General features: G+C 35.7%; 32 protein-coding genes, 3 long non-coding RNA genes, 1 other non-coding gene and 1 pseudogene across 58 annotated transcripts; 26 read left to right on the top strand and 11 right to left on the bottom strand.

Moving 5' to 3' along the window:
- The first annotated feature begins 4,541 nt into the window (after positions 1-4,541).
- LOC140821989 (wings apart-like protein 2) lies at positions 4,542-12,094 on the top strand. Of its 3 annotated transcripts, none has more exons than XM_073182703.1 (14): positions 4,542-4,587; positions 4,673-4,763; positions 4,847-5,786; positions 6,206-6,305; positions 6,435-6,774; positions 7,476-7,588; positions 7,836-7,958; positions 8,079-8,172; positions 8,365-8,999; positions 9,237-9,511; positions 10,002-10,149; positions 10,625-10,722; positions 10,832-10,913; positions 11,653-12,094. In XM_073182703.1, exons 3-14 carry the CDS (start codon positions 4,849-4,851, stop codon positions 11,734-11,736), a joined length of 3,030 nt encoding a protein of 1,009 aa, XP_073038804.1. In that variant the 5' UTR covers positions 4,542-4,587; positions 4,673-4,763; positions 4,847-4,848; the 3' UTR covers positions 11,737-12,094. The 3 variants fall into 3 exon arrangements, with proteins under 3 accessions (XP_073038804.1, XP_073038810.1, XP_073038797.1); XM_073182709.1 differs by having other exon boundaries at positions 4,551-4,763; positions 8,365-8,517; positions 8,611-8,999; XM_073182696.1 differs by having other exon boundaries at positions 4,551-4,763.
- Positions 12,095-13,543: 1,449 nt separating this feature from the next.
- LOC140824509 (uncharacterized protein At4g19900-like) lies at positions 13,544-15,586 on the top strand (annotated as a pseudogene).
- A 6,368-nt stretch (positions 15,587-21,954) lies between these two features.
- Positions 21,955-23,250, top strand: LOC140824508 (uncharacterized). The gene is made up of 2 exons (XM_073186088.1): positions 21,955-22,044; positions 22,134-23,250. Exon 2 carries the CDS (start codon positions 22,149-22,151, stop codon positions 22,953-22,955), a length of 807 nt encoding a protein of 268 aa, XP_073042189.1. The 5' UTR covers positions 21,955-22,044; positions 22,134-22,148; the 3' UTR covers positions 22,956-23,250.
- Positions 23,251-26,913: 3,663 nt separating this feature from the next.
- On the top strand, positions 26,914-28,417 carry LOC140824507 (caffeoylshikimate esterase). Its single transcript, XM_073186086.1, has one exon. It carries the CDS (start codon positions 27,038-27,040, stop codon positions 27,968-27,970), a length of 933 nt encoding a protein of 310 aa, XP_073042187.1. The 5' UTR covers positions 26,914-27,037; the 3' UTR covers positions 27,971-28,417.
- Positions 28,418-38,414: 9,997 nt separating this feature from the next.
- On the top strand, positions 38,415-40,116 carry LOC140824012 (uncharacterized). The gene is made up of 2 exons (XM_073185617.1): positions 38,415-39,833; positions 40,021-40,116. The coding sequence occupies exons 1-2, from the start codon at positions 38,415-38,417 to the stop codon at positions 40,114-40,116; spliced, it is 1,515 nt and encodes a 504-aa protein (XP_073041718.1).
- A 4,098-nt stretch (positions 40,117-44,214) lies between these two features.
- Positions 44,215-47,225, top strand: LOC140824505 (protein GID8 homolog). 2 transcript variants are annotated; one of them, XM_073186085.1, is made up of 6 exons: positions 44,215-44,942; positions 45,318-45,477; positions 45,563-45,666; positions 46,107-46,238; positions 46,409-46,562; positions 46,869-47,225. In XM_073186085.1, the coding sequence occupies exons 1-6, from the start codon at positions 44,940-44,942 to the stop codon at positions 46,991-46,993; spliced, it is 678 nt and encodes a 225-aa protein (XP_073042186.1). In that variant the 5' UTR covers positions 44,215-44,939; the 3' UTR covers positions 46,994-47,225. The 2 variants fall into 2 exon arrangements, with proteins under 2 accessions (XP_073042186.1, XP_073042185.1); XM_073186084.1 differs by having other exon boundaries at positions 44,695-44,942; positions 45,560-45,666.
- On the top strand, positions 44,348-44,719 carry LOC140824011 (uncharacterized). Its single transcript, XM_073185616.1, has one exon. The coding sequence runs from the start codon at positions 44,348-44,350 to the stop codon at positions 44,717-44,719; it is 372 nt and encodes a 123-aa protein (XP_073041717.1).
- An 887-nt stretch (positions 47,226-48,112) lies between the features above and the next one.
- LOC140824010 (uncharacterized) lies at positions 48,113-51,086 on the top strand (the record flags this gene model as incomplete). The annotated part of the gene is made up of 5 exons (XM_073185615.1): positions 48,113-48,274; positions 49,189-49,238; positions 49,366-49,443; positions 49,733-50,285; positions 50,432-51,086. Coding segments are annotated over 5 exons (1,383 nt in total), but the record flags the coding sequence as incomplete, so codon positions are not given.
- An 8,604-nt stretch (positions 51,087-59,690) lies between these two features.
- Positions 59,691-65,777, top strand: LOC140821975 (uncharacterized). Of its 2 annotated transcripts, XM_073182680.1 has the most exons (16): positions 59,694-60,038; positions 60,880-60,968; positions 61,135-61,242; positions 61,384-61,419; positions 61,508-61,618; positions 61,814-61,897; positions 61,997-62,115; positions 62,427-62,528; positions 62,971-63,087; positions 63,164-63,229; positions 63,467-63,533; positions 63,847-63,900; positions 64,843-64,932; positions 65,047-65,073; positions 65,174-65,200; positions 65,349-65,777. In XM_073182680.1, the coding sequence occupies exons 2-16, from the start codon at positions 60,909-60,911 to the stop codon at positions 65,484-65,486; spliced, it is 1,206 nt and encodes a 401-aa protein (XP_073038781.1). In that variant the 5' UTR covers positions 59,694-60,038; positions 60,880-60,908; the 3' UTR covers positions 65,487-65,777. The 2 variants fall into 2 exon arrangements, with proteins under 2 accessions (XP_073038786.1, XP_073038781.1); XM_073182685.1 differs by lacking the exon at positions 65,174-65,200 and having other exon boundaries at positions 59,691-60,038.
- A 1,064-nt stretch (positions 65,778-66,841) lies between these two features.
- On the top strand, positions 66,842-72,018 carry LOC140821968 (secretory carrier-associated membrane protein 1-like). Its single transcript, XM_073182671.1, has 13 exons — positions 66,842-67,196; positions 68,420-68,485; positions 68,656-68,769; positions 68,864-68,926; positions 69,239-69,272; positions 69,552-69,674; positions 70,442-70,504; positions 70,588-70,681; positions 70,981-71,026; positions 71,106-71,173; positions 71,272-71,320; positions 71,442-71,507; positions 71,630-72,018. Exons 1-13 carry the CDS (start codon positions 67,140-67,142, stop codon positions 71,714-71,716), a joined length of 930 nt encoding a protein of 309 aa, XP_073038772.1. The 5' UTR covers positions 66,842-67,139; the 3' UTR covers positions 71,717-72,018.
- A 126-nt stretch (positions 72,019-72,144) lies between these two features.
- LOC140821962 (3',5'-bisphosphate nucleotidase AHL-like) lies at positions 72,145-75,488 on the bottom strand. Its single transcript, XM_073182655.1, has 3 exons — positions 74,940-75,488; positions 73,057-73,744; positions 72,145-72,726 (listed from the first exon to the last, which is right to left on the bottom strand). Exons 1-3 carry the CDS (start codon positions 75,310-75,312, stop codon positions 72,423-72,425), a joined length of 1,365 nt encoding a protein of 454 aa, XP_073038756.1. The 5' UTR covers positions 75,313-75,488; the 3' UTR covers positions 72,145-72,422.
- An 819-nt stretch (positions 75,489-76,307) lies between these two features.
- On the top strand, positions 76,308-86,235 carry LOC140821941 (uncharacterized). 2 transcript variants are annotated; one of them, XM_073182626.1, is made up of 5 exons: positions 76,308-76,836; positions 81,658-82,573; positions 82,956-83,480; positions 84,016-84,480; positions 84,832-86,235. In XM_073182626.1, exons 1-5 carry the CDS (start codon positions 76,379-76,381, stop codon positions 85,150-85,152), a joined length of 2,685 nt encoding a protein of 894 aa, XP_073038727.1. In that variant the 5' UTR covers positions 76,308-76,378; the 3' UTR covers positions 85,153-86,235. The 2 variants fall into 2 exon arrangements, with proteins under 2 accessions (XP_073038727.1, XP_073038736.1); XM_073182635.1 differs by having other exon boundaries at positions 76,310-76,836; positions 84,016-84,465.
- A 475-nt stretch (positions 86,236-86,710) lies between these two features.
- On the top strand, positions 86,711-90,295 carry LOC140821955 (monothiol glutaredoxin-S17-like). Its single transcript, XM_073182644.1, has 3 exons — positions 86,711-87,043; positions 88,386-88,460; positions 88,804-90,295. The coding sequence occupies exons 1-3, from the start codon at positions 86,861-86,863 to the stop codon at positions 90,028-90,030; spliced, it is 1,485 nt and encodes a 494-aa protein (XP_073038745.1). The 5' UTR covers positions 86,711-86,860; the 3' UTR covers positions 90,031-90,295.
- A 467-nt stretch (positions 90,296-90,762) lies between these two features.
- LOC140821931 (pentatricopeptide repeat-containing protein At2g20710, mitochondrial-like) lies at positions 90,763-92,641 on the top strand. Its single transcript, XM_073182617.1, has 2 exons — positions 90,763-91,076; positions 91,389-92,641. Exons 1-2 carry the CDS (start codon positions 90,813-90,815, stop codon positions 92,544-92,546), a joined length of 1,422 nt encoding a protein of 473 aa, XP_073038718.1. The 5' UTR covers positions 90,763-90,812; the 3' UTR covers positions 92,547-92,641.
- A 417-nt stretch (positions 92,642-93,058) lies between these two features.
- On the bottom strand, positions 93,059-95,797 carry LOC140824009 (uncharacterized). The gene has a single exon (XM_073185614.1). The coding sequence runs from the start codon at positions 95,795-95,797 to the stop codon at positions 93,059-93,061; it is 2,739 nt and encodes a 912-aa protein (XP_073041715.1).
- A 165-nt stretch (positions 95,798-95,962) lies between these two features.
- Positions 95,963-96,035, top strand: TRNAF-GAA (transfer RNA phenylalanine (anticodon GAA)). Its single transcript has one exon. It is a non-coding gene; the product is annotated as a tRNA-Phe (tRNA).
- Positions 96,036-99,865: 3,830 nt separating this feature from the next.
- On the top strand, positions 99,866-109,051 carry LOC140821892 (uncharacterized). Of its 5 annotated transcripts, XM_073182598.1 has the most exons (10): positions 99,866-100,106; positions 100,219-100,258; positions 100,429-100,526; positions 101,129-101,238; positions 101,307-101,543; positions 101,640-101,785; positions 102,013-102,049; positions 102,123-102,225; positions 102,725-102,983; positions 105,975-109,051. In XM_073182598.1, exons 2-9 carry the CDS (start codon positions 100,233-100,235, stop codon positions 102,838-102,840), a joined length of 873 nt encoding a protein of 290 aa, XP_073038699.1. In that variant the 5' UTR covers positions 99,866-100,106; positions 100,219-100,232; the 3' UTR covers positions 102,841-102,983; positions 105,975-109,051. The 5 variants fall into 5 exon arrangements, with proteins under 5 accessions (XP_073038699.1, XP_073038682.1, XP_073038676.1 ...); XM_073182581.1 differs by having other exon boundaries at positions 101,331-101,785; XM_073182590.1 differs by having other exon boundaries at positions 99,867-100,106; positions 101,340-101,785.
- LOC140821923 (auxin-repressed 12.5 kDa protein-like) lies at positions 108,886-109,899 on the bottom strand. The gene is made up of 3 exons (XM_073182608.1): positions 109,637-109,899; positions 109,309-109,534; positions 108,886-109,144 (listed from the first exon to the last, which is right to left on the bottom strand). The coding sequence occupies exons 1-3, from the start codon at positions 109,743-109,745 to the stop codon at positions 109,108-109,110; spliced, it is 372 nt and encodes a 123-aa protein (XP_073038709.1). The 5' UTR covers positions 109,746-109,899; the 3' UTR covers positions 108,886-109,107.
- Positions 109,900-112,144: 2,245 nt separating this feature from the next.
- Positions 112,145-134,327, bottom strand: LOC140821879 (protein FRIGIDA-ESSENTIAL 1-like). Of its 3 annotated transcripts, XR_012115853.1 has the most exons (9): positions 133,980-134,327; positions 130,715-130,894; positions 130,339-130,555; positions 130,031-130,203; positions 128,759-129,912; positions 128,551-128,632; positions 121,011-121,073; positions 120,660-120,849; positions 112,145-112,324 (listed from the first exon to the last, which is right to left on the bottom strand). XR_012115853.1 is itself a non-coding variant. In XM_073182549.1 (6 exons), exons 1-6 carry the CDS (start codon positions 134,227-134,229, stop codon positions 128,603-128,605), a joined length of 2,004 nt encoding a protein of 667 aa, XP_073038650.1. In that variant the 5' UTR covers positions 134,230-134,327; the 3' UTR covers positions 128,077-128,602. The 3 variants fall into 3 exon arrangements, 1 of the variants encoding a protein (XP_073038650.1); XR_012115854.1 differs by lacking the exon at positions 121,011-121,073; XM_073182549.1 differs by lacking the exons at positions 112,145-112,324; positions 120,660-120,849; positions 121,011-121,073 and having other exon boundaries at positions 128,077-128,632.
- Positions 134,328-140,048: 5,721 nt separating this feature from the next.
- Positions 140,049-143,760, top strand: LOC140821872 (uncharacterized protein At4g28440-like). Of its 2 annotated transcripts, XM_073182539.1 has the most exons (3): positions 140,049-140,175; positions 140,245-140,526; positions 143,319-143,760. In XM_073182539.1, the coding sequence occupies exons 2-3, from the start codon at positions 140,250-140,252 to the stop codon at positions 143,516-143,518; spliced, it is 477 nt and encodes a 158-aa protein (XP_073038640.1). In that variant the 5' UTR covers positions 140,049-140,175; positions 140,245-140,249; the 3' UTR covers positions 143,519-143,760. The 2 variants fall into 2 exon arrangements, with proteins under 2 accessions (XP_073038640.1, XP_073038630.1); XM_073182529.1 differs by having other exon boundaries at positions 140,083-140,526.
- Positions 143,761-144,429: 669 nt separating this feature from the next.
- LOC140821847 (uncharacterized) lies at positions 144,430-146,812 on the bottom strand. 4 transcript variants are annotated; one of them, XM_073182500.1, is made up of 5 exons: positions 146,555-146,812; positions 146,327-146,451; positions 145,939-145,975; positions 144,866-144,905; positions 144,430-144,682 (listed from the first exon to the last, which is right to left on the bottom strand). In XM_073182500.1, exons 1-5 carry the CDS (start codon positions 146,704-146,706, stop codon positions 144,659-144,661), a joined length of 378 nt encoding a protein of 125 aa, XP_073038601.1. In that variant the 5' UTR covers positions 146,707-146,812; the 3' UTR covers positions 144,430-144,658. The 4 variants fall into 4 exon arrangements, with proteins under 4 accessions (XP_073038601.1, XP_073038593.1, XP_073038619.1 ...); XM_073182492.1 differs by lacking the exon at positions 144,866-144,905; XM_073182518.1 differs by lacking the exons at positions 144,430-144,682; positions 144,866-144,905 and adding an exon at positions 145,220-145,870.
- Positions 146,813-147,894: 1,082 nt separating this feature from the next.
- Positions 147,895-148,964, bottom strand: LOC140824504 (uncharacterized). Its single transcript, XM_073186083.1, has one exon. It carries the CDS (start codon positions 148,927-148,929, stop codon positions 148,105-148,107), a length of 825 nt encoding a protein of 274 aa, XP_073042184.1. The 5' UTR covers positions 148,930-148,964; the 3' UTR covers positions 147,895-148,104.
- A 5,880-nt stretch (positions 148,965-154,844) lies between these two features.
- On the top strand, positions 154,845-155,783 carry LOC140824503 (uncharacterized). The gene is made up of 2 exons (XR_012116362.1): positions 154,845-154,970; positions 155,078-155,783. It is a non-coding gene; the product is annotated as an uncharacterized lncRNA (long non-coding RNA).
- A 4,051-nt stretch (positions 155,784-159,834) lies between these two features.
- Positions 159,835-160,754, bottom strand: LOC140821839 (glutaredoxin-C9-like). Its single transcript, XM_073182482.1, has one exon. The coding sequence runs from the start codon at positions 160,705-160,707 to the stop codon at positions 160,276-160,278; it is 432 nt and encodes a 143-aa protein (XP_073038583.1). The 5' UTR covers positions 160,708-160,754; the 3' UTR covers positions 159,835-160,275.
- Positions 160,755-166,692: 5,938 nt separating this feature from the next.
- Positions 166,693-170,219, bottom strand: LOC140821823 (uncharacterized). 3 transcript variants are annotated; one of them, XM_073182470.1, is made up of 5 exons: positions 169,920-170,219; positions 169,695-169,852; positions 169,204-169,534; positions 168,867-168,986; positions 166,693-168,164 (listed from the first exon to the last, which is right to left on the bottom strand). In XM_073182470.1, exons 3-5 carry the CDS (start codon positions 169,238-169,240, stop codon positions 167,020-167,022), a joined length of 1,302 nt encoding a protein of 433 aa, XP_073038571.1. In that variant the 5' UTR covers positions 169,241-169,534; positions 169,695-169,852; positions 169,920-170,219; the 3' UTR covers positions 166,693-167,019. The 3 variants fall into 3 exon arrangements, with proteins under 3 accessions (XP_073038571.1, XP_073038555.1, XP_073038564.1); XM_073182454.1 differs by having other exon boundaries at positions 169,204-169,852; XM_073182463.1 differs by lacking the exon at positions 169,920-170,219 and having other exon boundaries at positions 169,204-169,900.
- Positions 170,220-171,583: 1,364 nt separating this feature from the next.
- Positions 171,584-174,969, top strand: LOC140821799 (transcription factor VOZ1-like). 5 transcript variants are annotated; one of them, XM_073182406.1, is made up of 5 exons: positions 171,584-171,719; positions 172,394-172,665; positions 173,090-173,233; positions 173,479-174,001; positions 174,098-174,969. In XM_073182406.1, the coding sequence occupies exons 2-5, from the start codon at positions 172,435-172,437 to the stop codon at positions 174,649-174,651; spliced, it is 1,452 nt and encodes a 483-aa protein (XP_073038507.1). In that variant the 5' UTR covers positions 171,584-171,719; positions 172,394-172,434; the 3' UTR covers positions 174,652-174,969. The 5 variants fall into 5 exon arrangements, with proteins under 5 accessions (XP_073038507.1, XP_073038514.1, XP_073038524.1 ...); XM_073182413.1 differs by having other exon boundaries at positions 172,391-172,665; XM_073182423.1 differs by having other exon boundaries at positions 171,618-171,823.
- A 1,418-nt stretch (positions 174,970-176,387) lies between these two features.
- On the top strand, positions 176,388-179,722 carry LOC140821789 (uncharacterized). Its single transcript, XM_073182394.1, has 8 exons — positions 176,388-176,688; positions 177,080-177,120; positions 177,759-177,830; positions 177,927-178,010; positions 178,097-178,131; positions 178,531-178,616; positions 179,299-179,364; positions 179,441-179,722. Exons 1-8 carry the CDS (start codon positions 176,622-176,624, stop codon positions 179,473-179,475), a joined length of 486 nt encoding a protein of 161 aa, XP_073038495.1. The 5' UTR covers positions 176,388-176,621; the 3' UTR covers positions 179,476-179,722.
- Positions 179,723-180,399: 677 nt separating this feature from the next.
- On the top strand, positions 180,400-181,220 carry LOC140824502 (uncharacterized). The gene is made up of 3 exons (XR_012116361.1): positions 180,400-180,713; positions 180,824-180,890; positions 181,125-181,220. It is a non-coding gene; the product is annotated as an uncharacterized lncRNA (long non-coding RNA).
- A 2,141-nt stretch (positions 181,221-183,361) lies between these two features.
- On the top strand, positions 183,362-193,059 carry LOC140821780 (apoptosis inhibitor 5-like protein API5). Its single transcript, XM_073182383.1, has 16 exons — positions 183,362-183,637; positions 183,761-183,925; positions 184,047-184,146; positions 184,278-184,343; positions 185,048-185,145; positions 185,270-185,344; positions 186,195-186,344; positions 186,536-186,601; positions 186,682-186,747; positions 187,864-187,974; positions 188,327-188,416; positions 188,507-188,613; positions 192,067-192,181; positions 192,265-192,330; positions 192,413-192,516; positions 192,670-193,059. Exons 1-16 carry the CDS (start codon positions 183,551-183,553, stop codon positions 192,854-192,856), a joined length of 1,653 nt encoding a protein of 550 aa, XP_073038484.1. The 5' UTR covers positions 183,362-183,550; the 3' UTR covers positions 192,857-193,059.
- A 2,068-nt stretch (positions 193,060-195,127) lies between these two features.
- On the top strand, positions 195,128-198,287 carry LOC140821772 (sodium/calcium exchanger NCL-like). The gene is made up of 9 exons (XM_073182373.1): positions 195,128-195,563; positions 195,712-195,918; positions 195,999-196,180; positions 196,273-196,412; positions 196,522-196,780; positions 196,878-197,029; positions 197,125-197,383; positions 197,599-197,859; positions 197,948-198,287. Exons 1-9 carry the CDS (start codon positions 195,143-195,145, stop codon positions 198,194-198,196), a joined length of 2,130 nt encoding a protein of 709 aa, XP_073038474.1. The 5' UTR covers positions 195,128-195,142; the 3' UTR covers positions 198,197-198,287.
- Positions 198,288-199,450: 1,163 nt separating this feature from the next.
- Positions 199,451-200,875, top strand: LOC140824501 (senescence-specific cysteine protease SAG39-like). Its single transcript, XM_073186082.1, has 2 exons — positions 199,451-200,020; positions 200,172-200,875. The coding sequence occupies exons 1-2, from the start codon at positions 199,582-199,584 to the stop codon at positions 200,759-200,761; spliced, it is 1,029 nt and encodes a 342-aa protein (XP_073042183.1). The 5' UTR covers positions 199,451-199,581; the 3' UTR covers positions 200,762-200,875.
- An 827-nt stretch (positions 200,876-201,702) lies between these two features.
- LOC140824500 (GDSL esterase/lipase At5g45920-like) lies at positions 201,703-203,190 on the bottom strand. The gene is made up of 5 exons (XM_073186081.1): positions 203,033-203,190; positions 202,675-202,899; positions 202,503-202,570; positions 202,203-202,367; positions 201,703-201,969 (listed from the first exon to the last, which is right to left on the bottom strand). The coding sequence occupies exons 1-5, from the start codon at positions 203,129-203,131 to the stop codon at positions 201,846-201,848; spliced, it is 681 nt and encodes a 226-aa protein (XP_073042182.1). The 5' UTR covers positions 203,132-203,190; the 3' UTR covers positions 201,703-201,845.
- Positions 203,191-204,426: 1,236 nt separating this feature from the next.
- Positions 204,427-209,824, top strand: LOC140821751 (uncharacterized). Of its 2 annotated transcripts, none has more exons than XR_012115842.1 (3): positions 204,427-204,601; positions 204,939-204,994; positions 205,628-206,013. XR_012115842.1 is itself a non-coding variant. In XM_073182339.1 (3 exons), the coding sequence occupies exon 3, from the start codon at positions 208,468-208,470 to the stop codon at positions 209,818-209,820; it is 1,353 nt and encodes a 450-aa protein (XP_073038440.1). In that variant the 5' UTR covers positions 204,431-204,601; positions 204,939-204,994; positions 207,778-208,467; the 3' UTR covers positions 209,821-209,824. The 2 variants fall into 2 exon arrangements, 1 of the variants encoding a protein (XP_073038440.1); XM_073182339.1 differs by lacking the exon at positions 205,628-206,013 and adding an exon at positions 207,778-209,824 and having other exon boundaries at positions 204,431-204,601.
- A 3,826-nt stretch (positions 209,825-213,650) lies between these two features.
- Positions 213,651-214,940, top strand: LOC140821768 (uncharacterized). Its single transcript, XR_012115843.1, has 2 exons — positions 213,651-214,093; positions 214,655-214,940. It is a non-coding gene; the product is annotated as an uncharacterized lncRNA (long non-coding RNA).
- Positions 214,941-216,627: 1,687 nt separating this feature from the next.
- LOC140824499 (GDSL esterase/lipase At5g45920-like) lies at positions 216,628-218,107 on the top strand. Its single transcript, XM_073186080.1, has 5 exons — positions 216,628-216,776; positions 216,910-217,134; positions 217,239-217,306; positions 217,443-217,607; positions 217,841-218,107. The coding sequence occupies exons 1-5, from the start codon at positions 216,678-216,680 to the stop codon at positions 217,962-217,964; spliced, it is 681 nt and encodes a 226-aa protein (XP_073042181.1). The 5' UTR covers positions 216,628-216,677; the 3' UTR covers positions 217,965-218,107.
- Positions 218,108-218,935: 828 nt separating this feature from the next.
- On the bottom strand, positions 218,936-220,360 carry LOC140821759 (senescence-specific cysteine protease SAG39-like). The gene is made up of 2 exons (XM_073182354.1): positions 219,791-220,360; positions 218,936-219,639 (listed from the first exon to the last, which is right to left on the bottom strand). Exons 1-2 carry the CDS (start codon positions 220,227-220,229, stop codon positions 219,050-219,052), a joined length of 1,029 nt encoding a protein of 342 aa, XP_073038455.1. The 5' UTR covers positions 220,230-220,360; the 3' UTR covers positions 218,936-219,049.
- A 1,161-nt stretch (positions 220,361-221,521) lies between these two features.
- LOC140821743 (sodium/calcium exchanger NCL-like) lies at positions 221,522-224,697 on the bottom strand. Its single transcript, XM_073182325.1, has 9 exons — positions 224,253-224,697; positions 223,893-224,099; positions 223,631-223,812; positions 223,399-223,538; positions 223,031-223,289; positions 222,779-222,930; positions 222,426-222,684; positions 221,950-222,210; positions 221,522-221,861 (listed from the first exon to the last, which is right to left on the bottom strand). Exons 1-9 carry the CDS (start codon positions 224,671-224,673, stop codon positions 221,613-221,615), a joined length of 2,130 nt encoding a protein of 709 aa, XP_073038426.1. The 5' UTR covers positions 224,674-224,697; the 3' UTR covers positions 221,522-221,612.
- Between the last annotated feature and the right edge of the window lie 3,323 nt (positions 224,698-228,020).

The raw sequence follows: 228,020 nt of genomic DNA, 5'->3' as shown, positions 1-228,020 counted from the left end.
CGGGAAAAAAAAAATTTGACCTCTAAGTTGTCATTTTTATCTTTATGAGTGGTGTTCGGCAACAAAATGAAGTAGATTGAAAATCATTATGGATTTCGGTAGATCTGACTTAACTAATTTCTAGATGATATAATTAATAGTTTAAATGATTTATATTTTTGTTTGAAAACCATTGTATACGAACATGAATAGTTAAAAGGATAGATTGTAATGATCAAAGAAGATAATCGAGTTCAAAGACTAGCAAATGTGTTCTCAACATTAAGTAAAGATAAAGAAGCAGCTAAGAGAATAAAATCAACGTATGTAACACGCGCGCGTGCACACACACATATATCTTAGCAAACAATTATCATGTTAGCGCCATTTTAGCATGTAAATAAGTCAATTTTTTTTAGTAATGACACTAAAATTTTTTATATTGCATTTGTATCGAGTTATTCGAAATCTTCGAATTCATTTCATTGTTCAATAATCTCAACAAATAAAATCAAATTCATCTCTTATTTATTTACGATATATTTAAAGAATATGTCTCTTGTGAGACGGTCTCACAGATCTTTATCTGTGAGACGGGTCAACTCTAATGATATTCACAGTTAAAAAGTAATATTTTTTCATGGATAATCCAAATAGGAGATCCGTCTCACGAAATTGATCTGTTGTGATATTTATATTAATCACAATAGATTTCAATATTCAAAAGATTTGAAAAATATTGTGATTTGTTCAATTGTAGTGTAATCAAGTATGAGATGAATTTGACTTATTTTCTTTAAGTTATTAAACAATGAAAATGGATTTGAAATCTCTCTATCCAAGTATTACAAAATTTGCATTGAAGACGATTTGTAGGACAAAAAAAGATAACTAACATTGTAAATTAGTATACATACACAGTTTTGTTGAAGACCTCATGTATTCAATTAGATAAAAACAAATTAACCTCATGATTTTTGAGAATATCTGGAGTCAAAATCTATAAATAATTAAGAATTTTAAATTTTGAAAGCTATTGAATAATGGTGCAAACAAAAGCAAGACTGCAAGAGTAAGATCAAATATTATTTGAATTGTTGTTGGGTTATAAATATAATAGGAGTATTATCTAAAAAAACTTGCATATTGACTAATGTAATGTAACTTTATAAAGTCTATAAGTCACTATTTATTAATTAATTTAATATATAAATGCAAGATATCTGTAACATTGTATACCTCTTGTGAAGATGATGTCCATGACGACCTACTCTAAAAGGCTTTTACTTACTTTTAATTATAGTAGTCTGTTTCTAGTTCGTCTCTTTCGCTACATCCACTTCCAACGAAAGCACCAATATTAAATCATGAACTCAAAAGAGTATCATCCCAAAATACATTTTTTATTGATTAACATAACTTTTTTGCGTTTATAAGCCACTCTTTATTAAGTTAATTTGATATATCGATATGAGAGAGGTGTCTAATTGGTTACTTGATCACATTAATGAATTATATGTGATAGGCACAAACATATTGATTCATTGTAATATGGTAACAAATTGTGATATAAATTTGGATCAACATAGTTAATTTAAAATAATTCCAGTCATGTCATTTTTTTATTAGTTTGATTCATTATCGATTTGGAAAATAATGTATAATATTTCTTATAACATTCTCATATTCATACTCAGAGCGACCAAACCAACAATTTGCACGCTTAGCCGCATTGTTCATCTTGACAGGAAAGGGGGAAATGAGTGACAAATTTATAATGACTGATGACACAATCAGTAAAAAAAAGTTAAAATTTGATATACGGTAGGACAAATAATTATTAATGCAAGAGAATATTATAAGAAATATTGTAGATAACTCTGTCACATTATCCATTCATTAAACTGGTTAAGACAATAATTTAGGAAGTATTTGTGCTTGTGGATAGATAGAACTAGGGGTGAGCATTCGGTTAATTCGGTTACCGACCGAACCGAATTAGTTATAATCGAACCGAACAGAAATATTTAGTCATAATCGAACTAACCGAATTAATTTTCATAACTGATGAAAACCGAACCGAGTTAAAATCGGTTAATTCGACCGATGACCGAATTAACCGATTAGTTTTAAAAAAGAATTTATGATTTAACTTTAATTATATATGTAATTTTTTTTAACATTACACCTTACACAAATGCATAAAAACATAAAATCACCCACATACAAATATATAAGTTTTATTTGAACACAATTAATACATATTGTATCGATTTTAAAATTAAAATATTTATAGAAATTGATAAACAGGGTCTAAAATATTTTTTTTCTAAATTACACAGCGGAAACATAATGTAATTAAATTCAAATTACATATTAAATATCTCATACAACTATTGTATGATCTACAAAAATCCGACTAGGTTCAACTACAAGTCCGTGCTGAATCCTACGTTGCTTCAAAGCCCGGATCTCCACGCTATCTAGTCCAGCCTCGTTCTCGTCCTGACCCCGCTTCTATCCCACCTGTTGCCATGCACACATACAAACAAGACAACAGCCGGATAACTCCGGTGATATATAAATATCCCAGTATAAATCATGTATACATGCCATCATATAAACAATATAAAAGCATATATCAAAAAATCACATCATATATCAAAATCATGATATCAATCCATAACAAGAATAAATCATATTCTATACATATACCCTAATCCGGAACATAATTCAATATTCAGAATACATTCTATTCTAAGCATGTACCAATATCAGGAACAACAAGGAACATGAACCATATTCAGGAACATAATCCACATCAATAAATATAAATCAATATAATTGTCACTCAGGCTCGTGACTCCATGTTTTAGACTAGACTCAATCATAGCCTAGGGATCCCGGTTTCCAGATGTGGTACTCCTATATCGACCAACAGTAATAGAAAAGACTCCAGTTCTATCTACGTCGATATAACCAAACATCCAGTGTCCTGACCTAACCGTCATGGACTGTGGTCCTATCACCAATATCATGTCCTGTGACAAAGTGCAATGGGCCAGTGACGATTCCTCACTATCCGGCCCTTCTGTCACAAGATGAAATGTCTACAACTAAGCATATCCGCCTAGGGCTCAAGACATACATGGTCTATACATCCATAGACCGAAAATATCAATCGTATTCAATTACAAATAACAATGCAATAAAAGAAAGTATGTGATTTAGGGAAACTCGAGTCAAACCTCACTCGAGTTGTGCAATCCCAACTCCACATTAATTTATACCTTTATCTTCTCGCTCAGAAGAAGAAGAAGTCCCGACTCTATCTCGGTTCATTCCCAATCTGGTAATAACAATATTGAACAGAAATAATATCAATACAGAACTCAATTCAATACCTGTTCTGATCAATACTCAAATCAAAACACATAATCTGATTAATGTCAATCGACATACGGTATCACAATCCAATCTAAATCAATACCGAATCTGATCAATATCAATTAACTGATGTTTCGACGGTATAACAATACAGTCTCGATAACCCCGTCAATCCGAACATCACAGATATAATACCAGAACTCATAATCAATATCGATACCAGTCATAATCTCAATAACACTACATATCTGATATGAATTCTCAGTCAAATCGATTCCAAAAATCACAACAATTACATAATCAGTCCGTTTCTCACTCTGACTTCGATTCTATGATGTCTAACATGACAAGAACATCATATATGAATTCTATTCAATTCTGACAACATCATAATTTCAAAGCATATCAAAACGTAGCAAAACTTACGTCCAGTTGTAGCCTACGTTGATAGGAACTCGGTACTGTACTCAGACTCAAAATCTGACGGACGGATTTCTCACAAAAGGCGTAAGGATTTTCAACACATATACAGGAGCCTTTTCTCGAGTTTCTTTCTTTCCTTTCTAATGAAGGAACCAACATCAATTAAAGAAACGTGGCTACTTTTCAATTCTTTCGGGCGGCGCTCGGGCGGTGCTAAATTACCGCTCGAGCGCGGCATCCTCTGTCCGAGTTCCTTCCGAATTGTACATTGGCGCTCGGGCGGTCACAAACTACCGCCCGGGCGCCACTTCTTCTGCCCGAACATGCTCCTAATGAACATTGGCGCTCGAGCGGTCATTTTCTACCGCTCGGGCGCCACTAGTTCTGTCCAAAATTGCACCCTTCATGTAAAATCTTATTTCGTGTTCCGATTAATCCTTTCGTAATCATATCAAATTATATATCAATAATTATAGATTACTAGGATTAAATTTCCGGGCATTACAGATAAATAAAAAAATTATTAAATAATAATATTTATTATATCGGTTAATTCGATTAAACAATTTCAAAATTTTGAAAACCGTAATCGAATGGTATTACCCGACTCATCCCTTGAGGCCAAAAGAAAATCGGACATTAAAAAAAAAAAAAAAAGGGAGAGAACAAGAAAATAAATATAAATAAATAAAATAACAGTTTTTGTATTCGTCAGATGGGTGGATGAATCAACGGACAAGAACCAATCATATTGGAGTAAGATCACAGGCACGGCCAGGATCTCAACTGGGTTTCCCAGTGATCGTTAAATCTTTTAAAATCAAATTCAATGCTTTCCTTGTTCAAATCCTTCTCCTGATTCGAAATTATCCACCAACCCCAGTTGTAATTTCAAATCTTGAGACCAGAGTTTGATGCAAAACCAAGGCGAAGCCCACATCTGAACGAGGGAAGAAGCCCTAATTTTCTCTCAGGTTTTACTCAATAAAACCACATGTTCTCTTGTTGATTCTATCTGCAGTTGTTGAATTGTTAATATTTGTTTCAATAAGTATAGGTATGATCGTTAGAAAGTACGGTCGCCGGGGTAGAGACTTGACAAGAAGCTATTCAGGGGACAATAGCCTATCAGACGTCGTTGCCGATTCTCCTTCCCAAGAATTCTCCCAAGATGTTTACAATTTCACCTTGTCGTCCCAGGACTCCGCTCGCTGTAACTGGTCAGATCCCTACGGTTTCAATTCGTCCCAGGATACGAGGAAATTGACGATTTTGCCCTCAGTTAAGGACGTGGATACTGGGGATTTTGATGGGGGGTTGTGGAAACCGAAGAAAGTGAAGTTGTTTGACGTTGATTGGGAGACATACGGTTCAAGTTCGTCTCAGGATTCGAGAGAATTTGCGATTCCGAGCTCTGGGTATGGGGGACAAGATGGGATTTTGGAGTTTCCCGATGGGGGTTTCCGGAAACCCAAGAAGGTCAATTTGGGTCCATATGGTGTTGATTCATCGCTGGAGAAAACCCAGAGAAAGGGCGGGGAGAGTAAGGTTTTTGAGTTTTCAGACGGTGAGTTTTGGGAATCAGAGAAGTTCAAGAACATTGATTGTGATTCATATGGGTTAAATTCCTCTCAGGAATTGAGTGAATTGGGAATTTCACTGCCAAGAAAGTGCAAAGGTGTTGGTGATCCCAGGAAATTTGACGAGGTTTCTGGGAAACCCAACAAGAAGAGGAAGAAGGAAAATGTGTGCTTACAGAAGAAAAAGAATAAGAACAAGATGAAAATCAAGGAGGTGGTATCAGGCGATGTATGTCTTACCAGTACATTGATGGAGACTCAGGAGTTTGGGGAGATGATGGAACACATGGATGAGGTGAATTTTGCATTGGATGGATTGAAAAAGGGACAGCAGGTGACAGTTAGGAGGGCAAGTCTTCTGTCATTGTTATCAGTTTCTGGAACAACACAACAACGGAGGCTTTTAAGGGTTCATGGGTATTTTACTTCTTTTTAGAAAAGCTATCATTATAATGTCTTGCATATTCAATTGCTATATATTTATACTTTTTTGTTTCATTTGTGTTGATATGGTATGTGTGTGTCAAAGGAAAAGATCGTGTACAAAAGGAAAATTTATGGATTGTTCGTATTTCAGTTCCAGGTTTTTCAGTTTTATAACTGCAGTATTCATGATATAAGTTTAAACTTTTGGGCCTTTATGATATCGTAAAAAGTTCAAGTAACTGAAAGAATGTAGAACCAAAACACGAATCTTGTCTTCATTGCAATAGGAAGCGATATCATATGCTATGTCAAATGATGCATTTGAATCTTTTTGCTACATTTATAGTGTGTGTGTGTAGTGAGAGTTCTGATAATTTTCTCAATTTGTGTACTCATGTTATCTTTCTTAGAATGGCCAAGACAATCATAGATGCTGTGTTGGGACTCAGCTTTGATGACCCTCCCAGCAACCTTGCTGCTGCTGCTTTATTTTACATTCTAACAAGTGATGTGAGTAATATCGATTTTTATATCATAGCCTGAATTTACTTTATTTGTCGTATTTTAATTAGCTACCATGTAAACATTACTTTCCATGTAACCTCTAATTTATAACTTGTTTTCAAATTTCTATGTCAGAGTCAAGATGATAATCTGCTGGATTCACCAAATTGCATCCGCTTTCTATTAAAATTGTTGAAACCACTTTCATCTAATGCTGGCAAAGAAAATGCGCCAAGCATTGGTAGCAAGCTTCTAGGCATGTGCAAGAATACTGGATTCTTCCAAAATTCAGCCAAGGGAACAGATTCCAGTGTTGCTGCAATATCGCTCAAAGTTCATGAGATGCTTATCAATTGCAAGGAATTAAAGTCAAAAGATGATTCTGATAATGTAAAAGAAAAGCCCGAGTTGAATCCCAAATGGATTAGTTTACTTACAATGGAGAAAGCCTGCTTATCTGCTATATCTATTGAAGGTTTAAATCACTTACTGCTGCAATTTTATGAAAGTGATGCCAGCTTTTTATTTATCTACTTTCAAGGTTTTATTTTGTTAGATAGGAGGACCAATGTCCGCCTAAATAGTTTCAACTTTCAGTTTTAATTAGATTAGCTTGATTATGTCACAAATAACATCGTTGGAGTTTTAATTGCCTGTTTTAGTATATTCACATCCTAAGGAGTGTACATCTCACATTTTGAACAATCACTCAGACACCCTGTAATCATGTATTTGGAAAATATTTTATTTGTTCCTTACATACATCTACATCCTAAGCCCACATGTACTTGGATTCTTCCTCTTTTATTTTTCTTGACATCTGATAACATTTTTTCTGATGTTCTCAGCTAGTTTTTCATCTCAACCTCCCGTTCTCTGATTTACTTACCTTATGGCAAACAATGGCTTTTGATTTCACCGTGAAAAACCTTAATTAGCGAGAAAAGTGCGTATTGCATATTGCAACAGTCTCTCTTGGTTTTCTTGTATCTTTAGTAGCACATTATCTCGTATATTGCTTTATAATTTTGGTTGCATAATATTTTCTCAAATCGCTCCTGTTTTCTTTGTAAGTTTTCTTCTTAATTGCTTGTTATACAATTGATGCACTCTCTTGATTATTGAGAAAATTTATAGATCTCATACAATTTCTCTGTGCTTTTTCAAATTTGTTAGACAGCTCTGGTGCAGTACGAAAAACTGGTGGCAACTTCAAGGAAAAATTGAGAGAATATGGAGGACTTGATGCTGTGTTTGAAGAGGCAAGGAAATGTCATTTTGTTATGGAGGTATGAGCCTGTATGCTATTTTTCTTGGTTTTGATATATGGTGGACAACACATGTTGGCTGATTGATGCTACTCAGTCTTGACAGTTGAAAAGATGTCTCCTTGATAGCATTAAAATTATTTATCACCTATTGTCCCATGAAATGGCAATGGCTAGTTTTATATATATTATGGATTCTTATTAGCCATTTGATATATTTATAGTCAGATATTTTTGGGATATGTTACTTAATGCTCATTAAATGCAGGAATGGTTGGAGCAGATTTATGTACCAGATTCAAAAGATGCTACGGGGACAGAAAGTCTAGTATTGCTTTTGAAATGTCTAAAAATCATGGAAAATGCTACATTTCTTAGCAAAGATAATCAGGTTCTACATTTTGTGTCACACACTCTGCATGCCTTTATATTTTACTTGAGCTGTTTAATACCTCGTTAGGTTAAATTACTAATCGGCAATTTCCATCTTGGTATGTATCTGTACATCTAGTGCCACTTGCTTGGGATGAAAGGAAAATATGATGGCCAACAGGCTCCAAATTCTTTCACAAAGCTGATTATGAGTTTCATTAAGATTCTCTCAGGTATTTTTTTGTATATTGCTTACCTTTGATATCTATCTTATCTGCTGACCTGTGATATCTATCTTATCTCCCTTGTAGTTTTCCGTTGTCACCTGCTTTAGTTTGTTGACTACCTTGGTCTGTTCTTGTTTTTGTCAAAGCTCAAGACTTGATTTTGTTTCTGATATCTAGCAATGGTGCATTGTTACCCAGGCATTTCCTTATCCAGAAGTTTCCCTGGCAGTTCTTATGATAAAAAGTTGTCTGATACTTCTAACGGAAGCAGTCAATCTGGTTGTAGCATGGAATGGAATGTTTCTCAGAAAAGTTTCAATGCATCACAACCCAATCAATTCCTGATTTCTGGTCAGCCAGAATCTTTCAAGTCTTACCTGGAACCTACTCAAGTTTCATCTGATCCTCTATTACTCAAGATGAGACTAGAATCTTCAAACGCAGGGTCATGTAGTGGATCATTTGGGAATTCAAACACTGTTCCTAGCGTGAGATGTTTTGATTCAGAAATGGAATTTGGAGGTGGAAAGACTCAACTCATGGGTACCAACATTGGAGCTATGGACGACAGCCAAGATCCTTTTGCATTTGACGATGACGACTTTGAACCCTCAAAGTGGGATTTGCTATCCGGAAGGTTAATTAAACCTCACTCACAAGAAAGTAGGCCAACCATGAGACCATTTAAAGATGGGAGTCGCTCTCTACTAGTGTCGAGCCAGCAAGAGTCTAGCAACACAGAAAATTGTCATAATCAGGAGGCCTCTTGTTCTTCAGCGGTTTATGAAGAGCAGTCCATCCTTCTAGCAGATTGTCTTCTCACTGCTGTCAAGGTAATTTACCTGCAAAGTTTCAATATCTGACATTTGTGAAATCTCTTGACCTCATCTCTTGTGAAGATCACTTCCATATATAGCTTACAATGACAAATTTTCATGAAACGACAGGGACATCTATAACTGTTCTGTTGTTGTTGATGATCATTATATGAGCCTTCTGCAATTTTTTTGTTCCATGTTTGCATCTTTGGGGAAACTATTGAGGTTAACTGATATTGTTGACTTTTCCAGGTTCTAATGAACTTGACCAATGATAACCCAGAGGGTTGTCGACAAATTGCAAACTCTGGGGGCCTGGAAATATTATCTTCGCTGATTGCAGATCATTTCTCGTCGTTCACCTTATCTTCGCCACACAATGATCTGAGAGAGAGTAGTTTGTCATCTAGATCAAGTCCAAAGATTGATCTCCAGAGTAACCCTAGTTTATCTGATCAAGAATTGGACTTTCTTGTAGCTATTTTAGGTTTGCTTGTGAATTTGGTTGAGAAGGATAGCTGCAATAGGTAAATTATTTCCTTTTTTGTTCCTAGAACAGATATTTTCAGATATGCGCACACAAACAGCACATAATTAAGTGATCCCTCGGTGTCTGCTGAAAAGTTTCTTGAAACGTTGGTGTTTTTGTTTTTTGCAAGTGTCCACGGTTGTATTTAGGAGGTCAAAAATGTGTCAGATATACATGGAAACTGGGCAAATTTTCTTCTGTTTAATTATTGTTCAAAAGGGTAGATTGGTAACCAATAGTATCGAGATTCCTATCTTTAATTTTTTTAGATGACGAGAGAGTGTAATTCAAAATTTCTCCATTGAAGATTTTTTCGTCATATCTAGCAAACAGATTTATGAAACAAAATCTGAAAGTCGTTGTGTCACCTGTCAGTTTTCATCGTTGACCTTTATCAAGTGGCAGTACTATTTTGGCTCTTCCACGTGAATATTGTTTGTGTATAGTTTAACACTTTGGAAATAATTAAACTACTCTATTTGATTCAGAGCTCGGCTTGCAGCAGCTAGTGTTTCATTACACCACCTGGAAGGCGATGGAGAGGATAGAAGGGATGTGATCTCGCTCTTATGCTCAATTTTTTTGGCTAACCAAGGGGATGGTGAGGCTGCTGGAGAGGGAAAATGTTTGTCCTTGGTGCGGAAACCTTTTTTTTTCCCTGCTATCTTAATGTCTAATGGGATATTATGGATCATAAATTTGCATTGTGGAACTGTTTGCTATATTGTAGTTTACTCCGAGGAAATAGATTTCAAGGAAGCTGAAAGTTGAAATCTCACAACTTTATTAGTACTTACTGAACTTAACAAATAACTTATCTGCGAGCTTATGTGTGGTGTCTTTCTCAAGAGGAATTATGCTTGTACTAAGTTCATGATTCTGAGTACTTGTGGAGGTTGATTAAATATTTGGTTAAATTATGTCGGCAACTCCCTGAATTTTTGGCCTAATTACACAAACACCATATTACTTTGTATCATCCTTGCAACAACTTATTTAACCTTATGAACTACTCTCATCAGTCTGACTTTTAGGGAGATGCCAACAGAGTTGGTTTAGTATACACTAATGATTTTAGAAACTGAATAATAAATTTGTTTGTTTGATGCAGGAGGATGAAGATTCCATATTACAGGGAGAAAAGGAAGCTGAAAAGATGATTGTAGAAGCTTATGCTGCTCTTCTTCTTGCATTCCTTTCAAAAGAAAGGTTAGAATGAAGTCACGCCCCTTATGTCACGTTAATATAGGGGTATATCAGCGTGTGTGAATGTGTAATGGACATGTTTCTCATTCATTGATTTAATCTTGACTTCCAGTAAGGGCACGCGGAACTCCATTTCTAAATGTCTCCCCAAGCAGAACCTGGCAATACTTGTTCCAGTGTTGGAGAGATTTGTGGTAGGCATTTCTTATGTAGCTCGCCTTTGGTAAACTAAAACATTATGCATGCACCAATATATTTTCTCCACAAGTATACTCATTTTTGGCCTGTGATGCACGAGCATTCGAAAATTTTGATTGATGCTCTGTTGGATTATATATACCAAGAATGTGGACACTGAGGTGACATGTTGGACACGAGGTGTGTCCAAAAATTAAGAGGAAAAAAAATTGGACGCGGTGGGGACACAGCAAATACACGGATATGTGGAGAATCGGACTCGTGTTGGACACAAATTGAACATTTTTTAAAATTTAGGACAAAAGTTGACAAAGTTTCCAGAAATTTCTCAATATTTATATGTTTTGAATGATGACTTCAATTTCAAAACTTGGAAAATATGTACTTGATAAATTACAAGTGTATCTATCATTTGTTGGATTATGTTCTCAATTAATGATATGATAAAATTGTGTAGTGCAATATGTTTGACTGACTATCTCGAATCTTGATGTATTCACTCAATATTATTGATTTTCTTATTTTCAATTTCAACTTTACATGTTTGTATGTATTATCTTCATGTGTGTGTGTATAACAGCTGTTCTTTCCGCGTGTCTTATATTGTTTGCAATATTGGTGTCCGTGGCTGGGCAACATAGGTTGTTCTACCTGTTAAAATTACCGAAGATACTGAAGTGAATTATGTTTTGAATTTATGGATAACAATTTGAATATGAATCTTGTCTTTGCCAGGAATTTCATCTAACGTTGAACATGATTTCACCGGAAACACACACTGCCGTGCTGGAAGTTATTGAATCGTGTAGGATTCATTGAGAGCTCTCAAATATGCCAAGTCTATGAACGGTGTCACCTTACTCCTCCCTCAGTTCCGCTGTAACAGCAGGTCGCAAATCTTACCACAGGGAGTATCATAGTTCTTTGTTGGTTCTGTTCTGTATATTTTTTCGTCTCTCATGTGGTCATTTTATATATTTTCTTGATTCCGGCAGTTAGCTATTTTACATGATGATGGAGACTGATATGCTTGTATACGAACAATTGGTAAAAAGTTAACCATTTCTCTCTGAAGCTGTTTGTAATAGTTCTGCATATCTTTGTGATAGTTAAGAATGCTGAATTATATATGCATTTTTAAACAAGTGTAATCGAATTTTTTGTTTTGTTTGTTTTGTTAGTTGTTTTCATTTCTACAAGGATTTTGAAAAAAAAAAAAATTTAAAAATCTTGCACCAGATTCCTATAGAACAAATGAAGTGAAAAAAAGTACTCACATGGATGCTGCGTGCTTATTCAACTATTGGAAGCCACAATTCAAGGTGGTGGTGCATGGTTGGTCTACAAAATTGAGAAGGTACCGACCATTGGATCATTCTTTGAATTCTTCACGCAATCGATTCAGTTCATCATACTCAAGTACAAAAAATTAAAAATTATAATATAAATTTTAAAATAAAAAAATACAAATAATAAAATTAAAATTTTCATAATTAATAAATTAATCTTTCATTGATGGCACACATAAGTTGGCTCGAAAATGATATATATAATATATTTCTTTTATACATTTTTGAGAAATAATTATATATAATATTTTTTTAATATTTTAAATTTTTTTTTTATCCCGACATCTGAAACTTCCATCGTTGACAACTCATCCCAATTAGAGCTCTTCGGGTGGGTCTGAGACCTCGGACCCAAAATCCGACGATAAAAAATTCGATTTGAAATTGCTTAAAATCAATAATGTTTAAAATTTTAGTTATTGTATAATGAAAAAATATTTAAAAATTAATAAATCATAAAAATTATTTTGTATTATTAATATTTAGGAAAAAAATATTATCTCAAATTAAAAACTATTAAATTATATTCAATTCATATCAAAATAATAATTATAATTATATATTTTTATTTTAAACACATCATTATAAAATAAAATTATTTCAGTGCTAAAATATAATGAGCTAAAACTAAATAGTAAAATATACATTATTCAATAAAATTATAAATAAATTATTAATAATATATACATGTTCATGTATACTTATATATATTTTTACATACATAGCGACGAGACGGATCAATCGAAACTCAAGGTCCATTTGATCGAGTCTACACCCTCCCGTCGAGACAAGTTTAATATGATACCGAGTTTAGACCAGCCTAGGAACTCTCATTGGGATGTTCTAACAAAGGATTTGGATTCTCTACTCTATTGAAAACACAACATTTAATAATGTGTATTTTTTACACGAAATGATCACGTGATCATCTTGTGGGCATCACACCATATGATGTAAATTTAAAAAGTTGTCAGATTAAACGAGATGATAATGTGATCATCTCGTGTAAAAAATGCACAACAATTGGTGATGTGTTTTCAACACAGTAGAGGATCCAAATCCTATGACAGACTGATTAAAATTAAATTACGGATCCATCTAATTATTATATAATTTTACAAAAAAAATATCCAATTTGCATAATAATTCTGCTAATCAAAAATTAATTTTTCGATAGAGAATGTTTAAACCAATAGGATTTTATTCTTTCTTCACATTTTGAATCGATATTTTGCTCTGTAAATCGAAGTTATAGGTCGAATTTAAGATCAAGCTCGGCTTCAAATTACTTTCATTCTCTCCCCACTGGCCAACAACACTCAACACAGATACACTCCCCATTTTGCAGCAAACCAAAAAAAAAAACGATTGAGAACAAATTTCAACAGCTTCGTTTCTAAATCTGAATGATTTATAATGCTATATTCAAGAAGAATTCTAGAACACCAAACCGCAGAAAAATAGTTTACTCTTCCACTTTTTGAGCCTTTTTTTGCCGCCTCCCCCACTTTAAAAGCAAGAAAAATCCGTGTTAATCTTTAACTTTGTCTTTCATTCTCTGTATCTGTCATTCTTCACTGGATAAGGTAAACAAATCTTGGAGTTGACCAATGAAAAAACTAGCAACACTACTTATTGCAGATGTATACAGGGAAAAGATCTATGTTTTCTTGGCTCGGCTCCTTTTCCATTGGCAGAGAACTAAGATATCTTTCTATGCTTTGATATATCTGCTCTTGCTTAGTCTTTTAGCTTATAATAGTGGCGTTATATTCTTCACCCATGTCCCTTGCATGCTTAATCATCCATCGGAGCCGGGGAGTTTTTTGTGGAGAAATGCCACTGGAAGTTCTAGAAAATTCTTCTTATTGTCATCTTCAACAAAACTGTCATCTTCTGTGCTGTACTCCTTGAAAGAAAATATTTCAGATGGAAGATTGAGAACCCATTCGCCATTTATGCGTAAAGATCCAAATCTTGTGATTCTTACGAGAAAAAAGGCCGCTTTGTATCATCCAAGAAGAAGAAAAAGACACAGGAGTGTGCTGAAAGTTTTAAGTTCTCAAGTTAAAGGAATGCAGTTTGAAGATAGAGTGATGCAGTTCTTTAACACTAATTCCTACTGTGAGTTTCAGTTTTTTATGACTTGGATCTCTTCAATCAAGTCATTTGGAGATAGAGAATTGCTAGCTATTCAGAGTGTGTTCAAAGCACATCCAAGTGGTTGCTTAATCGTCGTGTCCAATTCCATGGATTCAAGAAATGGGATGCTCTTGTTGAAGCCCTTTTTAGACAGAGGGCTTAAAAGTAACAGCAATTTCTCCAGATTTCAACTTTTTGTTCAAGAACACTGCTGCAGAGTCTTGGTTCAACAAGTTAATCCGGGGAAATGTTAGAACCGGAGGAGTTTCTCTAGGCCAAAACCTCTCAAATTTACTTAGACTCGGATTATTGTACAGATTTGGCGGTATTTATTTGGACACAGATATCATAGTTTTGAAGAATTTTAGGGAGTTAAAAAATGCAATTGGAGCACAGACTGTGGATCTTGAAACAGGCCAATGGAGCAGACTAAACAATGCCGTGATGATATTTGATAAAGGCCATCCTATTGTCTACAAATTCATCGAAGAATTCGCACTCACATTCGATGGGAACAAATGGGGTCACAATGGACCTTATTTAGTTTCGCGGGTCGTTTCAAGACTGAGTGGGAGGCTTGGATACAACGTCACAATTTTGCCGCCCATGGCGTTTTATCCGGTGGATTGGAGTAGGATTGGTAGCCTATTTTATGGGCCTAGAAATGCGAGTCAGTCAAGATGGTTGCTTGGAAAACTGAGGCAAATTTATGGCCAAAGCTTTGCAGTTCATCTTTGGAATAAGCAGAGTAAAGGATTTAAGGTTGAAGAAGGAAGTATCATACAACACATGATGTCGAGTTCTTGTGTGTTGTGCAACTCATCTTCGTTGGCTGTACTGTGAGGCAAACATGGTGGACTCAACCGAGGGTCTGCAGTTGCTCCGTTGCTTGAAAAACATACAAAATTTTCTAAACAATTCAAGTTTCTTGCATCATTTGACAGTAACAGGATTTTCATGTGTAGTTTTGGACCAATTCAGTCTATGTTCATGGAAGTAGAGAATCTGAGGGAAAGGTTGCAAATTTTTTTTCACATGCTCGTGCTTGTAGTTGTGATTATTCTTTTTGGTTTATTTTATTTTCTGGATGTAGACAAGAAATCACTTTCAGTAGTTGCAAAGTCATTACGATGATGCTTTAATTTCTATGTTCTGAAATAAAATCATGTGTCATAGTTTTCTTTCCCTTACCTTTGTTCACCTCATTTTCATGTACATTCATGTAAATAAGGCAAAATTTGTTATTAAATTCAATCAAATTGGGTTTCGAGTAATAAAATTTTCTCATACTTGAGAAGTGAAACTTGATATTAAATTTGATTAGCATGTGTTGGACGTTTGGTCATGCAAATGAAAAATCTATATTTTTACCTTTAATTGGTTGATACACGAGAATTCCGCCTTCATAAGCAGTGGTCCAATTACGATACCACGAGAAACAGTAAGTTTATAGATCATTAATTTGGAACATGTTCAAGTACACCTAAATATTTGTGTCATATATATATATATATATATATATATATATATATATATATATATATATATATAGTTTTGATATCCTGCACACCTACCGTGCACACCTTTGTGAGCACCGATGAGGTGTCACTCACCTATTGGATGTGATGAAATATAGAAAATTGCGCATCCAATGGATGAGTGACACCTCATCGCCCATCGGTGCTCACAAAAGTATGCACGGTAAGTGTGCAGGATATCAAATCTGTATATATATATATATGTATGTATGTATGTATGTATATAGTGCGTTGGGGTAAACCATCATTCTAATGTAATAGTCCGCAAACAAAGTAAACTGCATCAGGGAAAATGTTCTTTTGTAAATCAAACTCTTGACTATTGATAATGACTTTGATGTGAGGAAGGAGGAGGTTTTTTAGTTCGTCATGGGCTTCTCATTTAAGCCCAAATCAAGATACTTGAAAAAAAAATTATGAACTCTCAGGTTATGTTTGGTTGGAATGATAAGATAAACTAATGATTAGGCCGCGTTTGGTTCGAGTGATTAGGAGGGATTGATTATTTTATCCTACCTAGTCAGTCGTTTGGTTCGCGTGATTATTTAACCAAGTCAATACCTCCTATGAATGATTAGGTTATATTAGGTGGGTTAAAATAATACCTCCTCACCCCCTAGGATTATTTATCCAAATCTAAATAAATCTATTTTCCAATTTTACCCTTCTCCTATATCCAAACTCACCACCACTTCCCGCCATGACCGCCGCCACCGGCCACCGCCCGCCGTCGCCAAACCACCGCCGGCCGTCGCCGGAAGACCACCCACCGCCGGCGTCGCCGGTCGCCGTCGCCGCCAGACCACCCACCGCCGTCGCCGCCGCGGGACCGTCGCCGCCGAATTGCCGCCGTCGCCAGCCCGCCGCCGTCGCCGTCGGAGTGGAAGAAAAAAAAAAGAAGAGGCAATTTTGTCCTTTGATCAAAAAATTCAAAATTATCCCACACTTAAAAATCATACCAAACATAACACCATATAATACATTCCTACAACAATCATTTTTTTTAATCATTAGTTTATTTTATCCTCCAAACCAAACTCAGTCATTTGCTCATTTACTAGACATTCAATTCTAGCTTTCTAAGCAAGTTCAAGAGAGCAACTCAAGTGAGAAGAAAAAAAACTGAGTGTTATTCTTATGTGAGCTAGAGAAAATATTTTCTCGGTTATAATCGGAGTTAATATTGTGAGATATTGAGTGTTGTATACACTTGTAATATTTTCTCTATATAATAAAGATTTGCATTAGCTCCGTGGAGTAGACGTAACCTATATTGGGTGAACACGCAAATTTTTGTGTTCTTGTTGATTATTTTATTCCGCACACAATAGAGTCTTCTAAACCATGCGCGAACTTCCAATTTCCTTCCCCCTCGCTCACAGTTCAATCTCTCAAACCCGAGGGAGAAGTGGAGAGTGTAGAAAATACCCGCATGTCATCTGTCCCCTCTCATTCTATTTCACTGAATGTATTTCAGGAGGAACCTTCTTCACTCACTACAAGAAAAATGCTATACGACAACAGATTTTATCCGTTGTCGTAGTCATTTTTAAAACTGTTGTTGAAGCCAGTGTTGTTAAATGTTCGCTCAAAGACAACGGTTTATAAGTGTTGTCGTAGCTACAATTTGCGACGGTTTTTGAAAACCGTCGCAAATAAAAAACCGTCGTCGTAGAAACATTTTGCGACGGTTTAAAAAACCGTCTCTAATTATATTAGCGACGGATTATTAAACCGTCGCAAACTATAGTGGTGACGGATGCCTATATAAACCGTCGCTAAATATAGCGACAGTGTTCATGTGGAACAACGTCGCTAAATAGCGACAATTTATAAGTCCGTCGCTAATATTTTAGGAAAAATAAAAAAATTAATAATTTAATAAATCTGTATTGTAAATTGGTATTATTTTATAAAGAGAAAATATTTAAGTGTCGTGAAATAATAATATCGTTTAAAAAACAAAATTTTAATTGTTTTTATGTGGTAAAAAAATTGTGTAAAAGATAAAAAAATTAAGTGTTGTGAAGTGGTAAGTAAAATCATGTAAGAAATAAAAAATTTAAGTATTGTGAAGTTGTAAAATCGAGTAAGTGAGAAAACTTTTAATTGTTGTGAAGTGAAGTGGAAGAAATTGAATGAAATGTGTATGTATTTATAGAGAGTGATGAAAAACAGTGGCGGGAAGAATTGGTGGGAACGAATTTTTTGAAATTAGCGACGGTGTTGACTTAAACCGTCGCAACATTTCAAATCGGCGACGGTTAATTTTTTTGTCGCTAGATGTAGCGACGGATTAAATAAAACGTTGCAACATTTAGCGACGAGTATTCTTAAACTGTCGCAAAATTAAAACATGCGACAGTTTTTATCGCGACGGTTTGAATTTAACCGTAGGATTATTATTTGCGACAGTATTTATATATTATTTTAAGAAAACTCCAAACCAAAGCATTTGAAAACTTGTCAACTCAAAAAAGAATGCAACGTTCTGTAAAGAGTTGTCTTTTACCTAAAAAACAATTGCATTAACCGTGGATGACGTAACCTGTTTTTTGAAAGCAAATTTTGTGTGTTTGATTAAAAGACAACGTTCTTTAAACCCGGTGTCAATTTCTTAGAACACAGTTACAATTCTAAAAACCGTGTTAAAGTGAACAAGGTTAAAAAAAAACACGTTGTTAAAATGTGTTGTTTTTGACTTTTTCCTTGTAGTGACTGTTTAAAAGGTAGCCTTTCTTATAATTTTCTGGAGGAATAGAATAATTTTCATTTCGTGCTTGGTGAAGGTCCTTGAAGAAAAAGAAGAGAACATATCACCATTAACTTATAAATGGAACAAGCCATGCGTATGCAGTCTGCTTCTCTTTGCATCTTTAAGTTTTCTGGATTATATATTTTCACTTGGAATTTTAAATACATTTTCTGTCAGATATGTGATTAACGCTGAGACACAGTAGTACTGTTGGCTGGCTTGTCTGATAAATTAATCTAGTTAATTTTTTTTTACATATTTAATCTGATTGCGCATCCTTTAATTTGCCTTGCATGTGAGCATCCAAGTTATCAGAATATACACATTATACAAATATGTTTAGTTTATCAGGGTGACTTTTGTTGAATTTACCCATCCTTTGAAAACTTTGTTACTTCATAAAAATATATTCGTAATCCCGCAGCTGATCACCTAGGAAGAATCGTTTTCTGTAAGTTTGTGACCGCATATTATGATGCATGCAGAATCGTTAAACTTGAAGTTTTTTCATTTTTGGATTTAAAGTTTAACCGTAACAATATATATATGGACAAGTATAGGATCTCTACAAATTAACATAATATGGTGTTACTTGTTAGTAAAAATTTCTGTTGATGAAGTTTAATTTGTAAATCTGGAGTCCTTGACATCTATTGAACTGTTTACTCTGGTGAGGTAGATTTGCTTAGAGGGCAGAAAGCAGAAAAAGTTGATGTCACAATATTGGCACCTGGGAAGAACTGTCAACGAAAGATGCTGGAGAAGGAGAACAAATCGAAGAAGAAATACTTCAAGTTCTAAGTGTGGTTTGAAAGGAATTAACTTTTGTATGGTTCACAGTCTTGCACGGATATAGTAAGAAAAATAACATTGGTCAAACTTTTATCTTGAAAATTAACCTTCTCACACTCGAATACATATGGAGAATGATAGTTTTCAAATATTTAGTTTGGCCAAGATTAATTTTTAAAAATTTCTCCAATAATAAATACAGTAATATCCACCTTAATTTGCACTATTTGTTGGGTCTTTTCTTTTCTATTCTATATTTCTCGAGTTTAGACGAATGATGATTTTTCATCTGCGGAACATCAGAAGTAAGCAAACCGGCCAGAAAATCAGCTCCTGGAGTGAAATGTTTAAATCCAAACACCACTTCAGGAAATTTAACATGCATGACTTTGCTTCATATTACGATCAAAGCTAAGTCAATTCATAATTCAAAGATTTGAATTCTTGAGAAACTCCTTTTCTGCCTCGACTTTCAGTGCCCGGCCATTCTTTTGCATGACTAAGCACGTTAAAAGTGAACATAAATTAGCTCCAAGGGGTCACAAAGAACTTTGTATGCTATCCGACTACTTTTCCCCACATATAATGCTAACTATCCCATATCGGTTGGATAAATAACCTTTGAGTGGTATATATGGGATTGGACAATCTTCCCCCCTTGAGCTAGCTTTTGGGGTCGAGTTAGGTTTAAGTTCCAATCTTAACATGGTATCAGAGCTCGGGTTCCACCGTTATGTGTTGGACTGCCTATAATTAGGCCACCCGTTCTGCCCATAATTGGGTGATTTGTAAATTTCACGCTCCATATGTTCATTCCTGGACGTGAGATAAGTGTGTTAATTGTCCCACATTAGTTGGATAAATAACATTTGAGTTATATATATGAGATTGGACAATCATCTCCCTTGAGCTAGCTTTTAGGGTTGAGTTATGTCCAAATTCCAATCTTAACACTAACCAAATTAATGGGATGTCTTTTTTTTTTTTTTAGTTCAGTTAAGGATAACACACATCATACACACATGCAAGAGATCAACAAGAAAACCAAATTTTATGAGATGAAAAAATCTCTTAATTATTTAGTTATATATAGAATTCATGGGATTTTTATATGTTACATTTTCTATTTATAAAAATCATAGAATATGTAAAAAAATATATAATTACATAGTTACTAATTTTCCAAATACTAAAGTTGATAGGATAATAAATATGTAAAGTGATTGAAATGGCACCTTAAAACCATTACATGTGATGTTTTGAATGATACGCAAAATGAGTGTAACCACGTGGTGACAACTGTATGATGTAGATGTGCGAGTGTTGGGGGAACCAGAATGTCACCACTGCGCATAGTAGACACCACACATACGGCAAATTGTTACATGCATGCCTGGTCACTCACGCACTCTTTCCAACCTAGATAATTTAAAACCAGTAGATATATATATATATATATATATATATATATATATATATATATATATATATATATATATATATATATATATATACACACATGTGTGTGTGTGTGTGAATATATGTGTGTGGAGAAAGGAGTAAAACTAAAGGTGTTAATTCGGGTGGGTTGAGTCGAGTTGAGCAATAGTGTTATTCAAAAATTGCTCAACTCGAACCTGAATCTGAATCAACTCGATTTTGATTTTTTTTTAAGAAAATTAAATAAAATTTTTTTAAAAGTAATATTTTAATTTATATACATAATAACAAAATCTTCTCTCATAGATATGATTTAAATTTCAAAGTCTAATTGTAGAAAAAAAAAATATATTTACTAAATCAAATAAACAATTATTTAAAAAATAAAAAATGTTCAAAATAAATATTAAATAATGAAAATTTATGATATAAATATATAATAAATATTTTTTCAGACATATAATATATTAAAATATAGACAATATTTATTAATTTTTTTTTTTATTTTTTTTAGATTTTTCGGGTCAACCGAACTCGATCAATCTTTTTCCGGGTCAGTTATCGCGCCCAATCCGATCTAACCCGAACTCGAAACCTCCAACCCGAACCTGATTTTTTTCGGATTAAACTATATCAGGTTGGTGAGTCGTGTCTGATTTTGACACCCTCAAGTAAAATTTAGTGTACAATAACCAAATTTTGAACATTTATGTACCAAAACTTGAAACCGAACATGTTATTGGATCAAAAAACTATTTTCTTGTACATATACATACTAGTGCATCCAGCACACGAGATGAACGTATTATATAAATAAAATATTAAAAAATTCAAAGTTTGAATGAGTTGATCAAAGATATAGTAACATATAAACCATTATTGATAAGTGACGAAATATTTATTGTTTGGGAAAAAAATTAATAATTGATGTAACAGAGAATGTTGTAGCAAATTATGTAAAATATTTCTCCAAAATAATTATTTCAAATTTATATAAAAGAATTATTTCCTATTTAACAAATATAGGAAAAACAAGTAATATAAGGATCTCACAGAAGCACTTCCACTTTACTTCACCCTCCAAGAGTTTCTTTCTTCTCAACACATCCAAGTCCCTTATAAATTATAATCTCCTTTAAAACCACATTTTTTTATAAAAGTTTCAAACTTGAATTCGCTGATTCTGGTTTCTTGGAGCAGAATTTGCAAAAATACATGGGTTGGAGCAGTAAACTGCAGGACGTTTCTGTTAATGGAGGAGTTGACTGGAGCCAGATTTTGCTGCAGCCAGGAGCGGCGGCGGAGCCTGAAAAACCACCATCGATGCGGCGGCAACAGCAGCTGGAGTTCTTGAAGTGTCCCAGGTGTGGTTCAACGAATACAAAGTTTTGTTACTATAACAACTACAACAAGACTCAGCCACGCTATTTTTGCAAAGCTTGTAAGAGGCATTGGACTAAAGGTGGTACTCTTCGAAATGTTCCGGTTGGCGGTGGCCGGAAAAGCAAACGGTCCAAGAAGTCAACCTCCTCCACCCCCGTCTCCTCCTCCACCACTTCTGCCGCCACCGCCGCCTTTCCACAACACCATGATTGCCCAAATTTTCCATTCGACAGTACTGCTAATCTTGATCAGAAAATCATGTGCTCCAGTACTCTTTATCACAGCCATTCCCGTTCTTCCTCTCCCATGTTACGAGATATTCAGAAGACTTCCATGGTGGATGAAAATGGCACAAACAATACCATAAACGTGTCAGCATCTCAAATCGAGGATACAGATCAGTGTCCATTCTCGAGTTTAGGCATATTTGATCTGAATTCTAGTTTAAATATGTGCCAAGACTACAAATGGAATCTTGATTCTGCAGCGGAACCAACCATTAACCCCGCCATGAGCAGTGTGCAGCAGTGGCAGACGGTGGAAAGCTGCAGTGATAACATGCACTTGGCAAATGACTGGAACTGGAACGAAATTGACGAGTTAGTTTCACCTGATCAATTCAAATATATAATGGGATAATGATCGCGCAGAGATCGAATTCTAAACAAGATTCCTGATTGCCAAGTAGATATAAATATATATGTAATAATGTACATATTATATTATTGTATTTGTATGGTTGAAGCTGGTATCTGTGATGGGTAGTGTGAGTTAGTTTAAAGTTTGAAGCTGTCATTTTTGTACCAGCTTCGGTTTAGTCATGTCTGTGTTGGTTACTTAGTCTGTGTCGTAAAAAGAGGGGCAAGTGTTTCATAGTATGGAGTTCGAGTTACTCGCTACTTGTGGATTTTAACAGTTCAAGATTTTTTTGTAGTTTTATTTGATGTATTCAAGTGAAGAATATCTATTAACTAATCATCTGATGTATCTAGAAACACCCGAAATCTCGTCATAAATTTGAGATTTGGATGTCAAACAGTCTATCAATCACAAACTTTGTAAGAACATGAAATATATATAATTAAAAAAAAACATTGAAATTTATGTGGAGATTTATGATGATGGGGATGAAAGAGGGAAATGGGACCAGTGTCAGCTGGGTGGGGTGACTCGATATGTGATGGAAAATTCTTGTGGATATCATCTAAGTTTTGAATGGATATATGTGGAACAGTTACTGTCCTGATTCGTTCGTGCGTCGTGCTGTCTGTCATAGAGCAATTGCAAGTTGGTATGAATATGAGATATTTAAGGCTAAGGATTTATTTATTTATTTAATTTCTTTTTTATGTACTAAGCAAATACATGTGTTGTTGTAGGTTAGAGAGTAAGTAAGGTGAATGTATATTATCGATAACACAAATAATAAGCACAACAATAATGATAAAAATATAATTACAAAGTAAATCAGTTACAGAGTATCAATATTAATGTCTTTCATAGTTTTTCTTTTTTGGTCTTAATATATTGCCTTTCTGGTATCTTTGGATTTTTAGGTTGTTTTCGGCTTCTCAGAGTAAGTGTTGATAGCTTTTCTTCATCTCTTATGTCAACTGATTGGATTTTCTGTTTTTTTGTGAAGAAGAGTAATTCAGCTTCTGGTCCACATAAAAAAATAATTCACCACATGCCAACAAATCAAGGAAAAAAGACAAGACAACTGATTGGATTTTCTGTTTTTTTGTGGTCTTTTTGTCTTGTCTTTTTTCCTTGATTTGTTGGCATGTGGTGAATTATTTTTTTATGTGGACCAGAAGCTGAATTACTCTTCTTTTTCTTAACATCTTCGGAAGTGGCTTCTAATTTTTTTTATATCATCATCTATCCTTCAGCTATCATTGAACCGTATCAATCTTTTTCGATTTTCACATCTTCGGAGGTGGCTTGTATGTTTAAAATATTTTTGCTCTTCAATTTATTGGAGATAGTGTCCAGGTCTTTCATCTTGGCATTAAACAAATGCTGTTGTTGAATGATGTGAAAATCGAAGGGTAACTGTTGTTCTATTATGAAATATGTTATCTTCAATGCAATTGTCTCCTTCATTTGCTTTTGTGATTGCTCTCAAACAGTTCTGAGTAGGTCTAGTGAGACAGTCTCACGAATATTTATCTATAAGACAGGTCAACCCTACCGATATTTACAATAAAAATTAATACTTTTAGCATAAAAAGTAATACTTTTTCATGGATGGCCCAAATAAGAAATCCATCTCACAAAGTACGAACTGTAAGACCGTCTCACACAATTTTTTACCGACAGTTCTGGCATGCATATTGTCATGACGTCGATTTACTTTCAATCTTAGAAATAATTCTTTTAAGAGAATATTATTGATTATGTATACGTATTCAATAACATGGGTAAACAATAATTGATATTTTGGATTGACTACTAGTACTACCATGTTTTTGTTTAGGTTGCTAAAATTTTTCTGCTCTTTATATCAAGAGTGTATAAATTCAAGACTAATGACTATAGATTGCTTGTTAAGCATTTGTATGCCAATGTTGTATATAAGGACAAGATATAAGTCATGTAACCTTTGTTAGAGTACGTATTTTTTTTTTTTTTTTTTGCAACTGTGAAATAATCACTTTCATTGCACTTGATATCATCATTTTAATATACATCAGATCCGAGTTTCTCTTGGTTTGATCAATTTCCAACCTTTTTAATTCAATGATATACACGTGTCTCTTCTATTTTAATATCTATCCAGAAGAAAGTTATTGTGTGCAAAATAAAGACGTACTAAAGATGAAAATATTATTTCACGATAATATAAATGAGATGTAGATTAGAATTTATCATAAACTATATCATGAGATCAAGTCCTTAGCTTCGATGTAAATTGGGTTCCAAAGCATTCATGTTGTTACAAACGATAACAATTGATTTACTCGTGAATCATTTTGTCAAAGGAGAGAAACATATATTACTCGAATTTTATATAATGATATGGGTAGTTAAGTTTCCTAACCTTGGTAGAATTGCGCTCTCATGTTACAAAGCCTATTAGTTTCAACCAAGATAAATCTTTCTCGACCAGTGTTCAAGTCACCCGATCAGGGTTCATCTTCCTCGACCAGGGTTCAGGTCACCCTGACCGGGCTTCATCTCGCTCGACTAGGATTCATCTTCTCTTACCATGGTTCAAGTCACCCGACCAAGGTTCATCTTCCCTGACCAGTGTTCAGGTCACCAGTCCATAGTTTATCTCATCCGACCAGGGTTCATATCACGTAATCACCAGCAAAGATATTTTTAGATCGGGCTCTTTTCCCCTTGGGTCAATCTCAAGGAGATGGGGCCCACCAATATTGGTCACCATGTCTGGAAATTATTAACATGAAAATCAGTGTCCATGACAAGATTAGAACATTATGGGTTGCCATACCTACTAACTAAGGACATGGCATGACAATTGTCAAATGACAAAGCATGGGCAGCCGTAAGAAGACAGGGCGTGAGCAGATGTCTAATCGGGAACAATGTTTAGACACTATAATCAATGTCATCTTCTCCCCTATAAATAACTAGATTTGCTCGTTCATTTGAGACGTGAAATATTGTACTTTACTGCATTCAATAAATTCTCTCTCTGCTCAGTTAACATTTTACTGACTTGAGCGTTAGAGTGATGACGTCGAAAACCCTTTCGGATCCTATTGACATTTTCTTGTTGAGTGTGTGCACATCGTCTGACCGAGCTCATCCTACCCGATCAAAGGTACTCACAGGCTAGGTTAGGCCACCCAGGCTCATCACATCATGTCAGGGCGTACCAGGCCACCCAGGCTCATTCCATTAGACCAGACCATCCGGGCTCATCCTATCAGGCTAGGTCAGACTCATCTCTTCAAGCTAGGCCACCCCTGCTCATCCCATCAGGCTAGATCAGGCCACCTAGTCATCATCATTACATCTCTCCGCCCGGTAGATTGCCCACCTAGCTTACCCAATCTATCCGTGTTTATCGTTGCCCGAGAAATTATATGTATACCCTTATTTAACCATCTCTGACATATGTTCTAAATGTATCAACATGAGACGCCTGAACAGCAGCACATCTACATAAGCATCCACCAAGACTTGTTTTCGAAATCGTTGCAAATTCCTCCGGTCAAGCTCCGAGTTTGGATTACTTATCCCAACTTACAACACAAATCAATCTCTAGTTCCTAGAAATCAACAGTTTTGTTCTTGAGGAGTCCTTAGCGTGACTCCGTGAGCATGTTGGACCTCATTTTTTCACACTCGTTGACTTATTTTCATAGTGTTGAATAAAATATATTTGGTCTTGCTCACTAGTATAGTCAATTAGACTTTAATCGGTAACGATGAAGAGCATATAATTGTCCAATATCTCAAGCATCATGTTATCGATCATTTCCGAAAATTATGATTCTCTGTTAATTCTATATAAAATATAATAAGATAAGAATGAATAAAGCAAGATAAAGGGCATAACAATATAATTTCAGTTATCTAAATTGATATCAAAAGTTATTATTTTTGTGCTTGCGGCATAGTCAACAAGTGGTTCAACTTCAAGCCGGTGTCGTCAAAGAAACTCCCACAATCAAAATCCGAAACGTAACCCCGCTGCTCCCAACCAAACGCAATCCCGAAATCCCAAGAAAACATAACCCCAAAAGATGGAGCAATCCTATTACTGGGGAGACACACCAGAAGAAGAATATTACACCCAACAGGGCATCATATCGACCAAATCCTACTACACCTCACCCAGAGGCCTCACCCTCTTCACCAAATCTTGGCAGCCCCCACCGTCCACCCCTCCACGTGGCATCATCTGCATGATTCACGGCTACGGGAACTCCATCAGCTGGACTTTTCAGGCCACCCCAATCTTCCTTGCCCAGAATGGATTCTCCTCTTTCGCCCTCGATATCGAAGGCCATGGACACTCGCAAGGCCTCAAGGCGTATGTCCCAAATGTTGACCTTGTTGTGGATGATTGCCTCTCATTCTTCGAATCGGTAATAACCCAGAACCCGAGTTTTCAGAACCTCCCGGTATTCTTGTATGGGGAATCGATGGGCGGGGCAATCTGTCTACTGATTCATTTCAAGAAACCACGTTTCTTCAAAGGCGCGATCTTGCTCGCTCCCATGTGTAAAATTTCTGATAAAGTGAAGCCCAGATGGCCGATTCCGCAAATCTTGACCGCCGTTGCGAGATTTGCGCCCACTTTACCCATTGTCCCCACTGCTGATTTGTTGGACAAATCTGTCAAAGTCCCGGAAAAGAAAATCATTGGGATGAAGAATCCCACGAGGTATCAGGGGAGACCGAGATTGGGTACGGTAATCGAACTCATAAGGGTCACGGATTTAATCAATAGCAGATTGAGTTATGTGGAGATTCCGTTTATTGTGATTCATGGAAGTGCAGATGTGGTTACTGATCCAGAAGTGAGCAGAGAATTGTATGAATTGGCTAAAAGTCAGGATAAAACGATTAAGATTTACGAGGGGATGATGCATTCTTTGTTGTTCGGGGAAACCGATGAAAATGTTGCGATTGTTCGTGGGGATATCTTGAAGTGGCTGAATGATAGATGCTGAGTCGAGGTTTGGTGAATTCGGAAAAAACTTGTTTGTGGGTAATTTGGCAGTCTCGCGTTGTTACTGAATTTCTTACATCAAAAAATTGATGTAAATATCCTTTGTATTAATAATAATTCTTTCTTTCCCAAGTTTTTATGTGTGTAATATCACACAAATATACACATACAACACATGTATGTATATGCCATGGGTAAAATTTATCATTGGTGATAGATAACTGAACCACGAATGGAACAAGATTTGCAGCTCTGTGAAGCAAGGGACTGTGCTGTGCTGTAAACATAAGATGGTTCAATATTATCGTTGTGCTCGACTTGTGGTCCACTGGAAAAAGACATGAACAGAACAACCGTTATATGATTTCCGCCTCACCTAAGTCTCTCTCTGTAGTGGCTGTCCAAGAAATAATTATGTTAGAAGGCGATATTGTTTTTTTTTTCATATACTTTGTTGTGATGTTTTAAGGTTTAATGGATATGAATTAAGTTTAAGAAAACGAAAGAAAAAATTCATTCGATTGTTCTATGAGCATGCTTATCTCTCTCAGAGGCGCCTAAGTGTCTCCTGTTGCGCAGAAGAGGCGTCTAGGCTCCCCTCTCGTAGAAGCGCCCCCTGCGCTCTGGATTTCTCCAGTGCCGTGGGGGAGGGGGGAGGCGTCTGGGCACTGATTGACTACATGTGCGAGTTTTTCATGACTCATTGAATTAAAATGATGTCCTTTAATTGTTTTCATCTGAATTTGTATGAAGGGACGGAACAACATGTTCCTACAAAGATATCCATAAATACATGAACAATAATCGATTAAGAAGACTTTTGATAATATTTTTCTGAAGACTTTTGATAATATTTTTCTTCTTTTTGGTTTGCAATTTGAAGATGTTTTGACTGTAAATATGAACGACTTCAACTTATATAGTCTCGTACTAATATGACGAATTGTGAATATCTGAAATTCGGATATCAGCATTTGACATTTAATTTTTTTATGTTATAATGATTAAATTCGATGTACTTTCGAATTAATTTTATTGAAGAACTATGAAAATGTTGATTCTCTGTGTAAAATACAAGGATCGTGAATTATGAATCACAAGGATTATGTCAAATACATTAATCTAAGGAAGCACATTCAAGTAGTTTCTTGGTTCAATAATTCAATCATTTGTTTATTGATTTGAAAAAATTCTTGAAATTAAAGAAATAGAAAATCGAAATGAGACCAGAGATCTTAAATTTGGATTATGAATTGAAAAAAGATAATAAATCGTATATCAAAAATTTTCAGCCTCAAATGGATATGCGTTGAAGCATAAATAGTTTCAATTCATTTTTTTGGAAAGTTCAATGGCTCTTTAAATATGAAAAGAATATTTCATCGTATTCGATTATGATTGTGTAAGATATGAGATGTATATTTTGTCAAATGAAAAATGAATTTTTTTGTGATTTATGATGGACATAAGAATGGTATTTCATATAAACATATAAAATAATTAAACATTATTTTAAGTAATGGAAGAATATATGTTGCACCATTTGATTATACATCAATATATGGATCCAAATTTAATATAAACTCTTGAGTTTAGATTTTATAAGTTGTGTACTTAAAATTCGAACTTTTGAATCATATTAGAGAGTTGTTTTGAATTCTTCAAGTCATTGTGCTTAAATCTAAGTTCGTAAGAAATAAATTCTTAAAATTTAGCTTTATAAGTTTTTAACGCTTAAAATTCATATTAATAGCATTCTAAACATTTCAAAGTTTGTGTGACTTTAAAAAGTTACAAAGTCCTATAAATAATTAGAAGTGTAGGGGTGCATTATTTAAGGTAGAAATACAATGTTTAAATACGACACAAAATTGGATGAATTATAGTAGGTCTGGACGTGGACGTTTGACGTAATACCACGGTAAACTTGATATTCAGTCGTGTTATCATTTTTGATTGAGTAAAATCATATGATAACTTAACAAATCCATTGTAAAAAGCTTTGAAAGGAGATCGAGTGTATAACTTGTCAAGAGGAATGAATTTAAAATATACAAAATAAAGTTTTTATATGACAACCCAACCTTCTTGATTGGAGATCTCAATATCTTAGTTAAATGAGACAATTAAATTATGAGAACTTGTGTTAGCATTTGAGAATTACTTTTTTATAATTCCTAAGGCGAAGAGTGTTGTTTCCTACAAATGTAGTGATGATAAGATTGTACTTTTAATGGTTCATTTGCTTGTAAAATATGGAGTATGGTAGGATACTCTAAAAAAGATACCATCTATGTAAGTGGGAGGATGAACCACCACAACGAAATATTTATAAAGCCAAGATGTATTTTATGACCAAAACAAACACAACAGAAAATCAAAACTGAAATGATAAGGAAGTTGTCGTGTAGGTACTGTTGTCTGGTTTTACACAAACCTCAAGAAGTTCAAGACGTGACACGTTCACTTCATGACCTAGTAAATTCGATAATGTTTTACTAAGGAAAGTTCAAAGTTAAAAGCTACATTTCAAGATGTGATAATTTTTCGTGTAAACTCTCTTTCGATATTATATGCATTAATGCATTAATTTCATTCATGTGGGAGATTGTTGGATGTTTTTCAAGATACATTATATCCAAATTATGTCCCTTGATGGTTTTAATATGGTTTTGGATGAAAAGACACCTCATTGCTGGAACAACACATTCTTGCATATTGGTACTTATAAATACATGATCAATGGTCAATTAAAAAGACTTTTGACCAGATCATTCTGAACATCTTTTTCACTCATATTGTTTGAATATTTTTCCTTATATATTAAAAGAGAGTTTGTTTCATTTCTGGTTATGGAACTTGTGTTTTGTAGTGTTACTATCACAAGTTGGAAATCGTTGTATCTTTGGAGACGATTGTCATATCTCACGAACACCATGTGTGAGACAAATTCTTCTTAAAGACAAAGAGTTATCTCTTACCTCAATTTCGAACTTACTAGCATAATTTTATGTGTCTTGCCATGGTTGCAAATCAAATCAAAGAGATTGGAGAAATCCAACCCAACATACCTAACATATTTATATGTTAAATGTTTTTCTTTCCTAGTAAGAATCTACACATTTACCAAACTTGTAAAACGTGGTACAGTTCTATTTTTTCTTAGATAAATTATGTTTTCCATGATCTTCATCCAATGTACAATCTCTCATGCATTTAAAACGTGCTCCTTTCTTCGTCACAAATATATAAACTTGTTGTTTTCCACACAAATTAATTGATAATTTTTTAAAAGTTATTAATATATCAAGAAAATATTAACTCTGCTTTTGGGAAAGAGTAGGTCTCTTGTGAGACGGTTTCACGAATTTTTATTTGTGAGACGGGTCAACTTTATCGATATTCACAATAAAAAATAATATTCTTAGAATAAAAAATAATATTTTTCATGGATAACCCAAATATGAAATCTGTCTCAAGTGCAATGAGCAAGCGGAAGAGACGAGCGAATTGAACCGCTCTACAACAGACACCATGAACCTAACTCTTGGCGTTTAAGCAAAAGGCGTGCTTAGTTGTTCAAGTATGTTACCTTTTTTTACCTTGCATCAAGCATGGAAGTACTGTTTCATCATTGTAGTTCCAGTGTCAACAATTAAAGGAGGATAGTCAAAGGAAAATTACAAGCTATCGAGTCAAAATACAGCAGTTAGTTGGTTGAGACGAGGATGGAATTTAGTCCAAGGCTTTCTAGTGATCAAGAGCGGTTAGAGGGGATTCTTGGTCATTGGGTATCTTGTAATTTCTTAGTTATCATCATATTGCCTGTTATGTTTGAGTAATGCTAACCCGGTGAAGTCTAAAACTAGATGCTTTGTACAATTACGAGTTTCTTTTGGATGAATTAATTCGAATGGGTTTTCCATCACTTTAGTATTTCAGGTTAAAGCTTTAGTTTTCAGAAATAAATCTTTTAGTGAGGTTCTGATTCTTGCTGGGCTTTATTTGGCCTATTATGTTTGGCAGAACATGAATGAAAGCTTCTGTAAATTTCTTGATTGTGTTTGTATATAACTAATAATGAATGATATTTAAAGCTTATTTTTTCTCTTCAAGTGTTGTATATTTTTTCTTTAATTAATTAATTTTCCTTTTAATTTGAAAAGGCAGTTGCCCTATTACTCCAAAAAAATATTGAGAAATACTAAAGTTCCACTGATACAGAAACCAGATGAGTTTGTCATGTGATTTTATTTGCAAAATTTCCTCAAACAACTTTCTTTCCTTCATTACAAATCAAACGCTTTAACTCATTTTTTCTACTATTTTCTTAGACATCAAAGTTAACTAAAGTAAAAAAAACCTTGTTTTATGAAATACGAGACTCGTTTTATTGATACCAGTTCATGAATTTGAATTACATCAGCAAAGGTCAATTCATTCAAATTTCACAACCCATGTATTTTGAATAGAAGCATAATATGAAATCATAAGAAAGTGTTTTTTTTTCCTCCTATCGACTTTTCCTTTTTTACTTCATTCAATGGAATATATCTATAGAAGATCAATATATATTGATTGTTATATTTTCTAGGAGAATTCATACAAACAGGTAGTTAGTTACAACTGCCAAAAAAACTATTTTTAGAAAATTCAAACATAAAATTGTTCCTATAATGTCATTGGAAAAACATGTATAAAAGATGTACTAATGGTAGAATATTTTTCAAGTCGATTGCTTCTAGTTCTGCAGCTAGTAAGTTTAAATTGGTAAAGAAATAAAAATACACACTCATGTGTTCTCTCATACCCCAATTGTCAAGTGAGCAATGTAAGATTTTGCTAGACACAGCGCGCTTTTGTAAGCATATTAGCTCGTTGATCTTCGGACCTTACAAAGGGAAACTGAATCACTCCTTCAAGCTTTTGTTTAATCAAGCATCTGTCTATCTTAATGTGCTTCGTTCGGTCATGCTGAATAGGATTATGAGATATTTCCATGGCAGCCTTATGGTCCAAAAATAAATTCGCAAAACCAATCTCTGAGACCGGTCTTCTGAGCCATATAAGTCCACAAAGTCCCTAGGCCATTCCTGGAAACTCAGCTTCAGCACTTGACAATGCTACTATTTTCTGTTTCTTACTTCTCCATGTCACTAAGTTAACCCCAACAAAGGTAAAGCATCCCGATGTGGATTTTCTATCAGATAAATTGCATTGTATATCCTTCAATATCTAAATGTCCATTCTTAGAGAACATGATTCCCCTTCCGGGGGGCTGATTTGAGGTAATGAAGTATTTGAATAAATGCATGCATATTGTCTTTACTCGGATGATGTATGAATTGACTTACTAAACCAAGCGCATAAGAAATGTCTAGGCGGGTGTGAGATAAATAAATTAGCTTTTCCATCAGTAGTTGATACCTCTCTTTGTTGGTTGGTTCTTGATCAGAAAATTCTCAAAGCTTTTGATTTTGTGCCATTAAGGTGTCAATTGGCTTGCAATGTAGCTTTCCCAGTTCAGAACAATTACTCGACTTTGAAATTTCAATACGATTCTATCAATTAAGGCACGCTTTCTTTATTTCGATCGAACCATTAGTTTGGGTTTACGATGTAAGTTGATGAAAAAATTGGTAAAATATGAAACTGTAATGACCAATTTAGGGATTTGATCTTCCAAAATTTTAAACAGATGGACAATGGGGGAGTCTAGTTAGGAATGGTGGGCGTGAAACGTGGAAATTCATCAAACTCCGAAGTGCAAAAACTTAAAACAATCAATCACATATCAATCAAATATCTCACAATTGGTTCTTGGAGCAAGCGTAAAAAGACTTAAATTTACTTATCCAGCCACAAGAATGGCATATTATCGCGTATGTGCAATACGTCGGCGAATGCAAGCAGAAACGGAAAGACAGAAAAAGTATTCGAACGGAACGATAAAAAAAAACAAGAAAGAAAGACCGATATTCATTGTTTTCGAGGAAAAAATTCCACCACTTTTATGACCTGTAGTGAAAAATTTACACGATCTTCTCCGCTAAGAAAAGTAAAAAAGAAAAAAGATTTTTCGAAGCCAATCAATATTCTTTGTTTTCGAGGAAAGTCCATACAAGAAAATTGGATGTTCATCTACCACTCCGACTCACTCGACCTATCGTAAAAAATGCAGACAGATACAAAGGTGAAGATGCGGAGAAAAACGACTGCATTTTTTACGATAGGTCGAGTGAGTCGGAGTGGTGTGAATTAAGGCAATCTATTTTCATCTCTGTCCATGAATCTTTTGGCTTCTATCGTCCTTTTCTACCGGATTCGTTTCGTTTCTTGGTTTCTTCTCGTTGGGATATTTCTCTGCTGCAGGCTGGGGCTTCCGGATTTTTTCTGCCATCTCTCTTTTTGCTTTTTTTTTTTTAATCTTGTCATTTATTTTGAAAGTTTTAATGGGTTATATAGAAATTTTATTGACAGTTGAAAGTAACTGTCATATTACTCAATAATAATAATTAAAAAAACGACTCTTCTAAAGTCACGTGTTCCAGTTTCAATCTTTTCCAATATAGAAATAATTGTACTATTAGTCATAATTTAATACGCACAGTATAAACATGTGATATATAATATAAAAATAAGTTAATGACAAATAAAATATAGGATATTATATTTAGTATTTGATATGATTTTAATAAGAGTTATTAAATTTATATATTAGATTATATTGACAAAATTAATCTTATAATAATAAATTTTATAATTTTAAAGTTGTTGTTCGAGTTCATATTTCTTGTTCATGTGTCGACAGTGCTTACATAATTTATTTATTTTTACCTAATTTTATATATTATATAATATGATAATCGAGTCCTTGATTTTGTGAGTCAAGTCGAATATCAATTTTTAAAGTTAATCTAGTGATACTAATAATTTTATTGAGATTTATAAAAATCATTTGTATAATTATACCGAGTTCATTTATATAATTATCACATTATATAGTATATAAAAATAAATGAAAATATTTATTTGGTTTTAGTTTCTACCTATCAGCAGATATTTATAAAAATCATTCATATAATTATCATCTAGTGATACTAATTTAGAATTTGATCATATATAAGATGTGATATAGTAATTATAGTCTTGAACCCAACCAAACCACCAACTCAGAGATCATATATACTAAGGCAAAACTTGTGTGAGACGGTTTCACGGGTCGTATTTTGTGAGATATGTATCTTATTTGGGTTATCCATTAAAATTATTACTTTTTTATGCTAAGAGTATTACTTTTTATTGTGAATATCGGTAGGATTGATCCATCTCACAGATAAAATTCGTGAAATCGTCTCATAAAAGACCTATTCATATGTGTGTCTATATATATATATATATACCATACCCGTGAAAATGAATCGGAGGGTAATATAATAACGATAATAAAATATTATTTTATATTATGATATACACTTTATCATATACTTACACTTAAAAAGAGATAATTATTTTTGAGTTTTTTAAAAATTAAAATAATTAGAATGTTTAGTTTAAGAGTATGAGCATTTATAATATAATAATAAAAAATAATAAAGATGTTATTGCTCCAATAGATTACACATATCATAATGCATTTAATTTCACTGTGCGTATTACAATTTGAGTGAATTAATTATTATTGCCTTTCTATTAAGTCAACCATTTGTGTAACATAATGAAGTCGAGCATTACAATTTTGACCAAGTGATTAATTATTGTCTCCATAATTGTTCGACTCATTCGGCCTAATTTCAACTAAAAGAATTGACCCATTAAAGGATTTATATTACAATATTTTTCAAACCTATAAAATAATTAATTTAATTGTCAAGAACAAAGAACCACAAAAATCCATATGCGACAGATGGGCTCCCGTGTGAACACCATGCACCAGCCGAAATCACTCCATTTCAGCATGAAAATCGAGTGAGCACCTTGAACCAAAAAGTGGCCACATTCATCCGGGAGAAGTTAATGCAACCAACCCTTTGATCAAGCCATCAGCGTCATTCATGGAGCCATCAACGCAGCGTCATTCAGGGAGCCATCAACGCAGCGTCATTCATGGAGCGACTGGAGCCTACCTTGTAGAAGGTTGTTCGTGCCTATATAAAGGAGGGCTCCTCATTCGAATTGGCACATCCACTCTCGAAATCCTCTCTAGCAACACTGTAGTCTCGAAGCTCTTCGCCCTCTAGAAGCTCTGCCGCAATCTCGCCGTTCATGTTTACGTTTCTTTGAGCAATCAAAATACGGTAAGTGGGTTTTTGCTACTACTTCCATTGGCATAATATATTTCGAAAATAGCTATGACTTTGAAAATTATATCGGCATGATATATTCGTTCTGCTTCGTATGTAACCCTTTTGGAATTTTCGTTTATTGAAAGCATGTTGAGTATTTGTTAAGCACTGTAATGATTCGACTTAGAAATCGTAAAGGAAATTCCGAACTTTGAAATCTTTGTTTAGGCCCTGATGCGGTGGGTTATAATAACCGTTCCTTTGGCCTCGCCCCTTAGAGGAGTAACATATAGGGGACTGATCAGTTAAAAACCATAGAAAATGAGATGATTTCAGTGCTGTATCCGTTGTCTTTTTCTTGTATCTGATTCGACATGCTAAATATTGAAATTGTGATAATTCGTGTATAAGTATAACCTCGATATTTTTCATGTCCGATTGGCCCCCCATTTACTGAGTATTTTCCCCGAAATACTCACCCTTACTCTCCCACCCAGATAAGGATGAGAATCAAATTGAGGATGAGGAGCAAGAACACTTTTGGGGATGGTGAAGAAACAGGCTGATTCGTGACCGATTTATTATTCAGTCTTATGTTTTCAGTATTTCGTATTTACGCTTCCGCAGGTTTCTATTTCTTTCTGAGTTGTAAAGACGTTGAACTTTTGAGAAATTTATGATAATAAACTGGTTTGGTATATGCTGTACTACGAGGCTAGTTGTCTTGCAGTTATGTGATTGCGAGATAACGCCGGTGTCGACTAACCCCGGTCTCGGGGCGTGACATTTAAGTGGTATCAGAGCAGCCAGGTTCATAATCCGGTTGGGGAAGGAAAATGTTCAAAAAAACTTTCGGTGGAATTTTATAAATCGGCCAATGCTCTCCCCTCCGAAACGGACCAACGTTCAAGACTCCCCACCCTATTGGGAGCCCCAGCGAAAAATCGCGAAATTCCTTCGTTTAGGCCTCCGAAACCTCGATTTTGCCGTTTTAGGAAAATTTCGTAACTCCTATAACTTTTCGTAGGAAACTCCGAATTCGATTCCGTCAACTGTTCTGGAATCCTCTCGACATATGCTTCGAATCCATATGTCTATCTCGAAACTTTCCATTTTTGGAAATTTTCGAAAAGTTTTATTTATTTTCCTTTATTCGACTCTATATGACGCTGATATTTTATTCTGTCCTATTTTTGATATTCTGAGCATTTCTTTTCTTTTTCGAGGAAATGGCTCGCATACGTTTAATTGCCCGTAAGAGTGTAGCTTCGATTACTCATAGAGAGACATTTGAGCTAGACAGTCCCCGACCTCGCACGCACGCTCAGTCTCTTATGCGTTTAGATGATTTGGCTCTAGCACGCCCCGATAGGACGGCTAGGAGGCTAAGAGCTAGCAACCTGAGAGGAGGAAGCAAGTGGAGGATCTGACTACCAAGCTATTGGCAGCAGAAAAGAGGATCGATCAGGTATATGAGATGTTCCAACTCGTTAATGAAGATAACGGCGAACTGCGAGAGTCCTTACAACTGACGAGGGGCCAAACCAAACGAGCTATGGATGAATTGGACCAACGTACCGTAGAATTGGCTGAAGCTCGTCACGCACGGGTAAGAGATAAGGAGAGAATGGAAGAGTCGTGGAAGGTGGTCATGCAATTGTCAGAAAATAACCAAAGGCTATCAAGGGAGATAGACGAAAGGAAGGCAAGGGAGAAGGCACTCATCCAGAAGGATCAAGCCAACTGCGCGCGTGCAAAGAATGAGTTGGACAATGCAATAGGGAAGATTCTGACTCATAAGGAACAGATTGCTGAATTAGAATCGGAGAATCAAAGTCTACAGATGCAGCTGGCAGAGTTTTTAGACCCGGAGATGCCGGAGGAGGATTCTGAGGAGGAAGAAGCCCCACCTGACGTAGCTGTGGGGAATGGAGAGATATCAGATTAGAATATTTTAGTGAACAATTTTTAGTTTATTTCCGTTGTTGCCATTTTCTATTCCAATAAATTCCCATTCAGTTGTTTATGTTTATTTGAGAAATCAATAAAAGTTGTTATTTCGATTAATTGTTGGCATCAATTTATTTTCGCACAAATTATTCAATGCATTCTATCAAATTTGTGCAACAAATATCTTAGAAACTTGTACACTTGTAGGAAATGGCCGGAAGACCTCCACGAGCCAATCGCAACCCACGGTATGCCAACAACCACAATGACAATAATGAGAATCCGAATCCTGACGGAAATCCACCGCCACCACCTCCCAGAATGGGCCTGAGCCAAGCAGATTTGATGGCTATAGCCACCATAGTGGCAACAACTATCCAGGGCTTGGGAAACCCCAATGGTAACGGTAATCAGCAGCCTCAACCACCACCGGCACAGAATGGAATCAAGTACCATTACGAGTCCCTTCGTAAGAACCGTTGCCCAGTGTTCAAGGGAGACGCCGACCCTGAAAGTAGCCAGAACTGGTTGAAAAGTGTGGAAACCCAGCTGCGATTATTAGAGATACCCGAGGCACTCAAAGTAGAGGTAATAACACCATTCCTGGAAGATAAGGCGAGCAAGTGGTGGGAAACAGTCTCACCTACCCTGACAGCCGCCGGAGCAATCACTTGGCGACAATTCAGAGATGTCTTTCTCAAACAATATTTCCCAGCAGAAGTCAGACTACAGAAATTGAGCGAGTTTGAGAACTTCTCGCAAACACCAGGCATGTCAGTGGTAGATTACACCTCCCGATTCAATGACCTCGGAACTTATGCCCCGACAATCATGGCAGATGGAGTTCTGAAAATGCACAGATACAAAAAGGGATTGAGCAGCCGCATTCAGTCATCCTTAGCAGTTTATCAACCTACGAGCTTTGCTGATTTAATGGGAGCAGCAATAAGAGCTGAGACCGACATCAAGCGTCGGGAGGACGAGAACAAGAATAAACGGCCTCTTACTGGACAGCCATCTCAAGGGAAGCCACCATTCAAGAGACCGAATCAGTCCAGTGGACCCTTCAAAGGTGCTTCGTCCCACCCATCTTACCAAGAACCAAAGATGTGCCCCAAATGTAATAACCGTCATTCTGGAGAATGCCACCGACAGACGGGAGCATGTTTCAATTGTGGGAAATTAGGGCATCGAATTGCTAATTGCCCCGAGCCATTGAAGAGAAGTACAAAGCCTAATGCCGATGCTAACCCCAACAAACCAAGGGAGAATAAGCCCAACGCTAGTGTGTTTGCAATAACCCAAGAAGAAGCAGATGATGCAAACGATGTCGTGGCAGGTACCATTTTTGTCAATGAAATGCCAGCTTATGTGTTGTTTGACAGTGGTGCTACTCATTCATTCATATCTAAAAGATTCACTAAGAAACTAGGGCTTACACCTGAATTACTAGTCGAACCATTTAGAGTAGCAACTCCTACTAGTAAGACAATCGAAACACATAGAGTACACCGACAGTGTAAGATCTGCATCCATGAGCACCTATTCCAAGCAGAATTGATACAACTGAAAATGGTGGAATTCGACATCATCTTAGGAATGGATTGGCTAGCAAGAAACAATGCGATGGTAGATTGCAAGGGAAAGAGCGTTAGGCTCCGAACCCCGAGCCAAAAAGAGGTCGTGTATCATGGTAAATCCAAGGAACGAAAGTCACTTCTTTCCGCATCCCAAGCATGGAAAGCCGTGAAATCCGGAGCAGATATCTATCTAGCAATGTTTAACGTAGTGAAGGAGGAGATTGAACTTAAACCAGGGGATATCCCTATCGTACGAGAAATCCCAGACGTCTTTCCGGAAGAACTACCAGGGACAATCCCGGACCGTGAAATTGAGTTCGAAATCAATTTAGTGCCCGGAGCGGCACCCATCTCCAATGCACCATACCGAATGGCACCAGCTGAACTTAAGGAGCTAAAAGAGCAACTTCAAGAATTGCTAGACAAAAAGCAGATTCGACCAAGTGCGTCTCCATGGGGAGCTCCAGTACTTTTTGTCAAGAAGAAAGATGGGAGCATGAGACTGTGCATTGACTATAGGGAATTGAATAAGATCACTATCAAGAACAAGTACCCTCTTCCAAGGATAGATGACCTGTTTGATCAGCTTAAGGGAGCCACAGTGTTTTCCAAATTGGATTTGAGAACGGGCTACCACCAATTGAAGGTCAGAGCTGAAGACATCCCAAAGACGACCTTTCGGACAAGGTATGGACACTGCGAATTCACGGTGATGCCTTTTGGTCTGACAAACGCACCAGCAACCTTTATGGACCTAATGAACAGAGTAATCAAGCCGTTTCTGGATCGATTCATAGTGGTATTCATTGATGACATCCTTGTCTACTCTCCTAGCAAGGAAGACCACGAAGAGCATCTCCGCCTCACTCTACAAACCTTAAGGGAGAAAGAACTCTATGCCAAGTTCCAAATGCGAATTTTGGCTAAACAGTGTATCCTTTTTAGGGCATGTGATATCGGAAGCAGGAGTATCAGTGGATCCAAAGAAAGTGGAGTCAATTCTAGATTGGCCGAAACCGAGAAACGCCACAGACATTAGAAGCTTTCTGGGATTGGCAGGCTATTACAGGAAATTCGTTGAAGGATTCTCTTCCATAGCCGTACCATTAACAAAGCTTACTCAAAAGAATTCTAAATTCATTTGGGATGACAACTGCGAGAAAAGTTTCCAGACATTGAAAGAAAAGCTCGCGTCTACACCAGTGTTAGTCTTGCCCACTGAAGATAAGGATTTCACCATCTACAGTGACGCATCGAAGGAAGGGTTGGGATGTGTACTCATGCAAGAAGGAAGAGTGATTGCCTATGCTTCAAGGCAGTTGAAGCCGCATGAACGAAATTATCCCACTCACGACCTCGAACTGGCAGCAGTCGTCTTTGCTTTGAAGATATGGAGACATTATCTCTATGGCTCCAAGTGCGAAATCTTCACGGACCACCAGAGCCTCAAATACTTGTTCACCCAAAAAGAATTAAATATGAGACAAAGGCGATGGATTGAGCTATTGAAGGATTATGACTTGACTATAAGCTACCATCCAGGCAAGGCAAACAAAGTAGCTGATGCTTTGAGTCGGAGGAATATGAGTAAGATTACCTTAGCTGCACTCTCCGCTCAACCATGTCTGCGAGAAATCGTCAAGTTGAACCAGGATCGAGACCCAGTTCTAGCAAACTTAAGGAACATGCTAAGGAAGCAAAGTCTCAAGATACTCAGATCGACGACAAAGGAGTCCTTTGGATGAAAGGACGATTGTGCGTACCAGACGTAGATAACCTTCGAAAAGAAGTAATGTCAGAAGCACATAAGTCGAAATTTTCAGTCCATCCTGGCAGTACCAAGATGTACAGAGACTTAAAGAAGAATTTCTGGTGGAGTGGAATGAAAAAGGATGTTGCGATATTTGTTTCCAAATGTCTTGTGTGCCAACAGGTCAAAGCAGAGCACCAAAGGCCTGGAGGACTTCTTCAACCTCTAGAAATTCCAGAATGGAAATGGGAACACATCTCCATGGACTTTGTGGTTGGGTTACCAAAGTCTAGACAAAGCCATGATGGCATCTGGGTAATCGTAGACAGACTCACAAAATCTGCGCATTTCTTACCAGTCCGCATGACCTATAATTTGGACAAGCTAGCCACGTTGTACATGAATAATATCGTACGATTACATGGAGTCCCAGTCAGCATATTGTCAGACAGAGACCCGAGGTTTGTATCTCGTTTTTGGAAAAGTTTTCAACAAGCCATGGGAACTAAGGTCACCCTCAGTACGGCCTACCACCCTCAGACCGATGGTCAAACAGAGAGGACAATTCAAACTTTAGAAGACATGCTGAGAGCATGTGCCCTAGACTTTAGCGGTAATTGGAGTGAACATCTGCCTCTGATTGAGTTTGCTTACAATAACAGTTTTCACAGCAGCATCGGAATGGCGCCGTATGAAGCTCTGTATGGGCGAAAATGTCGGTCACCACTATATTGGGACGAAGTAGGAGAAAAGGCCATCACTGGACCCGAATTGATCCAAGAAACAGTGGATAAAATCGCTACAATCAAGGAGAGACTTAAAGTGGCACAAGACCGACAGAAAAGTTGGGCTGACTTGAAAAGAAGACCAGTGGAATTCATAGCGGGAGATAAAGCATACTTGAAAGTATCACCAATGAAAGGTGTGGTTCGATTCAACAAACCCGGGAAACTGAACCCTAGATATGTTGGACCTTTTGAAATTCTAGGGAAAGTGGGGACACTTGCATACAGATTGGCACTCCCACCGAGTATGTCTAGAATCCATAATGTTTTCCATGTGTCACAACTAAGAAGATATGTTTCGGATCCAAGCCACATCCTCGAAGCTGAACCACTCTTAATCGAGGGAGACTTGAATGAAGGCCTTACTTATAAGGAAGTCCCGATCAGAATTGTGGATGCCAAGGACCAAGTGCTAAGACGACGAACGATTCCATACGTCAAAGTACAATGGTCCAATCACACCGAAAGAGAAGCCACTTGGGAACTCGAAGAGAAAATGAGAAACCATTACCCTTACCTTTTCGAAGGACAAGATGATCCAAGTTTCGAGGACGAAACTTACATTAAGGAGGGGAGAATGTGAACACCATGCACCAGCCGAAATCACTCCATTTCAGCATGAAAATCGAGTGAGCACCTTGAACCAAAAAGTGGCCACATTCATCCGGGAGAAGTTAATGCAACCAACCCTTTGATCAAGCCATCAGCGTCATTCATGGAGCCATCAACGCAGCGTCATTCAGGGAGCCATCAACGCAGCGTCATTCATGGAGCGACTGGAGCCTACCTTGTAGAAGGTTGTTCGTGCCTATATAAAGGAGGGCTCCTCATTCGAATTGGCACATCCACTCTCGAAATCCTCTCTAGCAACACTGTAGTCTCGAAGCTCTTCGCCCTCTAGAAGCTCTGCCGCAATCTCGCCGTTCATGTTTACGTTTCTTTGAGCAATCAAAATACGGTAAGTGGGTTTTTGCTACTACTTCCATTGGCATAATATATTTCGAAAATAGCTATGACTTTGAAAATTATATCGGCATGATATATTCGTTCTGCTTCGTATGTAACCCTTTTGGAATTTTCGTTTATTGAAAGCATGTTGAGTATTTGTTAAGCACTGTAATGATTCGACTTAGAAATGGTAAAGGAAATTCCGAACTTTGAAATCTTTGTTTAGGCCCTGATGCGGTGGGTTATAATAACCGTTCCTTTGGCCTCGCCCCTTAGAGGAGTAACATATAGGGGACTGATCAGTTAAAAACCATAGAAAATGAGATGATTTCAGTGCTGTATCCGTTGTCTTTTTCTTGTATCTGATTCGACATGCTAAATATTGAAATTGTGATAATTCGTGTATAAGTATAACCTCGATATTTTTCATGTCCGATTGGCCCCCCATTTACTGAGTATTTTCCCCGAAATACTCACCCTTACTCTCCCACCCAGATAAGGATGAGAATCAAATTGAGGATGAGGAGCAAGAACACTTTTGGGGATGGTGAAGAAACAGGCTGATTCGTGACCGATTTATTATTCAGTCTTATGTTTTCAGTATTTCGTATTTACGCTTCCGCAGGTTTCTATTTCTTTCTGAGTTGTAAAGACGTTGAACTTTTGAGAAATTTATGATAATAAACTGGTTTGGTATATGCTGTACTACGAGGCTAGTTGTCTTGCAGTTATGTGATTGCGAGATAACGCCGGTGTCGACTAACCCCGGTCTCGGGGCGTGACATCCCGTATTTCTTTCTAATTTGGAAAAAAAAATTGATTTTTGACTTTTTAGAGTGGCGATTATCAAAATATAGTATATGATTCAAAACATAATATTTCACCATCCTCCTCAAATTTTGAAAATCTGTCCAAAATAATCTCACAAAATAGCCAGAGAATCTCGTGGAGCAATTTAAATATACAACCCATCACCTTCCCCCCGTGATGCTCTTGAACACAGTGTACATGGACTGATACATAGTTCAAGAAAACCAGCAGCAACCTTTTTAGTCTCAAAGTTTAGAGCAGAAAACAAAAATGCCAAGTTCGGATTCATTTCTACGGCAGCTAAGTAGCAAAGAAGGATACTGGAAGTCGAGTTCCAAGAGATGGGTCGGGGCGGGGTATGGGGGTGGCTTGAAGCAAATGGAAGGGCTGAACAATGTGTGTGAAAATGGGATGTTTCTTTTGAAGAAAAGAGTGATGGTTTTAGTGGATCAATCTTCGTATTCCAAGCAAGCAATGATGTGGGCTCTTACTCATGTTGCCAATAAGGGAGATATACTCACTCTTCTCCAAGTTGTTCCTTCTTCTTCGACTCCTAATTCTCTTGCTCTCTCACTCGGTTCACTCTGTAAAGCACTCTCAACGGGAAATAGGGAAAACATGTGGGCATACATATCAAAATAAAATTGAATTAAATAAGTTGCTGCTATGAACCGCCAAAATAGTTGGTTATGCTTCACGCTTTCTAAAAACTAACCACCCATGCACATTATTATATTAAATTGAATTAAACCAACCAAATATCGCAGAAGGGAGAATCTTGATTGTTGCAGAGTTGAAATCACGAAGAGAGCGAGATAATTCTTTACATAAAACTGAGAAGGCGCCTACTCGTTGGAATCCAATGGTAATCCACTCTCTGAATTCGAAAATGGTGGATATGAAGTGTTTTTTTTAAGTGAAGTTGAAGATTAATATATAAAAATCAGTCATTATTTGTCGTTTCATTGTGTCATTGTTAATTCCTTTCAGGGTGATTTGTTACGTGAATGGATAAAGATTGTATACTCTTGCTTTTCTTGCAGTTTCTTTTTCTGACGGATTTCTTGTTTTATCGTTCTCTTTTGGTGACTTGAATTTTTTACTGGGCCAAAGGGATTGTGTATATCTTGATTCATGTAAAAAAATAGTGAATTTTATTTAGTGTTGGTTCACATTGGCTGATCAAATGATTTGATGATGTTAAAGTATTTAGTTTGTGATTAATTCATGCTTACTACAGGCAGAATCAAAGAAAGCTATCGGTATGGATGAATGGAAGAGAAAACTCCAGGCAGTTAATGTTAAAAAGGAGGATATGAATAAATTGGTGATGAACTTTCTGGTGACCGAGGGTTTTGCAGACGCAGTTGAACAATTCCAACTTGAATCTGGGACTGATGGTATCTTTTTTCATGTACTTTTTTTTTCTCATCAATCTTCATGTTTTGATGGATATCTTTGATTTTCCTTATCCAAATACAGCAGATATAGATCTCACAACTGTCACTGATCGCATGGTGGTTAAGAAGGCGGTGCAAAACGGGCACGTGGTGGATGCTATTGAGAAAGTCCTTAGTTTGAACCCGGAGGTGTGACAATCTTTCTTTCATTCCCTTAGTTGTTGTTGTAACAAGGAACAAAATGGATTTGGTTGATTTTCATGTGTTCTGTCATTAATTGGTGAGCAGGTTTCAGATTTCATAAAGCCCTCTTTTCCAAGATCATGTGCCCATGAAATGAATTCTTTAGTGACTGGTGTGCATATCTGCTGGTACACAATAGCGAAATGGCATAAACGAAATTTCCCTTATTTCCTGAGCAAAGTGAAATGTTGTTGATTTTTAAACTATTTCCTTGAATTTTTTTGACTGTTGTATCAAGTATTTGATCATTTAGGTATTTGACATGTTTGGTACCATCATATATTTTGAGCATAAAACAGTTTACTATACTGGTAGCACTCCCCATATTTCATGTATGTGTTCTAATTTATTTGTGATTGTTATTGTTTCTTTAACTTACGACGCAGATTTTGAGCGAAAATCCCAAAGCACTTTTCAGTCTCCTGCAACAATTGTTCATCGAACTGATTCGAGATGGGAGAATGGAGGAGGCCCTGATGTTTGCTCAAAAGAAACTTGGTCCACTAGCAGAGGAAATTGTAATCTTCTTATAATAGTTTCAGTGTTTTCTACTAAATATGTCATGTTATTCATGCCTTCACTATCTTATTTGCCCAAATTTTATGCTGTATTGAAAGAATTCTCCTTTCTGGAATGTATATTATTTCGTGATTTTGTCTTCCATAAGAATTATCTGTTATATTAACAGCGCTTTCTAGGGGAGTTCGAGAGGACTTTTTCGCTGCTTATTTTACACAATGTGGCTAACAGTTCTGTTAGTGACCTGCTAAAAATGTCGAAGCGCCATAAGACTGCAAATGATGTGAATGAAGCCATGCTTATCAGCCAAACCAATGAAAAAGGTTAGTACCTGCTGTCTGACAATATTGTTGAAGTTTTGGGTGAATGTGATTTAATGAAGAAATCAACTTTCCGGTTACAAGTTCATCCACATACATGGATCGAGTCTTGAATTGAAGGAAACAATGCAGTGTTTTCTATGATGATTTTTAGTTGACATTTTCCCAGTTTTATACGATCATATTTGCATTGTTCATGGATGTATTCCTTAATTTATCAGTTTTTTCAGCATTGACAGCACCATTTCTAGCTTTGGCATTATTAAAGTATACAACACATTATCTTTCCCTTACTCGTGACTTGAACAGAGACAAAACTATCAAGCTTATTGAAAATGCTGGCATGGGTGGACAAAGAACTTGAGAAGGAAGTTACATATCCTAAAATTAAAGATTTTTCTACCTGTAAACTTGAAGATCCTGCTGCCATCTGAGTGCTACAAAAAACGCCCGTCGCCATGATTCCGGGTTACTATATCTGAAGCTTCTCATTGAAAGAGCAAGACTTTTCACTTGGAAGAAGGTTGCATTTACTCTGTTAATGATTTGTTACTCTGCACAAAATAAATACTTTGCTTGTCCTGATTAAAGATTCGAAATACTGTTGAAAATTTGTGATAGCAGAAGTGGGAAAAGTTGGTAATATGTTGATTCTTGAAGAACAGACGGGAAACCAAAACAAAGCCATTAGATTTTCTTTTCTTTTCTTTTTTGGAATGAGATATTCTTCAAAACGAGGAGACTAATTTTTGGTCAAATCGGGAAAAAAAATTAAAAAATCCATTGAATCGGTTTTCGGGTTCAATATCAATCGACCGGTCAAATAGCTCAGGATCAGACAGTTTTTAAGCGATATTCGGAACTTGACTCGTAATCGGTTATCGGTCTAACATGTCGATCGAATGAGATTTTGAAAATTGGTTGGGATACAGGATACTAATGTTTGATTTAATTTTTTTAACTTCCTTAATTAAATTTGGACACAAGTATATTTTTTTAAAATATAAATTCCCAATATAAAATGAATTCTAATTTTATTTTTTTTACAAATCATTAAATTATTATTTTTTAAAGAAAAAGTATTTCTTTTTATAAATAAACAAAAAGATAAAAAAAATTTATTATCCCTTTCCACTATGTAGGAAGGACTGTTTGAAAATATAAGCAAATTTACTCGTCTTTCCGAAAGAGTTTGTTACAGAGAGATTTCAGGTAATGACATCTGTAAAATCCACACACAAACATTCCATGTTTTTCTCCACCAATGATTCTCGTTTCCTCCAATTTTCTCTCATTTTCATCAATCCAGTGATTATTCACCACCCCAAACCACATCTTCCGTTTAAAAAAAATCATCCCTGAATTCACCAAAACCGCAGGTTTCTGCAATTTTACGTGCAAATCTCTAGGAGATATTCCTTTTTCTGCTTCAATGGGTTTTCTTCGACGGGAATGTTAAGTTTGTTGCGCGCCAGAGGGGCGAAACTATAGTCGGTTCAAATATTTTTGAAAGTTGTGTTTGATCGTAGCCGTACACGTGGAAGGCGGGATGATGGGGGTCGAAGCAGTGGCCGTGGGGTCCCGTTAGGGGGTGGGGTACATGGGAAGAGCTTATACTGGGAGGCGCTGTCCTCAGGCACGGCATCCAAGACTGGAACGTCGTCGCATCGGAGCTCCGGTCGCGCTCCATTTGCCCCTTCACCTTCACACCGGAGGTCCACGTTTTCACCCTTCGTTCTTAACTTCATTTATGCTTGCCTTCTTACATATGGTATTTTTAATTAATTTTCTGTCGGCCTCTTATCTTTTTGATTTACTTTTGAAATTAAATAAATGGTATTCTATAAATGTTCGACCATCGAAATTCCCGAGTTTGTTTGTTCTCATCATTGATTACGTTATGCATAGTTTGCAGAATACATTTAGACAATATATGAAGTACAAAGAATAAACAACAGTAAAAATTAAAAATATTATATTTTAAATTTTTGGCCAAACAAAGATCATTTAGTTATTAAAATTCCTCCTAAATCAAAATTGATTAGCAGCATATAAGATTTTTCTGTGTAATCAGTTGCTTTCATTAACTTAATACACATTATATCAAAATCAACTCATAATCGCTATCATTAGTTTGGATACTTAATTTAAGTCCCATGATACTTATAATCAAGTTTTTGAATTTAAATAGTTTCAGTACATCTCAATCATTATTTGTGTAATCCTCATTTATTCAAATATAAGTTACTTGTGTGATCATAACTCCACAACCATGAGAATTTTAGGTTTTGTTCGGGCTATCCATAGATATGGTAGCGTTCTTACCCATTGAGCACATGATGCGCGTGCTTAATGGATAAATCAAGGTCCTCGTTAAGCCATGATGTATAGATGAGTGGTAATGATTCATGACTCAACATATATAATTTTAGGGTCAAAGAAATTGATACATTCTTTTAATTCTCCACTTACAAATATAATGAAATTACAAATTTATTTCTCCGGTTGCAAATAGATTTCTTTGAATTTTCTTTGTATTAAAATCTAAAACAGATAGTGGGAGTCTCAACTAGCACAAGATTTTTTAGAATTTTCTTAAACAAATGGCAAAAACTTCCTTTAATTACAGGCTTGTAAAAGCAAGTACGAGGACCTGCAACGGCGTTATTCTGGTTCCATGTGAGTTAAATATTCATTTCCTATCTCACCATTTATGGTCAATGCTTGGTACATCAAATCTTTAGTGGTTTTTGATAAAATGTGTTATCTTATATTGCTGTCACATTTACTGTGATGAATGCCTCAGTTCTTGGTTCGAAGAACTGAGAAAGCAACGAGTGGCGGAATTAAAGCTAGAACTTGCAAGATCTGAGGATTCAATCGGGTAAGTGCAGATAACAAAACATCTTTATATTTGTTCAAATATGTTGTGGCTCACAAACAAAGTAACTCTTGTATCTGTTTTTAATGCAACGCTTTTTGCTCGAAATTCTCGAGTTGCTACTTACCTATGTTATGTCGAAAAGAAAATCCTTCATCTTTATAAATGAAGGGACTCTGAGGTTCATACCTCTAGTAACTATGCCACGAATCAATGCTTATGTACAATCTTAGAGTGCACATCTCTGAACAAATTTATCTGAAGTAACCTGAGGAAAATTTGGGGTCTCCAGGTCTCTCGAGTCGAAAATCAAAAGTTTAAAAGCAGAGAAACAACATTTCAATCAACCTGAGTGTAGTTCTAGCCAGACTGAATCAGCTCTTCGTTCTTTGAATTCAAATGGCACTGAATCTACGGGAAAGGAAGCATCAAAGGATGGATTCTCAGCTGGCAGTTTCACGAGAGATACCCGAACAAATCCGGACGCTTCAGTCTCTTCTAAGCAAGATAGAGATGTGCTCTTCAGTAAGATTACTAAAGCCAGTTATGGGCAAGGAGTAACTGTCAGAAAGAGACGAGGTCAGAGAAAGAGGAAGGATTGCAGCCAAGCTGGCAAAGAGACGAGCATTGGAGAAAGTGAAATTTTGGGTTCTTCTGATATTGCCTCTACTTCGCAAAAAGAAGTTCCCATCAATGACATGGGTGGGATAATTAAAGACTCGAATAAAACGGATACTCCCTGCAAAGATTCATATTCGGCTATGGAGGAGAACTTGATGGAGATATTCAAGTCCATTGCTCAAACCGACCCTGCATCAGTGTTTAGACATCGAATGGACAGCCAGGTAAAATAGAATCTCACAGAAATAGAATGTAACATAAGCAGAATCGATAGCATATATTCCGAGTCTTTATTGAGAACAAATCTTTCTCCCCAAAAAGCCTTTTATGTAGACGTACTGAACTTCTTTATTTGCCATCAACATAACAGAAACGAGCTAGATACCGGAAAATAATCAGGCAGCATGTGGATGTCAGCACGATAAGGTCAAGAATCCTTAAACATTCAATCAGATCAGTTAAAGAACTGTTCTCCGAGTTACTGTTGCTGGCGAACAATGCCCTCGTGTTTTACTCGAGAAGAACAAGAGAATACAAATCAGCTTGCTCTTTGAGGGACTTAGTCAAGAGGGAGTATAGGAAGCATTGTATGGGATCTAGCCAAGAATCTGTATCCTGTTTTCTAGCGTGTCATCCTCCCGTGAAGCCACGTAGTGCTCGCCCTCGACCTCCAGTGTGTAAAGATAGGGTGTTAGCTTTATCAGGGAAATTGTCCAAAGCCAAGAATGTTACTCTTTCGAGTCCCAAGATGCTCGAAAAACCAAATGACGCTGATACCAATATATTGCTTCAAACTTTCTTGAAGGATAGGAAGGTAGCGAAGCGGCCAGGGAAAGATAAACCTGGATTTGTTGATCACACACTAGCTGAAACTTCTCTTGTAAAACAAAAAAGACGAAAGCGAAGGTGACAATGTTTTTGTAGCCGTTAATGTCAACTATCTATAAACACATTCTTTTTGGTATTGTGGGTATGGGTGAACACGAGAATTTTCATAAAATGGGTCAGGTTAGTATATTTTTGTGGTAAACTAATATATTTTTCAGTAAAATTACAAATGAACACAAGTCTTTTAACTTGATTAAATTTTTGGAAAGGTAAAGGCCCTAAAGCTCTGAGTTCCTATTTCTTTTATTGCCGTATTCTTGATTTGTATTGGCATCAACCGTGATGTTGTGCACAATACCAAATCCAAAACTCATTATGTCATATTATTTTTTCGCAGAAATGTATGTGAGACGGTTTCACGGTTTGAATTTTGTGTGATGTGCAATCAGTATATGGATCAGACGATCTTTGGTATTGGATTTCACTTGCTTTCATTGAAAAAGATATAATAATAAGTCGTACTCTTCATTACTAAAATAATTATGTTAGAACTTGTATATCTAAACTAATATTTGAAATATCACACTGGACATTCTAAAAATTGTCCATTCTTAACCCTTTTGTGCAGTCCATCCTAATAAAATACATTGTTTTTCAAAAGGCAAAAACTTATGTGAGACGGTCTTACGGATCGTATTTTGTGAAACAGATCTTTATTTGGATAATCCATGAAAAAGTATTACTTTTTATGTTAAGAGTATTACTTTTTATTGTGAATATGAGTAAAGTTGACTCACAGATTGGGATCCGTGAGACGGTCTCACATGAGACCTACTCCTTTCAAAATTGTAATTTAAAAAAAAAAAAAAAAAAAGTATTGCACGCAGTTCGATTCGTAGTGGTTGGATGAGAGGTTCACTAATTATTTGTTATTAGTAATAGTTGAATGAAAGGCTTTTTATTATGTATTTTTTTGGGGGAAAATACGACCCACTTAAAAAATAATAATAATAATAATAACAATAATTAAATCCATCTTGCCTGGTGAGCACGTGTCTAAAACAAGACCTAGCTAGAAGTGCTGCTAAAAGCAACCTTCATCACATTATATGAATGGTAATATTATTACAAAAATAACCATTGTTTGTATGTACGTGAATATGATCGTTCAAATATTGTTTTGTATATCTAATAGATGAACGTTAGTCTCATAAAATAGTTGATGTTGAAATTGTATAGATAAAATTAACCATGAGATATTTTGTATGGATACATTAATTACATATTTGTTTATCTTAAAAAATGTAAATTAAACCTAAGATTTAGGTAATGTTGCAATAGTTTATTTTAAGTATTTTTCAATTTTTACGTATAATTTTCAAATATTTGGTTGATTATAAGTTTGAAAACACTTACAATAAGAGATAAACTTGTGTGAGACGGTCTCACGGGTCTTATTTTGTAATATAAATCTCTTATTTGGGTCATCCATAAAAAAATATTATATTTTATGCTAAAAATATTATTTTTTATTGTGAACAACGGTAAAATTGACTCGTCTCACAGATAAAGATTCGTGAGACCGTCTCACAAGAAACTTACTATAAAATAAGACACTATCTTAAAAACACCGTAAAGTGTTTCCAAATCCGAGGGTATAGGAGAATCAATCATCCGAACCTTTGACAAACCTTCAATTTAGGTGCTCAATAATTTAGTCTTCCTAGTTAAGTTAATTATGAATCACACAAGCATTGTAAGTCTTCACCAAATTCACACAGATTTTTAAATAATTCTAAATTAGGTCGAGTTGGTTTACCTACTCTCTCCTAACCCAAATCATCAGACTGTAATATATAATTTTATTTTTTCAACTTTTTAATCTTTCACAGCACTTGGGATTTTTTTTTTTTTTTTAATAAATCTGATTTTTTTTCATTAAAAATTCTACATTCTTTTCTTAACACGTATTATAACAAAAAAAAAAAAAAAAAAAGTTTTTATGATATATTGCAATGCTCGATGATTTTTGAAATAACAAATAATGATTAGTTTACAAAGTAGGGGAGTTGACACTATTGTAATAGCCTAAAGACAAAAAATTGTATGAGATGGTCTCACGGATCGTATTCGTGAGACGGATTTCTTTTTTGAGTTATCCATGAAAAAGTATTATTTTTTTATGCTAAGATTATTACTTTTTATTATGAATATGGGTAAGGTTGACCCGTCTCACAGATTAAGATCCGTGAGACGGTCTCACATGAGACTCACTCTAGCCTAAATAATACTAATGTTGTTTCTTGACATAATATTGTTGCCGTTTTACGAGTAAATTTTGTGATAGAAATTTTTATTATACTATCGATTCATAAAAATAAATTGTTTTTAATACAAAAAATATTATTTTTCTGTTGTGAAAAAGTAAAAATTTATGGTAAAAAGTAAAAATCTCAAACTCTCAAAATTTACCAAACTACACACTTTATAATATTTTTCTCTCTACTCAATTGTGATTTTCTTCACAAATGAGAGATCTATTTATAGAGTTTCATTACACATAATCCAAAAATAAAATACATCATTACCTACATCATCACACACAAATTTCTAACTTTACAACTCTTATTTTCAACATTCAAATATTCAACTATTACTTTTCCATATTAAAATATATTATTTCAACACTCCCCCTTGTGATGATCATGATACGATGATGTCTTCATTACGTGTTTTGTACTGCCTCGTTAAAAACCTTACTAGGAAAAACCCATTGGGATAAAAACCATAGTAAGGGAAAAAGAGTGCAGTCACGTGAACTCCCCCTCATGTTGACACGAACAACTCTTCACAAATTTCGTAGATTGCGCATCCCAATATTATATATGTGCTTTCTGAATATTGACGTAGGTAGTGCCTTTGTGAAGAGATCTGATGAGTTTTCACTTGATTGAATGTGACGAACATCAATACATTTATTCTTCTCAAGCTCCTTGGTGAATGCGAAGAACTTAGGAGGAATATATTTAGTTCTGTCGTTTTTTATGTATCCTTCTTTCATTTGAGCAACACATGCAGCATTATCTTCATATAGTATCACAGGCTTCTCATCAAATGATAATCCGCATGAAATTTGGATATGTTGGGTCATTGATTTTAACCACACACATTCACGACTTGCTTCATGTAGTGCAATAATCTCGGCATGATTTGATGAAGTTGTTACGAGCGTTTGTTTCTGTGAACGCCAAGATATTGCAGTGCCTCCACGAGTAAATACATATCCAGTTTGGGAACGTGCCTTGTGTGGATCAGATAAGTATCCAGCATCGGCATAACCAATTATACTTGGATTAGCATCTTTTGAATACAAAAGTCCCAAGTCTGTCGTTCCTCGTAGATAACGGAATATATGTTTAATTCCGTTCCAGTGTCTCTTTGTTGGATATGAGCTAAATCTTGCCAACAGATTCACGGCAAAAGATATATCAGGCCTTGTACAATTTGTAAGGTACATAAGGGCACCGATGGCACTTAGATATGGTACTTCTGGACCAAGAATATCTTCATCATCTTCACATGGACGGAATGGATCCTTTTCTATGTTTAATGATCTAACAACCATTGGAGTACTTAAAGGATTTGCTTTATCCATATTAAAACGTTTAAGGATCTTTTCTGTATAATTTGTCTGGTGAACAAACATTCCACATTCTTTTTGTTCAATTTGTAAACCCAGACAATACTTGGTTTTTCCAAGATCCTTCATTTCAAATTCTTCCTTCAAGTATGACACAACTTCTTGAATTTCCTTATTCGTTCCAATGATGTTTAAATCATCAACATATACAGCAATAATTACGCATCCAGATGTTGTTTTCTTAATGAAAACACAAGGGCATATTGAATTATTTACATATCCCTTTTTCATCAAGTGATCACTTAGTCGATTATACCACATTCGACCTGATTGCTTTAACCCATATAATGATCTTTGTAATTTCACAGAATAACATTCCCTGGGTTTTGAACTTTGTGCTTCAGGCATCTTAAATCCTTCAGGGATTTTCATATATATATATTACTATCAAGTGATCCATATAAGTAAGCTGTAACAACATCCATAAGACGCATTTCTAAATTTTCAGATACCGCCAAGCTAATCAAATACCGAAACGTAATTGCATCCATCACAGGAGAATACGTTTCTTCATAATCAATTCCAGGCCTTTGAGAAAAACCTTGTGCAACAAGTCGAGCTTTATATCTTACTATTTCATTTTTCTCATTTCGCTTTCGAATAAAAACCCATTTGTATCCAACAGGTTTTACACCTTCAGGTGTAAGGACTATAGGTCCAAAAACATTACGTTTATTTAGCGAATCCAATTCAACCTGGATGGCTTCTTTCCATTTTATCCAGTCCTGCCGATTTTTACATTCACCAAAAGATTTTGGTTCATGATCTTCATTATCATTTATGATGTCGATTGCCACATTATAAGAAAATATATCATCAATTTTATCTATATCTTTTCGGTTCCATATTTTTCCAGTATTAATGTAATTGATAGAGATTTCATGATTCTCGTCAGTTTGTGGTTCTGACAGAACATTTTTATCATCATGTGTTTCTTCAGGAACAACATTCTCTATTTTGTGATCATCATGTTTCTCTATGAATTTTCTTTTTCGAGGATTTTTATCCTTGGAACCGACTGGCCTTCCACGCTTCAGGCGTTTAATGACATCATGAGTATCTTCCATTTGTTTCTTTGGAATTTCAATTCGAGCAGGGGCATTTGCAGCATGTATATATGATTTAGTTACCCCTTTTGTGTCTGCAAATGCATCTGGTATTTGATTTGCTATTCTTTGCAAGTGTACAATTTGTTGTACATCTTTTTCACATTGTTTTGTTCTTGGATCCAGATGTAACAATGATGATACATACCATGTAATTTCTTTTTCGGTATGTTTTTGTTCTCCCCCTAACATTGGGAAGATTTCCTCATTAAAATGACAATCAGCAAAACGTGCTGTGAACACATCTCCTGTCTGAGGTTCAAGATATCGAATGATTGATGGACTATCATAACCGATATAAATTCCAACCTTTCTTTGAGGTCCCATTTTCTTTCGTTGTGGTGGTGCAATAGGCACATACACCATACATCCAAAAATTCTCAGATGAGAAATGTCTGGTTCTTTACCAAATGCAAGCTGCAATGGGGAGCATTTATGATATGCACTTGGTCTGATGCGAATTAATGAAGCAGCGTGTAAAATTGCATGTCCCCATATAGAAATAGGAAGCTTTGTTTTCATAATCATTGGTCTAGCAATCATTTGCAGACGTTTAATCAATGATTCAGCCAATCCATTCTGTGTATGTACATGAGCAACATGATGCTCAACAATGATTCCCATAGACATACAATAATCATTGAAAGTCTGGGAAGTAAATTCACCAGCATTATCAAGTCTAATTTTCTTGATTGTATAATCGGGAAATTGATTCCTCAATTTTATTATTTGAGCAAGTAATCTTGCAAATGCAACATTTCGAGTTGACAATAAACATACATGTGACCATCTGCTGGAGGCATCAATCAGTACCATAAAGTATCTGAATGGTCCACATGGTGGATGGATTGGTCCACAAATATCACCCTGAATACGTTCAAGAAACATTGGTGATTCAGTTTGGATTTTGACTGGTGATGGTCTTATAATAAGTTTTCCAAGAGAACATGCTTTACATTGAAACTTATTATTCTGAAAGATCTTCTGGTCTTTCAGTGGATGACCATGTGTATTTTCTATAATTCTTCGCATCATTGTTGAACCAGGATGTCCCAATCGATCATGCCAATTGGTTAATATCGAGGAATTATCAACTACCATGTTTGATTCAATGGGACTTATATGTGTATAATGCAATCCAGTAGGGAGCATTGATAGTTTTTCAATCACATATTTCTTTCCTGATTTATATGTGATAAGACACATATATTTCTCATTCCCTTCATTCATTGTTTGAGTATCATACCCATGGGAATATATATCATTAAAACTCAACAAATTTCTTTTCGATTGTGGTGAATATAAAGCATCATTGATCAAAAATTTTGTACCATTAGGTAACAAAAATTGTGATTTACCATATCCTTTAATCAAGTCTACAGGACCTGATATTGTGTTCACCGTTGTTTTTGTTGGTTTTAGTTCCAAGAAATATCTTTTATCTCGGAGGATAGTGTGCGTTGTACCACTATCGGGTATGCAAACTTCAGCTTTGCTCATAGCATTTTCCATATTTGAACTTCAAAAAAATATGCAATGAAATAAAATTACTGACAATACATATATAAATATAACACATATCATAATTGTACAATAAAACATTATTATATGAATACATGAAAAACAAATTATTGTACATTTATATTCTACCACTATATTGTTCTTTTTCAGAAAAATCATTGAGAAAATCTGCAGCATCAAAATTGTTCATTTCTATCCCACCAACATGTTGATCATTCTCAGAGAAATCATTCATAAAATCACCAGCATCAAGATGAGTTGAATCACTCAAACGGTCACTGCGTTCAGTGAAGTTGGTCTCCTTTTCTTTCCCCTTTAATGATTCTTTATAAAGTTTACAAAGGTGCTCAGGGGCTCGACAAACTTTGGACCAATGTCCTGGAGTACCACATCTGTAACAAGAACTTTCATATATTTTTGAGTGATTCTCATTAACACTTGTATTCTTATGATGTCTTTTCTGTGGATGGTTGGGACGTTCTTTTGAGATGAGTTATAACTATCTCTATTATTTTCATAACCACGGCCGCGTCCACGACCTCGACCTCGACCTCGACCAAAACCTTGTCTTTGAAATTGATTTTGGTTTCCAGGTATAAATTCATTTTTACTTACAGCATTTACTTCTGAAAATGCTGTTGATCCAGTGGGTCGGGACTGATGATTTCTCATTAATAGCTCGTTGTTCTTTTCCGCCACAAGAAGACAGGCGATGAGCTCAGAATATCTCGCAAATCCACGTACTCTATATTGTTGCTGTAGAGTAATATTTGATGCATGAAATGTGGAAAATGTTTTTTCAAGCATCTCAGATTCTGTGACCTCATGTCCACAAAATTTTAATTGCGAGATTATTCTATACATCGCCGAATTGTAATCACTGACTTTTTAAAATCTTGGAATCTCAGTGTGTTCCATTCATCCCGGGCGGTCGGAAGTATAACTTCCCTTATATGTTCAAATCTTTCTTTTAATCCCTTCCACAAAGCCATGAGATTTTTTTCAGTCAGATATTCACATTTCAATCCATCGTCGAGATGTCGACGCAAAAATATCATGGCTCTTGCCTTTTCTTGTGACGTGCATATGCCATTTTCTTTAATGGTCTCGCTTAGACCCAATGACTCAAGATGCATTTCTACATCTAGAGTCCATGGCATATAATTCTTTCCCGTGATGTCGAGCGCAATAAATTCGAGCTTTGTTAAATTTGACATGGTGGTACTAAAAAATTACGATGCATTTTATTAGTTAATAAATATTGCAATACAAAGTAACGGATAAACAACAAGTACAAGTATTTGTAAAAATAAAGAAAACGCACGAGGAGGATATTCTCCGATAAATACAAGACTCGTGAGTATGATAACCAAAATAATTAAAAATATCCTTGAGAAAGCCATCTTCTTTTTTCTTCGAAAAATTTGATGATGAATAATTTTTAGAGAAGAAGAGAAAGTTGGAGTGATTGAATGTGTTTGTGAGATGATATTTATAGTGCAAAAACTAGCCGTTTGTTACCGTTTATGACCGTTGGTGTACAAAAAATAAATGTATGTATTTGTATAATTTTATGGTAATAATATGATGTATATAATATTAGACATGTTTAAATAATTATGTATATCATATCATAATATTATAATGAGTGTCATAATTTATTTTGTTTATAAACCTTATAGGCTTTTATACTTGTCGTATCCCTTACCGGGAGTGTGGGATGTCGTCTTAACATCCTCCCAGGATTTATAACAAGTTTATGAAAAATTTATTTTTATTATTTCTAATAATAACATTATATTGTATATTAAATAAATACACAATAAATAAATAACAGTAAAATAAATATTATTACTTTTTGTTTAAAAACCGTATAGGCTTTTATACTTGTCGTATCCCTTACCGGGAGTGTGGGATGTCGTCTTAACATCCTCCCAAGATTTATAACAAGTTTTATGAAAAATTTATTTTTATTATTTCTAATAATAACATTATATTGTATATTAAATAAATACACAATAAATAAATAACAGTAAAATAAATATTATTACTTTTGTTACCTTTTTCTTCTGTTTGGAGCTTGGAATAGTATGTAGGACTTTTGGAGCTTCGTGCTGATAACGTGTTGTGAAAAAATAAAAATTTATGGTAAAAAGTAAAAATCTCAAACTCTCAAAATTTACCAAACTACACACTTTATAATATTTTTCTCTCTACTCAATTGTGATTTTCTTCACAAATGAGAGATCTATTTATAGAGTTTCATTACACATAATCCAAAAATAAAATACTATCATTACCTACATCATCACACACAAATTTCTAACTTTACAACTCTTATTTTCAACATTCAAATATTCAACTATTACTTTTCCATATTAAAATATATTATTTCAACATTTTCAACATATTTATAAATGATATTGTTTTTTTTCACTCCTATATGTAAAGATATCATCTCTCTATCCGAATACAGCCCAACACGAGAGAATCTGAACTTTTGGGTCTCGAAAAAAAAAGATTCTCGATTTATAGTTGGACAGGAGAGTTGTGCTCTCTGCGCTTTATACGTGGCGATTCTTATCCCAGCTCGCCTTTGTCGAGTCTTTTTTTTCCCCACACATTTAAACACGCAGTTACGCTCAAGAATTATCTGTATCTTCACTTCTCTTGAGATTAATATTAACTATTACATTTAGTGTTCGTTCAATTCAGAAACGATACGATGGATACTTGAATGGAGCTGTATTTTCATCTGGGATTCGACCACTTGCTGTTTTTTCATTAATTATAATAGTAATAGTCGAATCTGTGGGTTGAAGGTACGCGTTTTCATTTCTTTCTCTAAAAGTCTTTTTCTTGTTCTGTATTTCTTGAAACTGTCTGTGTGATTAATGGTTTGTGGAGTTCATTTAAAGATAGAAAGTTCAGGAAATGAAACGGTTCTTTAACGGCAAAGTTGTGGTGATTTCATTTAATATAAATTTAAAGAAAATCAAAATAAATATGAATTGTCACCCTTCAATTTATTATTCAAAATGTTACCTAGTTCAGTTTTCTCGTTTATTGATTGGAGATTGCAGACTATGTTCTTCTTCACATCTGAACTTAGTTTCTTCAAAAATTATTATTTTATTCGGGTTCTGGGTTTGGGGTGATGGTGAAAATATGATGCACAATTTACTGACTTTAAATCATTCATGAACATCATGTGCACTGTCTGCGATATCTAGTACTTATTTTGTGTGCAATTAGTCCGTTCGAAAACAATACGTGAAGAAAATGAAAAGGCTCTAGGAGCTCTTCATGAGACCTGCATGTCACAATTCAAGTCCCATTTAATCATATTTTTTGAATTGTGTTTTGGAAAAACATATGGAGTTTGCATGGTAGGATTAAATACATGTTTTAAGTTGATTTCTTGTGATGCGTATCCAAAATTCTACTGCGTATTTGAACTAGGGTGGATTGGAATAGAGATGTTGAAGCTTTTAATCTGTCCCTAATGACCTTTTTCAAATATCCATATGAATTTGAATTTTGAGCCAATATATGGTTAGAAATAAAAAAGGCGAATTTGTTAGAACTCGGTGGCTTCTAGTTGTCCTTTTTCTGAGTTGTGTGCAACTGGTTGGCTATCTGATATACTTTCACTAATTTCAGTTGTGATGTGACAAGATCCATAGTTCCCTATGAAGGCATCCGAGCTACGAAGATGGCTATTGAAGAAATTGCATTTCTTGTTTGACATGGTAGCAGGCTGAATCGCTTTTTTTTTAAATTTCAAAATTCTGATAAACTAAATGCTAGAATTTATTCTTGCGCTTTTTAAATTTTGAGCCACTTAATATCTGTACCTTTTTAAAATCAGTATCATCTATTGAATTAATAACCCATTACTTGTAAATGGGACTGCAGAGAGTGAGTGGCACGAAGATGAAACAGCTACCATTCCTTGGAGCTTTCTGTTTAGTAATGCTGTTCTTACTCTATAGGGCCACAAATTATCAGTATCAACACGTGCAGGTGTGTAGCACAATTTTCTTGTTTTTAGTTGTCATGTATGAATGTGAATCATAGTGAGTACTATAAATAGAAAACTCGATTTAATTGAAAATTTTATTGGAAGTCCTTGTCCAAATAGATTCTTACTATTGTTTTTGTCAGATGGAGTCAAAATTACATCGTTTCTCTATGTTAAAGGTGATTATCCACATTTATATTCTATCATTCTTTGCTAAGGCATTTGTTACTGTTGCCGTACTGAGGTGGTGTTAATACTTTGATGTAGGACATTGGTGTGGTTACCAAAAGTTTGAATAATTTGCCTCAAGGTATCATTGAATCAAGGTCAGACCTAGAGTTAAAGCCTCTATGGAGAACAATCAGTCACAAATCTAAGGTAAAATTTATTATGGATTTCTGTATCATCTCTAGGCCAATTTTTGTTCTTTGCTTGGGGATCTATTGTTTGATGGCCATATTTTGATTCATCTGATATTTCATGGCATATGAAATGCACACTCAGATGGATTAGGTGGTGGTTCGGGAAGTGGTGATTATAGACTCTAACGAACATGTCCCTCTTAATCTTCAGGTCAATTTTACAAACTATCATAATTTGCTGGCAATGGCAGTGGGTGTCAGACAAAAACAAAACGTCAATACAATTGTTCAAAAGGTACTAGTAAATTAGTAAATGTATGTTTGTGTATGATAAATTTGATCACTTACTATACGATTTTTACTTCTTTTGTTGCCTATTCTACTTTGAATTCAGTTTCTTTCGAAGAATTTTACAATTATTTTGTTCCATTACGATGGCAACTTGGACGGGTGGTGGGACTTGGAATGGAGTAGGGAAGCCATACATGTAGTCGCTCATAACCAAACAAAATGGTAATCCTTTGCTGTTCTGAATGGAAATTCTTCATAGCATTTAAGTACATGATTCAAGAAGGATATATGGTCGTGGCTATGGGATTTGCCATCATATCAGGGATTGTTTATTAAAAGCCCATTTAAGTTGACAATAACTTAATTGAATACAAGGATAGATTGAGTTGGATGTCTATAAAGATTTCACTACTAAGTTGTCTCCGGACTCACAAAGTCACGGTTTGTTTCACTGACAAAGATGGTTTATTTACTGCATCTTAATCGAATTTTGGTATGTTTTTTATTAATATTGGTAGTTTTTTCACGGACAGGTGGTTTGCAAAACGTTTTTTACACCCGGATGTGGTGTTTATATATGATTTCATATTTCTCTGGGATGAAGATTTGGGAGTAGAGAATTTTGACCCCGGAAGGTAGATGCATCACAAATTTAACTTTTTATTTTATTATTTTATCCAAAATTTTGAACTAAATAATTTTCATTGCAGTTAAAGCTCCCAACTTATGAATAATCTATTTTTTTAGAGGAATTAAGGTTGTCAAATGGCATTTATACTACTTTTCCTCGCATTTAAATTTTCAAACATAATTCATTTTGAAACGATCAATGTTAAATTGAAAGTACAGTGTCTCTATCAAAATGAGAACTGATCTAACTTCTTCTTTAATAAAAGCAAGTAATGCACTTTTCCTTTTGAACCAGCATGATGTTTATCACATGCACCATCTTCCATCTTGATGGTCATATTATAGAGTCTTAGTTTCAACTTCCAGATACGGAGACCTTTTGCATTTTTATTGATGCTTAAATCTTATATCAGTATTCTTTTTCCCCTTTATTTTTTAACTTATTAGGTACCTGGAAATTGTGAAATCCGTAGGATTGGAGATATCACAGCCAGCTTTGGACCCAAATTCTACAGGCATACATCATAGGATTACAATAAGGAAAAAGATGAAAAAATTTCACCGGTGAGTTTTGTTCAGTATTTATGTGATATGGAATCTGGCTGTAGATTTTTAATACCTACGTATTTCAATATGGCAGGAGAATATATGTTGATCGGGGCAGTCACAAGTGTTCAGATGATAGTGAGGGACCGCCTTGTACTGGGTAGGCACCATCTTTTCGTACACAATCCTCAATGGAATTAATTTTTATTTATCCTGCTTGCTTACTCTCCCGTAGCACTGTCTATAAATGCTCGGTAATTTTTTTGTGGGACGCGCGCTTAAAAATGTCCAATATAATGTCGTCAAACATGCAACTTGAACAAAAAAAAAACCATGAGAAAAGGCAGAGCTGTTGCTGTTACGGATATTTTGTATGCTGATAGTCTCAAATTTTCAGATTTGTTGAAGGAATGGCTCCTGTGTTTTCAAGAACAGCATGGCATTGCGCCTGGCATTTGATACAGGTTCTTTTTTATGCTTTTCTCTGAACAACTGTACAAAACTCTGTGACTTCTTGTAGTTCCTTCAATATCCATAGCTAAAGGCAAACAAGAAAAGAGAACCAAACTATGGGTGGTTTTATTGATTTTTTAAAGTTTGGTTGTTTTACGATCTTGTGGTCACCTGTTGCGTCTCTTGATTGCAGACCCTCTTATGAACTTTTGCATTGCATTATCGAACGGAGATTGTAATTGCATATCTGTTTGAGTTTCCAACATACAAAGATATTTCTTTTGCGTTTACATAATCTAAGACTAAGTTTTCACTTGGTACCAGAATGATCTTGTTCATGGATGGGGGATTGACATGAAACTTGGTTATTGTGCCCAGGTAAAACTTCTTTATGCTTCTTCCATAGAATCTCTTGTGCATTTTTGTGTTCCTGTTGAAGAATACCCTTTAGCTCCCTCAAAATATTTCTATTGGGTAGCAACATGCTATATTTTTGAATATTTGAAAGCATGGATACTCTTCAATTTTTTTCCAAAAGTTTAGGACACGGATACGGATAAGACGCAAACGTAAATATAAATATGTGTATACTACCAGTTTTAATACTAAATTTATATAAATATATATAATATTTATATATTTTTTAATAATTGTTGTATATTATCTTTATCTGTTTGTCTTATATTTTCAAAATTTGCCATATCCATATCGTATTCGATAGAATACAATATCTATACTCGCATCGATTATTACCATTATATATTTTTTTATACAACGATGGGTGCTCGTTTGTATACTTGATATAAAATATAATGACATATGTTTGATTCCTGTACTTTTTGAGTTGGACCAACCTTTGGGGTCAATTTTCCCCACTATTCCTTGGCTGCCTTGTGATTTAGTTATCAAAACGTAGACTTGAGTTAGTGCATAATTAAACGATTTAAATCACAATGTTACCGCAATTTTCATACAACTTTCCCACTATTTCACCCATGATGTTGGCATATTTTAATTACAAATTTTGAAAAGTAACTTTCAACGTTCACAACCGAGTGAGGTTGGTTTCTTATATTTGTTAAAAAATAATTAACTACTTTTACATATGAACGATCTTTTCATATTGTAATTTTAAAAAAAGAAATGATATATAATATTTATTGATTTCGTCATACACGCACTCAATGTGTGTGTTCGTGTTTGAATAAAGAAAGGCGAGTAATTTTATCTTTGATACTAGATGATGAATTCGAAATTATCTTTAAAATGTTCATCTGACTTTCTTAACGTCTTTTATTGTATGAACTTGGATATACACAGGGAGATCGAACGACGAAGGTTGGAGTGGTTGATAGCGAATATGTAGTTCATCAGAGTATACAAACATTAGGAGGAGCATCAGCGAGAAAGGTGATTTCTTTAAGCATCAACTTTTCGATTTTATCAGCCCTTTCTCCGTGAAATGAGTTGCCTTCATCTCCATTTCCAGTCCCCCAAGTTCAAGTTTTTTTTGCATCTGTGCAGGTTTTGAATCCGGAAAAGAACTCAAAGGTATAGCTTCCAGTGCCTCTAATCCCTGATTCTTTCTTTCATCCTCAGTACTAAGAGGGTCTTTGTTTTGTTTTTGTCACCCACCTCGCCTTACATTCAGAGGCACGCAGGGGACATTAGATCAGAGGTGAGAGATGCGCGATGCAACTCTATTTCTGCTTTGAATTTTACTGATTTCTTGGAATTTTAGCTATTTTTTGTGGAAACTATATATCACAGTGATTCTTTGGATTTTAAATATATAATTATAGCTTCAAAATGGGGTCGTCGTGCAGATTCGGAGGCAGTCGACTATAGAACTTCAAAGATTTAAGGAGAGGTGGGAAGAAGCTGTGAAGGAGGACAAGAAATGGGTGGATCCATTTACTTCCACCCGGAGACGCAGCCGAAAAAATAAACCTTTGAAATCATAAAATTCATTTTGAAAAAATCAAAGGTTTAAACATAGGATTCTTAATGTGGCCCAAGATTCAAATTAGAAATTAGATTCTCATTTGTCATGGCGGGCTACAATTAAGCAGTTTAAACCTCATAATTTTTGTATTTTGTTAGGCAAACGTTGAATAAATCCCACTTAATTATTTTATTCTTTTAATGGTCATCTTCTTTTTAATTATATGATTACTTCATTCATGTTAGTGTACGATCCTGATTTTCAAATGTTAGGCTTAAATTAAATATAAAATAATGTTGAGAGTTTTTTTTCCATATAATTTCTTTTGTTTTAGTGTAATATTTAGGAGAACTAATAATCAAGTTTGTAATTTATTTTGGTTTGATTGTTCAGAGTTCATATCCATCGTTATGTGTTGGACTGTTTATAGTTGAGTCATTCGTTAATATCTTCACGTTATAGTTGTTCATGACACGTTATAGTTGTTCATTCCTGGGCGTGAAATGATATGTTAAGATATATCACATCGGCTGGATAGAGTTTCTGAAAGTTGTATATATGGATTATGATCACTTGTTTTTTGAGTTAGGTTCAAATTTTAATCTTAATACTATAGCAAAAAATACATAAAAAATTTTTGATAAAAAAGGTTATACCCACAAAATATATTTGTATAAAAATAAAATTTTCATCTATATTAAATTGATTACACGCACACATAGCATGCAAGAATCACTAGGTTTCAATATCAGTGTACAACCTTTCGAAATTAGGTTTTTCATCTTTGTTTGAAAAACAAACTTATCATATTCTAACATGTATATATTTTATATTTATATTTATATCACATCATATTATCTTTTAGTGATTAATTTATGTAACATATTATTAAAATTTTATACTGAATATATTATTGGGAACGAATTTGAACCGATTCTCGATCAGCAATAAGATGATCGGAAGAGGGAACTGAAGTGAAACATGTTTATTGGATTGAGTTACTAATCCATTTGATTATCAGATATACCTCCGAGAAGAGTGATATTTTTTAAAACTTAAGAACATGAGTTAAATGCAGAAAATATCGTGAGACTTACAAAATGAAGATATACTGTAATAAATAATATATAATTAAATTTTTTAAAAACAAAACAAAACTCTTATCGTCTCAGGTATAAGTTTTGTGAGACGAATTTCCGATCCGACTAATCTAACATTTTTTTATGTCAAAATATTATTTTTCATTATAAATATATCGGATATATCCTGTCTCAATATGTGCATTTTTTTTTCAAAAAATCAAAATAATATACTCTTCTTAAGTTTTTACTCGGAAGTGTACTTAACATTTGTTTTTAGAATACTATATTTTGACGTGCAAGGATGCAAGAAAACCGTCTCTAATCTAAGGTCACACAAGACAATGTTTAAATATGATTCTATATATATCAGGATTCAGAGAGAATATTTCTGCATCAGTCATTGGAATCCGTTTTGTCTTAAAAAATTTCAAGCTCATCGCTTTGTTTCTTTGTGTTTTTTGGTGGTCTCATTTCTCTTAGATCTGAAAACCCTCAAATCTTACAATTATCAGTGGAAAATAAGAAGAGAAACCCTCAAATCTCTGTTTATAGTCTCCGCAATCAAATTTAAGTTCAACTGAGTCAATCAGATGGCCGGCCGTTACGATCCCAATCCTTTTGATGAGGAAGAAGTTAATCCATTCTCTGTAAGTTCTCTGTATAAACACTCGCACTATATTGTTTGGTAGACTAAAGGTTTTTCTCTTTAATCGCGGGACTGAGGAGTTTGAGTTTGACGAATGTTTTTGATAAAGTTGAGTCTTTGGTTGTGATGAGTTGACTATAGTTTCGGTGGGTTTGGTTCTGACTATCGGAGGCTGGAACTAATGTGCTGCCGTGTGAGATTGGGAAGGATTATAAGTTAAAGCCTGTTGTTGGTTCTCCAACATGAGATTTATGCTTGAATAAAATTTGGAAGTGGCTGGTGCCATTAGGGTTTCAGTGGTTACTAACTTGATTTTGGTGGTGCCTCGATAGCTTTCACTAATGTGGCGGACAGTGATGTGTATGGAGGTGGTAGCTTGAGTGGCCTGGGTGTATTCAGTTGCTGCATTTTCGAAAGGGGCCTCCTACTGAGAGCTTTGAAAGTTGGAAAAACTAGGAGAGGATTAGGTTTGGGAAATAGGAACCGTTACTTACTATATTGAAATTTAGATTATGAAATGGGCACTTCAACCGAAAAAATATTTAAGTTTGATTTTTTATACAAGAATAAAAAATGAAGGCTCCAAATTATTAACTACCACTCTGTCCAATATATCCCTACCTGCACGAGAGTAGTGTGTCGTCAATAATTTTGGGTTATTGTTTATCATGTGAAATTAGGATACAATCCAAGACATGGGGACAATGTTTTGTTTTTGAAAATTCATGGCCTATATGTAGCTATGCACGCCTTATTCACGGATTGCGCCTCTCTTTTTTGCCTTGAAAAAATATGGGATTTTGGGGTCAATGAGTAGAGATAATTATATTTCTTTAGTGTACGTAGCAACCTAGCTCTTTTAAACTTTAGAGCTTTTACTGCTATGGTGGCAAACAATACCCCTCATTTGTATGCATATAATGTCTATGACGCACCTTAAATAACTAGTTTTGAAGTCATTTTATGATTTTACTTTGCTGAACATTTTGCGATTTGAATTTCTAGTTAATCTACTTTAACAAGTTACATTCAAAATAACTAGTTTTGAAGTCATTTTATGATTTTACTCTGCTGAACAGTTTGTGATTCTAGCGTGGCCTTATACAGCTCTTACTTTAATCTCTTTGATATATGTAGGTCAGTTTTATTAATGGAATAGAATTGAAAAGCCTTTATTATGTTGGTAGTGATTATGCATTTGATATTTTTGTTTTCTGAAACTAGGATGGAGGGGCTAGAGGAAAAGGAACCGGGAAATCGAATTTCAGCGGTGGTGCATTTTACACGACGGTTAGTTAGTCTTTATTTTTCTTCCTTGTCGCTCAAGTTTGGTGACTATAGATCCTTAAATCTATGGCTTCTTGCAATCTTTTACTATGCTTGTCTACTGATTTTTGCACGTCATATACATTTAAAGATGTATTCATTTTACATTAAAAGCGGTTTTTCTTTGTTTTCAGAGTTCCGGTAGTGTTCCACCGGTGACAAACTCAAGGCTTTCACCCCTCCCTCCAGAACCTGCTGATTTCTACAATCCTACTGCCCCCGTTGATATACCTCTTGATAGTGCTGCGGTGCAACTTTTACTTTTTGAACATGCTACCTCACTGTTCTTTTGTAGTTCTTGGTAGTTGAACTTTCATCTTCTAATCAAAGTAAATTTCACAGGATTTGAAGAAGAAAGAGAGAGAGTTGCAGGCGAAGGAAGCTGATTTGAAAAGGAGGGAACAGGTCTGTAAGACGCTGATTCATTGCATTTCATCTTACTTACTAGTTCTCAACAAAGTTTCCAAAAATGAGACAATTATAACATAATCTCAGAATTTTATGAAAAGAAAGTTTCCAAAGGGGGACAATTATAACGTTTCCATTTGAGAATTTTATGAGTTTACTGCTTTCTTGTAACCATTCAATTGGCAGTGCCATATTATGCATACTATGGCAAACCGTGGTTATTTTATAGTTTGCATACTTGATGAAAGATTTCAGATTTCCTACTGTTAGGAAGAAGAGTAACAAATTTGTTTTCGTTTTTCCGAGTAGGAAGTAAAACGGAGAGAAGAGGCTGCTGCGCGGGGTAACATCTATGCTCTAGTGTTTTTGTTATTATTTATTTCCTCTTCCAATGCAATTTATCAACCACTAAACATACTTTACCTTGTTTAGTTAGGAAGATAGACTTCATTGACCATATTTTTTAACTATCATAATTCATAACAAAATTGTGTAGATACATATATTGCATGATGCATGTTTGAATTTACACCACCAAATGGGATAACCGTGAACATGTTTTTTCTATTGTAAGTTGCAAAATTTTACTGCATGTCTCAAGTAATTTCTGGTTTCTTTTCAGCCGGTATCGTTATTGAGGAGAAAAACTGGCCTCCATTTTTTCCTATTATTCACCATGATATCACAAATGAAATACCAATTCATCTGCAGAAGCTGCAATATGTCGCTTTCACAACCTTTTTGGGTATGTCAATATGCAACTTTCATGTTTTCTTTTTATGCAATGCAACTATGCTATTTTAGTCTCGTGATTGTTCTCTCTCGATAAAATCTGTAGAACTTTGTCTAGGATAGAAAGTTGGTTTGTTTTTACTGAACTGGAAGCTTCTTGTCTGTTAATGTGCATCTGTATGGAAATGGTATAGATAATTTTGCCAGCATTAATTGGGTGACCTTTTACTTTCTCAACTTGAAGTATGAGATTATTTTTCACATTAAAGTTTGTGAAGTATTTAAGATTGCGATCAGTTGTGCTTGACAAGGGATAGAACTTCAACTTTGGTTTTTGTTCTTTAAGTTGCTGAGATAGTTTAAGCCGAAAATTGACTCATCCGGGAATTACTTTCAGAATTGATTAAATATCTCTGCTTAGTTTTGTTCTTAGGTTGCTTATCAAAGGCCGTCGAATACATTAATAGATATAGAAAGTAATGTATGTGTAACTTTTGGTACAACCTCAAGGGTGAAAATTTTCATCCCTCACTCCCTCTGTTTTTATTTCTGCATTTTGCTTTTTTCTTTTGCCGTAAATACTTTTTGATAGAGGATTGTTGGAGAGATTTTGGTTTACTATGTACTGGTTAGATATATCAAATTATAATGTGCAATTTCCTTCCGTATTGAAAGGTTTTAAGTGTCTTTAGATATTAGAACTGCAAGATTCCTCCTTTATCTTTCCGATATGACTTAAATCATTGGTTGCTGGTAATGATGTTGTATTGGTGGTGATAGGACTCTCCTTTTGTCTTCTATGGAATTTGATAGCTGTGACCACCGCGTGGATTAAACAAGGAGGTTTGTATTCAAGTGTTATTATTATTAATTATTGTAGCAGGTTTTTGGATTCAATGTTCCTAACTTCAGTTCCTGGATTCTAGATGCAAAGATATGGTTTCTTGCCATTATCTACTTCATATCTGGGGTTCCTGGAGCTTATGTGTTATGGTATCGTCCACTCTACCGTGCTTTTAGGTACGTCCATCCATTCTTTTGCAAAACCAGCATGTACGATTTTGAATTTGCATAATTTCCTTTTGTATTTAACGTGGGAAATACAGAAGATTGTAGCTGCAAAAATATTCGTCGTGGGACTTAAATGATTTATTTTAACACGTTCTTACTATTTGGGAAGAATTAACAGTGCAATGACTAGCACCTAATTCAATCATATAGTCTGTGAAATGATCGTTCAATGAATTACAGATGGTATCGAGAATGGATGAAAAATCATTGATCTCTATAGTTTAACATTTCATCTGTGTGTGGTGCAGAAACGAAAGCGCTGTGAAGTTTGGGTGGTTTTTCTTGTTTTACTGTGGTAAGTTTTCTCACTTGTCATGGCTTTCTATTTTTTGCTATCAACTAAATGACAACCTTTTGTTTTATCCATTTGTAGCTTCACATTGGCTTCTGTATCTTTGCCGCCGTTGCCCCTCCTGTAGTTTTTAGAGGAAAATCTCTGGCGTGAGTTCACTTTCTATTGTATTTTTTATTTCATTTTTAAGTCCACTTATCAGCCTTTTCAATTATTTTAGCTTCAAGTTTTAATTGTGTCTGTTCAGAGGTATTCTTCCGGCTGTTGACCTGATAGGCAAGCATGTTTTGGTTGGGGTAAGTTCAATCTCCAGTAGATGTTGTTTATGGATGCGTCTCTGTTTGTAGCACCATCCTAGTGTAACGACATTACAAAATATGCTTCCCTTGGTACTAACTTTTTATTTCTTTGGTTTAGATTTTCTACTTCATCGGGTTCGGATTATTTTGCCTCGAGTCAGTTCTAAGCATTTGGGTTATTCAGGTCTAACAAATATATATATATATATATAATTCTTTTGTACCGTTGTATCGATTTTCTTGAAAATATTGAGAACACCATAGCATGAGAATATATATCATTAACTGTTGCCTTCTCGTTTTTAGCAAGTATACATGTATTTCCGAGGCAGTGGTAAAGCCGCTGAGATGAAACGCGAAGCTGCAAGGGGCGCCCTTAGAGCAGCATTCTAAAATATCCATTATCCCAGAAAATCTTTTCCACTCTGTTGATTTGGAATTCTGTTCTGCGCAAGTTCTCGAGGGAAGAAGTTCTGCAGAGGAAATTTGTCTGTGTAAAGCTTATTCAATGATGCATTAATGAGTGTTCTGTACTTGTTGCAATTATGGTTTAAATTTAATTTTTTTGTTATATTTTGTGAGAAGACTAGGAATACTAGTTTTATATACCCTACTGGATTTTGGAGGCATGTAGTTGTCTGTTAAATGTTTTTGTACAATCATAGTTTGATATTTATTCACGTTTTGTTTCATTTTGTTCGGATCAATTCATCGATTGACTATGGTGCTGTTTGTAAGCCCTGAAAACAAGGGGTTTGTCTGATTTATTTGTCGTAATATCTGAAAAATGATTTTATAAATTAACTGATGCATAATACAAAATTGAAATAAGAATGATGGATTGTATGGATGAACACTGATAAAGATTGCTCACATGAACAGGATAAGATTTCATCTTCTATAATTTTATGAATATTTCTTAGTATACATATATGCATTGGAATTGCCCTTTCGTCCAAAATTTTATGTGGCAACACGAGCTTCAAGGGATTTTGGGCTCTCACTTACCCAAGTATCCAACCATAAGTCCATGCTTCAAAATCATGCCAATGCTCCTAGTAGTGTAGGAACGAACTTACAATTATACAGGATCCATACATTAAAGGCTAGAAGAATTCCAGCTGGCATCAACGGACCCAATTATCTTGTCGTGTAAGCGAGCTCCAGAACAAGCAACTATACCTCGATCAAGTCCTTCTAAGTACACACCTCTTGAAAAGCAGAGTGGGTGGCCTCCGGCATCAGTTACAACACCACCAGCTTCTTGAATAATGACAACACCAGCTGCATGATCCCATATCTTTTCCTTGTAACCTGATCGAGCAAACTTCATGAATATTTCGGCATCTCCTCTGGCTATGGCTGCATATTTCACCATTGAATACAAGCGTAACGGTTGGTTCCTGCAGTTGATACGAACTTTGAGGTTTCCACACAAACTAAAGTCCGTTACAGATTATAGCAGCCATAAGATATTGGTGCTTATATGTCTGAATACTGAAAAGTTTCCTAGATTTAAAGGGGGGGTGTCATTAGAAATCAAATAACATATTCTGAAATCAGATTTTATAATGAATCTTTGATCAGATTTGATTCTAATCAATTCACGGAAAGATTTCCTACCATTTTTATCATACAAATTTTACCTACATAGGAAGTGAAGATTGCACTAAACTGAGAGCCCAGGTAATATTTGCACTCATTATCCTTTCTTGAGTTCAGAAAGCATTCACCTTAGTCCAACACTATGAGCTAGTCCAGCAGTAAAGGAATGATTTGAATTAGACTTCTCCACCGGTTCACAAAACGTAGCCAACGAGGGATCATCAATAGTGGAAACTCGAATTTGCCTAGCAGAGTTCGGCCAAATTAACGTCTTTTCCTCATGAAGCAAGGGCTGCATCCATGTTCTGCCACTGTCTTTCTTTGCATATATTACACAGCCTCTGTTCCAAGATCCTGAAATCTTTGAGGTCATGCTAGATAAAGTACTAAGGTTGCCATTATGGTAATTTAGCCATTCCTTCTTCATCGGATAATTTGGGCATCCAAGAACTCCAAGAACTGGCTCTCCATCCTCTATCAATGCCAGGGCAACCGCATATTGATCCCCACGTACAAAACCCAATGTACCATCAACTGGATCCAGTACCCAAAACCTTTGGCTTGGTCCCCCAGTAGAGTTGCATCTACTTATGGCTTCTAAGACCTCTGAACTATTCAAAGCTAAAGCTGGTGCACTAAGTCCAAAACGTGGTGCTTCGGCCAGACATGTGTTAACTGTACGCACCACAGCTTCTAGTAAACCAGTTGCACTGGCCTTGGACAGTGCTTGAATGTCTTCTTCGGCAACAATCGATACATTTTCACGGCCGAAAGCCTTGGACAACACCCAGCTTACAGTTGCTTGAACACTCCAATCTGCTCACAAGTAGTAATTGTGGTAATAGCCGATCCAAAATCATAGTTGATAAAAAAACATTGTTGAGGCTTCTAATATCAGCGGGGAAAAAACGGAAGTTGATAATTGCAAGGCCGCAACTCGTACAGATTTGCAAATACACTCGAGTCAGCATCTTTTCTTTCATAAGCAGAATATAGGATCATGATTTGATGCATCTTACCCACATTTAACAATTTAGTTTTGACAATAATGGAGGAGAAGGGGCAAGTAAGGTCATTTGTTTCTCTATATATCATTCGGTAGTTTCTTTCAACAATGGCTGCTTATTACCTTTCGACAATGTAAATGAATTTATAAGAAAAAGTAGCAATAGCCCTCTATGTGTAAAAGAAAACACATGTAGACACACCAATCAATTAACAAGTTTTTTTTTTATCTTAATCTTCTGAGGATTGCACAATATTTGGTTATTTAAACAATTATCTTCTCCCCATAGAAGTAAAGAATAAATCAACCGTTCTCAAGGGACTGAGATGGTAGGGTCCTCAGCCTTCCCTAGTCAGCGTCGTTTAAAGGTAGAGGCCAGGGGTTACAGGGTTAAAAATAAAAAGAAAAGAAAAAAAGAAAGAATAAATCAACTCAACCATTTTCTAGCAAGTTTCCATACATTTTCTGATCTTCAAAATTTGCCCGCACAGTAGTCCTTATCATTGACAATTGAATGCGGGAATAACTAGCTTGTTTTCTGACAATGTCACGCGACCTCTGTAAATTAATCCATATTTACACGATCCTGTATTTCAACACAATATTTATCAATATATGACACTAAAGATTTGCTATTTAGTTTTGGGTGCAGATGGTAGATTGTGTTTTAAGATTTCTTGCAACTTTTTCACAATTTCGAAGTAAAGAAATAACATGACCACGGCATGTGTAACTGTTTGAATTCCAATTCAACAAAATATTAAAAAATAAACCTGAAAAGAGTTGACGAATGAAACTAAAAAGTAAATAAAATTATGTGCCGTAAGCACTCAGAAACTGGAGGTAAGAATTAAACACAAGTAAAACAACAAACAAGCAAACAACCGATTACAACAAGAAGAAAAATCAAAGCAACCCATTTTCGTGAAAATTTCACAAAATACGACCACGAGACATACTACTAGCAAAATACAAGCAACCTTTGTCAGGAACGTAAACAATTACCAGCTACTGTAACCGGAGAGTTATCATCTTTGGATTGAACAATATCACTGCTTTTAGTAAGCAAGCTTTCTTGAACTTTCTGACAAAGCAAGCACGCCATATGCACGGCCTTCACTGCTACCTCCAATTCGTCGGCATATTCGTCCGCGTCCATCGAATTACTCAATGCCTCAGTGTAATGTTCTTCCGCTGTTGAAGCGAAAATGGCTTGTGGGTTACAGTTAACACGAGGAATGCTGACCCATGGGTAGTTGGTTGAGGCCTGGTGAGGGTTTGCGTGAAAGCATGAGTGAAAAAATCCTATCTTTGTGGGAGTGGAACTGTTTTTTACTGCAATTGGGAGAGCGGCGTGTGGAATGAAATAGGTGGTCATAACGAAAGAATTTGCGCCTACGACGCAGCCGCAGAGGGAGGCTTTTCTTGACTTTCTATTCTGTGCGGATGCTTTGATTTTGATGGAGGAAAAAAGAAACAATTATTGGCGCTGAGGAACAGTGAACCTCGCAGCACATGGGGGAACCATGAATTTTCTAGCCTGCTTATGCTATACGAAGAGGATATGCCATATATATGATTATATATATTAACATATAAGCTGATCTTATTCTATTTTTTTATGTGAAATTTATACACAAAATAGTAAATATTGTAACAAGTTAAAGATTAGACCATTTTTATTTTATTTGATTGAAAAGAACAAATTGATTTGGAAGGAACATCTAATGTTTGTTCGAACCAGTTATATATTTCTCATGTATATTTATCTTTTTATGATTATGATTTATTGAGTGTGACTATATTATCTATACTAGTTATTCTGCACACGCGATATGTGTGTACAATATTTTTTATCATAATCGATGAACTAAAGTGAAATTTGACAAATTATGGAGGGACTAAATTGATATTTGAATTGTTGAAATAAAAATAAATAAAAATAAAAGTGTGTGTGGAAATTTTTTAAAAATAAAAAACAAAAATATAATATTAATATCATATAAGGGTAAAATTAGAAGAAAAAATTAGTGTCCTCTCTAGATAATTATTTTCATGTTCTCACACTTAATAATATAATATAGATAGTATAGATTATTAAATTTGAGACTTTTGAAATAATTACTTTAAAAAACATCAAAATATTTAATTTTATGATTAATTTTTTTACTTTACTAAAAACATACTCAATCATTCATAATTCACATAGAAAAAATCTTACCACGTACATCTTTTACAGATATATATGATTAATGATGGGATATGTAAATTTAAGACTTTCTCTTAATATTATTGTTTGTCGTAGGATGATAGGCATATTTTAGTCCGATCGATCTGACTGCTGTTCATATCTCAATGACAAAATGAAAGGATAATATTGTTTTTAAAATAAAAAAAGGACGCTGGTCCAACCAAATGAAATTGGTAAGTACGCCTCTCCTTCCATGAAAATCGCCCACAGCTTCATCATCTTCAACACACTTTCTCCGCCGCGTGTCGTTGCCAATATCTCTGCCGCTTCCCAGTCTCCGACACTCAAACTTGCGGAGTCCCTTCAAGCCGAGACCCTCAAAATCCTCGAATGGCCTTTCGTTTGCAAGCAGCTCTCCGCATTCACGTCCACTACCATGGGCCTCGATGCGGCCAATGCCGCCAATATCCCGTTGGGACAAAACCCATTCGAGAGCAAGCGTCTTCTGGCCCAGACCTCTGCGGCGGTGGCACTCTCCCGGTCGTTGGATTTTTCTGGAGTGGAAGATGTTTCGGCAGTCGTCGATGCATCAGTTGCAGGTGAACTGCTCTCTATCGGAGAGCTTTGTTCTGTAGCTAGGACATTAAGATCAGCAAGGTCGTTGCTCGAACAGTTGGAGGAGATTTCGTTCAGATATGATTCGCCTAATAGGTATGTAAATAGTTGTAATCGTTCATCTAGGCTTCTGCATTTAGGAGCGTTTGGTAGGGGTGATTAGGTTGGTTTATTTTTTTTAACCCACTTAATCACATGTTTGGTACATATGATTATTTAATCTAAGTCTATTCTTCTTATGAATGATTAGATTACATATGATCATACAACTGTATATATTTTGGTAACAATAATTATATTACTTTGTTAGCATAATAGCATTAATATGATAATGCATCTTTATTAATTTCACGTTATCTAGATGATATTATATTTTGTGCTTAAACATTATTTAATTACACATTTTATGTAAAAATGATTATATCTATAATTATCTATAAAAAAATTACTTCAAAAAATTCAACCGCCTAGGCGTTGCTTGGGCACCGTCTAGGCGGCTGAGGCGGTAGGCGGTCACCGACCGCCCCGCCACCGCCTCCCGCCATTTACAACCTTGTGATTAAGTCGGCAATATTTTTGAATTTATATCTATGTTAAGACAAGAAATTGTGTGGAAATTTCTTGTGTTCAGATAAGGAAGAGCGCCTATAAATAGGTGGATCAATTCAACTCATTTCTCATCTCATTCGAGTTTTTCTATTATCTCAAAGAGATCATATCTCTTTGAAAACATAGTGAGTGGTCGTTTATCGTAAATATTATAGTGAAATTCTTTTCATATTATCCGTGGTTTTTATCCTAATAATTTTTAAGTTTTTTCCACTTAAATATCAGGTGTCTAATTTTATACTTTAGTTATCAGATCCTTAGTTTAAAATTTATTAAAATTATGAGTATGTTCTGTGGTTGCAGCTTAGATGCACGTCATAAAAGATTTTTTTGAGAATTTTAATTAATTAGAGATTATTTTGTCTAATCTACTAAATTATTGTAAACATAATGACGGATATCTACGAGATAACAAAGTTCAACGGGAGCAATTTATGTTGTGGAAAATATAGATACAAGTAGTTTTAAAAAAAGAGAATTGATTAGTGGTTATTAGAGATAGACCGAGAGAAAATACGAACGATAGGAAGTGGAATGAGATGAAATGATGAATGATAATGTTGTTCTCAATTTACACTTGGTCATAGCAGAAGAAGTACTGTCAAGTATATATGAGATAAAAGCAACCAGAGTTATCTTCTACTTCAAAGTTTACCAGATTCATATGATCAGCTTATCATCAATTTAACCAACAACATCCTTACGGGCTTTCTAAAATTCGATGATGTATTATCTGCGGTTCTCGGAAAAGAAATTCGACGCAAGAATAAGGAAGATAAGTTGGTCTTTGAAGCAGACAGAGACTTTACCGATGATATAAAGAAGATTTACGTGCCGTGACTCCAGTGAGAGCCAAAGGTAAGGTAGATCAAAGTCAAGAATCAATAAGAAAAATATTTACTGCTTTAAATATGATGGTAAATGACACTTCGAGAAAGAGTGTACGAGTATCGAGAAAGGTTCTCCATATTGCCAGTACTTCAAGTAGTGGTGAAATATTATTCAGCGAAGTGGCAACCGTTGCAGAAGGCAGACACAAATTTTGTGACACGTGGATTGTGGATTCAGAAGCGACATGGCACGTGACTCTCGGAGAGAATGGTTCGATTAGTATCAACAAGTCTGAAGAGGATCTGTATTCATGGGAAATGATCATGCTTTGGAAATCGACGAGGTCGGTATTATCAAAATAAAATGTTTGATATCACCATTTGCACCATACATGAGGTACGACATGTGAAAGAGCTGACGAAGAATCTTTTGTCATTGGGTCAATTGGATGACATCGGGTGCAAAAACTGTATTGGGAATGAGATCATGAAAAATGTGAAAGATGCGCTTGTGGTTATGATGGCGGAAAAGATTGCTGCAAATTTGTATGTTCTTTTAGGAGAAACACACAAAGAGACGGAACTAGCCGTTGCATCGATTGGTCCAGGAGAAGAATTAACAAGTGTTATGGCATAGAAAGCTCGGACATAGATTGGTGGTAAAAAAGTATGCTGAGAAAATAGACATTGACTTCAATGAGAATTTTTTATGTGATCAGTCATAGTAGTGTTGGATTGTGTGCGGTGTTTGACCTACATCTAGAACAATTAGATGTGAAAACGACATTTATTCATGGAGATCTTGAAAAAAAATCTATATGCTCCAGGCAGAAGGTTTTGCATTAAAATACAAGGAGAACTTGGTTCGCAAGTTGAAGAAATTTATGTACAGTCTCATACAGACACCGAGGTGTTGGTATAAGAGATTTGATTCTTATATCATGAGTTTTGGATACAACAGACTTAGGGCAAAACCTTGTACATATTTCAAGAGTCTGGTGATGATTATATCATTTTGTTGTTGTATGTTGATGACATGTCAGGTAGTAGACCCGATAAATATCAAGTCTAAGAATTGAAGGCACGATTGACTAGAGAATTTGATATGAAAGATTTGAGACCAACAAATAAGATTCTAGGGATGCAAGTTCACTGAGACAGAAGTAACGAAAAGATTTGGTTTTCCCACAACAATTATTTGAAGAAAGTTTTACAACACTTCAACATACAAGATAGTAAGCATTTCGACCCCTCTTCCTGTTAACTTCTAGTTATCATCCGAGATGTGTCCTAGCAGTGAAGTAGATAGGATAAAGATGTCTGGAGTACTATATGCATCAGCAATGGGAAGTTTGATTTTCATCATAATCTGTACAAGATCGGACATTACTCAAGCAGTGAGAGCAATTAGTCGGTATATGTCGAATCCTGGACTAGAGCATTGAAACACTGTTAAGAGGATCCTTAGATACATTAAGATACCTCAAATGTTCCTCAAATGTTCCATCTGTGCCCCCAAAAGTGCAAGTCTTTTCGTGGATTGTGGTGTTGGAGAAGTTGCAGACTTATGATGAGGTGCAAAGAAGATGGCCAGCATGTGCATTGAATCCTAACCGGTGCTGTTTATGTAGAAGAAATGAGGAGAGTCAGAATCACCTGTTTCTTCATTGTGATTTTTCCTCACAGATTTGGCACAAGGCTTTTAAGTCTTTGAGTTTGGTTTGGGCCGTCCCGGATAAGGCAAAAGACATGTATGCTGTGGAACCGAGTCTGCCCAAAGGGAGGAAACATTTATCATTCTGGTTTTTGGTCGTACATTGCGTCATGTGGTCCATTTGGTTGGAGAGGAATGCACGAATATTTGAAGAAAAAGAGAGCTCGATCCTCGAAACTTGGGACAAAATCAAATTCCGAGTTGCAAACTGGATAGTGATACAGCCGAAATATGAACATTTCAGTGTTTTAGACTTGAATAGGGATTGGAATTTTGTATTCGAATGATGTTAAATTTCGAAACTGCTAAGCACACTAAGCACTAAGCACAATTGTGGATTACTTATCCGCAGATTGTAACGAATTGTATCATATTTATATATTATGTCTCTTATCAAAAAAAAAAAAAAAGATCGGATTTTACACTCAGGGTTATGTCGATTCAGATTATGCATGTGATCCTGATAAGAGAAAAACTACTACTGGGTTTGTGTCTACACTTGCAGATGGAGCAGTAAACTGGGTTTCAAAACCGCAAACAGTTAAGGCGTTATCTGCAGTGGAGGCATAATATATAGTAGCTACTCAAGCTTGCCAAGAAAGCAATATAGATTAAAAGGTTAATGGAGAAGATCGAACACAAACAAAGTAAGGTTTTTTTGTTTTGTGACAGTCAAAGCATCATGCACATTGCAAGGAATCCAACCTTTCATTCTAGGACTAAACATATTGGAGCTCAATTTCACTTTGTTCGAGAAGTAGTAGAAGAAAGAAGTTTGAATATACAGGAGATCCATGCAAAAGATAACATAGCTGATATTTCTGACCAAGCCAGTGAACATTGATAAGTTTGAGTGGTGTAAATCTTGAAGTGGTCTAGCGGAAATGTAAACATCAGGGAATGACAAGATTGAAAGAATGTAAGGAGATGTGTTTGACACTCAATCAAATCTTCAAGAGAGATAAATGCCGGCAAATCATGTGAGAGAATTGCACAAAGTCAAAAAATGTAGGGCTACACATTTACTATATTAGGCATCATATTTGAATTTATATCCATGTTAAGACGATGGAATTGTGTGGAAGTTTCTTGCGTTCAGACGAGGAAGAACGCCTATAAATAGGTGCAGCAATTCACTTCATTTCTTATTCATTCGAGTTTGTCTCTCATCTCATAGTATTTGAATGCTTAATTTAAGATATTTTTGAGGTGTTTGTGCTCCTGTATTAAGAGAGTGTGTGTTTTCTTTGAAAACACAGTAAGTGATTGTACACCATAAAATATTATCGTGAAATTATTTTTATCTTGCCCGTGGTTTTTATCCTAATAATTTTTAGGGGTTTTTTCGTAAATCTCGATTTCCAATTTTATACTTTATTTTCATATTATTATCTCAAGATGTCGTACCTGGTACCAACAGTTTATACGTAGTGTTTCATGTTTAACTAATATAGATTTCAAGTTTTACTTGCATAAATAATTAAGGTATGAATTTCAAATCCATCCATCCAAATAACAATCTAAGTTTTATCAGTTCTAATTTGTCCTTATTGGATGCCTCTCTGAGTATGTTTTCCTCTTTTTGCATTGGTAGGGGCAGCATGCATTGTAAAATAATAAATGGATTCTCTGGAAATTTGAATAATTTTAGGGAAACAAATACTCTCGTTTTATTTAATTGATGCACATGATGTAGCATAAATAATCCTCTTTGCTAGCAGTAAGTTGTTTCACTGAGTATGTCTGTCTTTTGCGTTGGAGCAGGTTATCTCCATTGCTTGAAATTCTTCAGAATTGTGATTTTCTTATAGAACTGGAGCAGAAGATAGGATTTTGTATAAATTGTGAATTTTCGGTAATCCTTGACCAAGCCAGTGAAGAATTAGAATTCATTAGGTCTGAAAGGAAAAGGAACATGGAGAATCTGGGATCGATGATGAGGCGTGTCGCGACTCAAATATTTCAGTCTGGTGGAAATGATAGACCGCTGGTGACCACTCGTAGGTCAAGAATGTGTGTTGCTATCAAAACCAAACATAGACATTTGCTGCCTAAAGGGGTTGTTTTAGACACTAGCAGTTCTGGAGCAACTTACTTTATGGAACCCAGGGAAGCAGTTGAATTGAATAATCTTGAGGTGAGGCTATCAAATTCTGAGAAGATGGAGGAGCAAGCCATATTGAGTTTGCTTAGCACTGAAATTGCTCATTCAAGTAGAGAGATAAATTTTTTATTAGATAGAGTACTGGAATTAGATCTTGTTTTTGCCAGAGCTTCTCATGCTCGATGGATGAATGGGGTCTGTCCAAATTTCAGCTCAGACAGTTGTGAAGATTCCAAGCATTACTCATTATCAGTAGATTTGGAAGGTATACAACATCCTTTGCTGCTTGAATCGTCATTGAGAAAATCTTTCCCCTCTTCAGGACAGGACACTTTTGCAGAAAACTCTGACATTGTTTCTGGTGCATCTAGTTTTCCAGTGCCTATTAATATAAAAATCAAACCTGGAAAAAAGGTGGTAGTAATCTCAGGACCTAATACCGGAGGTAAAACAGCTTCTATGAAAACTCTGGGATTGGCTTCGATAATGTCAAAATCTGGAATGTACCTTCCCGCTCAAAACAATCCTTTGCTACCTTGGTTTGATTTTGTTCTGGCAGATATTGGTGATCGTCAGGTATTGTTCTCACTTCTCACTCATTCCCGCATTTTGCTTGTTAATTAAGATGCTCCATTGATGCCTTTTATCTAGTTGCACTTTTAAATGATTAGTAGATTGGGAAAAGAGAAAAGAAACCAACATAAAATTTAATTGTTCAGCCACAAAGCTCTATATACTCTCGTTATTGTTTCCCGATTCATAATCATCACAACTATGTAAAGGTGAAAAAAGATGCGAATAAATTTGAGAGGAAATATTTCCTAACAAGAAAATCACAAACATAAATGATGATGTATATAATAATTTTAAATCTGATTTTAGAATATACTATTTCATTTCTAACATTTATAATGGTATAACATCTCTTACTGATTTAAAACTTTTATCTCGATCAAAGTCTCTAGAACAAAGCCTTTCGACCTTCAGTGGCCACATATCACGGATTTGTAAAATTTTGGAAGTGGCTTCTGAAAAAACTCTAGTCCTTCTCGATGAAATTGGAAGTGGAACTGATCCTTCTGAGGGTGTGGCTCTCTCAGCCAGCATACTGCAATATCTCAAGGATCGAGTTAATTTAGCTGTCGTGACAACCCACTATGCAGATTTAACTCGTTTAAAAGAGAAGGATGCTCGTTTTGAGAATGCAGCGATGGAATTTTCTTTGGAATCTCTGCAGCCTACCTATCGCATTTTGTGGGGAAGCATGGGTGAATCAAATGCCTTGAGTATTGCAAAAACAATAGGCTTTGATGAGAAAATCATTTCGGGGGCACAATCATGGATAAAGAAGTTAAGACCTGAAAAGATGCAGAAACGAAATAGTTTGCTTTTTCAGTCATTGACAGAAGAAAGGAATACACTAGAAACACAGGCTAAAAAAGCTCTGTCTCTTCATTCAGACACCATGAAACTTTACAACGAGGTATGGCTCTAATATTGGTCGGAGAGTAATATTTCTAGATGAATTCTACTTTTACATATAGTTTGGATGGGCAAAAGTTGTTGGGGGTCGATTTAGTTGCTTCAGTTATGAGTTCATATGTGCTTATGTTTATCATATTTGCTTGTCTACGTGTTTTTCATTAAGTTTATAATATTTATGTTTTTGACAAAGTTTAATCTTTTTCTGTTGGTATTTGAAATGTCCCATGGGAATGAGCTTGGATTTTTTTTTTATTTTACGAATTGTTATTTACTTACTCTTCAGTATTACATCTAAGTACTGAAGATCTCTAGAAGTAACTAAACATTAGATGGCAACACATCTGCAATTTATTGCTTGCTCCACTACTTATAGTTGCTATTTGACCGAATATCCTGTTTAATTTATATGTTTTTGTCGTGTGATAACTGAAGCAGGTTCTCAGCAAATATTCCTAGAAAAGTTTTCCTTTATGTTAACCATAATATGTTCACATCTCTTGATCCGTGTCTTTTCCTTTTTCCCCTATATGAAGATTCTTGAAGAGGCAGGTGATCTTGACCACCGTGAAGCAGCTCTCAAAGCCAAGGAAACTCAACAGATTCAAAAGGAACTGAAAATCGTGAAGGCAGAGATTGATAGTGTGGTACAACAATTTGAAAACGAATTGACAACTACTACTCCTGATCAATTCAATTCACTTTTGAAGAAATCAGAATCTGCCATAGCATCCATTGTTCAAGCTTATCAGATTTCTGAAAACTTTCCTGCTGATAGAACAAGTTTCCATTTCCCAGAAATTGGAGAGCAAGTCCGTGTAAAGGGTTTAGGAATCAAGTTGGCTACTGTTGTTGAAGCACCGGCTAATGATGACACAGTTCTTGTACAATATGGAAAAATCAGAGCCCGTGTAAACTTGGGCAGTTTAAGTGCTCTAAAAGATGTTGATGGGGCACTGGCTTCAGCTCCACGCTCAAAAAGACAGGTTTGGATAAAAAGTGTAATATACCTTCTCTACAAAATATCAATTTCTTGCGTGTATCTTCATCTGGCATGATGTGTTGAGCCAAAAGATTATAATATTATATAATAATCGAATATTTTAATAAAATGATTAAAAGCTGAAAATGATTATGTTCAAAAGTATGAAAATGAGATGAAATAATTTTTTTTGAAAGATTGTGATGTAATTTAGTTTTTATTTTGGGTGAATGAAAAAATTAAAAAACATTACCAAACCTTGCATTTTAAAAAATTCAAGAGGGAGGAGGCAACACCTTAGCTAGCCCTTCTCTAGCTCATTTTTTCAGCGGATGGTTTTAACTTTAGTATCTTGTAATTTATATCACAGGGTCAGCAGAAAAGACGATTACGGAGTCTGAGTCTTCTTTCGGAAAACAGAAAAGATGGGGAAATTTCATATAGCCCCGTCGTGCAGACATCGAAGAATACCTTGGACTTACGTGGCATGCGAGCTGCGGAAGCTAAGCTCAATGTCAACATGGCCATCAACGCAAGCGGTGTTAATTCAGTTCTCTTCATCATACATGGAATGGGCACAGGAGTTCTGAAGGAGCTTGTGCTTGAATTACTACGAAACCACCCCCGGGTTGCCAAATTTGAACAGGAAAGTCCCATGAATTATGGGTGTACGGTTGCATACATCAAGTAAATATTCTTTCGTTGGGCCTCGATACTGCCTCATTTCTTGTCTTCAGGAAATTTACACGGTATGCCATATTTTTTATTGTCATGATATGTTGACCTGTTTATTGTGAAACATGCAGGACCAACTGCGAAGCAGTTCGTATCCATTGGATATGTGTCAAGTCTAATTTGCATGTACTCATAGTTGAAATATAAAATCAACTAGCAGGTTGTAGAAGATTTTATTGAGAAAAAAAGATCTCGATGTCTTATTGATAAACTTCAGAATTAAGCATTGTTAAGCTTTAAGATTACATGACACCATTCATCTTCAGGTTCAATACAGTGGGATCAGGGTAATCAATCCCAACTGAATTTTAGTTGCATTTAGGCTGATTCAGGGGCCATTGCAGCGGCTTCATCATGCATGATATTAATCTTGGAAGCACCAGTAGCTTGCATGGGATAAGAAAAATGCATTGTCCATCCATGACAGTCACCATGATTACCACAGTAGATTGGTTCGCAGTAGCAAGGTGTCGGCGGCCACGGATTGCCAGTTACTAAAGGTGGACTTTGGTAATCAGGAACAGGCCAATCATATCCGCCATGGCCACCCCCATTCAGGTGAACAGCATCCACACGGGTGTGGAGTTTGGGGTCGTTAATGGTGGTTCCGGTATGGGGAGGGGGAGAGGGAGAGGATGAAGTTGCTACCATGAGCGAAGAGCAAATTGTCAAGCTTGCTAGTAGAATTAGAAGATCAACAACACAAGGCCATTTTAGTGACACCATTTTACTTGGAATTACAGAGACTGAATCAATTTGATGTGGAAATTGTGGCATGATGGAGAGGGACTTTATATTCCCACGGTAGCATGAATACGTAGACGTTATTGTTTTTGAGAACCTTAGACATAGGTAGTGTATGCACATACCACATATTTTGAGCTTGCATATTGTTCTTAAATCAAGGAAACATGAAGTTGGCATGATCAGCTAAAGAAATTTAGAATCATTTAATTTCTAGCATATTTGATTCACTGATATACTTTATATCAGTCGAAACTCGGTTTCATAAAATATATCTGAGTTGAGGTATTTGAAACCATAGATTTCAGTTTCTTGACTAAATCTAATCAAATTCACCATATTTCATTTTGTTAGTAAAAGATTTCCAATATACACAAACGCTAATGTCATTTAAAATCAATTCTTCGTATTTTTTCTCAAGTCAAATAATTTCTAGCAAATAAAATCTCTGTCCAAATATATGTATAAAATTTTGATTTTTCGGTACAGAGCAATAACATATTCTTGTGGCACATTAGGTCCGTATGTATGTATATATGTATGATGTGCGAATAATTAAACACATAGAACCACAATAAGACAAAGCTCGATCGAAGGCGAGGGGAGATCACACTTCTTCCTCGTCTTGGAACTATGCTGGAAAACTGGAAATGGGCTGAAAAGAAAGCCCATTATCTACGAAGGCCCAATTTTACTAGTTCAATTGGACACTCTTTTTGGGCTATTTAGTTTTATTTTAAGGGCTACGATGAATCTCAATTAGCCCAATTAGGATTTCATTTTCACGCCTTGCAATCTGTAAAAAGCGACTGGGGAATTTTAACGGAGCGACTAAATCTAACGGCAACTGCACTGAATATTGCCTCTTTCGAGTGCGCTTGGCGTTTGAGTGAAGCAGATAGGGTATCTTCTTGAAAACAATGGCGGCCGGCAGCGTAGGAGCGGTGAAAGAGGTCAAATCGAAGGCTGAACTTGACAGCGCCATCGGCGGTGGAAGTCCGGTGATTCTACACTTTTGGGCTTCGTGGTGTGACGCCTCCAAGCACATGGATCAAGTCTTCTCTCATCTCTCGACGGATTTCCCTCTCGCTCACTTTCTCAGGGTATACGATACATTGATGATGTATATCGATATAGTTTTTTTTCCTGATCATTAACCGTGAATATATTTGAAATCAAGCCCACCCTTTGTTTGTTTTTTTTTTTGTATATTTATGTTTAAAATAAAGTATTTTCAGGAAGTTGTTAGCTAATGACGTTCTTTGGTTTTGTTGTTGAACTTGAGACGTGTGAAATCGATTTTATTTGATTTACAATAGTTCTAAGTTCAAGTTGAAGAATTAAAATAAATAAATTATGCAGTCATGGTAAACGCACTTTTTGAAGTGTTATCTAGACAAGTTTGCGTCCATATTCCAAAAAAAATAGATTCGATTGGACTAAATTAGGTGAAAGTTCTGGAGTTGCAGGGGGTTGAAAGAAAACACAAAAAATTATGGGTACCTATGTCTTTTGTTTCTACAGAACTACGTTTTTTCTTACTTTAAGCTATATCTGAGGATGAGAGTTAATTAACGGAGTCCTGTAGTTTTGAAAGTAACCAAGAAAGTCAATATAAGTTGTTTATAATATCTTTTGCCTTACCTGCTGATGCAAAAGCCTCCATGTTGTCCATCATAGCATTGCTAGGACTTTCCCATTACCTATATTGTTTACTTGTTCGTAGTTTTTGCATCTAATATGTAGTGAACTCTTAAACTTTTGTATATTGTAAATTTGTTTTGGGAAAACGTGCATGAAATCATTCATTGGATTACTCATACAGTCATACATTGCCTTTGTGGATTGCGATGGCGAGTTGTTGGCGGATGTTCTGGTGTTGGAGGAGGAGATATTGCAAATTGTAGATGGGGTACTGAATGTTAGGCCAAGAGGGGGAGGGGTGGGGAGGGGGGGGAGAGGTATATTCATTGTTGTCTTCTTTCCTTAGTACACGAGTTTATTGTTTAATGGTGGGCCGCCATCCAAACCAAGAAAAGTGGTGGTGATTCAGTGTCAATACTGTGTGAAAATACTCATGCTCTCGAATAAAAAGGATCACTCCAGTGAAATCTTCATAAAATACTTAATCAGTACATTATAATTTTTGGTACACTTGTTTCGCTACTATTGGTTTGTATATATCTTACATATGTTGGATTTGTTAGATATCTTCAATTTTTTATATGTAATTTGAGTTGGTTTAACTTAAAATAACATTTCCTCGCTGCTTTTGAGTGTTTTGAAAATGAGGCTACAATTTTGATTTCTCTCTTTTTGTTTTTCTCATGTTTTCCGTCAATTATTTTGTCTTTTTAAGCATGTTTCTATCTTTGTCGAATTTATAATTTTTCTTGAACTGGCTAGTGTGCCCATCGCTGGCATAATTTTTTTGTGGTGGTACAGGTTGAGGCTGAAGAACAACCTGAAATTTCTGAGGTGCATTCTGTTTCTGCTGTCCCATATTTTGTGTTCTTTAAGGTAAAAGAATAGGGATGTTTTTATTTATCCTTTCCGTGTACTAGCCAGTTGCCATAGACATGTTTAGATGTTATCACTTATCACTGAATCAGAGCAACTATTTTGAGAAGTTCTTGTGAACTCCATGTAATATTCTGGAAAATGTGCTCATTCCTTCAGTTATTACCTTCTCCATTAGTTTACTGCTGCAAACTTTTCAATTCTGGACGGCCATTGCTTTTTCTATAATCCATGAGCCTTTATCCATTATATTTAACCACACAACCACTCCTGCTAATGTGCATTATCTAGTTTAAATTTAAATGCCTTTTTAAACGATCAATATACTTTTTTGTCATATTAGGGTGGCAAAGCAGTTGATACATTAGAAGGTGCCAACCCATCGAGTTTGGCCAACAAGGTTGCGAAAGTTGTCGGCTCAATCATTCCCGGAGAACCTGCAGCTCCTGCTAGCCTTGGCATGGCTGCTGGGCCTGCTATTCTTGAATCAGTCAAGGCTTTGGCTAAAGAAACCCATGCTTCTGAAAACGGTAGCCAATCGCATTCTGGTACAAGTGATGGGCTCAAGAAGAGCCTTCAGGAGCTTGTTAATTCTCACCAAGTCATGCTTTTCATGAAAGGAAACCCTGAGGCCCCTCAGTGTGGTTTTAGTCAAAAAGTGGTTGATATTTTGAAAAAGGAGAAGGTCGAATTTGGAAGCTTTGATATTTTAACCGATAATGAAGTTCGCGAGGGACTGAAGAAATTTGCAAACTGGCCCACATTTCCTCAGCTTTATTGCAAGGGGGAACTACTTGGGGGATGTGATATTGCCATTGCCATGCACGAAAGCGGTGAACTCAGAGATGTTTTTAGAGATCACGGAATTCAGATATTGGACAACAAGGTACTCACTGGACCTGATGTAGGAAAAGGCGGCACCATGGACTCTTCAGGTTTGAATGCAGCTACAACTTCCCGTTTGCAGACCCTTGTTAATTCGGGTCCAGTCATGTTGTTTATGAAGGGAAAACCCGATGAACCACGATGTGGTTTTAGCCGGAAAGTAGTAGATATCCTCAGGCAGGAGAAAGTGGAGTTTGAGAGTTTCGACATTCTTTCGGATGATGTAGTTCGTGAAGGGCTCAAAATATACTCCAATTGGTCCAGTTATCCTCAACTTTACATAAAGGGTGAACTTATAGGTGGATCAGACATATTGTTGGAGATGCAACAGAGCGGAGAGCTAAAGAAGCTTCTAGCCGAAAAAGGGGTCCCATTTGGAGAGAAGCTCGAAGATCGTCTGAAACAGCTTATAAGTTCTTCGCCTGTCATGCTCTTTATGAAAGGCACCCCAGATGTTCCGAGATGCGGCTTCAGCTCCAAGGTCGTGAATACACTCAAGGAAGAGGGAGTGGATTTTGGATCGTTTGATATTCTTAGTGATGATGAAGTGAGGCGAGGATTGAAGTCATTCTCAAACTGGCCAACATTTCCACAGTTATACTATAAAGGAGAGTTGATAGGAGGGTGTGATATTGTGATGGAGATGCGTAAAAAAGGTGAACTGAAGGATACCTTGTCCGAGTAAACGGAATGAGTCATAGACGTTCGTATTCATGAAAGTTACATATTGTTCCTGCCTTTTGTGTCTTTTGTGATTTTTTTTATGAGGGTTGAAGCTGTAGTAGAAATGTTTATCGGATGTGGTTTGACAATTTCTACCATTTCCTTTTTTATAATAATAATATTAATGGTGTAGTTCAGAGTATTCTGCTGTTGGTGTTGTAAACATGATCAAAGGATCAGTTATTTACTTTGATTTTAAAAAAATTAATTGAGTAATAATTTTATTACTAACTGTATTTCTGGTATTTAGTCTTATTCTGTTCGAAATCAGATTTTGGTTGGACCCTTCAAATTGGAATTTAAGATGACCCTTGAATTCCCATGCAACTTATATAATTTTATTTAATAATACACGAATCTTATTTTAGTAAGTTGACTGAAATACCTTTAACTTTTATTTTATTTTTATTTTTATTTTTTTAGTTGAATACCTTCACTTATAAAAAAACAAACGTAGAAAAAACATTACTATAATATTAACAGCATATTCTGAAATTAACTTCAACCAACAGAACCCATTTTTCCCTAATGTCATCCTTTTTTTTTTCTGTAGTTTTTTCATTTTTTTTCTAAATATTTTTTTGTTTCCAAAATTTTATATGAATATTTTAAACAAATCTAATTATTGAATAAAGTAGGCCCAAATTCGCAAGCCCTAAATGTAAAGAATTCAAAAACCCGATCCAAATAGTAGCACATTTGGATTCATTGCAGTTTCACTTCCTAAACCCCTCGTCTCCATCGATGCGGTTCTTTTCTATTTCTACTTCCCCGAATTCGAGCGCGGCTTCTTTGATCCATAGAATACAAAGGAAGCTCTTTAGTTCAAAAAATGGGTCGAACTCGAAATCTCTTTACCGGAAAATATCACAGCTCGGCGACCCGAATGTGTCGGTGACACCGGTGCTCGACGGTTGGGTGAATGGAGGGAACTATGTGGACAAACAGGAGCTTCAAAGAATCGTTGAAGAGTTGAGGTTTTACAAGAGATTCAAACACGCTCTTGAGGTTTGTCTATTTCTCAACTTTTCTCGCTCTTATTTAGAAATTGAACGAGTCATCATGTCTTTAAAATGCATGATTTTTACCCAAAATATATGCACATTCGGGGCTTCAAAGGTTTTCTGCACTAGGGCAATCACAGTAACACAAATGCAAACCATAAATAGGAAGAGGAAGAATTAAAACAAATTCGTCATAAAGTTTACTGAAGAATTACGCGAGGCGACAATTAAGACGCCTAATCTGAATTAACAAAACAAGAAAGGTGTTCATTTTTCTCTCTTGCCATGTTGGTTGAGTTCATTTTCTGATTTTCAGGTGTCTCTCTGGATGACTAATGAAAGACGCTTTCCCATGTCTTTTTATGATGCTGCTGTACGACTGAAACTGATATTCAAAGTTTTTGGCCTAGAAAGAGCTGAAGATTACTTCAATAAGATCCCAGAAAATAAGAAAAGCTTTTCTGTCTATCTTGCCCTCCTGAACTGCTATATGTTGGTTAAATCCGTGGATAAAGCAGAGTCAATTATGCAGAAAGCTAGAGATTTAGGTTATGCTAGTAAACCGATATGGTACAACCTTATGATGAACTTACATTATCGAGCAGGAGACATGAAAAAAATCCATGATCTGCTCACTGAAATGGAAGTAAAAGGCATTCCCCATGATCAGTTCACTCAATCTATCTGCTTAAGTGTCTGTGCTTGGGCTTCTGACTCTATTGGAATGGATAAAATTGTAGCCACTATGGAATCTGATAAACTGGCCATCCCCCATTGGAAGACATATGTTACTGCAATACAGGGTTACTTGAGAATGGGCTTAAATGACAGAGCTTTGCCAATGCTGACTAAATTGGAGGGACAATTAAAATCCCCTAGAGATAAGACATTTGTTTTTACCATCCTCCTCGGCCTATATGCTGATATTGGAAACAAGGATGAGCTTCACCGACTTTGGAACGAATTCAAGCTGACTAACAAGATTGGCAATAAGGTTTACCTCAGCATGATCCGCTCATTGGTGAAGTTTAATGATGTCGAAGGTGCTGAGAGGATTTTTGAGGAGTGGGAATTAAGTGGATTGGAAATTGATTTCCGAATCCCCAACATCTTGATTGATTCTTATTGTACAGATGGTTTTTTGAAGAAGGCTGAAGACCTTATTGCGAAAGGAATATCAGAAGGGGGTAGTCCTTTGATGACGACATGGATCCTTTTGGCTGGTGGATATCTTAGAAAGAATCAAGTGCCTAAATCCGTGGAAGCATTGAAAAAAGCAGTCTCAGTATGCACTCCAAAATTTAAAAATCAGTTGACAACTTGCTTGGATTTTTTGGAGACCCGAGCGTACGTGGAAAAGGAAGAAGAATTCACGAAGTTGATAAAAATGGAGGGGATTTCATTGACGGCCATTTTCGATAAGTTGTCAAATTTTATCAAGGATGGCCAGTTACGGTCTGTTCCGCCATGTTAGATGCTTGCATTCATTGGAAGGGAGATTTTAATGTATTTGTTTTCAGTCGAATCAAGCGATACTCGGGTTTCGATTAAGAAAATGGCATTTTCCTCGGAGAGAGATGTCAGAGAAAATGGAAAACTACCAATTAAATCGCATTGTTTGGTGAGTAATAACCCAATTTTCCAAGTATAACACAAAAAATAATCATGGAAAAATCCAATCTTGGTATTTTCATGTATGTTCTCAAGAGTAACAATTTAATTTAAATTTGATAAATAACAAATTTCAATTCTCGATGCCCACTACGTAACTCTATGATTTACACAAAATTTGCATTATATAGCGTTTGATAACAATACAAACAAGGTGCCACTAAGCTCAGAGCAAGCTGGGGCCATGTATCCAATTACAAGCATGCAAAAAATAACACATTCCCATAACTGTACAAGTTTCAAAGATGAGCGAAAAAACTAAAAAGTTCATGGTATATCATAGCACTTGCAACAAATCAAATTGTTGCCAAAAAGTTATTCAGCACTAACTACGGGTAATTTCTCATATGTAGATGTCCGCCAACTTCTCTTGGGAAGAAAACATTTGCCACCATATCTCTGCTGCAAGTAAATGAGAAAGACAAACAACAGACCTCCAACAGATATGATAATATCCCAAGTTGTGGAATAATAGTCCAATCTTGGGTTTGCATAGATATAATTCAATGAAAAAGTAGAACTATGAGACCTGTAAAGATCATATGCATGTGGCATTAACCTAACAATTGTGATTCCCGCGTAAAAGGAAGGGGCGAGTGCCTTCTCTTTTGCATCGCAGAAAAGATTGAAAAGAATTTGTGGGAGCAAAAACCCGTCCAAGATCAGACCACCATATGATTTAAGGTCACCCCATAAAGATTCTTGTTTATATCCAAGTTGATGGATCCTGAGTGATGGTCTCGGATTAGACTGTTTCGACGCGTGGACAAACCAAGCAATCAAACCACCACCCATAGATATAGGTAAAGATGCATATAAAACTTTCTTGTCAGACATCCAGAGGTTTTTCTGGCTTTCATTTCCAGATTTTGCGGACCAGGTCAACTGGAGTAGACGGAATTCCAATAAAAAAGCTATCATGGTTATTATCCGCACTAATACCTCACTCATTTCAAGCCATCCGTCACTATGAAAGTAAGAATTCATACCATTGCGCCTAACCAAGAAAGCTTCAAAATTCAATAGTAGTGGAACCATATGTGCTAGAGTGAGCATAGCGAGCATCATGGTAGAAATAAAGGGTAGCACACTTGGGTGCCTATTAACATGTAATAGTTGCAGGCAGACAAAAAAACATGATAGCGTGTTCGAAACCAGAAGCATGGTGATTTCCAGATCCATTCTCCACAGTGATTCTACAGCTTGACCAGAGTAAATGGAACGAGAAAAAAACTCAAAAGGTTCAAAATAAAGATAATCAGACTTTTCCCGAATGCTTTTAATAGTTCCCTTTGCAATAGCTCCATTTTTTGAATGGAGAGGCGGATATTGAATATTGAGCAGAATTTCACAGTCCAATGATGAGTAATGACGCGGTTTCACATTAGATGACTCAATAACATGCATACAACCAACCATGCAAACATGCCCACTTTTACTGTCATATAACCCCTCAGCAGAAATTTCAAATGACTTAATCAGCAAATATGCACTGCTGAGCTTAAAATTGTCAGGAGATGAAAGGGTCAGCACATAGCTGACATTGAGCGCACCAGTATAATTTTGTTTCATCTGCCTTGGAGACTTCACTTCCAAATCAAATACAGATGCTTGATAACGCCTATCTTCCACGTAAAGAGGGGATGAGTAACCCCATAAATCTTTCACATTCCTATTGCCACCAACCATATCAAACCTCAGGTCAGATGATAATCCATCAGGGAACTCAGCTCCTATACCATTATGCATCGTCTTATTTGCACAAAATCTCTTCGCATTCTCGATTTCTGTATATTCATATCTCAAATGCACAGCCATATGATTTGTATTCCTTTTGCTAGCTAGTGCCACTCTGCCAAAGTACCCTGACTCGTTCAAACTTCTACTACTCCACAGTATCCCCACTGCGGAGCTTCTCTCTTTCAACGTCCACCTAGCTGGAAATCTAAAACTCAGCCTTATCAAGCACTCACCAACAAAATCCTCGTACCAATCACGAAAAATGCGACATCCAACCATGTTGAGTCTTTTTTTCTTAGCATCCCATTTTCCTTCACTAATCAAACTCATATTCGGTTCAAACGGCAACTGATGGCCATTATGCCCGAAATCCCCAAAATCCAGCAAGAATCTTACTCTCCCATCGTCTGAACACTCAATTTCGTTGAAGCTCAACGTACTTGGTGTATAAATATTATTTCCTCCCCCGAGAAACTTACAATTCACGCTTTCACAATCATTCTCATATTTCAGTTCAACTGAACCAGATCTTCTAATAAATAAGCATAACCGTTGGCCCAAATCCTCAACTCCTAAAGAAACATCCGTAGTATCATATAATGAATCAAATCCCTTGTTTGCAATTTCTTTATCAATCAACTCATACCTATATTTCCTCAAATTCACACCCAAAATAGTTAACAACCGATGATTAATGCCGTCAGCATTTACATTGAATATTTCGAATGTGCCATTAACAAAGCTATTGAAAATACTCGAAGAATTCAAGTAATCAAGCTTTAAAACAACATGATCTGTCCTCGACTGTTCAGAACCTGAGCCAATCATACAGAGTTTCCCAGTGCTCCAATCCCAAAACCCATTTAAGGTGAAAGTGGCAGAATTCCAGGTATCTCCAAATGACACCGGAATCCGAGGCGGTCGATAATGAATGAGCCGCAACCCACGACGAGTGCGATTGCCACGAAGATGGTCCTGACCTCGAACACCGCTCAGACTCAAGACCGCTTCGATTCTGAAAACGGCATTGTTTTGGGTCCTGTAGGCCCGGCGGGCCGAAAAGAAGAGAGACCTGGGAATTACAAGATCGCCCTTCGTGTCGTTCCCCCTGTAATCAACGTAAGCGTGGCGCAGAGCAAGAGTTCTCGGGTAGAGTGAAGGATTCGGGTCGGGCAGTAAAGTTGACTCCGTAACAGTGCCTTTGCAATATTGGGAGTACGAAATTCCGACAGGCGGCGGCACAGCGGCGGTGATGGAGAATGAAACGAGTAAAAGGATGGGAAAAATGAACGGAAACTTGCACCTCGTAGACATCGTGAGGTTTTGTCAGAGGAATGAATTCCTGTCGTCTCACCGCTTATGGCTACTCACAAACAACGATTCTACGTCATTTGAAGTCGCGATTCCAACCAACGTCTTTTTAGTACCATTTTAAATTTACATTATATTTACAATAAGTTTCAGTAACATCGACCACCTGCGGGGATAGCTCAGTTGGGAGAGCGTCAGACTGAAGATCTGAAGGTCGCGTGTTCGATCCACGCTCACCGCATTTTCTCATTATTTTTCGTCTATGGGACTTTTATTTTAGCAGAATATCCATTAAGATACGCTTTTTAAAAAAATATAAATAAAAACTAGTGTATAGAATTTTACCTTGGGTTAATGCTGGTAATTTGACTTGTTTAGGTAATATATATTGTTCTAGTTTCTTTTTTACCTAAATTATCTTTGTCTCGTTCAATAAATAAATTAGTAATTAATAAAATGTGTTATTTTGTGACAATAAATAAAATGTGTAATTTTTTTTATGTCAATAACATTATTTTTCACCATGAGTATAGACCGAATCGATCTATCTCTGGAATATAGATCCGACCTACTCATTTGTTATTAATTTGGATTCAAAATCTAACCATTATATTTATTTATTTTTAAAAAAAAAGTTTTAAAACCTACTTCTCCATCCGAACTCCAAACACATTATTTATCATTTGAAATTGCTTCATATGTAAAGAAATCAATGCTTAAAAAAGATGGGTTTGAAAGAGATAATCAACAATATAAAACAAGATTCGACCTACCAGATGATTTCCAAAACCATCAACATCGACCGGAGCCAACAACTTTTTGTACCCAATGTTTTCCCCAAAGTTGATTATTAAAATTACATTATCCGAACTACGATTTTCTCAAAACAAAAGAAGCCCACAAGAATTTGCATGCATATAAATTTACTACGTTTTTATTCCAAATCCCAACCGGCTAAGATCGTTCTCTTTAAAAAATGGCTTCCATTGTCCTTCTCTTGTCTGAGCTTCTCCGCCACGAAAACATAGAGACCCTTATGTCGTCGTCAGTTCGATCACTCCACCGCCACGAGAAGTTCCGCCGAAAAGTCGTCTGACGTTGGATGTTTGCCTCAGTGTTGCAAGAACAATGCTCTGCAGGATAATCAGTTTCAAGAAGAGCTGCCCAGGGTCTCCATAGGATACTTGGTTTGGCCTTGATTTGTCTTGATTAAGATCGTATGGTGAATAGTCTCGTTATAATCATATGTATATAACTTTACAATATAATACATTGTTTTTATATGTGTAATATTTGTGTATATTCTCTTGATACATCCAACTATAATATTTTTATATGTATTTTACTTTTTAAAAAATATATAAACACACACACACATATATATATATATATATATATATATATATATATATATATATTTCAACTGTTTATTTATCTTGTAATTATCATATCTCACATCAAACGGTAATATATTATAGTAACTTGAGACAAGGGTTGTAAACCAAAAAAAGATCCTCTAAGGAATTGCTTCTGGCTGCTCAAGAAATTTCGTATGTGAAGTTCCGTTTGTGTAATGTCTTGCCATAAAATCAGCGTAGAAAATATGTATAATCTTTTGCAACCTCTAATGTAAAAAATCGGTATCTGCTACATTTCTACTTGTAATATAATTTGTAAATATTGCAGTGAAAAGCAATGCCTTTGGGCTGTGTTTTCGATCCTTTTGAATTAGCGGGCTTTAGTATTCGGCCCCAATTATATGGTATTTACGGCCCAACATAAAAGGTAGAGGCTCAATTCTATGCTATTTGAGGGAGGCCCATATATCCCACAGTGGCACAGATGGTCATTTGTTAAATATTTGACCATTATCAAATGCCCGACTAGTTGTTTTCTTGACATATTTATGTATTCTAAAACTTTTTAACAAGCAAACTAACTTAATGTTATTTTATTTTATTTTTCTTGAATAGATTGTAAACATATGCTTTTTTTTTATGACATGGGAACTTATATTCGCTATTTTTTTGTGTTCATTGGATATACTCCGAACTCATGCAGAAGCTTATAAATCACGCTAAATCAAGTTACTCTAGACAAGTCACGCGAAACATCGAGAAATTTTTGGTTGGAAGAATCGAACTTCTGATAATTGATCAAATATTTATATGCTCTGCTAACTTAGATACTCTTTAAAAATATATAATTTCTTTTTTAATACAATGTGTTGGAAGGGATTTTACCTAAACCTACTTATCCATGATTCATGAACACAAATTGTAGAGCTTACACATATATAAATGGTGTCAAATTTGTAGAGAATTTTAAAAAATTGTCTGTCACATAGTGCAACAACCAACCTACCAAATATTACATCACCTTAAAATCAAATTATATTTGTAAATTCAGATTTATTACATCTTCTTCATTGTCATTATCTTTATTCATTCGGTACCACTGACATAATTCTTTCCCAACCCTGAATATTATTATTATTATTATTATTATTATTATTATTATTATTATTATTATTATTATTATTATTATTATAAAATCCTTAAATTTACAATTTTATTTAAAAAAAACTTCAGAAAATAAATAATAGTTCATTTTTCAAAAATAAAAATAAAATTTGTGTTGTTTGCTTTGTCCCGTTGCCATGAAGAAACCAGGAATTGACGGACACAAGTGGTTGAAATCTCCCATTTTTATTCATTTTTTTAGGGTTGAAATCTTCCATTTTTAGTTGAAAACAATTGACCTTTTCTGTTAAAAAGCCCAACACTACGCAAAAGCTTCTCGTTCAAATTTCAATTCCAATGGAAAACACCAAAACAAAGTCACACCAACTTTGGTAGAGGTCAAACCATGGCAAAATACAAAAGAAACAAATGTAATACACTTTTTTTTAGTCCACCATCAAATTCTTCAAAATTAAAAGTCAATTTCAATATTTTAATCTAATAATAATATTATTATTATTATTGAAGTTTATAAGTGAAATTGTGAATATCCTCTCGATAATAATCATAAACTTAATAACATGACATCAAATCTTCAATAAGAATACGAAGGTAATTAAAATCATGTTTCATAACCAATGTCTAGAGTAGGCCTCTTGTAATACGGTCTCACGAATATTTATTTGTGACCATACTGATATTCACAATAAAAAGTAATAATCTTAGCATAAATAGTAATATTTTTTCATTGATGACCTAAATAAGATATCTCTCTCACAAAATACGACCCGTGAGACGGTCTTACACAATTTTTTGCCCAATTTCTATTGAAACTACGACATGTACAACCTCTGATCCGTTAATTCTCGGAGCTTGCTCGATTCGACTATTATGTGTTATACTGTTATGGTATCATTTTTGCCCAATTTCTATTGAAACAATAGTTCGACTGTTATGTGTTATATTGTTCATAGTTGGACCACCCGTTATGCTCATAGTTGGCCACTTGTATATTTCATGTTCCAAATGTTTATTTCTGGCACGAGGGAATGTGTTGATTGTCTCACATTGATTGAATAAAATATCTGAAAGTTGTATATATATGAACAATCTTCTAGAATAGTTTTTGATATTGAGTTATATCCAAGTAACAATGTTAACAGAAGATGTGAAATGAAGGGAGAACAAATTTCAATTGATGGACATGCACCGTGTGGGTACAAATGAGGTAAGATGTGAAATACTAGGTGGTCTGGATCAACCGAACTACCAAGAGTTATGTTTGGGTGTGGGCACTGCCCCCACACCCAGGATCGAACCTTCTTAGCAAAGATACAACTTGGTTTTTTTACACACTTGGCAATGCATAGTCCTTGGTTGGTAAATGTGAGGGGGTGCACCACGTCGGTGCAAGTGGGTCGAGATGTTAAGCCTCGATCGATACATACCAGTTACCACACTTACGAGCGTCCAAAAGAACTATTGGGGTGTGATGGCTGACACTCGAACCTAATTTATTTATTTGAATTTTTATAGAAATAAGAAGGAAAAAATTTGCAACAGAAATCAATTTGCACAGTCATAAAGCAGCAGCAATTTCAAACCATAGCCATTGTTTTTATGTGTGTAAATTGGGGGATGATTTTTACGGTAAAAAATTTGTACTTTGTTGGGGTGGTTAAGTTTAATTAATGAGTGGGGAGAGGTGTAAGTTGGTTCCCCAGTTTTATTTTGCATGGCAACTTCCTTCGCGCAAGCACCGCCAGAGTGTCGCCTCCGTGCCCTCGCCCACTACCTTTTCCTCGCTCTCTGAGCTACATCGCTTCGATTGCTGCTGAATAATCCAACAGGTTTTTATTTTAGTTCCGATTCTTGCTCCCATTTTTTCCCTTTTTCAGGAATCAAGAGTTTCTCATTTTCATTTCGTTTTTTTTATTTTATTTTGCCGTTGTTTTTGTGAAGTTTGGATTTGTGTCATGGAGGAATGGGATGCTCAGAAGATGTGAGTTTTGTTCATGTTTCAAATTTCGTTACTTCGTCTTCAAGAAATTCTTGCTTTTCTGGAGCTTTTTTCTTTTTTTAAAAAAAAAAAAATTTATATTTTATATTTATATTTTTTTATGGATTTAGGGCTCGTGGATGTTTATTCTTGTTTAATTTTGGATTTTGTAGGCTTGACAAATACGTTCATGATTACATGATCAGGAATAACATGCATGATGCTGCTAATATCTTTGCCGAAGAGGCAAATATCTGTCTCAGGCCTGTTGGTATATACAACCTTTTTTGGCCCACCAATTCTACTATTTCTTTAAATTCTACATTAGAAATTTTCGTTTTTCATTAACATATGATATGTCTACTCTATTTGTGCGAGAAGATTTCATTCTGCAGCATTCTTCATTTATTGATTCTTTTTTTTGGGAAGTTTCTTGATTGACGTGTGGACTTTTATGAATTTTTCTTTTGTTGTTGATGACTTAACGATTAGATTCAATTGTAGAATATTTTCCTTGGAAAAATTGAAATTATCGAGAATGATTAGGACTCGCTAATTTTTCTGATGCATTTCGAGTCATTTTCAGTGAATGCTGCCATGTGGTTTCTGATAATGGATTTCACTTGTGCAAAATAAGTGATGAGGACTATTGCTAATATTTTCTAGCAAAATTTGCTTAATGGCATATTTCGGAGTTATTTTAAATTGATTCTTCCATTCGATTTCTGATCACCGTTTCAAAATTCTTTCAACGAATAGTGCTTCGAAAACTAATGTATTGAGGTGTATAGCTGTAACTTATTTCACGATTTGTTTCCTGAGTTAATGGCATTGAATACTTACTAAACCTTCAATTTTTCTTGGTTTTTTTAGCTATCAATTCAGAGGAAGGATTTCTGGCGGAATGGTGGTCCTTATTTTGGGATGTATACTCTGACATACTTTCAAAGCATCCTTCGACAACAGAGGGATGTGCATCCAAGGTTTTAACAAATAGACTTCGTAAAATTCAGTGTATCTATTGTTTTATGCTTACCCGATTGTGCTTCAGGAATCCATTCCAGTTAATTACCAGGCTACTCAGAATGCAGGAAATTGCTCGCAAAAAATTCTTCTGGAAATGGAAAGGCCAGATATGAATGATATGTCTCAGAATATCAGTGCGGCAATGGGAATGCTAGGAATTCCTAATCAGCCACAAACCGTCCATTTAACAGCATTGCCAAGTCCAGATATGGAGAATCTTCACCAAAGTACTCCTCCAATGACAATGCCAAGGCCAGATATGGTGAATTTTCCGCAAAGTGCTCTTCCAATAACAATGCAGAGGCCAGAATTGAACCCATACTGTTTAGGATCACCTTTTTTGGACTTTGACATACAGAAAGGGGACTTTTTAACGAACTTGGTAGCTGCAAGTATACATGAGCAAGAGCATCTTATGTTTCCTGAAAGGGGCCTGGATTTTAATTCACAGCTTCTCAATGTTGATCAATTAGCTCGAATGCTTCCATCTTCTAGCAAGTACAGGTCATTTTTTAGTTTAACACCTGCCCCCGGATTTTTATGTTCTTTTGTCAATGAACTAGGACCATGCTATTGATTTATTTGGAGTTGATCTTTATACTTCTTTTTCATCTCTGTTTACACTGGCTTGTTCTTGGTTTTTCTGCCTGGAAGTCAAGGTAATCTTTTATTTGACATCCGGCAGTAGCAGTATGCTGATATCTTCCTGACTCTGCCATCCTATGCTGCAGCTATCCGCTGGAGATGGTTCCTCAGAAGCCTTTTGGAGTATGTTCTACATATATGCAATCATTGATGTCAGATTGTAGAAACAAAAATGAGTATGGTACTTGTCTTGCAGAATGGTGGATTTGTCACAAATTTTCCCGGATCTATCGCTGCACAGCCAATACATCACGGAGAATCAAATCTTATACGACCTAAAGCTGAACCTTCTGATTCCGGTTTGTTTATTACTGATCCTGTGTTCCTCCTGTATATTTCCTAATGGCCAGTATATTGATTTTTATTTCCATTCATGGGTATTATATGGTTGTTTATTTTATTTTTATGTTTAAAGCCTTTCATACTTTTGACTCGCGCGAAACTTATGGGCAGATTCTTGAAGCACAAGTAAACATTTTAGAAGTCCTGAAGCAGTCTGGAATTTATATGGTGCCTTTCTTAAAAATAAAAAATCAACTTTTGGGGAACTGTTTACATGTTGCCTTTAAAAATGTTGCAAATAAAGGAATTTGCTTATAGCCTCATGGTTGTAATATAATACTTGTGATTCTTGAGAAGAATGTCAAAGTTAAATGGAATAAACATTGCATTTTTTATGGTAAGGGTGTGCCACAAACATTTTACAGCTATTGATACTTTTTACATGTTTGTCACACATTATTATCGCACTATGATTGCTCTAGGAAACTGATATAGTTTTCTTCTAATATGGATTAGAATTTGTCGGTCAATGCGTGACAAAAGGCCATTGCTGCTGCCTGGAACTGGACTCTTCAACAAGTTCTAACTCTGCAAGTTCTGATCCATCTCCTGAATTCAAAAACCTATTCTGAAACGTGAAACTTAATGAGTGGCCAATATTCTCTCGAGCATCATGTGAAGGAACATCTTTTGATGTAGAGAAAGCTTGCAGTCTTTACATGGAGAAGTACTTTGTCTGTCGTGTAGTGGTGTGCGAAAAAATAAATTGACATCAGTAAGAATCAACAATTTCTGACTCATCTTTTAGCCGAAACTTCGTGATTTCATTTACGTTTTTAGTGCTAAAAATAATTGCATCATATATTTTTCTGGAATTCTACTAAGTTATCTTATAATTAAAGTAAAGTGGGGCTTGGATTTATTGTTCAAAAGCTGAAACGTGCCCAGTTAGGATAAGTGCAGTGCATTTATAGTAACAAGGGAAAAAGAGAACAATTACATGTTACAGTAATTTGTTCACGAACTTGGGCATCTAGAAGAATGGTAATATTTTGACACAGAAACACACGTGCAGTGCATAGTTCATTGATCGAATGCAAATATGTGGCTGTATTTCCGGATTGACTTGGAGCATTTAGCGACCATAAAAATCAAGACATTCATAGCATTTGAACATGGTAACCATAATTTAATTGTTAGCTGACTTTTATGCCTGTATCACTTATCGTGATATTAATTGTATGTTCCCCGTTATGTCAATTAGTGATATACTAATAGGAACGACAACATTAAGATATTAGATTTCCATGCAAGTGTCATGATAGATTTCAATAGCTGCTAATGCAAAGTTAACAAGAGAATATGAAGTGTTGGGTATGAAAGAGGAAAACGTCAACCGAGTCAATATGCAGAAAGATTTCATATGACTAAGTAAATGTCTTACTCATCTTCGACAAGGTAGGAAAACCAGGTTTAGTTCAACCTAACCTGAGGTCATTTATCCACTGGGTAGATTCAATGGCAACCATTATCTCAAATTTTTTTTTATCTATTTGGGGTCAAGCATAGACGCCACATATTTGGACTAGTGATGATACCCTCGCGATAGGATCTCATTGACGGGATACCGGTGACAAGTTGCATAGAAATTTGATCTTAACATTATTAAGCATTAATTGTGCCTAATACACAATAATGTCGGAAAAACATTGCAAAAACATAACATAAAGATCCAAAACTAATAATTATCAACTTGATAGCAATTGTATGAATTAAATATTTAGAAGGTAAGGCAACGCCCATTTGCAATGAAATATAAAATGTGACTAGATTTTGCAACCTTAAATTTAGACTGAGTTGTAACTACCATATTAAACGCTATGACTTAATAGCAATTGTATAATTTAAATATTTAAAAGGTGAGGCAACACCCATTTGCAAATATAGGCCATCACAAAATCTGTTTTTAAAATATGACCTTCATTTGACAAAAACACGTAATGCAACTCATTTTATAATGTTATTTTAACGTACGTATGTCATTTTTTTAGAAAGTTTTTTTCGTACCAGGTTATTTGCCCAAATAACCTGCAACACAAGCACCACATTATGCAGTCACCAGTGTTCTAAATGGCGGTCTAGGCGGTAGGCGGCCCTCGATCGGACCGCATGCATGAGACCGGTGTTTTAGGCAACCCAAGGTATACGGCGTTGGGGAGGCGGGTCGAGGCGGCGAGTAGTCGGACAATCAAGATTTTTAAGTTGTAGTCAATAATTTTAAAAACCTAGTCCACAATTTTAAAAACTTAGTGCAAAGACATCCCCATTAGAGAACTTGACGAAGATTTAGATACATCGGAGGAGGAGAAGAAGAAGAAGATGTTGGTTTTGAGTCCGATGATGATAGGATCGTGGATGTAATAGATGGTGCATATGTAGATGATTTGGAAGATTAGTTATGTTTAGTCTACTACTTGTTCTAATGAATAATTGATTGAAAGTTTGAAATTTAAATTTAGTGTTTTGGTAATAGTGATTATATTACTTTTTTAGCATAATAGCATTAATATGATGATAAATATTTATTAATTGTATATTATTTAGATGATATTATATTGTATGAAGCTTCTTTGTGCTTAAACATTATTTAATTGCACATTTTACATAAAAAATAATGACTATTTGTGATTATATTGCATGATTATGTATAAAAAATTACTTTAAAAAATTCGACCGCCTGGGCACCGCCTAGGCTGCCGAGGCCGCCACCGCCTCCCGCCATTTACAACCTTGGCAGTCACAAAGTACGGAAGAGCGATTACTACTCACGCTAACAAAATAACCCTTATACCCACTCAATTGCTTCATAATCAACTAGAATTAAACTTATTACCTTAGCTCTATAATCATTTTAGGATCTAGTACTTGATACAGGACAAATGTGGCACCTCAAATTTATTAAAACATAAAATGGTTGTAAAAATTGAGGAAATTATGGTCAATGAACTCACTGTGTGTTTTGTTCTTGTAAACGTTAAATTTCGATTGTTGAGTTAAATAGGCTACCATACCATACATGATAATAATGAAAATTCCTGCTCATGTAGACTCAACTTGAAGGTTTTGGAGGAGATGAGAATTCGAAACAAACGGATTATAATTATATTGCCACATATTATTAGCAAAAACCCATGTTCTTGGAAATAAAAGTCGAAAAAAGGAAAAAAAAAAATACTAGCACATGTAGAATTGTTAACTTTAGTCCCTTGCTTTAAGGTGTTCTGAACTTTGCTTTATATGAATCATAGCAGCGTCAAATATTTATCCAAAAGTGAAAAAAATCATTTGATATTTCAAACTTGTGTCAGGACAAATTGGTATCACCTTTTGTCCGATTTTTTTTTTTTCAAAATAGGTCAATAGTTAGCCTTATGCTTTACATTGGAAAATAAATGATGCTAGCGAGAGGCGTGTGACCAAAGTGAAACGTCCTCTAAAATGTGGAAAAAGAACTGCAACTTTCGTTATCTGGTCTTTTCAAACATGAACATGAACATGAACATGAACACTTGTCATGTCTAAGAGTTCATGCATGGGAATAGTCAGTCATTCATCGTATGTACGTATGCTTGCAAGCAATTAATAATTAAATATTTAGATTCCATTTATGCTTTCCCTGACTGCTTTAGATTTTCTCTGTATTCATTTTGTGGCAAAAGATTAATTGGTTACATCTGCTTAGCTACTTTTATCTGTATTGTTTCAGTTCCAGAGAGGAAATAATGCATAATGGGGAAACTTCTGGGTAAGAATTATGAGTCCTCTTTCGCAAATGAGAAGTTTCAGATTGCATTTGCTATTCTTTTGGCGTTTCGCCATGATATTCATTTTAAGGCGTATTTCAGCAGGAAGGCAAGTTCTACCATTTAATTCTTTAATTCAGTCTACAGCTTCTGTCATTGCAGGGATATATTACACGAGAGAAAAATGATAATTGTAAACCAATTAAATAGTTTGAAATATTTAATTGACAATTTGTTCTGATATTTGAACTATATTAATCCTTTGAAACTCTTGATTGTTTGAGTAAAAAGTACGTCAATGTTTTCTTGGACAATATTGCATAGTCAGAGCACTTTTTGTCATGGCCCTGAGGTGCTAGAGCACACACGGATGCCCATACAGACATGCATGTATTGTTGTCAGATTACCGCAATTTCTCAAGGTCATTTACATTTAATCACAGAGATTTAATTCACAGCTACTATGCACAATCGTGCTAAGAAGAATGTGTGCTGATATGTGATGTAGTCAACATGCTGAACTTTTTCAAAAAAAATTCAAACGTTCACCCGTGATTTTGTTATATCCTCTTAAAGCTCGCCCAATTGGCTGCTATTTATGCTGTAATCTGAAAATTTTGTATGCTTTCTACTTTCCTATTGAGCAAAGATAAGTCGGAGATCTTATGATTGACAAAATTTTATTGGGCATCGTAAAATGTAAATGTTCATTGGTCATCATGTGGTAGACCCTAGGCTCCTCGCATTTGACATGATTCTTTTTCCTATTTTTTTAACCGAGATTCCAATTCATAAGTTCTTTCTTATTAATATTCTTCTACCAGTAGACTGGCTAGATAAGTCTCAAGGCATATTAATTGATACTGTAAGTATGTTAAAGGAAATTGCTTTTCAATATTGTTGGACCTGCTGGACACATGATGTCACATATTGGTTCTCTACTCTTGTGAGAGTAATGATGAGATCAGATTGCGGTGTGCCACCCAATCTTCTTGCGCTCTCACTTTTATGGTCATTTCGGAACTTTCTGAACTTCTGTGGTAGAGTGTGAGAAATGAGCAAATTTTCCTGTTTGCTGTTATGTTGGTCTGTTGTATTTTTCTTATGTTCCATTATACTTTGTCAAAGTTGTTTCGTCCTTGTTTTTATTATCTCTGCGGTTCTTGCACCATTATGGAGTATTTCCTCAAGTTTTTAATTGATAGACACAGAGAAGAGATGCACCATCGTCTATCTGTCTGAGGTAGACTGAATGCCTCATGTATTAAGATGCTAACTTATTCTTGGATTTGTAAATTATCCAGTTTTTCACGATCAAATTCCCAAGGACATGCCAATCATTTATGCTCAATGTTGTCGGATTTAAGTGGGAAGTAACTTGCTTCTCTTAGTGAAACCAGTATATGCATTTGGTCAAACTTCATGGTGGAATATACGTGCATGAGTTGCACTCTTGTGTTCTCATACATTTGCTTCTAGCACGTTCCATCTCATGCATTCTCTAGAATAGGTTGTTGATTCTGTAGAAAATGCAGGAATAATACTTTTTATTGTTTATAAAAGAGAAAATTACAGACTCTTTATAGATATAACACAGCCTATGCATAAGGAAGAAAAACATAAATAGGCAATGTAATTATACAACCATGCAATCCCTATAATTACAAATATCATCTCCTATAAATCTGGAATGTGATTTGACTTGATTTCATCGTGATTTTCAACACTCTCCCTCAAGCTTGTAGGAAGATGTCGTTCGTGGCCAGCTTGCTTGCCAACTTATCAAACTGCTTCTTTGGTAGATCTTTTGTAAGAATATCTGCTACTTGTTAAGATGTGTGAATATATGGCATGATGATGAGTCCATTTTTTATTTTTTCCTTGATAAAATGTTTGTAGACTTCAAACATGCTTAGTTTTATCACGGAGGACCTGGTTGTGTGCAATTTTCAATTGCGGCTTTGTTATCACAAAATTACTTCATGGGCAACGGAATAGCTCTTCGAAGAACTGTTTGATCCATAAAAATTCACAAATACCATTTACGACTGCTCTAAACTCCGTTCAGCGCTACTTCTAGCCACCATTTTTTTTACTACTCCCAAGTTACAAGATTTCCCCCAACAAACTTACAATATCCCGAAGTTGATTTTCTCTCTGTCACAATCCTTGCCCGATCTACATCAGTAAACACTTCAACTTGGATATGTTCCCTATTTTCACACATGATTCTTTCTCCATTAGGTGAGTACATGAATTGACTTACCAATACTCACCGCACCTCCCAACTAAGCGTTGGTACCTTTCTTTGTCAATTATTTCTTCGAGATTCACAGGCTAAAAACTTCACATTTGGTTCTATGTGGTTTTCTGCTGGTTTACTTACAATCGAATAGGCCCGTTTCCCCAACAAATCAAGAACGTACTTTCTTTGAGAGACAAAAATACCTCTCTTGGATCTTACCCACTAATTATTATTAGTGGGTAAGTTTGTGGAAAGTCATTTCTATATAATCATGCATGTTTTATAGTGAAGTATAGATCGGAACCCCTTTAGTCTAAAACAATTAATAAGATGTAGATTAATTCATTTAACCAAAACATTAATCCCCACGAAATCATGCTATTCATAAACAAACTTGATCGAGCAGATGATACTATATTGTTAAACTTGAACAACTTATACTAGCGTATTTCAATATTAAACCAAAGTTTTTTTTTTTTTTTGCTATGTCTTTTACTGATTTTTTCACTAATTTATCTTAAAATTCAAATTATCTCAATAAATCTTATTTAATAAATATCATATAGTAATACACTAAAATTTTCAAACAAGGAAAACTAAGTATTTAATAATTGAATGGATATGCATAATGAGGAATTGAAAGCGAGATATTCCCACTTGGACTTGATAGAATCATACAATAAGGCAAACCGGTTGATCTGGACCGTCCACATTACACTTGACAAGAGGATAGCAACCCATTATTATAATTACATGACAAAACCGAAGTGAGATGAAATTCCACACACACACACACACAGACAGTATGTACGACATGACCATCCATCTTGATTCTTGCCTGCTCGAGTAATTTAACGATATTTGTTCTTTGAGTCACCACTGTAAAGCCTGAAACAATTATTTCATGCATGATATGATATGATTAGATCAGATCATCGAATTATGGATAAATTTCTATTCATTTAAATATTAATATTAGTTATGATTTGGATTTTTTTTAGAATCTCCTTTATTTTGAAAATGGAGTAGGAGCTCGAATTTCACTCAGTTACCAGTCGTAGACAGTAGGGGAGTTGGGCTGCGGCCTGTCAAAGTAATCAGCGCCGACAGTCTTGGTGGCAAGATTGCTTCCGGGGTGGAAGACACTCCTCCACACGTTATCCCTTCGCGCCGCCGTCGGGGACGGAGCAGTCGGCGTTCCTGGTGTCACCGGCGTCACAGGGCTGGCTGGCATCGACATAGATCTTGCATACTTGCTGCTGCCTTCTCCTCCACCATCTGAATAATCACCAAAAAAATCAACAGCAGCACGTCACATCCATACCGTGCACTGCATGGATACAAAACACAGAAAGAAAGTCGGCTACGGGCCGGGATTACCTTTGGTGTTCAAGGGCTTAGTGGTGAAGACTTTCTTGAGATGTTTCAGGCCACGTTCGGGCTGAGGCCCGGCTACGACGTCGTCCCAGAGGTGATCGAGTAACACCATCTTTCTCTGCTCTTCTCAGTGACTATGGAGTTAGCTGTTTGCTATATAGAAAGATCGATTTGTTGCTGAAATATCTCCGAAAGTATTCAAAATAAATAATAAAAAAATTTGATTTTGATATATCCAAGTCGTGAATTTCTTTTTCCAGTACATAAATGAATGGAGAAGTTAAACTTGAACTTGAGGATTCTGGAGTGGACGATTGAAAAGAGAAGTGGAAGTAGAGGAAGTTGGTGCGGATAAGGATGAAGACTAAGTACCTGCCCTAGGGTGTCTCTATAAATCGTGTTGGTTTCTTATTGGATTTGTTATTTTCTTTATCGTACACATTTAAGGAAATTTTGACCCATCGGCTCAGTTATTGAGAACCATTTTCATTTTTTAAAATTGTTATATAGTTTATGATTAGGTACAAATCTAATTGTGGGATTTATCCGGACAACTCAAAATAGAAATATTGTGTAGTTGTATGTCTTGGAGTTATATGCTTCAAGAATAAGTTCGATAGGTATAACAATGTCACGTATCATATGTAAAAAAGTAAAGGTATTCTTGGAAATGTTAAAATATTGGGGAGTTAAAACAAAGAATTGAAGTGATAGAAAGTAATGATAAAATAGAGAATGGAAGTAAGGAGATGTTGAAAGTTTGCTTTTATTGAGAAGCATTTTCATTTTTAAAAAACTAAAAATTATTATTATTTTATTTTCCAATATTATTTAAGTAATCTTTTGATTTGTTTGAACTATTATATTACATGAATAAATAATGGGAAATATATTTTATGGCTGGTTAATCGATAAATGTGTTACAATCAAAACAAATGACTTGTATTTTTCTCCAGCGTAATGTGTCAAATGATTATAGTCGCTGACCATATTTTGGTATTGCGTAAACCTCATATTCCGAACCAGTCACTTCAATGCATTTGAATGATTGTCTTATGTATCTCAAATGAGTCGGTTTTTGACGTGTATACAACTACAACACACAAGCTTCTGTTCAACTTACAACTACATCAAGATCGTCATTTTGTGACCCTTGAGGAGTTAGAAAAACAAGTAATGATCATTGGATAGAAGCTACAACAGTAGCTTAGATCGTGAAGATTAATGATATACAACCATAACTAGAAAATATCTGCTCGACTAGTGGCAAAACCTGATAGAAAATTTAGGATGAGAGTAGTTCAAATAACTCATCGTGTGAAGACATTCTTGCTTACCCCGGAAATACAAAGGTCCCAAACATTATTATTATAATTAAAAAAGAGAAGAAAGACAACTATATTCTTTAATTCAATTTTTTTATAAAGTGGAGAATCAGGCACGAGGTCATTTTTCTTGCTGACAGTTTTCTCGGTTCCAGAAGGAAAAAATCTTGACTTGTTACAAGTGTCGCATAATACACCAGAGAAATTTCCATGGAGTGCCCTATATATATCAACTGAATGGCATTTGACCGGAGGGGAAGTATAGCGGCTGAAATCATCCGAGAATGAGTTTTGTCCAACAAGTATATTACCAGCCTGTTCAAGAGCACCATCCAACATATCATGTTTATGGACAACAGATTTCTCAATCTGACAGTTGACGGGGTTATCTCTACTTTGTGGTGGTAGCATATGCACACTGGAAGAAGCTGTCACAGCCAAAAAACCATAGCCTGGTGAAAATCAAATGCAACATATTTTCATGACAATATTCAATATATAAAATACCAAAATAAATATATATTACTTTTAAAGTCCAAAAACTCACTTTTCTGTCCTGCAGCATCTAAGCCTTCGTTTATGTGAAGGAACTTACAGGATTTTCCTCTAATGCACCACCCTTTGGCATGAAACTCACACACAATTCTTGGTCTTTTATTCCCAACGTCAAATTCAGCACCAGAAGATGAATCTCTTGGAGTTACCGGTGGAGACTAAAATAAACTAGTTAAGTGCATAATACAGACACACACACACACACAAACCTCTATCTCATCCAACATCAAATTTGTGACAATCAGGTAAAAGTACCTTGATGGCATTTCTTTCATGACCATCACAGCTTTTACAGAAGTCTGAAAAGGCTTTGCTACAGCAGAACCAACACCAATATCCTTCTGGCTACAATCATCTGTGATTGTTAATGTAGCATTGCCCTCATTCCAAAATGTTTCGTTGTTTATGTCATTCGCTTCCAACTTTCCATCTAAACAAGCCTTGGCATCAGTGTCTCTAGAGGTCAATTTTTCTGCAAAAACATCATAATTATTAGTTGAGACTAGTGATTCATAAGGTTGACCTCAACGATGACTAATAAACTAGTGTGGAGGAATATTAACGCAGAATTCTTGAAATTTCCTTGAGTCAATCTTCATATTCCAGAATACGATCAACTCAAGTTGCTCACCCTTGATACACAATTCTTCCTTTTGTCCCCCTTCTCTTCGCTCCGAAGATAAGAAAGCACCACAAAATTCCTGGTTTGTAGCGATATCAACTTGTGGATTTTCCATGGACATTCTCATTGTCAAAGGATCAAAGTTTAAGTGCTCTTCATCTTGCTCAAGCTCCATATCTTGATCAGTATCTACAAGGAAGGAAACAAAATACACAGATTTAGCCTTAAGGTTGAAATGGATAGATTTGGATATTGTCAAACCATGTAGAAAGGTTTCCAATGTATTTATGGTGTTCATGAATGAAAATATGATTGTTTTATAATGATTAATAGAATATATGACTTGGAAGTTATACTTTCCAGCACTGTCTAGGATATCCAAGGTCGTCTTAGTTTGGCAAATATATTTTCTATGTGAAGAAAAGTGTCCGAATCTGAACTTTATTAGCCTCATTGGGGAATTTTCCTATAGGGTAACTTATATATGGAAATTGAACACCGTTAGAGATGTTATAGTAACAATGGTTGAGCATGTGACTCATTTCAGGAATTATTACATCGAGTAGTTCATAAATAAATCAAGACAAATAGTACTTAATGGCATAATTTTTAGATAGTGGAGCCACTGTATTCGAGCAAATACCATAAGTGATCCAATCAGAACAATGAAGGCAGAAAAGAGAACAAAATTGTTAGAATAAAGACCAACCGCTATTCGTTATAAAAAAAAATTAAAATGGATAAATTCACATCTGAGAATGTACAACCACATTAAAAAAACAAATGAAATTACCATAACATATTTTTATCTACTAAATATTAAATTTACACATCAATGACTTGTTTGCTGTAATTGTAATTGTTTCTTTTTTTTTTTTGATAAGAAACTAGATATATTAAGATAATTTAGGTTACATCCTTAGTGCGGATAAGAAATCCGCATCACAGTTATGTGTGCTAGCAAAGCCAGCCCCTAAAGACCGCTACATTACAATATTATTTTACAGTAACCCATTTTCCTTAGCAACACTATCACAAAGACACATAATTCCAGTCCCTAATTAATTCAGAGATTCCTAAGTGCCGATACTCTTTCAAATTTGCTGCCCAAGCTGCGATTCTGTATTTCAATTTGTCCCATACTTGTTCGACTGAATCCGCATCATCTTCAAATATTCTTTTGTTCCTTTCCAGCCACAATGACCAGAAAACAAAATGGATAATCAATCTCCAGAATTTGCCAAGCCTTTTGTGCAATCGATTGCCGACTTCCAAAGTAAATAGATCTTTTGCTTGCCTCGGAGTTGCCCATTGAAAGCCCAACTCTTGTAAAACTCTGGACCATAAACCCGTGGAAAGAGCAATGCAACATCAAATGATCCTGATTCTCGTCAGCATTCCGGCATAAACAGCACCACTGAGGACTGAGAAAACAATTCTTCCATCTTTTTTGCATAGAATCTGACGTAGGAAGCTTCCCCAATGCCACGATCCACGAGAAAATCTTAATCTTTTGTGGGACGTGTATTTTCCAGATATTATTAAAACAACAAACAGACTTGGAATCGGAAATAGAAAAGAAGGAATTATAAAAGGAACTAACCGAAAACAACCCCGAAGGATCTCCCAACCAGATTCTATAATCCTCAATACCCAAGTTCAATCTGACCCTATCTAGGACACACATTAAATCTGAAAATTCTCGAACCTCTTCCTCTGTAAGATCTCTTCTAAATCTGACATCCCAAATGATAGAACCATCCCCCCCCCCCACGGTTGACGACATCTAAGAATTGATTGATAGGAAGATTGACAGAAACAGAAATACGAAACAAGGAAGGAAATCTTACCCTAAACGAGACATCTCCCTCCCAAATATCCTCCCAGAAACGAATAAGATTACCCTGCTTAGGCACTACCCTGACAAGTTGATGGAAAGCCTGGTAAGACCGAGAAATGAATTTCCAGGGGCTTCTGAATGTCACTCTATCCGCCAACCCCAAATCCCATCCATTCTCCTGTAATCCATAGATGCTTTTGATTACTTTTTTCCACATCGAGCCTTTTTCCACCGACCCTCTCCACCACCATTTCCCAAGCAATGCCTTGTTCCTGAGACAAATATCCCCCACTCCCAAACCACCTTTGTCCTTTGGTTTACACACTTGTTTCCATCCGACCACATGATAGTGTTTATCTCCAACATCTCCATCCCACAAAAAATCCCTCATCATTTTCTCCATCATTGATGCCACCTTTATTGGAACCTTAAAGAGTGACATGTAATAAGAAGGTAAAGCACAAAGTACGGCTTTGATCAAAATTGATCGACCACCTCTCGAAAGGAACCCCTTTTTCCAACTTGCCAATTTCTTGGACATTTTTGATAGAACAACTTCCCAGAATTCCACTTTGTTGGGGTTCCCTCCCAAAGGTACCCCAAGATACCGTATAGGCCAACACTCTTTTCTACAACCCACCAACATAGACAAATCTTTAACCTCGTCTTCCGCGCAATTCATTCCCAACACAACACTCTTCGCAAGATTAATTTTCAGTCCAGAAATACCGCCAAACCGATCGATTATGTCCATCAATGCCTCCACATCATTGCTCGAATTTGCGAAAAACAAAGTGTCATCCGCAAATTGCAAATGAGTAATTTCCAATTTTTCTTTCCCAACTTCTAATCCCATTAATACCTTTGCCTCCCTCGACCTGTCCACCATCCTCCCCAACACATCGACAACTAGATTGAAAAGAAACGGTGATAAAGGGTCCCCTTGTCTTAGCCCTCTTTCCCCTTTTATTTTTCCACATGGTTTGCCATTGATAATGATCGAAAACGATACGCTAGAAACACATCCCCTTATCCACCTACGCCATCTCTCCCCAAAACCTTTCATTCGAAGCACGTAATCAAGGAATTTCCAATCAACTTTGTCATACGCCTTCTCCAAATCTATTTTCAGCAGGTAGCCCTTCTTTTTCTTGCGACGATATTCTTCCACCACCTCGTTGGCTATAAGGCAGCAATCCAAAATCTGTCTGCCTTTGATGAATGCGCATTGATTCTCAGCCACGGTTGCACCCAAAATTTTCTTCAATCTATTCGTCAACACCTTAGCCAATATCTTATACAAACTCGTAATCAAACTGATTGGTCTAAAGTCATTGATTTTTCTCGCATCTTCTTTCTTTGGAATAAGACAGATATAAGTCTCATTGGTAATTCCATTAATAATCCCAGTTTCAAAGAATTCAGCAAACACTCTCATCAAATCCACTCTCACCGTGTCCCAATTATCTTGAAAGAAAGCCATTGTGAATCCATCCGGTCCTGGAGCTTTTGAGCCATCACTGTCATTAACCACTCTTTTGATCTCCTCTTCTACAAAAGGTTTTTCCAGCTCTTCTGCTTCGACATTCAATAACGGACACCAATTCAAACCATTTAGGGCCAACATTAAATCCTCACCACACCCTCCCTCATTTACCGAATTCTTAAACAGTAATCCATAGAATTTTAAAATTTCTTGTTCAATCTGAATGCCATCAGTGATCTCACTTCCATCATCCAACTCCACTCGGTCTATGAATGACCTGTTTCTTCTATGTGTCAATAGTTTGTGGAAAAATTTAGAATTTTGGTCCCCATCTCTTATCCACTTAACCTTAGCTTTCTGACTTTGTATCTGGAATTTTCTGAATGTCATTGTCTCCAACTCGCACCTCACCTCCTTTCTTTCTTTATTTAACTCGTCTGACCACTGACCTCCCGCCTCAATCCCATCCAACCACTGAATCCTGCTGCTCAACTCTTGTAATCTTACCCCTACATCTCCAAAGACTTGTCTGTTCCAAATAGAAACTTTTTTCTTAGTGTGCCGTAATTTCTGCATGATGTTATAACCCTCCCATCCCTGAAAAACCCCTTCTGTCCACCATGAACTCACTTGTTCTTTGAATTTTGGGTATGACAACCAAGCATTTTCAAATCTAAAAGGAATGGGACCCCATTTCAGCTTAGTTGTATCTAGCAAAACTGGACAATGGTCCGATGTAATTCTTGGTAAAACCGTTTGTCTCACCGATGGGAATAAAGAACTCCAACCCCCCGAGAAAAAGAATCTGTCAAGGCGACAGCAAATGGGTACCTCTCTAAAATTTGACCACGTGAACTTTGCATTCAACAGCGGTGGGTCGTGGAGTTCCAATTCTTCTACCAAACCATCAAAACAGCACATGCTTGTAGTTACTGATTGACTGTTCATTTTCTCCCCCAAATTCCTCACAACATTAAAATCCCCTCCTAGACACCAATTGTTCCCACAAATCGTCTTCAAACCCGCTAATTCATCCCAAAAGAATTCCCTCATCGACGGTTTAACAGGTCCATAAATTCCCGAGAACCACCAAACTGCCCCATCATTCCGATTAATCTCAATTGATACCGAATACTCCCCAATCAAATTATTAGTAACTGAAACTCCCCGGGGATCCCACATGATGAGAATCCCCCCTGATGTTCCAACCGAGGGAAGACATACCCAATCAACAAACCTTGACTTCCAAACACTTGCAATGAATTTCCTATCCACCTTTTCTTTTTTAGTTTCTAAAAGAACCACAATATCCGGTCTTGCATGTCGAATAACCATCTTAACCATTTGTCTTCTTCTCAGTGCCCCTCCCCCTCTTATATTCCAAGTTAGAATTAACATAAAAACACACTGGATCCCTTCAGTTGATCACCTCTATGATCACTAGTGACTCTGATATTCCTCAACCACTCCTTCGCATAGGACTCGCATGGCTGCTTATCCCCTGATTGACAATCCTCATCTCTACACTTACCTACCTCCTTGCTTGCCTGATCAACAAATTTCTCCCCCCCAGCCCCCTTCATTGTATCTCTATCACAGCCCGGCTTTCCAACAACCAGTCCTACCCCACCCCCCCCCCTAATATACCGGTAGATAAACCTAATGCTGAAAATGATGATGGAAAAAAGGCATTAAGTGAAAAGGATTGAGAAAGAATGGAGGATTGGATACCTTTAAATACCTGTCCCACTATAGGTTTCGATTTTTCAGGCAGATAATTGCATGAGTCGTCTCCCTCCGTCGATTCAAACAGCCTCTCCAGATCAGGAGTATCTTCCTCAGCGTTCACAGATTCTTCGTAGCTGGCTGAACCATTGCTTTCAGATTCCATATACTCAAGCTCCGCATCTTGCAATTCGTCTTGAGAATCGTCACAAACCAAATCTTCAAATTCTTCCGAAAGATCGAGTTCAGGATCTTTGTGAATCCCGCTAACATTTCGTTTGGTGTTGCCCGTCTTCTCTCCTTTCATTTTACTTCTTCTGCAGTATGTTTTGAAGCATTTATTCCCATCTGAGCGAATCCTCTCAGCTTCAACTGTAGTGTCCATGTCATCACCGTGCTGGTTATTCAGGGAATCAATTGAAGTTCTTCTGAATTTTGATGCGTCTTTTGGATCAACCTTACTCAATATCTTGATCACCTTTCTCCCCTGAGAATGATTAGTGGCCTCTGTTTTCTCTCCTGTAGTTTTTTGTTGTTCATTTGAATTGATGATCCCGCTGGTCTCCACCAACCTATCTCTTGGTCCTCCTGATCCGTGTTGTCCTCTTAACTCTGTCTCACTAGTATCTTGGCCATGTACACTGACCTGTATAGACTTTTCAGCTGCTGTCTCAGTTATTGGTTTCTCCAGGGTTGATAATGTCTTATAGATATTGTTATTGCCCCAACCCGCCAAAATTTTTCTCCCATTCACTACTACTTGAGCATATGTCTGTCTATCATAGTGTTCATATCCCTTAGTATCAAAGGATTCAACCCTAATTCCTATCTCCGTAAGCCTCCCTTCCAACGAAATATCCATCTTAGTTTTTATGAAACCTCCTTGAGTCCCCTTTACCTTAATTTTAGCTGCCCCAAGAACTCTGAAGTGTAGAGTGTCAGTGTTAATTGCCAGCAAACCACCACAATGCTCGCCAATTACTTTAAATGTAGCGGGCTTCCATAAATCCCACGGTAATCCAGTAATACATATCCAACTATTACAACAACTTTCTACCGACGCTGTCGAATTAATATCTTGTGACCAACCTTCAAATTCCAGAATCACTCCGAAATTAAAGAACCCTTTTTTCAAATTAATAAAAGTGGAGAACTCTTGCATATTGGAAGGCCACCATAACGCTTTATTGGCTTGAAACGGGAATAACTCAACTTTCCGTTTTGTTTCTATACCAAGCACTTTTTCAATTAGCTCCCATGAGGAATTAACTCTGCCTCTGGTCACAATGATTGATTCATTCCATGTCTTCTTCAATCTCACATTATCACAGCATGCCGAATTTGTTGCCATCCCACTGTCGCCATTCTTCCCCAAAACACTCTCGTCTTTCCGAATTATCTTAGGCAATGCCTGGGCAGCTCCTTGAACGCAATTTTTGCTTGAATACCTCCTCTGGAGAGTCCCTGTCATCAGTTTATCCAAAGCATCTGATAATTTTACCCACCCCTCTAATTTGAATCCGCTAGGAACAACTGTAATCTGTCTTCTGCCCTGCATATTATATTTGGAAAGCTCTAGGAATTTTCCTCTTTTATTGTCAAAGGCCTGAATGGTAACAACTGCATTCCTTCCTCTATACCGATGGAAATTCGAGCCTGTTCTGAACGATAGAAAGTAATCTTTAAACCTAAGGCTGATCCAGCGTGCCTCCTCAAAATCGAAGTCCATCATATATTCTGATTTCTTGGTTCTCTCAGACCACCAAATCGATCTACCTCCAGTCCCTATCCTCAAGGAGAATATTTTAAACTCGATCTTGACCGTTTCTTCCCAGGTTCGAATCTTGGGGCCAATAAAACCAGATCTCCTGCTCCCAACGAGTGACGGAATCATACCAACGACAAGAAAAAACGGGAAAACGGGAAGCAAAAGGAAAGGGAACGATAACGATAATCTGGAGTATATAGAGAGCAATTAACTAACACAGAAGTCAATAATTTTAAATCTTCCATTGATTTAGAACGAAAAGTACTCCACATGGAGAATAATATTAAATGAAAACAAAAACTTACAGAACCTACAAGTATTCTGATTACGAAATACAAGTTAAGACCGAAAAATTAGGAGCTTCATATTTTCGAGTCTATGTTACTGCTGTTTTCAGGCATGCTCTAATCACAATGAGGCATAAATATGGCCTCCACAAATTAACATATAATGCCTCACTAAGTACAAGATTTAAAGAATCCATATTCATAACATTCAACAAATCTCCCGAGTCAATCCATGTCTAATACTATTTACAACATCGTCGACAAAATAGAATAAGTCACTCTATTGAGAGTTTTATATCTAATTTTGGTAAACATAGATACAATATTAACTCATCGGTACTGATTCCTTATACTAATCTTGATGGCTCTGAATATAGTAGGTTCCAAACTTAATCTATATTCCATTCCCCGGAAATAGATCCATGATTTTGATTTAAGGAAGACGACATTTCCACATCTGTTGATTACATGTCTTCCCTATTCTTATGAGTTCTTCATGGCCTTTGCTTGGCGTGAAGTCCTTTCACAAATCGGATCTCAATATATATTTTTCCTGCTTGTGGACAATAAGGACTAAAAGGAGCACTAGAACATTTCTACACTCAATTTTTCAGATACTCCGAGTGCAGTATTATGTCACGTGCAAGGTCAGACCCATCTTTATCCCCATCTTTTGTATATACAAAATAATAGTCATAAAACAAATAAAATCCTGACACGCCTCTAGATTTATAATATGTTCAATCTAAAATTTATTACGAAGCTAGTAAAATTCAACGTGACAAGATAATATTCACCCAAAAAAGCTCTAGAATTATAATATATACTAATACTCCAAATATGCTGAACTTTAGATTTTAGGTTTTCTCGCTTCTGATCGTGACCCACACTTGTAAAATTACACGCAATTTAACAGTATTTGCCAAACGAAATCCTACATAATCTGCAATGTATAAAAATAATATTACAAATTCATTCATAAATTTCTTCCACCCTAATCATTTTCCAAAAAATAAAAACATTACTTGCTTTTGTCCCTTTCAAAAAGTAAACACGATGCAAGCATCCAAAAAGACATTAAATTTGCTCTAAAGAAAAAAAAAATCAAGTGAGTTCAAAGGTGCACAACAATAGTTGAAGTTGAGGTCAATACCAAGTTCCTTTTTTTCGAGTATCCCACATCAACATCATACAAATCCACTAGATAATTGTTGCTTACTATTTTTTCTCTTCAAAAATTGGAAAAAGTAAAAAGAAATCAATGCACCTGCAAAAAGAATTATCCTCAAGACTAACAACATTTGAACTATAGAAAGCCAAATAACCACAGCGGCATTCAATCTCTAGCATATAAAATCCCAAAGAAAATCTAGTAAGATTATCAGTAACAGAATACCAGTAGGCCAAAGAAAATGTACCCGGACATAACCGCAGACGGTGCCTGTACTGAATTGCTCATGGTTTGCACTTGTTCAAGACAAGAATTTGCCATCCGGGGAGCATTTGCATTCAACAACTCAAAAGAAGAAGCAAAAAAGCATAATCATGAACCGGAGGTTGGCTTTGGCTCCATGGTTGGAAAATAAGTTGTTTCCTAACGGTCAGCTCCTACAAAATGCAATCCAATCAACCTCAAGTTCCAAACAAGATAGATGTAGAAGACATATTGTCACCAATGAGAGGCCACTGGAGATGATCAGATACGGATCAGTCAAATCTCAGAAGTTGAAACTATTTAGCGAATTTAAAGGGTCAAATGAGAAACGCACCTTAATGCAAAATTTTGGGCAAAAGATATTCAAGTGAACTGTAGCACCATTGTCCAACCACACCTAGGAAAGAATAGGACAACAAATAGCCAGCTTCATCCCACGTCATTAAGGCATGTTCCGACTTTTAACATGTTAATTTGTTTCAACATATTTAGATATAAGATTGCATCAGCTGCGTACCCAGAGTTGAGGTTTCAACAGATCATTCTTATACTATTTTCTCCAAACCAAGTACACAATTCATTTTAGAATGGTGGCCTAGATAGCCTCCTTTTGATAATTGTCTCCAGCCTCGTAGTTCAATGAGCGTGGTCATTCTATAACAAACACGGCCAGCACAGTTGCAAGCTTAGGCATTTCATATGTTCAGTTCTGTTCCTAATTAAAAGTTGAGTTGACTCCTTAATATTCGAAGGATGTCTTAGTTTTGTACAATAGCACCTCTGTAGTGGCACATTTTTCAAATCAGAATATCAGACACAAGCTCTTTCTGTGTGTGGGCATTTTGACAGACAGGTTAGTCACAGCAGTGAATCTCAAGTTATTCTAGAGAAAATGATCTACAAAATAAGTATCTCACTCAATTAAAGATCTCTTCAACAAATTATTTACTCGTTTAAAGGGATTGTGTTGTGAGGTCATAACAGAACCCTTTCTTCCTCCTTTAATAGTTTTCATAAATTCGAGTTCAGCAGAATATTAATTCACATGTACACATATGTAGGTCCAAAAAAGAGGTAACATTGTCCATAGTATGCATGGTACTATCACTTGGCAACACAAAACATGAAATAAAGTAGCTTTCACAATATACAGATGTGGATTTAATTAGTTAAGCTATAAACGAACATCACATCAATCAGAATCAACTGCATAGATCAAGATATTATATACATTTCAACTTCAGATAACTTGACAATGACATGAATATTCAAGGTCCGATTAAGTGCAGACAAGCATCCACCAGAAGTCATTAATATAGAAGCAATAGACATGTCAAGGTAAAAACATAGTGTGCATAAATTGTGTTCTTGCCTTTTGACTTGAGCCCTAGAGAGAGAATTTTTCAAAATGCTCTCTCCTTCGAGTGATTTTCGCTCCCTTGGCCACTTCTCTTCTCCAACCAGTGCCTCTTGCTTTTAACCAACGTCGACCGCACCTTCACCATTGGCCCCGGCACCGACCGCCGGCCATCGGAAACTTTTCTTCATCCCCACCGTGTTCGTCCTTTTCTAGTCGGGTTTATTCTGTTGCCTTGTTCTTGTTCCCTTTCTAGCCTTCAGTCCCGCCTATCTCCGGCGACCTTCTTCCTTTGTTCTTGGCGTACGCCGTTCACACTTGGTGCTGGAACTTTCTTGCTGTTTGCTCTTGTATCCGAATAACCGATCTTAACCTTGTTAGGAAATGTACGCAAAGAGCGGTAGGAGAATGCCCCCTGTCTCTAGGCTAGAAGCTCGGGATGAAGTGATTAAGATTGAACATAAAGTGTTTATGCTGAGATTGGGAAATGGGGGCTTCTCGATATGGTGGTCTGAAATAACTACGAACTCAAGTTATATGCTGGATTTAGACCTAGAGGAAGCACGCTCGATCAGCCTAAGATTTAAGGACTTCATCAACACTCCCTATTCATGCTCGGATTTTTATCGATATAGGGGCATGAACGCGGTCTTCACAAGACAGAGATTTACAAACAAGTGTGGACGAGTCTTTGAGGTGTCCAAGTTTAGTATGATGGCAGAAAGCAAATAACCATTGTGTCCAGCGGCTACAACTCAGGAGGATGAAAAAGCATATCGAACACCTTGGGAGCTGCTGTCAAGGAGTTCTCAGAGGAGGGTCCAACATCCTATCCTAGATCACGGTTCAATCCCGATGAGACTTAACATCGTACATCAGGATGATAGAATAATTGAGAGGGAGCCTAACCGAGGGCAGCTGAAAGTTATGGAGGACAGTGGTAGGCAAAGGATGGATAGGAAGTGGCATGAAGCACTCATTGTTACCAAAGGTAGGGTGAACATCTCTTGGAAGCAAATTCAGTTTGCTCTTGGGAACTCTGCAAACAAGATGGTAGAATTATTTCCGTTTCAAGCTAACAAAGCGGTATGGAGGCCCTCCAATTTGGCTGAGTTCTCATACTACCTAAAGCTGAAAAGAGAATTCTTCGACACTGGGGTGTCTTTGGCATTTCACATTTGAGGAGTGGAGACCAGATATTAATACGTCAGATATGGTAGACAAATGTTGCAACAGTTGGATTGAGACTTTGGGTTACCTTGGAATTTATGGTCGCCGGATACTTTCAAAATTATTGAGGATCATTGTGGGGGCTTGATGGACATTAGTGCGGATACATTATTTTTCCGAGATCTTGGGGCAGCTAAAATCAAGGTGAAGGCACCGAAGGAGGGTTTATTCAAAGCAGAAGGCAGATTCCATTGGATGGGGGGAATATAGTTATTCGAATTCAGATTGAATCATTCGACCTTATAGCTTATGAGCACTATGAACGGCAAACATATGCCCAGATTGTGATTAATGGTAAGAGGACCTTGGCGGGGTGGGGTAACGCAAACATTTGCAGGAAACAAATAGAAAAGGCGGACTCCACCAGCTGCCCTATCAAAAGGAAGAACGAATCGGGGGTCATACTAGATCAAACAACAAGCACGGAAGACAGGAAGATAGGATTCGGATATGGTAACAAACGGGAGAGGATGGAAGACGTACGGGGGTCTATGCCTTCGAAGGAACAACAAAGACGAGCAGCAGAAAAGAGCGCGACGTCGGCATCACCATTGGTGGGTAAGGTGATCAAGATCTTGAGAAAAGTCGTCCCAAAAGAGGTCACAAAATTCAGAAGCTCACCAATTCATTCCATGACTAATAGAGACGCTGAGGAGCAAGATACTAGGGTGGGTGTTGCGAGCAATAATAAACTACTGCCTACTTATGGGAAAATCTATCGCAGAAGACAAAATAGAGGCATTATTGAGGACAAGGATGTCCACGGTGAAGGTGGGATACCAAATTCAGGCCTTTTGAACCAGGAGGACAGTAGTAAGCTGGGCGTAGATGATTTGGATGACAGAGTAAAAACCGAGTTCAATGATTCACAAGATGATTTGCTTGAGGTAGACTTCGATTCGTCATAGTCTGATAGTCAAGTTTTTTACAAATCAGAGGAGTCGGCTAATCCCACAGAAGAGGCAGCGGTTATGGTGGGGCTGTTTTCACCATCAAAGGGGCTTACGTCTAATATCGGGCCACTTCAATATGAAAACGCGAAACCTAACGTGGGCAGGTACTAACCGGTTTTCAATCTCCAATTCTTAACCACTCTTTTAAGCTTCATTCTATTCTACCTGCGTCGTTTTCTGTCCTAGGTTCTCTATTGATATATTAGGAGGAGGAACAGCGAGGGTAGATGACAAGTCAAGTTCCGAGAGAGTAATTTCCAAAGGGGCTGAGGTGTAGAATAATCCGTGTGCCGAAAAGGAGATCCATGGAGTTTATACAGATGGAAATTGTTGGGAAGGGGTTAAGAAATCGACTGATTTAAGTAGAGAACTTTATAAATTAAAGTGCGGAATTAACTACGAGCAATGCTCAACTTCGAAGGGTCCCAATGCATTGTTATGAAAATTTGCTCTTGGAATATCAGGGGAAAAAGGGCAACAAGAAGGAGGGAATTAGTTCGCACTGTCATACGTAAGGAAAAACCGGATATAGTGGTGCTTTTAGAAACCAAGAAACAACAGGTGGACAAACGGTTCATTGCAAGTTTGTGGAAGTCCAGATTTGTTGATTGGGTCCGTCTACCATCGGTTGGAAGATCCGGGGGTATTCTAGTGATGTGGGATCCTAGAGTGGTGGTGGTCAGCGATAATTTGATAGGGGCATTTTCGGTTTCAATTGAAATTCATTGGAATGAAGAGATCAAATGGTGGTTCTCAGCCATTTACGGACCGGTTAAGCCAAGAAAGAGAGTTATTCTAGGACAAATTAGCAGGCTTGAATTCTATCAGTGGTGACGAATGGTGCCTGGAAGGTGATTTTAATGTGGTCAAAAACACGGGAGAAAAGATTAATAACCTCTCAAACACCATGAGCATGTCGTGTTTTGACAATTCGATAGGGGAGTTGGGACTTCAAGACCCCCCATTATTGAACACAAAGTACATGTGGTCAAATTTTAGGGCCGATCCAATTTGTTGCAGCTTAGACATATATCTCATTTCTATAGGGACATCTTCCCCACCTTCAGACAACCGGTGCTAGCCAAAATTACATCGGACCACTGTCCAGTGAGGCTTGATATCGCTAAGTTGAATTGGGGTCCTGCTCCGTTCAGATTTGAGAATGCTTGGCTGTCACACCAATGCTTGGCTGTCACACCACAAGTTCAAAGATTTAGCTCAGTCATGGTGGAACAATGGGGTTACTCGGGTGGGAAGGGTATAAGTTTATGAAGAAGCTCAAAGGGATTAAAGTTGAGGTATCCAAATGGAACAGAATGGTTTTCAGGGATGTGGGTGTCAGATACACGGAGTTGGTAAGCATGATAAATAAGCTGGATGAGTTAGAGCTTGGGGGAGCTTGGTCTGAACTTCTTCACGAGGAAAGAAGGACGCAAGTTGTGAACTGGAAATTTTGTCACTTAGAAGTTCCAAATGGAAAGTCAAAAAGCAAAAGGGAGATGACTGAGGGAAGGGGATCAGAACTCCAAATTTTTCCATGTGTTACTGAACAACAGAATGAACAAATCAATGATAGATAAAGTGGAGTTGGATGATAGGTCTATGGTTACTGAGGAGAGACAGATTGAAGAGAACATTATCATTTTCTACAAGAATCTATATAGGAAATCGAACAGTGATAGGGGAGGGCTTTGATGGGTTGGAATGGAGTCCCTTAGATAGGCTTGAAGCGGACGAGTTGGAGACTCTATTTTCGAAGTATGAGATTAAAAGGACGGTGTTTGATAGCGATGGATCCAAAGCTCCAGGGCCGGACAGGTCAAACGAAACTTACATTTGCCTAATTCCAAAGAAACAAGAAGTGATTAAGGTTAATGACTTTAGACCAATTAGTTTGACAACGTGCATGTATAAGATCTTGGCCAAAGTCTTGACAAACATGCTGAAGAAAGTAATGAGTAATACAATAGCGGAGAACCAATGTGCTTTTATTAAAGGAAGACAGATTATGAATTGTTGCCTTTTCGCGAATGAAATTTTAGAGGAATATTGGCGAAAAAAAAGGACGGGTGCTTAAAGTTGATTTGGAAAAGCCATACGACAACGTTGATTGGAGATTTCTGACATTGGAGATAGATGGAGAAGGTGGATTATGGGATGCATTTCAAATTTTTCCTTTTTTATCTTTATCAACGGAAGGCCACGGGAAAAAATTTAAAGGGGAGAGAGGCCTCAGACAAAAGGATCCATTATCCATTTTATTTTTTAATCTAGTCGTCGATGGTTTGGGACGGTTGGTAGACAGGGCCATGGCAGTGGGAGAGATAAAATAGAAACTTCTCGCATCCAATTTGCGGATGATACTTTGTTTTTTTGTCAAGTCAAAGAGGCATATGATGGCTTTAGTAGAAATACTCAACTCTTTCAATCTTAAATTGGGCTTGAAAATCAATTTGGAAAAAAGCTTTGTGCTGAGACTTAATTTCTCGGAAGAGGAGGTCGATAATTTGGCATTAACAATTGGGTGCAAAAAAAGAATTGGTCGATTAAGTATCTTGGGGCCCCTTTGGGAGACAATGCTAGGACTTCGGACTTTTGGGAACCCATGGTATCCAAAATGTCCAAAACACTATCAAGTTGGAAAAAGTCGTCTCTCTCAAGAAGTGGTCGACTTACTTTGATAAAGTCGGTGTTAAGAGCGATGCCATCTTACTTCATGTCTCTCTTTAAAGTGCCAATTCTGGTGGCCAAAAGGATGGAAAAATCGATGAGGGATTTCTTGTGGGACGGAGCAGACGGGGAGACGCATTGCCATTTCATTGGGTGGGATCAAGTTTGTAAACCAAAAGACAGAGGAGGCCTGGGATTGGGCAATATTTGTTTGAGAAACAAGGCACTTTTTGGGAAATGGTAGTAAAGATGTCAGTGGAAAAGGAGTCTGTGTGGAAAAAAGTATCAAGAACATTTATGGTCTACAAGATAATGGGTGGGACGTGAGGTTGGCTAGGAACTCGACATTTAGAAGCCCTTGAAAATTTATCTCTCGTTCTTACCTGGTTTTCATCAATTGATAAGGCGGTGCTGAAAGAGAGTAATATCATTCGTTTTTGGGAAGATGTTTTTTTTTTTTTTTTTTGGGGGGGGGGGGGGGGGTTCGTCGTTTAAAGAGCGCTTTCCATCTCTGCTTCAGATCTCCACCTCAACTAACAAACTGATCCGTAACTTTATAGATGTCGTCAATCTCCGAGTCAATTCTTTCTTTCAATAGATGTGCGTTTCAGAAGAGATTTAAATAAAATCGAATCAGGTGAGTTCAGTAATCTATTAGGGGTCTTAGATACGATTAAGTTGGAATTGGGCATGGGGATTTTCTAGTTTGGTTGGGGGGATTCTTCCGGGTTGTTTTCAGTTCGTTCTTTCTACGACTTTTTTCCTGATTTCTAACTTTCCTTTATTCTCCTACTACTCTAATATATGAAAAGCACATATCTTTTCTTGTGGATTGTGGCTTTGGGGAAATTGCCAACTTGTGACTCGTTGCAAAAAAAATGGTCTGCTATAGGTCTTATTCCCGCAATGGTGTAGCTTATGCCGGAAGCAAGAGGAGAATCAAGACCGTTTATTGGTGCATTGTTCTTTTTCGAGTGGTATATGTATTGGGTTTTGATTTGACTTTTCCAAGTAAAGCACAGAACCTGTTTATTATGGAACCAGGCCTTCCCACCGGGAGAAGGCCTACGAGCTTCTGGTATCTGGTAATTCATTGCATTTTTTGGTCATATGGTTGGAGAAGAAGCATAGAATTTTCACAGATTCGTCGGAGTCCGTGGACGACGTCTGAGAGAAGATCAAATTCAGAGTTGCGACTTGGACGACTGAGCTGCCAGAGTTTAATCACTTATTTATTTCAGACTTAGTTAGGAATTGGAAATTTATACGGTCATGACAATATGGTGATTTTTCGACTTCTCTTGTCAGGTGTTTTGCGGATTACTCATCCGCTTCTATTTTAAACCCTTTTATTGTTATAATAAAGTTTAGTTTTTTATCAATAAAAATTTTTAATATAGAAGCAATAAAACTGGATCATGCCATTTGCCTGTTAAGAAACAGCAATAACTATTGCAGCTTAGAGCTATGCAATTTTTTTCCCAAGCTATGATATATTAATACAGTTTGATTATCCAAAAAATTACTCTGTAAACTAGAGTTAGAGATACGACATCTATAGAGTAGATTCAAGTTCTATCTTCGGTACAATATTTTTAACAAACATTCCCATCAGCTGTCTAAGCGATAAGAGAACATGTTGGGGGGGTGAAAAGCTTCAAAACCTTCGTTTGAAGGAGTACGTGGATTTGCACAAAGACCAACAACTCTGCAGAATCAAAATTTCCCATATTTTTCAATATATCCCTGCAATAATAATGACCAAATGTTAAACACCAAAGACAGATTAAACTATTGCCAATATCAGACAGATTAAACTATTGCCAATATCAGTCTTCAAAAAATAAATGATACCAAGAACGTGACACTAACCTCGACAAGCTTCGAAAGTTTGCCCTGAGATATAGAAAGATATGACTTAATTGATTCAGCTGTGTTAGGAATTTGGTCCGGTTGTACTGTGCTCAGAACCTTTTCAACTGCCTTCTTGACTATAATTTTATGAGCATCCTTGCTCATAAGCCCCTCTCGCCATGTTGGCTTCACCAGTTCTTTCACATATTCCACAAGCGCGGCATGGAAATATTTCAGAGCTTTGGATTCATTCAGCACGTTCTCATCTCTCTGGATATCAATACCATTCTCATATTTTTGGCCACATCCATCCATTTGCAGTTCCTTCTGGTGTCTTGGTTCATCCAGTTTCAGTCCATTATCACAACTAGAACTCAATCTGATTGCTTTCCCGGTATCTTCGACACGATTAACATCCAAAAGCTTCTCTTTTTGCAATTTATTTGATTGAAAATGTGCATTATTAACAGATACTCCTGGTTCAGAATAAGAAAATTCAAATGGCCCATCTTTGGCACCTGTTTGCACGACACCGTCAAGAATGGGATCATAAGGACTTTCTTTCAGAAATAAATTCTGGGTAATAACATGTGACGGGCGAAATGGAACAGATGGTTCCCAACCATCAGGGAAAATTTTGGTTTTATACTTAGTTGTTTGTGTATTTGTGAGGTTATTGCTTCCTGAATTAGAACCAGATAATGGAGAGGGGCTTTTCCTAAAGGAAGAGGATACGGAAGCACGATATTCTTGATTGTTCTCTAGAGTATTCCAAGTCCCAAGGGCATTAGTGGTCCAAGAGGATGAACCAAAAGGCACCAGAGGTCTGGAATAAAATGGTAAGTTTAACCTATGAGAATCAGGCACGAGGTCATTTTTCTTGCTGACAGTTTTCTCGGTTCCAGAAGGAAAAAATCTTGACTTGTTATAAGTGTCGCATAATACACCAGAGAAATTTCCATGGAGTGCCCTATTTATATCAACTGAATGGCATTTGACCGGAGGGGAAGTATAGCGGCTGAAATCATCCGAGAATGAGTTTAGTCCAACAGGTATATTACCTTCAAGAGCACCATCCAACATATCATGTTTATGGACAACAGATTTCTCAATCTGACAGTTGACGGGGTTATCTCTACTTTGTGGTGGTAGCATATGCACACTGGAAGAAGCTGTCACAGCCAAAAAACCATAGTCTGGTGAAAATCAAATGCAACATATTTTCATGACAATATTCAATATTAAAATACCAAAATAAATATATATTACTTTTAAAGTCCAAAAACTCACTTTTCTGTCCTGCAGCATCTAAGCCTTCGTTTATGTGAAGGAACTTACAGGATTTTCCTCTAATGCACCACCCTTTGGCATGAAACTCACACACAATTCTTGGTCTTTTATTCCCAACGTCAAATTCAGCACCAGAAGATGAATCTCTTGGAGTTACCGGTGGAGCACTCATCCTAAGAAACCAATATTAGAACATAAGTCTCGCAGTGACGACTAAAATAAACTAGTTAAGTGCATAATACAGACACACACACACACAAACCTCTATCTCATCCAACATCAAATTTGTGACAATCAGGTAAAAGTACCTTGATGGCATTTCTTTCATGACCATCACAGCTTTTACAGAAGTCTGAAAAGGCTTTGCTACAGCAGAACCAACACCAATATCCTTCTGGCTACAATCATCTGTGATTGTTAATGTAGCATTGCCCTCATTCCAAAATGTTTCGTTGTTTATGTCATTCGCTTCCAACTTTCCATCTAAACAAGCCTTGGCATCAGTGTCTCTAGAGGTCAATTTTTCTGCAAAAACATCATAATTATTAGTTGAGACTAGTGATTCATAAGGTTGACCTCAACGATGACTAATAAACTAGTGTGGAGGAATATTAACGCAGAATTCTTGAAATTTCCTTGAGTCAATCTTCATATTCCAGAATACGATCAACTCAAGTTGCTCACCCTTGATACACAATTCTTCCTTTTGTCCCCCTTCTCTTCGCTCCGAAGATAAGAAAGCACCACAAAATTCCTGGTTTGTAGCGATATCAACTTGTGGATTTTCCATGGACATTCTCATTGTCAAAGGATCAAAGTTTAAGTGCTCTTCATCTTGCTCAAGCTCCATATCTTGATCAGTATCTACAAGGAAGGAAACAAAATACACGGATTTAGCCTTAAGGTTGAAATGGATAGATTTGGAAATTGTCAAACCATGTAGAAAGGTTTCCAATGTATTTATGGTGTTCATGAATGAAAATATGATTGTTTTATAATGATTAATAGAATATATGACTTGGAAGTTATACTTTCCAGCACTGTCTAGGATATCCAAGGTCGTCTTAGTTTGGCAAATATATTTTCTATGTGAAGAAAAGTGTCCGAATCTGAACTTTATTAGCCTCATTGGGGAATTTTCCTATAGGGTAACTTATATATGGAAATTGAACACCGTTAGAGATGTTATAGTAACAATGGTTGAGCATGTGACTCATTTCAGGAATTATTACATCGAGTAGTTCATAAATAAATCAAGAAAAATAGTACTTAATGGCATAATTTTTAGATAGTGGAGCCACTGTATTCGAGCAAATACCATAAGTGATCCAATCAGAACAATGAAGGCAGAAAAGAGAACAAAATTGTTAGAATAAAGACCAACCGCTATTCGTTATAAAAAAAAATTAAAATGGATAAATTCACATCTGAGAATGTACAACCACATTTAAAAAACAAATGAAATTACCATAACATATTTTTATCTACTAAATATTAAATTTACACATCAATGACTTGTTTGCTGTAATTGTAATTGTTTCTCAATTGTATATAGAGAGCAATTAACTAACACAGAAGTCAATAATGTTAAATCTTCAATTGATTTAGAACGAAAAGTACTCCACATGGAGAATAATATTAAATGAAAACAAAAACTTACAGAACCTACAAGTATTCTGATTACGAAATACAAGTTAAGACCGAAAAATTAAGAGCTTCATATTTTCGAGTCTATGTTACTGCTGTTTTCAGGCATGCTCTAATCACAATGAGGCATAAATATGGCCTCCACAAATTAACATATAATGCCTCACTAAGTACAAGATTTAAAGAATCAGTATTCATAACATTCAACAAATCTCCCGAGTCAATCCATGTCTAATACTATTTACAACATCGTCGACAAAATAGAATAAGTCACTCTATTGAGAGTTTTATATCTAATTTTTGGTAAACATAGATACAATATTAACTCATCGGTACTGATTCCTTATACTAATCTTGATGGCTCTGAATATAGTAGGTTCCAAACCTAATCTATATTCCATTCCCCGGAAATAGATCCATGATTTTGATTTAAGGAAGACGACATTTCCACATCTGTTGATTACATGTCTTCCCTATTCTTACGAGTCCTTCATGGTCTTTGCTTGGCGTGAAGTCTTTTCACAAATCGGATCTCAATATATATTTTTCCTGCTTGTGGACAATAAGGACTAAAAGGAGCACTAGAACATTTCTACACTCAATTTTTCAGATACTCCGAGTGCAGTATTATGTCACGTGCAAGGTCAGACCCATCTTTATCCCCATCTTTTGTATATACAAAATAACGGTCATAAAACAAATAAAATCCCGACATGTTGCAAGAACTATATGAGAGTTCATTTAGTTCAGATGTTTGATTTATTGTTTTCTTGTCCATACAAGAGGTTACCAACAGTAAGAGGAACTAGCACGTTGATTTTGTAGCACTAGCTCATTTTTTTGTCAATCGAAAGAAAAGTTCATAAATAACCAAACAAAAAGTGCATCAATCAGTTAAAACAAAATTTTCTATGCCGGTAATATTAGGCACGGTTGTTAAAAGCCATGAGGGGCACTAAAGCACATAGTTGTCCTGGAGTATGGGAAAGTCGTAAAGCAAGAGACATGTCATATCGAAGAGGGACAGGAAAAAATATTTTAAAATTTAACTTTTTAAGGAAAAAAACTCACACATAGGACCGTGATTTTGAAGGCTAACTAAACCTGGATTGACCTTTTAAGGCTCGCCAGTAAACGGGATTCGCTACGAAATTCATTAAAGTGATGTGCCTTGACTTGTGAGAAGGGCAGTGCCTCGCCACAGCTTGTGCCTTGGCATGCTTTTAGCATATATAAATTACTGTGTGGGTCTAGGCATGTTTACAACAATTAATTGGAGACGTTAAAGAACATATTACGAAGATTGTAGCCATTTTTCATTTCCACGGTTTATATTAGACCTCATTTAATTTTTTTCAAATACTATTATAAAAGAGAAACATAAACAATGTTGAGGAAGAACAAAAGATTGGCTACAAAATTTGTGATTGGTGTACATGTGTCACGTCAAGCCACATAAATATTAAAGAATCCCTACCAAAATATACATCTTATCTTACGCAACCAGTGAGAAGGATGTCATAACTAACAACATAAGTGATTTATAAGAAGCAATCCCGATTCGTTGTCAAGATGTATCGATTTTTAGTAATTCAAAGTAATAGCTAAACTTGATGACGAATTCTTCGGTTTGGCATAAGATGACTATACAGTGGCTTGATTGTTGCATAAAAAATTTTTAAAGCAAAAAAAAATCCAAATAGTCGAGGCCACGGGAAGCACGTGTTGCAAGTAATCAACTTTATCTATTCAAAATCATATGTATCGCCCTATAGGGGAAAGAACTAATTCTAAGGATGAAAAGGTTGAAAGCAATAGAAAAATATGATAATATACAGAGTAAAGCAATCCCCGCATAAGGAATCTCAAGTGGATTTGGCAAGCATTGAAATGTTGATACTTGTTAAGACAGTAAATTTCTGAATCACTTCAAGAACTCTGAAAACCTATGGATAAACACACTCACATTATATAATTCCTCGATATTTAATAGCATGAATAAATTACAGACACTCGATTTGAGAGGAGACTGCATTTACAGAACAACCACACAGATTAATAAAAATGCAGGGGGGGGGGGGGGGGGGGGGGGGTGGGGGTAGAAAAACGTGTGATAGACCTAATTCGTGCGTACAACGGGGGTAGAAAAAACATGCAATTCCATAAAAACGAATCCGTGCAACATAGCCCATGAAAAATCAATGATGCCCATGAATTTAAATTAAAAATAAAAATAAAATCAATCACGATTAAGATTTCCGAAACAATGAATCACCAAAAAAACAAGAATGTGAAAACAAACCGTCTAGGTTATTTTCTTCCCTCACGGGGGTTAAGTCTTCGCCAATTTGAGACTCATCCCCGTCTTCTTCGTTTCCTTCCACGACTTGTTCCTCCACCTCTTCTTCAACTTCGACCTCCTCTTCTACTTCGATTTCTTCTTCTATTTCCTCGTACTCGGACTCGTATTCGATCTCATCTTGGCCTTCATCGCCTCCGGCGGGCGAGGCCTGAGTCTGGGACGGCGACACCGCGGCAGAAGATAAGGGCATTGCGGGTGTTTGGGCGGGGAAGCAAAAGGTGTCTCTGGGTACCAGCGCCTGAGGTGACTCGTAAGACTGCCGCTGTAACTTTCTTGGATGGAAGATTTATTTCAGGAAATTCACACTAAATAATTATCATATTATTATTTTTTATTATATATATATTTATTCTTATATAAATATATAATAATTATTATAATAGCACCTTTCACTCAAAGTCTTTTCAAGTTTTTAGCTAAACCAATAAGCAAATTTCTCTTAAAATTTAATTTAATAAATCCAATTTAAAATGAAAGGGAGAATTATCAATTAAATGTATGTGGTGGGAATAAATTAATATATTATACTAAAATAATAAAAAATAAATGGTGAATTATCGTATATAAATTTAAAAATGGTTGTTAACAATATTTTTATTTAAAATACAATCTTAATTAATTAAATAAAATATTTAAAAAATTGGAGTTCTTTTTTTTGTTTACGCAAAAAATAGAATTACCTTTTTTTTTTCAATAAACCAAAAGGCTTAAGGCTTCAGCAAAGTTTCCACTCCATTTCTTACAATAAATAACCAGCATTCTCTGCACGTGCTAATTGTGTGCATTGAATGTGCATGGTATTTTTATCTTTATTCCAATATAATACAATATAATTTTGTTATAAATTTTTAAAACTATATAATTAACACAAAAAATCGTATTAGATCTCACTGATCACTTTTTTTAGATGAATTTACTATCCGATCTGATCCGACTCGGGGGAAAATTATTATTTATCATATCAAAAGTATTATTTTTCACCTCACATTTGCAGCGAGTCAACATGTCTCGTGTACATATTCTATAGTTGATTTAATTATTCAAATTAATTTGGTCAATTAATTCGAACATATCTCGCCATAAAAATTGATCTTCACATAAAATAGGTAAGTTGGATTCATAATTTATCAACCATTAAAACGGCGGACCGGCCGTCTCACTAGCCTTATGATGCAGGATATAGTTTTTCTCACATGGACAAAATTCATATCCAAATAGATGTTAGCCTATTTTAAAACATAGGTTTTAATTGTAGGTTTTCTTAATATTTGTGTTACAAAATTTTAATTTTTTTTTTAAAAAAATTAGCCAATAATTTAATATAAATTTATATAATATGTGTACCACGAATGAGTAACATGTACCATCTGAAATCAAAATTATCGCCTAAATTTGAATTTTATTGGCAGTTAATAAAATGTTGGATTTACCCTTTATTGTGACTGAAATTTATCTTTTTTTTTATATTTTATATTATGAAAAAGATTAAAGATTTTTAAATCGGGAACGTGTTAAAGCCCAACCAAAACAAGTTCATAATATTTGGGCCGTTTGTAAATATATAAAGAACCAAGCCACGGATTACTAAATATATTATTGGGCCAAGCCAGGGCGAATCGAAAAGCCCGTTTGGTTTTATAAATCGTGGACCGGCGAAATATCCAGGATGCATCAATTTGTTGGTGTCAAGGATTTTATTCGTAAGAATCATAGTCATATTTATATTAAAAAATGACATTTTTTCATGGTTGACACAAATAGAAGATATGTCTCACAAAATTGACTAATATACTAGAGTTTTTGATAATCCATTAATGATTAAACCCACTTCAAAAAATAATCTGAAATAGTTAATTGATATTTTCCTTTAATAAATATTCAGTAATACACATGTAATACTTGAAGTGGCAAAGGGTCAGATTATCGTACGTTTGAATATTTGATTTGTGATCTATTGTGAAACGGTCTTACGAATCTTTATCTGTGATATCACAATAAAAAGTAATATTCTTAGCATAAAAAGTAATACTTTTTAATAGATGACTCAAATAAGAGATCTGTCTCACAAAATACGACCCGTGATATCGTCTCACACAAGTTTTTGTCATGATTTGTACTGCTATAAGTTATATTTTTTTGGTTAGGTTTTCAATCTTGCACGATCGAGATTCCATGTAATTATATTTCAATCAGTTCAAAAAATAGTTAATTATCGTAATGAGGATCGTTGAGAAGCAATAAATTCCTCATATATTTCAATAAATAATTACTCATCCGAACTAATGCGAGAATTTTACATCAAATTATGTAATTTTATATACGGCCGAGAGAGAATCGGCTTTATTAAATTTAAATACTGATATATACAAAAACATTAATTTTCTTTAAATTAATTAAACTAGATAGAGGCTCCTCAATAATGTTGAATATATTCTTAATTACAATCTTAATATAACGTTCATGAAAATGCAAAAACTTAAAAATTATATATATAAAATCTGTTCGCTGGTACGTAATTGTCTTTGACTTTAATGTCACACTTATATTTATGAGAGAATTTAGACCAAAAAAAAAATGACGCGATATTTGTAATTAAAAAAAGGTAAAGTGGCACAAATACGTGGGAGCTAGTGGTTAGGGGTGGTTCGGTACGGTATATCCGAGTGTTCCAAACAATAATATATACCGTACCTAAAGATACGGTATTGAAACATCGGATGCCGATATCGTGTCGAAATTTCGGTATAAATCGGTAAATTGCTATTGATACCAAAATTATATGTACAAAAAAACCTTTTTCATCATCTAGCAACGCAAATTGATCACAATTAAAGTACAAATTAAATTGAAAGACTAATTTGGATGTACACTCTCGACAAGAGCATATTTCACCATTATATATTTAGGCTATGTTACCATTCAGTAGGAATACATATAGGCAAGAATCTTTCAATTCCCCGAAGCCATAAAGCATTTCTTATATCCTGGAATAGAATGAAGCCATAAAAATTCTACTAGTGAACAAATAAATACATAAAGGCCAGAATCTAATCAAAGTTTGGCTCTTTAACGAGCACCCTCTCCCTGCTCAAAGCTCACTGCGGCGCCGACATTGGTTGTTCCTAACGAACAACCAGATGGTGAGGGACTCTAGGAGAACAACGTGGCGATTCAGAATGGTGCGAGACAAACATATGCTGCTGCATTCTTGGCTTCTTCCCAACGAACTCTATGCAAAAGCTTCCTCGGTTTGGAGGATAAAGTCAGAGTTAGGGCACTCTGCAAATACACGAAAGAGGACTTAAGATAAACGAGAAATCCTTGTTTTTTAGTCCAAACCCAAATTGTTGGATTAAAGTATGAATCCCAGTACAATAAAATAGAAATTGAAATCTTAAAATACCCCAATTTATAAGTGAAATTTTTAGTATTTCGGTAAAATTTAAAATACATATCATATACCGTACCGAAAATTTTGATACGGTATACGTATACTGTTAATTTTGGTTTGTTCGGTATATGTCGATATGGTATGTGAGATATACCTAAATTTTCGATATTTTTCCCACTTCTACTCGTGGTACCGCAATATCAGGAGCATATACAATTCATGCATGTTCGGTTGTCCAAATGTGAGTAATTAGATCATCCGAGTTTCTAACATTTTTATAAAAGTTGACATATATGTTAATAATACAAACACTAACTTTTGATCAAATCACAGAGAGAGAAATACTCCAAATGTAACATGAAATAATCTTAATTGAAATGTCCGTACCACACTTGCAAAAATGCACGGGGCGCTGGAGTCACCCAGGCGAGATCTTACCTGATAAGTTACCTGATGAGAAATAAATTTGAAAATTAAGTCAACTTTTAAATGGAGAATGGAGACTGGAGTTTGGATTTGCTTTGCTTTGATTCGATTTAATCGCAGCCTTTGTGAAAATTTTCTTGTTGGTATATTAATTATCACCGTTGTTTACAAACTACATGCACGATGCACGATCTTTCGTTTCTTACGGGGAATGAAAAACATTGAAAAAATGCCGCAGATCCACCGAGTCAAACGTCGTCAATGGGCTGAGTTTGAGATCCAGATTGACTCCGCTACTGACTGGAGGGGTGGGTACCTCCGGAGCCCCGTCGACAACGGGGTGAGGACGAGTCAGTTTCGCTGTTTGTCGGACAAATTGGCATGTGTAATCCGCGGCTACGGACACACGCTGCATTGCGTTCCTCATGTCAGCGATTTCCTTTCGGGATTCTTGTCTATGTTTCAGAATACTGGTCTGCACGGGGTTGATCTTCAAACCGGCGAAGGCAGCAGCGGTGGGGAGGAGTTTGATGAACCCATTCTCGATCTCGCCATCTCGGAAAGGAAATAGCTTCGCGCCTGCCGAGACTGAGGCCTGGACCAGAGCCGTCGGAGAAGCTTTTTTACCTTTGGAGGACTCCACGGTGCTGCTTTGGCTGGCAGCCATCACGGGTTCCGAAGGGAAATAAGTTTTAGCCCTCCAGCCACAGAACCTGCGGGCAGCGTCGTATGCTCTGGCTGCCTCCACTCCCGTGTTGAATGATCTCCTCCCCATACCTCCCCCACGGCCGCTTTCTCACATCACGGTAGTGCACTTCATCGTCGGAACTGCTGACTTTCTTCTCACCCTTTTGCGGAGCCATAGATCTTCTGTGCTGAAAATGTACGTAGTTTAATTACTTATACTGTGAAATGAAGCTGGAGAGGAGAATATATAGAGGGGCGGAGGAGATACGTGGCTCAGGGATTTTGTTCATTTGGCCACCTTGCATTAATTGAGTGCAAATAAAATCGAAAACAATTATTTATAAATGAAAAGCGAGAGAGAGGAATATATAGCAGATAGTTGTGCAAGTTCGTGAATTTTTAATATGAGGTTAATTTTTTTAAAAGAAATAGTAATTACTATAAATCCTTTGTGCATATTACGTGCGTTTAATTAAAACGCACATAACATGCACAGTTTACGCACATAACATGCACAAAAAATAGTGCTCAAGATTTTTCTTATTTTAAAATTTATATGTATAAATAAATCATCACGACAGAAAATTGAAAAAAAATATTAGCAACAGTTGTATGAAATCATTGTTAGTCTTGTGTTGAAAAAATAACAATTCTTACTTATGTCCGTTGTGAATCTGTGATAGAACCGTCTCAACATTAACCGTCGTTAATTTGATTAGCATGATAATTTAACAAACAAGATGCCATCACAAATTATATTTGGATTAAGAATCCTTCTCTTTATTTAAGGTGATGAATTATCTCATTAATACAAGGTCACGAAACCACGTCAAAAAAATGACATACTAGGTATGGTGGGATGAATTACGAGAGTGGAATTTTTTCATATATATATATATATTATATATATATATATATATATATATATATATATATTTACTTTGGTGGATGTCTTTTAAGTTATTAGGATGAATTTTCATTTTTAATTTAGTAACTATAGTTTTTTTTCCCATTTTTCTCATTTATTAATGTGCACTTGTTTTCATTTTCGGTCAATTTTTTTTTTTTTTACCGACAGACGCGATCAACTCGAATAAAAAAAAACCAAAAACAATATATAAGTTACGTGACTAAAAATGAAAATTAACTGTAAAATAATCAAAAATGAGAAACAAACGCAAGTACGCTAAAAGTTTGAGCCATCGATTTTGCTTTTCAATACTCGAATCTCGAACTTAATTTTCAATTTGTTCAAAAATTTTGTTTATGTTTAAATTGGCTATCATTTTAAAGTTTTAGCTCGATCATATATGGATCGATAAGATGATCATTGATATTTTTACTATATATTGTATAAATGATCGATCATATATGGATCGAATAAATGATAATTGATTTTTTTTTACTATATATTATATATATGATTAAAAATATATAGAGTTTTGATATAATAAGATTTCGTAATTATAGGAAGATAAGTAACGTTTATCTTTCATATAATTATTGGAAAAAGTAAGATATTGTTGAAGATGTCTATGTTTATCAAATGAAAACGATGTCGGGTAAATAACGAGCATCCAGTGTAGGCGAACATTGGAATTTTGATGGCATTAACAGCAAATTAGGGCTGAGGTATGTCGCTGTTTGTACAATTTCGAATCAAATAGTTGATTTCACTTTCCCCATTTTTGCTCATCTCAGATCTCATGGCTCCTCCGAAAGCAACGAAGCAACAAGGTGGTGCCGCGCCCTCCGCACAGAAGCCTCAGCTGCGACAGCCCGTGTTTGTCAAAATCGATTCTCTGAAACCGGAGACATCTGGGCACACCATAGTTGTTAAAGTGATAAGCTCAAATACCGTTGTCAACAGGGCGTCACGCAATTCGGCTCTCCCTGGAGGCCGTTATCTGAGTCTCAAAATCGCGGAATGCCTCATCGGCGATGAAACCGGCTCTATACTCTACACTGCTCGTGACAATCAAGGTCTGCCCTCCTTGATACTATCATGCACGCGCACTCATATTCTTGTTCCATTAACGCAATCGAGCACTAAATGCGACTGCTGTTAGTCAGGAAATATGTTTCTGATAATACATCGTGTCCATTGTTTCGCGTGTTTACGTTGGATGCTATGACCCTTTTTTAATTCTGATGTTGAAGTCTTAAGCTTGAAGGTTGTTTGGATTCATCGGTGGCTTTTGAGACATAGAGGTGTTTCCCTTACTTAAAAAAGAAGAAGAAGAAAGGGTGTTTCTCAATTCTTGGCCTGTATAGAGTTGGAATATTATACACAACAGTGCCATTGCCATGGTGTGTTGTGCTGGTTTGTTATTTGTGTTTCGTTATGGTGTCTAGACACAAATGCAATGGCTGGTGCACCCATGGAAACAAAAAAATTATTCGGTGGAATTGACATAAAGTCTTTCAAATATTGTTGATTGATGCTAAAGGTGTTTGTTGATTATTTCAGAGTGGTGAGAATATTTGTCAAATTACAGCAGTTGGGAACCTGTTTGGCTGTTTGTTTAAAGGGCTCGTATACATAAAATGAAGTTTGGTCTGGCAAAATGCCAGTAGAGGAAGGGAGACATCCCAAATATTTCGTACTGGAAGAATAATTCGTGTTCAATTGTTATTCTTTATAGAATTTCTATTTGTTGCTTGGAACTTGTAACTCGAGGATATATATGCTTTACTTGATGGTTTTCAACTTTTCATTTTAACATTTTGAGCGAATGTTGCTTTTGAGGTAAATCAGTGAGCGTGCTGCAGTTTAAAAAAATTTCATGCCTTTTAAATTTTTTATTCATTCAAAGTTTTTTGGAAGTTGTATTCGATGTTACTTTGTTCCACTTTGTTTCAGTTTGACTGTAGTTTTACGATGATGTAGAGAATTTTTACGGATACAACAATACATTTATATTATAATAATTGTTGTGTAGTGATTTGACCTCTTACAATACTTGACAGTACCTCGTCTACTATAGCCAAATGTAAATTGACAACAACATTATAATTCATCTCATTCCAATTTTCATCGTCTGTCAGTTTCACAGGTCTATCTCCAATAGCGGTCAAACAATTCTTTTTTCGTAAAACTGCTTGTATCTTTATTTTTCATAGCATAAAATTATTTTCATTGAACTTTGTTATCTCGTACATGTCCGTTATTATGTCTATAATAATTTAATAGACTGAACAAAATAATCTCGTCTTAATAAAAAAATCTCAAAAAATCTTTTCTGATATTATAAGATGAAAGAGAACTTGATAAAAAGATGATTTCTGAATGAGATGGGGGAGTTTTATTTATAGAACTCCTCGTCAGTGTGAAAACGCGTCTTCCCATATGAATGAATCCGTTGTCAAATTCGATACGCACTGAATAATTTAGCTCGATAACGATGACATCCAACCAATGCATTTCCCGTGTTGCCATCATTTCTTTGCCGACAAAATTTACACCTTCTAACTGACAACACAGGAAATGCATTGATTGGATGTCATGCATTCAGTCAAATTTGATACACACTGAATGATTTAGCTTAATAACGATGACATCCAACCAATGCATTTAATGCATTTCCTGTGTTGCCATCATTTCTTTGCTGACAAAAGTTACACCTTCTAACTGGTAACACAGGAAATACATTAAATGCATTGGTTGTGTGTCATCATTATTGAGCTAAATTATTCAGTGTGTATCAAATTTGACAACGGATTGGTTCAGATGGGAAGACGCGTTTTCATACGCGTTTTTACACTGACAACTCCCCTCATTCAGAAATCATTCTTTCATCGAGTTTTCTCTCATCTTTCAGCATTTGAGTGTTTAGTTGTATAATATTTGTGAGGTGTTTGTTCTCATGTATTAAAAAAATGTGTGTTATATTTGGAAACACAGTGAGTGGTTGTACACCATAAAATATTATAGTGGAATCTCTTCATCTTGCTCGTGGTTTTTTCCCTAATAGTTTTTAGGGGTTTTCCACGTAAATCTTGATGTCTAATTTATTCTTTATTTTCATATTTATTATCTCAAGTTGTCGCACGTGAGATCAATATATTTTGTCAGATTCTGATGTTATGATAATATACCAAACTAATTTAACCACTTAGTGTTATTTGTATTGTGTGATAGATGCTATTCCTTTTTGCTTAGAAGTAGCATTGTGCATAGTGATTGTCTCCAAAATTGTGCTGTAGTAGCACAGCACCAGATCTAATGCCTTGCAAACCATAGTTCCATCCATCTCTTCTCGTCTGGAAAGTGGTGAGCAGAAATAGTTCTTCGGTATTTATGGTGAGAAGAGTAATCTTTTTTGGATGTTTAGGTGTACGCGTATGGACGAAGTATCTTTTTTATGACATTTGTGTTTTAGTGAAGCTTTCCTGATTTGTTGGCTGCTTGGTTTATCTGTCTCTAGTAGTAGATTACGATTGACGACTTTGATGTTTTATCCTTCCATATTTAATTTTTTTGTTTTGCTTCATGATTTTGGAAGAGGTTTCTTTCATATCCATTTTCTTTAACCTTTGTGGTGATCTAAATAAATTGTCAGATTTCGTGACTCTACTTGAAGATCGCAATTGTTGATTTTTGTCACTTCTTTTTTCTTATATCGTTGTGCTTTGTGTTGATCAATTCAGAATGCGAATGCTTTTAGTTCTTGATGCCATGGTGCTTTTTAAAAGCATTTCCATTTTAAGGATATAAACTTCTTCGCGAATTATGTATCCATTTTTTTCAATGAAAAGTTGCAATTTTCTTGCAGTCGAGTTGATGCAGCCAGGTAATACTGTGATACTACGGAATGCAAAGGTTGACATGTTCAAGGGGTCCATGAGGCTAGCTGTTGATAAATGGGGTCTTATTGAAGTCACGGAGCCTGCAAAATTTGTGGTCAAAGAGGACAACAATCTTTCCTTGGTTGAGTACGAATTGGTTAATGCTGTCGAAGAATCTGGAAAGTGACTCCACATTGATGCTATTGGAGTTTAATTTATCATGATTAATCAGGCTTTTGGTATACATGTTCATCTTTGTTTCTTTTCCGTGCAAGGGTAATTAACATATATAATATAACTTCGGTTTCACTGTAGGCGTGTCCAGAAGATTGTCTTGTAGTATATCTATCTCCTTATATAACTTATAGATTGTAGCGTTTTACAAATGTGGAACAGCAGATTGTTAAATTTTTGCTGCCTCTTTGTGCATCTTCTCGATTGTTATTTGCTCTCTGGGGTTTTGGTTACATTCTAATACGGTTTAGTGAGAAATTAGCTCTCTATCTGAAAATAAAATAAATAGATCTATTTTTAGCCGATGACTTCTATTCATCTGGTACCAAAGTTCCAAATTTAAGTTGAGATCTTGAGTATGAAACCCAATTTTGACATCTCCTCAGCTCAAAAAACATAGATCTATTACTGATTTTAAATTATTAGGTGTTTAATAATATAATAATGGTAATTAATGATGTTTTATTTAAGAAATCAAAGAATGTGAACATGCGTCGAGCAATACCGACATCATTTAAATTTGAGATATATGATCTCAAGCTCTTACTGGATTTGTGCACAATACGAATCCATTTGTAATAATTTCAAGTTGAGCTCGAACATTCGAGTTTGCGTAATAATTTCTCAAAAATTTTTGGAAATACCATTCTCCCTTAAATTTATCATAAAGCAAATATTTACCAATTAATAATTCTACAAAACTCGAGGGTATTTTCATCTGTTGAACTCAAACTCAAGTTTAAATATTTATTCATACTTAAGTTTAAATATTTATTCATACTTTCAAGCTCGAGTCCTGGTTCGTGTTCTCCCCTACACGAGAAGCCAACGGAAAACCTTAATGTCAAATTTTGCAACACAAAGTGAACGTCACAATGTAAAGGACCTGAAAGTTGAAAGTGGTATACAACAACGAGAATAATCAGAAAACTTGCGTTCGATTACAATCAGGTGTCTTAATTTTATCAAAGGTGATATAGTCGCCAAACTTGTGGGTGACACTCGGTTCGATCGATTGATAGTTATCATAGATTCGCTCGTTTCCAACATTTCTTGGAACATTGACGATATCCATGGATCTCCAACACCCGTCTCACCACATTTTAACATCATCCATCTACAATGCAGGAAAACAGAGTGTTTTACGAAGAGAATAGCAAATGTAGCCATACACAGCTAAAAGGAGAGCAAGAAGCAAAGAGAACAAGGCGTGATCCCCTAAAAAAGACCAGCTTAGTCTTACAAATAGAAAAAATACAAATTTCAGCTTTAAAAAAAAAACTGGCAGAAAGTTGAAAACCTCCAGGTCCCATGTCAGCCAATGAGCGGTAATCACAACCCTAAACAGAAAAATAGCACAAATAAAAGGTCACAGGGAAAACTACTGCTGGAAATTACAGGTGGTCCCAAGGAACAGAAGTTGAGATAGTAATGCACAAGTTACAAATATCAAGAGTCCCATATTACTTAGGAATAATCAACTCACTCTTTAGATCACGTTTGTTCCTCCAACAAAAAAACGAAGGAAAAATAACTCCAGATTTTCCGTGCTGAGCTCATTCTGACTCTAAAATCGGGCATTCTCCTAGTGTGCTCAAATAAATAAAACTCCTGCTTTGACCATACATCATACATCATCTTTGAAATCTGATGAATACCACACACTAGCATGGTCTACAAATTACTGAGTCAGCTATAAATGCAGCTGACAGATTAATTTCATCTTCAAGAACAAACAGAATTTTCAAGCTATAGAGTCCTCGTGTCATCCAGTTACCATATGGTAAATTTGTCAATTCAATTCGTCATCAATCTCTAAAGCTGCTACATAATAAATTAGCGATTATATTGGATTCGCCAAACATTTTTTCCATAAAGTATTTGGCTCATTCAATAAGATTCCAAAGAGTATACTGAAAACTTCCCAAAGAGATAAGAGAAAAAAGGAATGTGATGAAAGACTTTTTGCGAACATGAAGTTTATCATACAATCTAAAGATTATGTTTCCGGAAACACTAAGAGTCCATAACCTAGGAGGCATAATTACATATTTCCTACAGCCCACCATCTAATTTGAGAATCTTTGATGATGTATGGAATTTCTTAGTCAGTTTAACTGAATTTTTTGGGCTGGCCATTAGCACAATGTATTGTCGCTCCATCTGAATCTAAAGATCTGGAAGGCTAAGGCTATCCGGCTATGTACAGACCTTTAAGTGGTAAAGAGACTCTTGCATTCACCAAGGACAATTTCATTGAAGGAACCTCATTTATTGGCTAATACATCTTTGGAGGCATCACTACCTACTATAGCAAGGATTCACACAACATAGTCTATCATTCAAGCAGAAAAATAAATGAGATCAGTTCACCTCTTTCTTGTGACCTCATATTCAATCCTCTCTTTTCCTATAATTAAAAAAAAACTTCCAATATATTGAGAGAGTTATGCTGTATATAAAAAAGAACGTGCAAAAGGTCACAAAAATATAGTTCGGTAACGTATCATGCCAAGAAAGAATGACAAGGAATTCGTAGTTACGTGGACTCACTATGAAAAGTTAATCCAACAAACACTATTTTTAGGGCATGTCCATTGAGTAGAATGTACAGTTTTAACTTCCACAGCTGTTACAAATGCCAATTTCCCTCGGAATCGCCATGAAACCATATAATACCATCAAGTTAATTGATTGCTAAGGAAAAATTATCGAAACACCGAAACCAAATTAATGTGCACACCGGAAAGAAGAAATTTACCTTCGAGAGTCCAATCTTGTCCATGAGGAGCAACAGAAAGCATGGATTTAAGCAGTGCAGAGGCTGTTGCAGTGTGGTACGGTAACATTGACACCAAGCTAACGCCACTTAACTCCACAGGGGTCCTAGCTCAAATACCGATTGAAATATTGAATAATTATGATCGTAACCACGGATTAGGATATCACACGTTCAATTGCAATAGTAGATAAAGCACGCATCTAAAACCTGAAAATGCGAGCAGTTAGCGGTGTTCGAGATGATATTCCGAATGGCGAGGTAGTAGCCTTGGTTTTTACTCCGGGTGAGATTCTAATGACGGGACTTCGAGAGGATGCGGTGGCCAATCGCATGACAGAGCTGGCGGCGATGGTGGCCATGGAGGTGACAGTGTGGCAATCGGAGATGATGCTCAGAAATCAGAAACGATCATTAGGATTTAGGGCTTCGGACTTTGCTGGGTTTTAGTTTGCTGCAAGTCCAAAATTTCCCCGTAAGTTTGTAACAACTAATTAAATTGAAATGTCAAATGTCTTTTAATTTTTATTATATTATTAAGTTTGACATTTTTAAAATAATTAATTTTTTAATGTTATATTCAGTTTTAATAATTATATATTAATAAAATGTTAAAATTTTAATACAAGTTACGTGTAATTGAGCAGATAGAGTTTTTGTTTATTAAGTATCAAATTGTAGGTTCAATTCTTATTTAGATATTTTTTCTATTTATTTTTTTAATTCATATATCAAAATTGTAATGTAGTTCATTACTATTTTTTATAATTAGATTTTGATAATCTTTTAAATATAAACTAAATGAATTATAAAAAAATTGTATATGCACACAACGCATGTATCGGTAGTGCGTCGGTACACTAGTAACAAATAAGTTTTTGGTAATTAAGTAAACAACAAGTATCCATGGAGATGGATAGACCGGTTCATAACTACAGTGAAAAATAATATTTTTGACATAAAAATTTTAAAAATTTCATAATTCGGGTCAAATATGTCTCACAAGATTGACCCATGGTTTAAATAGATTTGTTTTTTTTTTTTGCTAAATTAATTCCTCAAAAGATGCAAGAGAATAGAGCATTCAAGAATTCAAGTATATACAATTTAGTTTGAGTGCGTCTCATGTGAGTCCGTCTAATCTGTGAGACGGGTCAATCCTACCGATATTAACAATAATAATAATAATAATCTTAGCATAAAAAGTAATACTTTTTCATTGATGACCCAAATAAAGATCTGTATCACAAAATACGATCTGTAAGACCATCATTACACAAAGTTTTTGTCATTTAGTTTTAATTGTAAGTACTCATCATAATTTTTATTTCTGCAATTATCATTTTTACAATTGTTTCACATATTAATTTAAAGTTTTTTCGAGTCCACGGATTTAAAGTGTGATTTCTATAATAAAAAATTAAATAACTAGCTATTATTACTATATCAAAAAGATTGTTTTAAAAGGATGAAATGTTTTGTAATATTAATATATATACACACATACAAGTGAACGTACTTAATTTATATTACAGAATAATCATAGACAGTCAACATATAATAATATTCTTCACATTATTACAAGAGCAATCCATTTTTCAAATCTTCACTGAACCAAGGGAAACTTATATTGAAAAAAAGAAGCGAAATAAACATAAACAAATCTGTAGTTACGATATAGTGTCCTACCGATTAATCAAACATAGACGATGACTTGGTGAGTAAATTCTTAAATTTCACAGTTCTTGCTCAGCCGGCATTCAAGGCATACGGCCTTCGTTTTGGAACTCATACTGGTTCTGATATGATTCTCCCATGGAGTTTTCACTGGCTCCATAATAACTCCTCTCATTGTATTCACTGTTAGCTCCAGCCCTGTTCAAGACTTCATACGGGTGGTTGTTGCTGTACTTTTCGGTTTTGATATCGTAAAAATATTTCCCATTTTCCAGGGATCTTGTGTCACTCATTCCTTGTGGCCGGAATCCGCTTTCTTCTCCGCCGTTGTAGTAGTAGTTCTCATAGCTATTACGAGCGCTGTCGCGGTCCGATAACCTGGCGTCCCTCAGCCCTTGTGGTTCACTGTTGAATGTCCCTCCGCCGTTGTATTGATAGTTGTTGTTAAATCTGTACTGTTCTGGTTCACTCGTCTCTTCATCTTCCTGCTGGCTGTCGTAGCTTTTTTGGGCATTGTTGTTATAGTTTCGAAGGTGGTGGTTGTAGGAATTGTCAGTGTAAGAGTTGCTGTCTCCTGTGTATTCTTCTGGTTCAGTGACATATGCCACGGGGTTGTAGTTTCTAGGGAGGTGCCTGTGGGGGTGATCTCCGGATTCAGCGGCTCCGGTGGCGGAACGTGGGAGTTTCCCGGACTCATGGCGGCCGTAGCCATTTTCATTTTCCGTTTGGAAGAAATTTGATTCTTGTTGTTGATTGTTATTCAGAAGTGGTTCTTGGTTGGGAACAGCGGTAGTGGTGTCGGGGGAGACTTTGCTGAATAATTGGCTGTCTCTCGCCTGTGTTCGAGGGTAGGATAAGAGCGTAAAGAGGAGAAGAAGGGAAAATTTCTCGGCCGGAGAGGAAGCCATTGGAGGATATATGACGTCTTATGCTAGGGCTGCAAACCCTTGTATGTTTTTATAGAGAGCATAGCAACATTACGAAAATTCCAATTATCGGCGTTTTCGAAAAAAACAAATAAATTAATAATTCAAAATTTATGGCTTTTAAATGACAATTTAATTGTGGCCCGTAGTCTTCCGTTTGATCATTATATATCATAGATAATGTACACTACTCCAGCTCATGTAATTAAATGACCATTGCCTAAATTTACGTTCTCATATAATGTTTGATTTGTGCATATGACCGACTATGATTAAAGGCGTTTGCTGTCACATTTCACGAGTCAATTTTGTGAAACATATATTTTGTTTGGGGTCATTCATGAACAAATATTACTTTTATACAAAAAGTATTTCTTTTATTGTAAATATGAGCATGATTGATTCTAGACATTTTATTCATCATACACATCTTATATGGAGGCGAAACATTTTTAAAACACCGTCATCATTCAAATATATAAATCGTATTTTACTTTACATATCATTTTATCTACTACCATTAAGTTATAAACTATCGCAGGACCGTATATTCTTCATGTTGATCAACGATGATCGTGGGTATGGCTAACTCTCCATGAGGTCATTGAGCTTTATCTTCGAGAAGGAAACATCCTGAGATTACCTGTTATTGTAGAATATTCATGCGGGAGGGTATCAGATTTTACAAGTGTGATATATGTTCCTTCTATTTCTCCAAGCAAAGTTCTTCACATCACAATGTCTATTATGTCGGCTTGGCTTTTCATAAGTGTAGAGAGAATACAACGTCCATAACAAAGACGTTTACTGTTTGTTCTTGATTCAACACATTTCCACTGTATTTTAAAATATAAAAAAACTTACTTCGTTATCTAATTTTTCTATGAAAAACATGCGTTGTGTTCGCCACATACGATCCGCCAGTATATTTTACGGGTTAAATAAGCATAAGATAACAATATAAATACATTATTTTCAGTATGGATGATAAAACCATATGAATACATTATAATGCATCAATAAATATTTTTACCTAATTCAAAATCGTGCAGATAACAAATAAAATACAATATAAACATACTAATAATAAAATTTTTTTTTACTATACTTTCAAAATATGTACCCGATTCAGCTTTTAATTAGAAATATTTTTATTACTAAAAAAGGGCAACAAGAATATTACTCCTAACACTAAATGATAAACCTGTATAGTACATTATATAATTTTATTTATCTTTTCACATAAACTAAATAAATAATTGAAAAAACCAAAGTTTATATACAAGCATTCCATTTCATCATGTTTCCTCTATTCAAAAATTGGGAGACGTTTTCCAATATTTAGTTAACATGAATATATTAGTAAAATGATATTAAATATAAAAAAATTGACTATTATTTGAGACATAATCGGTGTAACGACCCATTACAGGCCCAGTGGACCGCCCATACGGCCCACTGCCCCGATCGACCCAAGGCTATCCCGATCTTGGGCTCCCTCTATGGGGCTTTTTCCCTCACGGGCTTTCCATAGGCGTCGTACGGGTTACTCATAGAACTCCTCCAGCCCATGAACTGGAGTCTGTGCCTTCCCAGGATCGAACCTAAGACCACATGGATATATAGGTACTTAGCACAATCCTGGTACCACCTGTTGTGGGGACTCCGACGCTAATCAAGTTCTTAATCATCATTGGGACTAATTAATCAATTATAAAACAGGGTCTAAATTTTTTTTTAATGCGGAAAGTAGTGAAATAAAACTCATATACATATCAGTATAAAATACAATACAAGTCTTGTATTGCATGCATTCAACTAAACTAAGGTTTAACAACTAATGTCAAGTGTTCCAACCCTATTATACATCATAATCCAAGTCCGGAGCTTCCACTCTAATCACGATCTCTCCTCATCTCCTGGGCCCTGATCATGTCCCACCTGTTATCATGTACACATACAGACAAGACAACAGCCGGATAACTCCGGTGAGAATAAATCCCAGTATAAATCAACGAAACATGCAATCATATAAACAAATATAAAGCATGTAATCAGGTAACAGTAATATGTATCAAACTCTGAAACATAATTACAATTCTACAATTCAGACTAGACTCAATCCTAGTCTAGGGATCCCGGTTTCCAAATGTGGTGTTCCTATATCGAATTCCGTAATAGAAGGAACTCTGATCATATTACTCGATATAACCAAATATGGTGTTCCTATATCGAATTCCGTAATAGAAGAATTCCAATCCTATTTACACGATATAACCAACATCCGGTGTCCTGACCTAACCGTCATGGACTGTAGCTCTATCGCTAATATTCTTATCTTGAGACATCGTGCAATGTGCCCGTGGCGATCCCGCCACTGTCAAGCACTTCCGTCCCAAGATTTCTACACTATCTTGTGACATCGTGCAATGTGCCCGTGGCGATCCCACCACTATCGGGCACTTCTGTCACAAGATTATTCGTCTAATAACGGCTATCTATAACTCAAGAGAACAAGTATATCAGTCAAATCAATGCAAATCTCAGTGCAATAAAGTAAAGTATGTGATTTAGGGAAACTCAAGTCTAAACCGACTCAAGTCGATCTCCCAATACCACATTGACTTATACCTTTCTTTCGTCGGTTTCTGGCTCAGTCGAAGTCCTGAATTCACAGCTCGTCTGGCAATGACAATATCAATAATCTCATGTCAATATACCTTTCAAATCAATAACAATCTGATCAATCTTGATTTAATTCAAAATCAACGGCATAACGGTACAATTTCAATAACCCGTCAGTACCAAATCCTCAGATCACAGTTACAATCCATAACCCATATCCAATACAATCCGTAATCCAATCACAATTCAAATATGTCTGGTATAAATCAATATACCCTAAAAATTCATAACAATTCCATAATCAGTCTGTTTCTTAATCTGACTTCGATTCTATGATGTCTAACATGTCAAGAACAACATATATGAGTTCCATTCAATTCTGACCATATCGTAATTCCAAAACATTTCAAAACGTAGTAAAACTTACGTCCAGTTGCAGCCTACGTCGATAGGAACTCAATACCGAAGTCGGATTCAAAATCAGACGGACGGATTTTGCACAAAAGGCGTAAGGATTTTCCACAATCTTCTCCTGACCCTTTTTTCGATTTCTTGTGTTTAATTCTGAAGGAACGAATGCGTGTCCAGTAGGGTAGGAAATTTTATTCGAAGCAAGACCGCACCCGCGGTAAGAAACAAGACCGCACCCGCGGTGCAGGACCGCACTCGCGGTGCAAACAAGACCGCACCCGCGGTCGTAGTTTCTGGAAAATGGATGTAGATCAGTACGCTGAGCGCACCCGCGGTCCGGAATGTAGCGCACCCGCGATGCGACGTGTTTTGCGAAGCTCAATTGGTACCAGGATTGTGCTAAGTACCTATATATCCATGTGGTCTTAGGTTCGATCCTGGGAAGGCACAGACTCCAGTTCATGGGCTGGAGGAGTTCTATGAGTAACCCGTACGACGCCTATGGAAAGCCCGTGAGGGAAAAGACCCCAATAAAAGGCGCCTTTTATTGTAACGACCCATTACAGGCCCAGTGGACCGCCCATACGGCCCACTGCCCCGATCGACCCAAGGCTATCCCGATCTTGGGCTCCCTCTAGTAGCTCAATTGGTACCAAGACTCTTGATATCTATGTACTTATCCTATAGGTCATGTGATCGAGTCTTGGGGAGGTGAAAGAAATCCTTTGGTAGGGAAGGAGAGATCTCATGAGTAACCCGTACGACGTCTATGGAAAGCCCGTGAGGGAAAAGGCCCCATAGAGGGAGCCCAAGATCGGGATAGCCTTGGGTCGATCGGGGCAGTGGGCCGTGTGGGCGGTCCACTGGGCCTGTAATGGGTCGTTACAATCGGAACATAGAAAATAATCAAAGATTACAAATTAGCAAAAATGATGAGATATTTTTATCTGAGAGCTGAAAAACAAAACTTCCAATTTTCAAAAACTTATTTATTAAAAAAAGAAATAATGTTTGTTATATGCTTGAGTTCGAATCTTATGTAATTTTTTTGGGGCAATTTAATATACGTGATAGAACTCAAATAATGCAATATTTCCCCTTTTTTTAATTTTTTTTTTTTTTGGTACGGTGCTAAAATTTATTTGATTTTTTTTAGTTGAGTAGATGGATAAATTTAATTGTTCAACATTAATGATTATCGATATTATCCAGGAAAAAATTAATAGTAGCAGCAACTCCATAAAAGAAATCCAACGAACTTATTAAATTAGTATTTACTTGGTTGAGCAAACTCGATAAAAGCCCTTGCGTCTACGATGGATACTATATTTTAAAGCAGGTAAAAATTGTAAATTATTTTATTTGTTCTTTCTTGTAATTCTAGTCATTTCTGATACGAGGTTGTGTCAGTAAAAACATCAATAAAAAATGACTGAAGTTGCAAAAAAAATGAGACCGGGCTTTGATCCAAGTGGTCTCACCTTTTTCGCCCTAAGTTCGAGCCCTCGCGGTCCCACCCCATAGTTTAGGAAATCAAACAAAAAAAAAAGTTGCAAAAAATTCAAAATTGCAAAAATAATATGAAATATATGACATAATGGATCAAAATCATAAATAGTCTAGAATAATTTTCTTTAAATTATCTATTCATATGTACACTCAATAAAATATGAGTCAACAAATGAAATGTTTTATGTGATATTCAACATGCGAAACAAATGAAGTAATTGACTTATTTTCAAAAAATGAAACTAATTTTTTTTCTCCCTCATGGATCTATTACTAATGTGATAAACAATTATATTTTCAGTTTGTGAATTCATATCATGTTTACAATATTATTCATATGTTTTATGTAAGTAAATGTGCATATATATATACATATATAATAATAATAATAATAATAATAATAATAATAATATGCAGAACTGAATCTTTATCGTTTTAAAAAAATTATATTTTTTAAAATTGTAACTCAAAATTTAATTAGTTATAGTTTATTGCAAGTTTTAATTTAAGTAGGTCTCTTGTGAGACAGTCTCACAAACTTTTATTTGTGAGACGGATTAATCATACCGATATTCACAATAAAAATTAATACTTTTAGCATAAAAAGTAATATTTTTTCATGGATGACACAAATAAGAGATCTGTATCACAAAATACGATCCGTGATACCGTCTAAGATAGCCATTGATGTGGCGGAGGGGATATCATTTTTGCATCATGACTCCGATAATACATAGGGATGTGACGTCAAATAATACATTGTTGATTGGATGATAGTTCTCGGAGTTTTATATGTAGACATGGACAATCTTTTTTTTTGAGCTAACTTTTAGCCTTGAATTAGGTTCAAACTTCAATTTTAATATGGTATCAGAACTCAAGTTTCATCGTTATATGTTGGACTGTCTATAGTTGAGTAATTTGTAAACTTCACACTCCAAATGTCACAGATCGTTTAGATAAAATCCCTAAGAGTTCTATATATGGACTTGGACAATCATCCTCTCTTGAGCTAGTTTTTTGAGTTGGGTTAATTCCAAATTCCAATCTTAACCTTGGATGTGAATAATGGTGTTCGGGTTGCGGATTTTGGTGTTGCTAAAGATTTTGACCCTAATGAAAAGGGTACCACATCCATGTCGGGTATCGCTGGGTCGTGTGGTTTTATTGCACCAGGTTAATAATTTGTTGAAGTGAATAAATATTATTGTTTGATCATCTCTTGGAGATTTTGAGAAACTAGTTTCTAACATGGACCACTGCCGCACTAGAGCTAAAGGTCACATGTTCAAAATCTTATTTCATTAATCGGTCTTTACAAAATCTCAGTTTTCTCCCATTTCCCACTTGCACGCAGAAGCTTTTTAAGATTTCACATTATTCCGGAGCAGCCTTTTGTGTATTCGAGTTTCTGGAAGAGTGATTGCTAACACTAAATAATAGTCTTTTCTACTTAATTTACTTGTATATATGTGAAGGTATAAGCTTTGTTTTTATTCTTGGAATTATGTAAATTTCAATCATCGCACTATCGTTAGGCTTGGAGACTCTATATATACTTAATTAATGAGCTTCCATTATGCAGAATATGCTTACACGCTTAGGGTGAATGAGAAGAGTGACATCTACAGTTTCGGTGTTGTTCTTCTTGAATTGGTCACGGGAAAGCTCCCAATAGATCCCGCATTTGGCGAAAAAGAAATGGTGAAATGGGTTTGTACCACATAAGTTCAAAAGGATGCGGATCAAGTACTCTACCCAAAACTTGATTCTTGTTTTAAGGATGAAATACTCAAGAGTCTTGAATATCGGCCTCCTATGTACCAGCCCTCTTCCTATTAATCGGCCATCTATGAGACGTGTCGTCAAAATGTTACAAGAGATAGGCGACATAAAGCGCCAACACCTTATTATTATGAAGATGCATCAGATCAAGGAAGTGTGGCCGGAAACACGTTCACAAGTTTTTGCTTTGAACTGCCGCAAGAAAGGTAGGATCAGACTCGATCGACTCTTTCGGTTCATAGGCAGCTAATATGTCGGCCTTTAACCATTCAACTTGAAGCTGGTTGCATGAATGAAGCTGAAACTAGGAGGTTAAAGTTTGAAATATTAACCGCAGAAGGGATTTTTGTTTTTAAGTTGTGAATGATTCCAACACCAAAGTCCTTCCACCTTTATAACCTGAAAGTAGTTTTACTTTATTACTTTCAGTTATGCCTCCTTCTTTCATTTAAATGTGTTGTTTTAGTTTGTTGTTCCAATATTGAATTAATGCGGGGTTAATGATATGATTGTGGAGACTTCAGCTATTTTTTAAAATACGTAGAAACTCCTGTAAATTGGGTATGTGTGATTTTTTTTGTTCTACCTTCGCCTTTTACTTTTTGATAAAATAATTTTATTCCGGTTTGATCTATACTACGTCGAGAAGATCATCGATAGATGTAAGAGTTTAACATGTACTTCATCAGGACATCATATGCTATATGTGATCCGGGGAGATCTTTTATTTGAGATTTGTGCCAAACCCGCTCAACCCAACATTTCAGCTAGAATGGCTTTAACGATTTCAGTCAAATCGGAAAATTCTCTCAGCTTGTGTAAGAGTTAGAATTGTGTATCGGAAAATCGAAGATGGATTTCCATGGGTTTGTGAATCAACTAATCCATGTTGCCTTTTGTTCTGCTCCACATCGCTATGGTAGTGAGGCGATTTTTTTTATTTATTTTTGATACCCCCGGGGAAGGCTCGGGTTTTGGTTACGGGATGATCCCGAGTCATGGGTTAGGTCCTGACAAGCTTTGGACCTATTCGATAGTAGCCGAAAAAGTGACTGCTCGAGGCATCATCTTCTCGGGCTGCCAGAAGCCGGGCTTTCAGACGAGTTCTTGGATGATGGTTATCTACCCAGATTACCTCGATAATATCACCACACTCGAGTGCACCAATATGGGATACGTTATCTTGGTAATCATTACTGACAAAATTGCATGGATTTGACAAGGCGAAAGAGACAATTTGCCAAGTTGGTGTCAGAAAAGCAGAGTATGAGCAACCATCTTGCCATAATTAGTAAGTGGGCACTGAAAAGAATGTAATCATTGAATTTCTTTCTATAAATATCAGGTTTGCTTAAACATTAAGGGATACATTTTTTTTACATATTGCCTACTACATTTATTACAAAACTGTATAATCATTAACTGACTTGAGCGTCGGAGTGGTCACGCCGAAGAATCTTCCGACGCCCAGTAACGTTCTTTCTCTCTTATGTGTGTAGGTCCAGGTTATCGGGCAATCATCTCCAGCTCATCAACCCGACCCGGTGAAATCAAAAAACCAAGTTCTTACCCAATTCACCTGGTCTTCATCAATTTTATTCAAAACTCGATTATATTAGTTATCGATCGAAATATTCAGTTTTATTTAAAAAAATTCGCTCATTTGGGTTTTAATTCGGTTTTCGTTTTAACCAAATACTCACTCTATAGAATGCTCAATCGAAAGTAATGGACTTTAGTAGATCACATGTAGGGATGAAGAAAAATACCGAATTTTCGGTATACCAAGGTTACCGTACCAAAAAATACTGAATTTATCGAAATTTTTGGTATACCGAAATATTCGGTAAGTTATGGTATCGATATCGAAATATTCGGTACGGTAATATTATGGAATTTGAAATTTTTTGTACATACCGAATTGAAATACCGAAATAATGTATATAAATTAACAAATATATAATAATTTTAAATAATAAAGTTAAAATTTAAAAAATATAAAGTATTTTTTTGTATACAACGATATATATCGATACCGTATCAAAATAAAAAATTAACTTTTGTTTGGACTCATCATGTTGAAATAGTCCAAATCAAAGTTCAGTGAAGCAACTCGACTCATAGTTGAGAATTTAAACTATTGAGAAATGTTATCTCTCTACCCTAACTTTACAGTTAGTTAGAGGAGTGGATGATGAGCCTCGACTTGTTGAAAAGTTGACATGCTTCAGAAATCACAGGACTTCAGACATTGTTGCAAAGATAGCGGATGAAGAAATCACACAAATTATGGTTGAAGTTTATTGATATTGATTGATATTTGGATTTCCAGACAGTCGTGATATGTTGTACATTATGGTTGGATACCAGATATATGTAGTGATACAAGGGATGACAAGACTGGAGTTATTTGCAAGAGGTTGCGAAGATAGACCATTTTCAAGAAAGTCGTTTTAAATACAAAATCAAAATTATACATTGAATCACAAAATGTATTTAAAATGACAAAACTATTTTAAATATATTTTTTTATTTCAAATACATTTTGTAATTCAATTTGTTATCCTCGTTGCACATATAGTATTTTCTTTTCCGAGAATATTGATATTATTTATATCGTGTTATTAACACAACCATGATGTGTATTATTTAAAACCAAAGTCCCAAGAGTGATACCCGTAAAGTCAAATATTACGGATGGGAAACTAGTGAATTTTATTTACAAAAATTTCTCGTTGTTCCAATTTACAATTTTTTTTTAGCAAACCGATTTATAAACTTTTAGGTAAGCTGTAATGGGTTTTACTCAATTCCAAGAAAAGAAGACATCATTTAAAATTTTCAAATGTTGTATTATATGCTCCATTAAAATTTAGAGTATGTCTCTTATAATACGATCTCACGAATCTTTATTTATGAGACGAGTCAATCCTACCGATATTCACAATAAAAAGTAATACTCTAAGCATAAAAAGTAATATTTTTTCATTGATGATCCAAATAAGATATATGTCTCACAAAATATGACCCGTGACACTGTTTCACATAAATTTTTGTCTTAAATTTATGTCGAACAATATGTTTTGTAACTAGATCATGGCATGGATATTGGTTATCGAATGATTGAAAGGAAAAAAAAATCCAGAATTATTCGTGAAAATGTGGCTGATTTTTCCATTACATTATGTGACCTTTGCCAAGAAATTGTTGGATGTTTATAATAATGAATGGCTTTCAGAATTGACATTTGCCTGACGTACGTAAAACGACAAGTCACTCCCAGAAATATCGTGCTTGCCCTGTTGAAAGTTCCAAGAAAAATAGAGAGCGGCACTTTTGTTTAAGAGTAGATATTATTCTCTAGATGGATGGATTTGTTTCACTTATCTATTCCATTATTTATATTTTTATATAAAAATCGCATTTTCATTTTCATCTGATTCAAATATGTAATTCAAATTAGATATTGAGTATTATTTTATCTATTATTTCACTATTTTACATATATCATTATAAAGATTAACATTCTTTAAAATCCATCATAAATATCATTAAAATCACAAAAACAAAATCGGGGACATATATAAGAATCTTATCCACATCCTTGAACATGTCCTGAAACTCTAGATAATAATATCATTATTACTAATAAAAATAATGATTTTTCCTAATAGTTAATAAAAAAAACTCAAATTCAAAATATTCAAATCATGTTTATGATCTAGCTCGTCAGCTCATGAAAATGAGTATGTCTATTGTGAGACGGTCTCACGAATCTTTATCTGTGAGACGGGTCAACCATACCGATATTCACAATAAAAAGCAATACTCTTAGCATAAAAAGTAATATTTTTTCATTGATGACCCAAATAAGATATTCGTCTCACAAAATACGACACGTGAGACCGTCTCACACAAGTTTTTGTCGATAAAAATTATGTTGTTTCAATTTTTTCTTTACTAAAACCTTGAATTACAAAGTTTGTATTATTTGAGTAAATATTATTTATATATATAATCGGATTATTGTATCAATATTTTTTAAGTGAATTGGAAGATTTTTTTTTGTTAATTTAACTGATATTTGAAGCGATTATGGGATAATGATTTAATTCAAATCAGGTCAAAGACGATTATAAAAAATCTACCCCAAACATTATTTATTTATAGATTATTTGAAGCGGAGATGAAGACTTAGATGAATATTTAATATCCGGGATGTTGATATGAGAATTTTGAGACCTGTTAGATAGAATCGGGTATGAGGATCAGATGAGGAATTGATCTCGTCAGAGATTAAATGAGGAATATCCGATTTAAAAAAAAAAACCGAAAATGTGATGGGGATGGGGAAGATGTCTCCGTCCCCCGCCCTATTGCCAACCCTAAAGACTAACGCGGGTCTCATAACCTCTTACATATACTAAAACTGTTACATATACTCGAATCGAATATCATAATAAATAAATATTAATTTTAATATATTTATGTTAAATTATGATAGATAGGATTAAAAATATATAAAAAAAAGAGAATATCCGAGTGTAAAAACACGGATGAAAGTTGAATATTCAATGGATGCGTAAATGAGAATATTCAAATTTGAAAAAAAAAAAATAACAGTAGGTGGAAATTATATTTCTTGTCAACCCTGTCAGAGTTTTTGATAATTGGGAATCAGCCTCAAAATCGATCTTTATTTCATTGATTCGATCATATCCAACCAAATGTGTGGATCCCACACGGTGAATCTCCCAATTTTTCTCAGCCGCCATTTCTGATTAAAAAATCGGTGAAGAACATGAAGAAGAGATCATCAAACCAAATATAAAAGTGATGCGCAGTTGAATCCAAAACCCACCATTGATTATGTACAAAACCATACGGAAGAGAGTTTGCATTATCCACAAGATATTTATTTCTCCAGATTGGTGACAAACAGAAATCTATAATTTGCTCCAAAATTCGGATCCCATTGATTGATTTCGACCCATTCAGTCAGAGCCACAGGGCTCCAGCTTCTCTTAATCTGGGCACCAATTCGCCGGATATATGAGCACCCATCACTTCCTCCAGTCCTCCGAAAATTTCTCCGCCGACAAAAACCGCCGGGAACTGCGGCCTGGTGGCGTTCCCCGATCCATCGACGCCGATAATCCTTGACAGTTCGTTGACGACGTCGTCTTCATTGGCCTCGTCAACGTCGAAAACCGTGGGGTTGACTCCATGGCCATGAAGCAAAAGCTTGACCACGTGGCACATGCAGCAATCCTTCCTAGCGAACACTATCACCGCGTTCTCGGAAACCATCCTACTCACGCTGGCGTAGTCATTGACTCCCGGCGGAGGATTGGAAGAGCCTCGTGTGCCTCCGGCGGAGGCGGTGGCGGTGTCGGCGAACCAATCTTTGTATGGGAGGGCTTGTTGCATGGTGAGGGAAGGGGGGAGGAGAGTGGTGGAGCTTTTGGGAAATTAAATAGCCCGAATTGGAAGGTGAAATCATTGGAGATTCTAACGTCAACGGCTGCGACACATGATAAGACGTCACGGTTGCTATTGTGGGCCCACTATTACGTCATCGGCTGTGGTAGCTCCACGCGACCACGCGTATTCCATACAAGTAGCGAAGTCTGTCTTTGACACCTTTCTAATTCGTCGACTCGGGCGTTAATAGACTTTTTCTTGGGATTTAATTAATTAATTTTTTGAATATATATATATATATATATATATATATGTTTTTTATGAAAATATATAATCATTTAATGCAAAGTTAGGAACATTTTATTTTAAAATACGACATAATAATTGATAAGATTGTCTATTTGTTATCAACTGGTACCAGGATTGCTGCCAAGATCGATATAAGTTCAGGAGATCTTGGGTTCTAATCCTGAGAAGGCAAAAGCTCCAGTGCCTGGACTGGATCCAAAATAAATGAAGATACAAAAGAATTGTTAGCACATTTGAAATTAGACATATTGTGAGCGTCACAAAATTTTCACGTGGACATTTTGTGTAATGGTTACATTCCTTAACACAATCTTCTGGATATCGAAAAATCTGATGCATTAAATATTTTTAAGATATTAACATGAATAATCTTCTCGAACATCTAAAAAATCCGACAAGGCTTCCAACTCACCTATCACGTGGGCGGACGTCTATGGTTGCACACCTAGTGGTGAGTAGAGTATACTGACTAATATATAATTTTGATACGTTAAAAACTTCTGGCTAAACATCACAAGATTTTCACATACACATTTTGTTGATATCACATCCCCTCACACATTATTTCAAGTCTTGAAAAATTTTATACATTAAATATTTCCAAAATATTCCGGTGAATGTCTTATCAAAAATTAAAAAAATTTGGCAAGACATCCAAATCACCCGCCACGTGCAGTATGATTTATGAATCACTATAGACCCCCACATGTTTTCGTGTGGATATATCAAAATTAGAGTGTTATATAATTATAAAAAATAATATAAAAATATGTTGTTAGCTAATAATAACTAAGTATGCTCTTTTCGAAAAGTGTGATTTTACCCGTTACCTATATTATTAGGTGAGATTAAGTAGTCAAACTTTAATTCTTCCCCGACATGCCAACGACTATAGGATGAGACACTTGCCTACATTAACTATCGAATTAAATATTATTTTATAGGTTGGTTACGTGATATTCATTAACAAATTTAACATTAATCATAGAATGATGAAATAATTAATTTTTTAAACGTTAAAAATATACTAATTTTCCACCCCAAAATTTACATTTGAGGAAGCAAAATATGATAAATGGAAGACTCAAAACATATGATTTCAAAGTTCAAAATTTTTCCAACATAATTATTATAATTTGAGTAAAAATGTATTACAATTAAAAATTAAAATGTATTGATGTCACGAATGAGAAACGAGAGAGCTTAGTTAATGACTCTTGTGTTGTACCAGAAACGCAAGGGAAAATTATCTTGGCCTCGTGAAATGTCGAAGGGGAAGGAAGACCGACACTTTCGGATTAATGTTGAAATTATTAAAAGAATAAATCAAGAGTTGATTAACCAAATCTAACTGACAATGCTCAGCGGAGAGCCCGACTTTCCGTAGACACTGGTTGGTTTATTTTAAGAGAAGTCGGTGAAAAATCCTCAATCAAAACATTTCTTTGGATTCATTCTCTACCCATAAAATTGTGGTACTATGTCATACAAAATATGTACACACTTCATGTGTAAATATAGTACTAAAAAAGTATTCAGGGACTGAACACAAAAAAAAATTTGACGGCTAAGGACTGAAGGCCAATTTCTCGTTTATTCTACTCTCCTGACTTTCGCAATATTATAGGATACGTCATGGCTGGCTCTTCTCTATGCTTCTCTGGCTACCTGATTTCCTTGTACCCGAACTAAAGATTACCCGAATACTTTTTGATTGACCCAGATCTCGTACTTGGATCTTTCTGGGTATCACTCTTGATTTATTCTTTTAAATTAGTGTGTCAATTCGGGTGGGCTGTGGGTTGGGTTGGTTGGATCGGGTTGAGCAATAATATTATTCAAATCGAACTCGAGCCAACCCAAAAACTCTTAATCCGGACCTGAACACGATCAACCCAATCAACCCGTATAACCCGATTTTGAATTTTTTTAAAGAAAATTAAATAAAATTTAAAAAAAAATTAATTTCAACACATAATAACAAAATTTTCCTCGTATATATGATTTAATTTTGAAAGTTTAATGTAGAAAAATAAAATATTTTTACTAAATCAAATAAACAATTATTTAAAAAATAAAAAATGTTTAAAATAAATATTAAATTATGAAAATTTATGATATAAATATATAATAAATATTTTTTCAGACATACAATATATGAAAATGTAGGCAATATTTATTAATTATATTTTTAAAAAATTAATATTTTCGGGTCAATCAGCCAACCCAACATGATTTTTTTTCGGGTCAACTATCGGGTCCAACCCGATCTGACCCGAACCCGAAAACTCCAAACTCAAACTTAATTTTTTTCGGGTCGAACCATGTCAGGTTGATGGATCATATCTGATTTTGACACCCCTAATTTAAATACTTGTTTACAGGATAAAAATTAATTGGAGTCCTTGTCATAATTGGGCTGAAATCATATTGGATCCAGGCAATATCAAATGGAAACCGAACTTGTGATGCCATAAATATCATTTAATCTTACAGCAGACATAATTTAATGATTTCAACCATAATAGTGGCTGGTCATAAGCTTCCCATTTTGATGTAATTAAAGCCTATTAACTCGATCATAATATCTCAATCATTCATCTCTCCATTTTGGTCAGCATGCAGACAACTCATAGATTAATCTCTCTTTTCATTGTAGATAAAAATCAACAATATAATACAAAGAAATTCATCAACGTTGCTTTGGGATTGAGTCAGGAGTTCGATTCATTCTGACAATATTTTCTCGATTAAGTTTGTTAAATTAATTTTGGATCTGGTGTTGTGTATAGTTCGATATTGTACACTGTAAATCGTCATATCTCATTATCAATTTCTTCTACCTGTAACAATTACAGGTAGAAGTAATTTTATGATTTAAAAACAAAAATTTTTTGTAACAAAATATTTTTTTAAAATCGAAATATACTTTAATTTGATATTCAGATTTTGATTTATTATTAATTATTATGTGACAGAATTGATAACTTTTGAAAAACACGTGGTAACTAATTTATATCTAGCTCCTCTCGAATTTCTTCAGCTTCTTCTTTCCCGCTGACCGATTCTTCACCAATGAGTCGTGTCGCTGTCGAGGGATTGCAGCAGCGCCACAACTACAAGGACAAGTGACATGGTGAACATCGGTATCGAGCCGAAGAACCACAACAAGAAGGTCGTCGTGAAGTAAAGAGCCCTCATGCCCACCGACCAGAAATCGCCGCCGTGAATCATCGCCAGCTCTGCGTACCGTTGTCGGTGGTGCTGATTAGATAATTGTCGTGGAAGAAGCACCTGGAGGATTGACGAAGCAAGAAAAGGCCAAGAGGAAACAGTGAGGAGTGACTAGTGAGATGTACTTTGAAAGGGCCGTACTGGAAATTATATATATGTGTGTATCATAAGTTGTTGTACTTTGGTGTTGTCAACATGAGCATACAACATGCAGCGAAAATTAATTATTTAACACACGAGTATAACTTGAATAAATATGGACCTATTTAAATTATGTACAAGTATAAAAACTTGTACATGACTCGTGACAAAAATTCACTAGAAAAATACGTAAACCAATTACACTAAAACAATACAAGTGTATAACAAAACAAAATTCCTTGACACTCCAAGAAATAAAAATGCATCAAAATCAACCAAACTCAAAACTAGATGCATAAATAGAAGTTGCTTAAAAATACTAAAAGAACACTCTTCAATCAACACTCTGCATCAGTATTTTTTCGCACATGTCTTCAACACCAATCAGCAAGACGGTATAAAAGTAAATTAATCATACAAATTCTTCACACAAAAATCTCCAATAGTGAACTTGTGCAAGTTCAGAAAAATTCCAGTAACTGTGTAAAAGTCATCTCTAAGTCGTCTCATGTTCTTCTGCCGATACTCCATATATATAGATATCCATATTTTGATATAATTATCTTTCCATAAAAATAAAATCAATAATCATGGAAACAAAAGTTTATTAAGAATAAAACTCTATTAAAATCTAATATATTATATCTTAAATATAAATTTCAAAAGAGAAAATCACGAAAGATAAATACCAAGAATAACTTATTTAGGAAAATTCTCATTATTAAATCAAGTTAAATTAATCTAGAAATACAAAACTCTTATTTTTCAATTTAGATAAAGACAAAGATTAAATAAGAATAAAATATTCCTTTCTTACTTGATGGGCATGGTCGCCTGTCCGGTGTAGTCATACATGACATGTTGAGTTTATCAATAATTATCATGAAGATTAATGTTTTTTGTATATTTTTTCATGAGTTGGATTAAATAAGAAATTTATATTATAAAATTGACCTCGGAGATAATCTCACATGAATTTTTGTGATTAAAAACACAAAATAAGAGATTAACATGGAAAACAAAAATTATTTTATTTGAAAATTGCCTGCATAATCTTTTGGACTCAAACTTTTTGTAAGGCAAAGGTGCGAGGGAGCTTAAGGCATCGATAATGCAGAATAAGATGACAAGGAAACATTATAATTAGGGCCACCTCTAGATCAAGGTACTCCTTTTCGATCTTCATTATTTTTTATTTGCATTCCCTTTTTAACTCTTTCGAACCAAATTATTATTAAAGGACTTCGGGTTTGCTTTAAATCAAATCTCGAGTTTGTTCATGCTTAGAAGGAACATTTGAGTGGCATTGAAAATGTACGTCTTTTAACCTTTTTTTTTTAAGTATGTTTCAACGGTCTCACATATTTTTATATGTTAGACAAATCATCTTTACTCATATTTACAATAACAAGTAATATTTTTGGTATAAAAACTAATATTTTTCCATGGTTAACTCAAATAGAAGATTTGTCTCACAAAATTGACTATTGAGATCGTCTCACAAAATTTTTTGTACTTTATTGAGTGATCTCCAAATCAAATCGAGTTTAGCTTGCTTTAATTTGTTGTGTTTTCTTGATTGCTCCTAGTAACTTGTGGGCGAAATTCGGGGATCATGTGAGACTTAATTTTGACATTTCTCTCGTAACGTGACACCTTTACTCCTCTTTCCAACTTTCTTATCACGTGGATATCTTCAGAAAACATGCTTTTACTTGAACAAAAGAATGATATAATTGAGTTTCGAACTCGACATCTTATATTAAACTTATAAATTTGATGTTAGATGAATTATAAATGACTGGTCTTTTAGAAGATAATCTATAATACAAATAAAAAGTATTACAACATTTTTTTTAAAAAAAATTAAAAAATATTCTAACATCATTTTATACAATAACACTAGCAAATTTTGTGCAGGTTTTCTCTAATTTATTGATCTAATTTTGGATTAAAAGGAAGTGTCCATTTGTTAATTAAAAAATGGTATTTTCCTTCCTTCAATATTTCAATATATTCTCAATTTCCAATTTGGAAAAAAAAAACATTTAAATCGTAAAATATGTATTTAAAACTATTTCATTGAAAATAAAAAAAGAGTAGATCTCTTGTGAGACGGTCTCATGAATCTTTATCAGTGAGACGAGTCAACCCTACCAATATTCACAATAAAAAATAATACTCTTAGCATAAAAAGTAATATATTTTTTCATAGATGACCCAATAAGATATCTGTCTCACAATATACGACCTGTGAGACCGTCTTACATATGTTTTTGCCATAAAAAAAAATTTATATTGTTGTTAAGAGACATTTTCATTTAGATGACGGAAAAACAAAGGAACAATTGCAAGAATTGATGCAATGACGTTGCTAAATAGGAATCCTCTAGAAATTCTTACAATCATGAGATCTCCAGAAATTTATTCATTATCAGCACGGCTACGTACCACAATATTTATGTACAACTCGAAACTAATGAACTCCCTTCAATCACACATCCAGAGAAAGGTAAAAAGGAACTAACTTTTCACCAGAGAAAGACAGATTCAAAGGCTTCAGTTCTACCTAAAAAACCTGATGTGAGACTAAACGGGCAGGGAATGTAACTGGAATTTGTGTTCGTTGAGCCATTAACGTGTAAAGCTCACATTGCAACCTTTTGAATTGGCTCTTTTTAGCACACTTTTGGCAGCCACCTGGCCTTTTGAGATTGAAAGAGGGGATGCAGGCGAGGATGGATTTGTGTAGTTCAGCAACAAATTATTCGACGACGGCAACTTCAAGATACTTTTCAAGGGCTTTCCGGATGTGCATGAAATCTCTTTACTCGAATCATCAGATGAAATTCCACATTTATCTTTGTCAGATGCAATGGAATCAAAATTGTTATCTGCTGAATTACTCTTCATGTTGATGTGAAACCAAGCATCTTCCATATCACCTTCTCGAGTCTTGGTATCGACATGATAGTCCTCGAAAGGATCATCTTTGTTTTCGGGCTGGACTAGAACACTACAGGAAAAAGTGTCCTCGATTTCTCCTTTTGGAAAGATCATGTCATCACATCCCTCTTTAAATTCAGCCTTTTGGGTTGTTTTCTTCACTTTAGGAAGTTTGAACCATCCTTCAGCCAATAGCGGGAGCAAATTCAAATTCTTCAGGAACGAGCCTTTCTTGGGAGAAGGAGACTCGTCCGTTTTTTTCTTGCCATTGGCACCCACTAGTCCCATGGCAATGACACTGGTAATAAACAACTGACAAATAGCGCACTTGATCTGCTCATGCCTTTCAAAAGATGACGCCTCAGTCAGGCCAACCATTCTCTTGATTCCAAGAACTTTACGAGCCAACTCAGCCAATTCACATCTTTTATACTTGGAATCCTTGAGTATTTTTGCCGCTAGGTAACCGATGTCCACTTCGCTTCTCGTCAACCCCAATTCTTCAAACGGGAACAAATCTTTCTTTTCAGGAATTCCAAAGCCAACAAAATGGATTCTCTTGTCCGAAAGAAACCTCTGGATCGAAGCCGGCAGCGATTCCCCAGCTTGGAATTTGAGGATCACACAACCAACACCAAAACACAATAAAACCAACAAAATAGAAGGGTCACGAGGATGGCGCATAACATCCAGGCCAACAACTGGAGGATGGTCCCATACTTTTCCATCCGGGAAGAGAAAATCTATTGCACATAAAGTTTCGAAATCTTTTGCTTTAAAGGTGATTCCTTCAAGTTTAACTTCAAACCTGTTGGTTCTCAAGTACACTATCCCTGCCATAACGTACACGGAAAATCTGGTTTAGAATACAGACCAAATATATTTTTGGAGGTGCATGAAGGTTCATCGGTGAACAACAATAAAGAACATAACCACAAATCTTAGCGTGGCATAAAGGTATCTAAATCAAATAAATATCTATTGCCAAACATCCTAAGACAACGCAATCTGAAAACCAGTGTTGCCCCCCCATGATATATCTTGAAGTAATTTTTGCACAAGGAAAAGGGTAAGGATGTTCAACCACAATAGAGGTAGGAGCAAACAGAGGAAATCAATGGTTTTAATCATCGATATCTATTTTGGGTAAGTCAAAAATAAGCAAGAGAAACCTAAACCATTCATTAGCTTGCCACTGGAATTTATCATCCACAAATTTCAATAGATGGTATTAGTTATCTTTGAGAATTTGACTAATTGAACAGCTCCGGTCAAACAAGATTCTCTACATTTATTTAAATATCTCAGAGAGTATAAAGGGAAAAAAAGTTCTGACCATCTTCAAAGCAAATGTCAACAGTGCTTATTAACCACGAAGATGCAGAGAAAATGAAAAATAGAAGTGATTATAGGCATTTGAAAAACAAACCCGTCCTCAGTTCGGAGTGGAGCAACTTTGGCTGAATATTTTATGTATCGTGAAAAACACAGTTTAATAATTATGATGACTTTCTACATTGTTTTTTTGTGGTTACCGTAAAATCGATTTTCGATGGAATGAAAAAGTCCTCTCAGAACCGTATATGAGACTTTCAACAAGTAAAGCAGGTCGAATTGTTGATTAATCGTCAAAAACACCCTTTTATATTCCATATCTGAAAAAATTGAAAGGAAGCATCAGTAAAATACTATAGCGTTACAACACTTTCATTAGACTTCGAATTTCAATATAGAACAGCTAAAAGAATTGAAAGCATAACTCCTAGCCTTAAATCTATTTACCCATCACAATTACATTCTTAGGCAGCACACGATGTTGTAATCCTTAGGCAGACTTACGGAGAACTGCAAATTACAATTACGCTCTCTCACCCCTAATCCTCCTGGCCAGCTGAATATCCCTGGGCATGATTGTCACCCACTTGGCGTGAATGGCACAGAGATTGGTGTCCTCAAACAGTCCAACCAAATAAGCCTCCCCTGCTTCCTGGAGGGCCGCCACATTAGAGCTCTGGAACCTCAGATCGGTCTTGAAATCCTGGGGAATCTCACGAACAAGCCTCTGGAATTGAAGCTTACGGATCAACAGTTCAGTAGACTTCTGGTACTTGTGAATCTCACGAAGAACAACGGTTCCTGGATGGAAACGGTGAAGGATAGGACAAGGCAAAATAGGCAAAACAATGAGCGATTGTGTTCGAACCTATACTAACGTTACAAATTCTCATAAAACAATCAAAATGGTGAATTTTCCAAAAAGTTGGAGATAAGAGAACCATCATGATTAATAATGTCACTAGAGTCTGTCAACGCAAGAACAACTTGAACCGAATCCAAAAACACCCACATATTGCGATAATTACCTTGCACAACGAGCTTCAAACCAAAAATAACGGCATTGAGTTATGCTGCAACCACTGAACCCGGATGGCGGATACCTTGAGCTGAAGCCACACAGATAATTCCATGGTGATCTCCAATCACTGCTCCTACACTAAAGCACCTTTCTCCTCATGAAAACCTGCATCAACATGAAGCCTAAAGTGTCCCAAAGGAGGTTTCATCTAGGTAAGAAGAATCCAATTTACCTTAAGCAACTGGTCGGTTCTCATAAGATTATGTTTCCAGATGCAAATATCCTTCCCAATGGCCCAGGATGGCATAACGAACAACTCAAAATCATGTTGGGTGCATGGAACATGAGGTCAAGCAAGATTTTCATAAAGAGCCTTCTATATTTGAATATTTCTATAGTCATTTGCAAGTTTATATGATATGTTTTATCACAAGTTATTTTGAGGTTTATCCAATATACATTTGAAAAATAAGTGATCGCAGATCTCTCGTCATAGAAAAAATCATTCCGGAAGATTGCGAAAGAGAAAACATACATTTTGATGGAAGAGAACCCACGATTTCATAGAATATATCTTGTTAGAATGGATTCGTCCGCTGGTAATACGAGAAAATAAAAAAAACTAACAATTTTATACTCTATATCTAAAAAAAAAATTCTTATTCTCCTACCAACACTTCCCGGACGATCATACTAGACAGAACTTGTTCAGTGTGGTTTATCTAGATTACGTGATTTTACATACTATTGCGTTAGCACGAGAGTTAACTCAGTGCGTATCGCATGATAGCGGCCGCAGATTCCAGCATCATTTAAAAAAATTTCTTAGGACCTAAAATAAACTTTTCCTTATAATGTAAACATGAACTTATAAAATAGCACCAACATTGAAAACAAAATTATATTCTAAAAAGCAATAAAAATAATTACTAATTAAACTTTTACTAAAGATTGATGTCTGTGTCGTGAAGTTAATATCATTTGTTTTGGAAATGAACTTATGGAATTGAAAGATTGAGGCATTCAAACTCACATTTCATCAAAAATAATAATAAAAAAAATACTTTATTCATCATTATCGAATCATATTATACTCGTAGTAGTGAAAATAATCTTTATGTTTTTATTTTTTCATCAGAACCGCCGAATAAATTTACTAATTAAACCTTTACTAAAGATTGATGCCTAGTTGTCGCGAGGTTGATATCAGTTGTAATGGAAATGAAACTTTTTTGCTCGATCTATCTTCATTCGTTGTAGAGCATCAAGAATTTGACAACTCGAATCTCATCTTAGGGGAGAGTGGATTCTGTGCTTTATGCCTTTCTTCCACTCCTTGTCTTCCTATTTTTCATTATTTCTATTTTTATATATATATATATATATATATATATATATATATATATATATGAAAAATATTGATCAAACAGTTGCAATCAATCGAGTAACAAATATTTTTATTTATTCACGATGATGTAACTTAAAACAACTATCTTTTGGACATATCACCACTTAATACATTTATCTGTAAATCAGGTAATTTTTACTAGACAAATAATGTATGACAGACTCGATCAAACACTCACATCCTCTAACCATTCGAATAAATCTTAGCTATATATAATTATCTTTGTTCATGTATGTTTATTGGTTTGATTGGTTTGTTCATGTATGTTTATTGGTTTTGATTGGTTCAAATCTTTGCAAGAAAATTAGATTTAATTATTTTAATATTAGTAAAAACTCGTATGAGACGGTCTCATGAATCGTATTTTGTGAGATATATGTTTGTTGAGGTAATCTATGAAAAATTATTACTTTTAACATAACATAAAGAGTATTCACATACATAAGAATTCCTTACCGACCATGGAATAACTTTTTATTAATTGTTTTAACAAAAATTGAGTGTTCACATACATAAGAATTCCTTACCGACCATGATTCCCCCAACAGCTGCTGCGGCGTGCACATTGAAGGACTGAGAGAAGAGAATACATTCCACTCCCTCTACAGTCTCGCACTTTTACAGGTCCCTCTCTGACTGAATTTTTGGCTTTGCTCTCGTCTTTTTAAAGGATTTGCTGAGATTTCAGCAAAAGGAATTTGGATTTTAAAGGATTTGCTTCTGATTTTGTGAGGCGTTTTTTTTAAAAAAAAATTGTTTGAACTTGTCGATTTCTTCATTTCTTTTGCTTTTATGTATAGCATGTGTGTTTTCTTTGCTTGTATTCGCGAATTTTGGACGAACCCTATGTCGTTGCTCCGAAATTAGGGTTTGTAAGCTCAATTCCTTTGTCAGAATAATTATTTTGTGGTTTTGAAGTCTGGAATTTTGAGGTGTGATTATGTTTGTTATTTCTTCTTTTGACTTGTTACTTGGAGGTTCATCTTGGTTTTGTGAAATTCTTCTTCTAATTTTGGCGATCCTGAAGATACTGCAAAATATTTCGGTGTGAAAGAACTTGTGCTCGGCTATCTATCTTGTGTTTGTTTGAAGGATTTTTCTCCCAGAATTTGATTGCAAGTTTCTGACATGGATGTTTTTCATTATTTACTTGCTATTGTTCAGCAAAAGTTCCTGACAATGGATGTTTTTGTAATCGCGAATAAATTTCCTCTTCTGTTTCCTGTGCTTATGAGCTTTCCATCCCAATATTGTCCTGTATAATTGTTCGAGCATTGCTTGCTTTATCTTTTCAGCAGCTTCTCGCGAGTACGGGGTATTTTTGCTACTATTTTCTTTGATGAGGAAGGGTTCAAAGACCGGTGCTTGCAAGTCTGCATCGCACCAACTCTTCAAAGACAGGGCAAAGAATCGTGTGGATGATCTGCAAGGCATGTTTAGCGATCTTCAATCTGCTAGGAAGGATAGCCGCACTATTGATGTTAACTTGCTAGAAGAGCAAGTTCATCAGATGCTTCGTGAGTGGAAGTCTGAGCTAAATGAACCCTCCCCAGCTTCTTCACTGCAACAAGTAACCCATTCACCACAAGAATGTCTCTACATTTTTATACTGAAATGTTGCATGTTGCACTAATTATGTGATTTGTCACAAAGCCGATGAAAAATTGTAGTTTATAATATTACCTATTACAATTTAGTTGTTTTTATGTTTGATAAGATGGAGACCGTGTTTGTTTCGCTACCTTCTTCTAGCTGTCTTCAGAATCTAGGGTGTTAGTGTTACACATCACAATTCACAATGATGTGGGAAGTTTTTGAATAATGGACATTTGTTTATGCAATGCGTCCTTTGCCTTGTTATCACAACTTACAGTTTTTGCTCGTATTTTATTTTTATAATCAGTCTTTTCGTGCAAACTGAAAATGTTGTGCGTGCATTTGTGGGTGAAGTAACTGGGGCCTGAATTTCTCAGTGTATGATAATTGTTGCGCAGGATGGTAGTCTTGGCTCATTTTCATCTGAGATTTGTAGACTGCTGCAGCTTTATGAGGAGGAAGATGATGCAACAAGTGCATTAGCAGTACCGAAGCCAGATCCTGAGGCACAAAAGGTTGTGGAGAAATCTACTGCTCAAGAGGTTGGCATTTTGTATATGGGTCATTTCTTTGGTTCTTCCATTGACTAACAGCTTTGTGAAGTTTGGAATATGTTTTCTTGCAGTTGTATCTTTTTTGTCCTGTGGTATTGAATTTATTTAGGCATTTCACTTTCAAATATATTTCCTGCCCTGTACATGAGATTTTTTTTAGTTACTATCTTCTAGTTTGTCTTTCTGCTGTATATTATTCTTATCTGTATATTTTGTTATTTGGTTTGTGGCAGGGCTTTAATGTGTCCAGTGGTCCTCAAGAACAAACCCTTCAGTTCGTTGATCAGTGCAAAAGCTCTGGGATTGGAGTTAACCAGATTGGAATGCATAATATGCATTTGACCGATTTTCAATCATTTGATTTCCATCCTGAGCTTGAGCACCATTATTTCCCTGGGTTTAATGGCCACTGTTTCATAGGGGAGGATGTAATGCCTCAGATTTCTGGCTATCAACGAACTATCTGCCCTCCCCCTTCTGCCTTTTTAGGGCCAAAATGTGCTCTTTGGGATTGTCCCAGACCAGCTCAAGGGTCAGACTGGTGCCAGAATTCTGATGACTATTGCAGCGCTTATCATGCTGGGCTTGCACCTGATGAAGGCTACCTTGGAAGGCTGCCGGTTGTACGCCCTGGAGGTATTGGTTTAAAGGATAACTTACTTTTTGCAGCTCTCGGTACAAAGGCTCAAGGAAAAGATGTTGGCATTCCTGAATGTGAGGGTGCTGCTACTGCAAAATCTCCTTGGAATGCCCCTGGTTAGTCTGTCTGTTCTTGCCATGTTCCTGAACAAACCTTAAATTTTCACGTCCATGTTTATTTGAGATTACTGATCCACCTTCTGTGTAAACCAGAACTCTTTGATCTTATTGTTTTGGATGGTGAAACGATCAGAGAGTGGCTATTTTTTGATAAGCCACGAAGAGCCTTTGAGAGTGGTAATAGAAAGCAACGATCTTTGCCAGATTACAATGGAAGGGGCTGGCACGAGTCAAGGAAACAAGTGATGAATGAATTTGGAGGTTTGAAGAGATCCTACTATATGGACCCACAACCAATGGAAAATTTTGAGTGGCACCTCTATGAATACGAAATTAACATGTATGATTCATGCGCATTATACAGATTGGAAGTTAAGCGTGTAGACGGGAAGAAAAGTCCGAAGGGGAAACTAAGCAATGATTCTGTTGCCGATCTGCAAAAGCAAATGGGTAGGCTGACTGCTGAATTTCCTAATGAAAAGCAGCGCATGGTTAAGGGGAGGGGAAAAGCCTGTGTGAAGGATGGAACTGGGAGCATTTATTCTGCATCGAACCGATTGTCTAGCCCAGTTGAAGTACTTGATTATCCAAAAGGTCCGCCATACGATTATATTGTTGACAACACGAACGGGTACTACTTGACATGATCGAGTTGTCCTTCATTTCACCCGGTTGCCGATTAAGTGGTGAAGTCTTTATTTACTTGTCGCTTTGGGTTTATTGTCATCTAATTACAGCTTATAGATGACTTGGACCAATTTAACATCTATAGAACAGCCATAAGTACCGAAACTGGCCATCCTAACGCATCATTTCTCGACTTTGTACGTGTGCACTTTTGGTGCCAATTGTATGGATAGTTTGTCGATGCTCCTCTTTTTTTGGGCAATGTATTTTTTTTGTATAGTTTGAATATTTGAAAGGACAAGTAATTAAATATCATTTGAAATCGATGAATTTTTATATGATTTGATTTTATATCTCCATTAAATTTTTTTGCTTGAGATCACAATTAATCAGTTTTTATCCCCTCAAGCACTTCGGTGCCTTCAAGTCTAGGTTTACACGAGACAATACAACTTGCCAAGGTTCTCAATACCTTTCTCACTTCCAGCCTCTCTGATTTCATTTCTTGTTTTGGATACATTAGCGACTCCGGCATGGTTTGCAGCAATGGTTGTCGCGTAGACGAATAATTGCTGCTGCTTCGTTCCATTGAATTATGCTAACAACGATAATGATTCCTCATAGAAGGCAGATGATCACATCTTGTGTTTTGAGAAGCTGTGAAAATAGTAGTTTTTTTCTATCCTCGTATTGAATTCTTAATCTATGATGTGATTTTCCATCGATATATGTTCTTGATGAATTTTGTTGAAAGCTTTCAATGATTGTATTACAACAATAATTGAGAGTATGTATCTGTCTTTAGACAACACTATCAGACGATACTATCGACGATACTACATATTTTCAGCAAAGGGCAATTTTGGCTCTGGTTTTTTATGTCATTTAATCCATAAAATGAACACGTGAAATATCTTAACCATTATTAAAGAAGATCGTATTTAAGTTCTGATACTATCTACTTCATGATTTGTGTACAATTTGATTCTTAAATAAAATAATATATTACAGAGTATCGAATAACAAGTTAAACTTGAAGGTTAGAACTTCAATTATGCTGGAGTGGAACTTAGATAATTCTATTCGATTATGCAATGACCCTCAGTTGATCGCAACGATACTCGAAACCATATTTTGGAAAGACAAATTTTTACTTAAAGTAATTCATATAATAAAGTATTCTTTTCAAGAGTGTCATTTACCCCTTATGATACAAGACTCCTTTTTAAATTTTTTTCGAAAACAATATTATTTAATCGTATCAAACACAATTACAAATCAACAAAAGTCAAGTCAATCATTGTCTCATGCCGACTTCTTTTGAAGAAACATGTTTTAATTATGGTCAACTGTGCGTAATATGTAATAGTGATATCGAAAAAAATTAACAACAAAACCTTATATTTAAAGAAGCTTTTCAAAATGTGTAATTTAATTTTTTCCCGTATCATACTATCTATAATCAATCGATTTTATTTGTATTTTAAATAAATAATTATTTATTTAATTACTCATGTTTATTAATTTTAATCATCAGTTATATAATACAACATGAGATGCTGGTGGAAAACAGGGTTGATGAGATGCTAGCATAAGGTTAGTACCCCTCACACCACATCTAAGGGTTTAATTTTGATTTGGATATGTGGGGTCTACATAAATTTATGGACCCCAAATATCCAAATCAATTTTGAGCCTTGTATCTAGTATTAGGCTACTACCCTTATGCTAGCATCAAATAATCCGGAAAACAGAAAAACCGAGCTCTGTAAGGGATTTTGTTTTAGGTCTAATACAAAATCGCATAGAAAAGGGTTCACACTTCACAGAAGGGGAATCGATTGATTCGATTCAGTCAAGGAGAGAGAGGACATAAACGCTTGGAATCTGCTGGCTTCTTGAATCCAAAGCGTCGTGAGTTTGTTTCTGCTTAATTTTTAAGCAGATAAGGAATCATTCTCTTTGGATCGAGGAGAGCACACGCGCTGAAATGGGAAGAGGGAAGTTCAAGGGCAAGCCCACTGGCCGCCGCCAGTTCTCCACGCCTGAACAGATGAGTATGTTGTTTACCCCGTAATTATCATCTTCTTCGGTGCCTCTATTTGTTTGCTGTTCTATCTGTTGTTATACCGGGGGATGTCTAAGATCTAAATGATTTAGTATCTACGTATGTTGGGGGAAGAGGGAAGAGGGGTGAGTCGTGATTCTTGAGCTGGTGACGAGTTCTTGACTAAGCTGTGAATTATTTTGTTGTGTACCGTATTTATGGGTTTTTAGGTGTTCTTTATCTATCGTTTTAGTCCCGTTGCGCTTCTTTCATTTATAATTTGGAATGCGGGGATCTTGCTAGTTGTGTGTTTTTAAGTTGTTTTCTCTTGATGTTTGATGTTTTCTCATAAAATCTCATCGTATGTAACTCTTTATTTCTTTCTTTTTTGATGAATTCAGTGGCTGGTACATCTGCATCCCGTCCTCGCACATTTAGACAGGTGAATCGTATTGCTTTAGATTTCTCTCAACGTTTGTACTCGCCGATATTGGATATATTATGTTTCATTTATCCAGTTTTGCTAAGCATACCCTGGGATATTATCTATTTAGCACCAATGCTGAGAAAATGAATATTAATTTAAATACAACCAATGTTGTTGATAATAGTTGTTTATAACTCTCGTGTACTTTGTTGTTCACTTGGTTATCCATGAATTATATTACATAGAATGATGGAATGTGCCTTGTCTGCCTAAGCACGCTAAATATTAAAGAACCATAGAATAGTTATATATGATGTCGATCTTCTTATAAACCATAATTATCCCGACCATCATAAGGATAAAAGTGAACGAGTTTTTAGGAGTTTGGTATTTGTTTCGTGAAAATTATGGGAGCTAAGAAATGAACTGCTGAATTTTGAATTATAATTACTTTATCTACTCTTACGTTTTGAGACCTATTTTAGTATATTTATTGTTTTTTATTTCACCCTTCTTATTTTATTCACATTTTTATTTACAAATGTTTTCCTCCCCCTTTCATAAACCAATAGATATGGCATAAATCATACGTGTTCTTGTAAGTTTCATACACTCGTCAATGTGCTTTCTTAGACATACGACTAGTGTTACAGGAAGAGGCTGAAGTGGAAGAAGATGAGAAATCTGATGTAGAGTCTGAAGAGGAGTCTGATGATGAACCTGAAGTTAGTACACCGTGATTTGATTTTGTTGAGCACTTTGGTTTCGGTTGAAATTGCCAGACTGCTAACATATGTTCACTCATTTGCTAATGTTGACAGAAACAAAAAGGTGCAGAGGGTGTCATTAAGATTGAAAATCCTAATTTGGTGAAGACAAAAAACTTGAAAGCACGTGATGTTGATGTACGTTACTCCAGTTAGTCATTTACTAACTTAATAGCTGCCCTTTTATAATGTTCTGATTTCTCATTGTTTTTTTTGTCTTGCAGATGGAGAAAACAACTGAGCTTTCAAGGCGGGAAAGGTTGTGAATATTTGTTATTACTATTGTTAACCTGCTATTAGATTTCCGAGACAAGATTATAAATATTAATTGGTTATTCCATTTCTATTTCGCAGTTAGACTTTATAATTTTCGGTAAAATATGTAGAAGGTAGCTTAAAGAATTTCTTTTCTAGAGAATTTACCCTACTACATTGTATTATTCTGAATTGCAACTCCGTATTAACTTCATTTAGCCTCAGTTTTTTCTTTGTCGGGAAGGAGGGGGGTATGTGGAATTTAGATGCTGTTGCATTTTTTTATCATTCTTGTGTTCAGTGACTATACAGGCTAATTTAAAAAACAGGTGGAGTGAACTATGTTATACTGAGCTTTCAACTGTATTAACCTGTATATTCTTCATTTTGCTATTGTTCTCAGAGAGGAGATTGAAAAGCAGAAAGCTCATGAAAGGTACATGAAGCTGCAAGAACAAGGGAAGACTGAACAAGCAAAGAAAGACTTGGGTAATGTTTTTCAACCTGCTTCTCAGCTGTACCTTATCCTTGTTTGAGTGTTAGAAGTCTCTTTCGCTGCATTGCTTGTTCTAACTTGACACATGGACCTTGGAAACTCATGCAGTAATTGGTGCTTCTTCTTCTTTTTTTATTAAATAATCTTTATCTTTCGTTGCATTATGGATTGAACCATTTTTGTGGCTTTCTTATGGGTGTAATGTTCAACACCACTAGTCTTTAGTTTTGATGACGATAATAAAGGATTAGTTGAGCCTGTCAAATTCTTTGAATCTAAGGATTTTGGACTGCACATGGTATTTGTTCTCGTTAGTAACCGACAAAAGAGGTTGCTCTTGCATATGAGTTCAATATCTGAATTGATAGAATGCCTATCTTTTACTATACTCAAGTCTCAACCTTCCTTTTCCTCTCGAATAAACTATCTTCCTCTGTTTTTACCTCGAATGGACTGATCATTCGAAGTGAATTTAATTTAGTTGTTTTTTCTCTAATCTTAATATCTGAGATGGAGCCATCCACTCACCAAATTTGGTCACCATTGTAATGTGCTGACATGAAGATGTTCTCATTGTCCAAAACCCTAAAAGTTTAATTACTATTCATTTTTTATTGGTAAAGCTAAAAATGATTTTTAAGTCATGGGTGTATTCTTCTCTTCTATAATTTGCAGATCGTCTGGCTCTTATACGAGAGCAAAGGGCTGAAGCTGCTAAGAAACGAGAGGAGGAGAAAACTGGTTAGTCTCCAAAACTTACGTGCAGATTTCTTCTCCCCTTTCTCTCCAACCGATCTCATTTTACTTATACACGCAGCAAAGGAACAGAAGAAGATGGAAGCTCGGAAATAATCATATATGCTGGTAGAAGATGGCGATATTATGCTTTTGGATATTTGAAAACCATATTTAGTTCGTAATCAGTATTATATTCTCATGCTGCTAGTCATGTTAAACCATTTTCCCATTTTAGTTCCCTTTCATTGTATTGTATTTGGACGATAACTGTAACCAGTACTTCTTCAAGCTGTAGCATACTCTTTTAAAAAAATATATATAAATACATGAATATATCCTGGCCTGTCTTTATGGCAATGAATTTCATGATCTCATTGATCATCAATGTTGAGATAATTCTGTGGACCAATCCATAGATCAATGACATGGGATTTTGGATACCAAATTATATATATTTCAATATTGGCATGGACAGTTCACTAGTTGTTAACTAGTTGTTAGGTTCTGACCATGTTTTAGCAGTTTATTATTACATCTTTTTTGAGGTTTTAAGTTGTCTTTTTGTTTACAATAAGTAAAAAATTCAGTCACTTTCTCACTGATTGGCGGAATAATAAGATGTAACATTTTTGCATCATGTCGTGTAACGAGTTAACAAATCATCAAGCCATTCTTATTTTTCAAGTTATCTCTACATTTTCATTGTCCTATCCGACGAGCAAAACAATATATGAGCCAGGTCGCAACACTATAAAACACGCTACATTTGGATCAACTAATGGACAATTGTATTAAGATAACGATAAATTTGGATTTTCAAGATAATGGTCGCTTATTCTTCAAAATCAAAGAAAGAAATATATTGGTTGTTGATCGTTGATTTCATAAATTATGATAAATTTGCCTGTTATTTCTCCGAGACCCTTAAATATCAATTCAAATAGACATTATCTGAACTCATCAATACAATCATGATAAAAATGAATTTTTAAAAAAACATTTAATAACCAAATAATAATAAATATAAAAAAACAAGGCATAGAACAATATAATTTATAAAAAAAAAACAAAACATATTCTTTTTTGAAAAATTAAAATACTTTTCGCAATCGGCGACAATTACTTAAAGTACTCATGGCGGGAGAGTTGCACAACAAACGGCATTTGGTATCACAGCAATCCTTTCATTCTCTGTGAAGGTTTCGATTTGGGGAATCTCTGAACTTGGGACACCGAGATGCGAAGGGTTGCTGGCGAAGGCACGTACGGAGGAATGGAAGAGAACACAATGGCCATACTCGACAACTCCGGCTTCAATCGTTTCAAATTCTCTCATCACCTCAAGGATGACGGTGCGTTTTTTTTTTCTAGTTTCTTTCATTGGGTTAAAATTCTGATAGTGTTTTCCAGTGTTATTTACCTGCCATCTTCCTTTCGAGTTTTGTCTGTTTTACTTAATTAGGACTTGCTTTTCTTGAAGCTGTTCGGACTGCTTCTCTTCTTTCTGATAACGGAAGCGCACCCACAAGGTATGTGATGAAGAAATTTTTGTCTCGTCAATTTTGAATGATTATTGTAAATTGTGACATATGACTTAAAGATTCCATAAAATTTCGTCATTTTTTGAATGATTATCGTAAATTGTGACATATGACTTGAAGATTCCATATTTGTTCACAACCGTAATCGGCTTAATAGATCAATTAATATGGATATATGACATGCTTCCACTGACTTAATTTTCATTTTGGTGGAATATATAGGAAAATGTTTGAGTCAGTTTTTCATATTATGATCAGGACGTGGATTCACTAGATTTAATAATGGAAAGTTATCAGCTTCTCATTGAATTGCATAAGATGGTGTTTTTTTTTTTTTTCACTTTTTCTTTTTTTATTCATAGTTTCCAATATTCTCTTTATTTGCCTTTGGTTAAATGGTCTCTTTCGATGTAGCATTTTCTTCGGGTTTTCTTGTCTAATGAACAGTCAGAATCATCTTCATCTTCACATTCAACCAATCTTTTCAAATTCATTGTAGTTCGAGAGGTAATTAATTACACAAATGATTCATGAACCAATTATTTGGTTGTAAATATTACAGTCTACTTTAAAGGAAGAGCAATGAATGGCTTCTCCACTTTATAACAGGCGTGGCTGCCATTTAGTTTTGGGTTGGACCTTTACAATGAGAGGGACGAAGCCAACAAACCCCAAGAGGGTCAGTGGACTCCTTGGTGTGTGAATTTGGCCCTCTCTCCGATGCTGTTTTGCCAAATTATTATTGTTAAGGAGGAAAACAAACTTCTTCATGCTCTATATTATTATGTTATATTTATGGTGACATCCCATCTCAACAGCTTAATTTTGCAATTCTTGAAGATAGTAAAATATCAATAGTCAATTTCAGGGTTTTCATTCTCTGAAACAAGAAGTTGCTAAAGTGGATAAAGAGGGAAAATCTGAAGTAATGGAACTTGTGGTTAGTGAATTTTGGGAAAATAACTTTTTAAGATAGCTGACACTGGCTTATTCTTCTTTTGTGCCCAAAGGTTGTTAATATGTGAAGTATCTCTAAATATGACAATATAAAGCCATTGGCATGTGTTGCCTGGCGTCTGCGTGCAATCTCGTTAGAGCTTCTAATCATCTCAACTGGTGTTGGTCTCATAGTACTTTGGAATTCTCCCTGCTTCAATTCCCAAGATTTATATCTGCATGGTGTTACTAGAGCAACTCGTTGCTTTTCTCAATTCCATCTTCCCTGTTAGTTCACACCTCAGCAAATGCATGTTCTCCTTTTGTACTCTTTTTTCCGACGTCAATGATGACTGTCAAGTCTTTTAGTCCTCCGTTGTTTTGAAACTTTTATCTATCTATTTTTTAGGGGGGTGGTTGGGAGGGCACTTTTTTTTTTTCTAATTATGAATGCTGTAAAAAAATTATGGTGAAAATTAGTGCGCACATTGGTCACCAATTGACTTGTTCGTATTCTAGTTCCTGAAGAACATGCTACTGCTTCAGCATCTCATCATATTCCTTGAAGGAGATTTTCTGCCTCGAAATTGTTCATTTAAAGGTTAGTTCATTCTTCATGCATGCATATCAGGCTTACTGCTTACAGCTACTTTTATTTATAATGATAGAAATGTATTCGACAATAAAAAATAATATTTTTGGACATAAAAAAGAGAATTTACCAATTACGAGCTAGTAATTTTGTATGATTACATTCTCAGCTTTACTTTTGAACTAGCAATCCTGTGATCATGTTATTTGTGTATAGATTAGTTTTTGTGTAAAATCTTATTAGAGATTACATTCAATTAATTAAGAACTTTAAAAATTAAAATAATGATTTATGCAGACTAATTTTCATTACTACACCATTTTCGAGATTGTTTAATATGTTTTTTGATTTTTAAGATTACGGATGATACGAGACAATTGTAATTTAACTATGAGACCTATGTTACCACATGATATAGAATTTTGTGCAACAGTCGTATTTTTTAATGATGTTAAAAAAATAACAAATTATCCTTAATGATGTTTTTTATGATAAATATATATGTGATTTTTTAAAATAATTTGTATTTTGGTCTTATCTATTTTTATATCATATTAAGGTTGAGAGCATGATAGTAACTACTTAAGAAGGACACCAACTTTTTCTTCCAACTTTACCTTTGTATGATACTAATATTATATTTTCATTTTTTGTTTTAAAAATTCAACATACACTTTTTTTATTATTTAAAAAATTCAAATATCAATTTGGTCTTTCCATAATTTGTCAAATTTTACTTTAGTTCATCGATAATAATAAAAAATATTATAGACACACGTATCGCGTGTGCAGAATAACTAGTATATATTAATGTTTTTACGATTTAGTTTGTTTTTTGGTTATTTATTAGGTCTGATTTTTTTTTTTATTTTAATAATTTTAAATATTTTTCATTTAAAAATAAAGAAACATTTCGAATAAAGATGGATCACAACACAAGCCCGAAATTAATTCGAGTCGGGTCCCTTCTCTTTCCTCACCGGTCAAACAGTTCCCCTCAACAAGACGGCATTGGTTCATCACACTCGCCAATATTGTGCGTCACGCTACACTACATACAAGGATCGTGTAACTATAGCCACGCTGTCACTCTTTTCTCAAACTTTGAACTGAGTGTGCTATGGCAGAAGTCTCGGACGATTCGAAAGACATTGAGAAGCTTTATGAGTATGGAGAACGTCTCAATGAGGTCAAAGACAAGTCTCAGGTTCAAAATTCTTTACTCTTTCCTGTATTTTGGATTCCGCGTTTCTTGGTTCTTAATTGAACTTCGAATTTGAGGTATTTGGAAGATTAGGTTTTAATCGTACGATTTATGGTTTCTGAGTAGCACGCCGAGGATTATGAGAACATAATAAAGGCGGCGAAAAGCAGTAGTGTTAAGGCGAGACAATTAGCTGCGCAGCTGATTCCGAGATTTTTTAAGTATTTCCCTGGCCTCTCTGTTAATGCTGTCGATGCGCATCTTGATTTGTGTGAAGCGGAAGAACTTGGGGTTAGCTCTTTCCTTTCATATTATCTCAATCGTGCCAAAGAGTTAAATTTTATGTGTATAAACCTGAAATTGTTAGCCTGCATTCTCTAAATGTTTTGCTTTCTAATTACCACATTTTCAGATTCGGGTGCAAGCTATTCGAGGGCTTCCACTTTTCTGCAAAGATACACCCGAGCACCTTTCTAAAATTGTCGACATTCTTGCGCAACTCCTCACTGCTGGTATGAAGTGTTCCGAGTACCTAATACCTATGCGAAAAGTGTCATGCACGTAATGTTACACGTACGTTGCCACTAACAGTGAAGAAACACACTACTTCTTATGTAACCTTTTGTCTTCTTGATGGCTTTAGAGGAAAATGTGGAGCGTGATGCAGTAAATAAAGCACTTTTATCCTTACTGAGGCAAGATGTTAAAGGTAATTTACTGATATTTGAATTGTACGAGTGTCTGGTCTGTATTTTGCACCTTATATAGGCACATGGATTTAGGAACAATGAACAGTGCTATAGTATCACGCAGGTGTTACACCCAACCCACGAGGTTGGTTTAGTGATTGATCATTCCTTGAATTCATGGCGTACTTTGTGGCTATCACGATATTTTGGATTTGTATAACTAACCATCGTGGCAATTAGCAAGCATATGCTACCAAGATTCCCATCGGAAAACAAGGGCCTAAATGCTTCTAGAACAACTGTGTGATTATTTGAGGTTGCGATCATCATGGGGCAGGAGCTACTGACATGCACAAAGTTCTGATCATTTCATTCTGCTATGTTACTACTCACTATGTTAGCCACTGCCATCATCATATATTGACATTTTAATTGAACTGACGACCATCTCGATATTTTGATTGTTAATTGAAATGGGCTATTCCTATTCGTCGACCGTAATTTACCTTTTAATGCTGAAATCTTTACAAACTCAATTTTACTTCATAATCAACTAAAATTTAGATTTTTCGCTTTTTAACCTTTTCGCCTCATGTCTTTTTATTCTTTTGTGGATTGTAGAAGGGGATGAGTTATGGGTTACCTTTGGTGGTGTTACTACTTTGTTTTGGTCTTGAATCATTAAGAGAGCATATAGCCATATACTCTTTTGTTCTTGTCGCAGCTTCTTTGACAGCCCTGTTTAAGCACATTGAGAGTGTTGATGAGCAGATAACTGATGAAAATCTTCGTGAGAGGACCCTACTTTTTATTAAAGACAAGGTGAGAAGATATATGTTTCGATTACGTGGCTAATGTTGAGTTGATAGTATTGCTTTTCCTTTTTTGGTCTTAGAAGTTAGTGATAAACCTTTGTTATTTCCTTCCATTGAAATCTGTTATTCAGGTCTTCCCACTCAAAGCTGAGCTCTTAAGGCCACCTGAGAAAATGGAGAGGCACATTACCGATTTGATTAAAAAGGTTCCTTTATGTTTCTCCTTTTCTAGCTCTTCCTTGGTATTGATATCTGATAAGATTATCTATTTTTTTGGGCAAAATCTATTTTTTATCCATGTGTTCCAAGTAATGTCATTTTTGGTAGACATGCTTTTCATGATAGCTTAATTGGTACACAAGTGTTGTGTGGATATTGGTGAAATTACCTTGATCATAGTGGCAAGTATCAGCCAACTGAAATTGAATTGGGAAATCTAATGCCATTACCTTCTGTCTATGGACATGAAACTTAATTCGAGAGTACAAAGTAAGAATTACGTGTAAATATAACAAAATGTGGTTATGATGGTTTATGGAAAGGATGGAAAACAATGTCGGTGGTAGTTCATGGTTGGGTGGTGATACACTGGTACTACAATGAGTGGGAGAAACTTTCACGGCAACACTGGAGAGAAAACTGGGAAGAAAGTGAAGAAATAAACTAGTGATGACTTGAAGCCAGATAGTCACATAAGAGTCTTTACACCTTTCTGTTCTATAATTTTTAAATCTGCAAAAGGTCTAAAGTACCTTAAAATGGATGGAGTGAGCATGCCTTTTAATCTTGCACTTAATTGACCATGCCCTTTAGTCATGCACTTATTTGACAGTAGTTGCAATACTCGTGTGCCAATTGCGATATTGTGAAAAGTACATGTCCCAGTTAACATCTTTTTAACACACCATAATAATCTTTACCTTGTTTTCAAAATTTTTAGTTTACGATCTAAGAATCCAATATCATTGCAAAAAATGCCAAGTTAAAAGCAGTTCTTATGGGATGTGATTGTTAAATACTTAAATAATATGCATTTTTGGTGGAATTAAATTGCAGAGTCTACGAGATGTGACAGGAGCTGAATTTAAGATGTTTATGGATTTTTTGAAAACGTTGACCATGTTTGGTGAGAAAGCTCCCCCAGAGCGGGTACAAGAACTTATTGAAATAATTGAAGACCAAGCTGATCTTGATGCACAATTCAATGTGAGTATTTCTCTAGTAACTATTAATAAAGATATTAGTAGCTTTTTTCGCCTACTTATTTGTCAATGTATGCACATCTTGGAGTTTGGTGCTGATTCCCAATGGTTGTGAATTCTCAGTTCGAAAATAAAAATCCATCTCCAAATCCCAGTTTATGATCTGCTCAATTATCGGAATCTTCTCATGTGCAGGTTACAGATGGAGATCATAATGATAGACTGATTTCCTGTCTGTTTATGGCTCTTCCATTTTTTGAGGTTCATAGCTTTTCCTCAAGGCCATCTTCCTTTTATGTTATTTCATGGTGTTTGTTTTATAACTCATACTTGATTTGCAGAGGGGTGCATCCAATAGCAAGTTTTTCAACTACTTGAACAAGCACATGTTTCCTGTTTGTGATAAGGTTAACATTTCAACTGCGCTATGTGCTTTTATGTGCCATTTTGAAGGACTTGTTTTAGCGAACTTTTATTTCATTATAATCGAGAATGACTTGCATATGTAGCTAGATTACGTTTCTGGATGAAAGAAAAAGTATCATTCATATCATATGTAGCTGTGCAGGCTTGCAAAATTCCAGGCATTTAGGCTAGATTTATGTTTTATGCGCATGGCTAAAGTTGGACTATTATAGAATGTTTGAGTATCATAATAATACTGATTAGAATTTCAGAAATTTAAGCAGTGGCATTTTACCTGTATGTTATTTTTGTGCATTTGAATGGAGAAACGTTATACTGTTTACACATATCAATATTGTTTTGAAAATTGGGAAATCTAAGCAGCGAGATTGCACCTTTATATTTTTTGGGTGCTTTTGAATCGAGAAACGTAGAGTATTCAAGAATCTGTTAAATCTTGAAAGAATTTTTATTCTTACTTTGGCCTTCACAGTCTTTCTCATTTGTACATTTTTTTTTTGTTTGAAGATCATTTATACAATTTTGGATGGATGTTTATTGTGTTTGAGTTCATTTTGAGAGTGTTCGTACGTTTTTATCAATTTTGCATAGTCGTAAGACTCGTAACAGATATATTTCTTACCCCAAGCAAAGGGTATTCAACCATTAAATTACTAACATACACAGTTTGATAATGTGGTTCTTGAGGTCTGCCTCATGCTCAAGTTTATACAATGTTTTTTATTCCTTGGGAACTATGAGTAGGTGTGGATATTGTCTAGATTATTTGTATTTGTGTTTGCATGTTTTGGGATAAGAAATTGAATAGATTTTGTATTCCAGACGAGCTTCACAGAAGCATTTTGGTCTGTTGGATTGCATATCCAAACACAATCCACAATTTCTATTTCTTTTTTTTTTTTTAAATTTTGTGTGAGGTTTATTTGTGTTTAACAGCACTTATTTGGGCCATAGATTTAAAATGCTATATGTCGATGGAATTAATAGTGGTTCTCTGCTCTTTGTTGGTGGCTGGACTTGCTTGAAAATGCCAAGATGTAGTGCATTCATTCTAGATCTTTGAGTCAGGAATATGACTGTTTTTTGCTTGTTGCCAGCTTCCTGAAGAACGAAAAGTAGACCTGCTTAAAAACCTTGCTGAGGGTTCACCTTACACATCTCCGCAAGACTCGAGACAAATTCTCCCATCTGTTGTTCAACTCTTAAAGGCAAGCTCAAGAATCTACACTTCACGTTCTTTACGGTATTGCTATGAATGTTCGATATGTACATGAAAAAGTTAAAAACAGAAAATTATATGTTTCATCCACCTCCACCTTAAAATAGATTATTTTCTTACCCTGTTTTTTCACTGTGCTGGGGTACTGTTCTCTCTCTTTATATATATCTGTGTGTGAATAGAAACATATTAACATACGTTCTCTTTCATACCCAAGAATGCAATCTTGAATCTTATTTTGTTTTGTCTAGTCAGTCTTTTGACAACAGGAACTTAATTTGGGTATTTTTTTTTCTGATACGAGGATTATGCCTCATGCAACATTTTTTATGATGTTTCAGAAGGCCATGCCTCAAAGAAAAGCAGGAGAAGAAATGAACTTTACTTCTGTTGAGTGCTTGTTGTACAGATTCCACCATTTAGCTCATAAGGTCATTGACATTCCCTGACCATACATCTTTCACTCATTTTGTGTTTCACATTCATGTTCATTGCTCATCCTCCTTTTGTGGTTGGGACAGGCTCCTAATGCAACTAATAGTTTATGTGGTTACAAAATCGTGACTGGGCAACCATCAGATAGGCTCGGAGAAGACTTCTCTGAGCTGTACAAAGATTTCTCAGAGAGGTAAGTTTATTCGATTTATCACTTACTCTGGGCATGATTTTTTCCTAATTGAAATGTGGTGTTTGTCAGATTAACTAATATGTGTATATACTTTTAAATTATATTTTCATTTGTACTTGGGTACCTTCTCCGGTTGGGGTTTAACCAAAACACACCTTCTATTGAAGTGTAGAAATTTATAGCATTTGAATCAGGGTTTCCTATCAAGCGTCTTGCTTGAAGTGGTGAACATTGGCTGTGGCTTTTCCACTTGTCTTTATTTTCTTATGTGGCACCACCACATCCAGACTATGCAGCTCCACTGATCCATGGCGCACCAATAAAAATAAAAATAAAAATCGGGGAGTTCACTAAGCTGTTAAAAGCATTATTTTTCGAACAGTAAGAGTTGAAAGATGTAATCAGCATTACTACAAAGTTCCATATCACTCTAGGCCTCAAGAAAACTCTTAAGAAATTTTATGGTAACAACCATTTTTTTCTTTTTGAGCGGGCATGTAATGGTCACCATAGATCAGACACCATAGATTGCTAGGGTTTTATTGCTGCTAACTTCAATATATTTTCCAACCTTCGCATCAGATGTGGTTCCCCAACTTCTACGAAGCTCCCACAAGTTGATTTTCTATGTTTTGGTGCCAAATGTTGATTGTGGAGTAATTGCTGAGGTTTCGTATGTGTGAGTTGATACATACCAGAAAATAATAAACTTCTTTAATTCTTTAACTCGTGGCCATCAATTTTTTCAAAACAATTCTTATGAATAAATAACTCACATGCATAGGTAACGTCTCGCAAATGTTGTGGATGGATCGACTTTCTGTCTTGTCCTGTATTAGATGCAACTGTAGAATCTTTTCCTGTCATGTTTAATCTTTCTTTCGGCACATACCGAATGAGATCACCCCAAAAGAATTGGCACGAGACTATTTTCTGGTTCATGTGAATAGGCTGGAAATGATCCTTTTGAAACAAGGATTGAAATCATTTGTATTTTGCCTAACACGATTTTTAAGGCTCGTTAGAATCCAGAAGAGCCACAGCAGATGGTTTGAATATCAAGGAGGTTTTTTTTTGCTCTTGATTTAAGTTTTACTAAGTACAACACAGTCTTCTTTACATGTCCTGCAATTCGAGCCCCATCTGGATTATGTTCGAATATAGAGTTAAAATCACAAAGGAAATTATATACACTAAGACTCATGAGAAAAAACCATAACGCTATCCAATATTTGTTTACCCCATTATGAAATCAATAACCATATCATATGTACATTTCAAGGCATCACAATCAATCCATATGTTATTAAATTTTTTTTTTAGGGTGGTACACTTGAAAGAACATATAGGACGTTCCACATGTATGAATGATGAAACCTCAATAACCATGTGTACATCCCAAAGCATCACAGCCAATCGGTATGATATTATAAAAATGATTTTTTTACAAAATACGCCTTTACGTAGGGAATAGATGATTAGGATGGTACACTTGAAATAACATATAGGACATTCCACTGTGTGTGAATGGTAAAACCTCAACTACGATTCACAAACTCCTATCTGAATTATAATAACACCGAATGGTACACTTGAAATAACATATAGGACATTCCACTATGTATGAATGGTAAAACTTCAACTACGATTCACCAACTCCCATCCAAATCATAATAACACCGAATTTTCTACATAGTGACTAAAGGTACAAACTAATCGAGCCGGCTAAAAAATATTTGATTCATTTGATCAATAGTTCGCGAACCCCTCTCGAGTTATAATATTTTATTAATATAATATAATTATATATTAAATAAATATATATAACCTTTCAAGTAATCGTTTCGATCAATAGTTCGAATAGCTTGTGAACATGTTCAAATGTTTCGAGCTGAACTCAAACTCGAGCTCTAAGATAAACCGAATTCGAGCAAATTTTTTAGAATTTTCAAGCTTTTTATCAAACTTGAGCTCAAATATATCCAATTTGTTCCTTAAAATTTTCTTAATATATATTTGGCTCGATTCAATTTATTTATACCTCTAATTGTGACCTTGTAGAGATAGAAAACAAGTCAAGTTACAATGCTACTGGCCGGAACTTTAATGATGTTTGGACCATAATTGTCAAAGGCAAGCGCCTCTCGCCTCAAGGGATGACCCCAGGCACAGGGTCCTCGCTTGGTGGCGCATCTCGCCTTAAGGGTCCACATTTGGTGGCGCCTCTCGCCTTAACCCAAGGCGCCCTCGTGTGAGCAAGAGGCGCTACCAGGTGAGGACCCTAGGAGCAGTGATTCCCTAAGGGAAGCCCAAACGCTCGCCTGGACTAGCCCTGGAAGTATACTCAGGCGCACATATATTTTTTTAATTATTTGCTTAAAACAAAAAACTCAAACCCTAGCAACTTAACACGCCCCAATGCGGAATCAGAAGAAGAGAGCGCTGAACAGAAGAACGAGGCGAGGACATCTACATCCAATCATATCTTTTGGATGAGGAGGAAGAAGAAATTAATGTTGATCAAGAAATGTTGAAGACCAAGAAGAATACAAGTCCGAAAGTTCTGGGGATTCTAACGATTCGATGGAAGAAGATAACTTGATTTGGATGATTGAAGAATTTTAATCATGTTACCACTTACTATGAACTTATTAATTATGTTTTGTTTTGTGTCACATTGTGACTTAATCATTTCATATTTTAATGTATTTATTCTAAAATAAATATATTTTTTAAAAAAATTTAAAAATGTGTGCCTTGCTTCGGTGAGACGCTTGCGCCTCTCCTTACGCCTCAGGCTCCATGGCCCTAGTTATGCTTTGGACTACAAAGTTGTAACATAATTCTCGACTCAAATGGTGGAAACCATTTAGAGAAATTTAGGTTAAGAGTGGTTCAATGAATTCATTTCATATGGACTCCTATTCATGTGAGTCGATGTCTTATCTTGGCAATGATGAAATGCAGAAACACTATATTATGAATATTAGTTTTGATTTTGTCAGGTGGGGAATTTTATTCTTGATCGCTAATTAAGTAAGAACATAATTTAGAGACTTTAGTCACAGAAGAAGTATTTGATGATTGACATCTAGTGTATGACTACATTCCCATAGATTGTGGTAACCTCAATGTATTCATCAATGTCCAAGCGTGTATATATATACAGATGCATAGTTTGTCAAAAAATACATATAACTTATGATTTAATTAAAGAATGTTTTACAAAAAAAATATAAAAAAGCTATGACCAATGGTTAGGTTGTTGGCTATCTACCCTGACAGTAAACATATGCGTGGATTAAAAGTATTGGAAGGGAGTTTGGCCAATTTTTATCTCGTGTCATATTGTCTAGGCTACTTTGGATGGAGGTTTTCCTATGTTACATTTTTCTTGCGTTGTCAGAGTCTTCGTGTTTTGATATTTGAAGGAAAACTTGGTTAATCCATCAGGTTGAATTGTGTTGAAGACCTAGTCCGTGCAACCATGAAGAAGTTAACTCGGGGAATGGCAGATCATAGTAAAGGATTGGGGGCTGCCATATCCGATGAGGCAAAGGCTACCATTGTGAGTCCATATTACTGACCACCGTTGTATGTTTGCTTGTTTACTGTGATATCAATTAATTTACATCTATATTAAATATGCAGAAAACCCAGAAGCAGAACACCACGACCGGGTTACGAACTTGCAACAATATTTTGGCTATGACACAGGTAAATAAAATCACATTAAACATTGCCATTTGGAACGATGGTTATCCTTGATTAATTATTTCGTTTTTTCCTCCATAATTAGCCTCTTCATTCCAAGATACCCTCATTTATTGGAGACAAGAGAATTAACTTATCTTGGAAAGAGGCAATAAAACCTTCACCACCAACTGCTTCTGCAACTGTCGGGTATGAATGACTTACCTGCTCATTTAAAGTGGTAGCACGTAGATTTTAATCTTAATTGCAGCTAAAAATCTTACTGGAAATGACATTTCATCTGCTAATATTTGAACCATATATCTTATATATCATTTGCACATCATCTTTAATTATCTGCAGAGGAAAGCGTCCTCTTGGTGCTCAGAATGATGCTGGAAGTAGTCCTGCGAAAATGGGACGTGGAGCTGGGAGTACACAGAACAACTTTTCAAGGTCTGCAGGTCTTCGGCATCTCGGAGGGAGAAGTGATGCTCGGGGTAGAGGAAGGGGGCATGGTGGCCGTGGGAGGGGTAGAGGATTCCGATAGCTTGATTCAGCTGTGCGTTTCATGTTCTTGAGAAATTTTGATACGAGAGATTATGGTAGAATTTTCAGTTTAATTAATTTACGGTTCATGTTTTGCAGAGTGACATGTATTGGGATTTTACTCGAGTCTCGAACATAGTTTAGGAAAAGGTTGAATGTAATATCCGAGTTGTCTTTGTGTTATTATGAATAACCGATGGTGAATTGTGAATGTGTAAATAAATCGAATCTAGCAGAATATCGCCAAAATTGAATGCTCGAATTTTAGCTTACATAAGTGTATTATTTTGAAAGCTAATTTTTAATATTTTCAGGCATGAATTCGCTCTTGAAATATTAATATATGATTCACTAAAAAATAAAAACTCGACATATATATATATATTTTAATAATATTATTTTAATAAAAATTTGAAATTTTATGAAATATTTAACAAAATAATTCGACGTCAAAAATATTTGAATTTAGCTTGAATCAAATAATTCTGAGTATGAATGAAATATTTTTCGACTTTGTTTGAAAAATTAATGAGTCGATTTTTACACCTCGGTTCCATAAATGATGATGGGCCGGATTTAATTATTAAGCCCGCCTTATTTGGAGCAAGTTAGACTCTAGAGGCGGGTCTACAAATATGTATCGAGATTAAGTAAACTTGTCCCGCCACTATATATATATATATATATTGATATTCTGTACATCTATCGTACACACTATCGATGATATGTCACTCATCCACATTAGATGCATAAGTTTTCTATATTTCATCACATCCAATAGGTGAGTGACATCTCATCGATGCTCACATAAATGTGTACGGTAGGTGTGCAATCTATTTTGATATTTTAATATGAAAACACATAATTATTATTGTTTTTTTTTTTATAAATATGATTAAGTAAACTTGTCTCGCCCGCCGGATTTCGGACGTTGCCATCTCTATTTCAAAATCAGGAAGACAAAATATTTCGGTGGTGTATATTTTGTAGTTTTAGAAGATGTTCTTTTAATAAATTTTTTTAGTGGTTTGGTTAAATTAGAGAATGTGATGTATGCTTGGTTTTGTTTCTATGATTCGAGCGATTAATGAAGTTATCAACAGATGACAATTGATAGTATTTTGAAATCCAACCTTAAATTGAAGTGTGATTAGCAAACAACAATAATAAGGTCCGGGTCGGACTCCAAAAGAATGGAATCAAATTAGGTTCGCGCTCTGTCTGCATTCGCGCTATCGTCGTCTTTAGTTTCTGCTGGTAATGGCAAGATTCTGGAAGCCAGGGACTGAAAATCCCCTCCTTGTGGACGATGAAGAAGGCGGTGTTCTATTCTACAACCCCTCCAGTTCTTCATCTTCTGGGTCAGTTTAGTTAATTTATCTTTGTTTATTTTTCTTTTTGGGTTACGGGTGGTTTTGAATACGTTGGACAATAGATATGGCCATTTAAGCGTGGACTATATATTATATTTAGTATAGAAACACGCCACTACCAACATAGTTGGCGAAACGGGAATTGAAAAACGACTCAGATTCCACAGGTCTGATTCTCTTGTTATGTTAGATTCTAGACCGCGAGAAGAAATCCGTTTCAGAACAATTAATCTAAAGAATCCTTCTTCTCGAGTTTAACTTCTTGGAATCTATGGTATAGTTTCAAGTTACACTTCTTGTTGAGTATAGACACTTAACGTTTCCTTCTCAAGTAGAGGTGGGAACCTTCTAGTATGAGCCATATGGAGCTTAATGTTTTTATGCGATTCTGCGGGAAGTATCTTAAAGAAGATGGATGGCCTGAGGGTGGTCGAGTGATTGCATTCACACAACCAAGGGTGGTCGAGTGATTGCATTCACACAACCGGGCCACGGGTTAGCCCACGGCGGCTTTTGGCGGGCCAACTCGACCCTCCGCAGCCTGTTTGACAGTACTATCTGAAACAATCAAAATAGAATTTTCATGGCTACTCTATTTCAACAATATCGGCGTGTACATTCTTCTGTTTGTGCCCAAGAAAACCATCGATCTCCTGTGCCCAAAATTCATTATATTTTGTACGCTTCTGTCCTAAAGAATCCAATGTATTATATGTTTCATGTCGTTAACGTTACTCTCTAACACCATAGAATACATAATTTAAACGTGAAAAAAAGGAAGAAAGGTCCAAATATGATAACTTGAAATACATTATCCTACTCTTTTTTTAATTAAATTGTCAGCCTTGTAAAATATTGGATATTGTAATATAAATTCCTTGATTTTCATGACTTGGATACAATCGACTTTCTTTATGCAATCTGTAGCAACATTTTCCTACCACTTGGCAATGGCTGCTCTTGCATTAAACGTGATTGTTCTGATCTTCTTTAGCAGCGTAGTTCAAGGAAGAATCATACAACTCAGTTCTTCAAATGATTTGATCTCAGATGGAGTTAGTGATGTTGAGAATTATCCATCTTCGTATATTGTTTCGAGTACCGATTCGTCGCCTGGGCATGGCGGGTGCACCCATAAGTATGGTTTCCTTCCATGTGCAGAAAATGCTGGAGGGTTCATCTTCCAGATATTTGTTTATCAAGGTCTGCTCATATATGGAGAAAGGCAACTGGGGAAAGGGAGTAAGGTGCTTTTCCATATTCTCGGAACTGGAAAATTCGGGGGAATCATTTTTCGAATTCTTATGGCCTTACCGTCGATGATGCTGATGATTGGTAAGTAAAGTTCTTTGATTTTCTTGTTCTGTATGTTAGTAAAACAAGCGGACTCAGGAATACTAAAAGTTTAACTTCATGTATGACTTCTTTGAAAATATATGAATTGCACCGAGAAGATTTCAACAAATTTATTTGTGTTCCTCAGTGACTGGAGTATTCATGGACAAAGAGAGTGCTGAATCTGACGTCTCAGTTGGAATCGGTATCTACGCTGGAATCACAGTCTTTAGTCTTACTTTGCATTGGGGTATATGTGTGATATTTGGTAGAAGAGACTTACCTCAAAAATCAACCACCGGAACATCGTGTTCGGATTGTTTGCCAGCCAATGAAAAACCAATCCGCTTGAGAGGTAGGCCTATAGCTTAAAACTTGCCAAGAAAGTGGTTATATTTTTATCTACCAGGGCTGAATATTCTATCATAACTGCAGATACCGGTGTTTCAATTGATCGAGAGACTCGAACCACAGCTGGGATTATGCTCGGTTCTTTGATTCCTTACATTGCTGTGGAGCTGGTTAATGTTTTCAAGAATTTATTTGCAAACCGTTTGTTGACCTTAATAGCACTTTTAGTCGCAGTCTTTTCATTGCTTTCCTATTTTCTCTATCAGGTATTCTGAGTTTATTTATGGTTTATATTTTTATCAGTCGTGAGATGATTTTACTTCTAACATGTTTAAATTTTGTATATATTCTTGTTTAGATTTTGAACCCCTGGATTCAAGAAAGAAGTTTAGACTACTCCAAGTATGAGATTCTGAGGGCTGGATTTCTGAAACACGTGCGACGGCTAGGAAACATCGTGAATGAAGACGGGAAACTCAACACTTCTGTCATAAATAAGTAACATATTAAATGACGCTGAAACATTAATGTTCATGAAATAGTTTTAGTACTGTTATAACTGAATTTGCCATTTGTGTGCTTTTTCTTTTTCTTTTTTTTTGTGCAGATTATTCACGGAAACGGATAAAGATAAGAGTCAATGTATAACAAAAACCGAGATAGAAAAGCTGGTTCTTGACATCATGGAAAGTGGGAAAATGAAAATTGATGACAAATATGCAGTTTCTGAGATTATGAAAACATTTGATTTCGATAGTGACATGAGAATTAATGAGCATGAATTCATCAACGGATGCAAGAAATGGATTGATGAAACCAGTTCACCAGAACATGGCAATCCTGGTTCAGGGAACATTTTTCATGAGGCAAGAAAGCTACTCAATCAATGTAATACTGGCATTTTGGTGGGTAACGGTGTTTATAATTCTGTTCTAATATTAGCTTTTTATTTTCTGCATGCAGCTTTTTCAAGTATTTAAAGAGAAGAAAGAAGATGATCCTAAAGAGATAGACCGGATAATGTCAAAGATTTTAAAACATGCTCAAACACGATTGCTTAGATCTGAATCTTTGATTGCAGAGGATGGAAGGCCAAACATCGAGCGTATTCAAACGTAAACAGTTCAATATTTTTTGTTCTTTATGATCCATTATCTTTATTATTATTTTTGGTTCCCTTAACTTGCTCGAGACATTTTTGTTGTTGCAGTCTGTTCAAGAAATTTGATACTGACAAAAACAAGTCTATATCAAAATCTGAACTAGAGCAATTAATAAGTACAGTGAAATTTGGGGAAATTCAGCAAAACGTCGACATAGTAAAGGAGCTTCTCAAAGATTTTGATCAAGACAATAATGGTATAATTGATGAACCTGAATTTGTCGCTGGAGTAACAAAATGGCTTAATAAAGCCGTTCGAATAGCAAATACCACAGACAAGACAAAGAGTATAGATGAATTCGACAAGGTGAGGGCTACATAGCGTCAACTGTTTTCACTTTCGATAAGGCATGCATGATGATAGAAATATTATAGGGCTTAGACCGTCGTAGTTTAAAATATTTGAGTTATATCGTCACAACAACAATCTATGTGTTGTTTTGCTTTTTGGCAAACACCCACTCTTTCACGAAACCAATAACCTGAAATATTTGTGCCCACTACCTCTGAATTAATTTGCAGATTGTGTGGAAGCATGAAGTGCATGACAAATGGGCACTTATGATATCAGTAATCAAAGTTCTGTTTGGCATTGTTGTCCTGACTTTTCTTGGAGGACCTCTAACAGAGAGTATTCTAGGATTGTCGTTTTCCATGAACTTACCATCTTTCTGCATAGCATTCGTGATAGTTCCATTGGCCATGAATGCAAGAGCTCTAATAGCAGCACTCTTACCCGCCAGCCGTAAGAGTGAAAGATCTGCTTCTTTAACATTTTCGGAGGTATATATATATATATATAACCAAAAAATTCTCTACGAATTAAATTTAGCATCATTATAAATATGTTCTATGAATTGGGATGATGCAGATTTATGGCGGAGTGATCATGAACAACCTTTCAGGATTGACAACACTGTTGGCTATTGTGTATGCCAAAGATTTAACGTGGAATTATTCGGCAGAAGTGCTAACTGTTTTTGTGGTGTGTGCAATTATAGGCATCATGGCTTACTCACGCACCACTTATCCTCTATGGACTTGCTTGTTAGCATTTTTGCTTTATCCCTTCTCCTTAGGATTGTTCTGTTTTGCGCAGTTTTTCTGGAGCTGGAAGTAACCTTTTATGTTTTGTACTTTGTGTTTTGAAGGATAATTAACATATGATGAATGAACACATAATATATTATTTACATAGAAATTATATTGAATCAGACTTCTACTGTATTGAAAATAGATATATGCCGATTTCTTTTTAATTTTATTCGCAAAACAAATTGTAAAAAGCTAATGAGAAAATTGTATTTTTGGTCTGTATGTTTGGCTTTTTGTGCTTTTGATCATTTATGCCGTTAAATTTCAATTTTAATCTTGCATCTTTCGATTTTTAGTAATTTTAATTATTTTTCATCGAAAATATTGATGTGACATTACATACGTCACCGACACATAGTAAAAATGACTAAAATTATAAAATAAAAATAAAAATAAAGATAACATACTAAGAATGAAATTTGACAATATATAGAAATAAAATCGTAAATAGTCAAACATGTTTTAACATTTTAAAGGCATTTTCTTAACTTGAACAATTTTTTTTTTTTAGAAAAATATGTTGTTTCGAAATGCATGCACAAATATAATAATTTTTTAAACCCCTACTCGGGCTAAAAGATAAAGTAGTAAAATTTGACAAAAGTCCATATATTTTCTTGAAAAACCTTTGCATAATTTTACAGAATCATCTGTATATAGCAAATATAAAATGATAAAATATTATGTTTTCTAAATATATATGAATTACTACAGATTAAAATTGTGAATTAGAGACAAAAAAAATTCGTCAATAAACTGATCACAAATACTTAGGTCGCAAATGGCTTAGCCATCGAAATTCTAAATCTAAAAATCAGTCGCTATTTCCATCGTTATTTCTCAGCACTCTTGAAGTTGTAATCGTCAATATAATTTTTTCTCTTTTGAAAGAGGAGAAAAAGAGTATACATGCATTTTACATGTTTAATATATTATATTGTGAAACTAGTTTAATATTTGTCTATTTATAATAGTTAGTTTCAAAATTTTATATTATGGTAAAAATATTCAAAATATTTTATTTTAGAAATATTAGAGTAGTGAATCGATCATTTGAACCAAGCCAAATCGAACCAAACAGAAGTTTAGGTTTGATTTGGTTTGTTTTGCAATTTTACAAAATCGGTATGCGAAAGATTTATTGTACCATTAACATTATTTTTTGACTCGTTTTAACATCCAAAAAAAAGTCTTTAAAACCTTATATGTATATATTAATCAATTGAATAAAGCAACGTTCACGCAACTTTGTGATATGATTACTTAGAATGTCTATCAACTTGCCGGGCTTTCTAAGGACTTCTATGGCAACTCCACATTCACATTGCCAGCACACCAACTCTATAAAATGCGAGCGCAAGGAATACAGACATCATAAATTCAATCAAATTTATTACAGTGCTCGCAAGAATGGCCTTCGCTCCAACTTGGAAGCTTGTTTTTGCCACTCTCTTTGTGTTGCAGTTGTGGGATTATCAAGCCACAGCCCGCACGCTGCCTCATTCGTCGTCAATGGTCGACAGACATGAGCAATGGATGGCACAATATGGACGTGTATACAGGGATGACACAGAGAAGGCGGAGAGATTCAAAATATTCAAGCAAAACGTGGAGTACATCGAGTCTGTCAATGAAGCTGGACTTCGATCTTACAAACTCGGCATCAACAAGTTTTCTGATTTGACGAATGAGGAGTTTCGGGCAGCCCGAAATGGATACAAAAGGGTCTCCCATCCAATATCACCAAAAGTTTCATCTTTCAAATATGCCAACGTGTCCGCAGTTCCTCCTAGTGTGGACTGGAGAACGAAAGGAGCTGTTACAGGCATCAAGGACCAAGGCCAATGTGGTTAGTGCACAGAAAACAATGAGCAAAGCCAAACAACTACTCCCCACTTTCATTTTTCTCGATAAATATCAGCATGTTTTAAATATAAAATATTCTCTAGCTAGCTCAAAGAAACAAATTCTGATGAAAATTAACAAGTTTCAAAATGCAGGATGCTGCTGGGCATTTTCAGCTGTGGCAGCCACGGAAGGAATCCATCGGCTCACGTCGGGGAAACTAGTATCATTGTCCGAACAAGAACTCGTGGATTGTGACACAAGTGAAGACCAGGGATGCAATGGTGGTCTCATGGACTATGCGTTCGAATACATAATAGGAAATAAGGGCCTGACCACCGAATCTAATTATCCCTACCAAGGAGTCGATGGCACCTGCAGCACTCAAAAAGAATCATCCCATGTCGCAAAGATCACAGGATACGAGGACGTTCCAGCCAATAGTGAGTCATCTTTGCTAAAATCCGTGGCAAACCAACCAGTATCCGTGGCCATTGATGCTGGTGGATCAGACTTTCAATTCTACTCGAGCGGAGTATTTACAGGAGAATGTGGAACCGATCTAGACCACGGTGTCACCGCTGTCGGTTACGGGAAAACCAGCGACGGTACAAAGTATTGGTTGGTTAAGAATTCTTGGGGAAGCAGCTGGGGAGAGAGTGGATATATAAGAATGCAAAGGGGCATTTCTGCTGCAGAGGGTCTCTGTGGCATTGCGATGGAAGCTTCTTATCCGACTGCTTAAAAATGTAACATTGCCAATTTGATTTTCTTCGTCAGAAAATTCAAAAAGCTTATTTATGTCAATTTTATGTAATATAAGACACTATACTGTTAATCCTCGTTGACCTCTCCAACTCTCTCTCTCTCTCTCTCTCTCTATATATATATATATATATATATATATATATATATATATATATAGACACACACATTTTGCGCTTTGAAGGATAATTAACCTATGATGAATGAACAAATAGCATTTTATATACATAAAAATTGAAAACAGACTTCTACGGGGTCGGAAAAGAAATATATGCAGATTTCTTTTTTACTTTTTATTCATAAAATAAATCACATTGACGAAAAACCCATGAGAAAATTATAATTTTGATATCCATGTTTGGCTCTTTGCGATTTTGATCATCTATGTTCTCATTTCACTTTTTGTAATTTTAATAATTTTTTCATCGAAAGTTTTGACGTGACACTACACTGATCATCGTCACACTTGAAAAAATGAATATAATTTCTAAAAAACAAAGAGAACATGCTAAAACTGAAATTTGATAACATAAATGACCGAAATCACAAAGAGACAAACATACCAGACGAAATAAATCAGGATCAAGTGAATCTTCAATTCTAATCACTAAAATTTGGATTTATTAGATGAGTTGAAGAGAATGTAATCATGTCAAATGAATTAAAGATGGCTTATATTGAATGACATGATCATCTGTTTGTCTAGCTAGAAGGTCGATCGAGAAATTTTCAAGGAAGTTAAGTCGATTGAAATTAGTTTTGACAATAATCTATATCGTCATGGACCAATTAAAATCAAGTTTCAAACCATTGAAACAAGTACATTGACATGAAATATCATTTCATTTTAGATTATATTGACAAGAAGACTTGGATTAATTATTAGCATGCGAAGTCACAAGATAAAAAAGTTGCAGATGATTTCACCAAACCATTCACGACTGAATGTTTCAAACGTAATAAATCAACGTTTGCTTTCATCATAATTTGATTGCAACCCACTTAATTAATTTGTTCAGTTAAAATCTGAAAACACCGGAGGATCGGATCCTTTAGGACTAATTTCAGTTATGATCGAGCGGGTGATCGGCCGGCAGACTTTCCATGCTTATGCCAACTTCCTTCAGCCGCGCTATCACTTCCTCGAAAACAAACTTGTTTCCATCCACAGTCAAATGTAAACCATCTCTGCATTTATTCAAATCTAGATATTTTCAGTTTTGCAAGGGTAAAACAGTTCGTTTAACACTTTTGCTTTGGGAATGAATCTGAGAAATATTGTACATTTTATGTTCAAATATATATATAATAGGAAAAATTTGTGAGAAAAAATATATCCATGAAAAGTTCGAACAATATAATTTATCGTGTCAGACCATGTGCATGTTCTTTAAGCATTTAAAGGTAGAAGAAGCATATACTCTAACATAGCCTTTTGCCATCCAGGAGATTGCTGCATTTTGCTCCAGAGATCCACAGCCGTAAGTCCACATTCAGCCGCAACGTCGAGACATGCTCTTGCGTAGATGCCCGCGGCTTCGTTCGTCCTCTCCGGTAAGCCCGTCGGGTTGGGGTGAAACGGATGCCTGCATATCAGTTATTTCTTACAGACAAGAGAACCTCGAACCATATAAAAAAACGTGAAATTTCGAATCACTTGATGAAAAGACATATGCAGATGATATGACAAATATAATAAATATAGATCATAGATTAATCACTGGAGACGGGCAGCTTCGTCAATTGGAGGAGGTGAGATGAGGAGAACACGAGTCGAAGGCCATCGCTTCTGAAACCATCAAAACCATTACCTAATTTAAGGCAAAACTTTCACGGCTTTATGGAAAATATAAAAAAAGAAAAACTAAATTTAGGTTTTAACATAATCTAAACCTGGATAAAGTCAACAATGGCGTGGAGATTCTGCTTGTACTCCTCAAGTGGCACGTGTTGATGCGCACTGGATCTGTCAGGAAGGCATGCGTCATTAGCGCCGAAGAAAACCGTCACTGCCGCTGGATCATCGCCCCCCTCCTCCGGCGGGGGAAACACCTTCCCTGTCACCTGAAGAGCCATTCTTGTATTGTACCCACTGTAACCTCTCAACACCACATCCACCTACACACGAACAATATATCGCCGGCCCACCACATTATCAGAAAATCAACGAAATATACGGACAAACACACAACTACCACTCCATTTATTTGTATATTTACTGAAAGAACAAACAAAAAATTTGCGAAACTACCGTGCGGCAGAAGTGATTAGCGAGAGAAGAACCCCACCCACCATCTTTGAAGGACCCTTCAGTAATAGAATCACCGAAGAGATAAATCTTTGGCCTCATCTTTTCTTGCTATTTCTCCACAAAAACGACAATTACTGCATATATATATATATATATATATATATATATATATATATATATATATATATATATATATATATATATATATATATATATATATATATATATATATAACAGTTACGAATAAAATAATAAATTGTGAGTAATGGCGCAGCTAAATGTTCCTAATTCGTAACTTACGAAGTTCTTGAATGCTTTCATGGTACGTACTTCCATGCAGGGCAAAAACTTGTGTGAGACGGTCTCACGGGTCAAATTTTGTGAGACGGATCTTTATTTGGGTAATCCATGAAATAGTATTGTTTTTTATGCTAAGAGTATTACTTTTTATGGTGAATATGGGTAGGGTTGACCCGTCTCACGGATTGAGATCCGTGAGACGGTCTCACATGAGACCTACTCTCCATGCAGATCAAGAATACATTTCAAACTATCATTGATGAAATGATATTTTATGCTTCTCAAATATTTAAATTTGTTTGTTTTAAGAAACAAAATTCATATTTTTTTCTTTATTTTATTTATTCAAAATATTGTTAAACAATTTTTCAAAACTTAGTTATTAAGAATATATTGATAAAAAAACAAGAAAAAATATAATTAAATTTAGAAACCGAATGATATATTTGGAAGAAACTGAAAAAGAAGATAAAACATGTACTTTAATTTGAGTATATTTTGGAGGGATGATGATAATTGTTTTGTTGTTTTAGTTTCTTAATATATGTTTTGAAAAACAATAAACAATTGTCTTTTTTAACCGAAAAATAAAATTGTCATTTATGGTATTAAATATTTTTTATCAATTCAAAATTGGAGGTATCTATTAGAAATTAAAGGTTTAATTAAAAAAAAAATTTGGTGATTAAAAGGATTGGAAAAAAAATTTAGTTAGCATTTTAATTTCTATATAATTAATATATAATTTCATTTGATCCGAACTTTTTAACAGCTTTAATTAAAGATTTTGGGTGAATACCCCATTTTAGTACCCTGTAATCCAGGGGTTTTCCCGGTTTATCCCTTCTATTTATTTTATTTACAATTATATGTGAGAGCCCAGCCCAAGTCACACCCCAAGCCCGGCTCAGTTTGATTAAGTAAATAAATAAATAATTAAAAAATAAATAAAAAAAGAAAAGAAAAAAGATAAACGTTAAGCTCTTTCTCTCTTCCCGTTTCCTCTCCAGCACCGGAAGCTTCCTCTTTCTTTCCTTTTTTTTGCAATTTCGAAGTTCTGACCGTCGATTGTCGGCACATCGGTACTCGAAAAATTAAAGTAAATACATTTTCGGATAGCTCTTGTCGCAAGCTATGCATTGATACCTATTTTGCACAAAAATCTCACGATATGTTTCGAGCTCGTCAGAAATCGCCGCTTGTTTTCGCCGGAATTTGTGAGAAAACTCTCGGTTCAAGTTTCTTAGAGCTTTACTTCGAAGTCTTGAGGTATTTAAGGTTTAGAAATTTTGGATATTTTGAATAATTCGAATACAAACAATTGATATATGTTGTATTATTGATTGTAGGTGAATTATTGAGTCGATTCGAGATATTTATCGATTTTTTTCAGAATTTAGTTTACGGAATTTCGAATTTTCAGATTTATAAATTGAGATATTTCGACTTTTGAGCTGTACATGCACTAGTCGGACACCGTTAAGATGTTGTGATTTGAAATTATAAGTTCTGGAAATTTAGTGTGAATTTTGGAATTATTTTCGATAAATTACTTGATTATTTAACTAAGATAGGAATTGATGTGCAATAAATAATTTTGTCACAGGATTGGAGTTTTCGAGAAATATTTAAATATTTTGTGGTAAATTAAAGTCAATTGAGGTACGTACGAATTGTTTTCATTACGACGTCTATTATGACGTGAGATGACGTTGAGTATTTTGTAATGTATTGTGGTGTGTCTTATGTGTTTTCGTGAATTCTATGATTTCATTCACGCATTGATACTGAGTTCATATGTTGAGTTGATAATTTATCCTTATTTTCATTATTTTAAATCAAATGAAAAGTATATATTAAATATTGGGATATTCATCGACGATGCATATTAACTATTGTGGCATAGCATTTCGAGTCTTGACTCCTTTAATTGTTATTGATATTGATCTATCGAGTTGTTACGTCATCGATGGAGCGGGTGGGTAGGATTAGCCCTCCTGATGACTTGCATGAGGGCTGAGCGGGTAGCTCCCGTACCCTCGATGCTACGTACATGGATGAGTGGCGACTTGATGTTGCGTTGCGACGTTCCTGACACGGGTGACCACTGTTACTGTTGTTGATGCGATTCATTTGGACTCCGTTTGGTATCCGTTATCGGTTGTTACCATTCATGCATTGCATTTTACTTGATTTTATTTAATGTCAGTTATATTTGTCGTAATATTACTGGTTCGTCGTACTGGGGCCCGACCCTCATTTCTTTTTATGTTGTGGTTGTTTTTGATGTCATAGCAAGTTATCCAGGATGATTTGACGTGTCTGGTGGAGCTTCAGGTAGTGGTGTCCAGTCGGCGAGTCATGGTTGAGTTCTCATATATATATATATATATTATATTATGGAGTCGCACATTTACCGAGGAGATGCCATGTGTAGCTGTACTGTTATTTTTACGATGTTTTGAATTGATAGTTGTGTGAACGAGCTTTGCCGGCTCTACATGTGTTTAGTCCTGGTCAGTGCGGCTATAGGTTGTAAATTGATGTTATGACTTTAATTGGAGTATATAAATATTATTTGTGATGTTTGATTTTTTTGGGATGTCCTATTTACGAATAGGTTATGCCGAAATTTCTGTAGGTCCAAAATGAAAAATTTTAATCGTTTTCGTTGTTTACATTAATAAATCCTGATTGTTTGGTCATTAAATATTAATCAGGAGGACGGGCCCCCACATTATATATATATATATATATATATATATATATATATATATATATATATATATATATATATATATATATTAATTACCAAAAATGTGAGAGCCCATTTCCCTCAAAGCCCAAATGTAAACCCCAAGCCCAGCCCAAACGAAAACCCCAAAGCCCAGCCCATTTAGGAATAAGTTAAATAAAAAAAAAAAAGAGAAAAGGAAATGATAATCATCATCACCGATTTCACCTTCTTCCCGTAACTCTCTGTTCAAAATTGTCAAACCACTTCCGTCACTTTGACCGTCGATTGTGACCACACCGGTGATCGAAAAAATAAAGTAAATATATATTCGGAATCCTCTCGACAAGGGCTATCCGGTGATACCTTTTTTGCTAAGAAAACTCGCGACTCTCGGAAACCCGTCGGAGACCGCCGCCTGTTTTCGCCGGAATTTGTGAAGAAACTCTCGGTTTAAGTATCCTAGAACTCTACTTCGAAGCATTGAGGTATAATTATGATTTTAGGGTTTCGAAATTTTGGGTATTTTGAATAATTCGAATTCCAACAATTAATATATATATTGGGTTATTGATTGTAGGTGATATATCGGAGCTAATTGGAGGTATTAACGAAATTTCAGAATTTAATTGGGAATAATTTCGAAAATTCACAATTGTAAATTTGGGTTTTCGAATTTCAGTGTTCAATAATTAGAGGTTTGGATGCTATAGAATTGTCGCATATTAATTTTCGAAATATTAAAGCCTAAATTATGATTTTTGGAATTTTAGTCTAAATTAGTGAATATTGGAAAAATTAAATGGGACTTGATATGAAATGTATTATTTGCCACAGGATTGGAGTTTTCAGGAAATATTTAAGATATTTTGTGGTAAATTAAAGTCATTTGAGGTACGCATGAACTGTTTTATTATGACGTCTATAGTGATGTGAAATGACGTTAAGTATTATGTATGAGTTGTGGCGTGCTTTATGTGCTTTTGTGAATAACGTGATTGCATTCACGCATTTATTTGCGTTGATCTCATTAGTGCATAGCATTTCGAGCCTTGACTCCGTTGATTGCTATTGTTACTGATCTATCGAGTTGTAGCGTCATCGATGGAGTGGGTGGGTAGGATTAGCACTCCTGATGACTTGCATGAGGACTGAGCGGGTCGCACCCGTTATGACGTCTATAGTGATGTGAAATGACGTTAAGTATTATGTATGAGTTGTGGCGTGCTTTATGTGCTTTTGTGAATAACGTGATTGCATTCACGCATTTATTTGAGTTGATCTCATTAGTGCATAGCATTTCGAGCCTTGACTCCGTTGATTGCTATTGTTACTGATCTATCGAGTTGTAGCGTCATCGATGGAGTGGGTGGGTAGGATTAGCACTCCTGATGACTTGCATGAGGACTGAGCGGGTCGCACCCGTACCCTCGATGCTACGTGCATGGATGAGCGGCGGCATGTTATTACGTTGCTGCAGTCCTGGCACGGGTGGCCACTGTTACTGTTGTTGATGCGATTCATTTGGACTCCATTTTGGTATCCATTATTTCGTTGCTACCGACACGCATTGCATTACATTGCATTGCATCGCATTTTACTTGACTTTATTTCATGTCAGTTATATTTGTCGTAATATTACTGGTTCGTCGTACTGGGGCCCGACCCCTCGTTTCTTTTTATGCTGTGGTTGTTTTTGATGCCATAGCAGGTTATTCAGGAGGATTTGACGCGTCTGGTGGAGCGTCAGGTAGTGGTGCCCAGTCGTCGAGTCGTGGTTGAGAGTTCCCAGATATATATATACTATATTATGGAGTCATACATTTACCGGGGAGATGCCCCGTGTAGCTGTACTGTTATTTTTACGATGTTTTGAATTGATAGTTGTGTGATCGAGCCTTGCCGGCTCTGCATGTGTTTAGTCCTGGCCAGTGCGGCTATAGGTTTGTGAATTGATGTTATGACTTTATTTCGAGTATATAAATGTTGTTGTGATATTTTGATATTTTTGGGATGTCCTATTTACGAATAGGTCATGCCGAAATTTCTGTAGGCCCAAAATGAGAAAATTTTAATCGCTTTCGCTGTTTACATTAATAAATCCTGGTTGTTTGGTCATTAAATATTAATCAGGAGCACGGGCCCCCACAGTTGGTATCAGAGCGTAACTGGGATATGCTCGAATTAGGGTCTAGGGCACTTGAGTCTAGACACAAATAACATGATGGTGCATGTGTTTGACTATTTGCTCTTATTTGAATTATTTGGTGTGATTTGATTGAATTTACCTGCATTAGAATGACTAGCTGATTAGGCATGGTATGTAGTTTAAAAAAAAAATTGCCTATAAATTTCTTTTACCTGTTATCTGCCTGTGGATTTAATCCTCGTGTCTTGTAGAATGGCACCTGGAGGAAGAGGTAGAAAAGGAAAAGAAATAGCACAAGAATCTGAGGCGCAAAATGTTCGAGGACTTGCAGATATCATTAGAGGTAGACGTGGTCGACCTCGAGGACAAGTCGCGCAAAATGTTGAAGAAGAAGTTAACCAAGAACCTCCTCGACCTGAAAGACCTGGAGCTAGACAGGTAGCGATTGAGCAAGAAGTGGAACAACTGACACAGAAAGTTGGAGGAATGCAGTTAATAATTTCTCAGTTCCAAGAACTACGTCCTTCAAAATTCTTTGGCAACGAGAGCGGAGAAAAAGCATCAAGCTGGCTGAAAAGTATAAATCATCTATTTAATTTGTTGGAGTATTCCCAAGATATTAAATTGAAGCTTGCCATCTACCAACTTAAAGATCGAGCACAACTCTGGTGGGAAGCCACAGAAGAAGCAATGAAGGACTCTGGTGAAAGTATTACTTGGGATGCTTTTCGTGCTCACTTTACCCAGGAATATGCACCGCCATCATATTATGCTGCTAAAGAAGAAGAGTTCAATCAGTTGGTACAGGGCAACAAATCAGTGGTGGAATATGCTTCACAGTTTTCTGCTCTTTTGCCCTATGTTCCACATGTTGCCAGGAATGATCAGGCTAAACTATCACGTTTTCTGCATGGGTTGCAGCGGACTGTTCATACGTTGGTGATGACTGGATCGCCTAATACGTATATTCAAGCAGTGGAAAAGGCGAAGAAAATTGAAGCAAGTTTGCTTAGAGGAGATCCCCAGCCAGGTCCATCATCTGTTTCTCAGGGATCTGGGAGTAGTATGTCAATGCCAGTGGATTTACCTCCATATCAGCCTGTACAGTCATACCAACAACCCAAACAGCAGAGGTACAAGGCAAAAAGAAAGCAATTCAAGAAAAAGTCTCAATCCAGCTCCTCCAGTTCAGGCAGTGCACGAGGGGGAGGTTCTGTTGGGTCGTCTAGCACTGTGCATTGTGACCGATGTGGTGGTCGACATTTTAGTTCCCAATGTGTAGGAGTTCAGGGGTCTTGTTACGTTTGTGGTCAAGTTGGACATTTCGCCAGAGTATGTCCTAATGCACAAAGACAGCAATTTCAGCCACAACAGTCTGGACAAGTTCCCCGAGTACCAGCTTTCCAGCCACATGCTCCTGCACAGTCATTTCAGCAATCTGGTTATCCACCGCCTAGAGGTCCTCCTCAGCAACAATTTACAGTGCCACAGCAGGCTAGAGTCCATGCATTGACTCAAGACCAGGCTCAGGATGCACCAGGAGGAGTGATTGCAGGTATTTGTTATGTTTTTGACTATCCTGCACGCATATTGATAGACACATGAGCATCTCATTCATTTTTATCTGCCGCATTTGTTGATGAGCATGAGATTGCTACTATTCCTTTGTTGGATACTGTGTCAGTTGCTACTCCTGCCGGTGTATACTTGATGTCCCATGAGATAGTTTTGAACTGTGTGATTAGATTTGAGGATAATATTATGATAACTAATCTAATCAAATTAGCTATGTCTGATTTCGACTGTATCCTCGGTATGGATATATTGACGAATTATCGAGCTACTGTGGATTGTTTCCATGGAGTTGTCAGATTTAGACCGTATTATGGCAGCAAATGGAATTTTTATGGTTATGATTCACAGTCTCGAATTCCATTAGTATCTGCAATGGAAATGTTCAGGTTGTTGTCAATCGGCAATGAAGGATTTTTGATCTATGCTCTTGATGCAACACGGGAAGAACGATTGAAAGTTTCAGACATTCCCGTTGTCAAGGATTTTCCAGATGTATTTCCTGATGAGATTCCAGGTTTTCCACCTCAAAGGGAAATAGATCTTAGCATTGAATTGATGCCGGGGACAAATCCTATTTCTAGAGCACCATATCGTTTAGCTCCAACAGAATTGAAAGAACTCAAGGAACAGCTACAAGATTTACTGGAGAAAGGCTATATCAGGCCCAGTATGTCACCTTGGGGAGCTCCAGTATTGTTTGTAAAGAAGAAAGACGGAACGATGAGAATGTGCGTCGATTATCGGCAGTTGAACCGGGCTACTGTGAAGAATAAGTATCCTCTGCCGCGTATTGACGACTTGTTTGATCAGTTGCAGGGTACTTCTGTGTATTCCAAGATTGATCTTCGTTCCGGATACCATCAGCTCAGAGTCCGAGAGGAAGATGTTCCTAAAACAGCATTTCGGACACGTTATGGACACTATGAATTCCTAGTCGTGCCGTTTGGTTTGACTAATGCTCCAGCGGTTTTTATGGATTTAATGAATCGTGTATTCCGGGAATTCATAGATAAATTTGTTATCGTTTTCATTGATGACATCTTGATTTATTCTAAGTCAAAAACAGAGCACAAAGAACATTTGAAATTAGTTCTCCAAACACTCAGAGAAGCGCAATTGTACGCCAAATTTTCTAAGTGTGAGTTCTGGTTGGACAGAGTTTTATTTTTAGGCCATGTTATATCTGCACAAGGAGTATCTGTTGATCCTAATAAAGTTGAAGCTGTTATCAATTGGCCTAAACCAACCAATGTGTCTGAGATTCGAAGCTTTTTGGGATTAGCTGGGTACTATAGGCGTTTCATTGAAGGATTTTCTAGAATAGCTAGACCTATGACCCATTTGACACAGAAAGATCGACGTTTTGTATGGACTGCAGAATGTGAGTCTAGTTTTCGGACTTTAAAAGAAAAGTTGACCACATCTCCAGTGCTAGCTTTGCCTTCAGGCTCAGGTGGATTTGTTGTCTGTACAGATGCTTCTTTAAATGGACTGGGTTGTGTTTTGATGCAAAATGGGCGAGTGATTGCGTATGCTTCTCGTCAATTGAAGTCACATGAGACTCGATATCCAGTTCATGATTTGGAGTTAGCTGCCATTGTGTTTGCATTGAAGATATGGCGTCATTATCTGTACGGAGAACAGTTTGTGATTTATTCTGATCACAAGAGTCTGAAGTATCTTTTTACACAGTCTGACTTGAACATGAGACAGCGTCGATGGTTGGAATTACTTAAAGACTTTGATTGTGAGATTCAGTACCAACCAGGGCGAATGAATCAAGTTGCAGATGCTCTGAGCAGAAAGGTTCAGCCTAAAATGTTGACATCTTTGACTATTTCAAAGATTCATGAGCATTTGGGAACTTCAGGATGGACTTATCAGTCTAAGGGCGACTACTTTATAGTTTCATCTATACAAGTTGAACCACAGATTGTTTCTAAAATCAAAGCAGCACAGAGAACTGATCCGCATGTTCATAGATTGAAAGAATTGACTCAGACAGGTCAATCAGAAAAGTTCAGTGTTGCTTCAGATGGATGTCTGCGCTATCAAGGTAGACTTGTGGTTCCGAATTTGATAGATTTGAAAGAATCTATACTTCGTGAAGCTCATTGTAGTCGACACAGTGTTCATCCTGGAATGAGAAAGATGTATCATATCTTGAAATCTCATTACTGGTGGGAAGGTATGAAGAAAGAGATTTCTGATTTTGTGGCTAGATGTTTGACGTGCCAACAGGTTAAAGCTGAGAGAATGAGACCTGGTGGTATGTTACATAGTCTTGAAGTACCACAGTGGAATTGGGAGCACATTGCTATGGATTTTGTGACACACCTACCTCGTTCTAATCGTGGTTGTGATGCGATTTGGGTGATTGTTGATAGATTGTCTAAATCAGCCCACTTTATTCCTTATGATCGTACTTGTACTTATAAGAAAATGGCGAAAATGTACATCGATCATGTGGTGAGATTGCATGGTGTGCCCGTAACCATAGTATCAGATCGTGATCCCAGGTTTGCTTCGAAGTTTTGGGGTAGTTTGCAATCAGCATTGGGTTCAAAGCTGGCGATGAGTACTGCATATCACCCACAGACAGATGGTCAGTCTGAAAGGACCATTCAGACACTCGAGGATATGTTGCGAGCAGTCGTGATGGATTTCAGGGGTGGTTGGCAGGAATCATTGTCACTTGTTGAGTTCTCTTACAATAACAGCTTCCAAGCAACCATCGGAATGGCACCATTTGAAGCTTTGTACGGTAGAAAATGTAGATCTCCGATATGCTGGGAAGATGTAGGAGAAAGACAGATGTCAATGCCAGAATTTATTCAAGAAATGAAAGAGAAGGTTGAAATGATCAGGAAAAGAATGAAAGCAGCTCAGGATCGTCAAGCCAGTTATGCTAATAAAAGACGTAGGCCTTTAGAATTTCAGGTTGGCGATCAGGTTTTCTTGAAAGTATCACCGTTTCGTGGTACTATGAGATTTGGGCGCAAAGGGAAACTAGCTCCGCGTTATATTGGTCCATATGCGATTGTTGAGAGGATTGGCACTTTGGCTTATCGTTTGGACTTACCGCAGAGTTTGTCTGCGATACATGATGTGTTTCATGTATCTATGTTACGAAAGTATGAGCCAGATCCTTCTCATGTCTTGAGGACTGATGAGGTGGAGTTGGATAGTTCCCTTAGCTATGTTGAACATCCAGTGCAAATCCTTGATCGCAAAGAGAAGCAACTGAGGAATAAGACGATTCCACTGGTTATGGTGCAGTGGAGTAGACATGGGAGAGAAGAAGCTACATGGGAATTAGAGGCTAAGATGCGTCAGGAATGGCCTCATTTGTTTGAAAATGTAATAAATTATTCCATGTATTCTGATTTCCCTATGTACTATCAGTGGTAAATGTTTGTAAACCACTTTTGTATAAATATTGTGTATGTTAGATTTCGAGGACGAAATCTTTTATTAGTAGGGGAGAATGTGAGAGCCCATTTCCCTCAAAGCCCAAATGTAAACCCCAAGCCCAGCCCAAACGAAAACCCCAAAGCCCAGCCCATTTAGGAATAAGTTAAATAAAAAAAAAAAAAAAAAGAGAAAAGGAAATGATAATCATCATCACCGATTTCACCTTCTTCCCGTAACTCTCTGTTCAAAATTGTCAAACCACTTCCGTCACTTTGACCGCCGATTGTGACCACACCGGTGATCGAAAAAATAAAGTAAATATATATTCGGAATCCTCTCGACAAGGGCTATCCGGTGATACCCTTTTTGCTAAGAAAACTCGCGACTCTCGGAAACCCGTCGGAGACCGCCGCCTGTTTTCGCCGGAATTTGTGAAGAAACTCTCGGTTTAAGTATCCTAGAACTCTACTTCGAAGCATTGAGGTATAATTATGATTTTAGGGTTTCGAAATTTTGGGTATTTTGAATAATTCGAATTCCAACAATTAATATATATATTGGGTTATTGATTGTAGGTGATATATCGGAGCTAATTGGAGGTATTAACGAAATTTCAGAATTTAATTGGGAATAATTTCGAAAATTCAGAATTGTAAATTTGGGTTTTCGAATTTCAGTGTTCAATAATTAGAGGTTTGGATGCTATAGAATTGTCGCATATTAATTTTCGAAATATTAAAGCCTAAATTATGATTTTTGGAATTTTAGTCTAAATTAGTGAATATTGGAAAAATTAAATGGGACTTGATATGAAATGTATTATTTGCCACAGGATTGGAGTTTTCAGGAAATATTTAAGATATTTTGTGGTAAATTAAAGTCAGTTGAGGTACGCATGAACTGTTTTATTATGACGTCTATAGTGATGTGAAATGACGTTAAGTATTATGTATGAGTTGTGGCGTGCTTTATGTGCTTTTGTGAATAACGTGATTGCATTCACGCATTTATTTGAGTTGATCTCATTAGTGCATAGCATTTCGAGCCTTGACTCCGTTGATTGCTATTGTTACTGATCTATCGAGTTGTAGCGTCATCGATGGAGTGGGTGGGTAGGATTAGCACTCCTGATGACTTGCATGAGGACTGAGCGGGTCGCACCCGTACCCTCGATGCTACGTGCATGGATGAGCGGCGGCATGTTATTACGTTGCTGCAGTCCTGGCACGGGTGGCCACTGTTACTGTTGTTGATGCGATTCATTTGGACTCCATTTTGGTATCCATTATTTCGTTGCTACCGACACGCATTGCATTACATTGCATTGCATCGCATTTTACTTGACTTTATTTCATGTCAGTTATATTTGTCGTAATATTACTGGTTCGTCGTACTGGGGCCCGACCCCTCGTTTCTTTTTATGCTGTGGTTGTTTTTGATGCCATAGCAGGTTATTCAGGAGGATTTGACGCGTCTGGTGGAGCGTCAGGTAGTGGTGCCCAGTCGTCGAGTCGTGGTTGAGAGTTCCCAGATATATATATACTATATTATGGAGTCATACATTTACCGGGGAGATGCCCCGTGTAGCTGTACTGTTATTTTTACGATGTTTTGAATTGATAGTTGTGTGATCGAGCCTTGCCGGCTCTGCATGTGTTTAGTCCTGGCCAGTGCGGCTATAGGTTTGTGAATTGATGTTATGACTTTATTTCGAGTATATAAATGTTGTTGTGATATTTTGATATTTTTGGGATGTCCTATTTACGAATAGGTCATGCCGAAATTTCTGTAGGCCCAAAATGAGAAAATTTTAATCGCTTTCGCTGTTTACATTAATAAATCCTGGTTGTTTGGTCATTAAATATTAATCAGGAGCACGGGCCCCCACAAAAAAATTGTGAATTAGCGACAAAATTTCATCACTAAGGTCTACTTGGAGATATGGATTTAAAATATACGAATTTTAATTATAATTTTTTTAATGAAACAATAAATCAAATTTTAAATTCATATTTTATTTATTTACACATTAGCACAGAGTATAATGAATTTCAAATGACATCAAATTCATCATAATTAAGATGAAATACTACATAAATATATAAAGAGTAGGTCTCATGTGAGACCGTCTCACGGATCTCAATCTGTGAGACGGATCAATCCTACTCATATTCACAATAAAAAGTAATATTCTTAGCATAAAAAGTAATACTTTTTCATGGATTATCCAAATAAAGATCCGTCTCACAAAATACGATCCGTGTGACCATCTCACACAAGTTTTTGCCATATATAAATTGCAAATTTGAACTTTATTATCTAGCAAAAATTATATATGTATGAATACATTTGAATATATCAATCCAAACTTAGTCTAACCTTAATTAAGGACGGATTTGACTTGTGACAAATATCTTAATTCGGAGAATCCGTCACTATTCCCCAGTGCTCTTGCAGTTGTAGTCATAAGTCAATATACCTTTTTCCACTTTAATATATGTAATCCATCACTAATAATAATAACAACAACAATAACATTAAATGATCGAGTAGAATCAACTACTAATTAATGGAGGACTCGGACCAGAGATTTTTAAAAACGTGAGAATCTTGGGGTGGGTCTAATCCTTGCCAACATATATCTTTGTCATATTTATATCTTTGCTTATCATATCTTAATTGCAACCTATTATCTTGATATTATATTATTTATTTTCGTTAAGCAAATGCTGCCTAATTTAGTATTTTTGAAAATATTATTAGAAACTACATATAATTGGCGTATTTGTCCATAAATTTATATAAAGTCCAGCTGATTTTTTGAAAAAATACAGAGATAAATAAGAAGAATTAAATAACTAGTAAAAAACCGTTTTGACTTAAAGGTAACCTTAGTAAATCTTATCTTTAACTATTTTATTGTAATCTAAAAATTTTCGAGCTATATTATTAATCTATAATTAAAAATATGACCATTGTTAATGCAATATTGAATGTTTCACTAGATAATAAATTTTCAAATTTCTATGTGCTTGAAATAAGAAATTATCATTTAATATTAACTGATGAGTAAGTATATTTTTTGATATGGTTTCACGGATTTTATCCGTGACACAGATTTATTTAATCAATAATTATAATAAAAATAATAATTTTGATATAAAAAATGGTATTTTTTTATTAGTTAGGTCGGACTGAAACGTGGCAAAGAACACAGGATAAGGATACGAGGATGTTAAAATATTATTTTATCAATGATAGTTTGAAATGTGTATTCTTGATCTGCATGGAAGGACGTACCATGAAAGCATTCAAGAACTTCGCAAGTTAAGAATTAATAACATTTAGCTGCGCCATTACTCACAATTTATTATTTTATTCGTAACTGTTATGTGTGTGTGTGTGTGTGTATATATATATATATATATATATATGCAGTAATTGTCGTTTTTGTGGAGAAATAGCAAGAAAAGATGAGGCCAAAGATTTATCTCTTCGGTGATTCTATTACTGAAGGGTCCTTCAAAGATGGTGGGTGGGGTTCTTCTCTCGCTAATCACTTCTGCCGCACGGTAGTTTCGCAAATTTTTTGTTTGTTCTTTCAGTAAATATACAAATAAATGGAGTGGTAGTTGTGTGTTTGTCCGTATATTTCGTTGATTTTCTGATAATGTGGTGGGCCGGCGATATATTGTTCGTGTGTAGGTGGATGTGGTGTTGAGAGGTTACAGTGGGTACAATACAAGAATGGCTCTTCAGGTGACAGGGAAGGTGTTTCCCCCGCCGGAGGAGGGGGGCGATGATCCAGCGGCAGTGACGGTTTTCTTCGGCGCTAATGACGCATGCCTTCCTGACAGATCCAGTGCGCATCAACACGTGCCACTTGAGGAGTACAAGCAGAATCTCCACGCCATTGTTGACTTTATCCAGGTTTAGATTATGTTAAAACCTAAATTTAGTTTTTCTTTTTTTATATTTTCCATAAAGCCGTGAAAGTTTTGCCTTAAATTAGGTAATGGTTTTGATGGTTTCAGAAGCGATGGCCTTCGACTCGTGTTCTCCTCATCTCACCTCCTCCAATTGACGAAGCTGCCCGTCTCCAGTGATTAATCTATGATCTATATTTATTATATTTGTCATATCATCTGCATATGTCTTTTCATCAAGTGATTCGAAAATTTCACGTTTTTTTATATGGTTCGAGGTTCTCTTGTCTGTAAGAAATAACTGATATGCAGGCATCCGTTTCACCCCAACCCGACGGGCTTACCGGAGAGGACGAACGAAGCCGCGGGCATCTACGCAAGAGCATGTCTCGACGTTGCGGCTGAATGTGGACTTACGGCTGTGGATCTCTGGAGCAAAATGCAGCAATCTCCTGGATGGCAAAAGGCTATGTTAGAGTATATGCTTCTTCTACCTTTAAATGCTTAAAGAACATGCACATGGTCTGACACGATAAATTATATTGTTCGAACTTTTCATGGATATATTTTTTCTCACAAATTTTTCCTATTATATATATATTTGAACATAAAATGTACAATATTTCTCAGATTCATTCCCAAAGCAAAAGTGTTAAACGAACTGTTTTACCCTTGCAAAACTGAAAATATCTAGATTTGAATAAATGCAGAGATGGTTTACATTTGACTGTGGATGGAAACAAGTTTGTTTTCGAGGAAGTGATAGCGCGGCTGAAGGAAGTTGGCATAAGCATGGAAAGTCTGCCGGCCGATCACCCGCTCGATCATAACTGAAATTAGTCCTAAAGGATCCGATCCTCCGGTGTTTTCAGATTTTAACTGAACAAATTAATTAAGTGGGTTGCAATCAAATTATGATGAAAGCAAACGTTGATTTATTACGTTTGAAACATTCAGTCGTGAATGGTTTGGTGAAATCATCTGCAACTTTTTTTATCTTGTGACTTCGCATGCTAATAATTAATCCAAGTCTTCTTGTCAATATAATCTAAAATGAAATGATATTTCATGTCAATGTACTTGTTTCAATGGTTTGAAACTTGATTTTAATTGGTCCATGACGATATAGATTATTGTCAAAACTAATTTCAATCGACTTAACTTCCTTGAAAATTTCTCGATCGACCTTCTAGCTAGACAAACAGATGATCATGTCATTCAATATAAGCCATCTTTAATTCATTTGACATGATTACATTCTCTTCAACTCATCTAATAAATCCAAATTTTAGTGATTAGAATTGAAGATTCACTTGATCCTGATTTATTTCGTCTGGTATGTTTGTCTCTTTGTGATTTCGGTCATTTATGTTATCAAATTTCAGTTTTAGCATGTTCTCTTTGTTTTTTAGAAATTATATTCATTTTTTCAAGTGTGACGATGATCAGTGTAGTGTCACGTCAAAACTTTCGATGAAAAAATTATTAAAATTACAAAAAGTGAAATGAGAACATAGATGATCAAAATCGCAAAGAGCCAAACATGGATATCAAAATTATAATTTTCTCATGGGTTTTTCGTCAATGTGATTTATTTTATGAATAAAAAGTAAAAAAGAAATCTGCATATATTTCTTTTCCGACCCCGTAGAAGTCTGTTTTCAATTTTTATGTATATAAAATGCTATTTGTTCATTCATCATAGGTTAATTATCCTTCAAAGCGCAAAATGTGTGTGTCTATATATATATATATATATATATATATATATATATATATATATAGAGAGAGAGAGAGAGAGAGAGAGTTGGAGAGGTCAACGAGGATTAACAGTATAGTGTCTTATATTACATAAAATTGACATAAATAAGCTTTTTGAATTTTCTGACGAAGAAAATCAAATTGGCAATGTTACATTTTTAAGCAGTCGGATAAGAAGCTTCCATCGCAATGCCACAGAGACCCTCTGCAGCAGAAATGCCCCTTTGCATTCTTATATATCCACTCTCTCCCCAGCTGCTTCCCCAAGAATTCTTAACCAACCAATACTTTGTACCGTCGCTGGTTTTCCCGTAACCGACAGCGGTGACACCGTGGTCTAGATCGGTTCCACATTCTCCTGTAAATACTCCGCTCGAGTAGAATTGAAAGTCTGATCCACCAGCATCAATGGCCACGGATACTGGTTGGTTTGCCACGGATTTTAGCAAAGATGACTCACTATTGGCTGGAACGTCCTCGTATCCTGTGATCTTTGCGACATGGGATGATTCTTTTTGAGTGCTGCAGGTGCCATCGACTCCTTGGTAGGGATAATTAGATTCGGTGGTCAGGCCCTTATTTCCTATTATGTATTCGAACGCATAGTCCATGAGACCACCATTGCATCCCTGGTCTTCACTTGTGTCACAATCCACGAGTTCTTGTTCGGACAATGATACTAGTTTCCCCGACGTGAGCCGATGGATTCCTTCCGTGGCTGCCACAGCTGAAAATGCCCAGCAGCATCCTGCATTTTGAAACTTGTTAATTTTCATCAGAATTTGTTTCTTTGAGCTAGCTAGAGAATATTTTATATTTAAAACATGCTGATATTTATCGAGAAAAATGAAAGTGGGGAGTAGTTGTTTGGCTTTGCTCATTGTTTTCTGTGCACTAACCACATTGGCCTTGGTCCTTGATGCCTGTAACAGCTCCTTTCGTTCTCCAGTCCACACTAGGAGGAACTGCGGACACGTTGGCATATTTGAAAGATGAAACTTTTGGTGATATTGGATGGGAGACCCTTTTGTATCCATTTCGGGCTGCCCGAAACTCCTCATTCGTCAAATCAGAAAACTTGTTGATGCCGAGTTTGTAAGATCGAAGTCCAGCTTCATTGACAGACTCGATGTACTCCACGTTTTGCTTGAATATTTTGAATCTCTCCGCCTTCTCTGTGTCATCCCTGTATACACGTCCATATTGTGCCATCCATTGCTCATGTCTGTCGACCATTGACGACGAATGAGGCAGCGTGCGGGCTGTGGCTTGATAATCCCACAACTGCAACACAAAGAGAGTGGCAAAAACAAGCTTCCAAGTTGGAGCGAAGGCCATTCTTGCGAGCACTGTAATAAATTTGATTGAATTTATGATGTCTGTATTCCTTGCGCTCGCATTTTATAGAGTTGGTGTGCTGGCAATGTGAATGTGGAGTTGCCATAGAAGTCCTTAGAAAGCCCGGCAAGTTGATAGACATTCTAAGTAATCATATCACAAAGTTGCGTGAACGTTGCTTTATTCAATTGATTAATATATACATATAAGGTTTTAAAGACTTTTTTTTGGATGTTAAAACGAGTCAAAAAATAATGTTAATGGTACAATAAATCTTTCGCATACCGATTTTGTAAAATTGCAAAACAAACCAAATCAAACCTAAACTTCTGTTTGGTTCGATTTGGCTTGGTTCAAATGATCGATTCACTACTCTAATATTTCTAAAATAAAATATTTTGAATATTTTTACCATAATATAAAATTTTGAAACTAACTATTATAAATAGACAAATATTAAACTAGTTTCACAATATAATATATTAAACATGTAAAATGCATGTATACTCTTTTTCTCCTCTTTCAAAAGAGAAAAAATTATATTGACGATTACAACTTCAAGAGTGCTGAGAAATAACGATGGAAATAGCGACTGATTTTTAGATTTAGAATTTCGATGGCTAAGCCATTTGCGACCTAAGTATTTGTGATCAGTTTATTGACGAATTTTTTTTGTCTCTAATTCACAATTTTAATCTGTAGTAATTCATATATATTTAGAAAACATAATATTTTATCATTTTATATTTGCTATATACAGATGATTCTGTAAAATTATGCAAAGGTTTTTCAAGAAAATATATGGACTTTTGTCAAATTTTACTACTTTATCTTTTAGCCCGAGTAGGGGTTTAAAAAATTATTATATTTGTGCATGCATTTCGAAACAACATATTTTTCTAAAAAAAAAAATTGTTCAAGTTAAGAAAATGCCTTAAAATGTTAAAACATGTTTGACTATTTACGATTTTATTTCTATATATTGTCAAATTTCATTCTTAGTATGTTATCTTTATTTTTATTTTTATTTTATAATTTTAGTCATTTTTACTATGTGTCGGTGACGTATGTAATGTCACATCAATATTTTCGATGAAAAATAATTAAAATTACTAAAAATCGAAAGATGCAAGATTAAAATTGAAATTTAACGGCATAAATGATCAAAAGCACAAAAAGCCAAACATACAGACCAAAAATACAATTTTCTCATTAGCTTTTTACAATTTGTTTTGCGAATAAAATTAAAAAGAAATCGGCATATATCTATTTTCAATACAGTAGAAGTCTGATTCAATATAATTTCTATGTAAATAATATATTATGTGTTCATTCATCATATGTTAATTATCCTTCAAAACACAAAGTACAAAACATAAAAGGTTACTTCCAGCTCCAGAAAAACTGCGCAAAACAGAACAATCCTAAGGAGAAGGGATAAAGCAAAAATGCTAACAAGCAAGTCCATAGAGGATAAGTGGTGCGTGAGTAAGCCATGATGCCTATAATTGCACACACCACAAAAACAGTTAGCACTTCTGCCGAATAATTCCACGTTAAATCTTTGGCATACACAATAGCCAACAGTGTTGTCAATCCTGAAAGGTTGTTCATGATCACTCCGCCATAAATCTGCATCATCCCAATTCATAGAACATATTTATAATGATGCTAAATTTAATTCGTAGAGAATTTTTTGGTTATATATATATATATATACCTCCGAAAATGTTAAAGAAGCAGATCTTTCACTCTTACGGCTGGCGGGTAAGAGTGCTGCTATTAGAGCTCTTGCATTCATGGCCAATGGAACTATCACGAATGCTATGCAGAAAGATGGTAAGTTCATGGAAAACGACAATCCTAGAATACTCTCTGTTAGAGGTCCTCCAAGAAAAGTCAGGACAACAATGCCAAACAGAACTTTGATTACTGATATCATAAGTGCCCATTTGTCATGCACTTCATGCTTCCACACAATCTGCAAATTAATTCAGAGGTAGTGGGCACAAATATTTCAGGTTATTGGTTTCGTGAAAGAGTGGGTGTTTGCCAAAAAGCAAAACAACACATAGATTGTTGTTGTGACGATATAACTCAAATATTTTAAACTACGACGGTCTAAGCCCTATAATATTTCTATCATCATGCATGCCTTATCGAAAGTGAAAACAGTTGACGCTATGTAGCCCTCACCTTGTCGAATTCATCTATACTCTTTGTCTTGTCTGTGGTATTTGCTATTCGAACGGCTTTATTAAGCCATTTTGTTACTCCAGCGACAAATTCAGGTTCATCAATTATACCATTATTGTCTTGATCAAAATCTTTGAGAAGCTCCTTTACTATGTCGACGTTTTGCTGAATTTCCCCAAATTTCACTGTACTTATTAATTGCTCTAGTTCAGATTTTGATAAAGACTTGTTTTTGTCAGTATCAAATTTCTTGAACAGACTGCAACAACAAAAATGTCTCGACCAAGTTAAGGGAACCAAAAATAATAATAAAGATAATGGATCATGAAGAACAAAAATATTGAACTGTTTACGTTTGAATACGCTCGATGTTTGGCCTTCCATCCTCTGCAATCAAAGATTCAGATCTAAGCAATCGTGTTTGAGCATGTTTTAAAATCTTTGACATTATCCGGTCTATCTCTTTAGGATCATCTTCTTTCTTCTCTTTAAATACTTGAAAAAGCTGCATGCAGAAAAATAAAAAGCTAATTAATTAGAACAGATTTATAAACACCGTTACCCACCAAAATGCCAGTATTACATTGATTGAGTAGCTTTCTTGCCTCATGAAAAATGTTCCCTGAACCAGGATTGCCATGTTCTGGTGAACTGGTTTCATCAATCCATTTCTTGCATCCGTTGATGAATTCATGCTCATTAATTCTCATGTCACTATCGAAATCAAATGTTTTCATGATCTCAGAAACTGCATATTTGTCATCAATTTTCATTTTCCCACTTTCCATGATGTCAAGAACCAGCTTTTCTATCTCGGTTTTTGTTATACATTGACTCTTATCTTTATCCGTTTCCGTGAATAATCTGCACAAAAAAAAAGAAAAAGAAAAAGCACACAAATGGCAAATTCAGTTATAACAGTACTAAAACTATTTCATGAACATTAATGTTTCAGCGTCATTTAATATGTTACTTATTTATGACAGAAGTGTTGAGTTTCCCGTCTTCATTCACGATGTTTCCTAGCCGTCGCACGTGTTTCAGAAATCCAGCCCTCAGAATCTCATACTTGGAGTAGTCTAAACTTCTTTCTTGAATCCAGGGGTTCAAAATCTAAACAAGAATATATACAAAATTTAAACATGTTAGAAGTAAAATCATCTCACGACTGATAAAAATATAAACCATAAATAAACTCAGAATACCTGATAGAGAAAATAGGAAAGCAATGAAAAGACTGCGACTAAAAGTGCTATTAAGGTCAACAAACGGTTTGCAAATAAATTCTTGAAAACATTAACCAGCTCCACAGCAATGTAAGGAATCAAAGAACCGAGCATAATCCCAGCTGTGGTTCGAGTCTCTCGATCAATTGAAACACCGGTATCTGCAGTGATGATAGAATATTCAGCCCTGGTACATAAAAATATAACCACTTTCTTGGCAAGTTTTAAGCTATAGGCCTACCTCTCAAGCGGAGTGGATTTTCATTCGCTGGCAAACAATCCGAACACGATGTTCCGGTGGTTGATTTTTGAGGTAAGTCTCTTCTACCAAATATCACACATATACCCCAATGCAAAGTAAGACTAAAGACTGTGATTCCAGCGTAGATACCGATTCCAACGGAGACTTTAGATTCAGCACTCTCTTTGTCCATGAATACTCCAGTCACTGAGGAACAAAAAAAAAATTTGTCGAAATCTTCTCGGTGCAATTCATATATTTTCAAAGAAGTCATACATGAAGTTAAACTTTTTGTATTCCTGAGTCCGCTTGTTTTAATTTCTAGCATACAGAACAAGAAAGTCCAAGAACTTTACTTACCAATCATCAGCATCATCGACGGTAAGGCCATAAGAATTCGAAAAATGATTCCCCCGAATTTTCCAGTTCCGAGAATATGGAAAAGCACCTTACTCCCTTTCCCCAGTTGCCTTTCTCCATATATGAGCAGACCTTGATAAACAAATATCTGGAAGATGAACCCTCCAGCATTTTCTGCACATGGAAGGAAACCATACTTATGGGTGCACCCGCCATGCCCAGGCGACGAATCGGTACTCGAAACAATATACGAAGATGGATAATTCTCAACATCACTAACTCCATCTGAGATCAAATCATTTGAAGAACTGAGTTGTATGATTCTTCCTTGAACTATGCTGCTAAAGAAGATCAGAACAATCACGTTTAATGCAAGAGCAGCCATTGCCAAGTGGTAGGAAAAAGTTGTTACAGATTGCATAAAGAAAGTCGATTGTATCCAAGTCATGAAAATCAAGGAATTTATATTACAATATCCAATATTTTACAAGGCTGACAATTTAATTAAAAAAAAGATTAGGATAATGTATTTCAAGTTATCATATTTGGACCTTTCTTCCTTTTTTTCACGTTTAAATTATGTATTCCATGGTGTTAGAGAGTAACGTTAACGACATGAAACATATATATAATACATTGGATCCTTTAGGACAGAAGCATATAAAATATAATGAATTTTTTAATAGAAATAGAGAGAGGGTTTTTTTAAAAAATAATAGTAATTAATAAATTATTTAGCAAAATATTACGAAAGTGTGAGTCTTATAAAAATAATATAATGTAATCCATGGTGTTAGACAAAAACGTTAAAAACATGAAATATATAATACATGGGATTCTTTAGGAGTTAGGACTGAAGCGTACAAAATATAATGAATTTTTTAATGGAAAGAGATATATTCCACAATTTAGATTTTTTTATATATATAAACGCCTTTCTACTATAAATTTTTTAAAAGATTCCACAAATTGTGGCGTCATTCTACGATCATTTCCTTTTCCCATATTATTATTCCAAGACAAATTTTCATTTATTCCCCCTATTAATTATGGGAGTTCTTTATTATCCTTAAATTTTGAAAATGAAAAAACACATTTAATGTTTTAGAATTTTTCTAATTTTCATCAAAAATACTGAAATGAAATTGCATACATAAATGCAATTCCAATTGACGTCACATATGTTTTTCTTTTACTATTTTTTTATTCTTATTTTACGGTGACCATCAATAATCTCACCATGCATGTATATAAGAGCTAACATAGGTATTCATTTTTTTAATTACATTAATAATCATCAAAAGCATTAACTATATTAAATAAAAATCTAGAATTTCAATGCTATATTTGTTAGTTTATGTTTGCAAGATATATTGTTAATATTTCACTGCCAGCAATCAAGTATAATGTTACCTTTCCTAAAAAAAGTATAATATTACCCCGAGGTGTAGGATAAACTATTAAAACAAACTTAAAATGAGTGATATTTTTTTTTTGAAAAATCATATGTAATTTCCCAGCGGTCGTGTCGTGTAAATTGAAACGTTTTCTTCTGCATGTATGTGCGTACAAGAAAGCATTGGAGAATTAATGTTTAAATGAAAAATTATTTACATTTAGCCACCATCACTGAAATATTTTCGTAACTAATCGAAGTATTTAATTTCCCCATGCATTGCATGGCAGTGAAGGCGTGCGGCAGCTATCATTATCTTGTCGGGAAATTGCAGGGAAAGATGATGTTCAAAGACGAGGTAGTTTGCCAGTACTTTGTTTGGTTTTCTGAAATATTTATGTTTGGTAGGTGGATTTGCTTTTGAGAGGGTAAGTGGGTAGGTGACACAGGAGATCTTCTTGGGCACAAACAGAAGAATCTACACGCCGACATTGTTGAAATAGATTAGCCATGAAATTCAATTTTGATTGTTTCAGATAGTACTGTCAAACAGGCTGCGGAGGGTCGAGTTGGCCCACCAAAAGCCGCCGTGAGCTAACCCGTACGTGGCCCGGTTTGCCACCTGATGGTTGAGAGATCCATCAAAGTGCGTTCCGGATAAGGTAGGCTGACCAACTCATCTTAAAAAATTTAAAACATTATATAATTAATTGAATTTGATTATTTCATGAAAAAAAAACGTATAGAATACAAGCCTACCACATTAGATCAAGTGTATTCTACCACATTAATCTGTATAAAAAATGTATAGAATACACTTGATAAAGTAAATCGGCGACGGTTTTCTACGAACCGTCGCTACTTTAGCGACGGTCTAGCGCTAAAAATCCGTCGCTAAAGTTAAATTAGCGACGGTAATTTGTAAAACCGTTGCTAATTATTAACCGATTTTTTAAAAAAATTAGAAACTACGACAACGTTTTTCAAAAAACCGTTGTCTTTAACCAAATGAAACACTAAGAAACGACAACGTTTTCAAAAACCGTTGTCGTAGTTAAAAAACCATCTGAAAAAACGTTGTTGTAGTCCAAAAAACGTTTTTGAAATGACCCTTGACAGAATCTTATATAGACAACGGTTTTTGAAAAAACGTTGTTGTAGTCCAAAAAAACTATCCGAAAGGCAACGATTTTGAAAAACCGTTGTTGTAGCCTAAAAAAAAACCTCTCATAGACAACGGTTGTTAAAACCGTTGTTGTAGCCCAAAAAAAAAAGCTTTTAGACAACAGTTTTAAAAACCGTTGTTGAATCCCGAGAAATAAACGCTCATAGACAACGGTTTTTAAAAACCGTTGTCGTAGACACATAAAAGACAACGGTTTTTAAAAAACCGTTGTCTATAAGCGGGTTTTTTATGTTACGACAACGGTTTTTGTTAAAACTGTTGTTAAAAGAAAAAAGACAACGGTTTTTGTGAGAGCCCAATATATTTGGCCCAAACACATTCCTAAGCCCGGCCCAATTTGAGTAAGTTTTAATTAAAAAAAAAAAAAGAAATGAAATGATAATTATCACTTTCTCTCTCCCGTAAGCTTCATCGGCCGAGCTTCGTTTTCTTTTTCTTCCCTTTCGAAATTTCATTCCTTGATTGTGGTCGCTCCGCTTTTCAAAAAATTAAAGTAAGCATAGTTTTGGAATCTTCTCGACGAGAGCTATCCAGTGATACCCATTTTGCAAGGTTTTATCGCGACTCTCGTAGACCCGTCGGAAACCCGCCGCCTGTTTTTCGCCGGAAAAGTTGAAAGAAATCTCGGGTTATCCTAGGTGAAGCTTGAATCTGAAGTTTTGAGTAATATTCGAAATTTCAGAGGTATAATTATGATTTTAGGGTTTCGAATTTTGGGGATTATAATTCAGTTGAGTTCCAATAATTAATATATATTGGATTATTGATTGTAGGTGCTATATCGGAGCCGATTGGAGGTATTAAGCTAATTTTCGAAATTTAATTAGATAATATTTCGAATTTAGCCTATTAATTTGGGAATTTGTGATTTTTGAAATGTTAAATCGTTATTGGGATGTGTTTATAGCATTAGAAATAGAAAATGAAAATTTTGGAAATTCCTATAAAATATCGAAAATTTCAGATTCGGTACGATTGAATTTTCGAAATTTCAAGTTGTCCGGTATTGAGAGATTTAAGTTAAATAAATCGGTATATTTAATTTTGCGATGAGTTTTAGAAATTTTAAAGCCTAAATTATGAATTTTCGGAATTTTAGGCTAAATTAGTGAATATTGGAATAATAAATTGAAGTTGATATGAAATGTATTATTTGCCACAGGATTGGATTATTCGAGAAATCCTT

Source organism: Primulina eburnea, chromosome 2 (genome assembly GCF_022965805.1).
Source record: "Primulina eburnea isolate SZY01 chromosome 2, ASM2296580v1, whole genome shotgun sequence".
Taxonomy (NCBI): Eukaryota; Viridiplantae; Streptophyta; class Magnoliopsida; order Lamiales; family Gesneriaceae; genus Primulina; species Primulina eburnea.
The sequence above is the reverse complement of the archived record's forward strand: the minus strand, read 5'-3'. Positions and strand labels throughout refer to the sequence as shown.

Bases quoted from the DNA above. Each gene is read 5' to 3' on its own strand.
- LOC140821879 (XM_073182549.1), bottom strand. From the start codon at position 134,229: ATGCCCTTATCTTCTGCCGCGGTGTCGCCGTCCCAGACTCAGGCCTCG. The intron at 130,556-130,714 runs GTGAGCAACTTG...ATGTTTTTGCAG, and splicing joins GGAAGAATTGTGTATCAAGG to AAAAATTGACCTCTAGAGAC. The intron at 128,633-128,758 runs GTTAGTGTCACG...TTATTATTGCAG, and splicing joins AACTTTCGAAGCTTGTCGAG to GGATATATTGAAAAATATGG.
- LOC140821780 (XM_073182383.1), top strand. From the start codon at position 183,551: ATGGCAGAAGTCTCGGACGATTCGAAAGACATTGAGAAGCTTTATGAG. The intron at 186,748-187,863 runs GTTAACATTTCA...GCTTGTTGCCAG, and splicing joins TGTTTCCTGTTTGTGATAAG to CTTCCTGAAGAACGAAAAGT. The intron at 188,614-192,066 runs GTAAGTTTATTC...TTAATCCATCAG, and splicing joins TACAAAGATTTCTCAGAGAG to GTTGAATTGTGTTGAAGACC.
- LOC140821941 (XM_073182626.1), top strand. From the start codon at position 76,379: ATGAAAATCGCCCACAGCTTCATCATCTTCAACACACTTTCTCCGCCG. The intron at 82,574-82,955 runs GTATTGTTCTCA...TCTCGATCAAAG, and splicing joins CAGATATTGGTGATCGTCAG to TCTCTAGAACAAAGCCTTTC. The intron at 83,481-84,015 runs GTATGGCTCTAA...CCCTATATGAAG, and splicing joins CCATGAAACTTTACAACGAG to ATTCTTGAAGAGGCAGGTGA.
- LOC140821772 (XM_073182373.1), top strand. From the start codon at position 195,143: ATGCAATCTGTAGCAACATTTTCCTACCACTTGGCAATGGCTGCTCTT. The intron at 195,919-195,998 runs GTAGGCCTATAG...TCATAACTGCAG, and splicing joins AAAACCAATCCGCTTGAGAG to ATACCGGTGTTTCAATTGAT. The intron at 196,781-196,877 runs GCAAGAAAGCTA...TTCTGCATGCAG, and splicing joins CAGGGAACATTTTTCATGAG to CTTTTTCAAGTATTTAAAGA.
- LOC140824012 (XM_073185617.1), top strand. From the start codon at position 38,415: ATGGCCGGAAGACCTCCACGAGCCAATCGCAACCCACGGTATGCCAAC. The intron at 39,834-40,020 runs GTAGATTGCAAG...AACTTAAACCAG, and splicing joins TAGCAAGAAACAATGCGATG to GGGATATCCCTATCGTACGA.
- LOC140824499 (XM_073186080.1), top strand. From the start codon at position 216,678: ATGAGGCCAAAGATTTATCTCTTCGGTGATTCTATTACTGAAGGGTCC. The intron at 217,307-217,442 runs GTGATTAATCTA...ACTGATATGCAG, and splicing joins GACGAAGCTGCCCGTCTCCA to GCATCCGTTTCACCCCAACC. The intron at 217,608-217,840 runs GTATATGCTTCT...GAATAAATGCAG, and splicing joins TGGCAAAAGGCTATGTTAGA to AGATGGTTTACATTTGACTG.
- LOC140821799 (XM_073182406.1), top strand. From the start codon at position 172,435: ATGAGGAAGGGTTCAAAGACCGGTGCTTGCAAGTCTGCATCGCACCAA. The intron at 172,666-173,089 runs GTAACCCATTCA...ATTGTTGCGCAG, and splicing joins CAGCTTCTTCACTGCAACAA to GATGGTAGTCTTGGCTCATT. The intron at 173,234-173,478 runs GTTGGCATTTTG...GGTTTGTGGCAG, and splicing joins AGAAATCTACTGCTCAAGAG to GGCTTTAATGTGTCCAGTGG.
- LOC140821743 (XM_073182325.1), bottom strand. From the start codon at position 224,673: ATGCAATCTGTAACAACTTTTTCCTACCACTTGGCAATGGCTGCTCTT. The intron at 222,685-222,778 runs GTAAACAGTTCA...TTGTTGTTGCAG, and splicing joins AACATCGAGCGTATTCAAAC to TCTGTTCAAGAAATTTGATA. The intron at 222,211-222,425 runs GTGAGGGCTACA...ATTAATTTGCAG, and splicing joins GTATAGATGAATTCGACAAG to ATTGTGTGGAAGCATGAAGT.
- LOC140821892 (XM_073182568.1), top strand. From the start codon at position 100,233: ATGGAGGAATGGGATGCTCAGAAGAT. The intron at 101,239-101,306 runs GTTTTAACAAAT...ATTGTGCTTCAG, and splicing joins CAGAGGGATGTGCATCCAAG to GAATCCATTCCAGTTAATTA. The intron at 102,050-102,122 runs GTATGTTCTACA...CTTGTCTTGCAG, and splicing joins TTCCTCAGAAGCCTTTTGGA to AATGGTGGATTTGTCACAAA.
- LOC140821931 (XM_073182617.1), top strand. From the start codon at position 90,813: ATGCGGTTCTTTTCTATTTCTACTTCCCCGAATTCGAGCGCGGCTTCT. The intron at 91,077-91,388 runs GTTTGTCTATTT...TCTGATTTTCAG, and splicing joins GATTCAAACACGCTCTTGAG to GTGTCTCTCTGGATGACTAA.
- LOC140824508 (XM_073186088.1), top strand. From the start codon at position 22,149: ATGGGTTGGAGCAGTAAACTGCAGGACGTTTCTGTTAATGGAGGAGTT.
- LOC140821923 (XM_073182608.1), bottom strand. From the start codon at position 109,745: ATGGTGTTACTCGATCACCTCTGGGACGACGTCGTAGCCGGGCCTCAG. The intron at 109,535-109,636 runs GTAATCCCGGCC...GTGATTATTCAG, and splicing joins TAAGCCCTTGAACACCAAAG to ATGGTGGAGGAGAAGGCAGC. The intron at 109,145-109,308 runs GTAACTGAGTGA...TAATTGTTTCAG, and splicing joins TCCCCTACTGTCTACGACTG to GCTTTACAGTGGTGACTCAA.
- LOC140824501 (XM_073186082.1), top strand. From the start codon at position 199,582: ATGGCCTTCGCTCCAACTTGGAAGCTTGTTTTTGCCACTCTCTTTGTG. The intron at 200,021-200,171 runs GTTAGTGCACAG...TTCAAAATGCAG, and splicing joins CAAGGACCAAGGCCAATGTG to GATGCTGCTGGGCATTTTCA.
- LOC140824011 (XM_073185616.1), top strand. From the start codon at position 44,348: ATGCCAAGTTCGGATTCATTTCTACGGCAGCTAAGTAGCAAAGAAGGA.
- LOC140821872 (XM_073182539.1), top strand. From the start codon at position 140,250: ATGGCTCCTCCGAAAGCAACGAAGCAACAAGGTGGTGCCGCGCCCTCC. The intron at 140,527-143,318 runs GTCTGCCCTCCT...ATTTTCTTGCAG, and splicing joins CACTGCTCGTGACAATCAAG to TCGAGTTGATGCAGCCAGGT.
- LOC140821789 (XM_073182394.1), top strand. From the start codon at position 176,622: ATGGGAAGAGGGAAGTTCAAGGGCAAGCCCACTGGCCGCCGCCAGTTC. The intron at 177,121-177,758 runs GTGAATCGTATT...CTAGTGTTACAG, and splicing joins GTCCTCGCACATTTAGACAG to GAAGAGGCTGAAGTGGAAGA. The intron at 178,617-179,298 runs GTAATGTTTTTC...TATAATTTGCAG, and splicing joins ACAAGCAAAGAAAGACTTGG to ATCGTCTGGCTCTTATACGA.
- LOC140821751 (XM_073182339.1), top strand. From the start codon at position 208,468: ATGGCACCTGGAGGAAGAGGTAGAAAAGGAAAAGAAATAGCACAAGAA.
- LOC140821962 (XM_073182655.1), bottom strand. From the start codon at position 75,312: ATGACCACCTATTTCATTCCACACGCCGCTCTCCCAATTGCAGTAAAA. The intron at 73,745-74,939 runs GTAATTGTTTAC...ACTTGTGAGCAG, and splicing joins CTCTCCGGTTACAGTAGCTG to ATTGGAGTGTTCAAGCAACT. The intron at 72,727-73,056 runs GTGAATGCTTTC...TATCAACTGCAG, and splicing joins GCTCATAGTGTTGGACTAAG to GAACCAACCGTTACGCTTGT.
- LOC140824009 (XM_073185614.1), bottom strand. From the start codon at position 95,797: ATGTCTACGAGGTGCAAGTTTCCGTTCATTTTTCCCATCCTTTTACTC.
- LOC140824504 (XM_073186083.1), bottom strand. From the start codon at position 148,929: ATGGCTTCCTCTCCGGCCGAGAAATTTTCCCTTCTTCTCCTCTTTACG.
- LOC140821968 (XM_073182671.1), top strand. From the start codon at position 67,140: ATGGCCGGCCGTTACGATCCCAATCCTTTTGATGAGGAAGAAGTTAAT. The intron at 71,027-71,105 runs GGTAAGTTTTCT...ATCCATTTGTAG, and splicing joins GGTTTTTCTTGTTTTACTGT to CTTCACATTGGCTTCTGTAT. The intron at 71,508-71,629 runs GTCTAACAAATA...TCTCGTTTTTAG, and splicing joins TAAGCATTTGGGTTATTCAG to CAAGTATACATGTATTTCCG.
- LOC140821955 (XM_073182644.1), top strand. From the start codon at position 86,861: ATGGCGGCCGGCAGCGTAGGAGCGGTGAAAGAGGTCAAATCGAAGGCT. The intron at 87,044-88,385 runs GTATACGATACA...GTGGTGGTACAG, and splicing joins CTCTCGCTCACTTTCTCAGG to GTTGAGGCTGAAGAACAACC. The intron at 88,461-88,803 runs GTAAAAGAATAG...TTGTCATATTAG, and splicing joins CATATTTTGTGTTCTTTAAG to GGTGGCAAAGCAGTTGATAC.
- LOC140821847 (XM_073182492.1), bottom strand. From the start codon at position 146,706: ATGGCCACCATCGCCGCCAGCTCTGTCATGCGATTGGCCACCGCATCC. The intron at 145,976-146,326 runs GTAAATTTCTTC...TTTTAATTATAG, and splicing joins ACAAGATTGGACTCTCGAAG to GAAAAGAGAGGATTGAATAT. The intron at 144,683-145,938 runs GTGAACTGATCT...CCTGCATTGTAG, and splicing joins TATGAGGTCACAAGAAAGAG to ATGGATGATGTTAAAATGTG.
- LOC140824500 (XM_073186081.1), bottom strand. From the start codon at position 203,131: ATGAGGCCAAAGATTTATCTCTTCGGTGATTCTATTACTGAAGGGTCC. The intron at 202,900-203,032 runs GTAGTTTCGCAA...GTTCGTGTGTAG, and splicing joins CTAATCACTTCTGCCGCACG to GTGGATGTGGTGTTGAGAGG. The intron at 202,571-202,674 runs GTTTAGATTATG...TGATGGTTTCAG, and splicing joins CCATTGTTGACTTTATCCAG to AAGCGATGGCCTTCGACTCG.
- LOC140821975 (XM_073182680.1), top strand. From the start codon at position 60,909: ATGAAGGCATCCGAGCTACGAAGATGGCTATTGAAGAAATTGCATTTC. The intron at 61,420-61,507 runs GTGATTATCCAC...ACTTTGATGTAG, and splicing joins ATCGTTTCTCTATGTTAAAG to GACATTGGTGTGGTTACCAA. The intron at 62,529-62,970 runs GTAGATGCATCA...TTAACTTATTAG, and splicing joins GAGAATTTTGACCCCGGAAG to GTACCTGGAAATTGTGAAAT.
- LOC140821759 (XM_073182354.1), bottom strand. From the start codon at position 220,229: ATGGCCTTCGCTCCAACTTGGAAGCTTGTTTTTGCCACTCTCTTTGTG. The intron at 219,640-219,790 runs GTTAGTGCACAG...TTCAAAATGCAG, and splicing joins CAAGGACCAAGGCCAATGTG to GATGCTGCTGGGCATTTTCA.
- LOC140821839 (XM_073182482.1), bottom strand. From the start codon at position 160,707: ATGCAACAAGCCCTCCCATACAAAGATTGGTTCGCCGACACCGCCACC.
- LOC140824507 (XM_073186086.1), top strand. From the start codon at position 27,038: ATGGAGCAATCCTATTACTGGGGAGACACACCAGAAGAAGAATATTAC.
- LOC140824505 (XM_073186084.1), top strand. The intron at 45,667-46,106 runs GTGTGACAATCT...CTTACGACGCAG, and splicing joins TCCTTAGTTTGAACCCGGAG to ATTTTGAGCGAAAATCCCAA. The intron at 46,239-46,408 runs GTAATCTTCTTA...TTATATTAACAG, and splicing joins GTCCACTAGCAGAGGAAATT to CGCTTTCTAGGGGAGTTCGA.
- LOC140821823 (XM_073182454.1), bottom strand. From the start codon at position 169,240: ATGCCCAGGGATATTCAGCTGGCCAGGAGGATTAGGG. The intron at 168,987-169,203 runs GTGAGAGAGCGT...CAATTTTTTCAG, and splicing joins GCTGGCCAGGAGGATTAGGG to ATATGGAATATAAAAGGGTG. The intron at 168,165-168,866 runs GTAACCACAAAA...ACGTTATGGCAG, and splicing joins CATCGAAAATCGATTTTACG to GGATAGTGTACTTGAGAACC.
- LOC140821989 (XM_073182703.1), top strand. From the start codon at position 4,849: ATGATCGTTAGAAAGTACGGTCGCCGGGGTAGAGACTTGACAAGAAGC. The intron at 7,959-8,078 runs GTTCTACATTTT...CTGTACATCTAG, and splicing joins TTCTTAGCAAAGATAATCAG to TGCCACTTGCTTGGGATGAA. The intron at 10,723-10,831 runs GTTAGAATGAAG...CTTGACTTCCAG, and splicing joins GCATTCCTTTCAAAAGAAAG to TAAGGGCACGCGGAACTCCA.